We start from the raw sequence: 288,358 nt of genomic DNA on the forward strand, positions 1-288,358 counted from the left end.
AAACTGCCTGTAGTTAATGAATTTGTTGAGAATTTTCATGATATTATAAAGGATATTGACACTGTATGTCTTCAATCAAAAAATCATATTGACTGGGCAACCACTGAAGAAGACAATGATGATGATAATGATGATTTTGATGTTGATAATAATAAATCAAACAATGTTGCGTTTTCTAAAGAAGATTATTTTAATGAAATGTTAGTAAACAGTATGTTAGAAAACTCTGATTCAAAATGTTCAAAAGAATTGCATCAGTCTGTATTAAATATTTTTAAAAAGTATCCAATTGAAATTAATTCAGAGAAACATAATCCCAGTAGTGGATTTAATTCTAGTAATTTGAAAAATGTGAATGAAAATGACTGCATAATAAGTCTTAAAGAAGGTGATGACAACATGGAAAGTAACACAGTTGAAATTAATGAACAAGAACAAGAATCACTACCGAACAGCCAGATAATTGTAAATAAACTAAAAGCTTTAAGAAAAAATATTTCTGCAAGCATACATTCTGCAGATGAAGTTATGGCAGATTATAAATCTCATGCAGATTTTATGAAAAAAATCAAATTTAATAATGAAATATCTGAAGATACAGAGAGAATTACTGATGAAAAAGAAATAACCCTGAATACACAGAAAGATGACATAAACCCAAAATTTTCATTATCAGAAGAGGATGTTATTGAAATGTTTATAAAAGATAAAAATGGAGTTCTAGTAGAATTTTCAAAAGTAACAGATAAACAAATCACTCAAGTTAATAACATGAAAATAGAAAAAGAAATTGTGGAACATGAGAAGGTTATTGCAAAGGAAAAAGAAGAAAGTGAAAATAATGGAAATAATAAGAAAAATGAGTCCATTAATTCATCTAATACAACATATTCAATAGAAGAGTTAAAGTCAAATAGAAATTTAATAAAAAATAATGAAAATAATAGTACTGGTGGCAACTTAATTAGCAATAGTTTTGATGAAAATAATGATGATGATGATGATGATGTAGTTCAAAGATATGTACATTGTTCACTTGAACTAAAAATGGCATCAGAAGCAAATATAAGTTTAGAAATTGAAAAAAGGAAAGAATTTTAATTTTATTCTATTTTAGTAAATTCCTGAAAAATTAAATATTTCTGAAATTAAAAAAAAAAAAATCTTGTTTAAAAAAACACTGTTTAGTTTATTATACTTAAGAATAAATTATTCATTGTAAACGTCATAAAAATTTATGAGAAATTATAAAAAAATAAAAAGTAATTGTCAAAAGACTATAAATGCGTTGTAACTGAAATGCCTAATATCTTAGAAAAAAATTACAAAACAGGAATGAACTGTTTCATTCTTTATCTCTCTGTGATCAAATATTGCAGCACTTTCATAATTGTATTTCCACTTGTTACTATAATATTTTTGTATTTCACCCACAGTCATGACAAGTAATGTTACCTGGCACTAAAGTCATTGTAAATCGTCTCACTGAGTGCATTAGCTCAGCATTGTAGACTGCTTTTTGTCTTTGCTATTCACTGTCAGTCCATTAACTGCTTATTTCAATGCAGAACACACACACACACACACGCACACACACACACACACACACACACACACACACACACACACACACACACACACACACACACACACACACACACACACATACACACACACACACATATATATATATATATATATATATATATATATATATATATATATATAATATTAAAAAAAAATTAATCCACCAAATACAGTTCAAATAAGAGGTAAGAACACTCATAGTACTCTAAAAGATCACTCATCTATATCGCTTTCAGAGTATTACTCCATCAGTATGACAAATTTTATAAACTGAACACAATTATAAATTAAAATATATAGCTAAAATAAAAAAAAAACATTTTAACATACACACTAATGATTTTTTAAAAACATTTACTCTTATTTTCTAATTATATATGTTTGTTATAATTGAGTGCAATTTATAAAATTTATCTGCTGATGCAGTAATACTGTGAAAGCACTACAGGTAGGGGGTGAGTGTTCTTAGCCTTTATTCGAACTGTATCTGTTAGATTTCAATATTTGTTTTTAAAATAATTTATTTGATAAAGTGTTTAAAGAAGATTTGAGTATGTTTAAAGAATTCAGGGGATGGGTCGCCCACATCAAAATAAAAAAACTCTACATCAGCATATGTTTTGAAATACATAGGGTACTGGCTGTTTGCCATTTTATACTTTAACATAAAAATTTTTGTTTACCATTCTTTTCTCAGGAATGGTTAATCATATCAAGCTGAAATTTCATATACTGTTAGGGTACCTAGAGGTTTACTTGTATAAAAAAAATGAACCTGATTGCTGAATCCATTTCAAAATGGTAGCTATGTAAATTTTTTAATTGTTAATATCTGTACAACCACTGATTTATTTAAATGATGTATTTACAAAAAAATGGTTATGTGTATTATGATAAAAAAGAAAGTCATTTAATTATTCAAATCCATTCATAAATGTCAAAGTTAAGCAAACGTTCTTGGAGTCTCAAGATTAAAACCAGTTTTCATTTCCTCCTTAATAAAATATAACAACATGATCTCAACTGGAGTAATTCATTAATGTTATCACTTAAATTATAAAAAATTTAATAATATTGAAGATATTATGATAGATATAATATTATTGATATCATGAAACTATTATAATAATAAATATTAATATTGAAAAATAATTTGCAAGTAAAAAAAATGTAATAAAGAAGTCATTATTGTCCAGCAACTGTACCATATTAAAATTAAAGGTATTAACAGTTATTTTACATGGCCACCATTTTGAAATGGATTGAGAAATCAGATTTGTTATTTTTATAAAAGTAAACCTCTAGGTACCCAAGCAGTATATGAAATTTCAGCTCAATATGATTAACCATTTCTGAGAATTAGATTTTTACATTAAAAATACAAAATTTGGATAGCTGGTAAACTAAATGTTTACAGACATGTTTATAAAAAGTTTTTTTCTTTACTTCGATAGGAGACACCATCCAATGTGTGTGTGTGTGTGTCTTTGGGGGGGGGTCCTTTTATTACGCATTAATAATATTTCAGTTTCTTTATAATAAGAAGTGATTTTTAATAATAATAAATTTTCTGAGTAATAAGTGTACTGTAGTCAATGTTTTTAAAAACGTTTTGAGTTTTCAAAAGATTATACATCACGAATATAATAATTTAAACTTACTTGAAATTTTATAAATTAAATTATGAAACATATTTGTGAGAGACTATAAAATAAAAATTGTATCAAATACACATGAAAAATATAAATTTCTGAAAACTGAAGGTTTTTCAAAATTTTGAAAGAAACTTTGGTATTTATTAGAATAAATTTAGGATTATCAATTGAACATAAATCATGAAAACTACAGTTATCTGAATCAAAAAATATTTTGAGTTTACTAGCAAAACTTTTTATTGGTAATTAGTCTACTCCTCCACTTTAATTACATTTTCATTTCTTTTTAAAGTTTTATGATATAGTTTTAAAATATAATTTTATAACTGAGATAGGTAAGACAATGAAAAAAACTGTTGAAGAAATTTTCAAAAAAATCTTTTTAATAGTAAAAAAACAAAAAAAACATATTAACCTGTTTGTTGCAATTGCAATTTGTAGAGCTACTAAGTACATACTGAAGATCCTGGAATTCCTGGCCTAGGTACCTAGGTATTTTTTCTACCATATTCAAATATGTCATGTTTTTGATGCTAGATCTTCTTAGTGTTTCAAACTTCAGCCTATATTTGATAATAACGAAGTTCTGGTCAATGTCTGTATTGGCTAGTGAGTATATTTTGTAATCCACAATAACATATTAGAATCTCAGCCTAACTGTTATGAAACCCACTAATTGAAAATCAGCTATTTTAAGACTGCACCTACATATAATTATGTAGTCTTTGTCATAATATTTGGGAAAGTCATAGTTGTCTATTAGTTATAAAATTTTACATGTCATAACATATCATCTTCAACTTATTGGGCCATGGTGTTCTTTATTTTTCACAAGTTTTTTACACATTAGGAATAAAAAATTTTTTAAAATCTGCTTGAAGAAAATTATGCCAATATTGAAAAAAAAATCAAAACAAACCTGGAATAACCCAAAAAAATGTGAGAATCACCACAGGTGATTCTTGTGCATCACATGCGTGCCATGATCCTCACGGCACACAAATAAGTTTATTGCCAAAGTACCTTTAGGATCACTGGTGATACTTGAATTTTTTTTGCTTATTCCAGGAATTTTTTTTGTTATTAATAATAGCTACAGGCTTTTGTACAATATGCCTCCAGTTCTATTATATCGTCCTGTTTCAGCCTTTTGTAGGTCATGTTTACTAGAAGGGTACGGTTTCTTTTGTCCTACCATTTTGCAACTATAATCCCATTAGTGTTGTTATTTTTTACTATTTTTCCTTTTTTACTTCGTTGTACGAAGTAAAGGAGTATTGTGATTGTAATACATTTCGGTTTCCAGATTTCAACAGAAATATCCATTTTGACCTTCCCTGAATCCATTTTGACTAGTTTTGACGTGATGTCTGTATGTATGTAAGTATATCGCATAACTCAAAAACGATTAGCTGTAGGATGTTGAAATTTTGAATTTAGGACTGTTGTAACATCTAGCTGTACATGTCTTTTTTTGATTACAATCAAATGAACCGAAACTGTTCAAAATAGCCCAAAATCCAAAACATTTTGGATTTTGGACATTTTGTTAACTGCATTTTGTTATAGCCCTCATTGAGAGCTTTACAACAATATATCATAAGTGGTACTTATTTTTTTCACTGGTTACAGAATTATAGACAAATAACATTTTAATTAATGAAATGTATTTGGATCTTAGGGGAAGGCACATTGATTCGAATCAGACTTCATTCCCTTTTTTTAATTTATATTTAAATATATTGATTTATTAATAATTATTAATCTCTTTGTAAAAAAAAAAAAATTACGATGAATAATAATTTAACAAAAAAAAAGTATGAAAAAATTTCAGTTTTTAATGAAATAAAATTTAATGTACTTTTCGGTTTAAAAAAATGTGTAAATGTAATTTAATAGGTGTACAAGGAAGTCGTGTGTTATTCAAATTGGATTTTTTTATTTTGCTTCAATTACATATTTTGGTAAATGTTTTCAATTCTGACATAGTGTGCCTAACAAATGTGTATGTTTTTGCAACAATGACTTTGCTAATTGTACTGATGTGTAATAGTTATAACTCTCCTTTCATGAAGGAATTGTTCTGCTGATTTTATGGTTCGTGGATAAAATATTACTATGAAACCTATATTATTATGAACTAAAACCCAGAGACTTTCAAATAACAACAAATATTATTAAAGACAACACAAATAATTCACTAGAAATGACTACAATAACACTCACATGAACACAGTGTAAATCATCCATGAAGTAGTTTCAAGAACAGTCACTAGATGACAGAGGCATGTATATAATGTTATTATTAGCATTATGAGATGGTCAAAAGCCTGATTCAAGTGTTTCAAATGTGCTGTGCATTACTATGACACTTTAGCTTACTCTAAAATTATGTGAACCGAGGAACCACTGTGGATCCTTGCGGCCTCTCAGAAAAACATTTTGAAAAATACTGGTGTTTTTCATGGCAGCCAGTTTGTTAAATCACTTTGTATATTAATCTTCAATGACTAATGCTACCTGTTCATACATAAAGTCAGGTGATGGTGGTAGTGTTTATGAGTTTGGTGGACACATTTTTAAAATGTGGTTGAAAAGAATATTAAATTTGAATTGCGTTTGAATAAGTTTAGCTGTTGTGTGTGCATATGCAATTTGATGTAAAAAGTATACAAATTTAAAAACGATGGATTGAATTTCGGGACAAAATATCGGGTGGGGCTGTGTCGGGGGGCACGGCAGTAGGTTTAACGTGAAACGTTACAGACCTTTGATGAAGTTCCTCATTGGTTCAGACCGACCAACTTATCTGTTGAGTTAAATGGGAGAGCCACCATCGTATTTTTTTTAATAAAACAGTCTCAAATTGAAATTTTAGTTACCTCATTTGGTCAACTCTACAAATAAATTGGTCAGTCAGTATGTCAGTGAATCACTTTGTGTATTGGATTGTAATTAAACAGAGACGTTAACTACATAATAAATTTAATTTTAACATAAAACAGACAATGGTACATTATATTTATTTCGACTAACATTCGACGACAATTTTGTTCAACATTGGTATGTGATACGAGAAGTAAGAGAGATAAGGCATAATAAGCTCGCGCCGTCGGCGTCGTGCTAGCTTTGCGACGCTCCCAAAACAGTCTCGCTGTTCCCTAATTTATCTTTCCGGCTTGCCTTTGCGCGGGCTGAGGTTGACATATTGAATTTTTATACCCTTTTACATGTTTACTTTAATTTTTCACACGTAAATATTCTCCAAAATACTTATTATATTATTGAAATCGATTTATCTCGAGAAACTATAAACCCAAACACACGAATCACCGTGCTCAACGTGAGCTACACTGAATGGAAATAAGCGATAGCGCCAGATTTGGCAGACTCCGTTGTGCCCCCTCCCGACAACCATCTAATCAGTGATGCAAACTCAGTCATGTCGCGAGCTGATCATGTAAGTTGTAAATTGACACCGCATCTACGTCTCTGAGACAAATAGTGAGACCTTTTCGTTACGCTACAGATTTTTGTTCTGGTATTCGAATGTTTCGGTGTCATTTTAAAGACGTTTCACGTTAAAAAATATCACGTGCTTGATCAATTATTTCGTGACGATTAACGTGCATCAAAATAATCGATATCTAAGATACATATCGATAACAGGAACCATCAGCTGTTGTAAATCATACATTGCAATATATTCTTATTAAAAGCGGTGGTAGGCGTTAGTTATCGAGAGTAGCAGGTAGTTTTATCGTTTTGTATAGTAGGTTGTTATGGATGTTGAAACTGGAAGTACAAATACGTCGTTAGATGATAAAACTGAAGATTTTTGTGAAAATCCTACAAGGGATACTTTGGCAGAGGGATTGATGTGCATTTTAAAACCAACTATTGATCAGTTGGATGAAAGAGTAAAAGTTACCAGGTAAACAACTTAACCTATATTACAGTTATTTTATTTATTTATTTTCTAATTTTAATTCTTTTATTTATTCTCATTTAAAAATGTCGAAGTACGTATTCAGTTTTCTAATATTTTATACCACCATGTAGTTTTACTTTAGAATTTTCTTTTCGAAAGAGAATTTACAAATAATTGAAGAAGTTTCTTCAAGGTGTAAAAATTTCATTGTTTCAAACTTGTATGCTCTAGTCAGTAGTTGTAATAATAACTACTGAATTACAACTAATTCTGTTTATTGCTAGGTGAGGAGGTTATCAATAATATTTTTGTTGATATGCTGTAGTCTTGCTGTTTCAATAATAAGTTATATTTAAAACTATGAATTTTTAGTAAATAGATTTAATGAAAATAAATCTGTTTTATAAACAAAATTGTGAATTCAAATAGAAAGATAAGGAGCGGAAGATTTTGAAGTAAGAAATTTATGTTATAAGAGACCAAATTAGGAAAAATAAATCTATGATGAGTTCTTGCAAAAGAACCAGTTTGATAGGTTGGTTTGTTATCACCTTTAGAGTTAATTAATGTCATAATAAAAGTAAATATAGAAGGTATCACTGTAAGAAAGACCAAATTAGAATAATAAAATAAATGATTAAAGCATCTCAGATTTGGAATTTAAGATAATAGCATTTAGTAATGAAATTTTTATATAAAAAATGTCAGTTTATGCAAGTTAAAGATATTTTAATTCCTAATAGTTCTACTACAAATATAGCATACACCTGTCCAGTGCTCTTGTGATGTAACAATATCTTAGGAGCTATAATCCATTTGGGAATTACTGATATAAATGTTACATATTGTGTTTGTTTATTAACCCTTTAGTTTCTCTCTCAGAATGCAGTTGTCTCTCAGAGATTAAGTAGTCGTTGTGAAAGTATGATTTTTCTGTGGATACCCTTCAGAAGTTCTTTTACTCCATAGGATATGTTTACCCTAAACTACAAGTGTACAATCATGTCCAGTACATCTGAAAATGCCAGAAAAACAATAAGGACACTGTTATAGGTAAGTTTTTGGCCACCTATAAATAAGCTAACATATCTCTGTGTGGAAGATTGCTGTATGCCTTTAAGAAGCATATAGATGTACCATAAATAATCTGCCCTTTAAGAATTTATTGGGGATACTGATTATTGATGTGACTTAAAAATTTCAAGCTAACTTGTACTGTGCATTAACAGTACTGTGCATCAGAAAGCAATGGAAATCCAAGCTGTTTTCTAAAGAGTTTTTATTTTTTTTAAAAAGAAAAATGATTCTGATTTCTTGAGTAAAATATTGCGGTGGTAAAACAGTCCCCCAGTTGAATCACTTGATGGGATTGCTGAAGAGGTGGGTTCATAAAAATTTATAAAGATTTAGGCATTTCTCATGTTGTAGCATGGAATGTTGACTAGAAGGCTAACCCAAATTACCCAGGAAATGGATAATTTAGGTTAGAACTAGGTAAAGTAGGAATGAACTATAAAGATAACCTCAAGCCTATAACAATATAGTGCAGGTTTTCATCCCAACCTTAATAGAAGATACAGAGAAATAAAATATATATAAAGAAACTGGTCATTAATAAAGTATGTAAAGATTAAGATAAATATGTTAAATATTAACAGATGAGGTTATAAAAGAGAGAAAAGAAATTAATAATTGTATTAAAAGAGACTTTTAATACTGGTATCATCAGTGAAGATAAGAATTGCTTCTTCTCTTCTGTTTTAGGTCATTGTTTGATAAAGTTGTAAAATACTTATAAGTAAGGCAATAACATTGGATGATATACAATCAAAATTAATTACTTGTTTAGGAGAAGTGACTCAATAATTTTCCTCAATATTAGCACAGATTAGCTTGTGAATGGTTTGAGACTAGAGAATTTTCTCAAAATTTTCGAAAAAAAAAGTAATTTTTACCATATAAAAGAAGGTAGGTTTTAAGAGAGAGAGAGAGAGATATCAATCAGGTAGTCAGTCAGGTATTAGTCTTACTACATCATACATTGAAAGTAGTACTTGCAGTAGTTTACAAGAAATTTAAATGTGTGATGGAAGGTGACCAAATGAAGACCAGTTTGATTTTAAAGGCGTTAAGTGTGATCACTCTGGCCTTCAAACTAATTGTAAAAGGCACTCTTAAAAAGAATAAAGTGACATGATATTTATAGATAGTGGAGGGAAATGTCTAATGTAGAATGAAGCAAAACATTTAAAATGTTAAGGAAAATTGCAGTAGAATATAAGGAAAGAAGACTAATATAAAATGTATACAAAAAATCTGGTAACAGCTATTAGAGTAATAGGTGAAGAAAAGCAAGCTCTAATTAAAAAGTTGTGTGAAAGAATGTTGCCTCTCTTCATTCCCTTTCAGTTACTATGTAGAAGAATCAATTTAGACGTTGAAAGGAAGATTTTAAAATGAAGTAATTATCCAAAGAGAAAAAATAAAATTTTCCGATGATATTGTTTTTTTTTTGGCAGAAATAAAAAATGACAAGAGATTCTGATAGATATGGATACTTTCAACTTTCCAAGAGAAAAATTCAGTTTCAAAATAATTGTGAAACAAAGGAAATGAAATGTGACAAATGTGAAATAATAGAGGATTAAAATGGGTGAACTCATCATGCCAGAAGTTAGTGAATTTTGCTATTTAGGATGTAAAATATTTTGAAGGATCAATGAACTAAGGTACAGGTCTAAAACAGTCGGATTCAAGCAAGGATTCGCTGGTAGGGAACCCAGATTAGAGGCAGATGCTTATTAAAAGACCCAGACGCTGGAGAGTGCTGTCAGGAACGGCATAGCCGGGTCTGGCATAACCTCCCAGGGCAGTAGAGGCATCTGGCACCCTCAAGGTCATGTTATACGGGATCGTGGGTTGGGCCTTGAGGGGAAGATACAAGCAAGAAGAAACTTTTTTATGTAAAAGAAGTCTGCTCGTATCTAATTTAGACCTAAAAATTAAAAAACTTTTCTTAAAAATATTTTTTCAGTTATTTATGGTAATGAAATTTGGATATCAGGAAAAGTAGAATTGTAAAGAAAAGAGGAAATGTGTTATAAAAGGATGTGATTGTTAGATAAATTGATAAATTCAAAATGATGACATCTTAAGACAAATAGAAAGAGAAATGTTTGTACAAAATTTTTAAAGGGATAAAACTGTGTTGATGGGTCTATTATTAAGAGTTCCAGGTTTATTTAATTTGCTTATAAAGGGAATTGCAATGGTAAAACTGTAGAGGAAGACAAACATTGTAATTTATGAAAATAGATAGCTGAGACTGTAGGATGTAGTAATTATATTGACATTAAAAAATAATTAGAACAGCAAAGAATCGTGTATCAGATCACTAAAATGATTTAATCAAAAGTGAAATTTACTTTTTATTAAAATTATTAAACATAAAAATTTTATACATTTTCCCCTTATAAATGTTAATTTAAAAGCTAGAAGCAGATGAATATTAATATCCACTTTTGCAATAAATGTGTTTGGTATTAAACCGGTTGAGGTAACATAATTTAGACTGTCACTTGCATAGTGTTTGGCATGCTGATTTCTAGATCAGCTAATCACAGTTTAATTTTTAGCAAGGGTAGCATTTTTTCATCTAACCTCTCATCTTCATTAAAATACCTGTATGGCATGTCTGAATCAGATACTAAAACTGTGCCTTTCACACAAGTATGTACAACATTTTGCTGCTGTATACCAGTTTATCTATATGGCAGTTGAATTTAGTTAGCTGATTTTAAATAAAAATGTACTACTTTTTACTGTTACTTGTATTTTCCTAATGTGTGCATTACAATCTGTTCAACTAATGAACAGTAAGCACCAACCCTGTGCTTGGCCCAATGAAGTGAATGAGGATGATATTTATGACATATAAATGAGGTGCAGTTTTGTATCAGACTCAGGCTGACCATTCTTGAGATGTGTGGTTAACTGAACCCCAACCACAAAGTACACTAGTATCCACTAACTAATCAAATCAAATTGGAGAGCTACATCAAACCAGTCAAATGACTGAAGACAAAAAAAAAAAAAATTTACAAAAATTTTAATATACGTTTATTATAAAATTACTAAACTAATCAAATCCGTTTAAAAGTGACTAACGTTTACTAGGATTTGAACCTCAGAACCTTTGACTTTGAAAATCAGCTATTAAACAACTGATTTTCGACAGTGAGTTAACCACTTTATCAGCTCGGTGGACTAAATAAAAAATTAATTTTATAAGTTTTTTTTTGAACAAGAGATCTGTCTTCATTACATTATATTTTTTAAGTTGGTCAATTTAATTTTTTTGTACAGTTCTTAAATTGAGCTTTTATGAATATAATTTTTTTAATTTTTTGTTTCAATCTTTTTTGAAATTACATGTAATTTAATTATGAGTAAAATTGTATTATTTATTATATAACCAAACATTTTTATTAATGAGTGAAAGAAGAAATAGATCAACTATTTTTCAGAATGCTGGAGTTTCACTATCTTTGATTATGGATGAAAAGATAATTTTTTAAAACTTTATGTATTGTCCAGATAAGATTATTACACATTTTGTTGAATTCTTTTCCCTCACTTTATCTGTCTGTTACTCATCCATCTGACAATTGTCTATTGATTTTATTAAATTGTTGTGAAAATATTAATAATTATTTTAGTAAAATTAAAATAAATTGTAATTTTATAATAAACGTATATTAAAATTTTTGTAAATTTTAGTTTTTTTTGTCTTCAGTCATTTGACTGGTTTGATGCAGCTCTCCAAGATTCCCTATCTAGTGCTAGTCGTTTCATTTCAGTATACCCCCTACATCCTACATCCCTAACAATTTGTTTTACATATTCCAAATGTGGCCTGCCTACACAATTTTTTCCTTCTACCTGTTCTTCCAATATTAAAGCGACTATTCCAGGATGCCTTAGTATGTGGCCTATAAGTCTGTCTCTTCTTTTAACTATATTTTTATTCTACTCTCTTCCCTATCTTCTTGTTCATTATGAAACGTAGTCCTGCCTGCCCATTATTTGAAGCTGAGTTTATTATTCTAAAATCACCTGACCAAAAGTCGCCTTCCTCTTCCCCCGAACCTCACTAATTCCTACTTCATCCACATTTATCCTAACCATTTCTCTTTTTAAATTTTCCAGCCTACCAACCTTTTTTAAACTTCTAACATTCCACGCTCCGACTCGTAGAATGTTATTTTTTAATTTTCTGGTGACCCCGTCCATAGTACTCCCCACTTGGAGATCCGAACGGGGTCTAGTTTACCTCCGGAATATTTTACCAAGGAAGGCGCCTCCATCATTGCTATATGAAAATGCAGAGAGCCACATTTTCTTGGAAAAAAAGCAGCTGTAGTTTTCCATTGATTTCAGCTGCTCAGTACTCAGAGGACTGAGTGATGTTGATATGGCCGTTTAAGTCGTCCTGACTCACGCCCCTAACAACTACTGAAAGAGCTGCTGCCCTCTTTCAGGAATCATTCCTTAGTCTGGCTCTCAACAGATACCTTTCCGATATGGTTGCACCTTCGGTCCAGCTACTCTGTATCACTGAGTACTCAAGCCCCCTCACCAACGGCAAGGTCTCATGATTCATAGAGGAGAAAATTTTAGTATATTATTAAAAACTTGATTAAGGCACAGATCTGTAAAAGAGGAGAAATTTAAAAGCAATGTGTGTGTTTGTAAAATTTGATTGGTAAAAATTCAGTAAGTCAAATATACAATCAAACTCTTGCTCCTAAAAAATATTTAAAAGGTTGCTTTTTTATTTTGAGAAGATAATAATTTTAAGTTGCTGTTAAAAATTTCTTACTCTAGTAATAATTGAATTTTGTTGGTGTAAAAAAAAATCTCTGGTTTAACATTTTCTTACTTTCATTATATGACAGAGATTAGAGATTACTTTTATCAGCCTTTTGAATACAATTTTATGAAGAAAGTAGAATAGGTTTAAATTTATCATAAAATACTTGTGCCGCGAACTTACAATACTCTTTATTTTAATAAAAATTCACACAAAATTACAGTTTAATTACAGTTCATTATCTTTTATGATGATGATACATTATTTATAATAAAGTTCGCATTGTAGTACATTTAGATATTGTTGATGAAGTGTAAGTTCCTCAGGACATGTTAGATTAATACTTTATATAAGCCAATTATAGCCATTGCACAATGTCTGCTGGGCATATAGCTGTGCTTATTTTCTTAATAATATCCCGGCATTCTATATTTAAGGTTAATATTATGAGGTTGTCTACTAACGATCAGTGATTTGTTACTGGACAACTAATGCCAACTAGTGGAGACTTAATAAAACTTAGATGTATTTGTGGCAGATGTAGTACAATGTCTGCTGGGATTATAACAGAGTATAACCCAATTTTTTTCAGGCAGGGGAGGGGAGATGTTATGGAGGCAAATTTTCATTTATCAAGCCTCTCCTCTTCTCCCGGTGTTATTTACTTCTGACGACATCACAATGTCTATTATCGCCGGTATACAGTCTATATTTCTTAGCAGTTACACAATAGATGTTAGAAGAGCTTCATTCTTTACATTTTACTTTATTGGTAAGCCTAACAGTTTCTCACTGATCAGTGATACTACTTTTTTTAATGTATTATAGCATCATGCCTTAACAACAGTTTTTCATTAAATATTTTTTGTTTGTTTAAAAAACTGGATATGTTGTAGAAGTAGCTCGTTAACAGTCATCAGTCTTGTGATGTCTATTAGAGTGAGTGTATTTTACGCTAAACCTTCTGAAATCAATTACTATTGACAATTCTGTTTTCCACTTTATTAAATCAATTTTCTTTAAATCTCACGGTTAGTTAAATTTAGTTCAAAGTGAGCAAGGTTTACTACTCATCAAACACAGTTAATTATAGAGAGAAAAATTCAGTTTTCAGGTTAACAAGATTTGAAATTAAAATAATAGTATGTAATGGAAAGGTGAGTAATGAGGAATTATTGGATTATTGGAGAGTGCAATATACAGATGTTTCAGATTTTTTATTTTGGTAGTGAAGTTTTAAAAGTTGATAAGGTAATGAAGGTATAACAACAGACTGGCATAAGTTTGAGGAGATTTTATGTAGAATAGATATTAGTTAATTCACCGAAAAAATAATCTTAACTATTCTGCTAAATAATAATGAAAAAAATAAACAGTTTCCTGCATGCAATTTTATGTGTATGGACTTACGGTTTGAGATAACATTGACAATTTTTTACATTATTACGGAAACTTATTTAATTAATATTGTGTTGACATGATGGCCAGAATGATCACTGTAAGATTAGTTAGCCTTTATTTGTAATAACCAAAAAAATTATGTGCTGATGAATATATTCATCTTCGAGATACTGTGCAACAAGACACCAATGTTAATGCTAACAACATGGGTAAAAGTGTCATACTTCCTTCATCTCTCACTAGTTCACCGTAGTATATGCATGAGAAATTTCAAGATGCTATGACATATGTGCGTAAACATGGGTGTCTAGGTTTATTTATAACTTTTACGTGCAATCATGAACGGGCAGAAATAAAAAACTAACTATTCACTGTTCAAAAATATACTGATAGACTCGATATTATATCCAGAGTTTTCCATTAGAAATGAAAAAACTTCTAGACCTTATTAACAAAAAATAAATATTTGGTTTTGTCAGCTGCTATGTGCTAAGTATCGAGCGGAAAAAAACATGGTTTACTTCATTGTCACTATTGGCATTAGTAATCACTGATAAAAATGTTGAACCATTATTATTTAATTGTTTGTAAACATATGAATCTCAAACCATGTGGTGGTATAAATAGGTCATAATCATGCATGATAAATGGTAAAGTTCAAAAACGTAACCTTGAATGTACATTTGCAACACTCAAACTGCAGATGACGATTACCCGACTTATCGCAGAGAAGTCCAGAGGATGGAGGTCATATGACAACTTTAAACATGCAAGGTAATTTAATTGATTTTGATAATAAATGGATCGTCCCACATTGTCCGCTATTGTCATGTTGCTTTAATGTCCACATAAATGCTGAATTTTGCAACTCCTTGCAAGGCATTGAATATATCTGCAAATATATTGCCAAAGATTCAGATGAAGCAATGTTTTTGGTTGAAAATCAAAGAGATGAATTAAATTGTGGTAGATATAGATGTACATCTGAGATTGATTGGCGATTTTTTGACTTTCCATTACATCTGCGTTATCACATTATTGTTCACTTAGGGATTCGCATAGAAAACTATCAATGTATTTATTTCACTGAACAAAATTGCAAAGTCTTTGAAAGTCCAGAGACGACCACTCTTATAGCTTTTTTGAGCTTTGTTAAGTCTGATGACTTAGCTAAGACACTGTTATATTCTGAAATTCCTAGATACTATATCTGTAATAATAACAAGTTTGGTAGAAGAAAGCGTGGAACTGACATCAAAAGATTTCCTGGAATCAAAAAAGACGCTGCTCTGGGTAGAGTATATACAATTCATCCAAACCATATTGAATGCTTTCATCTGCGTATGTTATTGCATAATGTTAAAGGACCTACGTCTTTTGATTACTTGAAAACTGTTGATGGTGTGCTACACTAAACATATAAAGCTGCTTGCACTGCACTTGGCTTATTGGAAAATGATAATGTCTAGAAAGTCACGCCTGCTAATGCTTCTCTCTGAAAGCTAATGCTTTCATCTAAATTGAGAGTTTTAGGGACTAGGTTTTATTGCTCCCTTTGGGGAGTGAATTAAATTTTTATTTTGACTATGTAGTGATCTGAGCAATTCTGTGTCACTCCTCAAATAACTTTGATGTTGTAGATGCTTTTTTGGTGGTGTTTGACCATGAAGACATGATCTAGTTGCTATTCTCCTTTAGTGTAGTTGGAATGTTTCCAGGTTTTGAGTTTTTGAGGTTTCTCTTGAAGTATGTGGATTTCGAGATTAGGTTGTGGTTTCTACAGAGATCGATGAGTCTCTGTTTGCTTTCAGTTGTTCTCTTTTGGGCAGGCCATTTTCCGATGAAGTTGCAGTGTGTTTCTCTGCCTAGTTAAGCATTGAAGTCTTCAATTAGTTGTTTAATGTGATTTTTGGTTTTTTATCTATGATCTGGTTGACTAGGTACCAGAACCTTTCCCTTTCTTTACAATCTTTTAGTGATTTTTTTTATTATTAGTGGGTGCTTGGGTGTTTATTATATTGTAGATTTTATTAGATGCTTTTAGGGTGAGTGTTTATATATATATATATATATATGTATATGTATGCTTTCATAGAACAAGGGCCAGTAATATATTAAAGATAGTAGCATTTCATTATCATATAGTTATTTGTTTTGAGGGAGGTCCCTTACATCCTTTGTTGTCGTCCCTTACATTTATAGCTTTGTTTTGGTCAGTTATGGTCATAATATTTCCTGCACAAATTTTCTATTGATGTCCTCTTTCATCTCCTAAAAATATCTTTGTACCATCTGTGCTGTGAACCTTATGCTATTTACTTTCCCTCCTCTATCCTGCTTCCAAGTTATTTTAACAAACATATTATTCAAGGTTGGTGATAGGCAAGACCCTTGCCCTACTACTCTTACTAACTCAAACCATTTAGTTCCTGCATTCCCTATTTTAATAACTTTTTCCAGATTCAAATGCAATTCTTTAATTAATCTTGACTTTTCTAATTTACTGTTTGGTTATTTTTTTAATAGGGTTCCTGTGTGACGTGATTGAATGCTTTCTTTAAAACTTACACTTTCTATAAATCTATAAAACATATTTATTTCTTTACCTCTTAGTGATAACTTTTATTAATCCAATAAGTCCTTATTGCTTCTTGATTCCGTATTGTTCTTATTTACAATTTCCTTCATTTTGTTTTCTACATCTATCAAAGTCAAAGAAGTATCTTTGCTGCATGTGAAAATAAACTATCTTGAACTGTGACACTTACTACGCGATGCTAATTGGACATTGGAATCATGGTTGTTTAAGAAAGTGTTCTCATTGTTCTAGAACACATTACATAACATGATACTTTTTTCATCTCCTGTAATCCATCATCAAATGGATGAGTTTAATAAGTTTTGTTGGCAGCTTATCTATTCCCAAAGCATTCCATTCTTCTTATCTTAAATTGTTTATATAACTTGCATCTTTAAAATCTTTTCTCTTACATCATCCTGATTTGCAGTAGGACATTAGACTTTATGATTATTTAAATAGTTTCTCCATATATTTCTTCAACCTTTAAATTATTTCTCCTTTTTTGTTTAGAGGCACAGATGCTAACATAAAAAGTTACAGATGGTCTTCTGTAAAATACACTTGAATTTTTTTAAGCTACAAAAAAACTTTATAAACTTGATTAAAAAATAGAGCTTGATAAAAAAACTTGATATGCAGAAAAGCGTGCAGAGTTTGAAAATACATAGGCACAAAAAACCTACATTTTAATTTATTAGAATGTACATAGAAAAATCAATGCTACTAACCTTTCTTGAAAAAAAATGCGTGATGTATTTGAATGTAACCCTCATTTAATGTGATAATCGGATTTGATCCATTTATTAATAAAAAAAATCCTTAAATTTTTGTATTGTTTGTAATTAAGTTCATGTATTAATCACAAAATATAGTTCAGAACATTTGATTTTTAGATATGAAGGATCTTCCAAGTTTATGTAGTCCAATCATGATGTTTTTGATAAGTATTTTTAACTGTTTAAATAGGGCTGAAAAAAAAAATGTTTTTATCAGATTATATTTGTTAAGCCGTAGGTTTTCCTTTCATATGAGATTGCATTTTTCAGATTCATATGAGATTTCATATGAGATTGCATTTTTATAGATGTAATCTTGTAAAATCAATTTCATAATATGTACTGATTTGAATTACTGTAACTAAATTTTTATACTTTTTCAGCCAACTACAAGTATTGTTGTCGCCTCTTATTTTGACAAATTTATCAAAATATGATGTTTCAAATTTTTTTTGCACAGTATAGTATTCAGATCAAAATTATAGAAGCATCCTTTATTAATGAAAACATGCAACAAGATTATGATAATTTTTATTCCTTTGAAAGTGTGAAGTTTTTATATCGAGTACATTTATCTACCTTTCATAGCTTCGTCATAACTAAATTACCTGTTGACGTATTTTGAATACATTCCATTTTCAAAACTCACAGTGATGGCACTTGTACTTTGTAAGGCTTTAAAAAGGGTATTTATAAAATGGTTGGCTGGCTATAATTTTTCGGATTCTACTTGTAAAACTAAACAAAAAATATCCTTAGGAAAAATGGCAAAATCTCCTTCGTTCTCCCACTGTCCACCATTTTGTTATTTTTATATAAAAATTTATATCTCAAGTTCGGATAGATAAATCACATTAATATTAGGTAAGCATCTTGGTAATAAAGTTTTAAAATTAGAAAATAATCAGGACTTAAATACCTTTGAAAATTACAAAATGGTAGCCTTTTTTATTTTTTCAATCTGTTATATTTCCATAAATATTAGTTTTATAAAAATTTATGTTATTTGATAAAATATTAAGGCTTTTATTTTGAACAAAATGACATTTTATTTTTTTAAATCGGTTAATAAATAGCCGAGTTATGGGAGAAAATTGATGTTGTAATTTTGTGTCATAATTATTAGGTCTATTATTGTGAGAAAATTTTTACTTAATTTGATACTAATTTACAATACTAGAATTAACAATAAATAAAAATAATTAATATTTATTTGAATTGAATGTAAAGTGGAGAACATCAATTTTCTACCATAACTCTGCTATTTGTTAACTGATTTTAAAAATTAAAATATCATTTTGTTCAAAATAAAAGGCTTAATATATTAGCAACATAAATTTTGATAAAACTAATATTTATGGAGGTATAACAGATTGAGAAATAAAAATGACCGCCATTTTATAATTTGTGAAGGTATTTAAGTCCTGATTTTTTGCTAATTTTTAAAACTTTATTACCAAGACGCTTACCAAATATTAATCTGATTTGTCAATCCGAACTTGAGATATACATTTTTACATAAAAATAACAAAATGGTGGACAGTGTGAGAACGAAGGAGAAATTGCTATTTTTCCTAAGGATATTTTATGTTTAGTTTTACAAGTAGAATCCGAAAAGTATAGTCAGCCACAACCGTTTTAAAAACGTGTGTATATTGTTAGGTCACACCCCTTACCCTACACAAATCACACATTATATGGCTATTTTTTCTTTCTGTTCGTTGTTATCCATTGGTTATACCCCATCTATTTATATTATAATTATGTATTTCTTGTTCTCTGCAAATTATAATTCTTAAATAAAACATCCATTTGATTATTAATTTGTTCATTAACAGTCGCTTTTCCATTACTTTTTAATTTAAACATTTCTAAATCTTATAAAATATTCAGTGTTTTTCCTTTTGTACAATTCTGAATCGGTTTCATCATGTCTTTCATTTTCAGTGGGGTATGCCCTTCTTGTATTAACTGTGTTGCATTGTTAGAATTTTGTTTTCTGTATTTAAAAAATCTCATATGTTTGTTAAATTTTAATTTTAGCTTTCTTTCTCTAAGCTCAATATTTGATGCACGTATTTACATTTTATTTTGTATATACACCATTACTGTTATAAACATATTTTTCTTGTGTTGTTTTTAAACATTTTCTCAAGTGTACTATTTATATTTACATCCATTTTTATGTTATACTTAATGAAAAATAGTTTTATCAGGTAAACTTTCCCTGTAAACACTAATCTAGCCCATTTATAAATATTGTTTATTATTTTTATTAGTTGCTTATTTTATTTGTGATCATTCTTCTAATCATTGCTTTTTCATCATCTGTTTTAGTGTTTGAATCTTTTTTATATGCTAATTTCTTTAATTTCAAATAAAGTAATCTATTTATCATGCATCTGAAAGCTTTTAATTTATGTTCAATTGAATGATTTGAGTCGTAAAATGTAAATGTTTGTGTCTATGATATTATCCATATAAAAGTTTCTTTTCTCTATTCTATGAAATCTTAATTAGTGTTACTTTTTTTTATTGTTAAATTTGGAAAGTTAATAGTTTTTTCCTTCTTTTTTCATAATATATTTGATGTAATTTGTTCATTTTTTCTAAAATCTTTTCTTTTGTATTATTTACTCCTGTATACATTTTAATAATCATTTTATTCTATAAAAATTAAGTTAAAATTTTACAGACAGAAATAAAATGTTTTATAAAAATTTAATTAGCTTGCACGTAATAAATAAAAAACAAAATAAATAATTCCAAAATATACTTTTGTTCTTAGGAATCTCCGTGAAATATTTAAATTTAATTTCCTAACTTTCAGTTTTAACTTGAAAGTGTTAAATGAATTTATGCAAACGATAATTTAATGTCAACAATAAAGAAAACTATCTGTACGGTCAACAAAAATGAAATTGAATCCGTAATTAAAGTAGGCCAAACTTAACCAAAAAATAGATTTACTTCACCAAAAGTACAGAAGGACATAACCTGTAGCATTTTATATTTTGTAGTAGGGGAATTTAATAAATCCTTTTCCCATATTTCAAATAACAGAAATATTGATCCACTCCAAATAACAGTTCTTCACCTTAAATGGTTTTGTTAATGAATCATTTTTATTTATGTTAACCGTAAATAAAAATTGTATTTTGAATATATACAGTAAACATTCAATAATTGGTATTGATGAAATTTGTGCCACAATTTTAAAAGAATTTGTAGATTTATTTGACCTTTTTAAAAAAATAATTAACTAATCTTTCACCAGTGGGCATTTACCAACTTCTTTTAGACTTGTTATTCTCCTCTTTAAAAAAGATTCTGCATTTAATTTACAGAATTATAGGCCAATTTCATTATTGTCTATATTTTCTCAAATATTTGAAGTTAAAAAAATAGACAAATAATATTTCTTGAAAAGCATAATACATTGACCAATTGAAAAAATTGTCTGCTGGTACAACCTTGTCCTGGGTTTTAGAAAATATTTTAACTTCTATAGAAAAAAAATCTCTCTTTTTTTAAGATTTCAGTACTGCACTGGATTTAGTTTTGTATTTATTACTGATGAAATATTTGTTACTGTGGTATTAGAGAAGCTGCTTGAAATTTGGTTCAGTTCGTATCTTAGAAAACGGGCAGTTGAAATTTTATGCTTTGTTAAGATAATCTATATAAAATGTAAAGTCTGCTTAAAGAAGAGAACTATGTTTTTTTTTTGTAACTCAGCACAACACTTCATCATTTATGTAGAGGCCTTATTATGTTTCTATTGTTATTTTTAATATATTACTGGTCCATTTAAAAGGTATCCCATAAATTTATTTAAAACAAAAAAGTTTCCATTTTCAGAATACTGATATAAATTGGTTTTCAAATAATATAAACTAAAAAAATAATAAAAGTCCTTTATACATCTCTGTTTAATATGCTCTCATTTACATCTTATGAATTGTAATTTGTTTTGTACATATTTTAATATTTAATTTATTGTTTGTTACTTTTAGTTATTTTTTGACACTGCCCAGAAAGGTTTTATCACAGTTTCTCCTAGGCCATTCAGAAAAATTCTGGAGCTATTCCTTATTTTACTGGTAGAGAAGCACACCTGCCCGCTAAATTGTGTATATGTTATATTGATAGAAATCAACTATTTATTTATTTTTGCTGTTAACTGAATTCTTCTTACCTTCAAATTTGGTGATATATATGTAATCAAAACTTGTCCCTCTGATTGCATATTCACATGATTTTACTGCTTCTCTTTGCAATATAGGTTAATGCTTTTAATGTTTCCCATGCAAAATTAAAAATCTTTATTATTATTTTATCTTTTTTATTATTTTAATTGCATTGAAATTTATTTACAGAATCAGTCAGTTAGAGTTGAAACAACAGATAGAAGGACTTGCTGAAGAACTGAAAATTATTTCTGATGAACAGACTTGGCCTTTTGCTCTTGAGGAATATACCAACAAACTGACAAACGCTCGGCAAAAGATTACAGTTGTCAGCAATATATTACAAGCTGCTCAGGTATTAATTTTTGTTATTAATAATTATTTAAACTTATAAAATATATTTCAAAAGTATTTTAGGTACATTTGTATGAAACAGCGGATTTTGAGAGGCATGGTGACCCATAAAAAAAAGAAGAAATACCCTGATCAGAATGTGATATTTTTATAAATATTATTGGTATTAACTAATAGCAAGTATTATAATACAACCTTTGATACCAAGAAATTGTTTTGAGAATAATATAATAATAATCTACCAGAAATAAACTTTGTTAATAACTTTGCTTCACTTGAGGAGCTTGGAGGCTGTACAGTTTTATCACTGCTACTGTAAATGTGTTTTTTAAGTTTTAGACTGCATATTTTATTAATGCATGAAATATTCTAAAATTTTTCTTACCTTGCATATTAAAAAAATTGGGCTGAAATCCTATTTCCAGTCCGTGTAGGTGTTCTACTGGACCGATTGGGCTGATATTCTTTTTATTCTGCAGAATTTCATCAATTATACAAATGTCATCAATTGTCACTGAAACCCAAACTTGAGTCTCCTCTGAGAATTCCTCAAAAAATCGTCATGTATTACTTAATTGAGGAAATTTCTGAGATTATTACTCAAAAGAAAATTACTTTGAAGGTTTGTCGATCCTTGGTGTTATATCTGTGGGCCATTCCATGTAGAATAAAAAAAAACCAGCCCAATCCATTCAGTGGAACATCTGGACGGACTGGAAATAGGTTTTGAGCTAGCATTTAAGACCCAGAGTTACGGTCACACAGGATGTTTGGGAGGTCTGAAAATATTAGAAGAACTCTTTCCTGGCGGTGAGGGATCAATGACTGATGATGGGGACAATGAGGGCCACCCAAGTTGAACTTCTGGAGGCAAAATCACACATCTGGTTTAGGGGCTGGGCCTGGACTGGTTGCCAAATTTGATTGTCAAGGTGGTAGTTTGGGCACAGTCGGAGGCCTTCCTGGAGGTGTATAATGCCTTTGAGAGTGCATATTTCCTGAGAAATGGAAGCGCCAGCGGTTGGTACTTGTGCCAAAACTGGGAAGGGATCCGCCACTCCTTTCCTCTTACCCACGTACTTACAGCGCATCATCTGATCTACCTTGCGGCACGCAGGATTGAGTGCAGGGTGCAGGGGGGATTGGTTGAACAGAGCTTGTGCAGGGGTGTGACCCTTTGAAACCTAACATATGATTGGGTATTCTGGGTCCTCTTTCCACAGGGAGTGACCATGGTAGGATATGTGGATGATCTCGCCATGGTGGTAGAGGCTACCATTCGGCGAGACACCACTGAGAAAATAAGTGAAGCCTACTCGGCGATAAATACATGAACGATGGGGGCAGAGTTGTCACTTGCTCCAGACAAGATTGAGGTGGTTGCAATTTCCAGAGCATGGAGGAGACTGGAACTGAATCTAACGCTGGAGAATAGAGGGATCAATTTAGGGCCAGCAATAAAACATTTAGAATTATGGATTGATAGAATGAAATTTGGCATTCGTGCAATAGAAACCATCAACAAATCAAAGAGGATGATGAGATTAATTACTGCCCTCCTACCAAACACTGGCGGACCAACTCAGTATCGCAGTAGGTTACTGGCCAGAGTCACATATTCCACCATGCTTTATGGGGCCGAGCTATGGGCCAATGTGACAAAATACACAAAATGTAAAGGGAAGCTTGAGGCGGTACATAGTAAAATGCTGCTTGAGAATTACAGCAGCGTATTGGACCGTCTCAAAGGAGGCAGCCAAGGTCCTGGTGGGGGTCATGCCAATAGTCACTCAGCAAAGGAGGAGGCTTTGGGAACAGTGACCTTAGCCATATGGGCACAAAAAACGCCTGTCATTACGGATTGAAGAGGAGCTACTTGAGGTCTGGCAGGTGTGCTGGGACCAGGGGGACAAAGGGTCACTGGACCCATCGCCTTATTGGCGACATTAGAAGTTTGTACAGGAAAACACACGGCTCACTGGGGTACATTTTAACACAGTTCCTGGTGGGCCATGGTGGTTACAGGTCACACCTTCTTGGATTTGGCCTAGATTATACATATCTATGCCTTGATTGTGATGAGGAGGAGTCTCCATATCACGTCCATTTATGCTACCCATGGTTTGGAGGTAAGCGTGAGGAAATGCTGGATGCTTTGGGCCTGGAAGACGTGTTCCGTCCTGAGGATATGCAAGGTATCATTTTAAAGGGAGCCACTGAATGGAGGGCAGTAGGAAACTTTGTCAAGAGGGTATTAGTCAAGTTACACGCCTGTGAGAGTCCCGTCAGGGAATAAGATTTTGAAGGGTGCTGGGCCTGACAGGCTTGCGACTGAGCATCTAGAAGCCCCCCAAGCATGTGGGGGTCATCCTGATGCAGTGAGGTTGCAGTTACTCTGTATACTGGCACCTGACGGCATTAGTCTCCCCTTTTTGATGCACTGCTATTTAGAGCGGTTCCAGGAAAGTAGGAAAAAAAAGAAAAAGAGCATTTTACCTGTAGTAGGAAAAGAAAGAGAAAAAGAAGGAGGTTGTGGCTGAGACGTGTTTGTTGTAAGTGGAGTAGGTTTTTAGTCGATTTTTTTAAATGTATAAATTATTGTGTAATAATAACACTGTAGAGCAGCATAGGCCCTCTGTTTTTAACCTGAATAAGTGTTAGCAACTTTTTTAAAGACTATCTAACATTACATTATAATACCACCGCAGAGCAACAAGCGAACCACTAGCTTATTCTGATTTTTTTGTGTCTTAGTATTCATATCTCTTAATAGAATTTAAAGAAGCAAAATTTCATGAAATCTCTCTTTATCTAACATTGGTTAGAGGTTATTTGTCAGCCTTTAGTTATTGGTAGATAGGAAGGCCATTTGGCCATGTAGTCCCCTCCCCATCTAGAACATGTTCCTGGGGAGAGGCTATGTGAAGGCAAGGGTATTCATGGGGTATATTATTTCTCTTGCTACCTCTCACCCAATATCAGCCTTGAGTGCTATAGGGAAATCCTGATCACTCTTTCAAAGGATGTTATTGCTTATCAGCTGGCATTGTTGGCAGGTGGTTCTAACACTTGGTCAATGTCCTGGGAGCTTGTCAGATGATAGAGGCTGCCTCCTGATGGAGGTCAGTTCTCAACTTGATATGGTGTGCTTGATTGTTGGATGTGAGTTCACTTACAGAAGGAGAGCATCTGGCTCAGTTATTGATATGACCTTTGCTACTTCATCGTTGGTAGAATAAGGGACTGGCAGGTATACCGCTAGTGATCACTCGGTGATTACCATGATGTTACTCAAAACGGAATATGGCAGAGGTGATATTATCTGCTTTGTTAGTCTGGAGTGTTAAAAGCAGGGACTTGACTGCCTTTGTTGAGAGCCTGAATTTTTGGATGGTACACAAGGCACGTAACGCTGAGAATAAAGCCAATTTAGCTGACTCGTTGGTGAGTGCATGTGAGAGGCAGCTCTCTAGAAACTATATCAGGAGAGGCCGCCCTCCATTTTACTGGTGGATGGTTGAAATCGTGCATAAACATAGGGAGTGCCTATTGGCTAGGAGGGCGTCTATGAGTTCGCACTACAGCTCAGCTAGGTTAATATACATTGCTATATACAAGCCAAAGAAGAAGGACCTGTCCAGGATGACTAAAGCTAGGAAGAGAGAATGTTAGAAGTGCTTACTTCAAAAGATAGAGGGGGATTCCACCCACCAGATTGATCTAGTGGTGAATGCATCTTTCCAAATCAGCTGATTTGGAAGTCAAGAGTTCCAACAATGAAGTCCTTGTAAAGTCAGTTATTTTTACACGGATTTGAATACTAGATTGTGGATACAAGTGTACTTTGGTGGTTGGGTTTCAATTAACCACACATCTCAGGAATGGTTGAACTGAAACTATACAAGACTACACTTCATTTACACTCATACATATCATTCTCATTCATCCTCTGATGTATTATCTGAAAGGTAATTACTGAAGGCTAAATAGAAAAAAGAAAGAGGACTCTTGGGAGAAACCATACAGTTTGTTAGTCAAGTAGGTGGTGAAAGTGAGGTCCTCATTTATCTGCGATGCTTCAGAGGTTACAAGACTAATCGAGGAGGTGTTTCCCATTGGGAATGTTTCACTGGTTAGTGAGGAGATGGATGTGGGGACAATGCCAATATTTGCAGTTGAGGAACTTAAGGCAGGCATGCAACAAGTTCCCTTGGAGAAGGCACCTGGTCGTGACTGCTTACTAAATGTGGTTGTCAAAGTGGCGATTGTAGCTGAGCCTGAGATATTCTTAGGGGGTATATAATGCATGTTTGAGCGAGGTGTCTTTCTTGCATTTTTACCTACCTTGTCAGTCAAGGTGGATGGGAGAAGAATAGAGTCAAAGAATTCAATAAAATATCTAGGCGTATAGATTGACTCTTGGCTGAGATTTGGAAGGCACACCAGAGTGAGGCTGCTGAAAAGGTCATAAAGTGAGTCATGTACCATAAAGCAGGAATGTTACCAAACTTTGGGGATATGGGGCAACTGCGAAGAAGGTTACTTACAGGAGTTGCATATAGCATGCTGCTGTACGGTGCAGAAACCTGGACAGACATGGTGCGGTACAAAAAGTACAGAGGGAGAATTGTAGCATTATATAGGAAGTGCTGCCTCCAGATTGCAACAGCCTACAGAACTGTTTCTCTGGAGGCTGTGTAGGTCTTGGCAGGGATGATTCCTGTGGACTTAGCGATTGCACGCAGGCTATGAGAATTTGGTACCTTGAATCCGACTGAGGAGAGAGAGGCGAGTTCGGTGAGGAGTTGATGAGGGCATGGCAAGAAAAATGGGACGGATATGAGAAGGGCAGGTGGATCTATAAATCTATAAAGGATGTTGGAAGATGGTTCAGAAGAACCCATGGCTTGCTGGATTTTAATTTAACTTGGTTGCTGTTGGAACATGGGGGATATAGAGAATATCTATTTCGTTTTGGGTTGGATTACTTGGATGGATGCCCCTACTGTGAGGTTGAGGAGTCAGTGTTCCATGTGTTCTTTGTTGTCCTCGTTTTAACACAGAAAGAGAGGAGATGATGGATGCCATTGAAAGAGACATAATGTTCGAAGCAGAGGAACTAATGGGGATTGTGCTGTATGGTGAAGAATCTTAATCTGCCATTTCTGGTTTTGCAAGAGCGGTAATGATGAAATTACTCATTATCAAGAAAATTGTAGGCCAAGAAAGAGTCGTTAGAGGGTGCGGGGGCAGACAGATGTGTAGCTGAGAGCCTAGTGGGTTCCCAGTATGTGTGGGAGTCACTTGGGTGCGATGAGGTCATGGGCAGTCCACTCCCGTGTCCGATGGTGACTTTCACAAGTCACCTCACGGTAAGTATGCTGTAGTTTTCTATTGCTTGTGAGGTGTTTGTTTATGTGATTGGATGTGACTGATTGATGCGTGGAGTGTGTAGCATGAGGTATGTATTTTGGAGTGGTGATTGGATGTGGTGTCTGAATGTGTCTGAGGGCGTATTCCCCCTTTTTGAATAGGTTATGATTTTATATCATCAGTGTGAACTAAAGCAGTAACAACTGAATTAGTATAAAATTTGGAGCAGTTATATTTTACCAAGCTGTTGCATATTTGTTGGGGCCAAATGCAGCCTTGAGCATAACAGTTCATGGTTAGACTAATTTTGGCTCCTCTTAATTTTTAACATAAATCTTGTAAATTCAGTTTGCTTTGCCATTAAAAATGAATAATTTTATATAAATCTTAATTTTAAATACTTTCTTAATAATGATAAAATAAATAAAACATTTTAGTTTTAAGATTAAGACATTCTCAAGTTGGCATATTTTTATGTTTGGAAAAGTAATAGAAATATTACTAATTATGACTTCTGATAGTAAAATTATATGAATTACAAAAATATATAAATATGTAACACTTTTATATTATATGATTAATAATTTTACAAATCCTTTCCTTTAACAATATCATAATGGAGATTATATAATGTTACAGTACTAAAAAATGCTGTTGGCATTTCTAGGAATTAAAACAGTTATGATAATACTGTTCGTAATTATAAAATGATATGCGACTTGAAGGTGCTTTTTGATATTTGAACTTGCAGAAATAACGTTTAAGGTTGAAAAAGTTTAATCAGTTATAATTATAGACCCCTGGTTATCTGTTATATTAGTATTCTGGGATGGATTCTGATGATACTGTCTGTGGTAACTGTAATAACATGTATTTTTGTTGATCCATATTTTAATAAACATATTATCAATATAATTAAACCTAATACTAAATATAAGTACTGTACCAATTATTCAGTTGGTTCACAGATCTCTTCCAATAACTTTCTTTCCTAATTTAATTTTGACCTTATAATCTAATGATGCAAACATTTTTAGTTTTTTCTCTGTTTTACTTAACTCAAAGAATTTTACATCCAAGTTCCAAACAACATCCTTACCAACAAAATTTTTGAACCTTTATTTATTTTTATCATTGTTTTGTTAAGGGAAGGGCCTGAACTCAGTTGAACCAATTTTATCCATTGCATTGAATATGTTAACAAATGTCTTCTGTTCATTATCACTTTTCCTGGCTCAATTCCAGTAATTTTATCTGTAGTTTCCTTGTAAGATAGTTAGAACTTGTCAGTTTGCAGTTATTTTTCTTCAGAATCACTTGTTGCTTTAATGAGTTGCTTGAATATTAGTACAAAACATTTAGCAAGTTGCTGAATTATTTTTTTTATTGTTCATTTCATTACTAAACCAATAATTTATGGTACATTTCAGTACAATTTTTAGCTACTGCTAAGCATTGGATCCTTAGTTTTGTTGATAACTTTTTTCATTGTAATTGGCTGAATTTCAGGGTTAGTGGCATGTTATGTTGTTCATTGTCATTATCATTATAATTTTTGGTTGTGTATAGTACTGAAAATGTGGTAATCGATTTGCTTTACTGAGTTCATTTGTACTCTGAAATTATACTTCATAATCATAACATGCCAGAAATGTTCCCTACAGTTGTATTTTTGTAGCTGCTGTCAGCAGTATTACTACAAAGTAAGTAAAGATATTACTACTGGTGAGAGGCAGCATCCTAATACTGACTTGACCCACCCAGTCGGTTATGTTCATATTTATTTTCATTACTGCTGTTTGTCTCTTATATAACTTTTTAATTAACCTTCTGTCTTTCCATTCTACTTTTTCTTTTTAAGAATCTCCATCATTTTCTCCCATTTGACTATCAAATGCTTCTCTAAAACTATGAAATACAGACTCTTCCCTCTTCTCTAAATATCTCTCTTCATCCTTAGTAACCCAGTGTCATCCCTGGTCTCTTTTCCTTTCTTGAAGCCAAACTGGACAAGTAGTACATGATCTCTATTGATATCTATACCTGTTAATCCATTGGTTTACTTATCAGCATTTATTTCTGTACCTTTCATTAAAGATAGAGCTAAGATAGGGCCTACCTGATAGTGAGCTTCATCCCTAGGGGAAACCCATGTATCATTCCTTGTATTGGTTTTGAATGAAGTGTTGGTTATAATAACTTTTTTCTTGGAAAAATTTTACTAATCTGTTCTTCCCTTCCATTCCTTACCATTAGACCAAATTTTTCTACCACACTTCTTTCTTCATCTTCTCCCACCACAGCATTACAATTCCAGCCTCCCATCAGTACCTTCCAGCAGTCCTTTTCTGATTTTATTACATCTTCAGTACTATCATATATCTCTTCTTTATTTTCTTCTTCATAATTTGATGTTGGCATATAAACTTGTGCCATAACTAAATCTTTTGGTAACATCTCAACCTTAACATTAATAATACATTATATTAATGCATTATTATGATATAAACTACGTTATCATTTATAAAACATACTTTATATCATAATAATAAATCTTCTCCTTGACCTACCTCCCCTTCTTACTTCACCCAGCTCTAATATTTCCATTTTATTTATCTTCATTTCCCTCTTGAGATTCTTTAACTTTCCACTATAATAAAGTTTTGACATTCCAAATTCATATACACAGTTTGTCCTTTACTTTTGTTGTTTCTCCTGTAGATCTGATGAGAAACTATTTTAACTCTGGAATGTTTATAAGAAGCCAAAAGCGTAATGCAACAAATTATCATTTAGAATTTTTAATACAGTGGTTATCCTTTTGTTGGCAGTTTTCCATCCCCAGGGCATTGGGGATGGAAATAATCTTTGTGCTGGAGCGGTAGCATCTTGGCTTTTAATCTGGAAGTTCCAGGTTTGAATCCTGATCAGGCATGGCATTTTTCATACGCTACAAATTCCATTTCCATATCCCACGGACAAGGAATCTAACAAAAAAAAAAATTTAACAGAGTATTAGTAGTTAATATTGTGTTGCAGTACTACAATTAAATGTAACAGTAACATATAAGTTATCTTTTTTGAAGTGTGCTTAGTTAAATGTACAGTATATTGTAAGGATTTAAAATACCTATACAGGAAAAGAAACAACATTCAACACTTAACGTAACAACATTCCACTCTACTGATGTAGGAAGGTAATTCTTTGTTTATAGTGAAGGGAAAAAATCAGTTTATATTGGAAGTACAGAAAATTTTAGTACATGGGTAATAAAGTTATTTTGCAGGTGTAATCACTAACATTTTGTCTGAGTCACAAAACATAGACATTGTCTAAATAATTTGTAGGATATAAGTTTGTTATTACTGTGTGGGATAAGTTTAAACAAATGAGTGGTAACATATTTCTTTCTAATTGCATGGTTTCAGAAGTTTAAAGAAGTGTGTATCTTAGCACATACTAAATCTCCTGGGAGGGCATGCATTAGTAAAGATGTTTATATTCAAGTCTTTAATTAAGAGCATAAAGAATCAATCACTTGCTGTTGTTTTAATCTTTGTATTCCCAAATACATTTATTTAATACTATTCAGAAGAGATTACAATTAGGCGAAAAAAATCAACTTTCCAATATGTTGTACTAAACTAGATGAGTAATATCCTGTTTAACAGTTGTCCCTTTAACCTTGTGAAAAAATATTTTACTCAAGTGTTCTGTGTTTTTAAAGGAACGCCTTCAAAAGGTGCAAGCTCAAATTTCACGTGAGACAGCAAATCGGCGTTCACTATTAGAAAATTATCCAGTATCAACAGCCCTGGAAACTCAAAATCAGCAATCGAACCAGTCATCTGTTCAGTAGTCAAGTCATTCACATAGATGGTAATTTTGTTTAATCTTTGTTTGGTAAGTTACTAATAGTCATACATATTTTTTTTAATTTTTACAGATATGATATGAACTTTTTATTTAGTTTGTTTTTTACATGAGAAAAAAATAATTTTAAGTATTAATCTCTTTTGTATAATATTCAAATTGTTTTGGTGGAATGATCTGTTCAATTACAAATTGTAAAGAACATGAAATAAAATCTTTGTTTGAATGTGAGGAAGTACAATGCATATAAGGACTTTATGAATAATAATCTGTTGGAAAAAGAATTAAATTGTTGAATTAAAAATGTTAATTTTTTTAATAATTAGATTTGTATATGAGCAGTATGATATGCCATTTTCAAACTATATATTAACTCAAAATAATTGATCTTCGGTAAATTTACTGAAAATATTTTTCAAAGATAGAAATAAAATTGTTTCTTAAACGTAACAAATATATTAATTAAAAAAAAACCTAACTGAATTAATAAATAAAAGAGTGGAATAAAAATTTTAATTACAATTAAAAATTGAATTATAAAAATTATCAAAAATTTAACAAATATTTAATAGCTATTTTAAGAGCAGCTGTGAAAAAATTTGTCCTTTTTTATAAAAAATAAAGAAGGATTTAAAATAAAAGTGTAAATGTTGTGGCGTTAACATCAGCTATAAAAATTGGTCTTGTCATATCAAAACAAAAAAACACACTTAGCTCACACCTAATATCAAGAGCAAGCTTATGAAAGTTAATGAACAAATAAATTGCAAAAGAGTTAAATTTACAAATTGTATCCACCATGATGAAGGATGAATTGAAAGAGAGACTAAGTAAAGTAATGAATAAGAGTTTTAACAAGCAGGAGTTGAGAAAGCTTGTTAAAAAAAAATCAGTCGTTTAGGAAAGAATATAATATTAAAACACTTTGTAAGCTTAAGAAATTACAGTTAGTTGATGCTATTATGCAACCTCAGTTGTAACTGTTCAAGGAAGAGGTGGCATAAGATATAAGTTTTGATGATGGTGTGTTTGTATCTACTGGAAAAAGAAAGCATGTTAATAAAATTCTAGATATAGAAACAGCTTTTAGTTGGCAATTAAAGATATACTACATAACGAATAACTGTGTATGGTTTTCAAATAAGTTAATAACAAAGTTGTCTATACATTCCTTTTGTGGGTTATTTGTTCTTATGAAAATCTAATGATACATGAAAAAAGTTAAAAAAAATGATATTTTTAAAGTTTGATCTCCCTTCCCGAGTATTGCCTCCAAAGTATTTCTGTGGGTCACTTGCATTACTGATATGCTTAGGAAGGCAAAAAAAAATTTTTTGGTTAAAAAAATATGCTATATATAAAAGCTTTTTGATTTTTGGGTAAAGGAGAAAATTTGTGGCAAATTTTTTTTAAACAGTAAGAAAAATGTGAGCATGTACTGAGCTTAATGTAAAGTGGGGTTATGTTTGTGAAATTTTGAGAAAATTAACCCCAAAGAATCTTTCCTTCCCACCTCCTAGAGATTTTGACTCCAAACATTACCTACAAATTGCCTCACATACACAAGACTGTGTGCCAGATTTCATCAAAATTGATTTATCCACTGAAAAGTTATTAAGCTTCAAACATGCCAACACACGTACATACTAATGTAGGCACATTACTCCCACTTTTTTTTTTGTTTTTGGGTCCCTGGGACATGAAATGTTGAGAAATGCAAAAAAATGACATATTCCATTATTGATTGATTATTATACTTTCCTTCTTGCATCATTTAAGGAAAGTAAAAGTAGTAGAACAGATGAATTTGCAAAATGGCAAAAAAGTAACCTTGAACTTTTAACTGACATTAAAGGGATAAAGGAGCAACTAGAGAGTACATGGAAAAGAATTTTAAGACTCAGAATGAAATAATATTGAAAACAATATTGCTTGATACTTTTAATTATGATATAATTGGAAAAATGAGACAAAAGGGTCACAATGGATATTGAAACGGATTAAACTTAGAACTGAGAATCAACAGATATATTCCTTTTTTTTTTTTGTCTTCAGTCATTTGACTGGTTTGATGCAGCTCTCCAAGATTCCCTATCTAGTGCTAGTCGTTTCATTTCAGTATACCCTCTTCATCCTACATCCCTAACAATTTGTTTTACATATTCCAAATGTGGCCTGCCTACACAATTTTTTCCTTCTACCTGTCCTTCCAATATTAAAGCGACTATTCCAGGATGCCTTAGTATGTGGCCTATAAGTCTGTCTCTTCTTTTAACTATATTTTTCCAAATGCTTCTTTCTTCATCTATTTGCCGCAATACCTCTTCGTTTGTGACTTTATCCACCCGTCTGAGTTTTAACATTCTCCTATAGCACCGCATTTCAAAAGCTTCTAATCTTTTCTTCTCAGATACTCCGATCGTCCAAATTTTCACTTCCATATAAAGCGACACTCCAAACATATACTTTCAAAAATCTTTTCCTGACATTTAAATTAATTTTTGATGTAAACAAATTATATTTCTTACTTAAGGCTCGTTTCGCTTGTGCTATTCGGCATTTTATATCGCTCTTGCTTCGTCCATGTTTAATAATTCTACTTCCCAAATAACAAAATTTTTCTACCTCCATAATCTTTTCTCCTCCTATTTTCACATTCAGTGGTCCATCTTTGTTATTTCTACTACATTTCGTTACTTTTGTTCTTGTTTATTTTCATGCGATAGTTCTTGTGTAGGACTTCATCTGTGCAGTTCATTGTTTCTTCTAAATCCTTTTTACTCTCGGCTAGAATTACTATATCATCAACAAATCGTAGCATCTTTATCTTTTCACCTTGTACTGTTACTCCAAATCTAAATTGTTCTTTAACATCTTTAACTGCTAGCTCCATGTAAAGATTAAAAAGTAACGGAGATAGGGAACATCCTACTTTATCGAATGCCTTTTCTAGGTCTATAAACGCCAAGTATGTCGGTTTGTTTTTCTTTAATCTTCCTTCTGCTATTAATCTGAGACCTAAAATTGCTTCCCTTGTCCCTATACTTTTCCTGAAACCAAATTGGTCTTCTCCTAACACTTCTTCCACTCTCCTCTCAATTCTTTTATATTCAATATTCCTTTATGTGGAAGTTAACTTCTTCAGGTGAAGGAAGAACTGATTTTGCAGATCACTGAACTACCTTTTACAAATTAAAATTTACCATGTATCAAAATTGTAATAAATCCTTTTTTTCATCATTAATATATTAATCGTTGTAAAATCTCATAATTTACTTCAGCTTCATCTTGACTTTCAGTTTTATCTCTTAGCAGATATGTTGAGTTTTTAATTAATTAACAAGGTTGATGTTATTTAATTAGAATTAATTGTTGGAAAGAACGTTAAAAAGTTGCTGGTTATTTTGGCTTCACCAGCAAAAGGTTAGACCTTATCTGCAAATGAGAGCATTCATTTAACTGTGGTAATAGATCAGACCTGTAAGTTGATACAGTAAAAAGCAAAACATTGAAAATATTATCCTTGCTTCATGGGCATAACAAATTATTGTAGTTAATTGTGATTTTAGTAAATAATTAACGATAAGATGTTTTGACAAAAAACCCCAAGAGATAAATTATTTAAAAATATTTATTAAAAATTAACTATCAATATTAAAGAAAAAAACTATTTTCAATCCATTTTGTTAATTCTTTTTTTTATATTTGATTACGTGATTTTCAAAAAAAATATTTGTTGCTGGGTTCATTTTGTACTAATATAAATAAAACTATCTTCGTATCATGGTCAGATTTAAACGATGTTCGTAATATTTCCTAATTGTATCATTTCTTAGTACGTAAATATTATAATTCGCTATAAATTTGAATTGTCCTATGTTACCTTGAATGTGTGTCATTAGATTTTTATTGTATAACTGTCTTGTAAGCATAGCATCAAACGAACCAAGTCTAAGTTTAATATATTTTTGATTATAATTTTTTGTATTATAAATAAAGTGCTCAAGTGAGAATCAAAAGTTCCACTCCAAACTTATAAACCGTATTATAATACTGTACACAATAATTAAGTGTGTTTAAAACTTTTAAGTATATATTTTAGTTTATAGAATAAGTAAGAGATAAATTTCAATTTTTACAAATGAATGAAGTATGGGCCTCCCATCTTAAATTTTTATCCACAACTATGCAAAGATATTTTTTGCATTTAACTTTTTCAGTCACTGAGTATTTATATCAAAGGCACTCCTGCTATCCATGTGCAATTCCAGATCTAATTACCTTTGTGTTTGTCCTTTTAAAAAAGGAGAGAAAACTATCGGTTTAGTTTTTTTCTTTATTTAAACTAAGGATGTTTAAGATGAGCCATTGTCAGAAATATTTTTAGACAATAAGACCAAGGCATCTTCTGTGCTGTTATTGTTTTGAAAATTGAACTGATTTGGATCTATAAATTAATATTTTTTAACAAATTCTCATACTCTAATTTTAATCAGCTTTTTCAATATTTTAGAAAGATTGCTAATCAAACTAATTGGTCTATAATGTTCAGGTTTATTTTGGCTCACCCTTTTTGAATAGTGGTTTAACTATTATTTTATGAAATGAGTGGGAAAATGACTAGTTTCAAAACATTTATTTATGATGAAAGAGAGTAGTGAAGAAATAAGTTCAGCTATATAATTAATTGTGCCATAGCTTATTCCATCATCTGGACTTGTTTTAGGGTGGAAATTACATTTTCAATGTCATTCTTTGTCGTAGGGCTGAGAAAAAATGCTCATTCTGAAATTTGTTTTAGTATCATTTGAAACTAGGTTATTACAGGATAGTTATGAGATCATTTGTGCATGAAGTTTTCCCACATTGTTAAAGAATTGATTGAGTTTGTAAGGACTAACCTTAGTATCTTGAAGAAAATTTTTTTTTGTTATCTATAAAATCATTCATGCATACCCAAAGCTTATTATTATTTTTATATATTATTGTACATTTTTTTGTACATCTAGTTTCCTACGATAATAGTTCTTTTTGGTTGCCTCTATTAGTTTATTGAGTACATATCTGTAATTTTTATACTTTTTTCCAAGTTATCATTGAATGGTTCTTTTATTAATTTTCTATTCATTTCGTCCCTAACATTAATCAACTCAATGATGCCAGTTGTAATCCAAGATTTTAGGGCTTTTTTTTTGTGATGTGTAATACATTTTTGTTATTTACTTTATATACCTAGTCAATTTATGTGAATGCTATGAACAATTTTTCAAAAAGTTATCACTATAATCAGTAGATATGTCAAACCGGTTTTCTTATACAAGGAAATCACTCGGTTCAGAATAATTGATTTTAGTAATTTTTATATAGTATTATTATTTCTATTTAAATTTTTTATCAAAATCATGAAGGTTAGTGGAATAATGATGTGTAATTTTTGTTTGTAGAACTACTAATAAAATTGTAAAATTTATCTCTTGTATTTTTAAAAAATATATGAACTAGACAAGATTCTGAATTAACCAGTGTGTAATTATCAAGAATTCAAATTTAGTTTTAATCTGATTCGTTTGGTTGCTAAACTTTCTAGGAATTTGCTTTCGTTACCATTCGCTGTACAATAAACAGAAATAATATTTATTTAGTTATCTTCTTTGATTGGTTCAATACACAGTGAATTATATTCCAGAATTTTTATGTCAATGATTTCCACTTTTATTTCTTTCATAACCAAAACACAAACACTATCGCAGTTATTTAAATAAAAATCTTTATAAAAGGAATATATCCATTTTACTACAATTGAAACTTTCATCACAAAGTTTGAGTAAGAATTATCAAAGACAATTTTAATATTATTTAAATGGCGTATTAAATCATCATAACTTTTCATAATACTTTAATGTTCATATGAAATATATCAAACAACTCAGATTGATCAGGAATCAAGATGATTCTGATCATCTTGAGTTATTTCCTTTTTTATTCCATACTCAAAATAATCATCTATTTCTTTAGTATTATTTAGTATTGGTGTTAAGTTATATGTTTCTTCTATACTTGCCATATTTAATATTAAGATCACTACAATATGCCTAAAATACCACAAAAAACAAGATACAGACATTATTTAAGATTATTCTCCAGTTTATATAGATTTGCTGAACTTGCTGCATGAATTTGTTTAGAGTTTTTCATCTTAACAAATATTTTACCATTTCTAACCCATACAGATTTGAAGTTTGTCTTGGCGAATTGTTTTGTATCCTTAAGTAATTTTTTATAGTAAGTTGACAGATTTTCGTTGAAAAATACCAGCCCATCCTGTAAGTGAGTAGTGATGTAAGGTGTTTTAAATCTGTGCCCATGTAATCTGTTATTTCCACTTGGTCCTCTTAGGAATCTTTTTTATAACTCTTCATCCACTCTTCCTTCATTATCTTTGTTGTGAACTGAATTACTATAGGAGGTTTTGTTTGATTGACAGATTTGAGAAGTCTGTGAACTGCATTTATTTATGTTTTATTGAATAGAATATTTAAAATTTTGATGTTTTATTAAGAATGTTTGAAAATATTCACTTGGAGTAACTGAAATGCCATGAATTTCTAAGTTTAGTCCTCAAGACTATTGTTGATTTTCTGCAACTTGAGATTCAAGTTATAGTTCTAAATTTTCTTTTTTAATATCTTTAAAATCTTTTTTATAACTTTCAATTAAGTTAAACTCAATTTTTGTGAGAAGTATATAACAGTGTTTTAGTTCACTAATATTTGTGTTATTGAAATCATATAATAATCTCTGATATAAATATTGGGGTTATTCAGGAAATTTCAGCTGGCAGGATCTGTTAGCAATGTATGCAAAAGATTTTAAAAGATTTTAAATGAAATGTGGAAATGTTTTAAATGAAATGAAATGTGTGAGGAAGTAATACAGAGAACTAGCTGAATGCTTCACCATTAATAAAAGCTTATCAAAATTGATCTTTTTAAGATCTACTGTGATAAAACTTATTAAACCTATGATCATATCAAATTCAAATTACTTTATGAATCAGTTATGCAACTCTGATGAGCAGCACCTTGTGCATACTGGCACTTTATTTTCATGAATTGACATTTATTTCATTAATTGTCAAAACATGTGCATGCATTCAGATCCAGCCCTGCTTTGGATTTCTAAGTTTCAGTATTAATTAAAATCCTTTTAATACTCCTTACTTACTCCTTGTTCATATTCCAAAAAACACCTTGTGCTTTGCACCAACTCTAAATCAACATTCTTACTACTTTTTGGCTGTCTTATCTCAATTTTCCTTGGTGTCACATTCTTCATTCATATTGATTCTTTGTTTAAATAAGCTTAATTTATATCCTGTAACTTAAGTGGTATTATTTCAGACATTTCTATTCAAGCCGTGGTCCATTTTTCTGATGTTATTTTACTTATCAAGGACTTTACTAGTTATTGCATTATGAGATAAAACAGTGATGTTGCTCATTTTTTTGATTACTCATTTTGAACATTACTCGGATCCAATTCAACCTTGTCAGGATTTAAAAGATACCTGTATTACCTATTAGAAAAGGTATGTTACCTATTTAAAAGATAACTATTATATTTTATTTAAAGTTTAATAAAATATAGGTATATATTTTTAATTTTTAAAAAAATATAATAAGATGATGTCCAAGCGATGGGGGAAGATGACTTCTGGAAGAAATCTTATATAGAGAACTCCTAAAAGTTCTAAACTACTTCAGGGCATATCCCTCACATTTTTTAATTCTTCTTATAAAAAGTACTTTGGTTACTTTACAGTTTAACATATTCTAAGTGAAAGTGACTTTATTAGAAACTTATTTTTAATAAAAAAAGCTTAAATAATGAATTATATACAAATGAACACAAATTAGGTATTTTATATGTTAATAATATAAATAGTATTATACATTAACAAAGTAGGCATGATTATTACATTTTTTCCTAGTTGACTTCAATATATATGGAAGTTCATACATGAAGAGGGACCATGGGTTAATACTATTTTACTTGTTCTTTTTTTTGTGTGCAGTCTAGTTACAGAACAGAGTAGTATATTGAATTCCCGCCCTGTTCCCCCCCCCCCCCATAAGTGTGGTTAGAAAGCAAATAATTACTTTCTGCTCAAATGCAAGTAGTTTATGTTATAGTCTTTCCTTTTTCTGAACAGTATTGTGCAGTTCTGTACTCCTTTTTACAGCAAAAATTCTTGGATCTTTATTTAATTATAATAATTTTCATCAGTGTTAAATATATTGGTTTGGTTTACATATCAGAATGTTTTCAATTAATATTTTTTCTGTTAAGATTTTATATTTCACTTGTTATTTTCTTCCTTCTAGACTTTGAAAATCCCTGCAATCTCTTTATCAAAAGGAAAGCATTTCTTCTTAAAAATGAGTGAATTCAACATTTTTGTACTTTTTTCATTCCGTTCTAGTTTCCACCATTCATAATTGATATGACTGTTAAAAGGTTTTGGCTGCATCTTTTCCTAATATAACTGGTGGATCCTATCCGATCTTCTCAAAATTTCTTTTTTCTAATTTTTTAATGTTTTCATAGGGATATTGTTGTCTGGTGATGACCTCCCTTTTGGAAATACCTTTCTCTTTGATGAGACAAACAGCTTCTTGTAACCGATTGTCCCTGGTTCTTTCTTGAACAGTTGGAAATGAAATTTAAAAAACAAAGTCCAGTAATGGTATTCGACTGTTAAAACAATCTGTTGTACTGTCTCAGTTTGTAAGGTTAGATGCCGCATCACCATATCAGATTAGTACTGAAGTGGATAAAGAAAGAGTATACATAATCAAAAGGCAACTCATGCGCTTGAAATTCACAATTAAAATAGCTACTTTATTTACTAAAATCAAATTTAAAAAAAAAATCAACAGAAAATTTTCAAATGTATGGAGATGAATTTTCAAAAATGATTGTCAGTTTCTCAAATGTTTGCTATCTTTAAATGTGTAAAACTTAACACAGTTACTTCTTTACATAAGCTAACTCTAAAATGGGTAGATACCAGTTGCCTGACAGTTACATAATAGGGGTTGTAGCAACTTTCCCGCTTCTATTTTACACCAGTGTTTCACAACCTGTGGGTGTGTCTCCCTAGGGGAGCGTGATAACACTAAATGGGGGGTGTGAGCATACGGAAGGAAAAATATTATTAAAAAAATTTATTACTTTACTGAATTCTGACATAATAATAAATAATAAAATATACACATTTACACTGCTATAATATAATACATTTACCTATAAATAGGATTGTATCAATGTTGCACAATGTATTTAATAATTAACTTATCAATACTAAATTAAAAACAAGTTTAATAATTATTAGTGACTCCCTTGGGCCTGTCTTGCAGAGCAAAGTTTTTCAAAGGAAGGTTTAATATTGTAAATAGACATTCTTGAGTTCTTTTTTTCTGTATTTAGCTGAGATCTTATTTTGTCTTCAAAACAGCCATTGTAGAAAATCTGGTTTCGCAAAGATAGTATATGAGTTGCTCTTGTCTTTAGTGCAGAAAACTCATCATCCACCCCTACCCAAAATTCAAAGCGATTTATTACTAAATTGTCTTTTGATTTCACCACTTGCTGTAAAGTCTATGAAGATTTCTTCTAAGGCAGTTGAGAACCTTTTGGGATTATTTTAAAATGAATCCCCTAACCCGTTCATAACTTGCTACCAAGTTGTCAGTAAGAAAATACTTTTTAAAATTCTTTGCCAGCACGGCTAAATGAATTTCAATGGTTACAAAATTAACTTTCTAGTGTTGTTCTTCAGCCTTGTAAGTTTCAACACACTCATCCACATTTGCAAAAATTTCTAGGTTTTTTTTTTGCTTTAAATTTCTGCTCCACAATTATAATTTTCTACGAAAAGTATTAACTTTATCACTTGTAGCAAATAACATATGTATATTTGCTACTTGGAGTTGAAGATTCAAGGTATTTAATTTCTCAAATATATCGACCAAGTAGCTCAATTCAATCAGAAATAAACCATCTTGAAACTTCTTGGCTTCCGGTCGGTTTCCTGTTCTAGAAAAATGGTGATTTCATCTCTTAATTCATAAACATGTAGCAAAAATTTCTCACGTGATAAACATCGTGCCTCAAAATAAAATAGCAATGCTGAATGTACTGCACCCATGTCTTTACAAAGTGCAGAAAAGATTCTTGATTTTAGGGGTCTCATTTTTATATAATTTACTACAGTTACAACTGTTGTTAGCATAATATTCATACCAGGACTTATTTCTTTGGAAGCCAGAGCTTCTCTGTCGATAATGCAATGTGGAGACTTTTGTTTCACAAGTGCTTGTATACTTTGTAATCTTCCAGACATCGAATGAGCACCACCGATGTTGTTTTTCCACTGCTTTGAGTTCTATTGATTTGCAGAAAAGTAGTTCTTCTACTGCTGACATATCACAAAATCGAACATAGGCAATGAAATCTTTATCTCTATCATGAGCATTTTTATTGCTATCTGTTGCCTTAAAGATGAATTGAAAACAATTTGTCACGCAACTTTCCTGAAAAGCTGATGCAATTCAACGGGCAACAGTATCATTTGATAGAGGTATGGACTGTAATTGTTTGGCATAATTATCTCCAAATATAGTTTCTACAATCTCAGTTACAGCCGGCAAAATAAGCTCTTCACTAATGGTGTGAGGCTTTATACATCTGGCTATTTTTTATAAAACTTTATAAGAGACAAGTAAAGCTTTTTCATTCACAGAGTTTTTTTAAAATGATGTTTGCTTTTCATATGATTTTAATTTTAATTCGAAGAATTCTCCAGGTTTGTTAACGTACTTACTGTGAAGCGTTTCCAAATGTTGTTTAAGTTTTTAGGTTTCATGGTGTCTGCTGCCAAAATTTTTGAGCAAATGAAACACAAGGGCCTTTCTTTTTCATCTACTTCAGTACTAGTAAACCCAAAATTTAAGTATTCTTGAGAATATTTTCTTGATTTTATTTTCAGAACCACACTTGTCTGTGCACTTGTGGATGCTTCACTATCGTCTAATGCTCAGTTACGCCCACTTAAAATTTATCCATGATTCTGTATAAATCTACTGCCATGAATATTTAATACTGTGAATTGTAATTAACACGCAAATTACAACATACACATTCACAATAGATTTGATAGCGAATAAGGATCTTTATAAGGATCGATTCGACTGAGACAGGGTGGAATTGAATGAGGTACAGCATTTATACATGTTTGTGCAGATGTTTCAGAATGTTCAAGACAAGTATTTGTGAACTTCTTGCGAAGCTGTGAGAATGTGCAATATGGTGAGTAGTACGGAAATAGGGGTACGGCGTCAAGAAATGACATCATCCAAGATGGCGGACAGCCGCCATCTTGACGTCACTACTGACGTCATTAATTCAAGATGGCGGTGGTCGGCCATCTTGGATTGTGACGTCATCATTGACACCGTAGCCCGTCAGTGTTGCCAACTGGAATTATTTTGTGTCGACAGCCCGTCAGTGTTGCCAACTTGATTTATTTTTATTGCAGTAATATTTCAAAGGTTGGTATCACTGTTGTGTGGCGGTCGGTTTGAATTAAATAAATAAATAATATGTAAAGTGAAAAAAATTCGGTCGGCTATAGGATTCGAACCCGGTCATGACGGGACGCGGCCGACTGACGCCTTAAACCAATCGGCTGCGGTGACTCCCTGATGTAATGAGTGAAAAATGTTCTACATAAGCTGTGAATTTTAACGTCACATCAGTTTGTACACACAAACGCGCGCACACACACATACATATATACACAAGTGAATAAAAAAAAATTTAGATGTACCTCGAGGATGATCCTGGTCGTCCAGGCGATATCGTCGGGAGGCGTTACCGCGAAGGAGAGAGGTTCTCATCGTGTATCGTGCACCGGGAGGCGGTGGCGGCGGTGTCTGCTGCGCGTGTGTTTGCGTGTGTGCGTCAGCGGAGTGACGCAGATGTGTTTACCGTGCGAGATGTGGCGCTCGACTGAAGAATTGTGAGACCGACGTGGTCTAAAGTTGTCCGGTTGACTAATCGCAGCGTTGGAATTCGAATCGGCGCTTACGCACTAGCCGTTAGTGCGTACGTGTGAACCGGATCGTCGTCTCTAATAAGGGCGGATGCGATAAAAAAATTTTTTGATAATTATCGAGTCACTAATACAAAAGTGACTTGAGTTGTTGTAACCGGTTAAATCCGGTTGTGTCTGGATCTGTAAAATAAAAAAAAGTTATGAAATGAATTTATGTGTTGGAACACTTTCCTCACCATTGACAAGTGTAATTCGACAACAGATGGTGAATCTGACGTCGGATTACACCGCAGACCTTGGAACCTTCATCCAGTAATGCCGATCGACTAAATTTTATTTCTAAAAAAATGGTTTTACATTACTGTATGGGGGTTTAGAGTGTTGTTGCATTTCCACACCACCCCAGAGGTAGCAACCGCGGTGCGTTGAGATTTTTTTAGAGTGATATCTCTCCCCAGTAGGCCTAAAAAACACTCGACTATATATATCTTAAGAAACGTCTTCATGATACTTCTTTACAAGACCGGGATGTTATGAACGACAAATGCAGATGATGAGTAATGATAAACTTATACAAGAAAGCACATCTATGTGAAACAAAAAAATCCCAAGATAACTCTAATTTATGTATGCGAAACCTGCCTTCTTTTGTAAGTTTATCACTACTCATCATCTGCGTTTGTCGTTTATAACATCACGCTCTTGTAAAGAAATAAAGAAATAATGTTTCGCATACATAAACGTAATATTGCAAGAATATGTCTATCGCACCACTTTCTCCTATTTTGAAAATGCTTAAAAAATTTGTTAAACACTCTCCTCACCATTTGTAACACAATTGATAGTGGATAAATCCAATATCATATCATGTCACGGGCCTTGGAACCATTGCATACAGTAAACGTAAATAAATATCGTTTTTTAAAAAACAATAGTTAGTTACGATTTATTGTATAGGGGTTTAAAGTGTTTTTTGTTTTGTCTATGTGTGTAATTTTGTGTTGATTGTGTAATGTGTTGAAGTCCTTAAAAGGACTTATTTAAACATCGTAGAAATTAGAAAATTCGTTGACGGTTTTCTTTATCCTCTTCTTTGCGTTTCGTATTCTTGTATAAAATAAAATAAAGAGAAGCGATGTGACGTCCTTTCATATACCGATTGGTTTTAACGTAATCGAATTCTGAATTTTCATTTGTGTCATACGCCACCAACAGCGGTTGGGTATCATCGTCACAACCATCGGCAGAACAATCTACCTCATCACGACCTCTGAAGAAAAGTCCTCCGTCCGTCGCTTTTTAGCTGTTACTCTTCTTCTTTCGTTTGCAGCATACACGTTTACAGCGAGTACGTTATTTTTTCGATGCGACGTATTGAGATTTTTTAACACGGACGCATTCAACTTCATATTCGACGAATGATTTAATTTGAACGCCTTTACGTTACCGTCGTCACCGTAGAATCCAGAAAACAGTACTTCTTTGCTGTGAATAAGTGCGATAGCTTGTTTACCGCATTCAAATTCGCAATAATATTTTCGTCCATATCCGAAATCATCATCATTGAAAACCACTCTTATGGCCAAGTTATCACCGTTTTTATCAAAATCATGTTCAGATAAATCGACAATATATACGTAACTGTGTTTTAATTTAAAACACATAGTCGTCAGTTGTTGGTCACCGACGCGCACGCTTACATCTTCTTCACTAAACTGAATCATGTTTACAACTCGAACGTTTCTCAACGAATAAACTGCTTCACTCAGTTACACTGTATTTATAAGCTCCTCCCCACCACCACAACTACCACACCCTGCTATCAACGAATCAGAATGTCACAACCTCCCCTCCACAATTCGAAAAAATTCATCTGATAGGTATGGTGATATCCTGACAAGTGCATTTTGTATGATTTGAAGCGACAATTTTTTTATGATACATTTTCAAAGTGTTATTAATAAACTGTTCTGTTATGTTAATTTCGACTATTACCTTTTCGATACCATTAACATCTGGTTGGCATACGAATTCGGGACTCTGGCAACAACCCGAACCTATATCACAACGATGTAGAACGACATAAACCGGTCTGAAAATAAATCTTTGAGAATTTAAATCTTTCGAAAGACTCATTACCGGTACGGATCTTTGTTGCGGTATTTTACACCGAAAAGCTAACGTTTGCATACACGTTTCGTAGAATAACGAATGGTGACACTCTACAGTAGTTATAATGTAACACAAAATCTGTACACACAATAAAATATTCATTTTCCCGATGTTCAACCGTTCACACCAAATGCAGAAGTACGAATAAATTTATTGTCGTTAGCAGACGACTAAGACGCCCCTCGCGAGAAATTTTAAAAACAAAGAACTAAGATCGTTTTTGTTTAAACACTCCTCACCATTTGCAACATAATCTGATAGTAGATAAATCTATTACCACATCATGTCGCGGGCCTTGGAACCATTACATTCAATAAACGTAAAAAAATATCGTTTTTTTTGTTTAAAAAAACAATAATTAGTTACAAATTTATTGATAGGGGTTTAAAGTGTTTTTTTTGTGTATGTATGTGTAATTTTGTGTTGTTTGTTTAATGTGTTGTCCTGAAAAGGACAGTTTGAATAGCTGCCTGGTATTATTCGAATACCACATCGAAGGCTTTTCCGTTGCGTCCTTTGAAGACGAGTTTAAGTTTCATTTCCATTATTGTGTCAAATTCGTCCTCTTTCAGTGTTTCCGCAAACCTTCTTGGCAAGTAAACATTGACCGTCGTTTCCTCACCATCGCGTAAACGACACACGATACTTTTTCCATACCGCGTTGCAATCTTTCTCAACCATACAACCTCGTACGGTTTCCCAATTGTTAGATCACCAACGCTCTTCGTCTCTAGGTTGGTTGCAACCAGACGCTTATTCAATTGGTGAATAAAATTTGTTTCTACCGTCAGTCATTATGGTGTTGTTATTTCTTCAAACGTTAGCTCTAGAATGAGACTAGGACGGTTACGAATGGCTATTTATACCCACAAATCTGCTTATCAACATCCGCATTCGGTATTCCAAGAATCGACGAATAATATTAATTTTAATTTTTTATCAAAGCGATAAATAATTCCACGAATTGTATTTATTTTAATTTCTTATCTATAACCACATCCGGTCGAGCCAATTATTTTTTCTTATCGAAGCGATAAATAATTTTTTATTCTTATCGTCACGATAAATAATTCCACGAATTGTATCTATTTTTAATTTCTTATCTACTACCCACATCCGGTCGAGCCAATTATTTTTTTCCTTATCAACGCGATAAATAATTTTTTTCTTTCCAAACCACAAGCCAATTATTTTTTTGTTCTTATCGACACGATAAATAATTCCACGAATCGTATTTATTTTAATTTCTTATCTATAACTTGCGTTCAGTCGTATCAATTAAAAATTACTTTTATCACGTTCACTGAGACGGTCCACTGAATGCTATTCACAATGGATCTTGTTACCGACGAGCAATTTATATTGTACGACATAGAGTGCGATAATAAAGAAAATATCGATCCAAATATTGGTGAGATTTTTCAGTATTTACAAACTTTAACAAACAATAATAATAATCAATACCGAAGACCTATAAAGAAAAAAAAGAATAAAGCAAAAAAGACTTACACAAAATTATAATTACGCACATTTAAGAATTTAATTGATTTAAAGCCTCTCGAGTAAAGGTACATTCGCGTTGTGAGAGGATGAGAGAAATTTTATAAGTCTCTTAAAAACCTTTACCACCACCACAAAAAAATACATTTGTTCGAGTTGCGTTTCCACACCACCCAAGAGGTAGCAACTGCAGCGCGTTGAGATTTTTTTTATGCGAGTGATATCTCTCCCCAATATGCCTACAAACACTCGTGCAAAATTTTACAAACTTATTTTTATATCCTTGTTGAACTCGTCAACGTCACCGTTGGCGAGTTTTTTCTTTTCATAATAAGTTAATTTCATCGAATGATTTTTTTACAACGTTCAATTCATCGTCGGTAAATCTGTTTGTATACGTCTTTGGTAATAAGGTTTGAAAGCTGTCCGGTTCATCCGATTCGCTGTCGAACAATATTACGCAAATACGGAGTTCACCGAATTGAGTAAATATTTTTCTCATTTCCAACAGTACGTAGCTCACACCGATATCAAGATCGGTCCACCTCTTGAACGGTATCTTCTTTAGAAAACAATATTCATCGTTGAAAACGTTAATAAATGCTACGGTGTCCATCTTAACATTCGCAGTGCTCACACTCGAATGGCAATTGCAATTGTCATTTACCTTCTTACCCCCTATTTCCACGACAATTTTGCAAAACAACCGATAGGGTTCGTTACTATCGATAACTGTACAGGCAAACGGACTTTCCTATAACACTTCGTATTTATTTGCACGTACCATAGCGTGCATTCTTTTCACGTTTTCAATAATCAATTCGCACGAACATAAGTATTCTGGTAGACCACGACCGCAATAGTCGAATTTCTTACAATCGAAAGCATGTATTTCATCATTAACATCGTAGTGGGTGGTAAGCATCATAAAACAATATTTGCAAATATACGATGCAATAAACCTCAATTCGTTTACCGAATCGCTAAACGTTTTCATCGCTACTTTATCAGGTCGTCACTATAGTGAATATAATGTCTACACAAGCCGTCTACAGTATCTATATTTAAACTGTCTTAATATTCTTGTAACCCGTCGTGAAGTTCAGCGTAAGTGGCGTCGTAATTGAAAACCACTCTAACCGTATTGAAACGGTGTATGTCTGCGGTAATACTTGTTGCGTGAGGAAACGCAGCAATTGTAAGTTTCATAAGATGACGCAACGTTCTTACGCAGCAATTCGGAAAAAATCTAATCGTCCACACCGATGCGGCTATGTCAACATCCATCGCTAAACTGCGGATGGAATTACACATCGGAAGGACTTTTAAGGAGAAAAAAATGCAATAGGTTTACTATAAAACACTCTCCTCACCATTTGTAACACAATTGATAGTGGATAAATCCAATATCATATCGTGTCACGGGCCTTCATACAATACACTACATTCAATAAATGTAAATAAATATCGTTTTTTTTAAATTAAAAAAACAATAATTAGTTACAATTTATTGTATGGGGGTTTAAAGTGTTTTTTGTTTTGTCTACGCGTGTAATTTTGTGTTGTTTGTGTAATGTGTTGTTGTCCTGAAAAGGACAGTTTGGGAAAGACGGAGAGGTGACTAGTTGAAATAGATTTTTATATAGCCAGTCACCGCTTGTCTACACATCCCACATGGAAGGTTGTGTTGTATTAAATACCGTACACAATCTATGCAGAATGTGTGACCGCATGGTAGTATCGTTGCTCCTACACGTGCAATCAGACATATTTTACATCGCAGTGTACTAGTCAAATCTTCATCCCGTATAACACCTCGTTCTACTGCACATTTCACATTTCTTAATGCCTCACTAAGCGATTCTAAAAAGGGTACATCTGCACCCTTCACACTGGTGATACTGCGCACCAAGTTTCTAATACTGGTAACCACTCTTGCTTTAGCAAGTTCGAATGATGTCGATGTTCTCTCACCCATGTTCGTCTGATGTGCAGCTGTGTTGTGAAATGAATGTTGTAGTGAGCAGAGCGACAAATATATATACCTTATCAGTGTGACTGTTATGGACTGTACTTCCTGTTATTTCCCGCTTGTTATTTTAAATTTAAAAAAAAAACGGTTACGTTTCCACACCACCCACGAGGTAGCAACCGTGGCGCGTTGAGATTTTTTTTACATGAGTGAAATCTCTCCCCAATAGGCCTACTGTAAAACACTCGAATCTTTTTTTATATTTTTTATTTTTTGTAAATGTTTGCAAGTGATTCAGTGCAAGCATAAATAATAGTCCTGGCATAAAACCAAGATGGAAGGCAATAACTATAATTGAGATCTCTAACCAAAGATGTTGATTCATCAACATCTTGCAGCAGACTGAGCTCTACAGCGGTACTCGACGTAGAACAACATGTTCAAACGAAAGCGGTACGTTTTCCTTGATGCAGTTTTGACAACGAGTTGAGTGGTGATGCACATCCATCCTTTCGTTTCACCAACAACATTTTACACACAATTCGTTGAAGGAATAGTAATAACCGTTTTTTGCCAATTCCTCTTTGTTTTCCGCGTTTGTGTTCGCAAACGATCGCAATCGATCGGCTTCTCTCACCAGATCCAACGGCTTTTTACACATCTTAAACCACTCCATGTAGAAACAACCGGTTTCTAACGCACATTTTCCACCCTCCTTGTGCGTGTGGTACGGACAATTTACGATATAATTTGAATTCGGTTTCGGTGCGCCGTCCGGTATCTGACGAACATCGTTATGAAACCGTCGCAAAAATTCCACTTTCTCCAGCCCTTTGGTGTGTGGCAAACTGCGAACATAACGCCTTCATGATATCGTCGTTGTATACGACTTCGCCGTAATTCCAATCGATTTTGTGAAAATTCCTCTCCAACCATCCGGCCATCCGTTTGTATTTAGATGTCAACTCAGACTTTGGGTACGGTGATCGAAAGTGAAGAATCATATAGTTTCCATCACCGACAACAGCAAGTTCTTTAACTATATAAACTCACCTCGTTTGCCGAGAAAGCCGTGATACTCGATAACTCCTTCCATGACGATAGCTCATCCGTGTATGAGGATGGCGATATGTAACCACCGACGATGTCTATGAAATCACAATGTTGGTGGGGGATATCCCTTCGTTCTCCTCCCCCTTACCCGCCTTCTTTTTGTCCTTCTTCTTCTGCTTCTTATTGGTCTTGGTCTTTGTGATTGTGTGTTCAACTGAAGAAGGTTTATCATAAGATTTTTTACGCGGATTTCTCCTTTTGCGGATCTTCGTTGGTTTCGATTTAACCTCCTTCTCAGTCGGTTTCGTAACTTCAGGATGGTGATCGATGTTATGCAAAGAATCGTTCATGAATAGAAACGATTGAACGTCGTCTGGCGAATAAACACCACTTCCTTCCATGATGCTCAACAACTACTGATTTGTGTACGCAGTCGGATTAAGCCTTTTTATACTTTCAAAGTAGAAGTGGTGGGGGTTACCCCCTCCACCTGTTCTTCTTCTTCCTCGTTTAGAGGACCATCATAGTCAGCATCATCATGTGCATGTAACGTTATGTTAGGTAATGAGATATTGGTAGCGATTACCTTTGGTAACACTGTTGTCTTCGCTGAAGGTAATGATGATTTTACATTCACTATGGTTTTCCTCTTCAATGCGGTTTTGTCGATGTTTACCTTTGGTAACACTATTGCTTTTTCTGAAGGTGACAATGTAGTGTTGATGCTAACTACGCCAGCACAGACGTTTTTTGAAGATGATGGTGATACTGTAGCGTTGTAAAAATAGGACAAAACCTCCACAGACGATGAATTACACCATACTAACGGTATGTTAACCGGCGATTGTGCAGAAAAAGTCACTCTACACCGTATCGGTTTCATCGTTGTACAAGATTCATGCGAAAAGTAGCCCAGTAACAGTGTTACGATTATTCCAACTGCAATACCCGTTTTAAATACACTAAATGTTATCAGCCATTTCGTAAACTCTCGCCACGTTGACAATATTTGCTTTTTACGTTCCTCTCCCCGTCCACCACCTAATTGATCGATCTCAAATACCTCCCGAATTACATAAGTTTTTTCACTATTCCAGTGAGCGGAGTGTATGTGACGATGCTATCATGTATAATGAGACAGTAGGCAGTCGTATTGGCTGGTATATTGTTATTGGTATCGAAATCGATACGTACATCTACTGTTCCTGTTTTAAGCGATTCGTTCTGACGGGAACAGTCGGTAACTATTAACGGTACACAGGTCTTGAAATCCGCCAAACTGTAAGCGGGACATTCGTGCTCCGGTTTGTTATAATAGGCGGACCGAAAGCTGGCGAACATTTCATACATCATATTCACATCTCCCTGTAGATTGTCGTACGGATAGTACTGCGAATTCAAATACAGACGAACGTTTACCAACTCGCACATATCGAAGAGCGTCAATGATTTTGTAGCTTTATCCTTTCTGTCCGTCTGTAAACCGAATATCACGTATCTCGGTTTCTCCGTTTGCGCACATGTTTTTACCGTCCATGAATGTACGTTTGTTTGTGGTAGAGCCGGATATTCGAAGATCTGCCATGTACGAAAAGCAATCGCTAACGGTCTATCTCGTTCTACGACCTTCAACAATTGCAATCGCATCGTATCGGCAACGTGAACATACGGAATTTTTCACGCTATCTTAGTCACTTTCAACTTGGAATCAGGTGCCTCTTTGGAAGACACTAATGCTTTCACATCGCTGGAAGATCTAAGCAAGACCAATTCTTGTTTGACGTTCAATATTATGTGTTTAGTCTTCGGCGAAACCCATCAGCATACGCAGCGGTACGTAGAAACAAAATCTTCCAGTGGTTTCATCTAAATCGAACTTATCCGAAGCTTTGAACTTCCACCCGAAATTTTCCAAAATATTTTCTTCGCTTTTACGCAACGAAAGAATATTCTTTATCGTTGTCGTTATTCCTAACTTTTGTACGAGACACATTTCCGCACCGTTTATCTCGTATCGTATCCCCTCGAAGAGAAACTGTATCGCGTTGTTTGTTAAACACGATTCCGTTGCCTTTTTATCGCCTCCTTTAGTAGTTAACGCATCTTCGACCATCAAATAGCTTTTATGCGGTAACATGTACACATCTTGTTGGTGTATCGGAATCCGGATTTCATCGTTGTTGTTGTAAGTCGACGAAGCGTACGGTAGATGAGTATGATATTCGTACTGTGTGATCGTGTTGTCGAACGAAACACTTTCACCGACGTCCAACATATTCGCTCCTATCGCTGCCATTACGATTCACCCAAACTGTAAAACCAAGTTTTCGAAGAAACAACACGTTACGCGATGTTAACGCTTTGGTGTTTGCACGTAGACTGATCGGTTTGCGTGACGTTTCGCTACTAGTACCACCGCTATTTTATATTAACCCCATTTATTGGCTTTCCTTTTACTTCGTTTTCCTTTGTAAATGCAATCTCACCGTAACGGTTTCACCGCGAAAGTTTATCAGTTTTCCGTCTTGATCGGTAAACTTTATGGCGATCTCGTCTAAGCTCTTTGTATTCACCGGTAGATAGATTATATTCTTCGGCGATTCGATTATTTTGAAACCAGGCGGTACGCTTAGCGTGAATTCGTGCAACACGTGTCCCTCTGATCCGTTCGTATAGGAGCCTCGTATAAGGTTGCATTCGACCCGTACGGTGTTCACGTTGTTAATGGCGACTGGCTTCGATGAGTCGTGCCATATATTCGCCGTCAGATTAGTTTTCTCGAACCCCAACAACGGTGCCAAACTATCCGTTGATGTCATATCGATCGCGGCACTGCATTTAAGTTCGCATTTTAACGTGTTGTTATTCGGACGCATAAGTAAATCTATTTTGCTTTTGTCTTTGAGTTCATCGCTCAAGCGTTTGGCGATATCATCCACTTCGTACAATCCGGTTGCTAGTGTCAGCTTAATCGGTTTTTGAGGTTTCTTTGGTACAACAGTAAGTGTGTTGTTGATTCCCTCTTCGACATTTGGAATCGAGTTGTATGTGGTTAAGTTTATCAACGCCAATTCCCTTCGCCATCAGACAAATCCAATGACGGAAAGAATGTAGCGTGTAAGAACGACGTATTTCCACTTATGCAGAACATGTTTACCTGTAGGCTGACGAATCACGACTGAGAAATTCAAGACATAAATGATCGCAAATAACCGTGTTTATATTCTGTCTGGCGTTATAATTGAAATTTTTAATCGAATCGAGTGGAAAATAACGCATCAATTCGTTAGGTGGACGCAGATTACCGAAACTATCGAAATAGTCCACCATCCGTCCACGTTTTCTATAACATACCCAGTGTGTTCCATGACCGGTACTGCGGTCAAGATTAACAATCGCAGTTTCGTTAGTCTTCGGTTGTGTGGGTAATGCGTCCAACATGAAGACCCCTCTAAAATCTGCTATATTTAGTCTTCTCGCGTTCCACATTAGTTCTATGTTCGATAGCGGTCGCACTGGAGACGACGACGACGACGACGTTTTTTTTACCGCCCTTCCCCGATCCGGTCAAAGGGTAGGGCTTAAGGTATAATCCCTGCCCTGCAGCGCCCGCTTTTTGTTTCATCATTTCGACCAGGCGTTTTATATTATTCCTTTTTGTTCGTCTTCTTCGTCTTCGTACTCTTCCACCGCCGAACTTTGCTTTTAATTTCATCGCGTTTGTAACCGCCAATGCCGTAGCTTTTTCCGCGATACTCGAACCTTAGCTTTAACTCTTTCCCTAGCGCTATCGGCTAATTTACGATCTGCTGCCGCTCTTCTTTCGTTATCGCTGTACGTTGCGTATGCGATATCGTGTTCTTTACAAGCGACGTCCAACTTGTTTACACCGGGATCGCCTCTCTTTAATCGTTTTTTAAATTCGTTCCCGGTCCGCAGTACTGATATCCCGGAATATGTAACTCTATCGGTAGTAAATCGATCCCTTTATTTACAACCGTACCCACAACCTTTTTGACGCATTTTAATGCTTTATCGCCAATATAAGATCCCAACGCTCCTGCAGCTCCTGCTGTTAGAGTTGTTAACAGTCCACCGCCTCGTTTAAGACTGGCTATTCGTTTAGATCTTCTCACCTTACCCTTTCGAACAGGAGAAGAACGTTTTGACCTCCTCACTCTTGCCATGTCTGACTGACAATGAGCTTGTTAACTACATTCCACCATCTTACATTGGATCCGTGTTCGGCAATCGTACCATATTTTTATTCACATCATCTGAGACCGGGGGACGTATCATATTTTTATTAACATCCTCATTCTTCAATGTCTTATCAGTGATCGGTGGACGCACCATATTTTTTGTCACATCCTCGTTCTCCATTGTATCTTTACTACTTAGATCTGTGTTTCCAGAATCGCTTTGGTGATGATTGTCAGCGGTTAGTACACTCTTAAGCGTTTGTTGATTTAAGTTTCTGTTAGCGTTGTCGTTAATGTTTAATAGAAATTTGTAGAACCTAAATAGTGTGTCATCGATATATCCCTTAGTCGCAGTAAGCAATTTTTGTATATGTAATTCCATATCGTCCACGTAGGACTTTGTTGCGACGTCCGTCTTTTCGACAGGATCACCGACTCTACATAATCGCTTATTTTGATAATTGATTGCGTTGTCATCATTAAAAATCTTCGCTAAGAATACACGATTTAGATCGCTATGCATTACGTACTCTTTCACCATCTTTTTCTTCAATTGACCCCTCATTATATCGACATATCCTTTAGTCGCGAGGTCAGTCAACTGAACAGGTGCCTTGGCGTTTGTTATAACACTTTTTTGGATATCCACAACACCGTCTTTACTCTTTAAAATCCCATTTGTCACTTTGTCTACGTATGACTTTGTAGTGAGATCCGTGCTATTAATTGGTGCACCAGCATTTGCGATAACGCACCCTCTCGCGTTAATTGTCTCATTTTTACCGAAAAGGTTTTTCCGTAAATAGTCGACAGTTACGGCGTCTGTTTTTACAATTGGATCGGCGATATCGCACAATCGCCTCTTTGAAAAGGAGAGTGCGTTGTTGTCCATCGGTGAAACCGTCGGTAAGTATTTATTATTCAACTCGCTTTGCTTTACGAACATTTTCTTAACGTGACCTATTGTTGCACCATCATCATCTTCAACAGGCGGTCCGACGTGCACAAACGTCTTTTTTTGATATCGAAATTTCCATCGGCGGTTTTGTCAAACGTTTCGACAATCCGAGTTGGTGGAGGTTGGGCGGTTGCACTCCCAACCCGAGAACGACCGAACTTTTCGATACTCATATTCAGACTGTTTAAAATAAAAAGTTCCCTGTACTACCCTCCTTTATGTATCCGCCTTCTTGTAGTTCTTCTATGATCGAAACTATTTCGTTATTATGTCCGGTATGACCCGCACGTTTCGAAGCCAATAAAAGTCGCAGTCTATCGCACAGTTCATTCGGATCGTCCCAGTAAACGTAATCCGGTCTAACCGTTTTCTTCGCTCTCATCAGCAGACCCGATCCGGTTATTGGACTTTCGTCGTCATGACCGCTTTCCGACGAAAGGTGCGTACGAGGAAACAGTCTTTTGATAATATTCTTGTACTTTAACGATCGACTGGAAATTATGCGACCGGTATTTTGACTTTTATGGGCCTCAGTAGTTTCTAATATTTTCTTATACTTATTTAAATCTTTGTTTGTATAATCTACAGGCTCATTCAAAAAAATCAATTGATATAAACCTTTGGAACCGCTATATGTTTTGTTGTCGATAACTATTTTATTTCCTTTGAACTGGAGTGTTTTTGTTCCGATCATCCATTGATCGTCAATGTTTTTAACTCCGTAGACGTCTATTTTTTTACCCTTATGCGTTACGGTAAGATCCAAGAAATGTTTTGCACGAAACCCCATCGTTTTCGGTGTCGACGGGTCTACAGGTTTCACGAACTGTTTTTCCGACGTCGGTCTTTTAAAGAGTCTTCTCATAACTGTCGGTGTCTCTTCCACCACCTCCTCCTTTTCAACCACTCCATTTGCATACTCTTCTTGTTCTTTTTTAACATCGTACTTTTGTTTAAACGATTGATTAAGTTCTCGGAGCGGTTCGACAATAGGCTTAAATTGCTTTTCAATAACTTGTTCCGATTCTGTTATTCCTTGCGTAATAGCGCGATGTTTTCGTTTAATCGAATCTCGTATTCTATCGATTTCCATTACCAACTTCGCAGACGACAATGAAGACGACGAGGATGTCATATCGACCTCGTTCTTGTTCGACATCGTGGTTACGAATGATCGGAAAACAGTCGATCACATCACCATCCTAGTTCCACCGATCTAAAGAACACTGCATGTTTTTTGGCTCTGCGTAGAAAACGTATAACATCGATTAACGAAACATTCATTCTCACCGGACGACGATTGGTATTGCACAATTCGCGGTAATATTGTGTCACACCCTGATCGATAGACGGTATCATGAGTTTCGTGCTTGTGTCTTTAAAGACAACAGCCCTTTTTACATTTCCAACCCACAGCGGAATATCCACAACCGTTGAGTGATCGCGTTGTGGTACCTTTGTCAAGTACCGTGTGGAAAGTCGTCTGATCGGATGACGGTCACCTTTTGAATGTAAATGCAACAGATAGCTATTCAACAACCAAAATTCGTCCGGTTTCGCTCCTGCATATTCGCACCACTTTCGCAGCAGATCTTCGTTTTGGATTTCAAACAATTCGCGTCGTTCGTTGTTCCTCAATCCGAACGAATCGGCGTATAATCGCAACGTAGGTAGCGCTTCGTTTAGAAACTCGCCAGAAAAGAGCGCCTGCGCCCTGTTGTTCACGATGTCGAACGGTAATCCTCCTCGTCTTATCGGTAATGTTTTCGGTACGTCGTCGGTAAATTGTACTCCGTAAGCCGTGTCCACCAAACATTTTCTACCGTATGATAACGCTAAGCGGTACAACGTTTTTGGCGACCTGATCGGAATAGTTCGTTCCGTGATCACTATACAGCATCTCGCTCCTTCTAGACGACTACCGTATTCCAACATGTGCATGTAAACGTTTGTGTAGTCGATAGATGCATGCCGGTTTCGAAGTTCCAATAAAGGCTTTTTGTACACGAGCGGAAAGGGTCTAAATCTTGAAATAAAGTTCCATCCGTGTCGAATTGTGGTGTTGAACATGTTTTTATCGTATATCACCAGTTAGATTGGCATCTCGTATTTGTCACATTCTTCTAAAAATTTTAACCATATACGCTTATTGAAAATCTTACCTTCGCTAGTAATCATCAACAGAACGACCAACGGATAGTCACGATTCATTCTTTTTACTTGTCGCCAGCATCGTCGGTCTTTATTTTCTTAGTAGTTCACTTTACGACAGACGTAGTTACCGCAAAACTTCTGACGGTCGCTAAAATATTTGGAACACAAGTTGTTTTGCGGTTTTTGTCTAAAACGTATGGCGTTAGCGTACGGTGTTCCGTCCTCGTAGGTGTGTATGCTTGCCATTGTTACCGACTATCAACTGATCTCTTTTACAAAAACATCGAAGCCTACTCTATATCGTCCACCATCGATATCTCTCTCCTTATTCACAACCAAAACTCCATGAGGTTTTCTCCATGCAACACCACACAGACTTTTAAACCGATCGAATTTCATATCGGTATTTACATGATCTTGATATATGTGACGTATGTTGAGATCGTCTTGTTTGAATATAAGAAGGAGATTTGCGTTGTCCCGTACAAGGTGCTTCCCGGCACTGGAATATGTCTGAGTCAAATAAAAGCTATCGATGTTGTTGTGTCGTCCCATCGCAAAGTACTTGCGAATATTATGTTGCTTTTCGCAAGCTACATCGTCGAAAATCATAACGAGTTCGGTTCCGCTTCGTCGGGTGCCATCACATGATCGTTTTCTGAGTATGCAAAAAAGCCGATCTCCGGGACACCAGTCATGACTTGTTCTAGAAACTTATATTTCGGTTGGTACAGCGATTTAGAAAACACGTAAATATTTCTGAATCGTAAACCGTCCGGTGAGAACAGCAAGTTGAATAGGACATTTGTTTTTCCACAATTAGACGGTCCGCAGATAATACATCTGATTGTATTCGGTAGAAGAGGTCCATGACCAGACCTTTTTCCCTCTCCACACCCGGCTCCTGTATAATCGTCGAAGTTTTCTAGCGTAATATTACCGACCTGTTGACGTTCCAACTTCATGTTTATGACTGATCGATTCACTACACCAAATCCGCCTTATGTATCCAGCTGTTGTGTTTTCCATCGAACCCTTGCCACTTTACAAATAGCCTATCGCCTTTTCTTCGTAAGACTTTCTCGACTAAATACACATTATTTGTAACGTTAGTTTTAGTGAGCTCTTCAGCGTAAAATTTACAGCTCACCACCTCACCGTGAACATCGATCAACGTGTAAGTACACGGACGCGTATTATCATGTACCTTATGTACGATAAATATTTCATTCGTCCAATTCGGTAGATATCCTTTGGCGAATGTCTTTTTAAATTTGCTTTTACGCACTCGATCGCCGACATTGTATTTCGGTAAAGTAGGTTTTCGATAGAGTACCGTATTTAACCGCTGTAAAACAGCGGCTTGGTTTCGCTTATTTACATCTTTCGGTTTCATTCCGATAGTGCGGTGACTGGTGTTGTATTTTGCGATCAATTTCGGTAGTAATTCTAACCACCTGTAGGTTCCTTGTTCGGTAAATTTTCTCCACATCATCGTTTTCAGTGTTCGATTAAATCGTTCGACTATCGACGCTTTTTTATCCGAATGTGTGGAATAGTGATTTATTTATTTTGTACGACTGTAATAGTCGTTTAACCGACGGATTGTAGAACTCTTTACCCAAATCGGTTTGAAAATGTCGCATATTCTGTTCATCCAATATGGGTTTGTGGGCTTTAGCGATCTCCGTACCGGTTTTGGTTTTAATCGGTACGGCAAATGCTAGTTTAGAAAAACAATTTATCTTCGTCAGTATGTAACGATAACCTTTCTTCGATTTAGCATACGGTATCATCTCAACAAGGTTCCCCGACGGGGAGTCTTATTCTTTAAGACTTTGGGGGTTGGCGTCCCCACGGGCCTAGCCTCCGCAGCTTTCCTTCCCACTATACAATGAGCTGCGGAACACTTTACATTTTACACATATACTACACCAAGAACACTACATAAATTACAACATACACACATACACAATTACACAACAACAACCTACACTGATATTTCTTACATTTACACTCGGTGGTGTTGCGACATCTTACGAAACGCAACCGTAACCCAAGGTGGGAACAAATCGTGCCGATGGGTGAATGGCTCTACGTAGTGAGTCTCGAACGATGTCCTCTGGGCACCAGGGCGAACCCAGTTGAATTTAGCTCTAGCTCCAGTACGCGTGCGCTCTGCTGGAGTGGTCCATTTTTCGCCGGTACTCGTGGGACCAAAATTTCAGTTCCAATAACAAACACAATGATGGTTGGTGGTCCATCTGAAAAAACCACCAATATAAGTCTTGCGAAGAGACCTCGATCAGCTTCGTCTGACGAGGATAAAAGTCCTACTGAAAAGAATTTCTTAGAATCGAAATATAAAAATATTAGATTCATTGTTCTCAGAAATAGTCAGGAAGGTGGCTCCCTTCAAAAGGTTTCACCTTTCTTAATAAACAAAACCATAACAGGGGCAAGTGGCTCCCCGAAGAATATTAGGAAATTACGTGACGGATCGATTCTGATCGAAACATTCAACGACGAACAGAGTCGATCTATCTTACGTCTCAGTAATATGGGTGGTATAAATATAAGTGCAGAAAGCCACAAAACGTTAAATATGAGCCGGGGTGTAATTTTTTGTCGAGATCTCTTAGATATAGATGTCTCTGAAATAGTTGATGAGCTTCGCCACCAAGATTTTGCTGAAATGAAGTGTATAATGAAATGGCAGAGCGGAACAGAAGAACCGACACCGTCTCTTATACTGACATTCAATTTCCGTGTTCCACCAGAGAAGATTAAAGTGGGTTACCTCTCGGTTCGCGTACGACCATTCATACCCAACCCACGGCGATGTTTCAGATACCAAGGTTTTGGTCACACTACAACATCTTGTACAAAAACCGAGATCTGTGCTCGATGTGCTAAAGAAGGTCACAATGACACTAACTGCGAAGAAAGTGAAAAATGCGCAAACTGCAGTGGTCCACATACAGCTCGCTCCCGAGATTGCCCAACTTTTAAAGAAGAAAAGGCAATTCTCAAAATCTGTACGGAGCAAAAACTATCTTTTCCGGCTGCACGTAGAGAATATAAAAAGATAAACAATTCACGGAACCTGGTTAAACCAGACGTATCTTTTGCCACCGCTACATCTAAACAAATTCCTACAAATGCTAATAATCAGCAGTGCGGATCCTGCAATGAACTTAAAAAACTTGTTCAGATGCTATCTGATCAAGTAGCTTCACTTACAGCCACTATCTCAGAGCTGACAAAAATGAATAAAAAGTCCCCCGTCGCAGCTAGTGAATCAAACAGTATGATACATACGAAAGTTTCTATTCCCAAAGTCGTACCGCCACGAATAGCGACTATCACAGCTGGCAGTAAGCCACCTAATAAGCTCCCCATAAAGGGAACCCACATAACTATCTCCTCTGGGATGTCAACTACATCATCCCATTCAAATAAATCTCCTCCACCATCACCTCATATACTGGAGGATATGGTTGAAGAACCACCTGACCCTAGGGCATCGGAGTTCTTTAAAATAAAAAATACAAAAAAGAAAAACCGAATCACGTACAACTAATTTTTATATAATTTCCGAAATTTATTTTTTTATTTATTTTTTACACTTATGAACATTATTCAGTGGAATGTTAGGGGTATTCGTTCCCGCATTGAAGATATTAGAGTACTAGCGCACACACATGATCCACTAATCATGTGTTTCCAAGAAACTCACCTTCTCTCAACATGACCGAATTACACTTAGAGGATACTTCTGCGAGAGATACGACTGCCTGGTAGACAGTAGGGAGAGTGGTGGAGTAGCGATTTTCATGAAGAATGGGGTGTCAGCTAAAAGAATTCAACTAACCACTGTCATTCCTGCTATTGCAGTAAAGGTCTCTATTCCCTTCAAATTGCATATCTGCAATCTGTATCTCTCACCGAACACTGAGTTCAGTGCTTTAGATGTCTCAAATCTCCTCACACAAATACCATCTCCATCGTTAATAGTAGGAGACTTTAATGCCCATCATATTTCCTGGGGCTCAACCTTCTGCTCCACTCGAGGAAATACGATAAATAAATTGAGACAAGATTTTGACCTTTGCCTACTGAATAATGGATCACACACATTTATGTCCCTATCAACTGGTACTGTATCTAACCTTGATCTTTCCATATGCTCACCGAATGTACTCCCTCATTTTAATTGGTCGGTTTGTGATGACTTTCACGGCAGTGATCATAGACCAATTATTATTAGTTTCGGTGTAGACTGCGAGACTAAAAGAAGGCCACGGAGATGGATTGTTGAAAAGGCAGATTGGAACGGATACCATAAAGCATTCCAATCTCAGTATGACGATGGAGCGAACATCCTCGACCAATATTCTTGTTTTACGTCCATGATGCTTGAGAATGCCATCAGATATATCATGATATATCTATCATAAAAAGAACGTTCCATTATGATTGAGTGTTAACGCAAGAATGAATAAAGTTTCGAATAATATTTTTTATCTCTTAAAAAATTAACTTGTTTTATTTTCCAATTATTTTTTATCTGAATGCAAGTTCCGAAAATAAAATTTATACAAAGAGTTGACTTTATAACCGCGATTAAATTATCGTATGCAATTTATTTTATTTTCCAATTATTTTTTATCTGAATGCAATTTCCGCTGATAAGTTATATAAAATTTAATTTATTTAATAATTATTTCTTGAAATTTAGTTTATTTTTATAATTTTATTTATTGTTATGTGCAATAATTTTTTCTTTATTATGAAATGCATTACGTCTCTCTCTCTCTCTCTTGATGATAATAATTATATTTATTTGTTATAAGAAGTTTTATCAAAACCGCATAGTTGTTATCGCTCACACTGCAGTTAAAATTGTATTTTAATAAAATTAATTGGTAACCGCGTACTTGTTATCGCTGACACTGCAATTAAAAACAGTACATAAACTAAATTGATAAGATTGCAGTTTACTTAATATTTATTTTTTGTATATATATATATATAAAAGTATCATTCTGCATTCAACGTTTCAAATGTCATCATTACGTATTCAACAAGTATTCACAATGACATACAGTTCAACACGAGATTGATGAATTAATGATCGCCTTTCGGGACCTAATGGAGATAAAGGACCGAATACTCAGAAATATGTATGACCACTCCGAGGTCGAACACGCGGCGACTGATTTATCAAATACTATATTGAGGGCTAGAAGACGGGCAATGCTTTTAGCTGCTCGTTTTGATGCACCGCCTCCACCGTCATCACCATCTAACCATCATCAACAAGAGGTTGCAGAATCCGATGGGTCCGCGACCGATTTCAATCCCAACACCGACGACGATGACAACAACAATAACAACAATGATGATCAACCACCGGATAACGAATTACACATTATTCAGGAAATTGTCGATGTTGAAAGTGATAACAATGAACATAGTACCAATCACCGTGTTCAACGCGGTCATCAATGTCGTCGTCGTCGTATTCGGGTATGTCGTCGTCGGGAGGTCACAGACGTGGATAGTAGTTCAACACCACGACCACGACGACCTCATTGTAGTACTCTAAACAGAGTTCTGCAGCAGGTCGTCAACGCTAATCCAAGCCAGTCGGATGAGGTCGATGATGGTAACCCGACAACCGACAGATGTCCGATCTGTTTAACAGAATCGGTTACTGTTGAGTTGTCGGGTTGCGGTCATCGATACTGCGTGGACTATGTGAGGAAATTAGGGAGATGCAGCAGAAATTGTCCCGTCTGTCGACGAGACATGTCGGGATACCATCGGATTAGAGAGGGAGACGACGACAGTAATTGATGTAAGTAATTATAATTTTTTTTAAAGAAAAGCCATTTATATTATTAGATATATACTTTATTTCATATTTTTTTTACATTAAATATTTTTTTGGAAAAAAGTGATTTATATAATTAGATACATACTTTGTCATATTTTTTACAAATAACTTTTTTTTCACTTAAAATAAAAAAAGTCATTTATATTATTAGATATATACTTTATTTCATATTTTTTTACATTAAATTTTTTTTTGAAAAGTGATTTATGTAATTAGATATATACTTTGTTCTATTTTTTTCACTTAAAATATATATTATTAGATATATACTTTATTTCATATTTTTTTTACATTAAATATTTTTTTGGAAAAAAGTGATTTATATAATTAGATACATACTTTGTCATATTTTTTTACAAATAATTTTTTTTCACTTAAAATAAAAGAAGTCATTTATATTATGAGATATGTACTTTATTTCATATTTTTTTACCTTAAAACTTTTTTTGAAAAAAGTGATTTATGTAATTAGATATATACTTTGTCCTATTTTTTATAAATAATTTTTTTCACTTAAATTAAAAGAAAGTCAATATATAGCCGCATGATAAAATAATATTAAAAATAGTCATGATCGTGGCCTATGTGGTCTTCGGTTCTCTGGCTTCTTTGTATGTAGTCATGACCATGGGCTATGGGCCATCGTTTTCGATTCTCGGTCTCTTTCGGGAAGTGTTGTCATTGGCGGGTACTTTTCTTTTTTTATGCTATAATGACCGTAAGGAATAGTGTCGATTTTGTTTTCTAATATGTAACGTTTGTCGTCATACGGTGAAAGCGATTTCTTAGACTTGTTAATAGAAAATATATTGTGCAAAGTGCTTATGATTCCGTACGCGCTTGTATATGTTACGGAATCATTAAAAAGACTTTTTGTACAGATCGTGTTTAAGAGCCTTTGCAATTGATACTCTAGGAATACCCTTTGCAACGTTCTTCTCCTTCTTGTCGAAATCGAGAATGCTATACATCTTAGCACGAAGTCCGACAAATTCACGAATAGCTTTTCCATTCATCTCGTCTTTGAATTTACCAAGTCGTTTCTTATTAGTATTACTAAAACATGTGTGATCGCGAGGGTAATCTGAAGTATCGAACCGATCGATATCGTGAAGAATATCGTTGTAAACGTTATCGTTTTACAAACGTTTTATCGTTTTACGTTATCGTTTTATTAAACGTTCGAAGTCTATTCTGTTTCGTACGTTTTCCAAGGACTTGCCGTACACCGCGTTTTCATCAACTTAAAAAAGTCCTTTTCAAAACTGTTTCGTGCTTGTGCACGCTTTTCAGTATTGAAGTCGATGTACGGTTTCAACCAAGGCGATTGGGAGAATTCCAGAACTCTGTGAACGTTTTTCACTTTCAGTCCTAGTCGAGTATACAACTTTAGGTTTCTGTAATGTAAAACGTATTTTTGTTTGTCGTACAATGTTGTCATTAATTTCTTTACGGGACATCACTTTATGTCCTTCAAATAGGGGGACAACATATCATCGGCTGGTACTAACCGTTCTGGTGCGAGAGGGTAATCCTTGTGACGATCGTGCAATTCTTGTGGATACTCAAGATCCACTTCCAAGATGTAGCCCTTTTCGCCACGATCGTCAACGCTGTTAATATCGAGATTGTCAAATCTCTTCAGTACTCAACCACCTAAAATTAGCGTGTAGTAAGGGCTCAACCATGGCTGTTCCGTAAAGGTTGTTGCAATCGTAATATTGAACTCAGGATGTGGGTTCGGATGGGTCATACTGATCTGGAATGTTTGGATTGTTCGCCTTGGCGTGTCTGGTTGAAATTAATGGCTACACCGCCTCGTGTACCTTTTTCGACAAACAGATGCATATCTATGTCGGTCAACAGTTCCAATTTTTGTTGGGTAAATTTTAACATGGCATTCCACGTAAAATTGGGTGGTGGAGTAAAAGTGACAGGGGTCCAAACCGTAATATTGCATAGACGTACTTCGGAAATTTTCAAAGACGTCTGCCAACAATAATACGTCGCTAAGAAGATAAAGATTGTGGTAATCGCCTAACGTATTGCAGTCAAACGTTTCCCACAGGTTTTGAGCGTGGACGTAATCATCGTCCGTTATGTTCTCTCTTCTTAGCGTACTGTAAAATGCCATCTGCGGTGGAAGTTGGGTTTCGAAAAACTTGTTTATATGGGTCATGTACTCGTACGGGTAAACGCCTTTACTGATTAAACAATCTCTTTTCTCGGGTAGCGGGTAACAGTTTGTGAGACGTTTAAATACGGTGTCTTTGTCCTGACAATCTTTTACTAGATTTTCCACAAGTTCTTCAAGCGACGACGAAATAAATTGTAAAGAGTCCAAGAACCTCAACGGACCGATGGACAGTGACTGTAATCGCTCGGACGTGTTGGCGATACAGTTTATTTTTACATCATCCTTATATTTTCCCAAAGCTTGAACTATATGATGGCTATCGTAACCGCGGAGGTTATGAAAAATTACTGGAATATGCTCGGTGCGCTTACAATTTAAATTGCACTCGTTATGACATGCACCGAGAAACCGCCCTGTGGTATGCGAGTGATGACGTACACGGTCATCGGTCAACTCACAATGACAAAGAAAACACTCGGTAGCCCTTTGAAATGTTTCAGTGTCTTCGGGAGTCATCACCATCGGTTTTTCGGTAATCATAATTTTGTGCAATCTATCGGCGTGACCGAGCAATTCATCCAGCATCTTTTCAACGATATTTTCACCATCGGTTCTTGCTCGGTAGACTACAGGACCTTCACATATCTCCCCTTCCTCGTCGACGATTACATAGGCGTAACCGTACGGAAGATGATGGGCTACCTTATCGGTAAAACTAGTGTTTGGTTTAGGGGTGGCAGTGTCCATCGGATGTACAAATGATTCAAAGTCTGCATACACCGTTTACGGAACGCGTAGTGTGGACGAGTAGTCCCTAAACTTCATCACACATTCCTTTTCTTTAGCGGGATCGGGTACTCTTATCCTTTGTGCACCGTGTCGCTTACACTCGATCAAATGTTGGTTTAGGTTTTGTGTAGCGACAAGTGGGTCTGATGAACTGAAACGGTGCAGACAATACGGACAATATTGACTGCTGCATCGACTCTTTGTTAGACCCGAAAGGAGACGAGATAGCCCGTTCATACCAGGTTTGGTATTTATAAGGCAATAATGGAATTTATTTCTTGTCTCCCCTGCAAGCAGCAATAGGTGTATGCAGTGGGTACGATCGCGGTTTTCGGTAACACGCACCGGGTACACGCGATCGTTATCTTCCTTATAGCCGTAGACATTGATGCTTATTGTGGGGTTCAACACCTCGAAGCGATCAATGTCTTTTACCTTTACTGGATATGATATCTCGTTCATGTTAATTTCATGTTGAAAGCGTGCATACCAACTCTGACGATAGTTACGACCTGGTTGGTCATGCAGGTATGCTAGTACGGACCATAGGAAACATTTTTCATCAGGCGGATTTTTTACATTAATTATTGCCTCTTTTTTTACAAGTTTTTTGGGTTTTTTTATAAATGAACTAGAGGCGCCGTATAATGGACGGTAACGGATAATGTTTAAATCAATATAAATTATTTAACTCATTACCCACTCGCTGCCGTTGTTGATGAATTTGGTTAGTGTCTCTATAATCTTCTCCACAGATTCTATCCACGATTCTTCAACAACGTCGGTGTTATCGTCCAAATTTATCACTGTTCTAGTTTTTCCATGCAAGTACAAATTGGTGAATGTTGTTTCTACTCCGTCTTCGAGATGTGTCTGTTTCATCAACTCAACATTTACAGCAACGTACCTGTAGATACAGAATAATTTTAGTACATATTGTCTACTTTTTTAAAGATAAAAACAGTACATTTACTAAAAATATGAACGTTTTTTTAATTACCATTTTATGTTGCCATCAAAGCGTCTGCCTTCTTCCTTCAAACGATTCAGGATGTTGGTCTGATACCGCAAAAGGGTTGAATGAAGGTATACTTCCTCAAAGTGAGACAGGTCCCATCGAAGACGGATGACGTTGTTATTTATTGCATGGATAACTACCGGTGATACCATTTTTATTTTTTGTAATATCTGAAACAAATTTAAATAACATATATCGTAACATTGTTTTTTTTGTGTTTCAGTGAATAACAGAAGAAGAAGAAGACATTTTTTTCATTATATATATTATTTATTTTAATTGTTTAAAAGTATTTTTTATTTTAGTTATTTTTTTAAATTTAATTAAATAATTTATTTGATTTGATTGAAAGTTATTTGATAATACCATACTGTCCCATTAGTATTTATTTTTTTAAACTTATATCGTATTCTTTTAATTGTGTTTTTTTAAATTTAATTAAAGTAAAACTTACCTTGCTAATTAAGATGAAAATATAATGATCTCTCTGCGATCGATGTATTCACTTTCAACAACAGATTGCGAATGATGAAATCAAATGATCTCTCTGCGATCGATATATTCACTTTCAACAACAGATTGCGAATTATGAAATCAAATGATCTCTCTGCGATCGAAGTATTCACTTTCAATAACAGATTGCGAATGATGAAATCACACAAATTTTTTCACTTGTATACAAACACAACTGGATTTAGCCGGTTACAACAACTCAAGACACTTTTGTATTAGTGATCCGATAATTATAAAAAAAAACATTTTCCTTTTACAGATCCAGACACAACCGGATTTAACCGGTTACAACAACTCAAGTCACTTTTGTATTAGTGACTCGATAATTATCAAAAAATTTCTTTATCGCATCCGCCCTTATTAGAGACGACGATCCGGTTCGCACGTACGCACTAACGGCTAGTGCGCATGCGCCGATTCAAATTCTAACGCTGCGATTGGTCAATCGGACAACTTTAGACCACGTCGGTCCCACAATTCTTCAGTCGAGCGCCGCATCTCGCACGGTAAACACATCTGCGTCACTCCGCTGACGCACGCACGCACGCAAACACACGCGCAGCAGACACCGCCGCCACCGCCTCCCGGTGCACGATCTACGACAAGAACCTCTCTTCTTCGCAATATCGCCACCCGACGCCATCGCCTGGACGACTAGGATCATCCTAGAAGTACCTCTAATTTTTTTTTATTCACTTGTGTGTATATATATGTGTGTGTGTGTGCGCGCGCGCGCGTGTGTGTGTGTACAAACTGATGTGACGGTAAAATTCACAGCTTATGTAGAACATTTTTCACTCATTACATCAGGGAGTCACCGCAGCCGATTGGTTTAAGGCGTCAGTCGGTCGCGTCCCGTCATGACCGGGTTCGAATCCTATAGCCGACCGAATTTTTTCACTTTAAATATTATTTATTTATTTAATTCAAACCGACCGCCACACAACAGTGATACCAACCTTTGAAATATTACTTCAATATATAAACATGTCGACACAAGATAAATCAAGTTGGCAACACTGACGGGCTGTCGACACAAAATAAATCAAGTTGGCAACACTGAAGGGCTACGGTGTCAATAATGACGTCACAATCCAAGATGGCCGACCACTGCCATCTTGAATTAATGACGTCAGTAGTGACGTTTCCAAGATGGTGGACAGCCGCCATATTGGATGACGTCATTTCTTGACGCGTACCCCTATTTCCGTACTACTATGGTGGATGTAAGACAGCAATAGAGAGGCATCGATTCTGGTTTTGTCAATGCAGCGGATCGGTGTTGCCAAATACCAATAAATTTACTTATTCTTGGTAATTTTTAGAGTTTGTAATTCAGGTTGTAATGTAGCTTTAGCGTCAAAATACTCAAAATACATTCTTATTGTATTAGAGGGGGGCGCAGTGAAAATATGGTTGAAAATGGGGTTGCAAATACTGTAAGGTTGAGAAACATTGCCTTACACATTAGTATTTTTGCCTTTTATTGATTAATCCTACACTATTACATATGCTTTCCACTTAGAACAGTCTTTTTTTTCTGCTCTAAATTAGAGCTTGTATTAATAAAAAATATTAGTTCATTAAGGGTTATGACATCCTAGTCTTATCTTTAAAAAATATTCGAATTTTTAACAATTATTGTATTCATAACAAAAACCTTTTTAACCTGGAACCTTCATAATAATGTAATTGTTAAGAATACACATAGCAGAAGTGCCATTTATTTAAATAAATATGGTAGCTGAATTTAATACTTTTACTTAAAGAATAACTCTAATATGATTTGTTTTATATTTTAGTGTATTATTAAAAAGAAATGAAATTAAAAACACCTGATTGGAAGTTGGAAGGGGTAGAGAATGAAGTTTATGAACCATCTGAAGATACATTTCTATTATTGGATGTCTTAGAATCAGAATTAGAATGGCTTAAGAATAAAAATCCAACTGTTATTGTAGAAGTGGGTAGTGGTTCTGGTGTTATCATAACTGCTCTTAGTAATGCTTTAGGAAACTCTACTCACTGTATTGCAACGGATATTAATTTCAGTGCCTGTGTTACAACTTGCAAAACTTCCACATATAATAATGCTCAGGTAATGATTTAACTTGAATATTTTAGATTTATATATAAATCTATATTGGATGGAACTCCATCTGTTTCTTTTGACTGTTTTTCAATGAATAATTAATTAATTTTCATCTTTTTAATTGGATTATTTAAATTAATTAATAGTGAGTTTAGCTAACTGCAAGTGTTATCAGTAGCAAGTTGCTTTTTTGCCATATTTTGAAAAAAAGATTTTGAGTGAGAAAGAATTATTTTTTCTTGTCAGATCATTGTTGATGATATTGAGCAACATATTCATGTTTATATACATTAATTTGCATGTACAAGCTTTCAAAGCTTCTGTGCAATTTCATCAGTAAAAAGTAAATAAATAAATGTAGCTATATCCACCAACTTAAACTATTTTAAAAACTGAGAAAGAGAGAAACCTATTTTATTAAAAATTCTTGAATCTATAAAGTTCTGCATAATTTTAAATAATATACTCGTTCAGTATCGAGGAGTACTTCTCATCATAATACTTGATAGCATAAATTATTGTACAGATTTGCAAAGACAAGGAATTAGATTTACATTACAAGATACAAGTTACATTCAAAAAGTTTCTGGAATTGCCTCGTACAGTTCAAAATAGCTATCCTAATAAGGAAATTTTCGGTTATTATGTTGGCAGCACCTGATGATGTTACAATACTAAAGCTGTTTGTTTCATATTGAGTATACAAAGTGAAAAATGTCAGCAGTTGAACATCACACCAATATTAAATTTAGCTTTTTTCTTAAAAAATTACTGTTTGAGATATTATTCTGCCTTGAACAACTATGTGGAGAATCGGCAATAAAGCAGACAGAGGTTTATGATTGTCATAAGTTTTTTAGTGATGATCATGTTGGTTTGAAAGTAACATTTGTAATGGGTGTTTGTCTATTTCAACAAATGAAGAAGAAAACTGTCAAGAAAAAAGCACCGATAGTTGGGATATCAGTAAACTTTTCATAATTTGAACATTCATCTCATTTTCAATATATTGTACTGAAAATGTTATCCACAGATCAGAAAGAAACCACGTGGTTTTGGCAGAAGACCCCAATGTTGTGACCTTATCTTGCTCAAAATTTTGTGAACAAAATTATAACAGGAGGTGAAAATGGTGTTTTTTGTATGATCCGCAGATAAAATGTTGTTATCAGAGTAGATCAATATCATCTCCCCAGTCATAGAAGCTTTGTTTGGATATGAGAAAAAGAAAAGTTATGTTGAAAGTGTTTTTGATTTGCCACGGGATCGATTATTTCAGATTCATTTCTGACAAGCAAACAATGAACAAGGAAATATACACTGATATTCTTTATTGTTTATCAGATTCAGTAAGAAGGAAGCATTGTAAAAAAAAAAAAAATGGGAAACAAAGAACTGAATTCTTTTCCATGGCCATGCATTGCCACATCAATCCATCTTTTTTCAAAGAGCACTTTGTATGACAGAATATAACTCTGGAGCACCAATTGTTCTTTCCCAATTTGGCAGCAGCTGATTTTTATTTGTTTTGTCCCTTGAAAAATGTTTTGAAAAGATACATGAACTCTGATAAGGTGGTGGCGATGTGATGAAGCAGCTGAGGGTGATGTCTAAAAATGGATTCTAGGAGAAGGAAAGTAGTACAAAAGCTTTTGCGTGTAAACAGTTTTTTTAAATATGCTAATTCTGGGAACTTTTGAATCTGCCTTGTATCAAAAATAAATATATGGATCTATTAATCAAAAAATAAATGTTGATGACAAAATAAATCTTCTGTCATGATATAGATTTCTAGCATCAAATAAGAATGAACAAATTTTCACAAAATATTTGTATTGTTGCTATGGACGTACTTGTACAACAATTCCAGCCTCGGTGTAATACCTTGGTTATGTAAACTGTATGTATTAATTGCTAGATACACAAATATTTATTGAACACTTCCTTTATTTACTTTTAATTTATAAGAACTTTAATTAATCATTACATTTAATTATGATGTGTTATATTTTGAAAAATATACATTTTAATTATATATTTAACATTCTGTCTAGTTAGAACATTTATAGTTATTAGTAATGTATTTTGTTTTACATTTCGAAGGAAAGTGATCGTACAATTAATAATGTCTAACTATATTTAATATCAGCTGGTTCAGTAGGTAATAAGAACATGACAGTTGTTTGTTTACATTAGGTAAGAGGATAAAGAAAATAAATGAATCTTAGCAGTATTAACTATGAGCCTTAGCTGCAAGTGAAATGTGCCTATCGGTGCTGATTATACTGTTTATTGACCAGCTCTTTTTTTCAATAATCTCGTTATAGTGATTGTGTGCATTATTGTGGTTTTGCTCACAATTACTATGGTAATAAGTCACTATGAGAAAAAGTCATTTCTGACTGTCAAGAATAAAAACTGACGGTATTGGTTTTTTGAGACTATAAAGGTGTGATCTTGATTGATTTTATGGAAAGAAGCACAGCAATTAACATTGAAACTTGAAGAAATTTAGAAGAATCATACAAATAAATGACACAGCATGCTGAGTTCAGGCATCGTTTTTCTTCATGACAACTTTCGTTTGCAAACTGCAGTATACAGTCAACACCAAATTGACTGTTTCAAATGGGAAATATTTAACCATCCTTCATACAGCTCTGATTTGGCTCCAATTGATTATTACTTTTTCCTAAAAATTAAGAAATGGTTAGCGATGCATCATTTTAAAAATGATAGGAGTTGAAAAAGTTTTATTGTCTGCCTGTTTTATCACAGGCGGCAGAGTTTATGATGCGTCAAAAACTTGTTTACAGACATGACAAGTGCCTTAATTTGGACGGCATTATGTAGAAAAGTAGCTAAAAAATATAGCTATAAGATGTAAGTAATAAGTTGTTTTTTATTAATTAGTGTTTTTTAATAATGAATCGAAAGTTACTTTCTGAAAAGCCTCTATACTTAATTGTCTCTACCCATTAGAAGAAATTTATTTAACCATTCAACTAATAACATTGAATAACAGTTAATAAAATCAGCAAAAACATTGTCATTGTAAGTGTTTCATATTCCTTAAGAAAAAAAATTGCATATTGGAAGTTAAAATTAACTTTCAATATTTGAACAATTTGTACTGATATAGAAAAGTGTCTTGTTACAACAGTTTCATATTTTATATTTGATTTTTCTTTCCTATATTCTTTTTAACAAAAATATAAAAAAATGGTCATTGAGAATGGGAGAAGTAGAGAATTTTAATATCTGTTTTAGCTTTGCAGTATGAAGGAAAGAGCATTAAAAATTACATTTAAAAATAATGGCATTAGAGGTGTGAAATTTTAATATTGTTATGAGCTTTTGATCGACCAGCAAAATAAGTGTTTTTATTCATGAAAAACCATTAAAATTGTATAAAAGCGTAAGTATATTATTTTTATCTGGTAACGGTTTTTGCATTGTATCTCTTCTATTCTTATCACCTTGTCCAAAAAACACTATACACAGGTGATATGTTTTTTCAACGTGAAAGGGAGCAGGGAAGACCCTTAAAGCACTTGGCTCTTAAAGCAGACTAACAAACTGTAGTTGTAAGTTGTTATTACACACAATCCTAAGCATTTGTCTCTATCCGACCTATCCTTTCCTGTTAATATTATTTTTATATGTAATACAAAAGTTGAGCAACTTAAACCGAACTGAGCCAGCTCAAACTGCAGTTATTTAAGGTCACTTAATGTTGCTACCATTGCTGCTACTATCAGTGTCACTGTTGGTTGTGTTTGTTAACACTCTTACATAGTGTTATGAGTTTTAAATGGTTCATGATTCAGTATAGTATAGTTTTGTTCTTTGCAGTTGCTTTCCTAAAATGGCCTATTCAATTGAGGAAATGGCTGGTTGCTATAGTGTAAGCTGTGTTCTGGACCTTTCAAAAATCGCATCACATATTTGCAGAAAAATTTCTGAATGCCAATATCTCAGCAAAGAGAAGCACACATTGGTTAAAAAATAGCGTACAATAGAATTTGTTTCAAATACAAAACAAAATAGTCCGTAGTAGGAAATGCTCTGATGAATTCTTCAATGAAGATGTTTTGCCAGTCTGAAAATGTCTGTAAGAAAGTAGAGAACATTTATTTTTTATAATAAAAAACCAACTTGAACAACCCACATACAGAATTACAAAGTAAATGAAGTGACACTTACTTTATTTTTCTTTGCTTTATTACAATATCACTTTCACAGGATCCCGCATTATCAGTTGTATATAAATTATATAAAATTACATATCAAAACATTATTATTTTTTTTTTTTGTAGAAAAAAATTAAAATTACTTTCATATATAGAAAACATGAAGTCAATTAAATAAATAAATTACATATATTTAAATATAATGTAAATTAAGAATTAAAAATTAAAATTAACTTTAAAAATAAAATAATTAGAAGATTTATACCATGTAACCCAGCCAGCCAATGTGTTACATTACTGAGTGGATTTGAAATTATTTATATACATTCTGATTATATCTGTTTTTATCTAAAAATGTGCTGCCATATATTGCTGTTTTTATAATAGTGTCATCTTCATACTCTGTGTGAAAATTGATCAAATTGGAAATGATCAACTTTCAGACAGAGTATGAAGATTATAAAAGCAGCAAAAGATGGCATCACATTTTTAGATAAAAACAGATATAATCAGAATGTATATAAATAATTTCAAATCTACTCAGTAAGATTTGAATGGCAGAAAAGCTCCTGGAATAGACGGATACCTGCAGAATTACTGCGCAGTGCAGGTGAGGGAGTGATAGATAGAATGTACAAATTGGTGTGTAATATTTACGAAGAAGAGGAAGTTCCGTCAGACTTCAAAAAGAGTGTTATAGTCACAGAACAATTAGCTTAACTAGTCATGCATCAAAAATCTTGATTAGAATTCTGTACAGAAGAATTAAGAGGAGAGTGGAAGAAGTGTTAGGAGAAGACCAATTTGGTTTCAGGAAAAGTATAGGGACAAGGGAAGTAATTTTAGTGCTCAGATTAATAGTAGAAGGAAGATTAAAGATAAACAAACCAACATACTTGGCATTTATAGATCTAGAAAAGGCATTCGATAATGTAGACTAGAATAAAAATGTTCAGCATTTAAAAAAAATTTAGGGTTCAAGTACAGAGATAGAACAATTGTTAACATTTACAGGAACCAAACTGCAACAGTAATAATCAAAGAACATAAGAAAGAAGCCGTAATAAAAAAAGGAGTCTGACAAGGATGTTCCCTATCTCCTTTATTTTTTAATCTTTACTGAAGTAGCAGTTAATGATGTTAAAGAACAATTTAGATCTGGAGAACAGTACAGGGTGAAAAGATAAAGATTTTACAGTCTGCTGATGATATAGTAATTCTAGCTGAGTGTAAAATAGATTTAGAAGAAACAATGAATGGCATAGATGAAGTCCTACGCAAGAACTATCACATGAAAATAAACGAGAACAAAACAAAAGTAATGAAATTTAGTAGAAATAATCTAGATGAACTACTGAATATAAAAATAGGAAGAGAAAAGATTACAGAGGTAAAAGAATTTTGTCATTTGGGAAGTAGAATTACTAAAGATGGACAAAGTAGGAGCGATGTAAAATGCCAAATAGCACAGGCGAAATGAGCCTTCAGTCAGAAATACAATTTGTTTACATCAAAAATTAATTTAAACATCAGGAATTGAAAGTATATGTTTGGAGCATAGCTTTATATGGAAGTGAAACTTGGACACTTGGAGTACCTGAGAAGAAAAGATTAGAAGCTTTTAAATCGTGGTGCTACTGGAGAATGTTAAAACTCAGATGGGTGGATAAAGTGACAAATGAAGAGGTGTTGCAGCAAACTGATGAAGAAAGAAGCATTTGGAGAAATATAGTTAAAAGAAGAGACAGACTTATAGGCTACATATTAAGGCATCCTGGATTAGTCTCTGTAATATTGGAGGGACAGGTAGAAAGGAAAAATTGTGCAGACAGTTAATGTTTGGAATATGTAAAACAAATTGTTAGAGATGTAGGATGTAGGGGATATACTGAAATGAAACGACTGGCGCTACATAGGGAATGTTGGAGAGCTGCATCAAACCAGTCAAGTGACTGAACAAAAAAAAAATTTAAATATATGTAATTATTTAATTTAATTGACTTCATGTTTTTTCTATTTGATAGTAATTTTAATTTTAATCTCATAATTTTTTCTAAAAAAAAAAAAAAATGTTTTGATATGTCATTTTACATAATTTATCTACAACTGATAATGCTGTATCCCATGAAAGTGCTGTTGGAATAAAGAAGTTGGAATAAATAAGGTGTCATTTCATTTACTTTGTAATTCTGTACTTGGGTTGTTCAAGTTGGTTTCTTTATTATAAAAAATAAGATATATTGGTATAGAAGAATATGAGCGTTATAAGTATTGACTTTAAAAAGAAAAAAACATATATATATAAATTATAAACCAAATTGATCCACCTAAGTACAGAAATATACATTAAATAAGATTATACCTTAAATTTTTCATATCTTTAAAAAATTGTTTTTTTGGAAACCCACATCTTTAGTTGTAATTTATTTTAAACTGTTTATATCAAATTACATATTACACTCAAATACATTTAAATTTATCAAAAACAATATATAATTTTTTTTTTATTTTAAAAATTAAAAAAAATTAAAACGTTTTTAAAATATAAATTAAAAAATACATATATAAAAATATGACGTCAGATTTGGTAGAAACTAAAATATATAAATAACTAGGATTAAATGCACCATTTAACTTGGCTAAATTATAAATATATATATATCCATGGTAGAAGGTATATTCTGTTTGTTCTTAAAATTATAGAGATCTAAGAATTAAAATTTCTTTTATGCAGGTGGATGTTTTGGAAACTGATTTAACTCAAGGTCTTAAAGATGGTGTTGTGGATATTTTAGTTTTTAATCCTCCTTATGTTTTAACTGAGCCTGATGAGATAAGTGGAAGAGGATTACAGCGAGCCTGGGCTGGAGGATGCAAAGGTCGTCAAGTCATGGATAGGTTGGTAGTATATGATGTATTTAAAAACTTTTGTCACTTTTAAACTGTAACGTCACAGTTTGTATGGAGAAAAGAAAAGAAATGGAAATATCTTTACCTAGTAAAGAGTTGAGAATGGTTGGAAACCATTCTCTTATAGATACTAAACTAAAATTACAGTTTTGTGTCATAACTTCAGTTGTAATACAGCCCAGCCGTCTCATTTCCATTGCACCTTAAATAAAATAATAAAAAACATTGACTTCTTTATTTTTTTAATTTTCTGTAACCAGAAACTCACTGTAACAGATTAAGAATACAGGGTAAATATTATACTAAAAAAAAAATTTTGGTCAGTTTTATATAATTACATTTTTTAAGTACATTTCTAGGACCTATGTTAAGAAGAAGGGTACCCAATGTTCAAAGGATAATATTTTTAATTTAAATTATGTTACTCTATTTAAGAAATCGTATAACTTTTTTTGAAAACATAAATTCTAAGACATTTTGTGTGCAGAAATCTTAATACTGTAAAAGTGAATTGCTGAGTATGATGAAAATGGAATGTTCTTGATGATGTAGGAATGTATCCTAAATTACATAGAAAATATCTGGGATTCAAGTATCTGATTATAGATTGTCACTTTTGATTCAAACATAGTGGGTGAATACGGGCTGGGCAAAAGGAATGAAAGAGGGGACCGACTTATAGAGTTTTGCACGAAGTATAATTTAGTAATTGCCAACACCCAGTTTAAAAATCGTAATAGAAAAATATACACTTGGAAAAAGCCAGGCGATACTGCAAGGTATCAGATAGATTATATCATGGTTAAGCAAAGATTTAGAAATCAACTCGTTGACTGCAAAACTTACCCTGGAGCAGACATTGATAGTGACCATAATTTGGTGATAATGAAATGTAGATTGGGGTTTAAAAACCTGAAGAAAAGGTGTCAGATGAATCGGTGGAATTTAGAGAAGCTTGAGGAAGAGGAGGTAAAGAAGATTTTTGAAGAGGAAATCGCAAGAGGTCTGAGTAAAAAAGATAAGGTAGAAAATGTAGGAGAAGAATGGGAGAATGTTAAAAAGGAAATTCTTAAATCAGCAGAAGCGAACTTAGGCGGAATAAAGAGAACTAGTAGAAAACCTTGGGTTTCAGATGATATATTGCAGCTGATGGAAGAACGTAGAAAATATAAGAATGCTAGTGATGAAGAAAGTAAAAGGAATAAGTAAAAGAAAGAGCAACAGTAATAATTGAAGAACATAAGAAAGCAACCGTAATGAGAAAGGGAGTCCGACAAGGATTGTTCCCTATCTCCGTTACATTTTAATCTTTACATGGAACTAGCAGTTAATGATGTTAAAGAACAATTTAGATTCGGAGTAACAGTACAAGGTGAAAAGATAAAGATGCTACGATTTGCTGATGATATAGTAATTTTAGCCGAGAGTAAAAAGGATTTAGAAGAAACAATGAACGGCATAGATGAAGTCCTATGCAAGAACTATCGCATGAAAATAAACAAGAACAAAACAAAAGTAATGAAATGTAGTAGAAATAACAAAGATGGACCGCTGAATGTGAAAATAGGAGGAGAAAAGATTACGGAGGTAGAAGAATTTTGTTATTTCGGAAGTAGAATTACTAAAGATGGACGAAGCAGGAGCGATATAAAATGCCGAATAGCACAAGCTAAACGAGCCTTCAGTAAGAAATATAATTTGTTTACATCAAAAATTAATTTAAATGTCAGGAAACGATTTTTGAAAGTATATGTTTGGAGTGTCGCTTTATATGGAAGTGAAACTTGGACGATCAAAATATCTGAGAGGAAAAGATTAGAAGCTTTTGAAATGCGGTGCTATAGGAGAATGTTAAAAATCAGATGGGTGGATAAAGTGACAAATGAAGAGGTATTGCGGCAAATAGATGAAGAAAGAAGCGTTTGGAAAAATATAGTTAAAAGAAGAGACAGACTTATAGGCCACATACTAAGGCATCCTGGAATAGTCGCTTTAAAATTTGAAGGACAGGTAGAAGGAAAAAATTGTGTAGGCAGGCCACGTTTGGAATATGTAAAACAAATTGTTAGGGATGTAGGATGTAGAGGGTATACTGAAATGAAACGACTAGCACTAGATAGGGAATCTTGGAGAGCTGCATCAAACCAGTCAAATGACTGAAGACAAAAAAAAGATTCAAACAATTTTTACATTATAGCATGGTCTTAAAACTAGTGTAAGCAAATAAATTAACAACTAGTATTGTTGTGTGTGCACTCACTTCCTTACTTACACTGTAAGCAACCAAGTTTAAGTAGGTAAGGAGTAAATACTGCAGATAACAATATTTTTATTTTATTTGTGTATGTTCAAACTTATAAATCAGTTTCAGACACCATGGTATCTGTAAGTAATAGGACAGGAGAACAGTCCTTTTAAAAATGTTGATTTTTTATAAATTGCCATAGAATCATTTTTCATTGATCTTTTTTCACAGTAACAACAAACTACTATGCACAAGTTAATATAAGGTACATTCAAAAAGTTCCAGAATTTTTTTTAATAAATGTTTTGGATATGCCTGTAATCTGGTAAGTCTTATTTCCTAGTAAATTCTCTCCCTTTGGTTGATGCACTGCTCAATGCCATTGACATTTCTTGAAATAATCCTGATAGGCATCAGTGTCATAGTATATAGTCAACCAAATATGAAGATATTTTCTGTAATTATTTTTCTAAAATCGATCCTTTCAAGACCCATATCGCCTTTGTACTTACTAATAATTCAGATATGTATGATTCAACATGATCCACTCAAGTACAGAAAATAAAATGACACTCACCTGATTTTTTCATATGATTTCTACAAAAGTACTTTCGCAGTAACCCGCATCTTCAATTGTAGATATTTTTTTGTAAAATACTTTTTATAAAATTACATATTAAATATAAAAATTAAAATAAAATGAATTGTTAAAAATATTAAAATTAAAATTATATATAAAAATATATGATCAATTAAAAATAAAATAAAATAAAGTAAAAAACATACTACATGTATATGGCCAGCCAGCCAATGGTATATTACTGCCTACAGTGACAGTATATATTTTTACATGTAATTTTAATTTTAGTATTTTTTAAATTTTATCTTAGTTTAATCTTTATGTTTAATATGTAATTTTATACAAAGTATTTTACAAAAAATATCTACAACTGAACATGCGGGTTACCGCGAAAGTGCTTTTGTAGAAATCATATGAAAAAATAAGGTGAGTATCATTTTATTTTATTTTCAGTACTCGGGTGGATCACATTGAATCATACTTATTTTCTGCAATGTCTACAGTTGTCTCAAATTATTTTTCCTTCAAAGAAGGTATATTTAATATTGTTCTAAGATTAAAATTTAATATCTTAATGTCATGAATGCCAGTCGTCATCTGCTGACCAGCAACCATGCTCAATTCACTTGAGTTAATCTTAAGAATTTTTTTTGGCTTCATTGATTACCATAAAATTTCACTATTTCATAAGTCTATAAAGGTTTAGGTATATCTTTAAAATATTTGAAGTTGATTTGCAGCTGATGAATATCAGTCGTTTCTAATATATTACATACGTTATATATTTATGAAAGAACAGCTGTAGCTCAAAGAATAATTACATTAGAATGACCCAACTAATAACAAAGTTATTTATGTAGGGTGCCACTATACTTCACCATTTACTAGGTCATGCTGTGACTTAGCATGGCCTGCTATTTGAAAATTTCTGAATCTTTTTGAACAGAATTTGTGTAGTATAATAATTTGAAAACAGTAATCTGAAACTAAGTAAAATCTTTATTTAATGATGATTTTATTTATGATTAATAAGATATCGGAACAGTAATATATAAATATACTGAACATGTATGTAAATCAAGAAAAAGTTTACTTGTCAAAATGTTTATAAAATCGTTTTTATGTACTGGACATGGGTGATATATGGTATATAAAACTTTATCTTCACATTTGTGTAGTAACCATGATTGTGCCACATTTGTGTTTCCTGTCCCAGATTTTTTATAACTATTTTGTATAAATATAATGATTAGCAACTATATTATTTAAATACAACTATATGCCTATTTGATTATACATTTTTTCTTCAAATGTAAAAAGCATGCGTCTTATAATTTTCCTAAACTGAAAATTTCAAATATTTATGTACAAAAGAAGTATTTGAATTTAAAAATTTGTTTGTTGTAATAAAAAATACGTTTTTTTTTTGTCTTCAGTCATTTGACTGGTTTGATGCAGCAGCTCTCCAAGATTCCCTATCTAGTGCTAGTCGTTTCATTTCAGTATACCCGCTACATCCTACATCCCTAGCAATTTGTTTTACATATTCCATATGTGGCCTGCCTATACAATTTTTTCCTTCTACCTGTCCTTCCAATGTTAAAGCGACTATTCCAGGATGCCTTAGTATGTGGCCTATAAGTCTGTCTCTTTTTTTAACTATATTTTTCCAAACGCTTCTTTCTTCATCTATTTGCCGCAATACCTCTTCATTTGTCACTTTATCCACCCGTCTGATTTTTAACATTCTCCTATAGCACCGCATTTCAAAAGCTTCTAATCTTTTCCTCTCAGATACTCTGATCGTCCAAGTTTCACTTCCATATAAAGCGACACTCCAAACATATACTTTCAAAAATCTTTTCCTGACATTTAAATTAATTTTTGATGTAAACAAATTAAATTTCTTACTGAAGGCTCGTTTCGCTTGTGCTATTCGGCATTTTATATCGCTCCTGCTTCGTCCATCTTTAGTAATTCTACTTCCGAAATAACAAAATTCTTCTACCTCCATAATCTTTTCTCCTCCTATTTTCACATTCAGCGGTCCATTTTTGTTATTTCTACTACATTTCATTACTTTTGTTTTGTTCTTGTTTATTTTCATGCTATAGTTCTTGCGTAGGACTTCATCTATGCCGTTCATTGTTTCTTCTAAATCCTTTTTACTCTCGGCTAGAATTACTATATCATCAGCAAATCATAGCATCTTTATCTTTTCACCTTATACTGTTACTCCGAATGTAAATTGTTCTTTAACATCATTAACTGCTAGTTCCATGTAAAGATTAAAAAGTAACGGAGATAGGGAACATCCTTGTCGGACTCCCTTTCTCATTACGGCTTCTTTCTTATGTTCTTCAATTATTACTGTTGCTGTTCGGTTCCTGTACATGTTAGCAATTGTTCTTCTATCTCTGTATTTGAACCCTAACTTTTTTAAAATGCTGAACATTTTATTACAGTCTACGTTATCGAATGCCTTTTCTAGGTCTATAAACGCCAAGTATGTTGGTTTGTTTTTCTTTAATCTTCCTTCTACTATTAATCTGAGGCCTAAAATTGCTTCCCTTGTCCCTATGTTTAAATTATTGTAATTTTGCATGAAACATTAATGCTGCAATGAGAATTTTTTTCTTAATATAATATATAGTAATGTAATTTTCAGTAAATCTAGATTTTATTTCAATACATCTTAATTTTTTTTTTACTTATTCTTTGGATATGTATAAATAAAGAAATAATTTCTATTTCTTAAAATTAATAATACAGTTCAGATCAGTTAGATCTTGCAATAGATGGGAAAAATGCAAGATCTTAATCGACTCATACTGTTCTACTAAAAATTAGGCAAATATTTTCTGGTTGAGTGATAGAAAAAAGGTACTAGCCTTATAATAAAATGCAAAAACAATATTTTCTTGACCTAAATAAAAGATTTATATTAAAAAATTTACTAATAATAGTACTTATCCAGATAGATTTTTAAGAAGATTGTGAAAAAGAGCTAACCCTCCTTTTCAGAATAAAAATATTGTTTGAAAAAAAAATTGTTTAAACAAAATAGTTTTCTCATTTTTACTATAGAAACCTATATTAAATTATAATGTATAATGGAAATATAGAATCCAGGCTATAACAATGTTTCAGTTGATGCTATATTTATTTAATTATGAGATTTTGATAATTGTGAAGGGGGGGAAGAGGCAGAACATGCATCCAATATGGATTAATAAAATATTCCATTAAATATTAAACTAAATGTAACAACCAAATAATTTTTAAAAGTTAAGAGAAAATCAAGAGTATTGTATTTATTCCCGTTAAAGAAAGAAAATTACAGAAAAAAGGTGTACATAAAATAAAAACCATAAAAAAATATCTGGATTGCAATAAAAATTAATTTTTTCTCATGTACTGTAGGAACAAAAGCAATCTTACTCTAACCACCTAGAGTTAGTGTACAAAAATTAAACATGTTAAAAATTTCCCACAGATTTAATGACAGCTGTGAATTTATTGGTATTTTGTGCTGGAATTCAGCGTTCTTCACATTTCAAAACTCAATTCGTCATTCCAGTAATCCCACAATATGCATACTTTCTAAAAATTGTATCGGTTGTTGACTTGAAACAAATAGATGGCTTAAAATTTTGTGGAATGGATGGATTTATTTCAATTTATTTATAAAGACCAGCTGCTGTAATATGTCAGGAGATGGTAAAGGTGAAAGTGGAATAGGTACACTAGCAAGGAGCGATTCAATCTGTTGTAAATTATCACTATGAATTAGTGATAAGTTAAAAAATCAATAATCTGTACTTTTTCTCTTTGCTGTTTTTGTTTGTGAATAAACAAAGTTATTAAACAGTGACTTATAAGTCAACTGAACTCATATGTTAAATGATTAATAGTAAAAAAATTGTTTTGTGTTGATGTCTGCAACGTTGTCATTGTGAGATCTTTATTCTTTATTTAATAGCAAAACAGTTTGATATATAATTTGAGCAATAACATTAAAGTTATGAATAGGAATAAAAGCTTAATTCCTTTAACATACCTTTTACTGTGGAAGAAAAAAGGTCTTATTTATATTTGCATTAGTAATATTTACTATTTTATTTTTTATATCATAAAAATTTATTTTTATTTATCTAAAATTTGCATTTTGTAGACCTTTGTATTTACAAATGAGTAAATTAATTTGAAAGCAATCTACTTGCATTTTCAATAATATTTCTTGGATCGCATTCTATGCAACTACTGCAGAATATTATATAATCTACTTGCTGACTGATGTTTTTTATTTTAAAGACTGATTAGATTATTGTTATTGCAGAAGAAGTAGATATGTTTTGGTATTACTAAATGAAAGAAGACAACTGATGAATTGATTCGCATTTGGTTTTTCCATACATTTTTTTATCATAAATTGCCTAAGCTACTATTTTTGATGTGTTTTACCTGAAGCGTATAATAAAAATTGAGCACCTTTTTTCCATTATAACAATTAATAAGTGTCGAATAGTTTATTTTACAAGTATGTCTTTAAAAAGAAAAAAAAAATTATAAAGCGAGTCTTAAATCCAATTTTTGTGACTTCTTTCAGAAGAGGTTGCTTCAAAAAGACTTCATTTTTGTACAATACAGTATTATTTGTATCCATTAAAAATATGCCATTATTTTATATTTTTTAAAAAGCAAATACTTTTCACTTTTTTATGAATTTTACTGTAATAATATCTGTTAAAGTAAGTGCATCTGAGTTCATAAATTTTCTTTTATAAATAAAGTTAATATCATTTTTTTCTTTTTGTTCCGACTAATACAGATCACGTTTACATAGTTTTGACTACATTCTCTTTTCCCAAAAGGTTTTCATTCTTTTGCTCTGATATTATCGCCTTTCTTCCATCCATATATTCAGGTTTATACCCTTTTTCTTTCTCTCTTGAAACTTAGATTCTCAAATCATTTTTCTAAATTTATCTTTGTTTTTACACAGATCCTTAGAAACGTTTAATGTTTTTAAATCTTTTTCTATTTCTTTAAACCGTTTGGTCTTTGTGACGTGCTTTTATTGAAATTAAATATTTCTTTTGTCAATCCTTGATTGTTCATTCTGCATAAATGTCCACAAAACTGTAATTTTCTTTTCTGGATTAAGTCTCCTATTTTATCTGCATGTTTGTAAATTATTTTCACTTTTCAATTTGTAAAATTCGATCTTCATATTTTGGTGCATATTTTTTTAAAATTCTTTTTTCTACTTTTGCCATATCTTGTTCTGAAAAAATTGCAGATTCTGCCCTGTACAGTGCTTCTGGTAGGACTACAATTTTATAGTACCTCAATTTGGAGTTACATGACAGGGATTTTTCATTGTAAATGTTCTTTATGAGATGATAGGCAGTTTTCATTCGTACTCTATTCTTCATCCCACACTTTTTTTAGATATATTCAGTGTTAGATATATTCTATTTGTCATTGGAAAACCAGTAAGTTTTTTCTTAAGAAATTTGAAGAACAATTTTGCTTGCTCATTTACTTAGTTTCGAATTATGATTTTAGCCTTATCTATAGTTTTGAATTATGATTTTAGCCTTATCTATGTCTCTTGCAAAAATTACAATATCCTCTGCAAAGGCCAGAATGTTTGTAATTATGAATTTATTTTTAGTGCCCATTTTTACGTTGTCATGTATGTTTAACTTTTCAAGTTCTTTTTTCCATTCTATTATAACTTTTTCAAGGGCACTATTAAAGAGGATCAGAGACAGTTCATCTCCTTGCCTTATAAAAGTTTTAATTTCGAATGGTTCTGAAAGTTCCCCTAAGAATTTCATTTCTGATTTTATGTTTCTTATAGTCTTGGGCTCTATCTTAAATTCTTCAAGGATTTTAAGAAGAGATTCCCGGTGGATGGAGTCATAGGCTTTCTTAAAATCTATAAAAATTGTAACTAATTTTTTGGTGTAGTAAAATTTATTTTAGATTAAAGATTTGCTCTGCACAACTTCTTCCTGGTCTAAATCTACATCAATATTCTTCAATTTTTTTTCTGTTGTTGGTTGTATTTTACTTAACAGTGTCTTAGACAAAACTTTGTATGGGACTGACAACAGTGAAGTTCCTCTGTAATTGTTGATATTTTTTTTTTTTCTTGTGGGGATGTATTAAAGCATTTTTCCAATCTTCTGAAATTATTTCTGTTTCCCAGATTTCTTTAAAGATTCTTTCTAGTTTTTCACTCAGTTCTTCGTTGGAATATTTCAATATTTCTACAAATATATTCTCTCTTTTCTATTTTAGCCTCTGGAACCACCGTAAGGTATTACTTCAGAGGATGAATGAGGATGATATGTATGAATGTAGATGAAGTGTAGTCTTGTACAGTCTCAGGTCGACCATTCCAGGTTAAACATCGTGTGGTTAATTGAAACCCAACCATCAAAGAACACCGGTATCCATGAACTAATATTCTCCACATATTTTATTATTTTCAAGTGATTTTATTATTTCTTTCATTTTCTCAGCATTTGGAAGTTGGGAAATTTGGGAGTTTGGATTATTTTGGGTCGGGGCAGTTCAGCAGGTTTTCAAAATATTTAGCTAATTGTATTAGATTTTCTTGTTTATTCATTATTATGTTCCCTTTTTCATTACTAAAGTTAGTAAAAATTGGGTTAAAGCCTGATAATTTGAATTTAAAAATTTCATAAAAATTTCTCAATTATTTTTAGCGACATTTTCTTGTAAATTTTTTACATTACTGTTTTTCATAATTCCTTTTTTGATTTCTAATGATTTTAGAAGTTTCTTTTTTGATTTTATCCAGATTGCAGTGTTTTTTTTTGTAGAGTTGAATTATAATTTTCCATATTTTTTCTCTGTTTCGAAGAGCATCTTCACTGACATTATTCTACAAAATTTGTTTTTTTCTTTTTAACTTTGGAGAAGGTCTCTTCTGCCAACTCTATAATTTTGTTTTTAAGTTTATTCCAATTTTTATCTTTGATCCCTGCAATTTGTTTTTATATTTTTCAGTATTTTCTTCTTTTTAGTTTGGTTTTTGCATGTTAAATCTTTTAATATTGTTTGCTTTTCAATTAATTTTGATTTTGGAGACAAATTTTTATTTAATTTGGGAATAAATAATGAGGATTTCAAATAATGGTCTGAATGAAATTCTGATTTTCTTAATTTTACGTCTAAAATTTCTGTTAGGTTATCTTTAAGATTGCAACATAATTTACTTGAAATTTTCCAAGCATTTGGTTTGAAAATTTGTTATGTTTTACATTTTTTGGGAATTTTCTTTAGTGTTGTTGACATTAATTTTAAGCCAAAGTTTTATAGATTGCTATTAATCTTTTACCATTTGAATTTGTTTTCTTTTGTGCTTAGTATTTTCCTTTAATCTGTAAATCTTATTCTTTTTTTCCAATCTGTGCATTAGTCACCTAATAAGATTTTTATATGTCTTTTGTTTATTTCTTTTCCGTAAAGTTTCCCAGTATTGTTCTACTTCTCCTTTATTTCTAAAGTTGCCTTTGTTTATTGGCTCATGACAATTGATTATATCATTATTTTTGTATTTTAAACTTAAAATAGGAAGTCTATTATTTAGGAAGAAAATTTATAGTGTTATTCTCTTACTGTTTGTCAGTTAAAAAGGCTGTTCCAAAAATTTCATACCATTTGTATTTTGAACTGTTTCAGCTGGATTTCCTTTAAAATTTTCATAATTAAAATTATTTTCATCTTTCAATTTTGTGTCTTGAATCGCGCAGATAAAGTGTCAAACAAGGAGGTATTTAAGAAAGATAATGAAGAGAGAAGCTTTTGAAACACTTAAAAAGAAAAAGAGACATTGTTAGGCACCAGGGTCTGCTTAAGAGAATGATAGAGGTCAGATGGAAGGGAGAGATTGTAGGGGAAGGCTTTGGTTGGAGTTTGTAAAACAGATAAATTGACAATATGAACTGATACTTTCTGGGAGCTAAAGAGAAAGGCTGATAATCAACAAAAGTGGAGAGCTGCTGCCAACAGCCTAAGGGCTGTTAACCAAAGAAGAAGAAGAAAGCTCAGTTTAATTTTTAATTTTGGGTTTTGTTCTAAGATTCCAGAGTCCTTTGATTGACTTGTCTATTCTTTTTCTGCCCCCACAGAGTCCGAGATGACCAGTTGTATACTCTTTTGGTTTGACAGATTTTTATCACGTGCAGATTGGTTTGTAGAAAAGAACTTTCCATCTTTACTATGATTGTTAGCAGATGCATAAAAATCTTGTGATTTTCAAAATAAGACTATAGTTACAGACTGTAGAATTCTCTTATTTAGTTCACTGAAATCTCTTAGGATCTTTGGGCTATCCAGCAGCACCACAAGGAGGCAACCATCTTCATTTTGGCTCTAATTGAGAATAAATCTCCGCTAAAAGAATTTTTTAGAAAGAGAATCGTTGCCAATGATCATTATCATTATTGTGAAAATAAAATAAATTTATAAATAAGAGAGCAGGCAGTAAACAGTGAGGTCTTAAGCTCCAGTTTTGTTTATTTATTTTCCAAGTATTTTACCCACGTGCTCAATTACAGTTGCCTTTTTTTGTCTGAACTAGATATCTGCAAGTCAATAATGATCACATGGCCTTTTTTTATTATGCATCCATTTGGGCATTCTAAATGAGTTCTTCATCTAGAATAATCTCTAAATATTTATCCCAAAAGCTCCAAAATACTGTTATTATTCTACTAGATTGTTCAGGTTTTTTTTTATATAGGAATATTTTATAATATTCACTCCTAATATTTTCCAAAGTTTCTCTTTTATGCACCATTATTGACTATAATCAAGATATTTATTATCTGTACTGGTATAAGGAATTTTCTTATGAGTAAGGACAGCAACATCAGTCAGTGTAACTCTGTATGTGGTTCCTTCATGTTTAGCTACCGCTACAACTACAATCTATCAATATAAAATCCCTCTTCTGAAGTTTCTACTTGTAAATATCATTTTAATTTCCCTTAATATTCATGGGTCAGTACTATTATAATTTCTCAAAAAAGAAAAAAAAATTGTTTGAGACTGTAATATACATTTTTTCTCAATTGCTTAAAAAAAATGAATAAGTCAATGAAGAAGTCGTAAAGTATAAAAATTATGGCACTGTTGAGTGTGGTATTTTTAAAAATTATTTTTGAATTATGTGACAATGTGCGAATACATACATGTGCCAGTATTTAATGTTCTGATTTGAATTTAGGGAAAGTCAATATTACATGGGAAATAATCATTATTGATTTATATAAATATTTGTGATTGTTATAATCCCACTTTTCTTTTATACAAGTTCACTGATGTAGAACTAGTCTGAAGGATCATTCTATTAAGGACCTTAATATCATTCTTTTAATAGTGAAATTAAGTCTCGAGTTCTTTTTTTACTGAAATTTCTCAGTATTCAATATTACTTCATAATATTGAATGCTGTAATGTAGAGCCGCTGTAATGTATTATACTGATACGTTAACAAAATTATTTTTCTACATTAATGTAAATTCTCATATATTTACTCGTAAATATATTTTATGTTTTTTTCTTTTGCAAGTACAGTAAGTTGTCTTTTTATTCCAAAAATTCATACAAAGAATTCAGTATGATATACAGAGTATGGTACGTTGACAGTACTACCAAACAATGCTTATGGCTGAGTGTTACCTTGTTGCTTTTCATCCAGAAGAGTCTGGAATTGAATCTTAGTCATTTTTTGCATTGTTAGAATTTTGTATCCATTTTCATATTGGTTTTTGCTCTCTCATATTGTTTTTTCAGATATGTTCAAAACCTTATTCTGTATCAAACTAATATTTAAAATTATTCATTTTTATTTTGTAAAGAAAGTTCCTTTGGTGATCCTGTTGTGTCTACAAAATAAATGTAGATGACCCTTTTAACAAAATAATATAAATGACTGGATAATATTTAATACATGCAAAGTAATAAAAGAATTCAATGAACTCTTTTGATCTAGCACTAATTAAAAATAATATTCCTTTAAATTTTTCTTTTAATTTTTTGTTGTATCTCTTTTGTAAATAATATCGGACCTTTTTTTATCTTCTATGATTTAACATCTTGTTAAATGACCTAAAAAACATCAGTAAGCAGATGATTTTTTTTTTAGATGAATTGTAAGGTCTGCTTTTAATGGTTATTGGTGTTTAGTGTTTCACATTTTTATAATTATTATTGGTGTTTTAAATATTTAAATAAATATCAACTAACTGATGTCTTTTTTAACAAATTGTTAGTCATGGAAAATAAAAATCAGGTCGGATATTATTTTCAAAAGAGATACAACAAAAAAGTAACAGAAAAATTTAATTGAAAAAAGTAACAAATGATATTAAATAATGTATGATAGTATAGTGACATTTAATTAATTATTTAATTAAATGTCACTTAATGACTTATTTGTGTGAAATAAGTCATTAAGTTTTTAAATAATTTCACATAAAAGCAGCATGTAAGCAATCATCTAATTTCAAAAATAGATTAAACAAAAACCACAATCAGTACAAATTTAAGGTGTATATATGTACGTATAAAATTAACTTCAGTACATATGAAAAAATACATCAGCCAAGCAGAAGGATTTAAATTTAAGGAACAGTAGAAAAAAAATTATATTCCTGATACTAATTAAATATTGAAATACTATTGAATAACAAATATTAGACTCTAGAAATATCACAAATTAATAAAACATGTTAAACGTCAATAAAAAAATAGAAAAAACATTAGGGAAAATATTTATATAATCAAAAATAAGAATAGTTATAAACTAACAAAAACATTCTTCAACACAAAGTATGTACACATTCAGAAATTACATGAATACAGAGCAAATATAACAGTTCAATATTAATGTCTCAGAAAAAAGCACAGGAAACAGGTAGGCATAGCCAGGACACATAAAAAAATTATGCAAAATATGAATTGGAACAACAGAAATAACTGTTCACACTTGTGACAAGCAACAAAAAAAATTTGTTACAACCTCTGATAAAGAAAACCAGCAGCAATAGGGCCAACAGTGTTCGATTGGAAGGAGGGAACAGGAGCAGTATTAACTAAAATTATTGCTAAGAGTAGTTTGCTAATTAAAATATTGAAGGAAATAACATTAAATATTTTACGATTTTGTTATTTTTAAAATTAGTTTCTTATGAACTGATTTTTTTTTAATACTCATAAGTATGTAATTTTATTTCTTGTTTTCAGGTTATTTCCATTGTTACCTACATTATTATCATCTAATGCTTGTTTTTACTTGGTTGTAATTGAAGAGAATTGTCCTGAAGAGATATCTTCAGTTATGCTTGATTTAGGATTTGAGAGTTCGGTTCTTCAAAGTAGGAAAGTAAGGGGAGAACAGCTTTCAGTGATGAAATTTATAAGAATTTAGTTCATAGGCATCAATTTTACATTTCTATTTTTTATCTTTGGCATGGTATAAAATAAATTATTTATTATCATTAAATTAATATTTATTTAACATTATATTTAGTCAAATAAATGTTTTGTTATACAATATGTAATGTTTTTGCAATAAGATTTTTGTACTCCCTAAGCGATTTACGTAGAATAAAAATATTAAAATTAGAGCATATTTTTTATCTGATTAAATGAATTTGCATTTTTTTTTGTACTGATAATAATTACTGTTCATTCCCATTTTATATTTGGGTTATTGTTAATACTTTTCCAACTAGGAATGTTTTATTAATATAAAATAATAATAATAAAATGTAATATTAAATAACAATGTTAATAAATAAGTAAATAAATATATATGTATATATATTAATAATTAACATCTTACTTTAAACTGCACATTGTAATTATTTCTGATTATTCATTGTAATTTTCTTTTGAGAAAAATTTCAGTGAGTAATTGGATGCAACTAAAATAAGGTTTTGATGTATTACTTGTTATAAGAAATTGAATTTGATAAAAGTACATGCTTAAATTTTTACTTAGACAGCAAGTTTGTTTAGACTTATAGTGTAACAGTGATATTATTACTTTTTAGAAGTTAAACAATAAAATAATTGTACAAGAAATCATACAATTTTTTATAATTTATTACTGATTTGTTTAAAAAAACAAATAAATGTATATAAAAAAGCAGCTATCTTACTGGTTTTTTTTTTGCTTGGGTTATTATTGTCTTTTAAGACCACATAGGATCATTTTAGTCAGTCCGTTATCTAAATCTCTTTAATGGGACTGTTTGGGCCGTGTGGTTCTCCCAGTACTTTTTATACATTCCGATCTTTGTGCCTCTTCTGTTGTTGAAAATATTTGTGTTGTAAGATTTTTCTTGTGAGTGTCAAACGAGGTGTTTTTGTTCTTGATTTTCTTGTTTAATTTTATTTTGTCTGTGGTATAAGGCAAATTTCCTTCAGATCCTCTCTTATTTCTCTGATCCATTTGCATTCTGTCTTGGTGATTTTAAAGTCAAGATTGTACTGCTCTAACTGTTTTAGAAGTCTTGAATCTTGCATCCTCATGATGAGTCTAAAGAATCCTAATCTCGCATGGGTTCTAACTTAGCATTGGCAGTGATGTGTTCTAACTCTTTGTGCATAACTTTGTTGCGCACAATCCACCATTGCCCATCTTTCTGGTACTTTTTTTGATGCAGGTTCTTCCAATTCTTATTTCGATTTTCTGGAGTCTGTATATCTTTGATTGTTTGTTCAGGTGGAACACTGTTTTCGCTGCAAAAGTAGCTTCTGGTTTTATAATTGTGTTGTAGAGTCTTATTTTTGCGTTTATTAATAGGCATTTTTTATTTTAAGTGTATCAGGTTAATTTTTGAGCTTTAGCTAGTTTGTTTCTTCTTATTTGGAAAGAGTTTTTTTTGATTGGGTTATTATAGCTTGTTGTAATAATATATATTGGGTTATTATTGATCATAATTAAAATTTTTATTTGTAACTGTAAATATTTCTAATTTATAAAAACAACTTTATTTAATTGAAATTCAAGATAATAAATATATATTTTACATATACTCTAAATGTATTTCTACTCTGAATAACACATATCATTGAGCATTGTAAAATGAAAGGAAGAATAAAGAATAAATTATTAAAGATTAATTTATTAACAAAGGTTTTTTCTGGAAATCCTTCGTTTTGTCCTTTTGATGGCTGGCATTCACCATCAATGTTTTTAAGTTTTAAAAACAAGCACTTTTTAAAGGTAGAATAAGGTGGTTGAAGAACTACAGGAATGTTTTTTTTTGCGCCAAAAACTCATTACTTGAAAGTGCAGTGTGACAAGGTGCATTGTCATGATAGCATCCAGTTGTCTGTGATGACTGATCTCATGCAGGCAACTCTTTTCTGCAGTCTTTCAAGAATTTCTGGGTAAACATATTGATTTACAGTCTGTCCCGTAGGCAAAAACTACTTATGGACAATGCCATTACTGGCAAAAAAACAAATTAGCATGGTTTTAATTTTTGCTTTTTTAGGATGTGGTGAGTGTGAAGTGTGCCATTCCTTGCTCTGGCGCTTTGTGTCTGGGTTGTATTCAAATATCCAAGATTCATCACCGGTAATAAGATTTTTTTAAAAAAATTAGGATTAGTTTCAATTTTCCCTAGAAGATAGCAGCACACTTCCACCCTGTTGTTTTTCTGTTCAACAGTGAGGTCTTTTGGGACCAATTTTGCACAGACTTTTTTCATGTCCAATTCGTTTGTCAGAATTTGATGAATTGTGTAAGGTTCAAATTCAGTTGTTCTGCAATCATTCTGACAGTTAATCGCCAGTCGTACTGTATCAAGTCTCTGATTCGCTTAACATTAACGTCACTTTTTGATGTTAATGGTCTTCCAGAGCATGGATCATCAACTGATTCCTGGCCATCTGGAAATACTTTAAACCACCTAAGAACTTGGCTCATGACAGAGCATCATCTCCATATGCCCTTTTTAATTTTTTAAAAGTTTCAGTAGCATTCTCACCGAATTTAACACAAAACTTGATTGCACAATGTTGCTCATAATTAGTATCCCTCATTTTTGTAATGCACAACAAAAACTCGTTCCAAAAAAAGTTTGTTTACATCTCATGTAGCAACAATAGACTAAAAATAGTAATACCTAATATAAATCAGCTGTTCATATAACCATATTTTTACCAGTAACTTTACAGTGTTGCCACTTTGGCTGTCAAAAAAAAACTAGTCTCATGACTATTTACAGACCTTGTATTGTGATGCAATACCAGGAAACAAAGGCAAGGCTAAAAATATTGTCACTGAACTAGATGCTTGGTAGGTGTTTATTTTCAAAAGAAATGATTGATATATGATTGTAAACTTTAGAAATATTGAAATAAATATTCAGAAAATAGATTATACATCTGATTGATGCTTTTTAGGTAACACCAGTAGTGATAAAATTCATGTCTTTTTCTGTTTATTGCATACTGCAGGTATTTTGAAAGCAGGACATTTGAGCACAGAAGAAATGTGGAGTTCTACTTATGGCGTTCCCCTTTGTAAGCTTATCATGTCACAAAATAGATTCAAATTTTTATCTAATTGTTTATGATTTGATGATCGATTGACATGAGGTGGCAATGATAAATATATAGCCATTCGAGGTCTTTGGAATATTTTTATAGTAAACTGTGAAGAAACTTCATTATATTGCACTGTAGATGAAAAACTGCTTGGTTTCTGGGGTAGATGCCCATTTAAAGTAAATGTACCTTCAAAGCCAGATAAATATGGCATAAATGTAGCTTGTTTTTGTGATACCAGAATGTACTACATGGTAAATTCAATACTGTACATTGGTAAAGAGGATGGATCCCCATGAACAGCTTCAAGCACTGAATCTTGTCACAAATATAACGGAATCAATATATAACACTGGATGTAATATTATGGTAGATAATTGGTTTACCTCTGTTCCTCTTGCTGATACAATGCTAAAATATAAACTAACACTTGGATTTTATATTGCTCCTGCTTCGTCCATGTTTAGTAATTCTACTTCCCAAATAACAAAATTCTTCTACCTCCATAATCCTTTCTCCTCCTATTTTCACATTCAGCGATCCATCTTTGTTATTTCTACTACATTTCATTACTTTTGTTTTGTTCTTGTTTATTTTCATGCGATAGTTCTTGCGTAGGACTTCATCTGTGCAGTTCATTGTTTCTTCTAAATCCTTTTTACTCTCGGCTAGAATTACTATATGATCAACAAATCGTAACATCTTTATCTTTTCACCTTGTACTGTTACTCCGAATCTAAATTGTTCTTTAACATCTTTAACTGCTAGTTCCATGTAAAGATTAAAAAGTAACGGAGATAGGGAACATCCTACGTTATCGAATGCCTTTTCTAGGTCTATAAACGCCAAGTATGTCGGTTTGTTTTTCTTTAATCTTCCTTCTACTATTAATCTGAGGCCTAAAATTGCTTCCCTTGTCCCTATACTTTTCCTGAAACCAAATTGGTCTTCTCCTAACACTATTTATTTATTTATTTGATTTTGTCACTATCTCTATTTGTACTCATCGTCTGTTTTTTTTTTTGCTTATTTAATTCTGTTAAATTCAAACAGAAAAGAATTAAATGATAAATTAATAAAATTAAAAGATATTGATCAGGGCAACAGAAAATATAGATTTCAGACCGGTCATGGTTTGTAAAGCAAATAAATTTAGGCGATTTATGTTACTTATCTTCTTTTTATTAAATTAAAACTAAAAGAATCACTTTTATGTAACAGAAAAATAATTTCACGGTTCCATTTCAGAATAGGTTTTAACAGATATCTGGAGGATTGGGACTCTTTGGATGCTGCTTTTTAAATGAAAAATATTTCAAATTTCTCTTATGAGAATTTTACATATAAAAAAATTATTTTGAAATATTATGGTGGACGACTATTTCAATAATTTTCTAGTCTCTTCGCTGACGAGGAACAGGGGATTTTTGCCCTAGCATTTCAATACATTGAGTGAGAGTGTAGACACAAAACAAATACTCGTGAGATAATCGCGCAAATTTCGACTAGTTTTAATCTGTTCCTAGTTTGAATATTTTGATTTAAAGAAATTAGAAGCTTTTTGAGCGCGAGATCCGGTGCACCCGCTTCCTCAATTCTAGAGGTGATCCTGGCTGGGTAGGTATTTTCAGTGAACATTTGTAGATAATTCCGGAGGATTCTAAGCCTGCAGAATAGGTTTATTACTACGTTGTCCGATTTAGTTTATTTATAACAGTATAAATGTATTTATTTATTTATAACGGTTTATAAATTTCCTTATTATTAAATATAAACAACATGCCGTGAAATCAAAAGGATTATAAACATTTCTTCAATATAAACGTTAGGCATACATTAATTACTATTCTTATTTTAACGAGCATAGAAGCTTCAAGAATTATGATTTTCGTGAGTTTTTAATCGAGGTGAACAACGGAAAAGATCCTATAAAAATTGCAGATCACAAGACGCTTTAAAATTGCAAGAGAATAAAAAAGTAAATGTTTGTCGTTTTATTTTAAATCTTATCGCAACTATTTTTAAAAATTAATTAGCCGATCCGTTAAATTCAATCCGCCTGGGGAACAGACAGACGATGGTCGTCGTTATTCCTGACAATCTGAGACCTGTGGCCGAGACGGAGAGCGTGAATTTTGCCGGAATCTACTCCAAAACAATAATAATATCTCTAGCGCAGGCGCAACAGAACGTTATAGTAGTCGGTGGCGGGATGCTGTTTGGGGATCGGAAAGATTTGATTTTAGTCTAACCGCGGTCGCGTGGTAGGCTGGGGGCTCATGCCGCCGTGGGCAGCAGGGTAAAAACAGTTCGTTATGCCATCTCGATACAGCAATGCTTCCGTTATGGAGCCTCCTCCGATGGTCAACTGGATGTATTTAAATATTTCGGCCGGACCACCACCGCCTCCACACGATCCGGATTCGATATTGACGCCGGTAAAGTAGTTTAATAATCAATTATTAATTCAATTACCATTCTAAAAACAAAAAGATGTAAAAAAGCACGTGCTACAAATTGAAATTAATTTCTATCATTGAGGATTTCAATATGAAAAAAATTACCGAGTAGCAGATATTCTTCGGTTATATGAATACTTAGTTCCGAATATTCGTTTTATTTGCGATTAATAACGCGGTGTTCATAATATATTAATTTTTTTTGAAGTTAATTTTAGTGATACTCATCATCTTAGAAATTTTAACATCAGTTATTAGTTAATTAATTTGAATAAAATGATTTTACTAGATAAAAAAATAACCGGTCAGATTGTGCCTGTGTAATATTAAATAGGTTAAGTAAACTCGATCTTTATTAATTAGAATGAGATTTTCTGGAATTATCGTTTGACTGCTTGAGCTTCTATCGTCGACGATTAGTGTTTATACAACTTACTTCCTACCGGATTTGTTACCTTTGTACTATTACCTTTGTACCTTTGGTTTATTGAATGTGTTCAATTAGCGGCAATGAATCGCTACAAAATAAATCAGTAATCTGTAAATAATTAAGGTTATTATAATACATTGGTGTATTGTAGGCATTGCTGAATAGGATATGCACCGCATTTAAAGCGACCGTATTTTATCATATGCGTTTGATTATGTGAAAAATTGTGATTTTTCTATTCTCATCTGCTTAAATGCAATATTATACTAAATTTAATACAGTATAAAAATAGGATGAGAAAGAAACTACAATTTTCATTGCATTTTTGAAATTTATTTCTTGATATAACGTTTTCAAAGCAGTTAAACTAACTTAACATATGTTAAACTGTTAACTGTTAAACACAATCTTCATTTCTCAAAAGAACGTATTTGTAAAACACGCTAATACTTATAAGATCTATATAAATGTATAACCGATAACTAGGGAATGTTTTGCAAGTAAATAAATCAAACAACTTCGTAAAATTATACTAATTACTACAATTTTAGAAAGAAGTTATCTGATGTAAAACGAATTATTTTATAAGATAAAGCCGATCCAGAGAATAAAGTGCTGTCAAATTTGAGAAGTCGCTTACTCTGTACTATCGCGGTATTATATAATTAAATTTTTACTGAATAGTTCGTAAATTACTGTGTCATATAGTTCAGTGATACAGTACTACGAGTAGAGTTTTAAGATTCTATCTTAGGCGATAAGTTTGAAGCGATAATAGGCGTTACAGTAGAATTTAAAAAAAAATCAAGAGATATTATTTTATTCCCTAATAGAACTTCTTTTGATAGCTAATTTTACATCATTACTAAGAATCCGAATACCAAAAGAAGTCTAAAGAAACATCTCTTCGGTTACCCGAACGAAAAAATTGAATTTACGCTACTATAAAATCTCTCAAAAAATGCTTTAAAATATTTTCTTTCTATTATATTCCTCTTTCACGACTCTTTATAGGTTTTATTGTTTTCTAAGTAAAGCTTTTATAATTACTGTGCGTTTTTTCATATTTTTTTAGTTCATCAGCAAGAGAACTTGAATGTACGAAAATAATATTTAAAATAAAAATGATTAATTATTATTTTGGATAAAATAATAATGTTGTAAAGAGTGCAAAGGTCGTAAAACTATTTCACCTAAGTGATTCTCTGTATTCTCGATTTCAGGGACTCGATTAGTAATATTTTGTGTATATTATTTACCATTTAACACAGTATTATTATTATTTTTTTTTGTCTTCAATCATTTGACTGGTTTAATGCAGCTCTCCAAGATTCCCTATCTAGTGCTAGTCGTTTCATTTCAGTATACCCTCTACATCCTACATCCCTAACAATTTGTTTTACGTATTCCAAACGTGGCCTGCCTACACAATTTGTTCCTTCTACTTGTCCTTCCAATATTAAAGCGACTATTCCAGGATGCCTTAGTATGTGGCCTATAAGTCTGTCTCTTCTTTTAACTATATTTTTCCAAACGCTTCTTTCTTCATCTATTTGCCGCAGTATTATTATACAAAAACAATATACAGAACTTGTAATCTTATATGTGATTTACTAAATTTAATGTCGTGTTTATGAAAGATCAATTTGTAATTTCGTAATTTACGTAAATACAACTTAGACCGATAAAAAATAATTTATAAAGGGAATAACAACTATCTATACATTTAAAAAAGTTCTTCAGAAAGTTATTATGGGTTTTACTAAATTTAATTTCGTTGTCTGGCTGCCGACTCGCGAGAACTCATCCTTACGCGAGCTAAGTAGCACTCTGTAGATTCTTTACCTGATTTAAGAAGTTCCATCAGGGTAAGCCATACAAATAACGGGTATAAATTTTACTTTCAGTTTGGTATTAATATTTTCATAACGCCTTGGTCGGCGGGGTTGCAGGAAGGAAGAAGAATTTCTAGGGCTACTAGAATTTATGATCGTAGACAACTTAAATATACGTTCTGAAAGACATGAAGACATTTTATATGGTCGGCTCAAATTCTAGTTCAATCTTCGACAAATATATTAGGTCTCAAATTAGCTTTTGATTATTATCATTCTAAAATTGCACACCAAAAAAATGGAATGATGAAACTCCTGAACTTTACTTTGCCGGGGATACAGTAGTTTTTGAACAACTTCAATATTTTCCTGATTTAATTAAAGATTGGATTTTGGGAACACAATTTTTAACTAAAATTCTATTTTATCTGGTAATTTATGAATAGGGATAAATCTGAGAACAACAGTCCACAGTTCTCTTCATTATTTATATTAATGTCTGAATAGTTAGGAGATCCAGAGTATAAGCTGACTCTTTGCAGATGACACCAGCGTTTGGATCTTTCAAGTCGGTGCAAATTAAACAGTGTCAAGATCACAAATTTAAATGTATTAGAAAATGTTAATAGTAAAGTTTATGGGTCTACAGTTAGACAATCAGGTAAAGTGGAGTGAGCATATGACGATTACTTTATAAAACAACCTCTTTTTCTTCTTTTTCCTGTTTAGCCTCCGGTAACTACCGTTTAGATAATACTTCAGAGGATGAATGAGGATGATATGTATGAGTGTGAATGAAGTGTAGTCTTCTACATTTTCAGTTCGACCGTACCTGAGATGTGTGGTTAATTGAAACCCAACCACCAAAGAACACCGGTATCGACGATCTAGTATTCAAGTCCGTGTAAAAATAACTGGCTTTACTAGGACTTGAACGCTGGAACTCTCGACTTCCAAATCAGCTGATTTGGGAAGACGCGTTCACCACTAGACCAACCCGGTGGGTTAAAGTTAGCAGCTGCCGAAATTGCTGGCTTTACTAGGACTTGAACGCTGGAACTCTCGACTTCCAAATCAGCTGATTTGGGAAGACGCGTTCACCACTAGACCAACCCGGTGGGCTAAAGTTAGCATCTGCCGAAATTCACGATGACGCATTGCATTTACGCGAATATAGTTGACAATCACAATAGTTTTATCCAGAGCGTGTTGCAAAATGGTGGATTTTGCGCAAAAATTTACTCGGTGCAAAATGCCATGAAATGATATCAATTTTTTCAAGTTTAAGTTTTCCCTTTTTAATAAAGCAATAAATACTTCTTTTTTACCTCTTATGGAAGGTGCGCTATCGGTGCAGACACTGACTGAACATTACTGATATTTAATTGTAATCGATGTCATACTTCTCTGAAGTTTTCGGAAATGTCATCTCCGCGAGTTCTTCCAGTTAGTGTACCCAGCACAAGAAGTTCTTCGTAACATTGAAAATCTTTAGTTACAGCACGAATAAAATATAAAACTTTCGCCGAGTCAGTTTTATCAGTTCTTTCATCTAAAGCGACTGAAAAATAAACATATTCATTTTGTATAATTGTATGCAGTTGTTCTGTTGTTATATTTTGAGTTAATTCGTGCTGTCGATCTGTTATAGTTCTTCTTGAAAGAGACAATATTTTGTATTTATCAACTTTTTCTGGATCTAATATACCCACTGCTTCAACAATACATTCTTTAATTATTTCTACGTCACTAAATGGTTTGCCTCTTTTTCCAATATATGTGCTATTTTGTAAGTAACATCAACTGTACTGGTATATTTCTTTACAAAAGCACTAAAAGATGCCTGTTGATGATACTGATCATTTTAAAATTTTTTAACTGCAGCTTGTCGAGGTTCACCTTCTAAATTGAAATATTTATGTTCTTTATGAGTCAAATAGTGTTTATTTGGATTCGCTTTTTTCAAAGTAATTAAAACTGTATTGCACACAAATACACTATTTTATCTTTTACAGAAGTAAAGAAAAAATCTTACTCCCACTTTGCATTAAATGTTTTGTTTTCTTCATTTAATTGTCTTCTCTTTCAATTTGACATGATGGAGAAAAAACGAATATCAAATAATATCTTTAAGAATGCGTTTACTGCTCGAAATACAATAAAACCGTGCACTAGTAAAATAATAACTAGATTTTCACAATGGCCGGTAGCAACACGAGATGAGACTGTTACAAGTACGCACAGATAACTACAGATCGTCGACTCCGCAACATATAGGGGAACTCTGAGAGATGCGGGGCAGAAGGGGAAAAGTAGGTACTTAACTTCAGGCAGGTAAAGCTTCGTTCATGCTTAGCTCGCTAGATGGCAGCTGTAGTCTTATTTTGCAACTAATCCAGATTACTTCATATGCAACAAATTTCAAAACACTTCAAATACATTTTTCTAATCTCAGCCCATAAAGGACGGAAAATTAAAGAAAGTCTATTTAAAGGCAATCAAATTTGTACAATATGAAATAAACCTGCTGATTTACAATATATACATAATATAACAGCGAAAACAATTACAAAATATATTATTACTTTTTTATTTTTAAAGATATATAAAAATGTTATAAACATATACAGGTGATTCAAAGAAACGGGAAATTTAAAAAATTAAATAATGATAATGAAAAATTTTTTTTTAGAAAATGAATTTTATTTCATGTAATTGTAAAAATGTTGCCATTTTAGGATACATACATTATAGTTTATTTTTTAAAGATGACATCTTCCAGGTGACCTCCTGTCCTACGTAAACACTCACGAAGTCTCTTCGTTAAATTGTTCACGGTTTGACGTAATATCTCAACTGGAATTTCTGCAATTGCTTCTCAGATCTTTGCTTTCAGTTCTTCCGTTGTAACAGGTGTAGACCTGTTCCACTGTAGAGTGGAACACTTTGCTTTTAAGGTGACCCCACAAAAAGTAATCGCAAGCTGAGATATCAGGTGATCTGGGAGATCATCTAATGTCACCATTTCGTGAAATGACACGTCCAAACAATCGGCGTATAGCTGCCATCGTTATTCGTGCAGTATGTGACGTTGCTCCATCTTGTTGAAACCAGGCTGTGTTAAGAATCGGTGGAAATCTCTTTTGTTGTTCCACAACAAAGGTTTCAAGCACGGCTACGTAACGAGCCGACGTCACTGTAATCGCAAGACCGTTGTCATCCTCAAAAAAATAAGGGCCTATAACACCGTAAGATGACATAGCACACCACACGGTCACTTTCTGGCTGTGCAACGGACGCCGGTGTAGCTGCGTAGGATTTTCTTGTGCCCGGTATCTGAAATTTTGCTTGTTAACAAATCCACTGAAGTGGAAATGCGCTTCGTCTGAGATCCACAGTTCGTGAACAAACTCTTCGTTATCGTTTATCTTCTGAAGCATTACATTACAGAATTGTGCTCGCACAACTGCATCGTTCGGTTTCAGTTCCTGGACGATCTGCAACTTGTACGGATGGTATTGCAAGTCCTTCGCTAACATTCTTCGAACCCTTGAACTATGCGATTGTAATGATGCTGAGAGACGACGGATTGACCGATGTGGACTTCGTGTGACAGTATCTTGTAAAGCTTGAACATTCTGTGGTGTACGGACGGTTCGCTCACCGCCTGGAGGTTTCTTTTTCATCGCCGAACCTTTTTCCTCAAAATTAGATATCCATGTTTTAATTGCACGTCCTGATGGAACACGGTCGTGCCGTCCCAGATTAAAATGACGGCGAAATCCTCTACGCGCTCCCTCCACACTGTCATTCTTTTTGTAAAACGCTTTGATAGCAAATGCACGTTGCGCACCACTCTAAGGATCTATGACAACTAAATGGCAGGTTAGGTTAGAGAGGCTGCGCCACTTATCAAGTGGTACCAATCGCCCACGGCTACCAACACAACTTTCAAAATTTCCCGTTTCTTTGAATCACTCTGTATAATTAAAAACTAGAAAAACAAAAATTATGACATTTAACTTATTTTTATTTAACTTAACGTATTATTACAAAACTTTCCCCCCTCTGTATCACCCATCACCCTTGTCCTGTATGTTGAAGAGTTGACCAAGCCTGCAAGCATGTTACAAGATTGAAAAATGACAAGCAAGAACTGGACACTGTATGAGTTGCTAAGCCCAATGCACGAGATGTTGCTACTTGTAATACGTGAAAACAGTAGTGTTACCGTTTTGCACTAGTTGGCGTTTTAACATTTGAAATATACAATTGGCTATTACCACCAGTTTCACTAAAAATTACATTCATACCGTTCTTTATTCAATTCTATTTATTTTAAAATTGTCGTAATCTATATAATTAAATATTAATTAATACAAGAGCTAGCTTTTATGAAGGCCGCAACAAGAAATTCATGGAGGCCGCACGTTCCCCATCTAGGGTATAGTACATGAAAAATAAATAACATGTGAAAAAATAAACATTCTGTGAATTAGATGAAGCTCCTGGTCAAATTATATTACAAAGCAGAATCAGTTTGGTTAAAAATTATTGAACATTTGCGAGTTTACAGGACTTTAATAGTAGTGGTAACGGTATAAGTAAAGGAAGCACCCGTCAGAATTTCTTTCTTTGGAGTTTCCCCACTCCAAAGAAAGAAATTTTAAGCAGTTTGTATAGTGAACAGAGTGAACACGTTGGATGAATAAATATCATTTTCATTTTGATCTACTGATTTGATAATTGTGTATTTGTTTCAGTTAGTAGTACAATTAAAGAATAAGGCATTCAAAAGATGCGTCTAGCTTCTTTTATTTTGTACGAATAACTTAGATTATTGTAAAATATTTTTACCATTATTTCTATAAATAGTATAATTCTGGTAAGAATTGACTTTCATATTAGTTTTCAAATTTTTCTTGTTTGTAGAGATCTCTTTACAACTCTGACATGGATGATTTACGTCTAGTCGTGAATTACATCATTTTATTATGATACTTGAATGCGATTGCTAATAAATATAATAAATGCTGCTTTTTCTTTTGTAGGTAGAAAATATTGCATTTTGTCGAAATTTTATTATCGATTTTAATTTTGGAATGGCTTGGCATTCTATATTTTGAGTAGAGTAGAATAATCAAAATTTACTTTTAACCCATTCTTTTAACTCATTTAACTAAGGTCGTTTTGTTTTTACTGAAAAAAAACATAGTAGATGTACTACAGTGTAGATGTAACTACAAAATAAATTACAATTCAATTACCTTAGGAATTTTAAAGTATTTTTATTTAGTATTAAGAATTCATTGACATAGTAATACTGTTTCTGTAAAAGATAATTTTTTTAATTGTATTTTAAGTAAACCGGTGGGAAGATTTTTTTAATGATTTTGGTATGTATTAAAAATGGTTATGGAATCACGATAAGCTTCTTCCTCTTTAGCCGAAGTATTTTGTTGAGTTACAGGAAAATAGTTCTGTTGTCTGGCTTGGTAGAGAAGGATATTGTTATTTTTTAAGAATAAGTCATATCATATAAATGATTTATTTATATCAACGGGAAATCTTATTCGTTAAGACTTTGGAGGTTGGCGTTCCCACGGCCCTAGCTTCTGCAGCTTTTCTTCCCACTACACCCAGAGCTGCAGAACACTTTACACTATACCAAGAATATTACAACATATATCCTTACACAACTACACAACAACATTCTACTCTATTTCCTCTTTCACTTACACTCGGTGGCATTGCGACACCTGACGGAACGCGACCGTAGCCCAAGGTGGAAACAATCGTGCCCATGGGTGCATGGCTCTACGTAGTAAGTCTCAAACGATGGCACCTGGGCGAACCCAGCTGTATTTAGCTCTAGCTCCCATTCGCATGCGCTCTGCTGGTGGTCCATTACATCGCCGATAATGGTGGAATCAAAATTACTAGTCCAAAAATAACTCATATGGTGGTTGGTGGTCCATCTGAAAAAAAACACCAATGTTAGTCTTGTGAAGAGGCCTTGTTCAGCGTTTTCAGACGAGGATAATAGTCATGCAGAAGATAGTGCATTAAATTCTGAGCATTAAGTCTTAAACATAAAGGTCTCGTCTTAACTTAACTTTCCTTTCTTTTTCCTGTTTAGCCTCCGGTAACTACCGTTTAGATAATACTTCAGAGGATGAATGAGGATGATATGTATGACTGTGAATGAAGTGTAGTCTTGTACATTCTCAGTTCGACCATACCTGAGATGTGTGGTTAATTGAAACCCAACCACCAAAGAACACCGGTATCCACGATCTAGTATTCAAGTCGGTGTAAAAACAGCTGGCTTTACTAGGACTTGAACGCTGGAACTCTCGACTTCCAAATCAGCTGATTTGGGAAGACGCGTTCACCACTAGACCAAACCTTAACTTAACTTATCTTAACTTCATAAGGTCTCGCCTTTCTTGATAAGCAAAGTTACAACAGGTTCAAGTGGTTCCCCGAAGAATATAAAAAAAATCACGTAACGGATCGATTCTGAGTGAAACATTTAATGACAAGCAGAGTTAATCTATCTTACGTCTCCATAATGTAGGTAGTATAAATATAAGTGCAGAATGCCACAAAACTCTAAATACGAGCCGGGGAGTAATTTTTTGCCGATACATTTTGGATATGGATGTCAATGAAATAGCTGCTGATGATCTTCGTTCTCAAGATGTAGAAGTAATGCGTATAATGAAACGGCAGAGCGGAATGGAAGAACCAACACCTTCTCCTATCATCAGCTCCTGTTATTCCTGCTATCAGCTCCCCTGAACCTGATAACATTTGTCTTAGTGTACTGTCACATTTCCCTAATTCGTGTTACAACACCTATTGAACATTTATAGTGGTTTATTCTCTGCATAAGTCTGCCCATCCGTCCGATCAGAAGCCGCCATGTTGTACCAGCACTTAAACCTGGTAAGGCAAAGGAAACCCTCAAGCTACCGCCTATCTATTTGACCAGCGTTTTATGCAAAGTAATCGTTATAGAGTGAATGGGAAACCGCAGACTTACATGGCATTTGAAGAGACATGGCCTTTTATCTCCAGAACAGTGTGGCTTCCGGCAAGGACGATCTTGCATTGACCATTTAGTGCCATTGGAAACACCTATTCAATACGCTTTCCTAGTCCTTAAGCGATTCGTCACTATCTTCTTTGATATCAGAAAGACGTACTACACGGCCTGGTGACGTGGTATTCTAAACATCTTCAACGAATGGGAAGTCAAGGGCAATATGCTCTCTTTTATTAGGGGTTTCTTAACTGACATAACTTTCCGCGCTCGTGTTGGAGATTCTCTATCGGGTAGCGTGATCTTTGAGAATGGAGTACCTCAAGGAAGTGCATTAAGTGCTACCTTATTTTCACCTTATAGCCATCAATAGTGTTACTATATGTGTGCAGCCATCAGTTTCATGTTTTTTATTTGTTCCTTTATTACGTCCTGTTCAAGAGCCACAGCAGAGAGACTACTACAGAACACTATATCTCTACTTGAAGCTTGGTACAAGGTCAATGGCTTCATCTTTTCACCTGAGAAAACAAAATGTGCAATCTTTGCTCGCCTGCGCGACTCTTTTATTCTGCAAGCCTTTCTCAACGGAGGGCAAATTGCTATCTCTCTTGATGTCAGATTTTTATGTTTATTTTTTTATAGCCGCCTTACGTGGATCAAACACATCATAGAATTAAAAACAGAATGTTCCAAAATTTTAGATATCCTGCCAGTCCTTAGCAACACCAATTGTGGAGCCGATCGCTAAAATACTCTTTTATCGTTAAAGATAACTTTAGCTTAAATTCGTCTGTAACTTTTCAAATAATTTTGAAAATGGTCAAATTACATTTATACGCTTCACGGAGATTCTTTACTGTAGCGCTAGATTTTGCAATTCCTTTGATAAGCCACATGTTTACTCGTACTGGTCTTTACTTCTCTCATATCCTCCAAATTATTCCCATCATTAATCACGTCTGATTGAGATGCGAACATGCATTCATTTGGATATTAATTTAAAGAATAAGTTATTTTATTAAAAAAAAGGATTTTTCTAAAAATAAATAACTGGAAACCATTAAATCGCTCAAAAATAATACAAGCTTCGGGAAAAGATGGAGTGGTCGCGGAGTTGTGGAAGTTGGTAGATGGAGACTTTGTACAAAAGGCAGGAGGAATATTTCAGAAAATTTGAGAGGAGGAAAAATTCCGGAAGAATGGAACGTGGTCTTAATTCACCCGCTGCATAAGAAAAACTTTAAGACGGATGTCAACAACTATAGAGGCATTTAATTGTTACCGGTAACTTATAAAATACTGTCGAAAATACCTTTGAATAGATTAGTACCCTAAATAGATAAAAAATAGGGGAATACCAAGGCTTTCGAAAAGGACGATCATGTGCTGAACAAATACAATGTCTGAAATTGATTTAAAAATATTACGCGTCCTGGTACAAATTGATCTTTGTATCTTTCGTAGGCTTTCAGAAACCATATGATTCTGTAGACAAAGAGAGCTTTTCCAAACTATGAAAGAATATAGGGTTGACCAGAAAACTTTGAATTCACTCTCACAAACACTAAAGTTAAGTTTATGGAAGAAATAAGCGAACCTTTTTTCGTCAAAACGGGGTTGAGGAGAGTGATGGACTGTCACCAATCTTGTTTAAGTTGGTTTTGGAGAAAATAATGAAAATCTTTTGGCAGATGAATGATAAGGGTGCAAAGGTTGGATCTAAAAATCGAAATGTCAAAATAAAATGCCTAGCTTTTGCCGATGACCTGGCTCTTTTGGCTGAATCGAAAGAAGACACAGCAGCACGAAACCGTTAATAGAAATAGCCCAGAAAGCAGGTCTACAGGTATCCTTTATCAAAACGGAAACATAGCAACGTAAAATCATTCACTCAAAAGGCAATAGAGACTAAGAACGGAAAGATAAAAGTCACCGACCACTTTAAATACTTACTATAGATTATAAGCAGGACAGGAATAGATAAAAAAATCAGTTGAAGATAGAATATCAAAACTGGAGAAGCTTAGTTTATTACCAAAGACATCTACAATAAGAAGAATCTTTCCAAGGCCGCAAAATCTAGACGTTATACAACTGCAGTAAGACTAGTATGGAATTGAAATATTACACCTAACCAATTTCGAAAAATTTCTCAGGATCGAAAGAAACATATTAAGGCGCATCCATGGACCCAGAGTAACAGAGGAAAGATACAGACTGAAATCTAAACCCACCGGGTTGGTCTAGTGGTTAACGCGTCTTCCCAAATCAGATGATTTGGAAGTCGAGAGTTACAGCGTTCAAGTCCTAGTAAAGCCAGTTATTTTTACACGGATTTGAATACCAGATCGTGGATACCGGTGTTCTTTGGTGGTTGGGTTTCAATTAACCACACATCTCAGGAATGGTCGAACTGAGAATGTACAAGACTACATTTCATTTACACTCATACATATCATCCTCATTCATCCTCTGAAGAATTATCTAAACGGTAGTTACCGGAGGCTAAACAGGAAAAAGAAAGACTGAAATCTAACCAAGATCTACGAAAATCAAGAAGACCTAGAAACAGCGGTAAGGAAGAGAAAATGACTTTTCTTTATTTAGCCTGTGTAGATTCATCCTGATCATACATACCAAGAAATGAGATATTCTCCCAAAATGAGGTATAAGAAATGAAATATGTTTATTTAGCCTGTCTGGATTCATCCTGATCATATATCCCAACAAATATTTGACAACTACTGAGCATGAAAATTAAGTCGAACTTACCTTCAATAGACGGAAGAGGACCTCCTAAGGATTGGCTTGAAAAAAGAGGACTTATCATAGAAATAACTTCCGAAGAATAATTTACAATGAAAAAAAGGTTCTTGTGACAGGAAAAAGGAAATGGACAGATGAGGAAAAGCGAAGCCATGCCGAAAAAATGAGAAACGCATGGAAAAATAAAAGAGGCTAGAAAGAAGTGATATTTGTGTGGTCCTAACTTGGACTATTCGCATAAAAAAAAAGACTTTTTGAAGTGAAACTTAATAATGAAGTGGCTCATAAAATATTGTGTTCGTCAATCGCGTTTTTTCTGAAATTTAAATCGCAAACGGATATATAATTTCTTTTAAACACTAAGAATCATGCATAAAATTAAGAAAATCCGGGATGTTATATTTTTGAAAGATTTCACGGCAGTTTCCTTATTTCAAATGGGTAGAATTACATAAAACAAGAAAAATAATGACTTAAATGTAATTTATATCATTCTTTTTATTATTGCAAAACCCTTAAGATATGAATAGAAAAATCTTAAGAGCAAATTTGCACGACTACTTTTTTTTAGACAAATAATATTTGGTTAAATTTTTCAAGATATCTTAATTAATCTCGATTTGTTTTAAGTAACTGACTTTAGAGTACTGCTGAAAAAAGAGGACAATAAATAAATTAGTTTTATACTGCTGTTTAATTGCTGAATTTGTTTAGGGTCTCTTTAAATATTTTAATTATCATTTATTTTTTTGTCTTTCCGTACCTTCTACTAGCTTTTAATTCTAATGTAACTATATAATTAAAAATGTTACGTTGTTTTGTACTCGTCTAAATCGAGTTGTGGTTCATTCCTTTTTATATGACTGATAAATCTTTTAGTTCATTTTTTATGGATTGTTCCCTACATTCATTCATTATAAAGTATTTTCAGAATAATTATGAAAATTTGTATTTCAAAAATTTTAAAACAAATTCGAAAGTAATTTTGGGTTTTTTTTTGTCTTCAGTCATTTGATTGGTTTGATGCAGCTCTCCAAGATTCCCTATCTAGTACTAGTCGTTTCATTTCAGTATACCCTCTACACCCTACATCCCTAACAATTTGTTTTACGTATTTCAAACGTGGCCTGCCTACACAATTTTTTCCTTCTACCTGTCTTTCCAATATTAAAGCGACTATTCCAGGATTCCTTAGTATGTGGCCTATAAGTCTGTCTCTTCTTTTAACTATATTTTTTCAAATGATTCTTTCTTCATCTATTTGCCGCAATACCTCTTCATTTGTCACTTTATCCACCCATCTGACTTTTAACATTCTCCTATAACACCCCATTTCAAAAGCTTCTAATCTTTTCTTCTCAGATACTCCGATCGTCCAAGTTTCACTTCCATATAAAGCGACACTCCAAACATATACTTTCAAAAATCTTTTCCTGACATTTAAATTAATTTTTGATGTAAAGAAATTATATTTCTTACTGAAGGCTCGTTTAGCTTGTGCTATTCGGCATTTTATATCGCTCCTGCTTCGTCCATCTTTAGTAATTCTACTTCCCAAATAACAAAATTCTTCTACCTTCGTAATCTTTTCTCCTCCTATTTTCACATTCATCTTTGTTATTTCTACTACATTTCATTACTTTTGTTTTCTTCTTGTTTATTTTCATGCGATAGTTCTTGCGTAGGACTTCATCTATGCCGTTCATTGTTTCTTCTAAATCCTTTTTACTCTCGGCTAGAATTACTATATCATCGGCAAATCGTAGCGTCTTTATCTTTTCACCTTGTACTGTTACTCCGAATCTAAATTGTTCTTTAACATCATTAACTGCTAGTTCCATGTAAAGATTAAAAAGTAACGGAGGTAGGGAACATCCTTGTCGGACTCCCTTTCTTATTACGGCTTCTTTCTTATGTTCTTCAATTGTTACTGTTGCTGTTTGGTTCCTGTACATGTTAGCAATTGTTCTTCTATCTCTGTATTTGAACCCTAATTTTTTAAAATGCTGAACATTTTATTCCAGTCTACGTTATCGAATGCCTTATCTAGGTCTATAAACGCCAAGTATGTCGGTTTGTTTTTGTTTAATCTTCCTTCTACTATTAATCTGAGGCCTAAAATTGCTTCCCTTGTCCCTATACTTTTCCTGAAACCAAATTGGTCTTCTCCTAACACTTCCTCCACTCTCCTCTCAATTCTTCTGTATAGAATTCTAGTTAAGATTTTTGATGCATGACTAGTTGCTGATTGTTCTGTATTCTTCACATTTATCTGCCCCTGCTTTCTTTGGTATTCCTGCTTTCTTTGGTATCTTTGGTATTTTTGGGTTATTGAATTTAAATCTACCAATAAAAATGGTAAATTCAATATAACGGATCTAATCCCGCCGATTAATAAAAAAAAACTCAGTTTTTATTGTTGCACTAAAAAGAACAAGGAATTAGAAGTAGTCGTAGAGGTTTTTTGAGATTGCCGGTTTATAATCTGATGTTGAAATTTTCAAACTTTTTTTTACAGTTTTCAATTACAGATTTTCAATTTTTTTACATCAAACGTACTTACAAACAATACGTTCTGAATATAATTTTGCAGTTAATCGCATAAAAAACACACAGTAGTTTTTAAAATTTATTAAAAAATAATATGCAGATGGATTTTAGACTTTAGATGAGCAGATACGCATTTCTGGTAATAAAAATATATATATGAAAATGCCAGTGTTTCAAAAATTAATTTTGCGCTCTACGTCTAACACTTATCTTAAAAAAAAAACTAATTAAATGAAATTACGAAAAAAGTAAAAGCAACAACAGCATTAGAAATTATACATTTTAATCTTTAAATATCCGATCTGAAAAATATTTTAATGGCATTTCTTTATAAAGGTAATGTTAGTTAAAATTTAGCGTTTGACAAAAATTTACCTTAATATTGGCCATATTGGAAAAAACAACTAATAATCACCTTCGTCGACTTTAAAAGGGCCAATGATTGTATACACCGACCGTCCATGCTGAATATTCTGAGAAACCTGGGCCTTCACCCTAAACTCGTAAACATGATAAAATTAACTTTAACCGATACCCAGTCCAAAGTGAAATTCAGAGGTGAACTCTCTCAACCCTTCTACATAAAAACTGGATTGAGGCAAGGAGTTGGCCTCTCACCACTCCTTTTTAACTGCGCCCTCGAATTTGTCATGAGAAAATGGTATGAAATAAATCCCAAAAATATAAAAATGGGTACTAAGAAAAACTCCATCACACTAAATCGCCTAGGATTTGCAGATGACCTCGCTCTTTTAGCAAATAATATTCAAGAAGCCAAAACACAAATCATGAGCCTTCAAAACCTAGCACAAAAGATAGGGCTTCATATCTCTTTCAAAAAAACTGAACTAATGGCCATAGATCCTCTGGTAATAGAGCACATTACGGTAAACAATCAGAAAATTAAAATAGTAAAGCAATTTAAATATCTAGGGGAAATAATAACTTATAATTTAAATGAAAAAGCGACATGGCAAAACAGGACAAATAAAATTATTAAATCCCAAAAATTCACTTGGTCAACATATAACAAAAAATGCCTTTCTGCTAAAACAAAACTTAAACATTATAAAACTGTAGTTCAGCCAGAATTCACCTACGGAAGCGAAACCCTTTTCAAAATCACTCAGAAAAACCGAATTGATTTCGGAACTCAGGACACCGGAAACAAGACTGTCAAGAAATATCATTGAAAAGCTCTGGTTTCAAAAGCTAGAAGTAGGATGGATCAAAGAAATTAGAGAAGATATGAAAGAATTGGGAATTTCCCTGACTGACCTACAGAATAAAACTGGAAAAATTACAAAGCTAAAAGATAAAAGCATTAGATTTAAACAAAAGACAGACAAACGACAAAATACAACGAAGAGGGTGTTTACAGATGAAGAAAAGAAAGCAAGATCTGAACGGATGAAGAAATACTGGGCAGCTCGGAAGAGTAAAATAACACGCTTTTCTCAGAAAAGATCCAACTAAAATTGACTTAAGTGGTCCCATGTTGGCCGTAAAAGCATAATAATTGGCCATATTTAAACACCCAAAATTTTGAAAAATAAAATAATACATTTTTCATTTACTGATTCACTTAGATAGAGTACGCTATGTAATACGTTTTTCAGTAACTGCGTAAAACTCAGAAATTATTTACATAGAACGCTCTTTTACCCTGTTGTAAATGGTAGACTTTGAAAGATTAAATTTATTTGGAAAAATAATCTATATGTTTATTACTATTTGTAGAAAATATTGATTTTAACGTAAAGTTTGGTTGAACCTACCAGAAGTAATAACATTTTTTAGAACCTCGCGAGTGAGCCGACAGACTAAGCTTTTGTTTTTCCCGTTTAGCCTCCAGGAATCACCGTCAGGTATTACTTCAGAGGATGATATGTATGAGTGTAAGTGAAGTGTGTAGTCTTGTACAGTCTCAGGTAGACCATCTCTGAAATGTGTGGTTAATTGAAACTCAACCACCAAAGAACACCGGTACCCACGATCTAGTATTTAAATCCGTATAAAAGTAACTAGATTTTACTAAGATTTGAACGTTGGAACTCTCGACTTCGAAATCAGCTGATTTGCGAAGACGCGTTCACACTAGATCAACCCGGTAGATTCGACACCCTAAGCTTGTTTTGTGTGAACTCCAAGTAATGCGGCTGATGTTTTTTAATAATCTTATAAAAATTATAAATTTTAGTCTATAATCATAAATTATTATTTTTTTACTTGATGAATTTTTTCACCAAAAAAGTTCCACGTATTTTTTCTGCTTTTTTGTAATAGTAGTTTCAACATTTTTACGTTTTTAAATAAAAATTACCAGCGGCTTTAGCCCTATCATGGCCTACCTAATGAGTCTCATGTTGTTTTAAATGGTAACCTTTTTTTTTAACCATGTTTGAAAGTAGTGGTAGTGTTACAGATCTTTATTATGTCTGTCTCTCTCGCTCCTCTCTCTCTGTATGTGTGTCTCTCTCTCTCTCTCTCTCTCAATCTCTCTCTCTGTCTGTGTCTCTCTCTGTCTGTGTATGTGTGTGTGTGTGTGTGTGTGTGTGTGTGTGTGTGTGTGTGTGTGTGTGTGTGTGTGTGTGTGTGTGTGTGTGTGTGTGTGTGTGTGTGTGTGTGTGTGTGTGTGTGTGTGTGTGTGAGTGTGAATACGCATTTACAGATTTGACCACATTAATTATTAGCCAGTTTCTTTTAAGATAAGAGTATACATTTTCTCATAATCACCTCTTTTTAAGCTTAGTTTCCATTAAATACCTGTTTGCATAAATCTGGCAGATTTATGGCCTCTCAGGATTAGTATTTCTTCGGTTCCTATACTGAATGATTTTTAGTGTTACCTAAAGAAAACTTTTTATCGAATTGATTTTTATTTACATCCCAAAAAATAAATTTAGTAGAATTAGAGAGGGGATTTCCCCTCTCATTTACTCTACGTTATTTTTTTAATCAAAAATAACTTTAATTATTGTCAAAAAATCGCATGTATACTTCATATGATCCATATTTTTTATTAATTCCAGTTTTTCACTTTTGTTAGTAATGTCCCGCCGTAAAAAAATATACAATGGGCATGATTTTTTATGTAGTTTCTTCATTGTACATAAACATATTTTCTAAAATCTCTCCGATATGAAAAATATGTACTACAAAAAGTATTCATCAAGAGATAGCTAGTGCCTCCGCTTAAAACTTAAAAAAGAATATTTGTATTGAATATTTACTTATTTTACAGGCTTAAATTCAATTATAGTTATCTGTTCGTTGCTTTTCTATGATGAAAAGTTTTTTTTTGGAAATAAACACACTTCTTTATTTTGGTAACGTGTAGTAATAAGCAGATCGATAAGCATGAAGTCAAACTCACCCTGTATTTAGCTTCAAAACGATAATACATTAAATAAAAAGTTAATAAATAAAAATAAATTAACTTTCAAATTAATAAAAAGTATGATTTCGGGTGGTATCAAATAATTGTACTGTGCAACGCTATTTAGAAAAGACGATTACTCTCCTCCCCACAAAAAAAAATGTAATCTCTTCTTAAACAATAAGTTCCTCCAGGCGCGATTAATTTCGTTATTATTTTACTTTATACGGTTATATTTACTTTAAATAAACCGTAATTCATCATTATATTAACTTATGTCGTTTTCACAGAAAAACCGTTGAATACTGCTTTTAAATCGCTTGAAAACCAGATGTTTCCATTATTCTTGTGTTGTTAACTTCATTAATAATCTGCCGATGTTTAATCCTTGTATTACTTTGAATACATGTAATCGCTTACTAAAATGAGAATTTATATAACGTACGGATTAAGCGGGCCATTATTATTGTTACATTTTTATAAATCTCTGTGATTATTATGTAAACAATAAAAAAACCTCACGGTTTAATATTCACATAAGCTCGAGCTTGAAAGTCAACAGGTGCGCATTCCGTTTAGCAACTTGAAGAAGCCTACCTACGTATTCATACTAGACCCTGATCTATTTTAGCACATAATCCCCTCCACTCGGCCATCTAGCCTAGTGACTCCTGGCTTGTCTATTCTTTGCTGTCACATAAAGATTCCATAATATGAACATTTAATTTCAGGTTCGATAAACAAATTACGTTTATTTTTTTTCTACTGAATATGTGTTTATTTCGAAAAAAAACTATAAGCATTGTGTAAATGATTCATATAATAAATGTAAATCTTTGGCAAAGGTTGATTTTTAACCGATCTGATAAAACAGGTATTAGAATTATACCTATTCTTAAAAAAATATAATTTTCGATTGACTATTGCTACCTGTAGTAAACAGATTAATTTATAGAATTCATTTATTATGAATAATTTTTTTTTTTGAGGCTAAACCTCTTACAAATGAAGTTTGATCTTATAAATCGTCTCTGACAAAGTACATTTATTTTACATTTAACTATTTTTCAATAATACAATTGAATAAATAAGGTTGAAAATATTTTTATAAAAATATTAAGCAAATTATTTTATTTGAAATTAAATGAATACTGCAATAATTTCTTAAATTACAATCAAATAAAATTTACAAGAATAAATCATTAAGAAAATTGATGCAGCCATAATGGCCTTTATTATCAGAACTAAACTGCATAATACATTCGCACATTTTCACACCTACTACTGATCCAAAGTAAAAATCTGAATTGATTAATTTTTATCATTATATCAAACTTATTGTATATGTATTAACAATAAAATATATTCATACATATATATATTTTTTGTACTATTATTGTTAATACAAGATTCGTGGTCATGCTAATGTCTTTTGTGGATGAGATCGAATTCTGCTTTTCATTATTTATTTACTTGTAAATAAATCCTGACGATTACATTAAATTCTGTTTTGTATGTAACCGCTGTTTATATATATATATAAATTCATTATATTAATTTCTATTAAATTAAAATCAAAACCAGTTAATTATCTATAGGTTTATAGGTTATAATTTTTAGAGATAGATAATTCCGTCTACCTTTTACCATTTAATATTGGTTTACGGTTTCAAAGCCATTGAGCTGCAGCTATTTCAAAACCAAAGAGCCACAGAAAGATTTTTTTTAAATTATTCCCGAAATAATTTTTATCTGAATATCATCTGTGTTAAAAAAGTAATATTTTCAGTTTATTAAAGTATTGTAATTCGAATCGAATAACTTACATAATTTTAATTTTTTTTTAGGTTAATAACAATCAAAATTATGTCCACATCGTCTTCGTATCCGCAAGTAATAAGTTGCTATACTATGTTATTCATTTCACAGACGGAAATTAATCTTAAAAATAGGTCTTCTTGGTGAATGAGTGTTTTAATTTCTGGTAATACTTAAGAAGTTGAAATATATAATCTAACAAGAACGGTAAAACGGACCCGAGTAACGGGTTCCTGCCAATTAAGAAGAAAGTAGTAGAAAATATAATAACGGGAGGAATCCATAAAGGAGCTAAAAGAAACCCTTTTAGTAAAGGTAACAGGTCCGTTTAAGAAACAGTTTTATGTAATACCGGCCATTGATACACCTAAACAAATGTTGTGTGAAAAGAGTTACCCCGGACCAGGGTAGGAACGCATGGGAATGAAAGGGCTTGGTCGATCGTTCTCACTCTCAACTGTGGTGTGGTCCTGCAGGTAAATACGGTAGGAGTATAAGTACTCCGGGGAAGACCAGTTGAAATAAGTTCTGCGAAATCAGTCTAAGTGAGACGTTATGATGTAAGTCTGCGAGATGAGAATCAATGAGATGTAAGTTCAGCGAAATCAGTCTAAGCAAGACGTTATGATGTAAGTCTGCGAGATGTCAGTCAGCGAGAGTATTCTGCGAGGAGGAATTTGTATTTCAGGTTCGACGCAATTACGTACAAGTAATTCCAGTACATGAAAACAAGAAACGGTTTGGTGAGTTACTGTAAGACTAGAAGTGAAAGAGTAGTATATTAAATTTCATTCATAAACTGTTAGAGTAAGTTTATTTGGGACACCAAATGTATTTGCAGTAAAAGAACTTTATACTTGTCTTAACTATTGTACTATTATTGTTAATACAAGATTCGTGGTATGTTAATGTCTTTTGTGGACGAGATTGAATTCTGCTTTTCATTATTTATCTACTTGTAAATAAATCCTGACGATTACTTTAAATTCTGTTTTGTATGTAATCAATGTTTAATATTATTATTGTTATTGACATTTATTAGTATTATATTGTTGTTGTTGTTGTTGTGGTTGAGATTCCTACGATCATTATTTGTTTATTTATTATTGTCATTATTCTAATTATTATTGTGAGTTGTTTATTATTATCGCTTATTATTATTATTATTACTATGGTCATTATTGTTGATTTGTCTTGTTTTACTTATGTTCTTTAACTAATAAATTGTAATTATACGATTAGAAACCTTTTCAATTGTCAATCTCTCAATATCCTGATCGAGTCGCAAACACGCGACAATATTTAAATTTGAAGTATAATTTCTCAATTTCTGCAAATATCCAAAATTACATTTGTGTGTGCGCGAGCGCAAGCGTATATATTTTTAATGTTTTTTTACTAATTTTTTTGCTAGCATCAACAACATAACACTAGCACTTTCATTACTAAATTCCCTTATAGATTGTAGAGCTTTTAAAATTAATAGCTTCTGAACTATAGTTTTGTGTAGGTACTGCTTATGTAATGTAGAGAATTTCATTTTTGAGGACACGGTTACTTCTACCGATCTGTAATCAAAAGCCGAGATTATAAGGTTTTATCAAAAGAATCCATTTGTTCCTCGTTCTAATTTTGTCTTTGTAGTTTTTCCAATTCATCCATCAGTTTTCCTCTGAAACGAGGGTAAAGAAAAAAGCTATCAGGCTTAGGATAACTTCATTGTCGTGTCAACCATTTAGAAGAGAGAAAGAAGTCATATCTATGACTTTGTATAGCGAGAAAAAGTCACTCACTAGTTGATTGTTGTAAAAATTTTGGATGCAGAAAAATTAAAAAAACCTGTTTCAAATAATATTTACGTAAAGTCGATCGGGTAGCAGAATAATTTGTAAGTGGAATCATGAAACGGAAATTAATTCACTCATATAAATAGCTGCCAGTCAAATAATTAAATGCAAAGTCTAAAAAAAACAAAATGAAAAGACTAAAAAATTACTGATGACTTGGCACTAATTTTAACTTAGTTTTTGTTTACCGAAAACGTTTTTGAGAAACAGACACAATTCGCAAACAGACCGATTAGAATAATTTTTAGGATTTAAAACGCTTTCATGTGAAATATTTTTGTAAAAATTTACAAAGTTTCAGAAGGGAACAGCCATTTTCTAATTTGTTGGCCAAAATGTTAAAAATTTTAATAGAACTTATTTAGTTTTGAGGTTTATAAACAAATCTGAAAAATTACGTTGTAATATTTCAGCCGTTAGAAAGTTATCGTCACCGGAAGGAAAGTTACCGTTCTAAAAAAAATGCAAGTGTGATGAATCTTTCACACAGATACCAATCAAGTACAAATAATCTGTGTGGGTTCTTTCGTGAATGAATTAATTTACAAAAAAAAAGAAAAAAAGCTTTTTTGTTAACTTTAAATATTAAATTATGATATTAATGATATGATTTTTACAAACGCGCTTAATACTGATAGCTAAATTTTTACGCGTTGTTATACCAAAAATATTGAAAGTTTTGTAGCTGTGAGCGAGACCTTAGTTTAAACTTTCCTACAAGTGTTTAATCGATGATTCATGAATACAAATGAAAATATTTAAAAAAAATAGATATTACCATGTTTTACATTAAAGTAAATGTTATACTATTCGTACAACTTGTGGGGACGTAAAATATGGATCATCTCTTAGCCGGGATAGCCCCTGTAATTTCATATTCGTTTTTAACACAATAACTGTATTATGTGACAGTCTGCAGTGAACTCAAAATTACTATTTAAAAGATGTTAGTAAGAACAATTAAATACGAGCCAAATATCTATAATTCTTTTCCATTAGTTGTAATAGCGTACTTCTCTGTATAAGATAATTAATTTCAATGTGCTGTAGCGGAGTGGATTTGGCCTGGGATAAACAAGCCTCGTGCTATTGTTGATGTGCGCGAGATAGTGTGTATGTGTGCGTGTTCGCGCGCGCGCGCGCGCGTGTGTGTGTGTGTGTGTGAAGAGCGGATGGTGAAGCAACAGGTCCCTGGGATCTGCCGTCCCAGTCTACGTGTAGTATGTACACACTCCTGCACTGTTGTTCTATATTGGGAACTTTCCCGATACCCCTAGCATTATTGTATGAAAGCTTATCAACTTTGAAGCTGACATCACGCCAAATCTCAAAATTAAGTTGGCTTTTCGCTTTATTTTTTAAATGTAAATGCTCTTCCTTGCTTATACTGCGACAAAGATTTTAAATAAAAACAAATTTATGCGAATTTATTTATATATTTTAAATAATAGCAACTTGATTTAAGTTATAAATTAGCTTTTAATTTAATACCGGTACGAATTAAATACTGATTTCTGTTTTAACGTTTTATTTCTTTTATTACGATTTCTGATATTTTTTTACATTTGTTTTGACGAGGTAGATGGGATAGAAGCATTATTTTAAGAATTTTTTTATCAAAATTTAAGAAAAAAAAATAAAGCTAGGAACGAGTGGTATTAATATAAAACATATTTGTGGTTTTGTGATGAAGATTAAAATGTGTACAATATATAATTTTAATATTTTACATAAAATTACTTAATTTATTTTTTAATACGGATGTTATTTATCTTTCAGCTTATTGACCACAATTTTTTTTTTTAGGAATAATCTAACCGTAACTGCTGCAAATACAATTTAAAATCTATAAAAAACGAACATTAACTGTGAAGTATAAAATTGATGGCTATGAGTATGATAAGTGACTAAATAATAAACTCGTGTCGTTACTTCCGGTTCGTACACATTACAGCCACCATGTCGTTTACTAATCGAGTACAAATTTTCCATTAATTTCAAATGTAAAAACTCAAATTTATGGTAATAAAAAACCTATTTGATCTTATTTTACTATCAGTCACTTTTCTGTCGATCAAAAGATTTTTTTATTTCTTTCACAAACTGAAGAAAAGTATAGTTTTGGACTATTTTTCAAAACTAAGTTCTAAAAACATGTTTTATGAACTTCCTAATAACTTTTGTGTCTTTTGTTTGTTATGTTGTTTATCATTGCACATTGTTAGTTGAAACACTTACTTTGTAAAATTGTATAAAAAGTAATTCATTATCGTCGGCCAGTTTTACCGTTTTTGAACTAAACGGGTTTTCGGTCATTAACCATTTTTTTTACTTCTTTGAAAGGAAATGTGTGTAAGTTAAGCATTTTCTATAAAGCCATTCTTGATAACGTTGTGATCAAAATGAACATTATGTTAAGCTGAATCCCTCAAAATGAGCTTCAGCTCTTTACGAGTGACTTGTGAAAGTCCCTTTAAATACTGCTTCCGATTCCTCGAAAGCTAGATATAAGCCGCTTAAAAGAACACCTGTAAACGGCTTGTGTCTCAATTGTGATGTTATTTTCTTCCGTATATTTTTTACTGAAATTCCACTGCTAGCTTTCAGTTTTTCTGTGCGTAGTCTATTATTTTGTTTTAGCTTTCTTAGCTTCCAAATTGATTTTAAAACACTTTGAGTGCGGCCTATACAGGAAGTAAAACGATTTTAATAGCCAATATTTTTTCTCATATAATTTCATTCAGTGTCACAAAAAAAAATGAATTAGTAATAACTGTCACTCATTTCAGTAAAAAAATACGTTTTTAGCGATTGTTTTTTGTGTGGTGACGCATTGGCTTCACGCGGCCAGTAACAGTTAAAGCATTATGATTGGTCACGTGATACCAATGTGTCACCACAGTACGTTGTCGAATATATTTACTGTTTTAGTTTATATTCACCGATTGAGTTAGTAGTGTTTGAGTTACAAGTAGTTCTGTGTTCAAGTCTGTGTTATTCTGCATTTACAACTTTTATATTCGGTTCTGTATTCAATCTTTATTATTCTGTATTTCGGTTTACGTGCTTTATTTATTGAAAAATCGACAGAAGTTATGAATCGATGGAAAAAGAATTACAAAAACTGTGGCAGGATTTGTTGTCTGATGAAGAAAAATATGACGAAATTTTCGGCAACGTTTACCTATCGGACGAAGATCAGCCTTCAACTTCTGAGTCTGAAGAAGAGGAAGATGAACCACCATCTAAAAACAGAATATTCATTCAAAAAATAGGTAGGCCTACTCCTAGTATTACTGACAACATTGATAATAATAATCATCCTCTTTCGCCGATTCAAAGTACATCATTTGCGAAGATGGTAAAGGTCAAAGCTCTGTTGCTACTAAAGTAACTATGGCCCTCATGACCGATCTACTGGATAAGGGGCGTACGCTCTGCACTGATAACTGGTACACCTCAATAGCACTAGCCCATGAGCTACTAAAACAAAACACTCACCTGGTTGGTACTTTGAAATGAAACAGAAAGAATAATCCCCAAGTATAATTAAAAAAAACTTCAAAAAAGGGAAACTTTTACTATTGAAAGCAGTACAGGTGTAGTTGTGTTAAAATGGCATGACAAAAAAGATATCCTAATGTTGACAACAAAACACACTGATGATATGATAGAAGTTCAGAGACGAAACAATCCTGTTCAGAAACCAAACTGTGTCATAGAATACAACAAAGGAAAGGCATTCATCGATAGTTTGGACCAAATCAAGAGTTATTGCTCGTCTCTGAGACGTGGAGTGGAGTGGTACAGAAAACTTGCTTCTTGGAACCGATGTAGTAAATGCGCTATACTTATACAATCAGCTTACAAATGGAAACATGCAAATCATCGCATTCAAAGAAGAATTAGTCAAAGAATTGACAGGAATCAACGTTAGTGCCGTTCCTTTTCCTCCGACATCAGTAGACCAACCTCACCGCCTTGTCGATGTTGGCAGACAAGGAAGAAGGCGATGTCATAAATGTTATGAAAAAAAGTCAAAGGCCGAAGGCAGGAAGATTGCCATACGAAAAACTACTCAAACCAAATATAAATGTGTGGTGTGGAAAAACACTTTTGCTTGGATTATTTTTTTGGTGTACATAAATATTTTGTCTGAAAAGTTATTATTTTTTTCCAAGTTGAAATTTTATTATCTATATTTTATTTTCGAGCCCATTTTCTAGCAGATTCTTTGCAATTGCTTTTGTATAGTTTTTGTCAATAAAAATAACATCATATTGTAATACTGATATTCTGCGTTATTTCATTACATCTATCATAAAGTAATAGTCATGTGACACCAGTGTAGACTCACTGTCACCATGCCAATAACAGTTTCATGACATACTGGCCATGCTCTTTCACTTGCTGTGTTTTAAGAGGAACTGTGAATCCAGAGCGAAGTTACACGGCCATATAACTAAACCTAACATGTGGTGACACATTTGACTCTCGCGGCCATTAGATCTGTAACTCTGTGAATCCATGTTGGACTCACGTGGCACTTAAAGTGTTACATTTTAAGATTACCTTATCATGTCGTCTCTCTCAATGAGAAAATTTTTATTCCTTTAACTTAAAAAAAAATCTACTTTTTTAAACGAGTTTTTTCCGGCTATTCTTCATTCTTCACTAGAATGATATCACTGAAAAATCTGTGAGATTGACTTTTCATTGGTGTTATGAAAAATGTCGATTCACCAGTATCGGATCTGGCTCTGTTTGGTTTCTTTTTTTGAAGAAAATATGATTTTACCTTTCGTTGCTTCCTTTTTATGTAATAAATAGTCTTCTTAGAGATTCCTTATATTTTGACTGCTGCGATACAACGCAGCAGAAATGCAATATAGTTGTATTTCTTCTGAAATACTATTTAACGTATTTAAAATAGTTTATTTTTTTATTTTCATCTTTCTTTTTCCCGGATTACTTTTTCTAGTTACGGTATTTAATTCACTCAATATCTCCCAGTTAATCATCTGATGCGATATTTGCAAAGTATTAGTATATATTAACATACAACAAAAAATATAAAAATATAACTAAAACATAATTTGAGCCTTGTATTATCATTCCCGGGGAAATGTCACGGTATTTATTCAAGACATATCTTAACTAATCAAAAGAAAATGGGATGTTTAATTCATTTCGCGAGTCTCCAATACCAATTCACCGGGCTGTACTAACTGCAACTTATACCTCATAAACTCAGAACAGTAAGATAATGTGAGTGAACCTAACCTAAACGAGTTTTCAAACGTGTTTGCCAAATCAAATAGCGCAGTGACGAGGATGCCGTTGTTTTCCAATCCAATCGGGTGCGGTGACTGTTCTGATCCACATATGGCTCGATACAATAGATTTTTCTCCATTCAACAGACGTAGTGTTGTCAGAGAAATAAATTCGACATAATTTCGCCAAAATTTTCGTTTAGCACACCAAAACACTACTAAACCATGGCCTACAGAGCTTTCTTATTGCAGAAGGCGAAGAGCATTTTTGTTCCAGGCCTTCAAATGAAATTACTTCCAAGCCCTGCGACGATCCCTTAGTGCACTCCTACATTCTTATACCCACCAAGGAACGGCAGACCGCCTTGGCTTTCCAGATGTTAAAGGGATAAATTCATTTGCACTATCGAGTATCAGGTGTGTAAACTTGGCAAGTTGGTGGATCGTGCTACCACTCTTCTTGTATTGACCAAAGCAATCCTTGCATTCGATCCAATCCGCTCTCCAAACTACTCATCTTCGTGGGTGACTCTGAGGCAAATTTACTATTACCAACACTACCAGTCTGTGATCACTTTCAAAGAAGTTTTTCAAAAAGCTTCAGGTAAGACGTAGCATGGTGAACACAAGGATATTTCAATACTCGTGATGCACCTGATAAAGATGACAAACTATAAGATCCATCGTTCAATAAGCAGAGATCTGTGTTCTGCCTTAGTCTATCAACTATAGTGCTTTGGGAAGAACATGATGATGAGTCCTGTGAAGTTGCTCTTCTGATATTACTGCTAATTCAATACCGGGTACGTCATGACAAAAAACCCACTCCCTTGCTGAAATTTAGTTTACTGTGGGGCTTGACTCCGTAGGAAAGGCATCTGTCTCGTGTTGAGTCCCCCTCCATACCTAGCCCTTAGGAGCTTTACTGAAGTTCATTTTTAACAAGCCTCAAAACATCTCTTAGTTTGGCCTCAGTCATGATGTCACCATTACGAATGTGATGAATGACATTTCCATTGGTGTTCAACACCTTTTCTTTCATTACCTGTTTAGCCTCGGGTAACTACCGTTTAGATAATACTTCAGAGGATGAATGAGGATGATATGTATGAGTGTGAATGAAGTGTAGTCTTGTACATTCTCAGTTCGACCATACCTGAGATGTGTGGTTAATTGAAACCCAACCCACCAAAGAACACCGGTATCCACGATCTAGTATTCAAGCCCGTGTAAAGATAGCTGGCTTTACTAGGACTTGAACGCTGTAACTCTTGACTTCCAAATCAGCTGATTTGGGAAGACGCGTTAACCACTAGACCAACCCGGTGGGTTTGGTGTTCAACACCTAAAATGGACCTACAACACATACATAAAGTCTCAAACGAGACCAAACTGATTGAGCTGATCGTCAATCCTACCCAAAGGGAGATTGAGTCTGACACACAAATACCAACTTTGAAACTTCTACAACATCAAAACACAAAACACTAGAGTAAGAAAATCTAAAAATATTAAACCAAACAGCTAACCATAAACATAACACCATTAACTATAAAACAAAGAAACAAAAGCATAAAATAAAAAATAAAAAACAATAAAAGGAATACAAAACCCACCAATCATAAACAAACAAAACATAAATAACCCAGAAACTAAACTAACACAAACTCCATAACCATAACACAAACACAAAACCAAAGTACAACATATCATAAGAATAACAAAAACTTTCAGAGAAATCCTAACCAAAAAGTAACAAAAAATAAAAACTAAACTAAACCAAACATAAAAACAACAACACAAACACTATAAAGAAGCCAATGGGAAACAAACCAAAGCAAATAAAACTAAAACAGAAACATGTAAGCAATAAACTACTAACCAACAAATAATAAACTCAGAACATACATACATAACAAAAACATTATCACTAAAGAAAACAAGTACAACAAAATATGAAAAATAACAACACAAACACTAGTGGAAAAGTTAAATAGGGTGAAAACAAAAATATATAAGCAACCAAAAAACAATAAACAAATCCAACATTATCACCAAATATTAAAACAAAAAACATATCAAAGAAGGCCCACATCCTAGCACACGGGACTGTCTGTCACTAGAAATCAATACGACTGATTAAAAAATCCCACGCATGTTTGAATGCAGGACAGTCCTCATACTTGCAGTTGTGATTGTCAGGCTTTCCCACCTGAACACAATTAATGCAATAAGGAAATCCCCATCCTTCTTCACTTGGCAATCCTTTTTTTTAAGGGGTGGAGGAACCCCATTTACGGGTGCCTAAGCAGTGTTGGGCTTGCTAACAGGTTCTGCAAGCTGTTAATGCGTATGTGTTCCTGCGCACTACCGACTGAACCTCCACCTCTGGCTATCCACCCTTGGTACAGCTGAGAAGCATTACACAAAGGAACAGGAAAGATCAATTGTACAAGTCAATAAGCGATGGGCTATAAAATACATCATACATAGAAACAACCGTACTATACAAGCATTGAAATATATTTGTAGAGCACAATCAAAAATACGTATTATGTTACACAATACTGGTACTTATCATTACATCATATATAAAAAGAGTGCAAGATATGCTATGCAATGTCACACCAGGAACACAACACATGTGCATCAGATATAACTCATACTACGGGTCAGCCATACTCCTGTCATCCTATCACCTAGGCTGCCATTTGACACATGAAAGGAGTGCCCGTGGCTTCATCATTCCAAGGCAACCCCCACATGTACGGGGGAACCCCTAGGTGCTCAGTCAAGAATCTGTTGGCCCACATGTCCTCCTCTGGCACCTAGCTCTAATGTGGGTTTCCTCCCAGGATTTCAAGTCCTGTATGATGGTCTTGGCATAGTCAGCAATGGTCTGCCACTTCCTCTTTGAGTGCAGTAAAATATCATGCACATCTTTTGGTGTGAACATATTCATCCTTTTCAGTACATCTAAAAGGTAATTTTTCTCTCTATTATATCTGTTACACCTGAAGAAGATATGGTGAGCGGTTTCCTCCTCATGGCAGACTGAGTATTCATCAGTATGGTCTAGGCCGAACTGAAACAGGTAGGGTGGTCTGAACTAACATAGCTTGCCAGAAACTGCGTTAGGCAGTAATCCAGGAAGCCATGCTCCAGGAAATCCAGGGAATCTGCTGTTTCAGCGCTTGATATCACCAAGCATATGATGTGTCCACAGACCCTTTTCTCACCGATCCCATCTCAGTTGCCAGACATTGTCCATCTCGACTGTTATATTAATAATTTTCTGCTGGAAGGGGAGTCCTTATCTCCCACATCCTTCTCCGTTGTTCCACCACCAAATCAATAGGAAGAAGTCCTGCTAGGACTTCAGCAGCCGCATTCGAGACAGCCCGGTATGCTGATATAACCCTAAGACAGTATCATCTGTGATGTGCCGCCAGCATACCCTGTATTTAGCAAATACCATGGCTCCTGCTCACACCTCTGCACCATACAGTAGTGTGGAGGGAGCCATGTTTATGAGAAGTTTCCTTCGGTGTTGCTTTGTTCCATTATAGTTGGACAGTTGGGCAGTAGGGCAGCCACTAGCCCCATGACCCTATCCGCCTTCTTCCTCACCTCAAGCAGTGAGTCCCATATCGCAGCCTGGCATCAATTAAGACAATTAAGTATTTTATAGCCGGCCTAGATGCGATGCGCTGTCCCTCCATAGTAATTGTCATCTTGGATCACTTTTTATTTGCCGATTCATGAAGGAAAGATCTTTTCATCATCTTCTACAGTGAGAACTAAGTTGGCAGATTGTTTCCGTTCGGTGTCTCTCACTTTAAGATACACTTACCAATTTCATAGCTACAAGATACAAATGGAAACTCACGTAACACTTCCATTGGACATGACAACATTCATCTCAGTATGCTCTCACACCTTTCCAATTCGGAGCTATAACATCTATTGCGTATTATAACTCTTTATTCTCCGCACAAGTCTTCCCACCCAACTGGTCAGAAGCGATTGTCGTACCAGTACTTAAACCTGGTAAAGAGTAAGTATGATCCTCAAGTTACCGCCCTATCTCCTTGACAAGCGTTTTATGCAAAGTGTGGAGGGAATGGTGAACCGCAGGTTTACTTAGAGAGACATGGCCTTTTATCTCCAGAACAGTGTGGTTTCCACCAAGGACTGTCTTCCATTGACCATTTAGTGTCATTGGAAGCAGCTATTCAAAACGCTTTCCTACTCTGCCACGGCCTCGTCATTATCTTCTTTGATATCAGGTAGGCGTACGACACAGCCTGGCGACGTGGTATTCTAAATACTCTTAATGAATGGGAAGTCAAGGGCAATATGTTTGTTTTTGTTAGGGGTTTCTTAAATGAACGAACTTACCGTGTTCGTGTTGGAGATTAGTTATCGGGTAGCGTCACTTTGGAGAATGGAGTGCCTCAAGGAAGTGCATTAAGTGTCACCTTGCTTGCTATAGCCATCAACTGTATTATTAAACGTCTGCTGCCACCTGTTTCGTGTTCTTTATTTGTTGATGAGTTTGCTATGTATGTCCTGTACAACGTGACAACTGAGAGACTATTACAGAATACTATATCTCACCTTGAAGCTTGGTCTAGGCTTCACTTTTTCGCCTGAGAAAACAAAATGCGTAATCTTTTCTCCCCTGCCACAAGACATTCTCAATGGAGAGCCAATTACTATCTTTCCTAACCTCCTAACGTTAAATTTTTAGGTTTGTTTTTTGATACCCGTCTTACGTGGGTCAAACACATCAAACAATTAAAAACGAAATGTTTCAAACTTTTAGATATGCTACCAGCCCTTAGCAACCTCAATTGGGGAGCCGATCGGTCATGTATGTTGCGTTTTTATTATCCCTTAGTTCGTTCCAGTTTAGATTATCGTTTTGTCGCTTACTCTTCAGCGCGTTATACCGCGCTTAAAATCTTGATGCTATACATCAAGCATTATTCGTTTTATTACAGGTGCCTTTAGATCAAGCCCTGTCATTAGCATACTTGTTGAGTGCGGTGAACCTTTACTTTGGGATAGACGGGACCAACTTCTAGCGTTTTACTTTGCCCGTCTTAAAGGAGAACCGAATCACCCGGCTTTTAACACAATCCTTGCGAATCCTAATTTACAAACGTATGAGAACCATCCACATTATACTGTACCTGTATGTGTTTGTACCCGACGTTTACTGCACCTTCTAAATTTGTTAATATCCTCCGTGGAGAATCAACGCAATAAATTTTATTTTTGAACTTACCATATACAATAAAAAATCAACAACACTTATCGCCTTTCAGCAAATGTTTTACCACTTTCTCTCCAAGAAAAATCCAGACGCAGTAGTATATTCAGATGAATGAAAACAGAATGATGTGCATTTGTTATTAATGACTGAACCTATATGTTTGGTCTACCTAATATTACAACTGTACGCTATCAGTACGGCTTTGAATATCATTAACTCAAAATATCGTCATATTTTTATTTGTACTGACTCGTGTAGTGTACTCAGAGCTTTAAAAGATTTGTTCTAGGCATCCTATCGTCACCAAAATCTGTAATATGCAGTCGCTGAATTGAACCACTGCAACACATAAATGAATTTGTGTAGGATTTCTAGCCACGTGGGAATTCCGGGTAACAACGCACAGATTCCGCTGCTAAAGACGCATTTAGTCAATCGTCCTTCACCACTCGTGATACTACACCCGTCTTTAATAACTTTGTAAAACACACTATTCGTGCAAAGTGGTACTGACAAGGTGACTGGACTATTACTGTAGATAATAAACTCCGACATATCAAAGATACTGTATTGCCAAGGGACCTTTCGTATTAAATAGAATTTAATATAGTTTTTGCTGTGTTGTTTTTGTTTCGTTTTGAATTATTAGATTTTATATTAATTTGTTAATATTGCTGTTATCCGAGAAGGTGCCCTTTACAATCCTTTCGGATTTTGTTAAATTTTATTTTTGTGAATTAAAATTTTATATTCGTTTTGTTTTTAAGTTTTCTTTAAATATTATCTTAATATTATTACTCCGACTGTGATAATGGTTATAAGTAATTTGTTTGTGATATTTTACTTGTGTTATTAGTTAAAAGTTTCCGTTTTTTTTTTTATAATTTGATTTTAATCTAATTTTAGTTTATTTGTTTTCACACGACTGCCCAAAAAGGAGTGTAATGTATTTAGTGTATATGTATGTATGTTTGTTCCACTTTAAACGTTCAACGGCTGAACTGATTTAGATGTTTGACCCAGCGTTGGAATCCTTTCGTTAACGGGAGTGTCATAGGCTATACAAATATGTATATATGTTTATTTACTTATAACTAAAAGGCCACAAGAAATCATACATACGATTCTAAATCGATAGTATTTTCAGTATCGATTTATTTTTATCGAAAATAGTTGTGTTTTAAGATTTGTTACGATATTGAATGAAAGAATGAATATTGAATTCGGTAGTAAATTTTATTAATTTATTCTCGTGGCAGCATCTTATTTATATGTTTTAATAAATTTAATAAGTTTGAAAAAAAATTATACTATATACAAATACTGTATACAAAGTTTTCACTCGCACGCTCTTTAATTATCGTATTATTAGTATTATCTTATATTACAGAGCAATGTTTGTCAGCGATGTTTTTTTTTGCCAGTCGTGCTTTTTAATATTTATCTCTTGTTTTAATATAAGATGATGTTAGTTATAAGTTTTTGTTTAGTTTTTTAGTTCTTAGTGTAGTTTTAGTTATTTTTATGTTTTTTTCTTATATTTTATTGCGGGCGATGATAACGCGAAAGCGTTTTTCGCCCACTTAAAAAAAAAAATGTATTTTTTATTTTTATTGAGATAATAATAATGCACTGTTGAAAAGAGCATTTTGAGTATCAACTTAGACTTTATTTTAACCAAGGGTGATAGAAACATGATGGGAACTTTTACAGAACAAGAAGCCCTGAATTTCTTCTGCTGTATTTATAGATTCCTTAATTTTTGAAGAACAGACACATTTTGAAAAAGGAAGTTTAGATATCGCAGTACTCCATTTTTATTAAACCAAAAGGTGAGGGTTGTAAATGTACATGAAGCAAGTAAACCTGAAACTCTTGAACACCATTTGTGTTCAAAAAAACCTGTTGGAATATCACACTATTTCAAATTTTGTCAATTGAGGATGCTGGGGGATTAGAGTCCACTATTGAAGAGAAGGACCTTGATCTTTTGGACACATGTTTTTTTTCAGAAGAAAAAATGCATTTTAAAAAAAATCTTACAATATTTTGAATTTTATTATTTGAAAGGATGGCCTATTGTTTAATTATAGGGTTATTTAGACTCACAATTAACAAAGTTATGATTGCCAGGATATAGTTGTTATTTGATAGAAGAACTATATAAAGAAGGAAGCTACAGTCATTTAAGAGACAAAAAGGGTCAAAACCTACAAGTTTTTAGAGTTTTTAATTTTTTTTTAGAATAAAACAGCTTCGATATCACAACATCTTGTTAATTGAGATAGACTAGAGGTCATGAGATCTTTGGGGATGAAAGTAGTCCTAAATATCATCCTCTTCTTCTTCTACATATTCTTTAATTTCTTTTCTGAAGGTAGAAAGATAAAGAGATCTTAAATAAACAAGAGTTTTCTTATAGAAAAGCTTGTCATTTGAATTTATTTTCCTGAACGAAACTTGACTGGCTACAGATAACATTAAAACTGATTTATTATTTGCTGTCTTAAAACAATTCTATGTTTCCTGTTTAGTTAGTACGATTATGTGTATCTATTTTTGAAAATTTACCTTTTTACTCTAAAAAGATAAATATAATATTAATTTAATGAGGTGCAAATTATTAGGTTAAATTTTTATTTTGTTTCAGCAGTCAAAGGTCATGCCAACAATATGGAGTCCTTATCCTGCAAGTCAATCTTTCAGAACTCCCACCAATACATCTTATTCAAAATGGAATACCAACGGTGTAAGACTACAAAATAATGCTATTGGTATGACAGTCTAAACAATTGATTTCCCAATAAATTGTTTGAAGTTGCATTGGTATTAATGTATGGTGTGTATGTGATCATTAACTCCCTTTGATACAAAGTTAAAAGTCTGATTGTTAGATATAATTATTGTTAAGAGATTATAATATTTTGTTTAGAAGGAAGTAATAATAATTAAGGCCATTTGAATTGGAAGAATGAAGTTGAAATCTGTTTTCTGTTAAGTCTGCGAAACATAAAAACACTATTTTAAAAGAAAAAATAGTGTTACTGTATGTAACACTGGTAAATCAAGTAAATTGAGATGTAATACAAAAATAAGTTATATCAAACAACTGTGACCATTTTATGAATTCATAATATCAAAAAAGTAATTAAACATGCAGTGAAATGTTGTTTGCAGACAGGCCAGTCAACTGGAAGATAATCAAATAGTATCCTGGATTGGATGACCTAATGAGCAATATTTGTAGGATCACTAGTAGTACATAATTTTGTATTACTGTTTAAAATATTATATTATTATTTAAAAAATGGAAATCCCATAATTATGCTAAAATATTTAAGCCAAAATTCTTGTGAAGATGATTAGTTCATGTATAACGATTGCGATTGAAAAAATTCATGTATATTCTTAAATATCTAAACCAATAGTAACAAATAATACATTACTTACTTATGATCTCAGTCGATCCATAAAACCTCCAACATAATAGAAGATATATGTGCCATAAATACACTGTTCACCTAAACCACTGGTGAAAGAAGATGAAATTGATTTCCCAACTGAATCAGCTATGTGAATTATATGAATCAAATTAAAAAAAAAAACTAACCTCAAACAGATGTAATAATAATAATGATGTTTATTTATTCTGCAATATATATTAACGAAGAAGAAAAATTACATTACAATAAAAAATTAAAATCACATTACAAAATATTCAGCTATATTAAGACTATAATAGACTGTTTTATCTAAATATTTTACACAAACAGGAAACAAAATAAAAGAAAAGTGTATTAAAAAATTTAATCTAATTTTCAAACCATATTTAAGATATGTGCTGTAGAACGCAAGATACTCCAGTAGGCTACGCCTGCATTGATATTACTAACAAAATAATATATTCAGGCAGATAATTTGTACAATAAGAATTAAAAATAAATTGAATTACAAGTGTTTGCAATCACAAATGTTAGTGTGCCTTAAAATTTACAAACTACATCTCATATTATGAACACCAATTATTATTTGCATCTGTATTTTTAAGAATTACTTTAGAATTCTTTGAAAGGTAGACATTCAGGTGTAGTTTTTTCTTTTTACTTCCTTGTATAAAGTAAAGGAAGTATTGTGATCGCAAAAAATTTTGGTTTTCAGATTTGGCAGAAATATCCATTTTGACAATCCCTGAATTCATTTTGACTAGTTTTGGCGTGACGTCTGTAAGTACATATGTGTGGATGTATGTATCTCGCATAACTCAAAAACGATTAGCCAAAGGATGTTGAAATTTTGGATTTAGGAATGTTGTAATATCTAGTTGTGCACCTCCCCTTTTGATTGCAATCGATAGAACCAAAAGTGTCCTAAAAAGTCCAAAATCCAAAAAAATTGAACTTCGGATTTTTTCTTAACTACAGTAATAAGCCCTCATTGAAAGCTTTTCAATGATATATCGTATGTGGTACTTATTTTCATTGGTTCCAGAGTTATAACCAAATAAAATTTTAATTAATGAAATATTTGGATCTATAAGGCACATTGGTTCAAATCAGACTTCATTTTCTTTCTTTTTTTTAATTTATTTTTTTTAACTTTTTTTAATTTAAATATATTGATTTATTAATAATTAATAATCTGTGATTAATTATTCAATAATAACAATTTAAAAAAATATATGAAAAAAAAAATTAGAAGTTGTTAATGAAATAAAATTTAATGTACTTTTAAAAATATGTGTATGTAATTTAATAGGCATTATTACATATGTATATATGTAATAGATTTGGTGAAACATCTGATTATTTAATATTAATTGAAAATTATAATTTAGAATCGTATAATTTTTGGATTTTCTAGTTTAATTTCGGTTTAATTTTATTTAATTATTCTGGAATCTTTGTTTAATTCTATCATACATTAAAGTTAACTGCAGAGTGATTGAAAAATAGACCCTCACAAGAACAACATATACACTGAGGCATATGTGCATAATCTTTAATAAATTGCAAAAAATTATTTTCTTTTAGTTCATTACTCCTCTGATATTGTCAGACAATATTCTTCCTAAGTTGGAGTTGATCATCATTTCTTTATTTGTTTTTTGTTGTCAATCATTTAATATTAATCATCCTCTCTTAATCTTTTTATTCTTTCCTTGGTCTTAAAGTTTTCTTCCTCTTTATATTTATCATTTCTAAATCTTTTTCTTTTTTTGGTTTTATATTTTCTTTCTCTTTATACCGAACATTTTCTTCTTCTTTATATCTTTCCTGTATGATGTTTCTTTTTCATTTTTTATTATTTACTAAATAATCCAATAATAGAAACTGAATATTTTACACTGTAAGGTCGAAATTAACAATTGTAACCAGTGTACAGTTCACTAAGCGGAATAGTTTAATTATTAACTTTTATTTATATGACACACCAGAAATCTGAAAGTTGTTAATCAGCAACTCACAAAGATATGAATAATACAAGATGATAGAAAAATATAATACAAGATAAAATATTACTAGATATGATCTAGTAATGCAAGTAATAAAAGGACTTTTACTATTTCCTAATATTTCATGTAAGATTGTTGAATTAATGATTGTATAAATATTTGATGTTAATAATAGGCGTACAAGGAAGTCATGTGGCGTCCACATCAGATTTTTTTCCATAAGGTGCTAAATAAGAGAATAATTTTTTAAAGACTTCTACAAAAGGCCTTGGTATTTTATGTTTATTAATATTTCTCAGTTTCATAATTATATTATATATATATATATATATACATACATACATACATATATAAACATATAATCTCCATACATGATGTTACTTTTAAGATAAAATAATATATTGTTATTCTTTAAACAAACAGAATGTGCAACGACAAAATATTAAGCAAACAAAAAGAGGATAAGATGTTTCACCTATTTTCTTTAACTATTTTTTAACTATTTTCTTTTGTACAATTATTAATGGCCTAAGTGAGGATAGATAGTTCCCTTCCAGTAGGTTAAGCTCTATGGCAAACCTTGATTTTACTAGAAAAAATGTAATGTCGATTACATTAAATTATTTATATTAAATAACAATAAAATATAATATTGTGATTAGTTCTGATTTTAGTTTTTGTGCTTGTAATTTCCAATTTAGATTCTGACCTTAAATCAAATTTAAATATTCAACATACATTCATGATATAAATTGCATGTTACATGTATCACAGTACACTTACCATATATGTAACATAGAAATTCATCTTGTGTACTGGCTTCCCTAATTCTACAACATAGTGATTTGGTCTTATTTTTAGTAAAAGAAAATTTTCATCAAACCAATATTTCAACAAACCTCTGTCTCTTTGCATCCAAAGAAGAAGCTGGCTTTGATCCTCCAAACAGTAAATAAGGGCAGTGTCATCCACAAAACCAAGTGCTATCATCCAATCATTCAACAAATTTTGGAATATAATTTTTTACAAAACAGTCTACAGTGAGATATTTCTAGATCTGTCAACCATTTTTAAGAGAAATGGTTAACTTTTTTCATTATGATATATTTAATAGAAACATGTTTAGCTTTTTATATTTTGTTTAAATTGTTACAAATAAGTACATTTCGAATGTAAAATATGTTTATGTTGTTTAATTTATTGGTTATAAGTCTTAATGATAAAATTTATGTAAAACATTTTTTTAGTGAAAAAGTATTTGTGATTTTTCTTTAGTTTCTTTAGTTTTATTATCATTCTTATTTTATTTTCATGGAAATTTTAGTTTTAAAGTCATACTACAGTTTTCATTAAATTGTTTATCCATGTTGAATAAATTTAATTTAGTGATACCAACAAAGCTTTATAATGTTGTCAGTACCTTTGTATAAAGATTAATTGTACTCTTTCTCTTTCTCACAGTAAATATTAACAGAATCATCACATTATTTTTTATATATTTGTCACTTATAATCAATATTTACATATTTGTACTCAGGAAGCCTCTATCAATGGACACCTCCCAATTAAGAACCACCACAACTGTACACAGTTTTCATTAAGTTATGGTTTCTTAATGAGTCACTCCCTACAGCGAATCAAGTGAATAATATACAAAGATATTAAATTCAAATGAATTTGGTGTATATTTTTATTGACCGATTAAAATATACTGATAAAAATTCAATCCAAAAATATATTTTTGAAAAATGTATGATGAAGAAAATTTTAAAAAATTGTAAATTTTTACCGTATTTTTTCCCTGATCTCCCCCCTATCGCCTGATATGGGAACATTTCAAAAAAAAGTTAGCCACCTGATCTTTTATCTCATTTCTTTCTACGAAAGAATCTGTAAACTGAAGTATTCAGAAATTTAAACACTGAATTAAACTAGAAATTAATTAAATTACTGCAGAGATGGTGCAAAGAATGATGAGTGAACTATGCAATAGACTTAAAAATGCACAAAAAAAGTCATCTTAAGGATGTATTTTCATGAAATTGGGTGTTATCAACCTAATTTAAATGCTTTTTTGTATAACTTTTTTAGTCAAAAATGAAATTAATGCGTGAAAATATTATTCATTATGTTTTTAAAATTAACTGATTCACTAACACAATACTACAACTAATTATAATATAAATAATAAAAATTCAGTGATGTTGAAAAGAATTTTAAACTATTTTTTTAATTTTTTTCATTACAAACATGGCAATTAAAAATTAGTCTTAGTCTCATTCTAATTTTTATACTTAATCAAGATTTTTAAATAAATGTCCAACAGCAAAAACAATTTTCAGGATGAGGGCCCACTATCCACCCTACTTGATCACACCCCATTTATACAGTTATGGTTCTAACATTTCTGTTTCTCTTTATCTAAAATTAACTTTATATTTTTGTTTACTTTACAAGTACCTCTTTACATTACAGTTCTTCCTGGTATTTAAAGCTTTTTTTTTGAGATTTTTTTCCTTTGGTTTTAATTTCTTCTTGTTACTTTTTTCTTGCGACCAGTTTTATTCAAAAACCTTATACTTATGAAGACTAAGTCTTTCACAGTTGTCTTCTTATTAGTTTACTTTAACTGGTAAAGTAGTCTTTAACTACCGTTAAAATTTGTTAGAATGTTACCTAGAAATTTTAACAAAAGGCATTGATAAGGCATGGTTACAAACACCATGTTAACATTAACATAACAATCATTACATATCCATAAATACATTACAAAATCTATAAAGTTATATGTTGTTTATAGTTTGTACAATAAGTTGCTTTTACAAAAGTATCCATAACTAAGTTAAAAAAGTCAATATTATGAGAGGAATTAATCAAATTAACAATCTTACACATTCTTGATATTGGGGAATTATTGCTCATGCTAGTTTTACAGCTAGGTATGATAAAAAAGGACATATTTCTGAACATTTTACTTTGAGTATAGAAGCCAGTATCGCTCAATAGTGGAGGAGTATCAACTTTCCCATTTAGTATTTTATACAAAAATAGTATAGCATAATATTCTTCTATTCTTCAAACTGAGATTATCATTAGGGCTAAGCTATAATCATGTTCATTACAGGTCACTAGCTGATCCGTGCAGTATGTTTTGAGTATATCTTGAGTATATGTATGTATGAGTATCTTGAGTATATGTATGTATGAGTATCTTGAGTATATGTATGTATGAGTATTAGAATTGTAGTAAGAATTCCATAATACTGAGTCATATTCTAAAACAGGGCTAATTAAGGTGATGTATAAGTATTTGATGGTATTAGGATTGTTAAAATTCCTAGAACTCATGACAAAGCAAAGGTGCGACTATATTGCACTGCGATAGACTCTTTAGCTAACAAAGCCAACAACTCGTTGTTGGCTCCAACAAAATTGGTGCCGTTGTCACTATACAAGTTGGCGACGTGACCTCTTCTTGCAGTGAAACGTCTTAAGGCTGCGAGGAAGGCTTGTGATGTAAGATTACTGACTAGCTCTATGCGAATAGCATGAGTTGCAAGACACACAAAAATTGCAACATAACATTTGGTTGTTATTTTACTTCTCGGATTCCCATACTTGATTTGAAATGGTCCTGCATAGTCCATTCTCCTGAGTTAAGAAAAGGACGACTAATCTCTACTCGGTGTTTGGGCAGCTGACCCATTAATTGATTAGCCGAGGCTGCCTTAAATTGGAAACATGTTACACAGTTATGAATAACACTTCTAATTACCTTTTGAGCTCGTGGTATCCAATATTTGAGTCTTAGTGAAGCTAACAATAATTGAGGTGCAGCATGCAATAACCTCAAATGTTCAGCCTTGATGATCAAAATCGTAAGATGATGTTTTGGTGGCAAAATAATCTGATGTTTAATATCATATGCAATATCAGCATTATTCAACCTTCCACCAACTCGAATTATGTTACGATCGTCGAGAAAAGGATGAAGATTAAGAAGCTCACTTTTTTTAGGAACGGTAGAAGTTGATCGAAAATCATTAATTTCTTGACAATATACTTCTTGCTGAACCATCCAGATGCATGTTTGTAATGAATCTTAAATGTCTGCAGTATTAAGATTTCCTGTTTTCTTCTTTTTATTACGACAATTATAAATAAATATCTTGCATAGGGCAACTACTCGTGTTAATCAAGAAATACTTGAAAACTTACAAACTAAATCGTCATTTGGTGGAAAAACACATGTCAAACTAGTTTCCGTTTGTCGTACTTCTGGAATATCTTGAACATCATAACTGTCTGAATTAGGCCAAGAACTGGAGGGTAAATACAACCAGATTGGTCCACACCACCAGATGCCTTTATCTAAACTCTCTGGATTGGAACCTCTGGAAATGAGATCAGCAGGATTTTCTGTCGAAGCGACATGTTTCCAGTCATTGATGTCTGTAGATCTTGAATCTGCGAAACTCGATTCGCAACGAACGTTTTCCACTTCGATGCAGGAGCTGAGATCCATACCAAGCAGATTTTGGAGTCCGTCCAAAGATGAACTTCTTTGGACGGACTTTCAATCGACAAATTCAAGATTGGTAATGTTTTTCGTAACAATTTTGACAACAGTAAAGCGCCACACAACTCTAACCGTGGTATGCTGATAGTTTTCACTCGTGCGAAACGAGATTTCGAGCAAAGTTGTTGAACTGAAATTTCTCCCTCAGAATTGACAGAACGCAAATACAGACAAGCACCAAATGCATGCTGTGATGCATCGCAGAAACCATGAACTTCAATATCTGTAGGATTATTGATAATAACTCTTCTATTTATTTTAATATCATCAGTTAAAGAAAGTTGTGACACCAAAACATGCCATTTCTGGAGCAATGATGATGGTAAGTTATCATCCCAACCAATACCACTAAGCCACAAACGTTGCAAAAATATTTTTTAAGAGATTACAGTAGGACTGATTAAACCAATTGGATCATAAATGGAAGCTACTGTAGACGCTACTTCTCTTTTTGTTACTATGTCTTTAAATGGTGGAATTTTGGAAGAAATAGAAAACACATCAAGTTGAGGAAACCACTTAAACCCTACAGTTTGAATGCTATCTTTTTTCTCAAGCTGAATTGATGTTTTTGTATTTACAAGTTCTTGAGGTAATGAATTTAAAAGTGATTTATGATTAGAACTCCATGTTCTCAGTTGAAATCCACCAGACCTTAACAACTCTATTAACTCTGATTGGATTGCCAGAGCTGTGTTGAAAAGACGGACCATTCCACCAGAGTTGTGACGAGGTTAATACATCCGGCGTGCAACCACGTGACAGGATGTATGTGAGGTTATCCCTTGAAGCATTCCCTAGTTAACTCTTGAATTTCGCAAACTCGATTTGCGAAATCTTCCATCTATTAGGAAGCGATGACAACCAGTAAAGTACTACTTGAGAGTCCGACCAAAAATGGATTGAATGAAATCTTATAACTAAAATACACTTAACCTTATTGAATAAACGAAATAATAGAAGAGCCGCATTCAGCTCTAACCTTGGAATAGAGATTTGCTTGACTGGCGCAACTCTAGATGTTGAACACAATAAGTGGATTTCAACGTGTTCATTACTATCAACAGATCTGATGAAAAGACAAGCACCATATGCGCTGCTACTTGCATCACAGAAATCATGTAATTGATAACTTTTACTAAAACTAATTTTAACTAATACAGAAATCTTAAACGCTTGACTATTTGAGTTGAGAGTACAGAAAATTCCATTTTTCAGCCAGCGGAGCGGGAAGAACTTCATCCGATTGAAGGTTGGCGCACCATAACTCTTGTATGAACACTTTAAATGGAACGATTTTAGGAGCAAGTAGACCCAAGGGTTCGATCAATGAAGAAATAATTGACAAAATAGAACGTTTGGTGTAAGAAGATTTTGGATTTCAATATAATCTAAGTGTTTTGATATTTTCATCCTTGTCTAATCTGATGAAGGAAGTAGAATTGCTAAACATATCAGGCACGTTTGAATGACATTTATGCAGTGAAAGTCCGTATTTGTTAAGCAATAACGAAGTATCATTTTATAATTGTTTTAACTGATCGATGATGTCACAACCAGTGAGCAAACCATCGACATAAAAATCATGCTTGATTGATCGGCAAGCTTGAGGAAAGGAGGCTTTATTTTGATTTGAAATTTCAATCAAACATTCTATTGCTAGAAAACTTGAAGGTGCTACGCCATAAGTAACTGTCTGTAAGTTGAATGGAATGATTGATGAGTTGTCATTATCATACCAGAGGATTCTTTGCAATGGAAAGTCTTGAGGATTGATGCGAATTTGTCTATACATTTTAGGAAAAACGAATTATAATTGAAAATAAAACTTGTACTAGAGGACCTGTAGCAAGAATTGAATTGAGTTATTGGCCATTCGAACTTTTCGCACTACCATCAAATACTACTCTTGTTTTAGTAGTGGAAGATTCACGAAATACGGCGTGATGGGGCAAATAAAAGGTTTCAGATGGAACCTTAGACTGAGATGAATCTACAGGTTGCATGTGATCTAATTCTTGATATTCCTTTATGAAATGGAAGTAATCTTCCTTAAGTTTAGCGTTTTACTGAAATTTGAGAATTGAAGATTTGAAAGCATTCGCAAACGAATCTCCTAAGGCACTGTTTTCCTTACGAGGAAGAGATTCAACAAATCTGCCTTGTTGATCACGAAATGTATTTTCAACGAAATGTTTTCGCAGAAGGATTCCTCCTTAGTCGGTAAGGGAGATTCGATCTCTTCAGATCTCCAAAATAACTCTAATTGAGAGGTAAGTTGTGCGTTACTTACAAAAAATGATATTGAATCTGAATTATTTTTCCGTTTACTAGGCTTAGTGACTATGAAACCAAGACGAGTTTCTTGAAGTATGGTATGATTGGAATTATAAGTTAATTGAACAGGCTTAAGTAGAGTAACATAATATTGAGCGCCTAAGAGAATATCGATTTGCCCAGGAATATGAAAATGAGGATCGGCGAGGAAAAGGTGAGAAGGAATTTCCCAGTCAGTTACGTCTACAAAATTATTAGATAACAGACCTGTAATATATGGCAGTACATGACATTTCAAATTAAAATTAAAGTTTTTATGCCTAAAACTAATATTTAAATCAACACAGCTTAGATTTAGCAACAACATTATTAATACCTGTGATCCGCATTAAAACAAATTGGGTTTGAAGCCCAAGTTTGGCAGCAAACCTTTCAGTACAAAATGAAATCATCGAAGAGGAATCAAGTAAGATCCTAGTTTGGATGAAATTAATTTATTTATCTTTTACATTAACTACAGCTGTTGCAAGTAAAACAGACTTGTTAGGTTCTGATCTTGAAATACAATATGAACTACTAGCCGAAGGAGCTTGATTCGGGTTGAAAGATTTAATTACTGGCTCTTGCATCGTTTTATCTAAATGATTAGCGTATGATACTTCCGTGATGATTTTTTACGTTTATGATTGCTTGGGCAATCTTTCACAACATGTTGTTTACTTAAAAAATTAAGACATAATTTTTCTTGAAACACAAATTTTTTTCTTTCATTAACATTATAACTTAAAAATTAATTACATTAATTTTTGATTCAGTTTAATGTTGCTAGTTTTACATAATGCGCACATAAAATCATTAGAATTATTTACATAAAATACATTTTTACTAGAACTAGGTTTTGAATAATCATATTTTTTGCTGCTAAATCCTGCATTAGATGGCTGTACCCTTTCATTACATTAAATCGTGTTAGTGGATTATTCAAGTAGTTTACACTTAAATTCTAAAAAAAATGAGTTGTTCTAACTTTGGAAATTCATTATTTTCCTATGTTTTTCCCAGTCTCTTAAAGTATTTAAATTTAAATTTTGAGTAATAAACTGTATCATAATAAATTTTAAATAATCAATATTTAGATTCTTCAGTGCATTAATGTATGAATTAATTGGTCAATGAAAGATAAATTTTCAGAATTTTCCTTTTTTAATGGTTTTAAGTTAATAATTTCCAAGGCATGTTTAGCTGCAATTAACCTTTTGTTATCATAACGATCTTTAAGTAATTTTCTTTCAGTTTCATAATTTTCAGACGCTACTGATAAATTTTTTATTACATCTAAAGCATTATCCCATAAGAAATTTGTAAGGTAGTAAAATTTTTCAACCTCAGAAAATTCTTTGTGGTTGTGAACTAAAGTATTAAAAAGGTCAAAGAATTTATGCCAAGCTCTCACATCACTGTGAAAGGGCTCAATTTGTATAGGTTTTAACGTAATTGGATTATGTTTATTAATCATTTTATTTTATATATGGTTTTGATTTTTTATACTTTTTTTTTTACAGCTGATATTACAGAAAATTTGAATGAACTATGTTTGCAAGACAGCAAGAACTACAAATTACCTCCACCAACCTATTTATGTCACCTTTGTTTCAACAAAGGGCATTATATTAAGGATTGTCCAATGGTGAGATAAAAATAATTTATTTGGAATTCATTTTTCTCTCTCTGAATGTGTGTGTCTGCCTGTGTGTGTGGATGAGTCAGATCATTTACTGCTTACTTTAAATTGATGTTATTTAAAATTAATATCCTACTGAAGGTTTGAGTTACATTGCAAACAGTAATTGCACGGTTTATCCCAATACAAAAGTAGTAAATTCTTTATTCTTTCTAATTAGGCTGCTATTGCAATAATAAATTAAGGTTTTGGGTTGTAGAAATTAATAGTTAAATTTTGGTGTGATGATAATCACACATAAACATTGTAGTTATTGATTTTATTCTGTAACATCAAACCTGACCTAAATGTTATGAAATAAATACACATAATAATTTTTAATAACTTGAAATTATAAGTAAATTACTATTTCATGACTGCTACCAAATTCTGACTAATCTGTTTACCATTTATAATTTTTTGCTTCTCTTTTCCTACTTAATATTTATTGTGTAGTGATTTATTGTTATTTATTTGTAAAAATATCTATATGTCTGGGGAATGGTAATAGTGCTACGTTTGTGAATGACTATCAAGGTATTTTATTAAAGGACAATATCCTGCTAAAAACGAAGCATTTATATATTATAATATATAAATGTGACTGAAAAAACTGTTGTTGTTTGATTATAATATAATTCTGCACACATTTGAGAATAGCTTTGACAACTACTTACTAATAACTGTTTTACGCACAAGAAATTCAAATCATTGTTTCCTCATTGGTGCTTTATCTGGTGGATCTTAATGGTTTTAAGACCATAAATTTTGGATGAAATCAGATTTAAGTACAGAATTAATTTTTGATCACATAGATTTGGTTCATGCCTCAAAGATTGCTAAAACTTCATCAACGGTATCCGTAAATCAGAAAAACCATTAAAATGAAGTCACTGTTCCCACACGGGAACAATGCATTTTGTCTGTTTTTTACATTAAGTACTCGTATGACATAATTATTAGAAATAAATCAAGAATTATATATTAATATTTTTTTATAATAAGGAAGAAAATTATTTAATGTTCTCAGAATCCAAAGTATAAGAATATAATGAAAAGGTTATCTTGTGACTGCTATGTTAGCTGGAATTGAAGAAGGAAGGAATCTGTAGATAAAGTATTATGAACTCATCAGAGAAAAATACAGTTTAAATGTTTACATATTTGCAACTGTAGTGCATACTAATAAAATGTTGGAAGTCTACTACAGAGCTTCATTCCAGGACAATATAAACCTTTCTCAAGCAATACCTTATTCTGAATAAGATACTGAAAATATGTTTTATGATGAATCATCATTTTACATTTTTTCTTTTTTTTATAATTTAAAATCTGTTCTTACACCATTTTCATTTCTACAAAGCAGAATATTACATTTTATTATTAAAAAAGTAATTTGCTTTTTAAACTCCAAGGAAAAACAAAATCCACAGTAGTTGAGTCATGGTGAAATGAGTATTACTAGTTTTTACAAGTTTCTTTTCAAAACAGTATGGTGGTGTTTTGAAAAAATAATGAATAAGAATGTTTCAAGTTAGTGAATAATTTTACACCCATAAAAATGTATGAATGTTTAAGACATACCCTCTCATTTTTAGTTATTGGTAGGATCTGAATTGTTGGACTAGATCACATTTAAAAAAAAAGCACAAGTATTGTTCCAACTGAATACCCATTCTCCCCCCCCCCCCCTGGGAGATGGTTATAACCAGCAAAAAACCAAATTTCTCACAAACCATAAAAAACTTCCAGAAGGTTAATTTGCATGAAATTTAATAAATTTAGTTTAAAGTTTTTGGTAGTCAATTTCAGACTGGTTTTAAAAGTAAAACTTTTTCTGCTAATATTATTACTTACCTTTTAGAGCAAAAATATATATTTTTTTGATGTAAAAGGGTTGTAATAAGTAAAATATTTTGGGTTATAACCTTTTATTCTATCACTATATCATCTATAACTGTAAACTATCTCAATGTTCTTGAATACTATTTTCTAGAAAATAGTATTTAAGAGTAATACTAATAAAATGTTAAAGTAATGTTCCAATGTATTCTTTTTTAATAATATTAACTTTAATGATAAGAATATGAAAAATCATGCATAACACAAAAACACTGCAGTTATTATATCTTTAATATTAGTATTACATAAAAATTAATAATAAATTAAATGTTAAATATTACAATAAACCTGAGTAATGTAGATATATACACATCAAAAGACCTTTAATACAGAAGTACCGGATTATTAATAATAAGAATGCCAAAATAATATTCCCTTTTCACATACTTTCTATTTGGACAATGTATTTATTTTTAATATTACAATAATCAAAAACCACAAATATAATAAGAACTTGGATAGAGTTCTACAAAAAGAAATAAAATCAAAATAAATTACTGTAGTATTAATAAAAATCAAAATAATATTCTCTTTTCACAATATTTTTTCTTGTTTGCACAATATACTTACTTATTTTCAAAATTACAATAAAAAAGAATGCAAACATATTAAGAACTTGGTTGCAAGTATCATACTAAAAATCCTCTCACATTAATAAAAAAAATATCAATTTTTTTTGTTCACCAAAGCTAATCTGCATGACATTTTTAATTTTTGTAAAACTGTCTATGTTGTGGTTGTGTTGTATTGACTGATTTAAAAATCATCAATCAATATTTTCCTTAGGCAGTAGGATCTCCTCTGAGTATAAGGGAGGTAAATTTTGTACGACTGTTGGAATAGCTATTTCATTTTTACTTTTTTCATATTTTAGATACATTGACAGATTTGTTGAATACCAATGTTGAAGTGCATTGAGTGGTTATAATAGTAGGGCTGCCACTTGAAATTTTCTTCCATACAAAGTCAGGAATTCGGAAATCAGGCTCTTTATAGATTCTTCCTTTTGATACATAAAATAAACTTGAAACTGATTACTAATTTGTGAAGTAGGAATTCCTTCTATCCCTGAAAACGCTCATTAAAAATTTTATATTTTTTGTTTAAATTTGTTTCAATAAAAGTAAAATCCCCATCCACAAGGCAAAATGTTGTGCCTTGTGATAAGAAATTTGTGTTCCACTGCAGTGAAGTACCTTACTTTACTAAGTACTGGTACAATGCAATATGTCTCCAATTATTATTTTGACCAATGCATCAGTCAGACTACACTACCAGTCTTCTTTCTTTGCTACATTCTAATAATTTAAATTCAGTGGTAGTAAACAAGATGAGATTTCAGCTGACCCGAAATAACATTTAGCAATATTTTCAGATCAGACAAACATCTAGGTACTATTATTTCCTATATTATGTACTGCTAGATTATATGTACTGATTATTATATTATGTGTAACAGTAGAGCGATGTAGTAGCTGTTGCAAATCAGTACATAAGACAATATAATTTTCATTAATTTACCTCTTTATTTATGTTTGTGCTATGTTTGAGATGATGAATCCTACTTTCAATTTCAATTTTCTTTCTCTGATCATTATCATCGGTAAGCAGCTAGTTGAGTAAATAATCTGTCACAGTAATCACCAGTGTCTGATCGTGGCAAACTGAACTTAGCTTAAACTCAACATTAAAATTGTCTCTGAATGTTTGTAAATGACATTTGTAATTTACATTTAAAAACTGGATTTTCATTGTTCTGATAAAATTGTTTTCTAATACTCAGATTTCAATAGAGATATAAAATTTTAGTTTTGTGTCTAGAATAGTGGCTTTCTTGCTTTTAAATTTTTCGTTTATGAGATTAGATCACCCTTTTTTTACATCTATACTAATTTTATTGGGACGACTTGCGTGCCTCTCAAATCAGTAAAGAGTTTACCAAACTTAACCTTCTCTTGTAAGTTTTGCAATCACCTTGGTGTAATTTTATAAATATAACATAATGTTTGTTAATGTACATGTAATTTTTGTGATTGACAAATAGCATATGTATTTAAAAAAACAGTGTCTCTGGGAAGTAGGTTCATCAGTAAAACATGATTTCACATCATACAGCTGAAGGAAGTTATCTGCTGGATGTTGTGTTTGGCTGCTTTAATTAAGATTGTAAAATTTAAGAAAAATCTCCTTAATATAGTTTATGTTTAATTTTTTGTACTGGTGTTTACACTTACATTTGGCAACCTGAAAGGAAAGAAAAAGTATACATTATGTTTTTTGCCAGGTTAGTTTCATTAATAGTCTCTGTAAAGTAAATAATGTTTTAATCTTGTTTTTTAATACAGAGCATTCAGAAAGTTGTTGTGCACTGGAATTGTGAAAGTGTAATAATGAAACTTTCTTAATTACTCATCTACATTGTATTTCTATTTCATTATTTTATAGAAACTGATGTAATAGTAACTGGAATAGTTTATAAAAGGTGTTGAAAATGACCTCCTTCGACATCAATACAACACTGCACATGTTTCAGTTTATTTTCAAACACTTTAACCAGCTGATGTACTGCAATGTCTCATACATACGCCGTTATTGCGGTTTTTAGTTTGTCAATTGTGCATGGTCTGTTGCGATATACTGCTTTTTTTGCTGCCCCCAGTAAAAAGTAATCTGGGTGATCATGCTCAGATCTGCTGATAGTGCAGGCAACAACTATATCACCAAAATATCTTTGGTGATTTGTTTGCCAGACATTTCATAAAAAAAGTCATTGACCTGTTAGCTGTGTGCGCTGTGGCGCCATCTTATTGGAACCAACCATGATTGATTTTCACTTTTGTGAACTGACTGATGAAGTATGTTAAAACAGCAAAATAATAATCAATTGTATTTTCAAATAAGATTGTACCTGCAATGCGCTTTCTACTCACACTGACCCAGACTCCAATTTTAGCTTTGTGTAAAGATTCTTTTTGTAATCAGGGGGTTAGTTGTCAATCAGAGTCGTGTGTTTTGTGAATTAAATATACCCTTCCAGGTGGACCTATGCTTCATCTTTAAAATAGGTAATGTCGAAGATATCTACGGAATTTGGGCACTGACAACAATTTAGTCTTTTGGCATTATTTGTAGGTTTCATTTATTTTCTTACAGCTTTATGCGTGATCAGCCATAGCATCCGAAATATCAAGCAGCCTCTGCTCATTTAAGTGGTCTTCCATTTCAATCAGTGTCTTCAGTAGAGCCTGTAGCTCAAAATGTTTTGGTAAGAGTTCAAACTTCACTGTGGTGAGGAGTATTTAGATTCTTTTAAGAAAACTTGAGCTTCATTAAATCAGTATACTTGTCACCTTCACAAAAGATGTGTTTAATGAGAAAAATGCTTCCTCTAGCAAAAGAACTATTAGTTTCTCGTAACTATTGATTCCGATAAACGAAACAACACGAAATGAAACAAAGCACGTTCAACCACAACTCAACAACTGACTTCCTTATTTATTACTGAGCAACACCCAACAAACCCACAGGGCAACCAACCTAATGCTGAAATAACAGAATGCACATAATAATGATAAAGCATATTGCACAGAGACTTTCTGAATGCATTATATTTAGCCCCATTGGCAAGTCATGTATTAACTGCATTCTCAAATTACAAAGCTTATTGAAATGTAAAGAAGGCTCGTATGAAATTTTATGTACAAATTAGATAGTATAAACCACAATCCATACTAATTATTTTTAGAAAAGAGAAACGGCACTACTACATTAGCAATTTTGTCTCACTCCAGGTGTTCCTGTATTGGAATGCTATATTGTAGTGATTATAACAGAAAGTGGACAGAGAAATTTTAGTTAAAAGCTCACGATGTTGCAGAGTATTAAGGCTATAAAAATTCAGTCAAACAATAAAAAGTAATGTAACTGAAGAATGAAAGCATATTTGCACTCATTGAAAGATGTCAGTTCATTGACTCCTATCTAATTGAGAGTCAATGAACTGACAAATCTAAGCTGACTTAATCTAAAATACCATGTAATTGGCAACCACACACAATTTTAATTTCTAACTGGGATTATATATATTAATCTCTCATTCTAAAAAAAACCTGAAGCTGTTAAATTTATACGCTGGGTCTATGAAAATGTGTTATCATCTTTGTGTACTACACTTGTTGCGAAAGATTGGGCAATATTCAGTGGTGAAAAAAGAAATAGATGAATTGCATAGCAGTTGATAGTTGCTAACCAAGCTTTGATTGGATTTGGATGGCAGATGGTCGTATCCAATCGGAATGGGGAACAATTTAGAAAAGGTACAGAAGAAATGAGACAACACTGCGTCTGCCACACAAGATATGGAACAAATTAGATAAGACTCTATTATCACACTGGTTGACTGATATGTCACAAGACATGGCAGTCAAACTGCAACAAAATAACTGCTGTACTCACTGATAATGCTCAAACTACGTAATAATGAATCACTGTAGTGAAGTGCCATTCATTTGTTTTCAGTGTTGTTTACGTGTCAAAGTAGGGAGAGTTACAAGAGTATCCAAATGCTCGAGAATTGTACAGAAACATTATGTACCAAACATTGTGAACATTTTGAATTGCCTTAAAGAATGTGTAAAAGACATGGTTGTTAATTATATGGACAGAAATAAAATTATAAAAGTCATAGATGATAGGATGGTGAAAAACTACTTAATTATGTTCAGAAAATAATAATTTATAACCACAACAGTGTGTAATGAGTGCCAAATAAATTTTTGTTATTTTATATCAGTAATACATATATTTTAAATAAAATACTGCATTGTATTAAATTATTGTACTGTATTGCATTAAATAAAATATTGCATAACATTGAAAATTATTATTTTTCAGACCAAAATATTGCAACTCCTTTTATTTACATGTGACAATCTCAAGGTTATTAATAGCACAGCTGTATTTCACTTTTAAAATATCTTCTTTCAAAATCTTACAGATTAGTATTGAATACTCAAAATCATTATTAAATCTGAAACGTTAAACAACAAGATTTTATCTTAATGTAACAGGGTCTGACAGAATTTAGATCAACATCTAAGTACACAAGGTAAATAAGAATACTTACAATATATTTACCATGGAGATAAAGTACCACGCACATTTTTTCATTATTACCGGAAAGCATTTTTAAATTCACTGTTTCTCAATTTTTTAATATATCCAAACAGTTATTTTGTCAGTGGGTGAATTGGGAGTCACAGGTATACTATGTGTATGTCCATAATTTTCTTTTGAAAAAATTGTAGTTAATAGTTAACAAATATTGGGAGACATTTCTGTATGTCAGCTGTTATGACATGAGTTTTGTCAATTTTTGCAGCTTGTGTGTCTTTACTTTTCATTTCATATCAAAGTTTTGCATCATAAATGTGTAAATTGTAACTTGCTTGTATATCAAAAGAATTCTATTCTCACTTCATTTTTGTTGAGTAGGAGTCAAATACTTCACAAGTTTCCATAACTAGTTGCTTAAATGATAAGTTGAATTGTTTTGAAAATTGACAATGTAGAGCCATTCTTTAGCCACCTATTTTGATCTATTTTATTTTCAGTATATATTATTGTAGATAAAACAGTATAATCTTTAAATTTAGATCTGAACCTAAAAAGTGTCTTATGGATTTCTCCAAGAGTAATGTTTTATGTACAGTCGCTGCCTAGTGACAGTAAGCTTGGAGTGGCCAACGTTAAAACATGTTCCTCACTCTTAGTAATCCCTTTACTAAATAATTGTTCTATTTTTAACAAATGAATGCAACAATTTTGAAATGAAATACAGTCGGCTAATTTTGTACTGTACATTATAAAATGTAATAACAAATGACAAAATATTATCTATTACTAATTAATCTGTAAATATTGTGATGGATGGTTATTACTGTAACTTTAATTACCTACTGGAAAATGAATTATCCGTTTAATTTCTCAGCTAGAACGCCCTCCACGCTGTCATCACTCTCTTCAGTGAAATTGTCACTATTATCACTGTCATTAAATAAAGAGACAATGGAAGATTCTGTCAGAGAATCTATTAACGATTTTTACTCCAATGTGCACCTTGGATTTTTTAAAATCTTTTCTCAGTAAGGTTCCCAGTGTTCGTCGCTCATCGAATTCATTTTATCTTCATACAGTTTCTGCACTTCTGACATCTTAAACGTTATGTTCGCTCGCAACGTATCATTTTACCTCCGACCATACCATCTCGGTAGAATTTAAATCAGAAGGTGAGTGGAAGTTATAGAACTTGATACCCACTTTTTTCCAACGATTTGTCAAATTGATATCATTTTCTGTTACTTTTGTTCAACTTAATTAGTTCATAGCCTACAATTGCGTTAAAGTATTTGAGACGAAAGTAGAATATGATGTTTCTGTAGTCGACAGTCATGTCTTCTTTCTTGCTTGAACATTGGAAGTTTTCAGAATGGGTATTATGATACAGACCATTGTCAATAACTACTATAGACTCCGAAGAAAGATTAGGAACTAACTTTTCTTCAGCCCTTTTCAAATAATTTTTAATATTCATGCTATCATGGTAATCGCCACTTTTTGATTTGGCTGCCCAAGTTAACATTGCGTTTGGAATAAAGCCCATTTCTCCTCCGGCGTGAAATTAGGCGTTGACCTTTATTTATTGGTAAACGAAATCCTACACCGCTGTCGTCAGCCTATGATTTTGCCGTTGAATGAGATGATAAAACACAGAATTCATCTAAGTATACGATCACCCGATTACATTTTCTAAAATCACTGATTGTTTGCAAATGAGAAGTCCTTTTCTGCCTAATATCATATTTTTCAACTGAAATTTTCCTTTCATTTTATGTTTAGGGCCACTTAAGATCTAATTCTTTCAAAATTCTTCCTGTTTAACTGCCGTTATAATGGATTTTAATTATCAATTCTTTACAGAGTTTGTTAACTGTTAGCAGCTCCCCTATCTTTGGATTAAATTCATTCACAGTTCGCGTAACCGCACCTTTAATCATGTAATCTGGTTAACTGATTTAGAACGTTTCTTTTTTGGGGTGATAAACGAACATTTTGGCTCCTTCGGATCGAAGTAGTTCTACTTTTTCTTTTCTTAGCCTTTGAATCCGAGTCTTTGAAATGCTGTATGCAACTACAGTTCTCTCTTTACACTTCTATGTAACAATTAAATGCTTATCATTTTTTAATTTTTCTACAGCTAAAGATTCTTTCTTCATGAAATCATACACGTTGTTTACAATTTCGTACGCCTGTCTTCGAAGTTTTTTAACTTTCACAGACTTATATTCAGTCATAACTATTCACACGTGAACGACCGACTTTAAATATTGTGAACCGTAAACCACGATAAAAACGTTTTACAAAATATAGTATCGAAAATTATTTGACTAACTAAATGCCCGATACCTACCAAAAGAACCGTACCATGAAAGGCAGATTCGCAGAACTGAACTTTATATACATGGAAAAGAAAGAGAGAAACAGAAATAAAATAAAAATAATTGTTTTGTATTTGGAACATGATGTCACTTTCTTAATTCTGTAAACTCACAAAAATATATTGCTTCGTAAACAACTGCATCATGTTAATGCTACTAAGAGATGATTAATCATGGTTTGCCAGTGTTTCAGAGAACAATAGTATTGCAGAGCAGTGACGTGTGGGCTGATGATCATGCAAGCTCGCCGTTACTTGGCAACTGCTGTTTATAAAGAGAACATATTCATTAAAAATTTTCATCATCATAAATAGCGCTTTGATATTGGAAGGACAGGTAGAAGGAAAAAATTGTGTAGGCAGGCTACGTTTGGAATATGTAAAACAAATTGTTAGGGATGTAGGATGTAGAGGGTATACTGAAATGAAACGACTAGCACTAGATAGGGAATCTTGGAGAGCTGCATCAAACCAGTCAAATGACTGAAGACAAAAAAAATAAGAACGTTGTAGGTTGACCATTCAGCCTGTTCCATTGCCATAGACTCGATCTTGGTTTTTCAGTTGTTTCCTTCATCTCTTCCAAGGCCATCCTATCCTTCTCTTACAAACTGGTCTGTAGTCCCAGATAATCTTTGCAATCCTGGTCCCATCCATCCTATCTAAATGACTCATCCACATTTGCCTATAATTTGCACTCATATTTTCAATAATGTCAACTCCCAACTGTTGACTTCTCGTATTACTTCTGATATCTTTCAGTGAAACTCCCAGTACTCTGCGTATAAATCTCATTTCTCTAGCTTCAATTCTACGATTTTGATGTGATGTAAGAGTCTATGTCTCAGATCCATACAAAAATGTTGGTACAGACATGGTTTTATAGAATTTAATTATTGTTTCCTTACTTTCTTTACTGACCAACTTCCTTTGTATGGTACCCAGCAGCCTCTGAAATTTATGCAGCTTATTATCTACACATCTGATTTAAAGGACAAATGACAGCCCTGATAATTAAATGTTATTATCTGTTCCAATATTTCGTTATTAATGACTATTTTTGTTCGCAAGGGTTCCTCACCTATGAAGCCCTTTATTTTGTTATTAGATATTTCCAAGTCATATTGATTTAGTATGGAATGCTGAAAAAAATTTCTTTCATTACTATAAGAATAAAGTTGTATTTATTTTCATAAATACAGTACTTTAAAATACCACACTGATCATGTTACGTTGATATAATGAATAGGAGTAATTTATACATATATCTTGATAAATAATGTAATATATTTAAAATTCAATAAGCTTATAACATTGGCAAATCATGGTCACGGTCATGTCATCGTCCTCAAAATACAGGCTTATTACACCAAATTGTGATACACATACCATACCATACCATAGGTTAGGGGAATGTAGCAGTCTTTCATAAATAATTAGGGGATATTTCACTCTAGTGGCAGAAATTTTTCTTATTCACAGTTTCAGTGAGTTGAAAATATGTCTCTTGACTACTGAAGAAAGCTGCTTTGAGAATGATCTGTCCAAGTATTTGCTCCTGCAGATTTTGGAGGTTGGCATAGTCTGCTGGGCTTAATTCTTGAGACATCATTATAAGATTTTAAATTCAGAGAATCTTCCAGATGAAAGGCAGATTGAACATAATATTGTCCAAAAATCTTATTGAATAACATATATTTTATTATATTACATATATTATTATTATATGTAATATATTTTACAATTATATTAAATTGTATCATTTTACTCTATTAATTTATTGGAAAATTTTGTGAATTTGGCCTAACTGGTTAGTAAACTCCTTGATTCTCAGTTAACTATTGCAATTATATTTTTCAACAAGTTTTGCTGAAAAGAATACATTATTTGTCACAAATAGTAAAATTTTTAATTACTTTTTTTACTTTCATACTTTGCCGTTGCTAATGGAAGGGAAGTTATATTATTATCATAACTTCATAAATTAGGCTATTATTAGAGTTTTAAATTTCATTTCATTTCAGGGAAGACCAAAAGGTGAAGGACTTACCCCATACCAAGGAAAAAAAAGATGTTTTGGTGAATATAAGTGTCCAAAATGTAAAAGAAAGTGGATGTCTGGAAACAGTTGGGCTAATATGGGTCAAGAATGTAAAAAATGCCATATAAATGTTTATCCACATAAACAGGTATTAAAAAAAAAATTATATATTAAAAATATTCTTAACTAAATAAAGAATTTTTATTTTTAAAAAAAGTTGGACCAACATGACCAGTTATAGATCTGATATTGCAGGTTTACTTTTAGATTAGTATGAAAAATTTTCATTTGTTCTTCCTTTATTTTTTATCATCATCCTATATCTCCAATATTATTGAGAATGTAACAAGCTCATATACACTTAGAAATCCAAAATGTGAATAGACAATGATCAGTGATTTTACAGGTTACATCCAGTCAAGGCCATTTGGATGATGTTTGATGAGAATTTGAAATTTTTCAGCTATTAACACGCACATAAAAAAATCATTATTTATATGTTTTTAAATTCTGCATTATTTACTTGAGTCAAGTATTTTTATATTTGTTCATTTTATTCAATAAATTTTAATATTTCATAACAGTAATTAATGAATTTCATTAATTTAATAATTAATGTATTTCATAACAGTAATTAATATTTCATAACAGTAATTTTATGTGTATTACAATTGAGTTAGTTCTGGTTAATAAAATGAATAATATCAATACTCATTTATTGTTATTAAGGTGATTGATGCAGAATTAGCCTCTTTAGAGATAACTACTTCTGTACTAATAAATAGTTACGTCCGAAAATGTCCAGATTTTGTTTACTTTAGATTTAGTATTAACAACTATTTCTTATTTAAAGGAAAAAGAGACTTGTTACAGTTTTATGCATTCACTTTATTATTTATTTATCTATTATTATTGTTTTAAATATATGTTTTTTCCTTTAAGAACACCTGCAAATATTATTCTTTTACTTTTCAGTGTAGTCAACAGTAAAAAATGAATTTATTGTAGAACAGGTGATATTTTGTACAAAGTACCATGATTCTAAAACTGAATTGGAACAAGTCACATAAAAATAACTCAAATTCAAATTTTTAAACAATATGTTTTTGTTTAATAATAATGCAAACTTAACAAACATAAAAACCAAAAGGAGTTTTAATAACTATTTATAACTTAAAAAAAAAAAAAATTAAGAATTGTAAATTCTATTTTCATTATTCTTTGATATAATTCTACATTATTCTTTGATATAAATCCTGATATTCATGTATGATGACTCATCATAAAGATTGTAAATCTTTGGACTGATTTTTTTTACAGACTAGAATAAGTTTTTGTATAATATTTCTAGTGATACACTAATTATAACTTTGCAAGAACATTAAATAATTTTTCTAATTAATCATCTATAAATAGGGTGATTTTCAGAGTACTGGATTTGACCATATTCATTGTCACTTTTGCTACCTTACATTGTTTCTATTCTAATCTATCCATACTTAAAAATGATATTTCATTTATAAATCAATTTTTCTGATCATTAATAAAGTGAAAACTTCTTCCATGATTATAATTTCATTACAGATTTATCTACGCTAGAGATCTTGCTAACAGATAGCACTGACAAGCAGCAGAGTGGTTACATAATTTAAAGCTATTTGAGCTGTAATGTGAATACTATCTACTTATTATTGGTGATGTGGGATTTAAAAAAAAATATATATATATATATATATATATATATATATATATATATTTATATATAGATATACTTTGGAAAAGAGGAACAAAAGAAACCATGTTTCATTTGATCCCCCTTTTCTCATTTGATTCATTCCACATAGAATGGTGTCTTCTTATGAAAATCAAATGTCATTGTAATGCATATTGAAAATTTCCTTTTAAAGTAAAGTTGAGGTACTTCAACAAATATTACCAGTTGTAAATAAAGAAAAACCTACAAAATTCCATCATCTTCACATCTATAATATTTTTTTATTGATTTTTCTCTTTTCTAACTAAAACATTGACACTGAGAAAACTTATCAGGCAATGGGTATTGATCATATTACGTTAGAAGATCTTAATGTGACTATTAATACTATAAAGAATAGGGAGATTTGTGGTTCTGACAAGATTAATGGAAAGTTGTCAAGTATCGCAGATTGCTTTTGAAACATATTTTCTTACATCTCCTAAATTTATGTTGGATGCAAAGTACCAATCCCACAGGAGTGGTTGCTGGCTCTATTACAACCCATATTTAAGAAAGAGAATAGGAGTGAATGTCTGAATATTCAAGGAATTTCTCTGCTTAATGTTGGTTACAATATTACACATAGATTAACAGTAATATCAGAGGTGAAATTATATGAGGAACAAACTGGTTTCACAGATTCTGGTCATGTATGAACAATGTTCTTCCAATGCTGCAAATTATTAAGAAAAAAAGAAAATTTTTATTAGAAACAATAAAATAATACATTTAGAAGTGTTTGAAGCATTAAAAACTAAAAAAGACAATGCTACAAACGAAACTATAATAAAGTTATTCAAGGCCGTTGCTGTACCTTCTCTGTTATATGGCTGTGAGACTTAGGTTTTAAGGAGAAATGAAGTAAGCTCTATACAGGCCACTGAAATGAATTGTTTAAGGGGCGTTAAAGGTGTAACATGAAAGATACCCAATGAGGATGTTAGAAGAGACTTCAATATTCCTTCCATTATTGATATTGTTATGGAATATAGTGAGTAATGGAAGTTACATGTAGGAAGGATGGAGGATTCAAGAATTCCCAAACAGACTCTTAACTACATCTTGTTTGGAAGGAGAGGGAAAGGATGACCAAGGAAGCGCTGGAATGCTAGAACAGATCTAAGACCTATATCATGTTATGGAAATAATGATGGTTATTTTATTTAAAAATATTTTTGTGCATTTTAATAAATTATACAATCAGTCTCTGTAATGTGACCAGGGTGAAAATGACACTTGTAGAGCTCAATTTTTATTTTATTTTAACGAGCTTGGTCTGCTGGTACACAATTTTATGTCCAGCTTAGTGAAGAAGAGCAATTGAGAAATTATTTCAAGCATTCTTACAATCCCTTGTAAACCTGGCATGGAAAGTTGATATTCTTTAAAATGACTATTGTTTTTTAAAAGTGACTTGTGTCTCATGTATAGTCACCAATAACTAATTGATTATAGCAACAAACAGATGATAATCTGTCAGTTTATTTTCTTTGACATTTATGGTAGATCTAGATTTATCATAAGATCTTTAATGGCTCATTTAACAACTTTCCTCCCTCAAAAAATTTTTACTGAGCTTCTTTATTTCCTTTACTTTTGTTAGATTTCTTTCCTTCATGATTTCTGATGTAAGTTTTTTTTTCTAAAATTTCAGGATGTTCAACCAGAGTAACAATTTTATCTTTTAAATGATTCTGTTTAAATGCTCAGTATTATTTTTTCTATAACAACTACTGTATAATTATCAGAACCACCATCATTAATTTTATTATTGTTTATCTTCATTTGAGTCAGCATAACTGCTGCATGTCAAAATATAAATATTAAGCAGGTGTCAAAAGACAGATGATTAAGATATCTATCTTAAGATAGAAGGTTGAAGATTATACATAAGAAATTATATAAAATAATATATACCTTCTATAGTCTTCTAAGGTCTTCAACCTTCTATCTTAAGATAGAAGGTTGAAGATTATACATAAGAAATTATATAAAATAATATTTGACTTTATACTTTAAACTGCTTATTCTTTCAACAAAAAGACCTAAGGACTTAGAAATGTGGCATTAATAGTATTATTAACTCCCATTACAAACAAGATATCATAATGGTTATGATACAGCTAGAAAAGATCTGAGTCTTTAATTTTGAACCTTTAATGATGAAACATATAAAAAATTAATATTTATTAGTATAAATATTTTAGGCAAGATACTTTTCAATTTTAATTTTTTTTTAAATTTGATTCAAAATCATTATTTTGTTCTTTAAAAATCAGGACAGGGATATAATTTTTAAACAACTTACTCTCTTTTTCTACTTTAGATAAAAATTTAAAAATGTTTTCATACTTTTTAATTAATTACATGTTTGATTTATATTCTTCCTTTATTGAAAGAATATATCTATTTATAGTCTGTGAAATTAAATCGTTAATGCTGTATCAGGTTCACTTAATATACTACAGTAAAGAATACATTGATATTACTATTTTTTGAGAGTTGATGTTTATTATTTTCAAACAGAGTTTACTAAACACAATCTTTTTATGGGAAAACCAGTACAATGACCTGTAAGAAACTAATACTTGAAATTTTGAGAACAAAAAATTTGCCTTCATTTGTCAGACTCAGATTTTAGTATAGCTCAAACCTTTCAATACTGTTTGTCTAACAGATGCAATTGTATCTATCAAAGTTTGAATGTTACACGTCCCTCATTGATCTGCATTCCAACTAATTAAAATACTGTTTATAATTTATACTTCTGCACTATAGGACATGCTTACTTTCTGTACTCTATAATCATATTTCTTTTATATTTTTAAAAGAACTAAATTCATTTTTTTCTGTAAAGATAAATCTGGAATCCTAATCTAAAACTGAAAAACATTAGTCAAAATAGCAGTTGTATTCTGAATAAAAATACTGCATATCCTTAATCAAATTTTTATTTTTTTAAAGATTTACTGCATTGTTTAGAAATACTTCTTTTTGTTTCCTTGTTCTAAGTAAAGGAAGTATTGTAATCCCGAAAAATTTTGGTTTTCAGATTTCAATGGAAATATCCATTTTGACCATTTCTGAATCCATTTTGACTAGTTTCGGCATGACATCTGTACGTACGTACCCATGTATCTCGCATAACTAAAAAATGATTAGCCGTGGAATGTTGAAATTTTGAATTTAGGCCTGTTGTAACATCTAGTTGTGCACCTCCCCCTTTGATTGCAATCAACTGGACCAAAAGTGCCCAAAATCCAAAAGATATGGATTTTGGACTTTTTGTTAACTGCAGTAATAAGCCCTCATTGAGAGCTTTTCAACAATAAATCATAAGTGGTACTTATTTTCATTGGTTCCAAATAAAATTTTAATTAATGAAATATTTGGATCTTACAAGGGGAATACACATCGGTTTGAATTCGACTTCATACACATATTTTTTCTTTTTTAATTTAAATATATTGATTTATTAATATTAACCTGTGATTGTAAAAAAATTTTTACAATAAATAATAATTCAGTAATAACAATAAAAAAAGAATAATTTTCATTTTAATTCAAAATTTTTGTAGAGGTTATTAGTTATTAATAAATCAGTATATTTAAATTAAAGAAAAAAAGTTAAAAATATGTATATATATATATATATATATATATATATATATATATATATATGAAGTTGGAATTGAACTGATGTGTGCATGGTTATGGATCTGACACATTCTCACTTACACCACATAACTACTTGAGCGATAAGAAACAACATTAATATATAAACTAATACAAAATGTTGATATGGACACCACAAAAAATGTGATGAAATGTGGTGTCCACCACAATGCAATTGTGAAACTGTCCACTTTATTAAAGAATTGGAAGATCATATCTCACTTTCAAATGAAATAAGTTTGAATGACGTGCAGCAAAAAATGTGTAAATGTAATTTAATAGGCATACAAGGAAGTCATGTGGGGTCCACATCAGATATTTGATTAAAAATTATCCGTTTATGAATAAGTTTTTATTTAATCATTAAGTTTATCTGATAATCAATTCATTCAACATGCTACCAGCAAAGAAGTGTAGACACCTTATTATTGGTTTTTCCTGTATTTAACTGATGTTATAATGTGTTTATTGGAACGTTTTTAATTGCTGGAGAAACCTAAAACCCACATTTTTTAAGAATGGATTTCAGACTTAATGCTTTGTGTTAGTAACACTGTATTCCAAAATAACCTAAATAAATCCTAAAATAATGGAAAAAAAACCAAATTTTTATATATAACTTCGATACCAGTAACCAATTTTTATTTTATTTGTACCAAATTACTTTTCATTCAAAGGGCCTGCCAATGACATGTCACAAGCTTTATCGTCTCATTTAAAAATATAAGTTTTCAACCCTTGAAAATTTAGAAAAAATTTAAGGGTGAAATTTTGTGTTGGTAATTTTAAAAATAATCTTCACAGTTTTAAGCCACAGATTATGATTATTTAAATGGTTTACGAAGTTATATCATGTAATTTTATAGTTATTTTTGTTGGACTGAAATTTAAAAAAGTACTACCCCAAATGGTTTTTCACACCTACTAAGCGAAGGGGTAGGTGCATTTTAAATTTTCTTTTCACCAACATTCATTATTTTTTTCGGGTTGTCAATGTTAAAGTTACTATTACTATTTGAGATTTTCATGTTGAGTTAAGTGTAGCGGAGAGGTGGGTCCAACCCTTTGTAAATAATTTTAAAAAAGTTCCCCTGAGAATGTTATACATAGCTGCAAACAAAAATATAATGGAACTGATAGCTGTTGAATAATAAATGTAGTAACTTCTCAAATGATCACCTGGTATATATTATACAGACCAGCACATGATAGATTATGATTATCCGTAATACTCCACTATTTTATGATTATCAAAAGGATATATGGTATCTAGGAACTGATACATCATTTTGAATAAACTATTACTTAAATTTTAACAAACTTGTATGAGTCATCTCAATTTTACAAGTGAGAGAAAATCATCTACTTGGTATAAAGGCACAACTATAAATCATGCATATTTTTAAGTGAAAACAATTTAAGACCAGCCATCAGTGTATTACAAAGACCAGGTAAAGAAGATAAGATAAATGATTTTTAAAAATGAATATGACTCGCTTACTGCTAATCAAGCATTGCAATCAATCCAGCAGAAAATAAAACAGTTATAGATAATGAATGCATATTTACTAATAAAGAGAATAATCTGGGGGAAAAAAACAATGTAAAGCATGTTTATAATGGTAAAGGAATGTTATGTCAATTACAACAATGAAACTTTCCCAACTGTCAAAATAAAGAAGTTATTCTACCATTAGAATTTTATTTGTACTCATATTTTTAGCAGACAGGTTTGAAAATTCATCAAGTAGAGATAAAATTAGTTTTTTTGAATAATGATTTAGAAAACAAAATTTTCTGAATCATTCACAAATTTTTATTAAAGAAGTTAAAGAAAATAATATTTATTTAGTTTGAACTTTGAACCAAAACAAGAATCATCAGGAAAATGGAATGAAAGAAATCATTAAAATAAGTAAATCATTAGAAGAGTAAATTATACAAACTCAGAGAATATGTGTTTATTAAAAAATTGCTAGTGATAAAATATTTGTCAATGAATTCTATGTAAAGATTTTCTGAATCTTTCAATTAAAAGAAAACCAAAGATAAAGGAGCCTTGAATGAAGAACACAACATTAAAGGATTTTGATATGAAAGCAAAAAAAAAGTCTAGCATCATCCAGTGTGAAAGTTAGTGATATGACATTAATGAAATCAATAATAATAATAATAACAATTTATTCATTCATTTGTCAACATGATGATAAAGTAGAATTTCTCATAGTACATTAATGCGTAATAAAAAAGTAAAATACAATGTATGTAAGTTAAAGAATACCTAGAGACATTAAAAACATACCTTTCTTTCTTTTTCCTGTTTAGCCTCTGGTAACTACCGTTCAGATAATACTTCAGAGGATGAATGAGGATGATATGTATGAGTGTAAATGAAGTGTAGTCTTGTACATTCTCAGTTCGACCATTTCTGAGATGTGTGGTTAATTGAAACCCAACCACCAAAGAACACCGGTATCCACAATCTAGTATTCAAATCCGTGTAAAAATAACTGGCTTTACTAGGACTTGAACGCTGGAACTCTCGACTTCCAAATCAGCTGATTTGGGAAGATGCGTTCACCACTAGACCAACCCAGTGGGTCATTAAAAACATACCTAAAATAAACAAATCTAACAATATCATAATTCAATATTTTTATCACACTCCAGGAATTCATTTAATCAGTGAAACAGGTTCTTAACTAACCACTGATGCAGCTTATTTTTAAATTCTTAATAGGCAGCATTGCTGCTATCAAAGGAAGTCCATTGAACAATTTACACACCTCTTGAAGTCCAACTATCCTTTGCAATTTTCATTCTAACCAATGGTGGATAAAGAGCTTGTTTATGCCTTGTTTATGAAAGTTGGATCTTTTATTGTAGTTATTTAAATTTTTTCATGTTAAGTAATAAATAATATATGTACAGATTAATTAGAGTCATGATTTTTAATTTAATAAATAAAGGTTTGCAGTGCCCCCTGTTACCTTTATTCAACATTACTCTTACAGCCCTCTTTTGACAAAATACAAATCTTGAATATGAGCTAATTGCCCCCACAATCCTTTTAATAACCTTTCTTTAATAAAATCAACATTTAATTTTTTTTTTGCTAAAAAATTGTTTATTTCCTTATGAAAAACACAGTTGTCAATGGCCCCAAAACTTCAAGAAAAAAGAATACAGTAAGCAGGCTCACCAAATGAATAACTTTTGTTTTTGTCTTGCTTGTGGAATAGTGTTAATTAAATTAACTGAAAAGTCGAAGGTAAGATTTTATGCAAAGCCTTGACAAAAATATTGTCAAGGCTTTGCATAAACAAAGGCTTTATATTATGAGAAAGTACATCATTTGCTCCCCCAAAATAATTAATAGTCATTAGTTGTTAGGCTCCCAGCCAGCTAAATAGCTTCCTAAGCAACAGTACTTGGGGTCCCAATCCCTAAGTTAGTATTATGTGGAATGTAAGAGTCCACATAATATATCCATCCAATTTCTTTTCAAAAATTGTAGCAATTCCCCTACTGAGGCTATCCCCCACTATTACAAACTTATTCAGTGAGACTTTGCAAGATATGATACTATCAGAACCCTCACAACCAACTATTACATTGCAATTTTTCTTTAAAGCTACGTCATTACTATTTAATTTACTTGAATTATTTTAATGTTTTTAATCCATTATTTTCTGACTTAAAATAAGTTATACTACTATTATCACTCTTATCACTGCTACAACACTTAAGTTCATCTTTCTGTTTATCTTAAGAACTTGCAACTACAATGAACAGATGTCCTATTTAACCTCTGCTCCATGGCCAAAATAACTTTTTCTTTATCTAAAATCTTCTAAGATCATCTGAACCTTGCCACTGGAATCTTATTATTTTATTCAAGTATGTAATCCCTTGCTGTAAAGTCCATAAGCGCATCATTATTACAGTCATCGTTAACAGTGAATCGTTCATTGTGCATCCTATTAAGGTGCTGCAAATCAACCTGATACATGCCCCCACACAACATATAAATTAGAGCCCTTAATAGGGAAATTCAATGGTTTCAAATTGTTACTTCTAAATATAATTATATAATTATTGTTTATAATTTAATAAACAATAAAAATATTTGCACCATTATCATCACCACCAGCATTATTATCATTGTATGTTAATGATGTTAAAATTGTATAAAACACCAGCTGTCTTAACAGATATATTGCAGATTGAGCACACATTATTAATAAAGAGATAATTAAGATAAAAGACAAGTAAATATTCAAATGTAATATCTCAAGTGAAATTATATGACAATTATCAGTGTACCAATATATAAACAGTCATATACTTCATATAGACAACATTATACATCTTTGGAAATTACTGGCTAAATTTTATACCTTTAGTATCCGAACTAATGTGTTACAATAATCTAAATGCAAAAAGATTGACATCCAACCCTTTCAGCATCAACAAACTAAAGCAACTAGGTATTAATTTTATTTCATAAGGTATTGAAAAGAATGAAATCATCATAAAGTATTAAGAAAAGTTACTGTTATTACCAGTAACTACTAAGGAATAGTTAACCGATTTTCTGGCTAAAGGAATAAATTCAACGAAACATAATGTTTTGAGGTAGTCTAGGTTTGATAAAATTTTTATTTTTTTTTTATTTCTGATCATCCAGGATTTAAAATTTTAGCTGAAGTAGAGAAGAATGGAGGCAGACATGAAGCTAAAGGATCTGCATCATACAGATGCCCGTGTGGTAATGATGATGATAATGATAATTTTGAAAGTATTCTTATTGTATATTAAATTACAAAATTCATATTTAAAAAAATATATATGTTGCATTATGATGTTTGAGAACTTACCTTGGTTAATTATGAAGATTGTTGTATACACTGTTTACCATTTTTAAATAATTCAGTGTTTTTCCTATTTTTGACTGTGTAATGGAGTATGATGATGATGATCAGAGCTCACTAAAGTTGACATCCAGTTCCAGAACTGAAATGATATAGTTGCCAATAAACCATGTTGAAAAAAATATGATAAAATAATTTTGTTTGGCACTAATGATTGATTTTGTCAAAATCAGTTATATTTGGACATTTTTGAAATTGTTATTGCATAAATATAAGAAATCTTTAGATTTAAGAAAGAAGTGTGAGAACTGAGTAGATCACATCATAAATTTACAAAATAATTAAAAAGAGGATGGTTATAATCTACTATATTGATTTATAAAAATAATAAGTATATGAAAAAATAATGGAGCAGTATGTATAAATAAAAAATTAAAATTAGTACAATTATAAAAAAAAAGCCTTGAAGGCATTAACTGAAAAATTTATTTATCCATATTTTTGTAATGTATGTCTTATGAAAAAAATATGTGTATATTTGAGTTTGTAATAAAAAAAAGATGTTAAAAATTCTAGTATATTTAACTAATATTTTTATTAAAATTTTAAAATGCTAGCAAACATTTGCAAAATGTTACTTAAATGTAAAACTAGATTTAACCTAGAGACTGAATTTTGGTTTTAAAACTGGAAGTTTCAGAGATTTAGACTGTTTTATATTAATTATACACTTTTAGTCATGATTTCTAAATTATGTTTCATATTTTATCAGTACTTTTTTCATCCATTAAAACAATTAAAATACTCTTTTTGTAAGTATTCTATTTAGTTATTAATTATAATTTCTATTCTTCATTATCATTTTATTTTTTTATTTTAATTTTAAATCTACTGGTGATGATTGTTGACAACTGAAATACCCAATTGTTTTAGTAAACTGTTTTTGAGCATTTTTAGTTTTCATATTTATTTCAATAACCGTTTGGCAAAACCCTTTTTGTATTTAAACATACATTATCTAAAACTTATCAATGAATTATCTTTAAGGGAAAATTTACAATTTTAATAAATTTTATTTAGAAAGCCCTTTTTAGTGGACCAAAGGAAATAATTTATTATGTTATAGAACATAAAAAAAACGTTCTGCTGAGTGGTGTGGGATTAAACAATAACCAATTTGGTTTTAAAACTAGTTCCATTTCCTAAACTGAATTCCCTAATCTGGCAGTACTAAATCTAGCCGTGTTAGAAATTAAATTACAATGAATTCAAATATATAAACTAGAAGTTGCATTCCTTCAAGCGAGTTGACAAATGTCAACTCGCTTGAAGAAATGTCTCGTTGAAGAAATGTCATTAATGAATTTAGATGGAAGATCTGATTCTCTTTTCAAAAAAAATTATTTTTAAAATGCAATCTGCATTAAAATATTCAATCATAGATTTATTATCAAATTGTTTTATCAATAAATCTAATTTTTTTTTATCTTCAGTCATTTGACTGGTTTGATGCAGCTCTCCAAGATTCCCTATCTAGTGCTAGTCGTTTCATTTCAGTATACCCTCTACATCCTACATCCCTAACAATTTGTTTTACATATTCCAAACGTGGCCTGCCTACACAATTTTTTTCCTTCTACCTGTCCTTCCAATATTAAAGCGACTATTCCAGGATGCCTTAATATGTGGCCTATAAGTCTGTCTCATCTTTTAACTATATTTTTCCAAATGCTTCTTTCTTCATCTATTTGCCGCAATACCTCTTCATTTGTCACTTTATCCACCCATCTGATTTTTAACATTTTCCTATAGCACCGCATTTCAAAAGCTTCTAATCTTTTCTTCTCAGATACTCCGATTGTCCAAGTTTCACTTCCATATAAAGCGACATTATTTAAACATTATTCAAATTTATTGCCTGTAATTAATTTATTAGTAATTTATTAATTTATAACTATTATATATAATAGTTAATTTATTGCCTCTCTAATTCTCATGAATTAGAAGATTTTAAATAATGAAATTTTAATGAATAAGAGATAAAAAAAAATAAATATAACTATTCAAGTTTCGTACTATTCTATTCATTTCAAACTAATCTGAAGTGGATATTGATAACAAAGTAGTGGTTAGGTTGTTAAAACAAAATTACAATGATTTAATATTATTAATACACTATTAGCAATAGTTTATACAATGATTACTATGTAGAATTAATATAAATTGTAGACTTACTGTTGTAAATGGGTTACACTAAACATAGTACTGTAAAATAATAGAAAATTAAATAACATATTCAAATGTGTTCTAGCGACCATTAGAAAAGCCTGATGGACTTGATGTATCAGATCAATCAAAGGTGCATCCTCAGCATCTATGTGAAAAGTGTAAAAATCTGGGATATTACTGTAGAAGAGACATATGACTACCGCAAGTCGCAATCAGTTAAGGGTTCCAACTTATGGATAACAAACAAAACGTAAGAAAGATATAATACATTTAGATAATTATGCTAAGAAATGAATGATTAAGATTATGCTAAGAAATGAGTATCAAGATTTCTGGGATACCATTTATTATTGTATGATATACAGTGAAACAGTTATAAAATAGCAAAGTATATTGTTTAACATATATATATATACTGCAATAATAGATGTATGACTTCTAATATAGTGATTCCTTAATAAATATTCATTTATATAAGTGGTTTTTTTTTTGCCAACAGAAAGTGATAATTCAACGTAGTATATGTAAGAAACCTTAATATTTAAGTTTCCATTACTCACAGATCTATAGTATTATGTAAGTACAGTATAATAATTTCACAACAGATTATGTTTTGAAAAATCTGAGTAACAACTATAATTTTTTTTCTAAATAATGTATATGTTATTTTTCTATGGATATTAATTTTACAACTGGTTTTTAGATTCTCTACATTTTAAAAGAACACACAGTTAATAAGTGATAAAATTTCCAAGTGTAAAACATTTTGTGTTTATTAATTGCCTTAAAAATCTTTCAGGTGCTTTGTTTGTAAGGTGTGTAGGTAAATCTGAAAAATAGCTGTTTTTAGAATGGAAGGCCAAATTTTTTATGGTAATATTGTGAAATCTGTGATTAGATTGGTTAAAATTTTAAAGCATTATTAATTTAAATACTGTTATTGATACAACAGTTTTATTGTTGATAATAAGACATTCTCAGGTAAGATTACTGGGTAGTAATCAATAATCTTTGAAAATAAATATAAGCAATTTTATAGATATACATATAAAATAATTTAACATTTGCCTACTGTATAAACTAATCAATTCTGTTAATTATACTGCTCGTAAGATCTCATGGAATACTGAAGTCCATTACAGTCATCCCTAGTCTTAATTAGCAAAATCATCTTGGGTCATCAGTGAACTTAATATATTCAGAATTCCTATAGTAATTATAATTAATTATAAATTAAAAGTATAAAAAACTACAGGCAAAATTTGAGCCTTGTTAATTTGGAGATGCTGTTGTAATACTTTGATTTTATATTGTCTACTTAAGGCCTATTGCTAAGATAGCCCTGCAAAATATCTATTGCAGTGATTCCCAAACTGTGTGCCATGGTGCTTCAAAAGCTGCAGCCTCTTCACAGGGGTGCCATGAAATATTGTAAAAGCTTCATAATTAATTTAACGAAAACATTTATAATTATTAATTTAATGTTAATAAAGTAAAAAAATAATGAAGATACACGAGTTTTATTTATTTTTATCTTTTACTTATGAGTAGTCTATTCTATTATGTAGGATAGGACACCATGGAAAGATTTTAATTGAAAAAGGACACTGTGACTCAGAAAAGTTTGGGAACCACTGATCTATTGCGTTAATGGTGATTACTTTCATCAAATTCCTCTAAACAATTTTATAGAATAGTGACAGTTTTATGGCTTTAGAAAAGTCTGTATAAGTTAATTTGTCTTAACTGCTATTATTATCCTACTTACAGGACACTTCTTTGATGATTGAGATAAATTATTGATTTTATTTTAGTTTTAAAACCTCAAACATGCTACATCTGTATATTAATGAGGAAGATGAGATGGGTGAAAAAACAACAGACTCTGGTCAGGAACTGATTCAAATCCAGAAGCCAGTCTGAAAGTTTGCATGCTAACCACTACACCAACTAGCTGGTCTCATAGTGGAAAATATTTAGAAATGTATAATGGATACCATCAGAACTGGTAGATGAGATTTTTCAGTTTCCTATCAGCAATCTTCTTGTCATTCTGTGAAATATATTTGACAAGAACAGTAATTACTATTTACTTTTACAAATAAATCTTTAAGTTAAGGATTCTGAATTGTTAAAAGTTAATGAAATGCTGTGATATATTAATAGATCGATAAGATTTATTGGTTTTTACACATTTTATACAGTTAAAATCCCAATTTTCAGCTCCTAAATTATAGTATAGCTGGTGAAAATCATATTTCACTTATATCGCAATGGAAGCATTGTAAATATAAGATAAATATTTTATCTTGTAAATCAGATTTGATTTACAAGATAAAATTCTCTTTTTAAAGTTCTCTTATTAACAAAGGTTGTACTGAAAATGGAATAGAAATATTTAACACAGGATAATGTGAAACTTTGATAACAGAGAGCATTCATCATGAGATAACTCAAAACAGAAACTAATCAGTATCAAATCAAGCATTAGTATTCTGAACAGAATTATATGTAATAAAATCATAAGAGTAAATAAAATTTCCCATTTCCTTGATAGACAATATTTCACTTAGTATAAAATCATTTATTGTAAAATACTGACTTTTCTTACAATTATGGTTACTCATTTGCTCTGAAAAGTTTCAATGAATAAAAAGTGATTAACATATAAAAAGATGGAGAAAATATAGCTTTTAATAAATTTTATTAATTCTTATGATTTTGTTACAATTCAGTTAAGAATACCTGATTTAGTATAGATTAGTTTCTGTCTTGAGATATCTCATAATGAAATTACTCCGGTATCAGAATTTAGACATATTTTATAAAAAGGAGGAGATAAATATGGTACATTAAACAAATACACTCACCTTACTTTTTTTAGAATTATTTTCTGTATATTTAAAAATGAATGTTTGTTTGTATCGTGTGTGTTCCTATACCATACATCCAATATTGCGATGAAACTTTGGTGAGTTGTTGAGCACACGCCCGCGAAAGTTTCTGATTTAGTTTGGATTCGCTAGCTGGTGCTGGGGTCGAGATATTTCAAAAAAATTGTATCTGTGGTCCGATTTGGTTAATGTTCAGAATATATATTAGTTACGTGAAAATAATTTTTTTTTCAAAAACTATACCTGCGATGTTGAGATATTTACGAAACAAGTTTAAATTTTGTGAAGTTCTGAAATGTTCAGTTTTAATGTTTTATCAGACTCAATTGTGTTCATTTAATCTATGTATATATATATGTATATATATACATATATATATACATATATACATAGATTAATTGATCTATATATATTGTTGCATTTGATATTATATATATATATATATATATATATATATATATATACTCAAATCAACGAAGCATTGCTGGGTCTGCTAGTTAGAAATAATTACTTTACACCTCAGAATGTATTTATTATTATTCATATGTTTTACGTAATTTTGCTTGGTAAAATATCATTAGATTAGAGAAGGAATTGAACCTAACCATTGAACTCAATAAAGAGAAAAGATTGCTCGAAAATAATAGTAATAATGGAATATTTTTTTTTAGAATAATAGTATGCATAAATTAAAGATAACATTAAATAAATAAACATCAGCTATTATTCAAATAAGATGACTTGTTTGCAATATAATGATAAACAGTGATGAGGGAGAGGGATTCTCACAATTTCACTGATTAGTTTCAGTTTTTAAAAGACATTTTTATTTTTGTTGTTTATAATAATAAATTTAAACTATAAAAACTTCATTCTACACAAAATTTGTGTAAACATTGTATATAACTTTTTTTTGTCTAAAGAGTAAATGATAGCTGTAGTAAATAAAAGAATAAAAATAAGCAAAAAATAAAATTGCTTCTTAGAAACTATTTAAGACTGCTTAAAGTTAAATAGTTTTTTTATTATTTAATAAGCTATTTATTTATATTAGAAATGGAACATATATGTAGGGATCTTTGGGACAGGATAGTGCTAAATCTAAATATAACTTCTGTTTCTAAGCATTTAGAATAGAACTTGGTTGGTTAAGTAGTCTGTTATTACAAAAAAGCAAAATTTATCAAATTGCCTATGATAGCATATCCAGTGAAAGCCTTGGCAATTTAATTTGTTGGCAACATTGTTATTATCACTGGCAAGAACAAATCTTATTATTTAACTACCAAAAATACTATACAACTTCAGTATTTTTCTTTGCTTTGAACTCACACCAAAATAAAACATTATTGTTCTACCTTTTGTGTGTTGTATGTGCTTGTTCAAGTTCACACACACATGCTCATGTTACAAGCACTTACACATGCACACACACTCACACACACACACACACACACACACATATATATATATATATATATATATATATATATATATATATATATACACACACACACACACACACATTATAAACTTGACACACTGCAGTAATGTATTAAAACAATTTCATTTTAAAAATCTTAGTAAAAGTAAATATGATTTTACTTAAAAAATAAAATAATATTCACGTAAATACCAAGAATTTCCACAAATATTCCTACATATTTCTCTCATCACTACATATACTATTCAGATGTATAACAGATGCGATATTTTCTGCATCATAACTTTCAAAGTATATGAAATTAAAGGATTACTAGAAAAATCTATTTTCATTCCATAAATTCATTTTATCCATCAATAAAAATTACTGAAAGTTTTGATAAATTATTTCAGTATTTATATTTGTGTTAAAATGAAAGAAAGGGCATATAAAACTTCAGAAAATGAGCCAGCTCAACAAACTAGAAAAAAAATTTCAATACAAAATGCTTTGTTAGTCTTATTCTCTATTATAAAAAAAAAAAAAAAATGATAACTTCTCATCTAGATAAAACATTGAAATCAAATCAGGTGTAACTTTTTGTTTGTGACATTTAAATAGTATATCAAAAAAATAATAATAAAACAATATTTTTCAATTTTTATAAATAGTGGTAGAAATTAAAAAATCAAATTTTTAGAAAAAACAACTATAAAAATGAAGGAAAGTTTTTTTAATTTTTAAGAAAATGATCTCTAATTTATCATAACAGATCAAATAATATCTGAGATATTCAATAACATCAGAAAAGTCTGTAATGACATCTGACATCTATTTGATAAAAAACTATTGTATTAATTACTTGATCAAAAATAATAGAAATGGTATAATTATCCTAAGTATTCAAAATTAATTTTTTTCCACTCCTTTTTGCAAAATGTTTATTTATGTAATAACTAATTATTATGAAATTTAAATATTTTAGTTGACAAACTATTTTGAAAATCTGAAAAATATTCTTTATTTTTGATAAATAAATAAATTCTATAAGATGATAAATCATGTACATCATATTTGTATTTTTTTGTCTATATAAATTAATTTTCTAGAAAAATAGAATAGGCGAAAAACAAAACATTCTTATTTTTATACATATCAGACATTTTGTCTTCAGTTTGATAAGTTCATTTCCAGAAATTTAATGTAATTTTATGTAAATACTTTATGATTGTTAACATAGTAATACATGAAATGTTTGTAAATTATGTCAAATTTTTAAATTATTTTTTATTGTTAAAGTATTTCATTAAGTTTATATCAGATTTTTTCTTAAAAAATTTCAGATAATAGTCCTGAAAGAAACTTTTCTGTACCTAATACTTCTATTTATTTATATATTTTATTATTAAAAGAAAAGAAATAAAGTTATATTAAAAATTATGATGCTTTCTTTAATAATGTATTTATTTTCATTTTTCTTCTTTAAATACTTGGTGTCTGATTTACATAGAATATTTGATATGTCATGTAAAATGATTATCAATTTTTGTTTTTATTAGTAATTTTAATATATATATGTTTTTCTTTTATGCTCATTTTCCTTTTTTTTATTCTGTGGTTTTACAGAAGAGATTTGACAAAATTTGTATAGTTACATAATTTTCCTGATATATTTTCTAAAGGGGTCATAGTTCAAAATTTATATCATGTAAAAATGTCATGCTTGTCTGAGATTCAGATCTGGAACACTCCAGATAAAAAATGGAGACACAACATATTTTACAGAAGTAGATATGTTTGTTTAGTTTATTTTTAATTTTTATTCGATTCACTACAGGCCGTATAATTCAAATATTAGTTGAACTGATGCACTACCGGTTGGTTTTTACTTTTTTCTTTTGATATTTTACATGTAATTTTACTTAATTTATAAGATTGTGATATAACGTTAAGATCAATAGTTCACAGGTTTTAAAGTTTTGTGTAATATATCTACACAGAATGGGACAAAAAAGTGTACCTAGCTATTAGTTTTTGAATTCTTCTTATCAAGATGAACAAAAGATGAAAATAGTGATTTCGTCTTTGTTTTACTTCAGTCTGCCAATTTGTATTTTTTTAAAGAAATATTTCTCAAGATTAGGTTAAGGAATCTTTATAATACTTGGTTTAAATATTTACACCAATTTTTCCTGATAAATAAAGAATTACATTTTGCGTAGTCTAAATCAGTTGAGCTGCTATGGTGAAACAAACCTGCATACATACAAGTTAAGTTTGATACTCAACAAGTTATGTTTTTTAAAAAACGAACTTTATTTATACAATTAATGTTATTACAATTAGTACACATGTAATCGTAAATAATTAACTGTTAACATCATTATGTGTACATACTCATGATGAATTTAATAGGATGATGCGATATCGAATGAGTCTACTAATGCAGGACTTTACCCCATGAGAACTGCTATAGGATTCTAATAGGATGATGTTCATCGAACGAGTCCAGAACTGAGACTGAATAATTATTATTATAGTTAGAATAAAGAAACAAAGGTTGCAGCTCCATTATATTCTTTCTCGCGGTGGCTTTTCCTGGAAACTAGGGATAGGCAACATACATGACATGTGGAATGTAATGCATCATCTATTCTCAGTAATGTAACTCCCCCCTCAGAAAAATTCAGGGGGCGCTCAGCGGCCACAGGTATTTTTCTTTTTCTAATATCTTAACATACAATATAACAATAATAATTACAATCAATATAAAAAATTAAAATTGATATATTACCTGTGATAATATTATTTTCCTGAACATTGACAAACTATTCATATTTATTTTTTCTAATTCCAACGTATTTAGATTAATCAATAAGTCTGAATGCTGCATCTTTTTACACTTAATTCATCTATATCAATAAAATATTTATTATACATTATTATTGCAATCATCATTCAATACAATTATTCTCAAACTTTTTGACTAATAAATATTTTATTTTAACATATAATTGCTGGATTTTAAATTTTATATATAGTTGTGCATGTATTCTATTTCACTGTACATATGCTGTTTTGGGAGGTGCAATTGGGTGCTCTTATATCTCTGCAAACAATTGTCTGATTTCAAAATTCAAACAGGGTATTTGTTAGTATGTTAAAGGCTAACCTTTGATCTAAGAATCATGGTTATTCGGAAATGTTATTATATCGCTATTAATCTTCCGATTTTCAAAATTCAAACAGGATATTTGCTACTATAATACAAAATCACAATGGAACCAAACCAGAACAAAACAAGCAATGTTTTTCGGCAATTAGTTTTTTAAAATTTTTAATACTTATCTCTTGCTCAAATGTTTTACTGGGCAGTCATGTAATAAACTCATTAACAAATTTCAAAATGGCTGTAACATCAATTTTTAATACTTTATATGTTGGTAGTTGTTAAAAATATAACTAAAGTGAAATTATTAAATTAACTGAAATTAATAAGTTTAAGTAATTAAATTTTAATTAATATCTTAAAAATAATATTAAATCTAATAATAAATTGAATTATATAAAATTAAAATTATATTAATTTAACAATAACTATAACACAATTGTAATAAAGTTATATTATAGTTGTATTGAGGTATGGTATTGTGGTAGTACTAATAATAGTAATCAGTTATTTTTGTTCTACTAATTTGCTTAAATTTTCATTACTATAGTATTTCTTTTTCTGTTTTTGAAGATCAATTATTAGTGATCAATTATTGGATCAATTGTTATGGAATCAACAATTTTCACAACCATTGTTGGGAACTAAGAAATCCTAACACCATTATGCAGTCAAGGTTTAAGTGATAATTTTCTATTAATGTGTGAGCTTGTTATCATCAGTAAGGCATTTATTTGTTTCCTGCCAGCACAATTGAATGGAGAGAATGATTGCCATTTTTAAGAAAATTTCTATCTGAATTATTTAGATCCTCTGGTAAACAGGTATGTGGTTCATGTATGATTATATTCAACCACGTTTCATGCACTGATTGTATCACTGTCATAGTTGTCGTGCATGACAGTACCTGAACGATAACTTTCCTGAAAAGTGGATTGATTGTGCAGAGCAAATTACTATTTGGCTTGCAAGACAACTTGATCTAAATCCCCTAGATTTTTTCTTTGGGGACATCTATAAAGTGTGGTTTACAGTACACCAGTACTCAGTATTGAAAATCTTCTGTAGAAAACTGATTTCGAAGTATCAGAACTACATCAGGGATTTTGAAAGTGAGAAAAATGTTAAGTTGTTGTCTACTACAATGTTGGCTACCACCAACGGGAGACCATCTCTAACATTTCCTGTAGAGAAATTGAAAGTAAAACTGCACAATTATTTATAGCTATTTAATATTTTATGTTATTTAAATACTGTTCATATTTAAATAAATCTCCTGTTTATTTTAATAGAGTGTAGTAGAATTTATAAAATGCTATTGTTTTCCTATAATAAATAATATTCACCCAATCATTGTTAAGTCTGAATTGTAGTAATGAAGGGTCATGAATTAAGGTAGTTGTAGGTAATTTGTTTAATTTAATTTTTAAATAAATAAGAATGTTATCATTTGCAATGTGAATAATATTTCACAAGTTAAGTTTACTTATAATAATTCTATATTATTATAGTCATTATATAATATTGAAAGTATGAAAAACCTTTAGCTTATTCAAATTAATTAATAATTTTGGTGATAAAATTTGGCTGAAAATTATTTCATAAATTTTCTGTATAAACTTTGCTGACCAACCTTTAAAAAATAAGCTGTCACTTTGTTTTAAATTTAGAGTCAACATTTAATTTATGCTAAAATAAAAGTCACTAAGATATAAAAGATTTAAAAAATTTATATGGCCAAAATTTGAAATATCACAATATTTTATTTACTAGAGAAAATTGATGAGTACCATTAATATTACAATTATTTATTGTAATATTACTCAATCCAGTATTGAGAAATAAGTCTTATTTTAAAATACTTAGTTCCTTCTGTGAGAAAGAATGATCAGGGTATAGAGTATGACATCTTACCAAGTACTGGTTCTCCTATATATGTGTATAAGTATTAGTGTAATACTGTTGTATTTGCTGTATAATTGTGTTACCTAAAATGAATGTGTAAATTAGTTTTTGAGAGTTTATTACTATTATTTTTTTATGATGTAATGATTTTTCCAAATGATAATATTTAAAATTTTTGTTGTTAGATTTGTGGAGTGTGATGTTTACTAGTGAATACATGTTGCTGTATATAATTTGTACCTGTAAATGTGACTTTATTTTACTGTGTTGTGTGCTTATGTGTTTTCTATCAAATATTAGTATCTCATTTGGCTGATCTTTTAATATTTCTAAGATTCATTCCTCTGTACTGTTAAATTATATTTAAATTCTATTAAATACACCACCTAATACATATATATATATATCATACGTACGATATATATATATATATCACACTTACTGTAGGTTATTTTATGTACGAGTATGTCATTCACTTATTTTATAAAGGTTTTGTATTAAACTTTTTTTTTTTTACTTTTATATTTCTATTGTTATTATTAATTATACTTATTATTATTTGATTATTTTTAGCATCTTTTACTTGAAATTTTGATGTTAGATAATTAACCTTAGGTTGTTTATTTTATTTTTTATGTCTAGTGGTACTTTTACTACAGAAAGTAGGTTCTGAATGCTACCACTTTTTGTATGTTTGAATGGTTGTAATTGTGGCATTTGTTTATGTTAATTTTCAGTATATTGTGTAGCTGATATTTTCATTACTGCTTTTAATAATTAATTTTGTAAAAACCTAAAACCTAACTGCTGAACCAAATTTCATTACACAATACCGGGGTTGGGCATTAATACAGGAAACCAAAAAAAGGTTACCAAATTTATACTGAAATTTACTCATCATGTATACAGAAAAACAATGCCATAAATGCACACAGATTATAGAAACTAATAAATTGTAAGAAACATAATTTATGTTTTAAGAAAAAACATAAAAAGGTGATCTTGCTGAGCGCTTGAAATCTATAAATTATATCATTTATTATTCATTTAATACCCATACACACGCATGCACCCAAAGTATTTTTGGGAGCTTATTTCAATAATGAGGTCACATTTATAAGTAGGAGTTCCTTCAATAAAACAGTCACAACTACGATAGACAAGTTTGAGTTGATCTCTTTCTGTCAGTTGTACATAGCTGATTGTATATGAAGTGGTCAGTTTTTTTAGCATTAATAATTTTTTTTCATGTATCCATTTAACAAAATTATTAAATTCCAACTGTAATAATCTTTTAGAACTAGGCGTGGGGTTCGTGCTTCTGTGAACTCGGTTAGCTAGTTCAGAGAGCAATGATGTAGAACATTCAAGGTATCCAGATAAGGCATACAGCGAAGGCAAAAGCTGAGTTTAAAAATCACTGATGTAAATGTCTATCGAGGCATTTACATCGGTGGCATCCTAACAAAGGCCTGGCTTATTACTCTGAGATGTAAAAAGTTAGAGGGTAGAGGGCGAAAGACGACTTCCGTTAAAGCCCATCATAGCTACGAATGGGGGGGGTGGCAACTGGAAGAGTCACAAGGCGGGTGTCTTCCCCTATGAGGTTGGGATGTAATAATCTTTCAGCTACTATGTTTTTGTGAGAAGTTATAATTGGAATTTCATCAGTAAATTTAAAGATTTTATTGTGTTTTTTAGTTTTGTGTACATCATTCATGTATTTGTTAAAAAGAAATAAAATGGACTGAAGTACTCCATGATTTGTGCCTTATTTATTGCTATATTTGCCTTTCTAGAATTTAACTAATTTTTAAAGCATCTGTAGGATGGGTCAGCAACATTATAACTTCTTAAAATCTGTAAAAGGATTTCATGATGTAAGGTATCAAAGACTTTAGAAAAGACAAGAAACAGTGCTAAAATGTGAATATTTTAGTTTAATTTCTCAAAAACGTAATCAGAAAAATTACACAAGGCAAAATTACACAAAAGTGTCCATCTCCTTCTAAAATCATATTCTAAAGGATGCATTATGCTATTTTATAATGAAAGATTTAACGTACACTTTCATTATCTTGTTTAACCGATAATGTAGATATGGGGCGATAATTTTTGGTCATGTAGTTTTTCTCTTTTGAAAACTGGACAAACTAAGGATTCTTTAAATAATCTGGAATGCTACTGGAGGATAACCTATTATTAATTATGATATTGATTTATTTATTTATTGATCAATACGGTTTCAGATGAAGACACAGTACAAAATTACATAAAACATTATATAACTAAACACTGAACCCTGTGGAGATGTTTAAGCATCTGTATAATGGCCTGGAAAAACGTAACACCCAATAACATAATAAATTTTATATTTTATTTGCTTAAGATAGGTAAATACTTAATTAGTAGTACTTACTTATCATATGATAAATTTACAACACAAATTTTTCTGTCAGCTCCCTGGGCTTTTACAGTTAAGACCATTTATTTTTTTTTTAATTTTGGGGGCTGATACATAAGTAAAAAGTACTTTGTTCTATTTCTTGGGATTTGTTCCATATCTTAAGATTAAATTTATGAATTAAATTAATAGAAGAACAAAAATGTTTACAAAATTTGTTAGTTATTTATTATTGCAAAGGACGATTTATGTAAAAATGCATTACAATATATCATCTAAAGATTTCTTGTTCGGGGTCCGAAATAATATTTTTAACCTCAACCCAGATATGTTTTATATTACTATTGCATAATTATTTTTTTGTAGTACTCATTTTTTGGCCTTTCTTTCAGCTAAATTGACAAGATTTTTACAACTGACATATCCTAAAAATTTTGTGACATTTTATAGCATTAAATTTATATTTAGCAAATGTATGGTGACCAATTCTTCATAGAATTTTATCACAATTCTATGAAGAGGTTCAGTATTCCATTACTATGAACTAAATTACTACCCTTTACTATCTGCTCGCAAAATAATGTCTATTTTGATCAGGTAGTGATTTGATATCAACAGAAATGTGGTTAGTCCAAGACTTAAGTATTTTATATAGCCTAACAACTTTCCTAGTGTGACCTGATACATATCAAAGAAAATCATTAGAACATGATATTGTTTCAAGATAATTAATCTGAGGATCTGTATCACACAGATTTATGTTTATATTATTGATTATTATTAGCAATTTGGTGGTAAAATTATTTAATACTCTTCTAGTTGTTTATTAAAACTTACAAGGCTAAGCAATGGGGGCAGTAAATGTAAACTAATAGGATATCATAATCAAATCCAGAAATGTGTAAATTATCAATGAGATGCCCTAAACTGGCTTCTGGTATGATGTAATCAACAGATTCTATTACCACATGTCACATACATAGGAAATACAAACAGACTTCACGTATTCTAATTTCAAAGAAAGCAATGGCATCACATTCTGAAGTGAAAATATCAGAAGTAAAGACTTTAATAATATTTATAGAAAACAACAATCAAAATACAATAACAAAATAACTACCTAACAAACAATAGTTAACAAGACACAAAAGAGTGAAAAAATATACATAGAGTATCTATACACTAATAATATCATTGAAAACATTACTAAAAGTTACAAGAAAGAACTATTTAAACCAGCATAGAAATCTAATATCACACAATAAAATATTTAAAAAAAAACAAAAGTAGTAATAATAAAATAAACAATCTGTGTGGAATTTATAAAATTAAATGTAATGATATTTATATAGGGAAAAAAAAATTGAAATTTTAAAACTAGATTTCTTCAACATTATAGAATTAAGAAAATAATAAATTAGATTTATCTAATAAACAATAAACATTCTATTTCTGATATTAACACAAATTTAGAGATTTAGAAATTAATAAAGATGACATAAAATTAAATACAATTATATTAGAAAAATATTACATATATAAATACAAACAAAATTTTAATTTGATAAATGATCAGATACTGTTTGAGGAAGATGATCTTATAAAAACTGCAACAGATAGCAGCACTTGTGTAAATTAATATGCAATTTTCATTATTTTAGTATTTTTATTTTTAAATTTATTATGCAATAATGGAATTATTTCAATCTAGACTGAGGATGCTGGATCCCGCAAAAGTGCCTTCATGGGAAAATTAAGGTAAGATATGTCTTATCTCAATATTCTGCATTAGATTACTTAATAGAATTTGAATATATATCATATCTATATACAGATATGATATATATTAGATGTTCAACTTAAAACGAGGCCCCATCACTCAGTAGTATATACTGAATACATATTTTTGTTAAAATGCACATATTGAGTTAGTTAGGTAATGGCAGATGTTGATATGACTGGAGATTGAGTGGAGGGTACTGTGTACTGCCTGCACATTTGAGTATTGCCAGTCTGTGTCCAGCATTGACATGTTTGACAACATTGCGTAATTGTGTGTTGTTAAAATGCGGTTCATTTTTGAAGAATGTGTATTCATGATAGAAACACTTTTTGTCTTTAAATTACAGGTTAAACCATTACTATGAACTAAATTACTACCCTTTACTATCTGCTCGCAAAATAATGTCTATTTTGATCAGCATTTGATACCAACAGAAATGTGGCTAGTCCAAGACTGAAGTATTTTATATAGCCTAACAACTTTCCTAGTGTGACCTGATACATATCAAAGAAAATCATTAGAACATGATATTGTTTCAAGATAATTAATCTGAGGATCTGTATCACACAGATTTATGTTTATATTAATGGTTATATTAATGGTTATATTTATATTAATGGATATATGTTCATAGTAATGGTTATTTTTTGCCATTATTTTACTCTTACGGTTAAATTGACAGAATTTCTACAATTGACATTTCCTAAAAGTTAGACTTTGTCAGTCAATCTTCACAGTAAACTGTCATTCATCCAAGCTTTCTTACATGACCAATTTTTTTATTAGTTTTTTATTGTTCTTATCTGAAAGGAGGGAAACTTCATATAATTTAGAGATGACTTTATAAAATTTACTTTTACTTTTAATTTATATAATTTAGAACTTTATATAATTTAAAGATGAAATCTTATGTTGTGTATCTGTGAAAGTTCAGGGAGTTGAAAAGAAAACACCAGTGAAAAGTGTTATAAAAAGTTTTGTGAAACAGGTTTAGTGTTAGACCAGAAATGTGCCTGACACAAGTCAGTTTTAATGGCACAGGTGGTACAGGACATTAAAACGACAGTTACAAGATCTCCTCATAAATTTTTGCAGAGACTAACTGGGGAAAAGAATATTGTTTCACTAGCTTCAGCATACACTGGACTAAGGAGAATGCTGAAATGTTATCCATTCTGAATGCACATTTTTCATGAGCTAACTAATGTTGAATATGCTAAAAGGGTTCACTACTGTCACTGGTTCAAGAACTTCATTAGAGGCAACATTGCCATTTTAGATCTAGTGTTTTCACAGATGAAGCATGGTTTCACCTTGGTGGGTATGTTAATAGTCAGAACTATCAGTCCCTGGTTTACTGAAAACCCACAGATTTCCTTTGAATTTCTCTTACACTGATAAAATATAGGTTATGATGTACGGTTTCAAGAAGATGAATAATAGGACCCATGTTTTTTGAAAAAAACTGTGGATGCTACCATCTACCAAGAAATAATCCTACAGTTCATAACCTTACTGCAAGAGGAGCGTGACTGCTGGCAACAGGACACTTTCCATACAGCTCGCTCTACTATGGAGATGCTACAAGATTTTTTCAATGGAAGAATCATTCTGAAGATTGTGGCCACCAAAATCCTGTGATCCAACTACTGTAGACTTCTTTCTACAGGGTTACTAAGAGAAATTGTTTGTAGGAGCAATCCACATACCCTGCAAGAATTAAAGTTAAACATTACCAATGCCATCCAGGAAATAAACAGGGTTAAGCAAACAAGAGTAGCCAGGAATATGGTCAAACGTGTTGACAAGTGCTTAGAAAGGGATTGACATCATTTTCAACATCTGTAAATTATCATGTAAGTTTTTGCCAATAAACTATTATTTATAAACTAAACTACATGATGGAGCCTCTTTTAAGTTGTACACTCTGTATACAATGTATCACAGTGTTCTTCAGGACTTTCATAACCTAATCTACTCTAAATAAATATTGTAATTTACCTGTTTTTTTTAATGTTTTTTCCTGTTTGTTAATGCACTACCTCATTTTAAAAAAAGGATTTTTTTTGCAATAATAAATCTTCCAGCTCAGGGGTACATTTTGGACAACATTAGAACTATTTTTTCTCAAAATTTAAGTGTTTTGAGAAAAAAATAAAAAAACTATTGAGTCTCAAATGTCAGGTTCATTTTTTTGTGCTTTTTTGTCCATTGAACGTGACATAATTTAGAATCGTTATCTACATCATCTCAAGTTAAGTGATTACCTAAAACCTTTTCCTCCAACATTTTTTCTGAAGTGATTTTCAGCCAATCTAAGCTGCATGCAATTTTTGACAATCATTCGGGCCATTTTTTCCAATTTTCTACTGTTTTACCTCCTTTCTGGAACGTAATTCATGTTACTTTTTTTTTAGAAATGTTAGTTTTCATTGGTTACATTATCATGCCAAGTTACGGAGTAGTACAAATTTTCTGAAATCAATGTCTAATCCTCCTGGTCTATTTTGCAGTTATGCATGAACTAATTAGCTGCTATTTTCTGTTTTCTATGTTTGTATAACCATCAGAGCGTTAGTAATGTTTAAATTTTCCTGAAATAGCACCTTATTTTTATTTATTATATATTGTGTATTACACATGGGGTTTGCTAATTTAGCATTCATATATAATGGAGGTCTTTGAAATATCTTTGTTCTGAGTAAGTACATACTAACAAGCAACTAAATAATAAATAGCCAACTGCAGCCACTGATGAGAGATGAAGTTTTGTATTGTGTGAAAAATTGCAAATCTGACTGAGATTTAAATGTAAGATTTTCTGCACAGAAGGGAGAAATGCTATTATTGGCCACAGAAGCTGCAGGTATTTGATCATAAATGAAATGAAAATTAACATTTTATTAGGCCAAGAAAAGAATGTATAGTATTTGACTATACCAGAGCAGAAAAATGTATTTAGTCATTTATAATCAATACTTTCCATAAAAAGAATAATAATAATTAATCAATCATTCTCCCATTTTTTCACCATTTAAGGAGTAATAATTTTATTTTGTGTTCTAATTAACCACCATTTACATTTGTATATTTGTTGGTATAGATTTAATAAGAAAAAAGGCAATTATTCTAAATGAAAGGTTTTACTTTGTTTTTATTGTAATTTTGAGAGGTCTAATTCCAATCACTGTGTTCATATTATTAATTAATTAAAACTTAGTTTGTTCTGATTTCAGTTCTACTCGGTGAAGAAAATGGCAATATGGTGCATGATAAAAGAAAATATAAGCAATTTCAATTTCATGCACAACTGATTGAGGTTATGTAAATGAAGCTGCTGAAGATATTGGTGCTCAATCTTAAAAAAGGATCTGTGTGAATTATACCCTCAGATTTATAAAATTTCATTATTTAAATATTTTGGATAAATATGAACATTTTGTATAGTTATATAGTTACGTCTTACAAATTGTACAGTATTTTCAAAGTAATTTATTTGCATCATTACAGATTTTTTCTTTTGGCGTTCTTGTTGATGGTCATTTCATTTAATTACAAATAAGTATATAAGGAATAAACAATAGATTATGGAGAAAATTAAACTGTTAAACAAGAAAGCACTCACAGACTGTTTACAAATAAAATGTGATTATTTAACGGAAAAAATTGTTTATTTGTGTTTCCATTCACATAAATAAACTTCTGGTAAAACTGAACAAAAGCTATGAGATAAAATTTTGATTATATTTTTTTTATTACTACTGATTTAAGTAGTATTCATTTAAAATCTGCACTAAATTCAGTGTAAGCTGCTATTATTTAATTAAAACCACACGCAAACTTAAAATTATATACTTACTCACCATACTCATACTCAAGTAATTACTTAAGAACTTAAGCTCATTACAACACAGTAATGCTTTGACAACATGAAAAACATGTTTAAACATTTGAATGATGCATGAAAAGATTAAACATTGGGAAAAACCCATGTGTTGGTTTTTATATTTATTTGTTTCAAAAAATTAATTCTTTGAAAATAAATAAGAAATGTACAATTTAAGTAAAAATATTAAATTAACAATAATAAAAAATCAAACATAAGATAATAAATAAGATCAAAATTAAGTTGTTGTAAACATACAATGTTTTTCATATAGTTAAATAAATTATGAAGTTCATTTACAATATTTTTGGATGTTAATAATTAATTTTTAACCAAATAAAGGTTAATTTAATCCACCGGTTTGGTCTAGTGGTAAACTTGTCGTCGTAAATCAGCTGATTTCAGACTTGAAGTTCTCAGGTTCAAATCGTAATAATAAAGGTAGTTGCTTTTATTCAGATTTAAATACTAGATCGTGGATACCGGTATTCTTTGGTGGTTGGGTTTCAATTAACCACATATCTCAGGAATGGTCGATCTGAGACTGTTCAAGACTACACGTTTGTTGGTACATTCACACAGATATTGATGAGTTGGCTAATGACTTTAATTGTTGATGTGACAATAAATAAAAGTATTAAAAAAAAAGTTAATTCATAATTTATTTAAATAAATAAATAACTGATTAAATTTCAAAAGTTGTTTAACTTTTTTTTAAAAACTGTTACAGATTGTACTGTAGTACAAAAAATCATCTACAGCACCATTGATGAATTAGCACACAATAGATTTGCAAAAATTTTCTGAATTTACACTTAATGAATTTATAGTCAGTTTTTAAGATTGTTTTTTAATATTAACTATAATGATTGTGGGTGTCCTGATATGAATTATCAGTTACTTAAAAAAAAACATGACAGCCATTTTCAAGAATAACAAACCTAGTGCCATTGGTTCTATAATCAAATCAATAAATCCACTTTAAACAGTAATACATTCTTCAAGAATAATGAACTTTTAGACATACCTCCATAATCACTTCCTTTAAATTTGAATGCCAAATTCTAAAAGTGTTATAAATAATTAAACAAATAAAAATTAAGTAATATAAAAGAAATCAATGAATTTGAAAAAGGCTTTTATGGTGTATGCACAGTAGTAGGGTAATTAACACTTTACACATTGGCAGTAGAGCAGTCCACTGCTCTACTGGCAATGTGCACAATATTCTCTTCCTACCTAATTTCCAGTATCATCAATCTACTACATTTAAAATAATACTGTACATGTAGAACATTCTTTTTTTCACTTCTGGAACCTCATACAGCTAAATTAAAATATTTTAGCACGCAATTTTATGCTCTAGTTACTTGATGGCAGTAACATTTTAACTGACAATAATACTACACAAATTATTAAACATCTTTCTTAATGATTAGTTTAAAATAAATAGTGTTACCACCAAGATATGATTTTAAAAGACTTGAATAATTTTCTACAAAAACAAATATATTATGGTAAATCCTAACTGTACACATATAAACAAAAAATTCCATAATAAAATTACCATTAACTTCCTGAGGCAACAATTGTCTTTCTTCATGAAATCATCATTGACTCATTTAATGGCATAAATGTTTTTATAATACAAATATATGCTCTGATATTAAAGAAAATCTTTATGGAAAGTTCAGAGCAATCATCACATCAAGATTTAAGAAAAATAAGTTTAAAGTTGTCTATTATTCATTTTCTTTGTATATACACCTGTATTTAAATATATATGTATTATGTATTTTATTTTTTTATACATTCATAAAGAGCACTCTTTAACTAAAATATTTATTATGTTTTAATACTTTCTGTTTGTTCATTAATAGTTAATAAGTTTCTCACTCATTGTTGCAGTTTGTTTGTCTACTTTTGCCCTAAACCTTTCTCATATTATTATATCAGTTGTTATAATATTATTTTTATAATAATAGTTTACTATAAAATTTTTGTTATAATATTTTCTGGATGTAATAATAATTATTTTAGAAAATAATATGTTTATTTTTTCAATAATCGGGCGTATTTTTTTAAATTATAGACCTATTTAAAATTATCCTACTTGTTAATGGACAAATCGGATCTTGAGTAATATTCAGTGACTGCAGTTGTCGTCCAGATAAAAGTATAGTAATATATTTTTTTAAGTAAATTCAATGAAAACTGAGTTTGTTATTTATAACAAATTCAAAGATTCTCCATCTACAACTTTTTATTTTTCTCACTCTAATGACTTACAAGGGGTATTTTATAGACCTATCAAGGAATTATCTTTGTGTATGGATGCTGCACCAAAGCCCAACCTTCAGCTGAGATTCTTATCAAACAGAGCAGACCTCCTAATCTTTCTAATATATGGATTCATTTTTATGTGATTTTAGTTTTTACAGGTATTTGAAAGTGGAAAAATATTTTTTTGTATACCATTATTTTCCTATAAACGACAGAGGAAAAGAAGTAAAATCTTGAAAACCTCTTCCATTTACGTATACACAGCTTTTACCTTTTTTATTATAAAAGAAATACATGCCAAAATTGGATATGTACCACCTAACATATTAATTTTTCATTTAAGATAGGTCTTTCTGACAGGTCTTAAGACAGGACAGTCAACTGAAGTAGAGCAGACATGTGTTTTTATTTGCTGATCCGTTACCAGTTTTAACTACCTGCATTCAATACCATGCCTTGGGTAGAAGGTGCCCTTGTGCAAGAGGTTTTTCATGCTCCCACTAGAAAACGTTTTTCATGAATTAGTTACTCAATGATTGCTTTTAAAGTTGCGTTTTTGTTTAAGTATACATAAAAATAAATTTTATTATCCAGTAAAAAATTCCTGGAAATAAAAAACCTCAAATTAAAAAAAAAATATTCATTTGTATGAAAATAAACATAAATCAAAAGGCGTTGTTAAAGTAACTTTTGTAACTATACTTAACAAAATAATTAAATTGAATTAAAAATAAAATTAAAACTAATATTAAATTTACATGTTTATTCATCTTGCTTGCTACAAACATTTTTAATAATTAACTTTATGTCAGGATAACATATATTATATATGAATACCACAGGTTTTTGCAATGAAATACACAAACGTTCAAATTATGAATGAATTTTTTATATTGTAGTATGAATAAAAAAAAAATCCTGAAATAAAAATCCTGAAAAAAAAAATGAATAAAAAATCAATCCTTGCTTCAAGACGCTCTTTTGCGGTGCACAATTACATGGTGCAGCTGTACCTGCATTTTGTTTTTAGCATTCCAAAGCAAAAGCTCTTTTTCTACTAGACCCTTGAAAGCAGTAGAAGCCATCTTGTCAATTAATAATAATAATAATAATCCACAATAACCAGCAATACTAAGTGATATTATCCACTTTAACTTTAAAGTTGAATGTTTTCCGAAAACCTATTTGACTGAACACATCCAAGGATGCTTAGACTTATTTAAACATGATTCCATTGAGTTTCTTCGATTTTTATTAGTAAATTAAAGTAGATTTACTATTACAACTGGACACCAAGAGCAATTCAAACAATGGATGGAAGCAAATGAAAATTCACCATGGTAAAAACATCCATGGTGCATTTTTACTGTAAGAAAATTGAATGCGGTTCCATCTGCATGAAACGTTATGGCTACAGGTTTTTTAGGCTTCTTATGGTTTGATTCTCCTAAACTACCTGGAAAAAGGCAGGATCGTCACCAGGGAGTATTACACTTGGCTAGTGGGCTAAACCTAAATAGCATATTTAGGTTCAACGTCCACATTTGGCCAAAGAGAAAGTGCTCTTTCACCATGATAATATACCTACACACATGACTTGGGTTGTTGCTGCAAAACTCTATGACCTATGCTTTGAAGTATTCTTATATGCACCATATTTGCTGGATTTGGTCCCCAGTAATTGCTCCCAAACCTTAAAAAATTGCTTTCTGGACAAAAATTCTCTTCAAATGATGAGGTCAAAGCTGAGATAACTGATTATTTTAAAGAGTTGGACAAATCATATTGTATTGAGGGAATTAAAAAGCTGGAAATTTGCTGGTCTAAATATATTGAACTGCAATGCACATTGAAAAGAAAAACATTTCTGGTAAAACTTGTGTTTTCTTTTTCAGGCCGAGAACTTTCCGAACAACCTTTGTAATACATAATGTGTTTGTCTTAACACATACATGATCAATTAAGCAAGTTTGTTTGCCTTTATAAGAAATGAACAAATTTCCTCATCTCCTATTCATCTCAAGATCTCTTCATTTTGAATTTTGTCTACCTAACTAACATTCAACATCCTTCAGTAACATCACATTTTAAACATCTCTATTGTTTACATCTCTGTTTTACCTATTGTTCACTCTTCACCAACATTAAGCGCACAACAAATTTTAAAAATTTCTTTCTAATTCTTAGATATATATTTATTTAATTTTAGCTTATAGTTATATATACTTTCCTTTATGCATACTCTCTTACTCATCCCGGTCTGCTTTTGATGATTGCATACTTCGTCCATTATTTCTAATTTTATAAATCCATAAATAATAAAATCTCCTACTTTTGGTATAAATGTGTTCAAACCCCTTAGTGTTTAATTCCTACTTTCTGTCAATTTTCATTAACTTTGTTTTATTTTTTAAAACAAATTCATTCTTAGCAATAAACGGCTACCATTCAGAATTTTGTCTAAATAATATTGTATTTCTGTCAAAAGAACAATGTCATCAACAAATCTTAACATCTCTTTTTTCTCACCGGATAGTTTTCCACTCTTAAATTTGCCTTTCAATCTATTTTGCTTTTTCAAAAGCACAAAATCCAATGGAACCGGTACAGACAATATTTTCTCACTTCTTTCAGAATCAGAGCTCACTTTTCTTCATTCTTTATTCTTATAACTGCAGGCTGATTCTATTATAAATTTAAATAACACCTCAAATTTCTCTTCCCAAATTTTAGTGATTGTTTTTTTAATTTAAATAATGTTATCCTGTATTACATTATCAAATGATTCTGTAGATTTGTAAATTCTATGTAGGTAGAATTTCTCTGAAAGCTGTTTTCTAAAATTAATATTCTTTTTTCTTTCTACTATACTTACTACCCTAGTACATTAGGAACATGAGATGTTAAATGTGGTAGTTTTTTCGTTTTTTCATCGGTGTAAATATAAATTTGTCTCGATAGTTTATTTTAATTTATTCTAGAATAGACACCATAAAATGATATTAAATTTACTTTGAAATGTTAGATATAAGATAATTTGACCAGAATATATACGGAGAATGAATGTCTGACGCTTAAAGATCTAACTATATGTAATTATTCATATAAGGTTTAAAAAAAGCATAAAGGAAAGCTGATAAAAATGACAAAATTTTGAAAATTAAATGATCTAATACAGTAAATCAGTAGAATTGACAAATTTGGAAAGAGAAAATGTTACAGAAGAATCCATTGGACAAAATAAATAAATAAATAATAAGTAGTAAAAGAATGGGAAAAAGAAGAAAGAAAAAACAGAGAGAAAGTAACCATCCCCGAGCGTTGCCGGGGATGGTTGTATCAGAAGATGGGAGAGTGACCATTTGGCCATGTAGTCCTCTCTCTCTGTTCGAGACGTGTTCCGGCGCAAGGGCTATGTGAGAGCCAGGTTTGGTGGGGTATGTTATTTCTCTTGCTACCTCTCGCCCAATATCAGCCTTGAGTGTTGTAGGGACATCCTAACCACTCTTTCGAGATATGTTGTAGCTCATAGGCCGGCGTTGTTGGCAAGTGATTGTAACGCCTGGTCGACATCCTGGGGGTCTGCCAGGATAGATAATAGTGACAGACTCCTGATGGAAATCAGTGCTCAACTTTGATATGGTGTGCTTGAACGTTGGATGTGAATTCACTTACAGAAGGGCAGTATCTGGCTCAGAGTTCTCTTGGAGAAGGCACCTGGTGCTGACCGCATACCAAATACGGTTGTCAAAGCGGCTATTGTAGCTGAGCCTGAGATATTTTTAGGGGTATATAATACATGTTCGAGCAAGGGCGTTTTTCCTGCGAGGTGGAGGCAGCAGCACCTCGTCGTGATACCGAAGCCGAGGAGGAATTTGGCGCTCCCATCGTTGTTCCGTCTGTTATCAGTGATTGATACGTTGTCGAAGATATTTGAGAGAATAATACAACAACGGCTCGCCTGCACCGTGGAGGAGGCTGGTGGACTTACGGCAATCAATACGACTTCAAAACAAGCAAATCTGCTTTAGACGCTATGACAAAGCTACGGAGCTTAGCTGAGAGCACCATTGCGAGTCGCCAATATTGCAAAGGGAGGATGTTCGTCCTGGTCGCACTTGATGTTCGTAATGCGTTTAATAGTGTAACCCATGTTTTGATCAGGCGTGCGCTGCAGGGATTTCGCGTACCGCAGTATTTAGTGCAAATTATTTGTTCGTATTTTGCAAATAGAAGATTCATATGTGAGGGGGACGGCGGTGTGATTAAGTGGATGGTCGAAAACCCTGAGGGGTTTTCCTCAGGGGTCGGTCGTCGGACCGACCCTCTGGAATATTACTTGTGACGGGGTTTTTAGCGTCCCACTGCTTCCTAAAGTAACGATAATTGAATTTTCAGACGACATAGCAGTTGTCATAGAGGCCGATACCCGGAGGAAGGTCGCCAGGAAAATCAGGGACTCCTGCACTGCTGTTGGAGCTTGGATGGCTCGGGCGGGACTCAGCTTGGCGCCGCAGAAATTCGAGTTCGTGGTTATATTCTCTGCTAAGCTTATATCTACCTTGTCAGTCGAGGTGGATGGGAGAAGAATAGAGTCAAAGAATTCAATAAAATATCTAAGCGTATGGATTGACTCCCGGCTGAGATTTGGAAGGCACGCCATTGAGGCTGCTGAAAAGGCGGAGAGTCATGCGCCGTATAACAGGAAGTCTACCAAACTGTGGGGTCCGGAGCAACTACGGAGGAGGTTACTTACAGGAGTTGCATAGCACGCTGCTATCCGGTACAGAAACCTGGGCGGATATGATGCGGTACAGAAAGTACAGAGGAAGGATTGAGGCTGTACGTAGAAGGTGCTGCCTCTGGATTGCAACAACCTACAGAACTGTTTCTCTGGAGACTGCGGAGGTCTTGACAGGGATGCTTCCCGTAGACTTAGCGATTGCACGCAGGAGAAGGCTACGAGAACTTGGTACCTTGAATCCGACTGAGAAGAGAGAAACAAGTTCGGTGATCTCGGAGAAGTTGATGAAGGCATGGCAAGAAAGATGGACGGATGTGAGAAGGGTAGGTAGACCCTTATGGCGTATGGCGTATGGTATGGCGTAATAAAGGATATTGGAAGATGGTCCAGAAGAACCCATAGCTCGCTGGATTTTCATTTAACTCAATTGCTGGCGGCCATGGGGGATTTAGAGAATATCTATTCCGTTTTGGGCTGGATTACTCGGATGGATGCCCCAATTGTGAGGTTGAGAAGTCGACGTTCCATGTGTTCTTATTTTGTCCTCGTTTTAACACAGAAAGAGAGGGGATGATGGATGCCATTGGAAAAGACGTAATGTTTGAACGAGAGGAACTAATGAGAATTATGGTGTATGGTGAAGAATATTGGTCTGCCGTTTCCGAATTTGCAAATGCGGTAATGACGAAATTATGCATTATCGTGCAAAATCGTAGGCCAAGAAGGGGTCGTCGGAGGGTGCGGAGGCGGACAGGCGCGCGGCTGAGAGCCTAGGGGGTTTCCCGTACGTGTGGGGGTCCTGGGTGGGATGAGGCCGTGGGAACTCCGCTCCCACGACCGATAGTGACCCGTGAGGTAAGTATGCTGTAGTGTTATGATGTAGTATTATGTATGCTGTAGTGATTGCCTGTAAGGTGCTTGTTTATGTGATTGGATGTGACTGGTTGATGTGATGTGATGTTATGTGTGGAGTGTGTAGCGTGAGGTATGTATTTTGGAGTGATGATTGGATGTCGTGAAATGTGTGGTGTGATTTTACTCTAATGTGAGGTACCTTGTGGGTGTGTTAGGTCGGTGTCTGTTGATTGTGGTGTGTGAGGGCGTATTCTCCCTTCCTGAAGTAATGCACACCAGATGTACCAGGAACGGTGGGTAGCCAGGGGTGGAGGTTTAGTCGGTAGTGCGCAGCAACACATAAGCATTTAATAACATCTAGCGGAACCTGTTAGCGAGCCCGACACTTCCTAGGCGCCCGTAAATGGTCTCCACCTCCACCTCGTTAAAAAAAAAAGGTGTTATGTTTTTGCAAATCATAGAATCAGGAAGTATTGTAGCATTAACTTTAGTTCCACACGTCTTGGATAAAAAGCTGAGATGCGACTTAACACCGTGATAAACTTTTAATAATTCTGCTGCTGTTACTTGTTTTTCAAACTAAGAACATTTTTTTTAAAAGGTTTTCCAAATTGGAGGTACGAGCAAGTGAAGTTACATTTTTTATGACTAGTTGCTTCCATATTCGTTTTTACAACTTTTGCGCCATCCCATTTGACACTAAAGGTTATATTGCATATCAAGCATCTTGCCATTTCATCGTCTTCTTGAACTGTTTGCAACTATTTTTTATAATCTGCTTGTTGTAACGACTTTTGATTAGATTTGCAAAGTCGTCTCCTCTTTTTTGTTTTAGTCGTCATATTTCCTATTAAATTATGAAAAAATTTAAATAAACATTTTACTGAAAAAAAACGTATAAAAACGTAATTTTCCCATGTATATATATTGTATCAATATTGCAGTGAATGTAATTCTGGTCGTATAAAGAAAGTACAAAAATAAAAAAAAAGTACACTAACGAGATGATTGAGCAGCTATTTTTGTAAATGTTATAAAGTATTTTTCAGTGTTATTTTTGAGCTGGTGGTCGAGTGTGTACCTTCCCCAGTTTCACAATCTTGCTGTCTGAAAACTTGCTGTCTACAACGGTTTTGCGCCCTTACTGTTAAGATGATTCATACCCTTTTCACGGGGATTCAGAGGATTTGGCGCACGATTTGTTCGAGCACCCGCCTCATCGCGGCGAAAAGAGTAGCAACGACTCCTGGTCGCAAATCCCCGTTACGAACAAAGGGGCCTTTACCCTTAGTCCTGCTCGCGCTCTTTTAGAGCGGGGGGCTCTGTAACTGTGTGTTGATCTTTGATCTCATACATTTAATCGAGTAGCGGCGAAGAGGTGCAAAGAGACACGAGAAGGAGAAGGTGCCTATGGCTCGCTGCGGGTAGTCGTCACGCTTGTGGGCTTGTGCCTCCCAATACCTCTAAATAGAAGGAATGCAGCGAGCATTTTGTTCGTATATAACAGTATACGAACCTAACAAGATATACTGATCCAACAAGGTCAGGGCATCTCCGACCATGACAGATGTTATTGAGGTAGGTAAGAAGCCTAGCCAGAGGAGGGGGTCGGAGCTTTATCCTTCAACCTCCTCGAACACTGGTCCTGACAACGATAGTTCAGAAGTAGATATAGGGGTGACCACCCGGGAGGGTATGGACACATTTATTGAAGAGTTTTTGCAAGCCGGGGACAGGCCTGGCAGCTCTTCTCTTTTGGCCCGTGATGTTTTGGCAGAGCTGGGTGGCTTGTCTTCCTATTTAGTAAACCCCAAGTGTATTAGTACTGCTAACAAGAAGAGATTATTGCCTCGACTCGTATTCTTCCGAGCGGCTTTCACAGCTCTCGTCGAGGGTTTCGAAAATCTTGACTCCCGGCCTAAAGAAATAATTGTAACTCAGAAACCGTCCCCAGCCCTGATGCAACCGCGTAGGTATGCTGAGGTGGTCAGAGGCAGACATGGAACCAACCAGTCCTCTAAGAAACCTGAGGTTGCGTTTGTTAATAGGGCGGAGGGCTCGACTGTGTCCAGCAGTCAGCTGAAGAAAGACCTCCAGGTTGCCCTTCGGAGTGACCGGAAAGGTCTTAAAATCAGGAACATTAAAGTGACCGGCAAGGGATTAGTTGTGGTAGTTGATGATACTTAGAACAGTCAGACAATTAGAGATTCCACGGCGGTTAAGCGATTGAATGTGAAAATAGACCCGAAGAGAACGCGTAGGCCCTGTATTATAGTCTATGATATTGACCGTAACCTGACCGACGAGAAATCGTATAAAAAGTTATTTACCATTAAATTCACCACATAAGCTCGAAGCTATTTGTGGGGATATGGAAATCTTGTAGCGTATGAAAAATGCCATGATTGATTGAGATTCAGATATGGGACGTCCCGAATGAAAGTCTGATTAGAGATATTTTTTATATTATACAAATTTCTATTTCAATGGATAATTTCATGTATATAATAATATTTTTATGCACGAACCAAGATAAATAGGGTATAAAACTATTTTTTTTTAAATTCTGGGAAATGGCAGAACATTCTTTAATCCATGTAATTAATATAAAACAGAAAAAATATAGAATATTTTATAGCTTATTTAATCTTTTGAATTCCGAGTAATGTACGAACTTGGAAAATCTGTCTTTTAACAAACGATTTCAATACTGTAGAGTTCAAACATTTCATTCAAGATGATGTGGGTGTTTTGGACAATTTATTTTCAGATCAGGTATGGTTTTATCTTTCTGAATACATTAAAAACCAAAACAATAGAGTATGGAATTTTGAGACTCCTCAAATTTATCATAAAATGCAGTTAAAATAGTATTCTCAAAAAGTTTGTGTTCAGTGTGCGATGAGAAGTTCGGATTAATTTTTTTCACAGCATCATTACCTGCAGAACGTTATTCAGAATTAAAAATAACGTATTAATTTTTCAAATTTTGTAGCCTTGCTTGAAATTTAAGAGCAAAACTTCTGGTTGCAATAACATATTGTTACTTGCCTCACTACACTAGTTGTTATGAGAATATTTCAATAACCATATAATTTTCAACAGACTATGATATCGCCACCCACCAATCTTTCGCTACAGAATTTTATTTTTGTAGCCATCTGAAAAAATAACTGTTTTCAAGAACCAGAACACTTTGAATGAACTGAATGAAAGTGTCAAAGACAGCATCTTTTAACATCAGTGCAGAAAGTTTAAGGAAAGTTACACTGAACATCTGAACGAATTTTTTATTTCACAATTACTTTTATTAGTATTTCAGATAACAGTACATTATTTAAAGTTTTGCTGCACTATAATGGTTACTTAAGAAGGTTCAATCTAACCAGTTTTTCAGATAACGAAAATCGCAACATTTAAAGAAGACAACACTGAACAGTTCTATCATATAAAATCTAGAAGAATTTAAATAAGAATCTAAAAGTACGTAAACAAGGAGAGACTAAAATTTAATAAAAGGACAAGATAAAGAAAACTGGTTAAGTGTAAAAAAAAAGTTCAAGAGAGTAAAAACATGTAAAACCAATAGGAAATTTAACAACAAATGTTTTCTAATAAAACCAAGCAGAAACAAATTTAATTAACAAAAAAGAAAAACACCAAAAAGAGGACAACACTTACTACAATAATTGTATAAAAACAGATATCTATTAATTAAAAAAAGGTTAAGGTAATTTAAGTAGAATAGATAAAAATTAAAATGGAAGAGAGGGTTGTGAATAAATGGGATGGGGAGAAAGAAACCCACCCTAATAATCTTCTAGTGTTATTTTCATTGAAATTTTATCTAAAAAATAATTTAAGAAGATATAAGAACAAGTATATAAGAGTATATAAGTACAAGTATATAAGAACAAGTAGCGGTGACCAGACTTAGAATCAGTCACAAGCGATTAACAAATTCATATTTGTTAACCGGCGAAGTGAGACCAATGTGCGGTGTTTGTAATAAAATACTGATAATCAAGCATCTAATAGAAGAGTGTACCATATATGAGGACCTCAGAAAGAGGTTCTGTCTTAGAAATAATATTACTGCTGATCTGGATAATGGAAATGAAGAAAATATAGTTGCATTTTTACACGCCAGTGGACTTCTTAAAAGTCTATAAAATGAAAGTTTAAAGCTGTGATAAAAGAATCTCTAAGCGGTAGTTTTATATATATATAAGGGAGTCTCGAAGCGTGGCACGTATAGTGACGGGAGGTAGCCCTCTTGCCTAGGCCATTTTGGCTCACCTGCACTCAAGAGCAGTGAGTCGAGGTGTGTCCGATGATGGCATGGGGGACCCTCAAGGGTGGACTGAGGGCGTGAGGCTATGGGTATGCGCGGTGCATGCCTGTAGCCTGCTTATAAGAAGGATTCAACTGCCACGGCACCCTGGCGCGACTGATATACACTCAACGACGATTCTGGTCGCCCCGAGGGTGCTTAAACAAACTATAAACGAGACTCGAAGAAGAAAGAAAGAAAGATATGGTATTGATAAGTTGAATTTTTTAATTTTATGGTCTTTTGAGAACCTTATCTCAAATTTTAATATCGGGGCCCTTTACACCCCGTAAGTGTTGTGTGTTGTACTTTTCTTTTGTGTCTTAATGTTTTTGTGTAGTTTGTGCTTTTAAATAAAATGTAAGGGCCCTTTACACCCTTACATATGACGATCCAGATGGTGATACAAATTACTTTTAAAGAATGTGACGAGGGCTAATGACCTTAGCAGTCGATGCCCGTAAAAATTCAGTTAAAAAAAAAAAAGAAGATATAAAAGATATTTTATTTTTAACTGCTGGGTAAAAAAAATTATAATTTAAATAAATTTTTTTTTGGTTAATTTCCAAAATTTACTTTTTCATCGTTTTTAATATTATTATTAACCAATTAAAATTATATTATTTACCAGTCAAAGTGACTGGACTTTACAAAAATGTTATATATATTAATGTTGTTTTAAGGTAAATTAACAAAATGACTGTGGACAATATATATGATGCATCATTAAGTTGAATTAAAAATAATTTATGACTCATTTGTAACACATGTAGTATATTAAGTTCCTTACTGGTTGTAGGTAACTCGACATGAGACACAGACTATTCCTCAAAAGGTGATACAGCCTTTCTTGAGAATAAAATTAATATTTTACATGCTTCTGTGGCGTAGAGGTTGCAATTCAGTTTCCATCGAAATGGTCTTGGGTTATAACCCTGGTCAGGAATGGCATTTTTTATAAATTAAAAAATTCATTAATTCTTCTGTACTTAAGAATATTTTTTATATTCGTAAGTACAATCTATAAATGTAGGTAATTGTACAAGGATAGATCTATAGCAGGGCCGGTTCTGCCATGAGTGCAAGGTGTGCAACTCACACGGGCACCCAAAATCTATTTACTGTTTTTATTCTACTGATTATGTAAAAATTTTGTCCTGCATTACTTAAAACTTAAATTATATTTCTTGAGTTTTATCATTTTTATCAGTTTATCATACCTATTTTGTTTTTGAAGACTTCAGTTATTGTTAAATTAAAGCACAATTACATTTCATTGCCAATCACAAAATGCTATAAGTATTTTTAATATTTTTCAAATTTGCATGGCACTGTGCACATGCCCTCTACTGTATTCACAAGTGTTTTTTAAACCCACTCACCGAAAATCGAGATTAGAATATTGTCAAGTAAATATGCGCAGCTCTATGATTGAATGTGATTGCGATAGTATTTTGTTTAGGTTTCTTCGATAAATTATTATTAAAAAAAATCAGGTACCGTGGCGGCCGGCATATAGGCACTGTGCAACTGCAGCACCTCCTATTTCCTCTTGATATTATTGATAACATTAAATATAATAAGTCCTTTTTTCTTTATACTTTTACAATATATAACCCCTTAAGCTTAATGTCAGTAGCCATCCCCCAGTTTATGAAAAATATACAAAATCTTTGTATTGAACTGTGCGCTTCACAGTTCCAGCGGTGTAGTGTTTGGCTGTTGTGTGCATGCGTACATAGAAAGCTGCTTGTGAGGCTGCAAGGGAGAGAGAGCACTGTCATTCCTGCAGTGCCGACTCTGGTGAGCTGGTGGAAGGTAGTTTTTTTTACGCCACATGTGTATGGAACGTTCCTTGTTTGTTCCCTTTTCTGGTTTAGTCGGTGGAAGGAATATGAAAGTGGTTTAGTTATTTTTTCCACAGTGATCAGAAGATTGTGGAAAGCAAGAGCTCTTTGACTCTCAAATCTGTCTAAAAAAATGCTGGAAGGGTGAAAGAGAAGGTAATTAGTAAAAACTAATTATGTATTTGTTTCTGTATACCTAGAAATTTAAATTAAGCATCATTGGACTAGTGTTCTTAAGTGAACATTTTATTAAGTTATTATCTAATAATACTAAAAAATATTATCTGTATTGGAATTTTATTATTTATCCAGTTAAACTGAATACCATACGTTTACCATATTCTTGAATGATATAAAGTGTAAAAGTAGATTATTATCCTGCTTTCAGCTATTCTATTTGATTCATCCTTTTTTTTGGATCTTTTTACAGAAAAATTTAACCATGGCCTTGAAAGAGCTCAGAGAAAAATTTTCTGGAGCAGCTCCCCCCCACCCGTTAAAGCCCATCAGGGCAGGGCTATGACTGAGGTGGGTGGGTGGTGACCAGAAGCGTCACAAGGCAGGTGTCTTCCCCTATGGGGTTAGGATGGAGCAGCACCCCCACTAATTTTAGTTATGAGCCACCACTGATCAGGTATGAAACAAAGATTGCCAGGTTAAGTGTAAGTTTTCATTCTTATTGTTTAATTTTCTTACTTTAGATTTCTTCATCGCAGTAAAACCATTCGCACCATGGAGGCCAGCTATTATAAATAGCTTACTGTAACTGAATGACACTGAAAGAGTGTTTTGTGAAGTTTGGTATTGTGCTTCAATTTTACTGTTTAATCAACATAATTACTGTTATTAAAAACAATGTTAAACAGCTCTTAAAATGATTTTTTTTTATCTGTAGAAGTACTGTGTTGATACAGTTTTTCATTTATAATTTTATTTAAAAAATATCATAGTATGTTTAAGAATCTCATTTTATAATGGTATGATAGTAATTACGTTATTGTTGTAGATTCTCCATGATGAAAAGGAAATAAAATAATTATTTTAAAGAAAATTACTACACTATGAGTAACATTAGTAAAAATAAAACCGTACTGTGTTTCATAATTCTGGTTATTTGTTAAAAATTATTTGTGAAATTTTTAAGTGCAATATTTATTGCAACTAAGTGACTGGTTATTTGAAACTATTGCTGTGGGTGTGATAAATGACGTAATAGAGGAATAATGTGAAACATTTAGAAAGAAAAATGATTGTGTTAATTTTTTTATTTCTTTTTCGTTTAAGCTATAAGTAAATCATAACGAGAGCAAAATTATTATTACATAACATATACTTTATTTCTTGATTAGTTTTCACAAGTAAATATAATACTATAACAGTAATACAATCAAAGACCACGAAGCAAGTTTTTCAAAAAATAATATAAAACAAGATCACGTGATCACATACTAACCGCTTGGGATTGGTCATGCCCCTCTGCAAACGAAAATCTGGTATTCATCAGATTAAAAATAGTACTACCTACACAATACTTTTCGTTTCTCGTAGCGGCAACACTGGGTTGTCATGACAGCATCTAAGCGAGGCTTGTTATGTAAATGTAAATGACAGTTCGAGATTATCAGTGTAATTAGTAGATTTATATCTGATTTTTATTCCATTTATGGGCTGTTTTGAAGATATAGTTCCTGTTCGTTTATCAGATAATAGTTGTTTGAACAAAAAGTTCAATGTAGAGTATGAATACAATTTTTTGTTTGAGGAGAGAAAGAATCCTAGTAGATAGTATTAGATCGGGCGTTAACGTGATTGTTTCAATGCGGCTAATCTCTTAGTATAAACATTACACACCTTTTATTAAATTATGCCATACCTTTTTAATAGAAGAAGGAAGAATCTAATTATTAAAACCTTTAGTTTAACATTTATTGTGATAATTATTGTTCGTTGGTTAAGTCTAGAATCTAGTAGGTTAAGCGTTTATGATTACTTTGAAGAACCTGCTTTGATTTCCAAATCAAAATTATTTGTACCTGATGCACCACAGATTAAGGGTACACCATCAGCTGTAGGTAAGTTTATTTATTATTCATTTTCTATTTTAATATTTTTTTTTGTCAATTTGTAAATTATAGTCAAAAGTCTCGGAACACGCTATTGTGATTATAGAATCTCATTTTCTTACTGGTATTGCACGTTAAGTAAATGCTTAATGTATTATTAATTAGCAGTATAATTTCGTATTCTCATTGGTAAATTTTGCTGGATTTTATTAAAAACTGTACAAATCAGAGATAAGATATTTTGTGATGAAAAACACACTATGTAGATAGAGGTTAATAGTTTATAATAAACTAAAGCAAATATTTGATAGTACAACAAACAAAATTGTAAAAAATCTCTCTACCATTGAAGATTGTTTTTAGATACTTCAGTATATTGCTGTGTGAAATTATTTATGGAGTAATAACTTAAAAATAATTAATTGTTGCAGAATATTGTCAGTTTTAATTATAGTTTAAACAATTTTCAATAAATATATATACAACATGTGTTTGTGTTTAAAATGTTAAAATTTAATTACACAATGTAGATACTCAGTTTTAATAAATAAATGGCTTTATAGAGTTTTTAAACTTCCATCTATACTTTACTCTTTTAATATACATTAAATATTGTAAAGGAAATATATTGTTTTATCATTTGATTAAATCTCCAGTACAATAAAGAAAAGTGCAAGAAAATGATGTTTAAACTTTCACCGAATATATGTTTTTCTTTTTTTCAATTTTTATGCAGTTTTTAATTCAATTTAACTGTTGGTTTTATATTTCTGCATTGAATTTTTTCTACAATCCATGATAAGAAATTTTTCATGGTTCAAAATAGTTTCTTGGTAAGATTTAGTGCTAATTTTATAATTTTTTTTATAATCAGTTGATCACTATTGCCATACCTAAGCACACCATATTCAGGAGCTTTTATTTTTATGCAGTCTTCCTGATTTAATTTTGCAGTATCAGTGTTACTTCCAACTAGTTCTCTCAGACAGTTTACAATTACATTTTCAGCTTTCTTCTTTTAGTTGTATGAGACTACGCAGTTAATTTCATATAAAATCAGTAGAGAAATATTCAATTTTGGATTTGATTTCTGAATTTAAAAAAAATTTGTAAGACCACAACTACTAGAATAAGTAAAACATGAGATTTCAATCCCATATCTTGATTGATTAATCTTATTATATGTGCTATATTAAAAAAAAGTCTTCCCTATTTGAACTAGAATGTTGAATTTGAGTTTATTTTAAGCTAAGGATTATAAGACATACATATTGTGTTATTAAGTAAAAATTTTTTGGTAGCTAGATATAAATATTGATTTTACATTTCTTAAAAAGACCTTTTTTAAAAATATAAAGTCAATATTTAAATTTGGGCTTGGCTACAAAAATATTTTTACGTTTATATATATAATTTATATACAGTCATACCTGTTTAATGAAAAGGATGTGTTTCACAAAGTTATATCTTTAAACGAAACTTTATTATCAGAGGTAAAAATATTATGGTTGGGATAGGAATAAGTTCCTTGATGAGTAATATATATATATATATATATATATATATATTTAATTTTTAAAGAAAGCCATTTATATTCAATAACTTTTAATACAGTAAAAACATAAATGTTTAAAATATTTATTTTAATCTATAACAAAAATTATTTTTTTTTGTATTTGTATTAGAAAAAGATTTTCATCAGAATTATATAATAATGATCTACATGTTTAGGAAGAAATGTTTATTGTAAAATGATCATTTATTGCAACTGTGTAGTTACAACTTTTGAAAATATGAATCTAAAGTTTATTGTCTACTAGCTCCTTTCTCTTTCATTAAATGATTGATTGTATATACTTATTACATTTAATATTGATTATTTTACAGTAACACTTCTTTCTAAATTTTGGGTCATTTTCCCCCCAAAAAAATAAAAATATTTATCTATATCATTCAAACATCTTTTCAAATGTTTTGTTGTAAATCGTTTTCAGTAGAAACTTCCATCTACCGGATCAATTTTCTAATTTTTTTACTTTGCTATTCACAAGATTTTCTAAATCTTCAACTCTTGAGTGAATTAATTGTTAATTTGTGATTATAAATATACATGAAGTTTAATTTAAGTTCATTAAGTTAATATTTTCAACTAATAAATAAAGTGTTTGTATACAAAGTTCTTTGGTCTATAGACTATGGAGTTGTCCTCATTTATTCTATAGAAATATTTCCATAAAATAAGATTTTAATAAAAAATAACCAAAAAAGATTATAAATTATGGATTTATATTGAGGTTTTGTTAGCAGAGGTAACGTTAAATGAGGTATGACTGAATATGTAAACTTAAGTAAACATAAGTTTATAAAATACTTGCTCAATATTAACTTATTTTTAAAAATTATTCATTACAACCCTATAAAATACTTTTAATGAAATTCCTTCTGAATTAAAAAAAAAAAAATCAGTAATATTTGTATTGTCTGGTAACTAAGTGTGTTCATATAGCGTTAATTGGGTTAACTTTTGTTAATATTAATGAGTAAGGCTCCCAGAGAATGTAAGAATTTGTGGAAGTACTTATAATGATGAAAGACCACTGGGTCTGCAAGAAACTTATTTATACTAAACCACTGGAGTGTACTTGTGAGAACACATTCAACTCAGCAATAAACCATTATGTATTCTTGTTGCATATCCATATATATCTTTTATTTAAAATTCCTTTTCTGTTAGCTCGCATTATTAATAAAAAATTCAGAAGAATGCATAAAATATTTTTCTTCTAAAACCCTGTTTCTATTTCTAGAAATTCATGAAATGTCTTTAATGAGTACCTTTAAATTGAATAGCTTAAAATTAACAGTTTGTTAAAAAATCATTTTCTTTTTCTCATGTTCTGTTTCTTCAATGTAGATAAAATTTATATTGACAGTTTTAGTAAAGTTTAAAAGATACCATAAATTTGTTATTTGGATAAGGCTGTATTTTGAAGCTAATCACTTTCTGATCTCCCAGACCAATATATACATTTTTACCATGGAAGTTAGAGAAAAAAAGCCATTCAGCTTCTACAGCAAAATCCAGAAAATTTATTTTGTTTTTATTCTAAGCTGCAGAGTATCAGAAAAGCAAATTAAATTTTATATTGAGTATTGGTTTTTTTTTTTTTAATGAATGTAAGTAATCAAGTAGAGCTAGAAAAGAGGAATAGTTATCAGATTATGTTTCCTGTAATTAGATATAACAACTAAATTATGCATTTTCTTCATTGATACAAAATCAAATGAATGGATGGTAGCTGTGTATTTGTTCACTGGAAACCTATCTCATCTTGCCCAATAAATAAATAATTTTTGGGAAGATCACATGAAGATTACAAATTCACAATTTAATAAAAAAAATTTAATTCTATTAAGTGTGCTGGTTTTTGGTCTGGATTAAAAGAGGGAGTAATTAATATTGTAAAATTGTCAATTTAGGATTTTATGAAGCCATCTGAATTTTTCTGAAATGTTTCACATCTGACTCTATTTCTTTTATGGAATGTAGTTAATATGTAACAGTAGCTAACTGTTGTAGAAAATATAATTTATGATACATTAGATAGGTATTACTGTTAAAATTTTCAGTGTGAAACAACCTTTGTGAAGTACTGCTTGCTCAGTTTTGCTTATAGGCAGTCAGAGTAACTCATGGATATCTCATGACTTTGATAATGCTTCAGTATGTTACTCAGATAATTTCCATATGTAATTATGATGAATTATATGATGATTTATCATATAATTATACTATATGATGAATGTTAAGCAGCATTTTAATGAAATTTCACTCAGTACATAGAGTTGATAGTATGGATGATGATATGATTAAATCTGATGACAAATTTAGAATTTTTTAAACCTGTTTGACTATTGCTACATTTTTTCAAATTAAATTAAATTAAATTTTGCTCAACTTAATCATTATGTTAATAATCAAGATAAGAAACTATTCTTGTTTTTTTCCCCCAGTGAATTATTTACACCCACCTAATTATCATAATTTTATTTCTGTTTTGGTTGAGCCTTCTTACAAACCTTTTTATTATTTTTTTTTTGTTTTTGGTTGTGTGTAATCATAGCCTTTCTGATTATTTATCTTTAAAAGAAAGAATTAAAGAAACTTCAAACTTTGCTTTTATTAAGCTTTTATTTTATATCTGTGGGTAGCAGTGGAAAATTACAGCTGTAAATTCCAAGGAAATGTTTTCTTCATTACTATTATTTTAGTGAAATTTTATGGCACTTCTTAAAGAAAGACTCCCTGAATCTGAATTCTTGATTATGAATTTACAGCCGTTTTAACTTGAGCTGTTTCAAAAAAGTGCAGTTTTAACTTGAGTAAAAATTCAATTATAAAAAATCAGAACGTAGGAGTGTAAAAACCATGGCATTCTTTGGATTGTTAGACTATTAACAGGAATGGTATTTTAAATTTATTTAAAAAGAAGAAATAGTAAATTAAGTTTAAATGTAGTAACCTGGAATTTTGATCATAAAATATTACTGTTATTAAACAGAATCAGGCAATCGATAAGAAAAGTGGGGTATGTATACTACTTGCAACTAAACAGTTAAAATATATTCATAGTTGATAAAAAAATAGAAAAATTATGAGAAGAAATAAATGGCTAATCAGGAAAATAAAAACTTAAAAAATTCAATGAATATGCCACATCTCAATGCCAGTTTATGAACGTACCAAATCTGTCCAAGGTTTCAACCCAGAACCAACCGGATGAAAAACTGAAACAGTACCGTTCCATGGAGAGCAATGTAATATTTAATTGTAATAGTTGTTCTATTAAATACATTTTATTACACGAGTACGTTACTAATGTAATTACTTTAATTGTATTCTTATTGCTAATAGTATTGTAATGTGATTTAGGAAAGTAGTTCAATTAATTTTAAAGTCAGTTGTTAATAATTTTTTTAGTATTGCTATTTTTCTTGATAAAAGGATGTTTAATTAAAATAATATAAGTTTTACCTACTGCAGAAATTCAGGCCACCAGTTCAGTGGAAGATCGGGGTAATGAATCGGACAAGTCCACCCTCTGTACAGAGAGAGTGGACTTGTCTGATTTTTTAGTGTATTTAATAAAAAATTTCCTTTCTGAGGTTAAGAATAATTTTACTATCGTCAAGTCCATTGAGTGTTCCATTTACTTGGGAAAGCTTCAGTAAACAATTAAAAAATATTTTCATGACACCGTGTCTGGAAATTTGCTATTTATATTATTCTGTTTTCAAAATTCTGTGTTGAATCATTTCTCTAACTTCCATGTCTTTGAATACAAAAATTTTTAATAAATCAACTTGTAAGTCATTACAAGCCTGGTTTTTTTACCCAGTAAGGAGAAGTGTGGCACCTTTAATTAATGACAGATATCTTGAGTGTTTTTTACAAACTGATTTAAATAATGGTGAACTGTAGACTGGTTTAGCATCTTGAAAGGAATAGTTACTGCATCAGAAAAGAGAAAATTCTGACAACATATCTTTTGACTGATCACTAGGACCACCCTTGAAGCAGTCAATACAGAATGCTCTTGCTCTAAGCAAATATCTTGTCTTCTTCAGCATGAAAAAAGAAGGAATGTACAAATCTTGGCAAAGGCGTTAATGACTTAAAGGAGCAAGGGATAGATTGATCATATACTATTTATAGCAGGAACCCAGATAATAGAAATTTCACGTTTTGAGTTTGAACAGTAGTTTCCAGATCACTTGCATCAGAAAACAGTGCCTTTCAATGTACTATTGATTATTTTGTTTTAAGTTTTCATTATTTTTGTGGGAATTAACAAAGTTATAAGTTATAAACCCATCGTTTTCTCTACATTTTAATGATTTTGCAATTTGTGTTATCACACTTCATGGTAGTTGTTAAGAATTTGCTGTAAAATTCAGTTTTATCTTCTTAAGGTTGGAAAAAACTATTGGATACAAATTTCCTCCAAATTCCAAAAACAGGAATTTGCTTTTGCTTTTCTTAAAATTTATTGATGAAATATAGAACTGTTATATTAACAAGAAATCTCACTAACACAACATGCAAAGTTTTGATTCCCATTTTGATGAACACATGAAATTGCTTAGTTTAAAATTTAATTTTTAAAATGTTAGATAATAGTTCAGATAGGAGTCCAAATTGAACATTTTCCTTGAGTCCTGTCAAGCTTTGGTGAGTTCTTAGCAGAATTATGATTTAGTTGTTCACCATCTTCTCATGATAAAAAGCTATTAATTGTTGGGATACTGTTCAATATAGTTCTTCATTACTACCCATTCTATTTGTGACTTGTGCTTCAGCAGAAATTGGAGACTGTTCATTCCATTTTTATACAACTACAGTAGCAACTGTATCTGGGGCAATAATGATTCTATACTTGTGTCATTATCTTGCATCATTTGGTGATGGCTAATATGTCATTTGTTCTCAATCATGTGTCAGCATAATTTAATATATTGTTGTTATCATCTGTCTGAAAGTGTAACAGTTGATTGTTCGCTTTGTGTTGGTGTTCATTAAATGGCACTATAATGGAAGTTCTTAGTAGCAAACAGGATAAATTTATTTTCACAGATGATGTCGTTAAAACAGGCAAGCTATTTTAATTTTTCAAACTTATTGATAGAATTTAGGAATATTTTTCAGTTTTGCTTTTCTTAAATTTTTGTTGGAATCTTTCCACATCTCCATGGATAATAATTAGTTTAGTTCACTATAGATTTTTTTTGCAATTGTGGATTTAAAAAAAATTCTTTCAGCACACAAAAACAACTATAAAAATTAAAAAAAAACGACTGCCAAAAAAAAAAAAATTGTCAAATTGAACTAATGAAAAATCTGATGTGAACACCACATCACTTCCGTATACGCCTGTTAAATTACATATACACATTTTTTGATGCACTTCATTCAAACTTATTTCATTTGAAAGTGAGATACGATCCTCTAATTCTTTAATAAAGTGGACGGTTACACAACTGCTGAAATATTAGTTTTTATTAATATTAAATATTTATACTATTATTAATTTAACAATCTTACATGAAAGATTAGGCTAGAGTAAAAGTCCCTTTATTACTCGTATTACTCAGATCAGTATTATTGTATCTTTGTGAGTTGCTGATTAACAAAGGTTTCAGATTTCTGGTGTGTCGTATAAATAAAAGTTAATAATAATAATTAAACTATTCTGTTTAGTGAACTCCTGTATACTGGTCACAAATGTTAATTTTGACCTTATGGGTAAAATATTTAGTTTTTATTATTGGTTTATTTGGTGAATAATCAAAAATGAAAAAGAAACAACCATACGGGAAAAAGACATGAAATGTATCTCAAAAAATTGGAAGAAAATGTTAAAACCAAAGCAAGAAGTCTTTGTATCGATAAGAAAGTTTTGTTCCTCAATGAAAATATTTAAATGTAGTCGGGGGGGGGGGGGGGGGGGGCTTTTTAATGTAGAATAATTAGAGGTCCTTAATGTAGGAAAATTAATTATTTAGAGGCCCCCAACTGCATTTAAATATTTTCGTTGGACTTAATTTTCTTACTGATGTAAGACCTGGTGAGAACTGAGAACTTAATCATTAGACAACCTTAAGTGCTTGTTGTTTCCACAATATGAAAAATATATTTAAACAAATTAAAACTGTTTGAAAGTTGATTGATCCCCATTATTTTGTTTAATTAAATACTGCATAATGATGTTTACTCCTTTATTTCCATATCTTGTTTCTTTTTTTTATATTTCCATATCTTGTTTCTTTTTTTTATATTTCCATATCTTATTTTCGTTTTTTTAGGTCAATTTATTATTGTGTTTTTAGTTAAATTTATTTATTTTTTTTAATTTTTTGGCAGTCGTGTTTTTTAATTTTTATAATAACTTTTGTTATTTAATAATTTTATTGATCATCGAGCAAAATTCACAATTTGAAAACCTATGTATAACGTATTTAATGTACTGAGCCAAATGAGGACACTGTAATCATTTCAATTTGTTTATTTAATTGGCATATACCAATCTAAACTTAGATTTTTCAAGCGATTGAGTTCCTTGAGACACTTTTTATCGTGCAGGTTATACAGCAATTTTCTAGGATACAAACAACTAATGGCTAAACTCTCCAATTTTCTCATGTGACTCAGTGCTATCTAAGCCTAGCCCTTGGCAAAGATGTAAGTGATTAGATATACGACAGCTTTACCTAGGATAGTCCCTTGTAATTTATGCAGTCACAGTCCAGCACAGTATTACTGGCAGCATACGCCGTTCCACTTTGCTCTGTCCCTTTAAAGCATCAAATTCAACAATAATGGGCTCAGTCTGATACCGACAGCATTACTTCTAATTATACTGTTATCAAACACTACAAAGACTGTTTGTGAGAGCTCACCAGGCTCAATCTGGTTTCAGCTTAGTGCAGGCCACTTGATTTTTCTGAGCGTATCAGTCAATTTTTGATCTTGTTTGGTTCCATTGTGATTTTGTAATATACTAGCAAAAACCCTGTTTGAATTTTGAAAATTGGAAGATTGGTTGCGAAGATATAACAACATTTCTGAATAACCGTGATCTGTTAGATCGAGAGTATACCTGATGCCGGCAAAAGTTAGCCTTCAGCCTGCCAAAAAATATCCTGTTTGAATTTTGAAAATCAGACGATTGTTTGCAGAGATGTTATAAGAGCATCGCATTGCACCTCCCAAAACAGCTCCCCAGGGGCACCTCAATTGTTACCAGTAGGTGGTGATGATTGGTCTAGTCTCGCATGATGTGCTCACCGCTTTAGCTTCACACACAGTTTCCACAGGAAGCCCATTATTATTAAATAGACATTTTTTAATTTATTTAATATTTTATATTTTTAATGTAAATCTAATTTTTTTATTCTCTGTAATATTATTCATCCCAGCTAACACAGTGATAGAGTTCATTAATTTAATTCACAGTTCATTAATTTAATTCTTAAAGTTTGTGCTTGAACCAGAAAAATTTCAGTGCCACATGTATATTTTTATAGCCTATGACAAACCTGATAAAGTAAGGATTCCAGCCCAGGTTGATACATCTAAATCGGTTTGGCTGTTGAGCTGCTATGATGGAACATACATACATACCTACATACATTACACTCCTTCTTGGGCAGTCTTGTAAAACCTGGCAGCATTATTTCTTATTTTCTCTCTTACTCTGTATGTTATTCTTAAAAATGTTTTTGTGTACAATCATGGGTTTTCCCTTTCAGTTTGGCAGTTCTGAAAAATTAAATAACTTTTTTATTGACCTTTACTGTAGGTTTTTACTTGTTTGTGTTGGGATGATAACCTTATTGGTTTTCTAAAAAAAAAAAGGATCATTTTGTAACAGATGCAGTTTCATCTTACTAAGGAATCAAAACTATTTCTACATTTATATCTATTGTTCTTTTATCTATTTATAATTTTTGTTTGTAATAGCTTAATAACTGCTCCTCCTTGTCTTTTTTTTATATTGCCAATTTCTTTCTTTTACAAATCATTTATGTATTTGCTACAATATTTTTACTTGTGTACAGATTACAGAATTTAGAATTTATTATATAACATACATATGAAACTAAATTACTGATTACATTATGATGCCAAGAATGTAGAACAACTTACCTTAGAATAAGAGACAGACAACTTAGGTGTCCATTTTTGGCAGGCCAGTTGGACTGAATTGTCCAATGGCCATTACTTGGATGATATTTTCTTGATGTAAAAAATATGCAGGTTGCTAGGGACATTTCCCCCAAATGGCATATAATACAGTTTCTTCTTGGATGTGGTGCCTTTAGAAATAGGTTGGCCAGATTTGGTTCGACTAATTCAGGCTTGTACCTGGAATGTATGGTCATTGATGATGTGCACCGTGCCTGTATGTCTGTCCCCAGGTATGAAGCTGAACATACAAAAGTTAGAGAGCTTGTGAGGATCAGTTCTGGTTTTGATATGCTAGGTAATAGGAAAGCTGAAAGGGGATGGTATATAGTTTCTGGCTTCCTGAGATTCTTAGCCCTGCGGTGGATGGCCGAGGAGTTTGATGCTGTTATGGATGCATAGATAGGATAGAAACTCAGGGTGGTTAGAAGCCTGTCTGGTTGGTTACTTTGCTAAGGTAGGCGTTTTTGCATGAAGCCCTGCTTAGCTGAGATATTCTCTGTAAGATGAGAATGGATGTCATGAGAACTCTGTGATGGAGCTGTGATTTGGAAGAGTGTAGACATTGACCTTGCTCTCAAAAGCAGCCTGATCAGAGAGAGAGAGAGAGAGAGATATGTTTTCATTAGAAATTTATTAATTTGTTTGTTGGTTTTAGTACAAAATTGTCATTGGAATCAACACTTGTTTTGTTGGAATGAGAATAATATTTTTAGTGTTTAAAAAAACTCGGTCAATTAGTGATTTGAGTTCATAATATAATTGAAGTTAGATATGGGAATAGTTTTTGTGAGAAAAGTTTGATGTTAGAGGAAGTCACAGGAATCACGGTTTCACGAATCAGTTAATTGATAGTTGAGGCTTGTAAATTATAGTAGGTGGTCGAAGTTGGAAGAAGCCATACATAGGCGATAGTAAGTTGTGTAACTACACTAATGGAAATGTCTCCTGAGGCATCCTGACAGAGGCCAAACTGAAGACTGTGATGTGTTATCAGGTTTAGTGGGTCTAAGAGATTAACTCTGGTAAAGCCCATCGGGGTTAGGAACGGAGGGTTTGGTGTGGCGACCAGGATCATCACAAAGTACCGTATTTATTCGAGTACCCCTCCCCCCTCCCCCGAATAAGCCTCACACCACGAATTTCCGGACCGAAAATAAAAAAAAAAAATCGAGTATAAACCGGTATTTTAAAGTGCAATAGATATGATAAAAGATTACGGAAATACGAGAATATTCAGAATGTAAATCATTTAATTCGTTCATTTAAATTACAATATTAATAATTAATTATCGTAAGCACTAGTTTTGTTCAGAATCAGTAGGCCAGTAAAACGAAAAGAAAGCATCATGTTGAAAAGGATCATTTCAATACGCTTTTTAATACGGGATTTTATTTTTAAAATTTGTCACTGTCGTTGTCTGTAGAAGAGTTACCGGTAGTCTCCACGTCGCTCTGCCAAAGGTGATTGTCTTCACTACCATCAAGTTCATTAGATATTTCGCATTTTTTTAAAATTTCCTTACTAATTCCGTGGAAATACCTTCCCAAGCATCTTTTATCCAAACACAAATCCGGTTAAAATCTGGGCGTTTGATTCTTCCTGTAGGCGTGAGAAAGAAATTTTCATCAGCCATCCATTTACTGTACAGTTGTTTTAATGTAGATTTTAACGGTTTATTAATGCAGACATCTAGTGGTTGCAATAGAGATGTCAATCCGCCTGGAATTATTACTTGGTCTGTCATACCCTTTTTTAAAATGTCTTTCACTTTATCAGTCATGTGCCCCCGATAACTATCCATTACTAGCATATCGGTATTTTTTTTATTAAGTAAATCTCGTGATCGCTTTTGCTATACACACCTGATCCAATCTAAAATTAAGGTTTCGTCCATCCAACCTGATTCTTGTGCTCTGATAATAACTCCATTTACCTGTACGGTAGGAAGAGTTTTTCTTTTAAAAACAATGTACAGAGGTAACTTTGATCCATCAGTAGTTAAAGCATAACACTACACCTTTGTTTTTCATTACCACCAGTGTGAATCGTAACACTTTTTTCACCTTTTTTGTTTACGGTTTTGTCAAATGGCATTTCAAAGTATACGGGGGTTTGATCAGCGTTTCCTATTTGAGAAGGCCTTTATCTTTTTATTTCTGTATTTGTGAAAATGTATTATTTTTTGTTCATAAGCGTCTGGAAGTCATTGAGAAACGGTCGTCTTTCGTCTTATTGACAAATCATTTGCTGCAAAAAATCGTGTTATCCATCCACGGTTTGCTTTAGAATCAACTTTATTCAATGATTTAGCGATTTCACGATATGATTGACACATTTCTGTCGTGACAGCATAACCGCATTTCCTTTTTTCCATAACAATCATACATTTTTTTCTATGTCTGTGTATTTTGGTTTTAAGCCACGAAAAGCCCTTTCATTACCAGTGCCTTTCATCAGAAGTTGTTTCTTCTTACGCCAGTCTCGAATGCAGCTTTCATCTACGTCAAATTTTCTTCCTGCCTCCCGATTTCTAATTTTTTCAGCCTCTTCTATAACGCGCAGTTTTTCATTTACTGTAAAAGATCCTAGACGCTGACCTTTTGTACTCATTTTAATGCCGTAATTAAAATAAATCACCGAATTAAACTTTATAAGATAAAATGATAAGATGCAGATAAAATGCACATAACCGTCCACATATACAAACGGTACAATGACTATGGCGAATAGACAAGACGACGATGGGTAACTGATACTGTAACTGCAGTGTCATTAGAACCGGATGCAGCCTATACAGAATGAATCAGTTTTATAAAAATACCGTAACTTCGTTTCTATCGATAATATGAACAGGATGTTAATAATTAAGGATGTATTCTGTATAAGGGGCATCGGGTATTGATAAACGAAAGCCTAATGTAACTATATTTATGCGATTGTATTAGGTACTTCTAAGAAAACGTTTACTTTACATAAATTATCCTGGCCAAAGGCTATGTTTCAAATAAGCTCCGCCCCTTATTTTTTATCTCCAATTCCAAGAAAAAAAGTGCGGGTGTGCTCGAAAAAATACGGTAAGAGTCTTCTTCAACAAATTGAGGTTAGTATGTCTCTTGAATAGCACCATTCATATTCTCTGACCAAACCCGGTAATTTCAAACTTTTATCTTCTACCATGAAAGTCATGAGAATAGTTTTTTAGTTTAGAAAATCATTATTTGCCTCTGCAAGAAACAAATGGAGAAAGGTGCAAAACTCTGTACAAAAGTTAACGGTAGTTGTTGGCAGTTTACTAACAGGTGGATCTGCTCTTTGATAATGCATGTTTTCAGTTGTTCAAAACATGATGAACAGTTGAAACGTTTTGATGTGAGATATTGAGCAGTCTGGAAATGATTTTAATTTTAAATGTTTAAAATCTATTTTATATTATTCTATTATTTGAAAAAATTAAAATCATTTTAAACAGCCAGGAAAATTCTTCAACAAGGAAATCAAGTTACCTCCTAATTTAAAAAATGCTTATAGTCAATAGGATTATGTTGAAAATAAATTGAGACATATTTTCATTGTAAAAATAAGGATTTTTAAATAACTATCAGTTTATGACAAAGCGATTCTTGCTTACTTGGAAGCTACTATTAAAATATAGGGAATTATAACATTCATGATTTAACTGTAAAATAATTAAATATTATTAATATTCAGCCATTATATTAATTGAGCATGCTAGTGCATATGGTATGTTTATAATTATTAAAAATATTTTAATTAGTTGACATTTTTTAATGATTAAAAAAAAAATTAATTATTTTGCTGATAGAAAATTTCATCTATTTGTATTGAAATAAATTAAAAATTATTATAAATGTTTGTAGAATAGTAATAATTACTTGTGTAGTTTACATAACATATTTTATTTTTCTCAACCTTTTGGCAGAGATTTCTCAGTTTAGGCATGCAAAGTCCTACGAGAAATTTTGTTGAGGAATAGCTCACGTCAAATGGAGGACTCATCATGATCAAAAAATTACTAATATAATTTTGATACATTGAAATCAGTAGTTCTTCAGAATAGATAAATAATCCAAGATTATTTATTTATATAAATAATGTAAATAGTCTGTCAATATTCAACTACTGGATACCTTTATCCAGTTATTTATAATTTTGAGCTATAATGTGATTGGCCTTCATTACTGGCTCCTAGTATTGCAGGAAATAATTTAGTACTTTTATAGATGAGTGAAGTAAAGATATCTATTTTGCAGTTCAGGTAAAATATAAGTTACAAGTACAGTTAATGTTTATAATGCTACAGGCACTTAAAAATATATCAGTATAGGTGAATTGAAAGTGAGTTTATTCATTCTTTAAAACTTAATTGTATTATAAAATATCTAAAAAATAAAAATAATTAAAACGTTTAAAATATCATGAAATACTTACCTTATGCATTTGTAAGCTCAATTAAGAGTTTCTGAATACTAATAAAAAGTAATTTACATATATAGCAGTAGCACGTTTGTTACAATCTCATATTTTTAATGGTAGTTATTAATTCATGTATTTCAAGATAAATAATATACATAATTTTGTTAACAAATAATATCTACATATGTTATTTACCTAATTTAAATGTAATCTGTATGTGTGCAAATATGTTTTTCACTTTTAAACACAATTAAACATTTGTTACCGGTTAATGCCACTCACTCACACTTTTAGATACATACCATATAAAATAACAAAATAAAGTAAAACGTATACCTAGTAACATACAATAAATAACTTGCATTAATAGCATTGGTCAATAATGGTTTTCTTAAATGGTCAGTATTTGTTGAAATTTATGTATTTTTGGGTGCTGATTCCAAATATGAAGTAGAATTTCCATTTGTGCCTCAGATGTTTTGTAATTGCCCTTCCTATTTTCCAGGAAGTACATGTACATGAACATTACAGGTACATTATCACTACAGGTAGTATATTATTACTATTATTTTATTTATTGCAGCACTTAAGTTGTTAAATAAACTATTATTTGTTTGAGTTGATAAATATCAATAAAAAATAAGTATCACTATTATTTACACAGTAATTAAAATGATTACAAATGACACACATATGATTCATGTCATGTTTTTTTCTAAAATATTGGCCACATTAATGGTGAGTTAAAATTAAAGTCTCAGAGGAGAAATATAACTTCACTGATAAATAAAAATCATATAGACTATATTTTGGATGTAAAGTAGGTGATCAGGACAGGTCCTAGTCTTCTCATATTTGCTGTAATTCATGTGTAACGCTGCTGACTAGTTGGTTGAATGGATCTAGTATTCGCATGATATTCGCAATTTATTTGTTTGGTGAGAACCGAAGGATCATTTTACGGACTGCTATATTTATATAATGAAATTATCAGGGATAACAGCTAAGACTAGACATTCTGTTAAATATCCTGATATTCCCTCAGTTACAAGATCAGTGTCTCACAGTCCGCAGTTTTCTAATTCCAGACCACCAAAAACATGAAATTACACTAAGATGAAGTTGTTGATGTTGAAGGTTGTACGAATTTATCATATTACGGACAAAGGAGAGACCCAGACTTATTAGAAAATACAAATACTGAACCATACTTAACTAATCAGTAAGGATTGAATTATCTTGTTCATCATCTAAATTTATCTAAAAATCAAGCAGAAATTCTCGCATCATGACAGAAAGGTTGGAATCTTTTTCAACATGATATTGAAATAAATACTTTCCATGACAGGCATGTAAATTTGAACATTTTCTTCCAGTGTGAGGACTTAGTTTACTGTAATGATGTAGAATCTTTACTAGCAACTTTGGAACATCCTGATGAATGAATGGCATCTTTTATAGACCCCTCAAAGCATAGTTTGAAAGCAGTCCTTCTTCATGTTGGAAATAATATCTCTCAATATTTTTAGCTCGTACAGCTTTCATGAAGGAGTCATTTAAAAGTAGTGTTGGATGTGTTTCAGTATGAGAAACATTTGTGGTGTACATTTGATGTGATTATATATATTTGTTGAGTCCTGATAGTGATAGTTCTATTATTTGGTTTACAGCTTCTGTATACTAATTTTTTTTGCTTGTTGTGCGAGTGGAACAGGAGAGATAGGAAGATCATTATACTAAAAAAGAAGGCCAAAAAGAGAAAAATTGACTGTAGGAGAGAAGAAGTGTAGAGAAGAAGAGAGAGTAGTGTGCCCAGCATTAGTAAACCTGAAAAAGTACACATTAAGCTTGGTTTAATGAAAAGTTTCATTAAAGCAAAGGATTGTGATGGGACTGACATTCACTTTATAAAAATAAGTCTCCTAATATAAGTGATGCTAAGATAAGGAAGGGTATGTTTGTTGGACTGCAAATAAGAAAACTAATGAATGATATTGAATTTGAAGACAGTTTGAATGACTGTGAGGTTGCTACATGGAAATCTAACAACTTCCTTGGAAATCATAAGGCAGATAACGGCAAAGAACATTACTGAGCTTCTTAAACCTATAAAGCACTTGGATGTAATGTGTCACTAAAGATCCGCTTCTTAAATTCTCATCTGGATTTTCCCTACCAATCTTGTAGTTGAAAATGATGAACACGGAGAACGCTTTCACCAGGAAATATCCAACACGGAAGCACGCTACTACGTGAAATGAAACCAAGAATGCTGCTGACTCTTGTTGGAATCTCAAGACAAACCTCGGCAAACTACCTCAGAAAATCCAAAAGAACGAGATTGAGTGTTGAAGAAACAAGCAGTTGCATGGTTCATATTGTTATACTACCATTACAGTGCTTTTTTCTTACAACAAAAATAGGTAATTGCAAAAAAAGTATGCCTGATAGAAAGAAACACCTTAAATATTTGAAGTCAGCATCAAATATACTCTAAAAATTGGCTATTGAATTTTGTTGAATTTGGTCCGGATCGGTTTGTCCTAACGCGTGTTAATGGGTTTTTTAACGTTTTTGAAATTTAAAAATCTTTTTTTCGGGCGAACCCGAAGGTTTACGCAATAATGTTTTAGACAAATGTTTCTGGGCTTAAAAAAAGAAAATTTTCGGTTTTTGTTTGATCGTGATCGGACGAGCGGTTGTCGAGATACACGTTTCCGACCGTATTCGTGCTGGGGCCCAATTGGGGGGGGGGGGCACGGGTATAATTTTGGTAGCGGTCGGAAGCCGACACGAATCGGGATGGCAGATTTTTTTCCCGTGTCGATAGGCCTAACGGTTGCCGAGTTATTGGCGATGAAAAATCGGCAAAAACGCTCCCTTAGCCTTGAAATCTTCCCTTACCGCGTCGAAGCAATTTTTCCAAAATCGCTGTCGTAACAGTTAAAAAGTCGAAAAAAAACCAAAAAATACTAGATTTTCTGCTGAATTTTTTGACGGCAAGCACGTTTCTGTTGCGCGATGGGGGACCGGGCAGTTAAGTTTTGAAAATCGGCCTCAAGGGTAGATTTATAAAAAAATCTTAAACGAACGAACCGAGCGTCGGAGTAAGAAAAGGAAGCAACCCAGTAGGTAAAATCGGCTCGGAAATCCAGTTTTTCAACTATAAATGGAGTATCTCCAACCGTTATCGGTATAGGACAGTGCCGTTAATTGAACCGAAACCGAAAGTAGGATCGAGTCGAAAATTTGGTAGACTGTTAATTTGACGACCCCAAGCAGGGCGGTGAAATTTGAAAGCGATCGGTCGGCCGGTTTTTCGCGAATTCAAGTACGAAATCCGGTTTGACGCTGTCTGAGTTGAAATGCAAACTTACAGCATATCCGTATACCCGACATGCATTATGACGGAGAAAAAGCGTTCACGACTAAAAACGAGATTCGCACGTGAGGATAGGGTGAGGAAAGATTAAATAAAAAAGAATTCCCATTAGCAATTTACCAAAGTTAAACGTCTCCCTGCCGAAAAAATAAAAAATAAAAGGAATATAGAGAAAAATCAAAAAAAAAGTTAATTCTCCGCAGTAAAAGAGTACGGCAGCCCGCCTAAACTGTCCATTACCAACAAGAAAAAAATTAAAGAAACGTGCATGCCCAACGGCGACAGAGTCCGAGAAAATACTTTTAAAGCGGACAATTTTTCAATTCTCTGCAGTAAAAGACTACGACAGCCCGCCTAAACTGTGCATGACGAACAAAAAAAAATGTAAAAATTATATGGGTGCTTCGCAGCCATATAAAAGCAAATTCTATACATAACTTTTCCCTACATTAATTTTAATGCCATATTCCTACATGACTTCTTCTTAAATATCATCCTCAGTAGCATTTTAGTCTCATCTACCAGTAACAACATGTCAACCACAAATCTTATCCAAGCAATCTTCTGACCTCCAATACATATTCCTTTCCCACCCTGCTGTAATTTCTTAATTATATCTTCTGTATAAAGATTGAAAAAAGTGGGAGACAAACAGCATTGTTGTTTTACTCTCTACCAAACTCTATCCACTCTCAAAGCCTGTCATTTACTTTAATAGCTCCATATTGTTATAAGTATAATTTCTTGATGAGCCTTCTGTCCAGTTTACTCGTTTCTCTTTTAGAATTTACATGAGCTTGATCCATTCAACCTTATCAAAGGCTTTCTCCACATTAATAAAGCAATAAGTAATTCTGTTTCCCTGTACTTTTTGTTGATCACCCTGACCAATCTTATAGCATCCCTAGTTCTTTTCCCTGTTCTTAGACCAAACTGTTTTTTCCGCTGTTCTCTTTCATTGTTTTTAAGATTCTTCAGTTCAGTACTCGTAGCACTATTTCCGCAGTATGTGAAATAAGACTTGATCTGTGCTCTTAACATTTTTTTATGTTCATTTTCTTTGGTAAAGGAATGATATCTTCACAATGTCCTCCAGCCACACTCCACTATTGTATATTTTATTACACATATGATTGTTATGTCATCTAAACTTTCCTCTTTCAGACATTTAAAGAATTTCACAGGTAGCTCATCAATCCCCAGAGATTTTCTTTTTTTCATTTCCTTTATTGCTTGTCTTACTTCTAACTTTATTATCGGTGGCTCCTTAACAAACTCTTCTACATCATTCTCTAATTGTATTGTCAATTCCTTTGGTTTACATCTGTCATGTATAGGTCCTTTATGTATTATTTCCATCTATTCTTCACTTCTTCCGGAGAATGGTTCCGGTTCTTTATTTATATAATTCCTTAGCACTCTTTCCTTCAATTTCTCTCATTTTACCTCCGCTAACCATTTGTTCCCTGTACTAATTTTTACTTAGTACAGTAATATGACATTAGGTCATATTGCCCTTTTCTTTCTAGATCTTCAATATCCTCACATTCTTCCCTCAACCAACTTTCTTTTGCTTTCTGTACTTCTTTCTGTAATTCATTATTTAATATCCTATACCTTGATCTACTACTTATCCCATTTTTGTTTTTCTATTTTATCTTTCTGTCTTTCCTCCGTTTCCTTCATCATTTCAGTTGTTACCCAGAGTTTTTGCCCTTTTATCCTCATAATAACCTTTTTCTTTCTCAGGTGTTTCTTTGATAGCCTTATTTATTCTTTCACATAAGTCTTCTGCCGTCTCATTTTCTTTTTTTGCCTCAGTAATAGCCTTGTTTAATAATTCTCCTATTCTGTCTACTCCCTCCTGCGATTTATCTACATTCCATTTTTTAATCTTTTTTACTATCTTAACTTTCTTGAGGGTTACATTCATTAACACAGGCTTATATTCATCAGTAACATATTTGGTAGCTTCCTATATCTGCACCATATAATCCACTAGCACTCTACACTGAATTTCTTCTATATCTACTTTCTATTAATATGTGGTCAATCTGATACTGGTTCTATTACCCCAGAACACAAATCCGGTTGGTTATTTTGCGAAACCAATTTTATGATATTAGAAATAGTATGAATCCTGATATTACAGTTTATATGGATGGCTCTAAAAATTAATGAATTCTTTTGGTTGTGCTTTTGTGGTAAACAGCAGAACATACATGTTTGGCTTCCACAGTATCTTCAGTATTTTTGTCTAAAAGCTGCTTGCTATTAGTAAGGCCTTAATTATAATTAGCCCAACAATTCCTCATGTACTTATTTGCTCAGATTCAATGAGTGCCTTAAAGGCGATTAGTGATGTGTACTCCAGACACCCTGTTGTTTGTTAGATTCAGTGTGTTGTTTCGCAAATGACTAGATGTAATACAACAGTGAGCTTCTGCTGGATCCTCAGTGATGTAGGGATTTCAGGCAGTGAGCATGCAGATAGTGCAGCAAAGAAGGCTTGTTTTCAGCCTACTTCTGTTGCTTCTAATGATGTTGTCTATTTGCTGAGTGGTAGTTCACAATGAATGCCAAAATGAATGGGATGCTATTATTAACTATAAATTTCATCCAGTTAAGCACACTGTGTCATTGTGGACCCTCCTCAAGCAGAAGTAATCGCCAGTGGGAGGTTATTCTTTGCCATTTATGAATAGGACACACTGTGCTCACTCATGGACACCTGATGACTCAAACAGATGCACTCTTTTTTGTTCACTGTAAATGCCAACTAACAGTGCACCATATCCTTGTGGATTGTATCTGTTATGCGGCTTTACTGTCGCAAGTTTAACCTAGGGCTAACATGCGAACTGTTCTAGGGGATAATGAAATTCTTATGTTTTACAGTTTCTTAGGGCCGTCCATTTATATTCAAGTATTTGAATTACTGTAGTGAGTTATACTGCCATAAAGCAGATGGTTATTTTATTACTTTAATTGGGATATATATATATATCTTTGTTTTATCTGATATATCTTTGTTTTTAGAGCAAATATCGTGTCCAGGTGATGATAATGTGGAAGCGTTTTTTGCCCAGAAAAACCATCTATCACCTAGCATAACCCACATCCACCTTTTGCTCTTATGATTTTTAAACTATGTATTTGTTACAAAAATCTCCCCTAGACTATCCATCATCATTTTCCCCTACTACAACATTCCAATCTACACACACACTCCAATAACCACTCTCCAACAATCCTGTTCTTTTTCGGTTAACTTTTTAATATTCTCATACATCTTTCTATTTACTCATCCTCATACACAGACATTGGTATGCATACTTGAACTATGACTAGATCTTTGCTAACATTGCCACTCTTAATGCTATAATTCTATCATCTACGTGAACTGCTTTCTATATTCATCTTACTGTTCCATTTCTCACTGTAATTCCCACTCCATTTTTCTTCTCTTAATGCCAGAATAATATATGGTAACTTCTCCACCCTTCATTTCATCTTCCCTTCCCATCTAACCTTGCTCAGATCCTTTATATCAGTTTTATTTAACTTTATTTCCCCTTTCACGTTCCCCAATTTTCCTGCTGGTGAACAAGTCTTCACATTTCTCCTGTTGGTTTTCCCCCTAGATCTGATTGGGAAGTCATTTTACCTCAACAATGTTTAACAGAAGAAGACATCATGGTGTCCTTCAAGGAATATTATTAAGATTTCTAATACAGTGATTTTCCATTCCCTTCTGTATTCTAATGCTGTTGATCTCATGAAGTAGTTCATCCAAATTTAGAGCCACTTCGCCCCCAAGGACAGTAGAGTGCCTTAAACCACTACCACTCATCTGCCTCAGGATGGGTGGCTTCCTTATACTGGGAGACACTCGGTTCTTGTAATTGTTAGCCGCTTACTGCATAAGCGTTGCCTCCTAACCACTACAAGGAAGTGATTATCTAGATTTCCTTTTCATCGAAACTAGGACCTGTGTAGCTTTACCTAGCCTCCTCAGAATTTTTAGAGAGGAATGCCTGATATGATATTGATGAATAACATACAGGTGGATAAGATGTGCAGATACATTGAACAAAATGATTTACTTTGGGAAAGTGATATAATGGGTAATAATAATACAAGTATCAAAGATTAGGACAGCATTGTTGAATACATTGCTACATACATTTAAATGATTGAAGCTTTTTTTTTATAATATTGTTATTCAAAATCGAAATTCTAAAATGTTTTAAAACTTTTTATAGAAAGTAAGCTAATTGGATCATATTTTGTATGTTGTGGTTTTTGTAATCTTTATGTTTTTCATGATCCCCTCTAACCAAAAAACACGATATTAGCATTGAAAAATCCTGATAGGATGTGTGTATATATATGTATATATATATATATATACACGAGGTCTGTTCAAAAAATACATAGACTAATGTCATAATACAAAATGTACTTTATTTAGAAGTTACTTGTCTGGGTCCCCTTCAAATTACTCTCCTCCTTGACGCACACACTTATCCCAACAGTGTTTCCAATTTTGGAAACAGTTCTGGAATGCTCCTTTTGTGATGTTCTTCAGTTCCTTCATCTCATTTGCCTCAATATCTGAATTCATATCAAATCTTCTTCCTTTCAAAGGTCTTTTGAGTTTGGGGAACAAGAAGTCGTCACAAGGAGTGTGGTCAGGTAAGTAGGGTGGTTGGGGAAGAACAGTGATTGAGTGTTTGGCCAAAAACTCACGAGTTCTGAGGGCTGAATGGGCTGGAGCGTTGTCGTGAAAACACCATTCTTCCACATTTCTGGCATTTCCGCCGGATAGCGTCTCGCAGACGTTTGAGAACTTCATTGAACTTCTCTGATGGTCAGACGTCGATTTGCCTGAACCAGGGTGTTGATTTTGTCTATGTGTGAGTCGTCATTGACGTGGAAGGACATCCAGGACGCTCATTGTCTTCAATCGACTGACGACCATCTTTAAAATGTCCATGCCACCTAAAACATGTCGTACACTTCATAGCAAGGTCACCATAAGCGGTCTTGAGAATATCAAAAGTTTCACGCACACATTTTTCGAGTTTAACACAAAATTTCACAGCAACTCTTTGCTCGTTCAAGTCGCTGATTCTAAAATCTACCGACCGAAAAAACACACTTCACAAACAACCTCGTAGCTAAGCAACCAATAATGATATTTGCAATCATAAACTGCGTTGTAATCAGCTGATCTGTACAAACATGGCGACACCAAGTGGATTTGACTGGAACCAACTGAACTCACGCAATTCAAACAGTGTATGTATTTTTTGAACAGACTTCGTGTGTGTGTGTGTATATATATATATATATATATATATATATTATTTGTATTTTGGCCTGTTTTTGCTTGACTTCTCTCTGAGATGCTAAGGTTCATAGGGTGATTGAATGAAAATTGGGTTGATAATTTCTGTAAAAGTATGCGATATTGATATCATTAAATTTTGGTTACAATTATTCTAGGGAGTAAGGATATACAGACTTTATGGATCCTGTTTGCTCAATATTTTATTGAAAAGGTAGGTAAGTTTTTTCACATAATGTAAGTACCTTGGGTAGCTAAAATACTTGATGGTTTTTGGTCTTAATCAAACTTTTGTAAAGGGGTGAGGGCAGAAAACCTTGTTTTCTTTGGATTCTGTTGCATTCTTGAACTAATTAGATACTTCATTACATTAATATTATGTCTCTTTGGTTGGTACGCATTGAACAATTTTATTCAGGAGTGTGGATAATAAGGCAATTTTTTGGCCTTTTTTATTGGTTAACAGTTTGTTTGGTAGTTTTAGACTGGATTAACAGATTTTTATCAAATTTTGTACAAGGACTTTGATGTCATAGAAGCTATTTAATTTTTGTTACAATTGATCTAGGTGGTAAAAAGATGGGAGTCACCATGGGTTCTTGGTGATGTATGAACATGTAAAATTTGTGTATTGATTTAAAAATTAATTGATTTTGACAGTTGTAATGTATAATAATGATGATATTGTTCATAATCTTATATGGTATTATTTTTGTAAATATATATTTTTTTTGTACTTTTATTTTATTTATTGAGTAAAACAGCTTATTCTGTTATTGAGTATTTAAGTTGTGTTGTATTTAGAGTGGAATGTATTTATAAGATAAATAACCTCTTATCAACCTGTCATTTTCTTTATTTTGTTTTAATATTATGTATGTGGTCTAGATTAGATAGCATTAAAATATATTATTTTAACTAATTTGTATTCTTGATGATAATTTAAAATTATTTTAGAGACAGTATAATGATAATTTAATTAATTGTGTTTACAAAACACTCTTATAATTAATAGGTATAAACATTTTTATCTAAATGGTAAATCTTTTAGCGTTTAATTTTTGGAGTGTTTTGGTATTGAAATTAATAACCATAAATTTATTACTTTGAAATATTAAATACAAGTCTGTATCATTATGAGGTTTAATTTTGTCACCACCAGTTACTGTATTTCGCATGCCGGTTTATAGGAGTGGTGTCAAAGAGTCAAGCAGAGGCAGCTTGTAGGGGGGGGGGACCTCGCCTTTAGATTTTACATACACTATAGTTTATTAATTTTGTTACCAAAAAAGCAGTAAATTTCTGGGCAATTCTATTTCCATTTTTAACTGTACTTTTTGTAAGCAGTTCTTCCACTTATCTTGATCTCAGTGTAGGCTTTTAGTGTGTAATTGAAAAAAAAAACTAAAGATCATTTACAACTAAGTTATTTTGTTAAGTGTTAAATCTTGATATTTGGATTTAATTCTATTAACTCAATCTAATCCCATTATCTTGATGTTATGTGTATCTTACTCTTACTTATTTTAACATTTCTTGGCAACTTTATATAAAGTTAATGGGCTTCAAACATGGCCACACCAAGTGGATTTGACTGGAACCAACTGAACTCACCCAATTCAAACAGTGTATGTATTTTTTGAACAGACTTCGTGTGTGTGTATATATATATATATATATATATATATACATATATTATTTGTATTTTGGCCTGTTTTTGCTTGACTTCTCTCTGAGATGCTAAGGTTCATAGGGTGATTGAATGAAAATTGGGTTGATAATTTCTGTAAAAGTATGGGATATTGATATCATTAAATTTTGGTTACAATTATTCTAGGGAATAAGGATATACAGACTTATGTATCCTGTTTGCTCAATATTTTATTGAAAAGGTAGGTAAGTTTTTTCACATAATCTAAGTACCTTGGGTAGCTAAAATACTTTGATGGTTTTTGGTCTTAATCAAACTTTTGTAAAGGGGTGAGGGCAGAAAACCTTGTTTTCTTTGGATTCTGTTGCATTCTTGAACTAATTAGATACTTCATTACATTAATATTATGTCTCTTTGGTTAGTATGCATTGAACAATTTTATTCAGGAGTGTAGATAATAAGCCAATTTTTTTGCCTTTTTTATTGGTTTCTATTAACTCAATTTAATCCCATTATCTTGATGTTATGTGTATCTTACTCTTACTTATTTTAACATTTCTTGGCAGCTTTATATAAAGTTAATGGGCTTCATTGAGTGAATTTTGAACCCTTCTGCTTTTAATTTCAATTAATTGCTGGTTCACCATCGGTTTACTTTTCAGATTTTCAAAATGGTTAACTGGATAAATATAAATTATATTTTTATGATAAAATAAAATTTTTTTAATCCAGTGTATATATGTAATATTTTCTAAAATTTCAAGATACCATGCTCTTGCCACATTCCCATGATATAAGTTTACTCTTAATATTGTATTTATTTAATAAGATGCCCCAACAGTTATGAAGATCTCGCTTAGCTATGGTCTTTACTTTTAAGCGGAGGGTTAAGGGTTAACCAGAAAATTCTTTTTTTTTTCTGTTAAAACACTTGCTTGAAAAATTGGTTTTATCTATCATGATGTCTGAGAAAAATTGATTACTTTGTATTCTCTTCACTAATTGACTGTAAAACTCAAGTCTTGATTGCCATCAACCGTAGCATTTAGTACATCAGGCTTATAAATCTGATATTTATTTCTAGAGCAATGTGGCTTTTGTATCGATTGACATATGGGATGTCAAAGTTTCTTTGCTTATGGGGGGCTCTTGAGCTTCAAAATATAAGTCTCCTTCAGTTTCTTCTGCCAGAATTCTGTTAATTACACTGTCATTTTTTATCAAATGAACTATAAGCACTAGACATCAATTATTTTTTTTTAAACTTTGCGATTACTTGTTATCCTTCTTTTTGCATAAAAGCTGCTCAAGTGTAGTTTCTATTACCGAGAAAATATTTCTAATCTAATTGAAAATAACAAATTCTAGCAACAAAATATTTTTCAAACAACATTAAAAAATAAATAATAGACTAAGGCAAATGAATTAAATTTTTTGATGAAATTACATGAACACCTGATTAACAATAAGTGACAATTCTTAAATCGCAATATTATTATGTAAGCCGGCCCACCTAGCCTGAACCTGGACCCTTGGGGCAAATCCTGGAGCCAATTCAGGGGCTCCATGGCTGCAGAGCTTGCTTTGCTCGCCATTCCCACTTTTCCAGGGAGACCAGCACCCTGGACACCTTCAGTTGCCATTCCCGTCTACCCAGATGGCTTCACCCCTGGACCCCGGCAATGTATGTTATCCTCATGGTGTGGTAATTATAGTATTCAGTTATTACAAAAGCTAGAATAACAGCAACTACGGTAACAAAGTATACACACCTTTGACAACAAAAAATTCATAACTTATTTCATCGCGATGGTGGCAGAAATATAATGAAGTAAAAGGATTAATCTATTTTTTTTGTAATAAATATCTTTAATTCACAACTTCACCTCATCGGGGGTGAAGAATATTGAACATTTTTAATATCTTAACCTTCAAGGACCCTGGCGATGGCTTAAAACCTTCCTTGGGATAACACGAATGTATCCTGCAAATTTTAAAGTAATAGATTGGTCGGTTCTCGTGTAATGTAATAACAAACTTTATATTTATATACATTTCTGAATAACTATGATCTGTTAGATCGACACTGTTCCTGATGCGTGCAAAAGTTGGCCTTCAACCTACTAACAAATACCTGTTTGAATTTTGAAAATCAGACTATTGTTTGCAGAGATATAAGAGCACCCCATTGCACCTCCCAAAACAGTGCCCCAGGGGCATCCTGAGTGTTACCAGTTGATGGTGATAATTGGTCAAGCCTCCCACGAGGTGCTTGCATACCTCACCACTCTAGCCTTTCATGCAATCCCCACAGGAAGCCAGTTATTGTTAAAAAAATTTTTTTTTAATTTATTTAATATTATTTTATATAATGTAAATTTAATTTTACTATTTTTGTAATATTATTCGTTCGATTGATTCTAATCATTCAGTTCAAATCCAGCTCACACAGTGCTAGTGACTCACAGTAAATTAATTCATTAAAATTTGTGCTTCAACCAGTAAATCTCCACCGCTACATTTATATATATATATATATATATATATATATATATATATATATATATCTTTTTTTAATTTTTCAAGATGTAATATTTCTAAAAACCTTCTCATTTATGCAAAGAAATATGGGTAAAAATGTGGTTGCAATTGATCGAGAAGTTTTTTTGTTTATCCCAAACAAACAAAAACCCTCTTCCCCTTTATATAGTGTATAGATTAGACTATAGAACCCATAGAACCCTTTACAGTTACGATTTCAATTTAGAAATTAGAATTTTAACAGGGCTAGACTAAATTGCCTGTAAGTGATTAATAATAAAAATAAGCGGTTGATATATTTTTTAAACACAATTTATCCCTTTTTTTATATTATCTATTTAACCATGTTAATAACTGCAGGTCTTTGGTGGTTTAAAACAAGCCAATTTTTATTGTTTAATCTATATTATTAAATGATTTTAGACCTATTGTAAAACAGTGTTAGAGTTTTATAAAAACAGCATTTCTAATGAAATCAATTACACATTCATAGAACATATTTTTGTTTTCTGCAATTGTAAATCTGCACTGAACTGTATTTAAATTATGATTTAGAGCGATGGTAATATAAGAATTTTCTTCCCATACCTACCAAATAATAAATTTTATTGACTTAATTGGCTGTGCAGTTTCTAAATAGTTTTCTAGATTCACCTTGTACAGCATAAATATAGAAAAAAATATGTAAGTCTAAAAAAGTCCTAATCGATTGATATTAAAAAATAAAAAATGTTTTAAAAAATTATACTTACTACCAAAACGTGGTATATTAGAAAAGTTGAAGGGACAAAAAATTCAGTTATCGTGTTTTTAATACTTCCAAAAAGAAGAGGATATTCCCTCTTCATTTAAAGTGTGTTCATATTCCCTCTTCCCTCAAATTTAAATTGTGTTGTAACATAGTTCCAAAATGCCAGTGACTGTTCCTTGAAACGAGCATCTCTGTGTGTATTGTAATTGTATATAAAATACGTATCGATTTAGATTTTAGTATTTATTTTAACTTGTTATAAACTGACTTTTCAGTTTTTATATTTTAAATAAGGGTTTTGGGAATTGGAAATGCAGTTTTAAAATATTTTTTCTTGATATTCATTATGTTGCACACTTCATAGTCATTAACTAGATAGTCATTAACTTGCACACTTCACTATAAAATCTTTTAAACAAGCATTACATCTATGTATCCTTCATAATAAAATTGAAGACGTGTTCAGATTGTGTGACATACATGTGCTGCGCTTGTATATAAACAATATACTTCCATTAAAATTACAAAATTATTCAAATACTCTTACTATACAGAAAAGTTAATTGCTGATCTGCGTTTGTATCGCCAAATTATGAAATAAAAGATTTCTCAAATTAATTTTGTTAACTCATTTTTGATTATGAAAAAGTTTTATAATATTTTTATGTAGAGGCTATACTTCAAAGATTACTATAAACTTTCATTTAATTTTTTATCCCTTTTTGTGAGATTTAAAATTATAATATTTTACCGTAAGTTTTTATTGTTTTGTTTCAAATAAAAGTTAGATTTGTTAAAGTTGTATTTGTTTCCGATTAACTTTACTCGCATAAGGTTTTTTAGAATTAATCTATCTACGTACTTCATTACAAGTGTTTGTTTGTTTATTATCAAAGTAAAAACGTCTTAGGCGTATAAATTATTTTTCTTTCAGCATTTTGTAAATTTTAACTGCTGTTCCATTATGCAGGTTAATATGTACTTTTAGAATAAAGCGTTTAATATTTGATTTTATTGTAAGAGCACAAATTTTTTTTTATAGGTGGTCAACAGCCTATTGGAAAGTATAGCAGTGCTGTAGATGCTGTGTACGAATCGCTTATTCGTGAAAGTGAATCAAAAATAATTTACGGTCTTGGAAATAACGGTGAAGCAGTAAAACTGACCGGTGATGAAGCACGAGAAGGAGGAGAAGTTTATAAAAAGACAGCATTTAATCTGGTTGTCAGCAACAAAGTTGCTTTGAACAGAACTATCAAAGATGCCAGACATCCTAAGTATGCGCTTTGTTTTTCTTTATTATTATTTAAAAGATTGTAATTTTTGCTTGTGTGGTTTAATGCAAAGTATGTTTTTTTAATGTTAATGGAACTATCAGTGAAATTAATTTATAGGTCAGAATATTGAAATATTGAATAAAAATTAATATAGTATATAAAAAGATCCTCACGATGAAGTATAACATTTAAATCGATAATAAAATTAGTGTAAATAATATTTAGGAATATGTAATGTAAGAATTGTGTTTGATGAGGATGATGTCTTATTTTCAATTCAGACGTGAATTCATGAAATGTTACTATTATTTTAAATAATTACTATTATCAGTTTCTTAATCTTCTAATGACTAACTTTATTTTCTTATGTAATTTTTTTAAAAGATAATGATTTACTATTTGTTACTGTAAAATAAATTTATCCAGTTTAGTGTACTATATATCACCCGTAACTGTTCATTATGCAACAACTTTTTATCGTTCTTGATAAAGGTGTTATCATTGTTTGTGTAGCTTTAAATATCGATATTAATGTTTAATTTAGAAAAATGTTATCTTTTAAAATGAGCCTACATGATTTTGCGATCGGGATAATTGTCAATTCAGTTACCTTCTTAGCTCAAATTTTCCAATATATTAATGTAATGTAATAATTAAATTGATTATACAATATTTTCATTTATTTATAATAACTATATGATTACTTACGTTTCTCGTTGTGGTCAATTTTTATTTTATGATTTTTAGTCAATTAATAATGGGAGGCTTGTACAAAAACCGAAAATAGTTTTTAGATATTTATCTGAAATGTATTTGCAAGCAAAAATGTACCGAATATCACATTTAGTGTAGTAGTCGGAAATAGGGAAAATTTGCAAACATTGTTCAAAATTTATTTTCTTTCTTTTCACCCCTTTCAAGATCGAATTTCAGAAAATCTAGAAATTGGTTTTTAGATATTCACGTGAAAATTACACGCACCAGAAATCAAGATGATATGTAAATTTTTTATCGAGAAGTTAAAAGAAAAAACAGTTAATTTTAATTAAAATTTAATTAACCTTTTAAAATCGGAATTTCAAAAAAATTCTTTTATAGTATACTCTACACCATTAGCAGAAAGTATATATAAACTTTCATCAATTTATCTTCACTAGTTTTTGCGGGCCTTTCATTATGAATAAGTTTACGACGTGTTACCCACCGGGTTGTTCTAGTGGTGAACGCGTCTTCCCAAATCAGCTGATTTGGAAGTCGAGAGTTCCAGCGTTCAAGTCCTAGTAAAGCCAATTATTTTTACGTGTTCTTTGATGGTTGGGTTTCAATTAACCACACATCTCAGAAATAGTCGAACTGAGAATGTACAAGACTACACTTCATTTACACTCATATATATATATATCATCCTCATTCAACCTCTGAAGTATTATCTGAACGGTAGTTACCGGAGGCTAAACAAGAAAAAGAAAGAAGTTTACGTCGTGTTACTTTATATATATATATATATATATACACATACTAGCATCCTCGTCACAGCTTCGCCCGCGCCATATGATTACTTGCGTTTTCCATCAGGGTCAGGGGAATATTTAGCCAGTCATGGCTCGCTTCGCTCATCCTACCCGTCTAGCCAAATGGCTCTGCCCCTTGGACTTTGGTGTGTTCATTAAACTCATGCTTGTGAGAATAATAATGAAAATAAAAATTGAAGCCTGTTTAATTTATAAAAAAATATCAGTTTATTGTAATTTCCTCAGAGCAATAGTTTGGTCAGTACATGACCCAAAACTTTGAGTGAGTCGGCCTTGATCTTACGCCTTAGTTATAATTGGTTACCCTTCGTACGGGTAAAAATGTATTTTGCCGGTTCTTATCGTTACCCTACAAACACCACTAGGAAGTAACTGTTCTTTGTTTTTCTATTTTTTTTAATTACTTTTATTTTATGTTTTTTAGTCAAATAACCACTGGTAGATGCATCCAGTCTCATCGCAGATACAGTAACAGTGGCTGTGTTGGTTGAGCCGCCGCGCCGTTCACCGTCACATCCCTTAAAAAAAATCGAAATTAAAAAAAAACACTAGAAAATGGTTTTTAGATATTTTTCTGAAGAGTATTTGCAAGTCCCCCAGTACAGTGAATATCTTGTTTGGTATAGTTGGAAATGCGTAAAATTTACAAGCATTGTTCAAATTTTTTTACCTTTCTTCACTCCCTTCAAGTTCAAACTTCAAAAAATGTAGAAATTGATTTTTAGATATTTACTTAAAAATTTTACACACCAAAAATCAAGTTGATATCTTCATTTTTTACGGAAAAATTAAAAAAAATAGTAAATTTCGTTGTTACTCTATTTTAATCCTTTAAACTGAGAATTTCAAAAACCCCTACTTAGTATGCACTTAACACCGTAAAGAGAAATTGTATACAAATTTTCATCAATTTAACTTCAGTATTTTTTGCTGGGTGTTTGTGAATTGATTAGTCAGGACGACAAGTTTCTTTATAAGTACAGATAGATAAATAAGTTATTTAATGTTTGAATATTGAAGCAGTTCTCTCCTCACAGGTATCTGTGCACAGATCAAATAAGGAGTAAGATAATTCTTGAAAGGGAGTAGTAAACCTTTTACTAGTTATTAGGGTACTTGTCTATTTATATGATCTTATTTGTATCTAAAGTTATATGTAACCAAAATTTAATGCTTAACACAAATTGTACTGGTTGTTTTTTAGTATTGTGTGGTGGGAAGTAGTGGAAAATTGCAACAGCATTTTACGGGAAAGTGTCTTTTATTTCTCTTCTCCTTTAGTATAATATGGCTTTATCCTTGTAGATAAAAGTATTCCTGGTGCTAAATTGATTCCGAACTAAATTTTCTAATAAGACAATTTGGGAAGTCATCAGGGGATCTGACATGAATATACTAAAGAAGAAGTTATCTAATGAAGCGAAGAGGAAAAATGAAGTGGTGTTCTATACTAATGAATCAGGTTCTATACTAAGCTTAGAATTTATTCAGAGCAATGAACTGGCAGTTAACACTCAAAATTAAAAAAAAAATTGCTTAGGGCAGAAATTGTTTCAATTGTTTAAATAAAATTTTAATTTTTATTAATATTTTAATACAAATCAATCACAAATGGAAGGTTTGATAAAACCATTTTCTATTAAACAAGGGCAGACCCTCCAAAAAAATGTTAAGATAAAATGTGTAGTATATAGCTGATTACTTTTTATATTCAAATATTTTGAGGTTTTTTGTTTATATATGCGTTCAGTCAGTAATTTTTTAGAGCTGGCTTTTAACGAATATAAACTTAAAAAAAATAATCGTTGAAATTATTGTATTGTACTTGTTAATGCAAGAAAATTAGACTGTTTTTAGAAATAAAGAAAAAATAATAATAATTTTGGTCAAAGAAACAGCCATTAATTAAAATAATTTCAATTATATATAGTTATGTACATATCATCAGATTGAAGGCTGGTTTGATCCTCTATTCTTTTATCATCTGTGTTGTAAGATCTATTTATCATTGATGAGATATCGTAGGCTATGTTTTCTTGTAGTCAACTAGTTGTATTATCTCTTAATAGCAATACTGTCAGATGACCAGTTAATGGAATCATGATTGTTATATAAACATTTATTGAGTTTACACCCAAAATTTTATTTAATACACCCAAAAAATCTATTTTTGGGCATATTAATAGTCTAGATGAAAATAATTTAATGGTAAAAAAATTGACACATTTAATATAACAGAAGACTAAATCCAGCAGTTCAGGAAACTATTTCTTATACTTTATTTATAATCTGTACAACTAGTATTATATATTTGGCCACTTTTTTTATTTATTACGGTTTAATTATCACTTTTTTGTTGCAGTTGTTTCTTACAAAAATATGATCAGTACTTACCAATAGCAAGTGTTGTTATTGTATTTTGCAATGAAGCATGGAGTGCATTACTTCGAACAATTCATAGTGTACTTAACAGGACACCTGCAAAACTACTGAAAGAAATAATTTTAATAGATGATTTTAGTGATCACGGTATGTTTTACTCTTTGTCATTGTATTTATTTATAGTTTTATTGTGATTTTTGATCTCAGTTAATTTATTGATTTTAATGGAATGGTATTAATTTTTAATTACTTATAGATTACAGTACTGTTGATGAAGTGTTGATCAATACAGAAGCAAAAATATTTATATCAGAACAATAATTTTTTTATCCTTGATGACAGGGTAGAAGACCCTGAACTGTTATAAGATTATAGTAAGCATTATTTAAGCTCATGAGTTACTGGAGTGCACCGTTCACGGAACAGCACTTTGCCATATTGACCAGTGGGAACCACCATTGTACTCTTACCTCTGCCGTAGTTTAAACATTAGTTATTGCATTACAGGTTGAATTCTTACTAAAATGATTCACTCAAAATTTTTAAACCATCATTTCTTATAATAAGAGTGCAGCATTTCTCTGAGTAATATGCGTAAGTCCCATCTCTGCACCTCAGATAGTTCTGTAGTCATACAACATTGTTATCTGATAAATTGATGTTTTCATTGAGATATCAAAATATGATATAAATTTGGCAGTATTCATTTAGTATTATAAATTGATTGCAGAATTTTTAGCTGTGCGTAAACAAAGTAAATAAAACTGTTCCTGTGCAAATGTTTTAAAAAATATTTTATTAAATCATATATAAATTAAAATTTTTCGGTATATTTTTGAAATGTTAAAGATTTTCAGGAACTATCAAGTCCATATTTACCTACTTACTGTTACTTATGTGACAGAGATACGGGTAACATCTGAAAAGTAATGGATATCAAGCAGGAGAGATGAAACTTTAGATGCCAGTAATGGACAAAGCAGAAGAGATGTGATCAAGAACAGTGACTTAAAGAATGCTTTAAGTATAAACACTAAAACAGAAAAGATTGAGAAAAGTAATTTAAAATGGCTTAAATAGAAGGAGAAGGAGACATTAAATTCTCCTAAAGTAAGGAAGAGCCGAGCGGAAGGAAGATGATGAGTTGACTGTGTATGAGATGAAAAGACTACATTAAGGGTGAGTGTATAGAATAGAGATACTTCACAAGAGATGGTGGAAGAGAAGCGATATTACAGCGATAAGACAATGTAGTCAGGCCGAGTTTACATTTACACCCTGAAATTTAGAGCAGGAACCAGAAATGAATGCTGAAAATAAGCCTTTTGAATAATTGCATGTAATTCTTGCAATTGTATATTAGTATTGTAAAGGACAATATTGCTGCTACATAATGTCTAGCTGCAGTAGTCTTCTTTCCTTTATTTCACTGCAATTATTTTTTTATTTGAACCTCAGCACTCCCCATGTGTACCCACTCAGACCTTAGAATGTCATTCAGCGTAATATAGAAAGCAAGGAAATGTTTTTGCTGTAAATAAACAGTAATAAGCCTTCCCTATTATACTTGTTAATGTGCAGAATTTATCCAAAAAATTGAATTTAATAAATTAATCGATTAAAGAAGATGTGACATACAGAAAGGAAATAATGAAAATGTAAAACTAATATTACATGTAAAGGAACATTGTCAAAAATATAAAACATGAAAACATTGTGAAACACACACAAAAATTTTTTTTTTTTTAAACAAAATTAATATAATCACATAATATTAAGTAATCACAAGCTGTCAATAAATTTATCTTCTTGAGCTGGAGAAAGACTGTTTCCACTTAGATTTTATTAAATGTGTTAACACATTGGTCAATGAAAACATACTCACTTTGACTTTAAAAACTATGGTTTCTTCTTCATTTCAACTGGCACTTACAAGCAGATACCATACTGTAAACAATCATTGTTATCCAGTATTTTGGAAGAATTATCATGTATAATTTCATTGACACATCAAAAATTAAGAGACTTATGAAAAGAAAAAATAAATAAAATACATTTAAAATATAAAATAAATTAGTGTATTGTTTTTTTATTTTTTTATTTATTAGAGTAGATTATCCTTTGGTTAGAAAGTAGTAGTAACCTTCAATGGACTATTTTTAGCATTCTATTAACATTTAAAGTTAAAATTTTAAACATTTATTTTTTACTCTTAATTACAGCCAAAATAGAAAAATGCATTCATTCATTCATTTAGTTAGTTGTTCATTTATATGAAATTTTTGTAAATAAATAGGTTTTTTAATTATTTTAGTTTGTTATTGAACAGAACTTATACGCAGTATCTTTCATTATTGTAAGTACTAGAATGGCAACTCCCTAGTTTTGGTGAAGAATCAGGCTTATTATACCTATGGTAGATAGGGATAAATTTCAGAATGTCATTTTTTTAAATCGTGATTTTTTTTGTGGTTCTACAGGGATATGTCATAAAGGAAACTAGAATGTATACTTACATGTTACATAGTTACAATGTAACTAGAATGTATACTCTTTAAAAATATTTGTGTTTTAAAAAGACTAAAGAGCTTGGAGGACTTGGAAATGGGAAATGGGATTCTATGTATTATACACCAAGCCAAATTAAATTAGTTAAGCCCTTTATTTTCAATAGAATCATTGAGGTATACTCGCTTAAAAAATTGATGTTAGAAAAGATATATTATCATGTGTTAAGATAGTTTCTATAAAAATATATATATTTTTTTTGAGATTTATGTGCTCGGTTTGGCTTCTTATGCAATAGGTATATGGTATAGGCTTACTTGTTACACTAAGAAGGTAGGTATATGGTATAGGTATACATGTTACACCAAGAAAGGTCTTAAAGTTCTTACATATAGGGTGCTTAATTTTAATCCCCCTAGGCAATATTATCATAAACTATGCAAATAAAAAAAAGACCTAAACAAAAGTCAGACTGGAGGGGGACACCTCATGGTGATCTTGGATTTGACCTTGATCTTGATCATTATTTCAAGGTTAACACAATTTTTTCAAATAAGTTTACATTGGAATATGTGGTCACACATATGACCTTGGAACTTTTTTGAAGGTAATACAACTAACCATCAGAGATAGTGTTTTATGGATTACAGGTTTTTGAAGATCATACAGTGTAATATTCATATTCCAGGCCAATTATCTCACAAATTATGGAAAGAGCATAAAAATGTATTTACAGAAGTTATGTGAATTGGAGAGTGACATCCGATGGTGACCCCCATCCGATTGAGGTCCCCTTTGGAAGTTGTGCCAAGGTCATCAAGGTTTATCGAAGTTATTCAAGTATGTTTTGAATAATTCCTGTGACACTTCCCTTGGAAATGATAATATCAGGCTCAGATATTATTATCAGTAATCTCACCCACCAGATACTTCATTATCACATTTTTTATATATCTGTAATAGAATATTTTCTGATCAGGTTTTTCCAGATTCTTGGTCAGAAGCATTGGTGATTCCCTTACTGAAACCTGGTAAAGATAAATCGTGCCCCTCAAGTTATCGTCTTATCTCCTTGACCAGTGCCCTTTGCAAGGTGATAGAACAAATAGTAAACCATCATCTAGTATGGTCTCTTGAGAGAAATGCCCTAATTACTGCTGACCAATGCAGTTTCTGCCAAGGTAGATCATCTGTCGATCATGTAGTTTCTCTTGAATCTATTATTCACAACACATTACTTTGCCAGTGCCTTGCTTTATTTTTTGATATTCCAAAGGTGTATGACATGGCTTGGAGGAGAGGGAAGCTAAATAAACTGCATGAATGGGGTATACAATGGAATTTCCTTGCATTTATCAGGGGTTTCCTCAGTAGGCTGTCATTTCAAGTTTGAGTTGAAACAATGGTATTCAAAAATTTTACACTAGAAAATGGAATACCACAGAGAAAGTGTTATAAGTGTTTCCTTGTTTTCCATAGCCATAAATAGTATAACAAACTGTGTGCAAAAACCTGATGTATTCTTTATTTGTCAATAATTTTTCAATTTATATTGCATCTAAAACTGAAGCTACTGATGAGAGGTTGCTCCAAAACACTTTAAACCATCTAGAATCATGGCGTAAAACAACTTTATTCATGTTTTATCCAGAGAAGATGAAATGCATTTGTTTTTTCATGTTTACTCTCAACTGTTTTTACTTGCTGAACCAATTGAACCATGCATGTGAATTAGATTTATTGGATTGTGGTTTGATCAACGACTAACATGGGCAGCACATTTAAGGAGTTGAAATTAAAATCTCTAAAAATACTAGACATGTTGAGAGTTCAATCCATTACTTGTTAGGGAGCTGGTCATGTATGTATGTTGCACTTCTGCTGTGCACTGGTTCATTTCCGCTTGGTTACATGGCTTATTCATCAGCATGGGCCACCACTCTAAAGATACTTAAAGCATTCCATCATTCATTTATCCATCTGGCTAAAGATGTTTCGTTTAAGCCCTGTGGTAAGTATACTAGTGGACAGTGGTGAGCCATTTCTTTGGAATAGACAAAACCAAATTATGCACTCCTTTGTAGCTTGCATTAAGGCACATCCTGATCCCCATAGGGGAAGACACCCTCCACCACCCCCTCTGTTCCTAGCCCTTAAGGGCTTTACTGGAGATTATATCGAAACCTCTGCTTTTGACATATTTTAGTCTGTCTTAGTCAGGATGCCACTGATGCAAATACCATGAGTGACATTTCAATCTGTGTACTACTATTTAATGAACTCAAAACAAAACACATCTTACCGAATCTTAAGTAAGGCTGTAAGGACTAAATTAAACAAAGAAAATGAACTACCTACCCGTAGAAGGTAAAAGTGAGTTCAACACATAACAATAAGACCACAGTAACATTAAAACAAAACAAAGGACAAAAAGAACAACAAAAACATAATTAATAAAACAGGGCATCAACAAAAACAGAATACAAGAGAAATCCAAGCAGGGCTCTAGATCCCCTCACCAATCCTTCAATCCTTTTCTTTGCTAAGTACATTATAAAACTCTTCACTATCATCTATTTTGTCTGGCTTCTCCAGTTTACATGGAGATCCAATGCCTGCTTGATAAGATCAAGCTGACAGATTGTCCCCGTACGCATTAGGTGTCCATACTGAAAACACATCCCAGAATCTACCAGGCCAAATTTCTGCAGTCAGAAAGAAATTTCATCACATATTTATTAGGGTGTATCCAAGAGGCGTCCAGCAAACCAACAAAATTTGGAAAGAGATCATGTGTATAATGCCCACCCACTGCCTTATCCCATCTGGCCTGCCATAAGGCATTGCCATGTTGATCAATTTCTCAAACTTTATCTGAAGTCTACTCACCAGACTTCTTAGTAACATACCACTGCAGTCTCTCAGACACAATCAAGGTTTCACGCTTTTAATCACCAAGACAGCTTCCTGTGAAATAGTACGGTAACCACCCGTTACTGTTAATATTAGGCATTGAACCCTTAATAATATGTCCCAATAACTCTTATATTTTAGCCTTTCTGCCCAAACAGGTACCACTATAGCATAATAGCATAACATGTCTTTATACAGAATGCTCAAGGTCTTAAATTAAGACCCCAATCAGGATTGATCACGTGTTGAATACCGAAGAAGGCCTTCTCCGTGTCGTATTGAAGGTGCTTCTTAAATTGCAGTTTCTCATCAAGAAACACCCTGAGGTACTTTTGAGGCCGAACATACATTACACATTGGCCTGCCATCAAACACAGACTCGCCAACTCACTGTCAAACGGCCTTTTAGGAGCATCATTGTGTCTTTTTCTGGACTAAATATAATCTTGTGTTGATGACCCCCCACAGCTCAAGCAACCTGCAAGCTTGAGTGGCTCAGAGTTCAACCTCCCTCTGTGAGCTTCCTTCGACCAGCAGGAGCCCATTGTCAGCATAAGACTCGATGCAACACCCGCCGGACGACCTCGACCGCAGGAGAAAATCAAACTCCACCATTTTCAGTAAAGGACCCAACATGCTGCCCTGGGGACATCCCATAGACAGTGTCTTGCCAACCTCATGGCTGCCCTCATGAAGCAGCACATCCCGATGACTGAAGTAACTTTGTATAACTTGCAATTCACCTACATTCTCTTTAGATTCTTACTTTTTCTTTTCATTTACATTGTTAATACATTCTCTTTTTAGGAGTTGCTAATTAGCAGAAGGCCACCATAAATTATTAAATGCTCCAAAAATGCCAAGGAAAATCCCCAGAACATATTTCATCTCACTGGTTATTATCACATGAAGTATGGTGTCCTCAGTACCATTTCCGGATGAAACCTGTACTGATTCTCCATCAACAGTCTTATCTCTCATTTATACGCAGATACAGAACCTTTTCAAAGATCTTACCAATAACTGGAAGCAATGTAAAGAGCCTGTACAAAGAAATAACAGCAGGGTACTTGTCACCACCTTTAAACAACAATTTTACATAATCCCCTTTCCAACACACAGGGAAGTATCCACCAAACAACAATTTATTAGAAATTCATGAGACAACTCTCACACTCATCCCAACCGAGTGAACAAGAGGCTGTGTTATTACATCAAAGCCTGGGGTCTTTCCCTACCTAAACTACAGATAACTTGACGCACCTCAGCTTTGGTAATCTCTAAGAACACTGCACTCCTGTGGAACTGAGCGATCTCTTGCTGCACCTGCAGATGGTCTGTGGTCTCCAGCTTCACTATCATCAGGTAGTAAATTGTTTAGTAATTTGTGTAAAATTTCAGAAGTATCTGAAATTACACCAAACCTGATCAAGAGAGCAGACAGAAGAATGTCCTTTTGTAGTTTGTGTCCCAAGACCCTATATACTACACCCCATGGAACCCTGTTTTCATGCTCATGAACAAAGGAATGCCAGGAGTCCCTTTCCATAGTCTGAACTTTATAAAAGTAGAGACCTCAGATTTTTGTCCAGCCAGCAACAAGGACTGGCCATCATTCCAGATCACCCTCACATTGAGAAGCTCTCTGCAAACTACAAACAGCCCTCCTCGTGCCAAATAGTTCCCTATTCCACCATGATTCTCTCTTGACCAGAACTTTGGGGAATTGAACAAACAGCGGCATCATGAAAAGCTGCCGACAAACCAACTCCTAGATCTTCAAAATCCAAACTCCGATCCAAAACACAGTCTGGTCAAAAGAAAATCAACATATTTCCTCCAGTTCGCATGCCTGTGCAGGAGACAACCCTGCCGAACCGAAACGTACATCGATAGCGCTCACTCAAGCCACCAGCAATCTTATAGACAATCAATTGATGGTCATTCAAGCAATCATCAACTACCTTCCGATTACAAACATTGGCCAGGATAAACCTACCAATGGTGACATTGATATTCATTCAACCAAACAATCAACACCCATCTACCATATCTATGTAGATGGGCAACTCACCAGGTACGTTATATACCTGTAGATCATGCTGGACTAAAAATTCCTCTATTAATTCACTGCCATCATCTTTGAAATCACTATGCCACAGCAATGACTTAGCATTCATATCTGCACATATAAGGATTGGACTCTTGTGCGCAACTCACAGTTGCGCACAACTGTGAGCTTCTGCTGGATCCTCAGCCGTGTTGGAATTTCAGGTAATGAGCAGCACACTGATTGTGCGGCAAAAGAGGCTTCTTTACAGCCTTCTTTCACTAATGTTCTTTCTTATGATCTTGTCTGTTTTTTGAAGAGTGTTCTTCACGATGAGTGGTAGAGTGAATGGAATGCTACCATCAATAATAAACATTGTCCAGTTAAGAGGTTATTATATTTGCCATTTGCGAAAAGAGCACACTAGGCTCACTCGTGGTTATCTGATTACTCAGACTGATGCTTCTGTTTGTGTTTGCTGTGACTATCAACTGACGGTACACCATATACTTGTGAGCTGTGTCTTTTATGTATTGTGTCGGAAATTTAAATTTGGAGCTAACATCAGAAATATTTTAGGGAATGATATGTTATTGAATGTCTTACGATTTCTTAAGGCCGTATATCTGGATTCAAAAATGTGATTGTCTATACAATCTATTTATGCAATTTGGCATATGCCAAAATTACCTTTTTCGATAGCACCAATGGATAGAGCGAAAAATGTCATTTGAACATTGAATTTAGTCATTTAACATTTTACGATAATGTTTTATTTTATCCAGCTTCTTTCTTGAAATTTTTAGTTTAGGAATTAATCACATATGGTATCTGATTAACACAGTTTGCTGAATTTTGAAGACAGTACCAGATAGCAACCTCTTCTCACAACTTAGAAACCAATGATGGTAAATATCTGTGAAAAGAATCCAGCACACATATAATACCAAGGTTAACTGTATTACCTTCTAAAAGGTTCCAAGATCATATATGTCACCACATATTGCAATTTAACATTTTCCGCTCTGTTCATTGGTAGGGTCAAAAATAGATCATTCCATTTGAAAAAAATTTATCGTTGAAATAACAAAGTCAAGGTCAAATTCAAGGTTACCATGATTGTTCCCCCTCTAGTTCGAGTAACTTTTGTTTAGATTTTTTTTTTTATTATGCATAGTTTATGAGAAAATCAGCTAGGGGAATTAAAATGAAACACCCGATATAGAGCTGAAGGATTTTATAACTGAGAAAGAAGACTGAATAAAATTATGAAATTGATGGAAAACAAGAAAACTGTGAATGTATTATCATGATAGATGTTGTAAAAAAAGTTCACAATCAACCTTGTTATACACTGATTTGTATTATTAATGTTTTTCAGTAACACTGATGTGCATCTGTTACTTTAGTGTTTTCTCAGATAAATCGTTAATCTATCCTGGTTTTACCATAAAGGATTCTTTAATTTTTTTTTATAGTAAATTTATTGTGAATTGTTTTCAGTGAAGTTGTTTATGATTGTACTTTTTTTTGTTATAAATGGATAGAATAAAAATTATTTTTTTTAATCTAAATAATTAATTTATTTCAGAGAGAATTAGGAAAATAATGTATCTTATTTTTTAATGTATACAATTTAAAACAGATGAAATTATAGACCAATTAATATTGAATAACAGTTCTTAATATAATGTAATTATATTGAGAAACATATTATTTATATTTATGTTTCTAATTTTTCTTTTTTTTAAATTGAAATAAAAATGAATGGAAAATAATTGGAATTTAAAAATTAATGTTAAATATAATTATTGATAAATCATTATCATTTAAAAATTTTGCAAAGTCCTATAGAAAAAAATATTTTCTCTTAAAATTGTGTTTTAGTAAAGTACATGACTTTTTTTAAAATAAGTTTTTATTTTAAAGATATTTTACTATTGCAAAATTGCTAAGAAAACTTGTATAGATAAAAAATGTTTGACAAAACAAATTTACAAAAAAAGTCACTTTCTATTTATTTATATATTAACATGCTTCAAATTTTTTCAAAGCTACATGCTCTATTTTGATGGTAACAAGTGTTATTCATGGTGCTCATCTTGAAATGGTGAGGTAACCCCTTCAGCAGGTTACACAAATAGGCTTTGACTGCAACATTCTTAAACAATATGAAATTTATAAACCCATAAAGATTGATAATTTTGTTTTAAACAAACATATTGTAAACTAACATTTATATTTAGTCTACATATTTATTTTGAATTCAAATGAAGTTTACCTAACAGTAAATTTTATATTTTATGGTTATTTTTTTAAATATTTTATCTTAACAGATAACACTGAAAAAAAATTGGCTCAACGAAACAAAATATGTGATTCTAATAGAATTTTTCAAGTGAAAATGAAATATTATTTAAATAGATTTTCTCCATCACCCATAATTTTTTTTTGTGATACATAGGTAAACTTTGAAAGAAAATGTAAGAATTTACATGCATGCAGTGGATTATTCAACTTACCTAAAATTTAGTAGTTGTTTCCCGCTTGAATTTAGCATTTGGAACTTTCTGCTTTAGCACTCAACAATAATCTGCAAACATCCTTTCACTTCACTGTTACTGATACTTGTTTTCCGTGACTGAAATTTGCTAGTGGAAGTATTTCTTATGCTTGTTACTGATGGCGCCAAGATTGTCTGGAAAGAGATCCAGATCTGAATCCAAGAAATGAGTTTCAAGAACAATTCAGCCACATTTTCAGTAGTTGGGGAATTTGTGATTTTCTAAAACGTTTTCCCCAACACTTAGATGAACTTCACGCTGACTTTTAATCTTAGTTAATCTTACAACAGTTCTTCTAATTGTCCATCTCTAGTAAAGTTCTTATTTTGGAAGATATAATACTTCCTTCTTTGATTTTAGCATTACAAGGAAATTTTTCTTTCACATGATGAAATTCAGCATCTTGTTTATCCATCATTTCAACAAAGTTTGAAAAGCTCTAATTTTATACAAACTGGAGGTAGAAGAATCATTTCCGAGTTAACTATTGGGAGATATACAACATTTTTCTGTCCAAGCTTTAGTGCTTCACGATTTAGCCATTCATTCCTTACATGATTTATTTTGTTCTTACTGTTCCATTCACACAAAAAACAACAAAATTTATTCTAGCCATACTGCAAAATCATTACTTTAAAATAGTTACAACTTTAAAAGTTAGTATTTTAGCATATAGTTCAACTGTACTTGTACTGAATTTTTTCTAACAGGATTTTTATATTGTAATACATTCCTTTTATTATTTGCATAATCTAATAGCACAGAAAGAAGTTTATTGCTATTGTGCAAAAAGATAGCCTTTAGATTAAATTTTAAAGAATTGATGAAGAGTCTCCATTCTGAAGTGTTATGTTAATGAAGAAGTCCAACAATGACAGGACAAATTTTTTTATAAACATTAAACCATTTTCTTCACAATATAAATCTTGAAACTCTTCTGATTATTATGAAGAAAACATGCTTTGGTGTTTTTCATGGAGAAGATTCCAGCTTTAAGCTTCTTTCCGAAAGCTTCAGCTTGTTTCTTCAAGTTCAAATGCCAAACATGGTTGTTTAATTCATCTTCAGGTGTTAGATGAGATTCTCTTGAAGATGATTCTGCTTCAAAAATAGGATCATCTTTCTTCTCATGTCATCACTTCTCATGTCAAAGTGGCTACATCATATTACATTATATTAATATTCTAAAGTTGAGGATTCATATTTATATGTTTGAGGATACAGCTATGAAAGTCCTCATCATAAAGCACTGGCCTTATAGAGGGTGGTAAATTCAGGTACTTCGCTGTATGTTTGGATTTACTATTTATTTATTTTTATCTTTGTAATAGAGAAATAACAATCTGACAAATGGTCCTGTAGTTTACACTTCATTATCAGTATGGCATAACTCATTTGTTGATTAACTGTAGTCCAGTCTGTCAGAAATTTCACACAGATTGAATAGCAGTTGTGAGGAACCCAGTTCTTATCTTGATAAGATCCCCAACTTTACAGTCAAATTATTAGCTTGGAACATTTTTTTAATTAGTGGAGTCAAACTTTGTTGTTCTTTAAATGTCAAATCCCCAACACTAACAGAAGTTATACAGATCATTTACGACACTTCCTTAGTAAATCTATTCATTAACACAAAACACTTTGCACAGTAACTGTAAATCATAAAGCAGAATGAAACCAGAGCACTTGTATATATAGTGAATGTTTAAACAATAGTGGTGTATTAATTGTATAACTCAGAAGACTGTTCTGTATAAATACATACAGTAAATGAACTATCATGCAGTGTATAGCTGTGTAGCTATTGCCTTCATAATGTAATGTTTTACCCCAACCTTTGTTAGAATGCATTTAAAATATTTTTTTTATTTATGTAAGTTATTCTTAAAAAAAAAACTATGTAGAATTATGCAAAAGCAATACTTAAAAAATGTTATCACCTAAAAAGTGTGGGTGATGAAAATACCTTGATTACATTTTTGAATTCAGCATAAAAAATTACATTAGAAACATAATAATAAAACTTTTGTGTACCCAAAACTATGGTTATTAATGTAATTATTTATCAATAAAAATGCACATTTAATTCATTATTTTTACATGTGCAAATAGTTCTTGAGCATATTGTTGATTATTTTATTCCATTTAGTATTCTTATTCCCTATCCACTTGAAGGGGGATTGGTTGGTTTCCTAACCATTTCAAGATGGGTGCCATTAACAACACCACCTGTGAAGGAGCTGCATAATTGTAAGATCATTTGGAAGCATAAATACTTGTATGAGGGTAAGTCAAAAAATGAGGGAAATTTTGATTTCCCTCCCAATCACATGTATGGCAGCAATGATTGTTCTGCTATAACTCATAACCTCTATCAGCTGTTCATTGAAAGTATTGTTTCATTGTTAGCTATTTCTGATTGTGTTTAAAATGAGTGCTCCTTTTGTGCACCAAGGAAGAAATGTGAGCAGCGATTAGTTTCCTCAGATCAGAAGGGGTGAAACTAGCAGAGATTATTCGTCGAATACAGCAGCAATAAGAGAGAGTTGTTTGATTGGAAGCAGATATATGAATGGATTAATTGCTTTAAAAATGTAGACTAATGACAATACTGAAGCGATTAAACAAATGATTCCCGGTAGTCGATGAATTACAGTTGATGATATTGCAAGTTAGTTGAATATAAGCTCAATATTTTCAGTCATCCATGATTTTTTAAACTTTCAAAAAGTCTGTGCTCGCTGGGTTCCGTGTCAAATGACCAGCATCCACAAGAGAATCATTTGAAAATTTCTCAAAAGCTTTTGAAACTTTCCCAAAAGCTTTTGAAACTTTACAAAGATGAAGAAGACTCATTTCTTAAGTGAATAATAACCATTGATGAGACATGGGTCCATCACTTTGATCCCGAGAGTAAGTGACTAAGTTATGTGTGGAAACATCCTTCATCTCCCACAGCAAAACTGTTCAAACTCAGATGTCTGCAGGAAAGGCGATGATGATATTCTGGGATATGGAAGGTTCACTTGGTTTACATCACACCTAAATTTCAGTCAGTAAACAGTGGCAACTACTATGAGCATTTACTGAAGCAAAAAATCTAATCCAAAAGACGTGTTAAACTTTCTAAAGGTGTGATTTTCCTTCAGGATAACCCTTGGACCTCATATGGCCAGAAAACCAGTCCTTTGTCTTCAAGATCTCGGTTTTGAGCTGCTGGACCATCCTCCATACAGTCCAGACCTGGCTCCAAGCGATTTTCATTCTTTTGGCCTGTTAAAAGAAGAGTTGCGAGGGAATCATTATCAACCTGATGAAGAAGCCACAGAAGTGGTGAAAAAGTTTCTGCACACGAGACCAAAAACTTTTTTCCAGGAAGGAATTTAAAATCTCATTAAAAGATAGACTAAGTGCATAGAAGTAGGAGGGGATTATGTTTAAAAATAATGCATGTATCATTCATGTAACTATAAATAAATATATTGATATTTTGAATTTCACTTTACTTTTTGACTTGCCCTCATATATATATATTTATAATCTATTTGATATTAATTGGCGGTGAAGGTCATATACTCTTTCTATATTGACATTTTCTTCAACTGTTTTTAATGGAGATCATTTTAATTCATACTTTCAATTACAATAGGAAATTATTTTTTTATGTAGTGTAATAATATAAAGAGTAAAATTTATTGATGAAACTAAAATGCTTTTAAAGAGAATTTAATTGTGTTATTTTTGCTAATACAAGCTTTATATCTACAGTGTTAAATTATTAAAACTGTGATTTACATTTGTATTTTGAATCTTCAAAGTGCATTCTAAATATAAAAAAAAGATCTGTTTTTTGCATTTAATCACTATCTGACTACAACACACTGTGACATCTTGTTACAATTACCCTCCTCCATTATTTTAATTCTTTTTTTTTCTTTTGTTGATTGGAGATGAATTTTGTCGTGCTTTTATATATATATATATATATCATAGTAGTACAATGCTTCCTAAGTTATTAGAGACAAATTGAATAAAGCTTACAAATGAAAATGCATTTACTTTAATCAAAATGGAAGCATAAGGTTTATAACACTGTAATATTTTTATTATTATTTACATGCTGTTTACAAGTTATAGAATTTATTCCAGCAGAGTTTGTATCTAGATATACAGTCATAGAATAAAAGAAAATATACTTCTCTTCCAACAACAAAATTACAAGTTACGAACTTAATCCTGTAGGATTTGGCAACTAAAAATACAAACGTACAATAAAGGAAAATATTCTTCTTTTACATCATAGTAAAAAGTTTTTTTAATAAAAAGAGAATTAAATAATTTTACTCTCCAATGAACCATTATTCTTAAATTCTGTAAATTAAAATGTAAGTACATCCTTAATGATTTCAACCTTATTGCTTTCATTATATATATATATATATATATATATATATATTGAACATTAGATAATTTGTTAGAAAACTCAGAGACTCGTACTTTGACCACATGCTCAGCAGGATTCTTAATTATTTAATGTATATTTTAACCTTTATAATAAGAATTCACTGTTGGCCAGATTGTTTACTCTTAATTTCCTAAGTATCTTTTCTTTTTTAACAATTTATGCTTGAAAATATAATCTTCTACTGTGTTTTTAATGTGCTTAAAAAACAGGCTTAAGTTTGAACAAAGAATAACAATTTACACACTTGAAACCAGTTATCCATAACCAAACAAAATCTATCTCAGAAAAATATTCCTCACTTTAGAATACCAGTTATATTTACTTACTATCTAACTTCTGGCTCTAAGTTTATTTTACAAATTTCAGATAACCTATTATTAGGGATGCATAATGGTTTGAATCGCTAGTTTAAAACGACTTTAATGAACAATGACTACAAGACTAGCTCTTGTCTATAATGTTGTCAGGTGTACATTTAGACAAGGAATTGAAAAAGCATGGATTGACTACCTCAGTGTCCAGTGTCACCAAGATACTGCGGGGGTCTACATTTCAACAATTTCATTTCTACATTTTATTTTTACTGTTGTACAGTACTCATTGATTTAATCATAAAGTAAAGGCCCTTTGTTTAGTATACCAAAGTCCAAATTTCAGTTAAGTTATAATCCAATACACAACTTTGACCGTTATATTACTTTTATTAATTATTGTCTTGGCGACAGAACAGTACTACAAAAGTGGATGTCCAAATATCAATATAATTAAATTTTTTCAAATTCAAGAAAAAAAAAATTGTAAATAAATTCTAATTCTTCTACATTTTTAAACATACTATTTTAATTTTATTAGTGTTACCTATAAACAATATTTTGTGCAGTACTCTTGAGTCTCTTGATATCTAAGAGTAATACCAGATTGTCAGCAATACTTATCACAGCTCCTTCTTGCTTTTTAATTTTTATTAAAGGTATAGACAAGATTCTAGTGGATAAAGGTTTTTGGCAACTTTTATCTATTAGAAATTTGTCTGTATCTTTAATAAAAATTGTAAAAAACAGTGGTAAAAGTGAATCCCCGCTGTAACACTGCCTTTGAAATTCAAACATATTAGTAACTGATTGTTAAGTAGAGCAGAAACCTTAGCATTACTATATGAATTTCCATATTTATAATAACTTATATCATAATTTAAAGCTTGGTCCAAAGAAGGTGTTAATTAATATAGTCAAATGTGCATTTTAAATTAACTAACAACCTGTAAATTTTACCTTCTATTTTTGGTGAGGTGAACGTCAAAAGAGAGAATATACCTTAAAGACTTCCACTATTTTTTCGGAATCCATTGTGATCTTAAACCAGTGGATTATTGTATTCCAACTATTGATGATGACTTGTTGTGAAATAATTGAGTAAGACATTTGGTTTACATATTTAAAGTGTATTCCTCTGTCATTTTCAGGTAATTGGAGTGGATCACTGTTTTTGTATAGAAAAACAAATTATAATAATAACAGTTTATTTAGAATCAGATAAATACAAAAGCAGGTTATACTTGTATATGCTACCACCATAGACTAAATATAGTGACAATATTGCCTTAATTTAAATCAATTAAGGCAATATAATTGCCTTTTGATTTAAATTTTTAATTCTTTAAAAATTTTTTGCCCTTTTTCGACAGTACTTCCTTAATCTGCTTACAGTACAGTAATATCTCTTTCGTTATTCATAATGTAGGATAACAAAAAAAATATTAATATAACAGTATAAACACAAAGTATTTTTAACTTCATTTGCAACAACAGCATACATTTTTTTTAATATTACAAGACTGTATGGAACAGCTGATGCAAGAGTATCAGTAAATGTCAACTGAAAAAAAAATCCCAATTTTGCCCTACATTAATAATAATTAATGTATGTGTTACTTAATTATTTTGAATAAATATTAAGAAATGTGTATAAGGACATAACGGTTTTGTAAACAATACGTAAATACTATTCAATATTAAATAGGTTGGACATAGTGGATTTTGTTGCAGTATAAATTGACCGAACATAGTGGGTTTTGCTACATTTTTCTTACAGCACGTCCAGCATGTAAAAATCACTGATTTTACATGCTATTTTAAGAAAATTGTAATGGGTTTAAGAAAAAAATAACTGAACAGCATTGTTGGCCATACAAAATACAGGGTCTAGCATATAAATCTGATGATTTTGTAGTAATTTTTATGTTGGCGTCAATGAGAAGGCGGGAGTGTTGTACATTGACAGGTCTATTCAGGTTATTTCAGTAGCCAGTATGTCGTGGTAGGGTAAACAACGAGCGTTTGTGATTGAAGCCTATTTTAAAAATAATGACTCTGTAATTGTAACACAGCGTTTATTTCGCAGACATTTCAATTTAAATCGACACGCGTCTGTTCCTAGTTTTTTTTTTGTCTTCAGTCATTTGACTGGTTTGATGCAGCTCTCCAAGATTCCCTATCTAGTGCTAGTCGTTTCATTTCAGTATACCCCCTACATCCTACATCCCTAACAATTTGTTTTACATATTCCAAATGTGGCCTGCCTACACAATTTTTTCCTTCTACCTGTTCTTCCAATATTAAAGCGACTATTCCAGGATGCCTTAGTATGTGGCCTATAAGTCTGTCTCTTCTTTTAACTATATTTTTCCAAACGCTTCTTTCGTCATCTATTTGCCGCAATACCTCTTCATTTGTCACTTTATCCACCCATCTGATTTTTAACATTCTCCTATAGCACCGCATTTCAAAAGCTTCTAATCTTTTCTTCTCAGATACTCCGATCGTCCAAGTTTCACTTCCATGTAAAGCGACACTCCAAACATACACTTTCAAAAATCTTTTCCTGACATTTAAATTAATTTTTGATGTAAACAAATTATATTTCTTACTGAAGGCTCGTTTCGCTTGTGCTATTCGGCATTTTATATCGCTCCTGCTTCATCCATCTTTAGTAGTTGTACTTCCCAAATAACAAAATTCTTCTACCTCCATAATCTTTTCTCCTCCTATTTTCACATTCAGCGGTCCATCTTTGTTATTTCTACTGCATTTCATTACTTTTGTTTTGTTCTTGTTTATTTTCATGCTGTAGTACTTGCGTAGGACTTCATCTATGCCGTTCATTGTTTCTTGTAAATCATTTTTACTCTCGGGCTAGAATTACTATATCATCAGCAAATCGTAGCATCTTTATCTTTTCACCTTGTACTGTTACTCCGAATCTAAATTGTTCTTTAACATCATAAACTGCTAGTTCAATGTAAAGATTATAAAGTAACGGAGATAGGGAACATCCTTGTCGGACTCCCTTTCTTATTACGGCTTCTTTCTTATGTTCTTCAATTGTTACTGTTGCTGTTTGGTTCCTGTACATGTTAGCAATTGTTCTTCTATCTCTGTATTTGAACCCTAATTTTTTTAAAATGCTGAACATTTTATTCCAGTCTACGTTATCGAATGCCTTTTCTAGGTCTATAAACGCCAAGTATATTGGTTTGTTTTTCTTTAATCTTCCTTCTACTATTAATCTGAGGCCTAAAATTGCTTCCCTTGTCCCTATACTTTTCCTGAAACCAAATTGGTCTTCTAACACTTCTTCCACTCTCCTCTCAATTCTTCTGTATAAAATTCTAGTTAAAATTTTTGATGCACGACTAGTTAAACTAATTGTTCTGTATTCTTCACATTTATCTGCCTCTGCTTTCTTTGGTATCATGACTATAACACTTTTTTTGAAGTCTGACGGAAATTCCCCTTTTTCATAAATATTACACACCAGTTTGTATAATCTATCAATCGCTTCCTCACCTGCACTGCACAGTAATTCTACAGGTATTCCGTCTATTCCAGGAGCCTTTCTGCCATTTAAATCTTTTAATGCTCTCAGTATTAATCTTTTAATTCAGATCTCAGTATTGTTTCTCCTATTTCATCCTCCTCAACTTCCTCTTCTTCCTCTATAACACCATTTTCTAATTCATTTCCTCCGTATAATATCTCTTCAATATATTCCACCCATCTATCGACTTTACCTTTCTTCTTTTTTAACATTCTCCCATTTTTCTTCTACATTTTCTACCTTATCTTTTTTATTCAGACCTCTTGCGATGTCCTCCTCAAAAATCTTCTTTACCTACTCTTCCTTAAGTTTCTCTAAATTCCACCGATTCATCTGACACCTTTTCTTCAGGATTTTAAACCCCAATCTACATTTCATTATCACCAAATTATGGTCGCTATCAATGTCTGCTCCAGGGTAAGTTTTGCAGTCAACGAGTTGATTTCTAAATCTTTGCTTAACCATGATATAATCTATCTGATACCTTGCAGTATCGCCTGGCTTTTTCCAAGTGTATATTCTTCTATTATGATTTTTAAATGGGTGTTGGCAATTACTAAATTATACTTCGTGCAAAACTCTATAAGTCGGTCCCCTCTTTCATTCCTTTTGCCCAGCCCGTATTCACCCACTATATTTACCTCCTTGCCTTTTGCAATGCTTGCATTCCAATCTCCAACTATTATTAAATTTTCATCTCCTTTTACGTGTTTAATTGCTTCATCAATCTCTTCGTATACACACTCTATCTCATCATCATCATGGGCGCTTGTAGGCATATAGACGTTAAAAATCGTTGTCTGTTTAGGTTTTGATTTTATCCTTATTACAATGATTCTATCACTATGCGTTTTGAAATACTCTACTCTCTTCCCTATCTTCTTGTTCATCATGAAACCTACTCCTGCCTGCCCATTATTTGAAGCTGAGTTAATTATTCTAAAATCACCTGACCAAAAGTCGCCTTCCTCTTCCCACCGAACCGCACTAATTCCTACTACATCCACATTTATGCTATCCATTTCCCTTTTTAAATTTTCTAGCCTACCAACCTTTTTTAAACTTCTAACATTCCACGCTCCGACTCGTAGAATGTTATTTTTTAATTTTCTGGTGACCCCTTCCTTAGTAGTCCCCACCCGGAGATCCGAACGGGGGACTAGTTTACCTCCGGAATATTTTACCAAGGAAGGCACCTCCATCATTGCTATATGAAAATGCAGAGAGCTACATTTTCTTGGAAAAAAAGCAGCTACTGCTCAGCTTCCATTGCTTTCAGCTGCGCAGTACTCAGAGGACTAAGTGATGTTGATATGGCCGTTTAAGTCGTCCTGACTTACGACCTTAACAACTACTGAAAGAGCTGCTGTTCTCTTTTAGGAATCATTCCTTAGTCTGGCTCTCAACAGATAACTCTCCGATATGGTTGCACCTTCGGTCCAGCTGCTCTGTATCCCTGAGCACTCAAGCCCCCCTCACCAACAGCAAGGTCTAATGATTCATAGAGGAGGCTGTTCCTAGTAGGAATACAATATTGTTGCGGGTGAAGAATTTTATGAACACATCGTTTGTTTTAAAAATGAAACCAACAGGACGAAAACGGACTGTGGGAACGCCTGAAAGCATTAACGCTGTAAGGTTAGCTGTTACGCGGTCTCCACGACGTTCAGCAGCAAGACATGCGCTGCGCTAGCCATTTCTGATGTAAGTGTACGATGAATTCTTCATGCCGACCTGAAATTCCATCCCTATAAGATGATGTTAGTGCAGCATCTTAATGCAAATGATTGGGCGTCTCGCAAAGCAGCTTGCGAGGTCATCCTCGAAAATGTCCACCAGGATGCCATTATTCTTTTAAGTGACGAGGCGCATTTTCATCCGTCAGGATTTGTGAATAAACAAAATTATCGTTATTGGGCTTCGCATAATCCACGGAAAATTCTTGAAAAACCACTTCACAGAATATGTTACAGTGTGGTGTGCGGTTTCAATGTTCGGCATAATTGGTCCATATTTTTTTGAGGAGTTAAATCGCAGAGTAACAGTAACATGTTTTAATGGTTTAATTATTATCCCTCAAAAATCGTCAGGTTTATATGCCGCCGGACCCAGTACTATCAGAATAGATGTGTAACTAATTTTCTTCAAAAGATGCTATTGAGTTTTGGAACTGGATGACTCTTATACAGAGTGCTTCTAAAATGGTGAGCTGGCTATACTTTTTCTTTTTCTACTTGTAAAACCAAACAAAAAATATCCTTAGGAAAAATGGCAATTTCTCCTTCGTTCTCCCACTGTCCGCCATATTGTTATTTTTATATAAAAAAATGTATATCTTAAGTTCGGATAAACAAATTGCATTAACATTTGGTAAGCGTCTTTGAAATAAAGTTTTAAAATTAGAAAAAAATCAGGACTTGAATAACTTTACAAATTACAAAATGGCGGCCATGTTTATTTTTCAATCTGTTATATCTCCATAAATATTAGTTTTATAAAAATTTATATTATTTACTAAAATATTAAGGCAGACTAAACAAATAATGATCTGTTATTATTAAATCACTTACTCTGACAGAAAAAATATAATTATTTTTAGTAATTTAAAAACAAAATTATATATATATATATATATATATATATATATATATTTACATGATCAGAACAGAACTCAATTGCTAGTCATTTAATTAAATTGATATATAACTCCCTATCATAACTCTGGATCATACAATTAATTATATCCATGAACATAATTTTATTTTTTAATTCGGTGATATCTCCAGTCAAAACTATTAGATCTGTTTTAGGTAGTATTGTATTCAATTCTTCAATAAAAATTAATTTGAATAATCATAGAGCTAAACAATAAAACAAGATTTACCAAAACAAAAATTAATTATCAGACCGTTTGCAGATAACATATCAAGTTCAATAGCATGACATGTTATCTCTTTGTTCATGAAAACCACGTATTACTTGCTTTGAATATTCATTACAATTAGAAAAAGAGTATTATAATTATCTAAATCATTTTTACTTCCTTGCACGAAGTAAAGGAAGTATTGTGATTGTAAAAAATTTCAGTTTCCAGATTTCAATGAAAATATCAATTTTGAACATCCCTGAATCCATTTTGACTAGTTTCAGCGTGATGTATGTATGTATCTCGCATTACTCAAAAACGATTAGCCGTAGGATGTTGAAATTTTTGATTTAGGACTGTTGTAACATCTAGTTGTGCACCTCCCTTTTTGGATTGCAATTGACTGAACCAAAAGTGTCTAAAAAAGCCCAAAATTAAAGAAAAATTGAATTTTGGACTTTTTCTTAACTGCAGTAATAAGCCTTCATTGAGAGGTTTTCAATGACATAAGTGGTACTTATTTTCATTAGTTCCAGAGTTATAGCCGAACAAAATTTTAATTAATAAAATATTTTGGTTTCAGGGGAAGGCACATCGGACTTCATTTTTTATTTTTGTAATTTAAATATATTGATTTATTAACTTCTCATTGTAAACAATTTTTTACGATGAATAATAATTCAATAATAAAAAAATCAGAAGTTTTTAATGAAATATAATTTTATGTACTTTTCATTTTAAAGAAATGTGTAAATGTAATTTAATAGGTGTACAAGGAAGTCATGTGTTGTCCACATCAGATTTTTTAAAATTACTTATTTTAAATGAAAGTTTTAATTGTTTAGATAATAATTTAGATATTAAGTTTAAAATCTTAAAATTATTTTTTTTTTTGTGTTTTTTACTAATTATTTTCACTGATTAATTCTTTTTCTTCTATCCATTAAATAGTATGTGTAATTTAATCAGTTTTTCATTTTATACATTTGTTTTCAGATTTTAGAAGACGATTAAAAAACAGATAAATATATAGGTATATTTATAATAAATGGCCATTTTTTAAATCATTTTGCACTGTAGTTAGAATATTTGTAATAATTTGAAAAATGTAGTTTATTTATTTTTGTAGCTAGTTGTTGCACGATCATTTTACTCACTGAAAATTTCTCATTTCTTCTCTTTTTGATATCTTGTTTATTTAGTGTATAGTGAAGCGGGGTTATATCATAGTTCATTTTCATTTGTTTTAGGTTCATGAAAGTTTTATGTTTTTAAATCATTTTATTTTTGTAATCTCGATAAAAAAGAGGACATTTACAATTTGACAATTCTTTTTCTAATAGATTGTTTTAATACATGCGTCTTATAGTTAACCAAATGAATTGATTCTATTATTCTTTTCTTTCTTTGAATATCTCTGATTGTTGAATTTTTTATTTTCCCACATAACTTAAGCAAAAGATTTTTTTTAACAAATAATTATCTACATAGATGATTTGAAGATATTTTTCTTTTTTTTAGTATTTATCACCATTATTTAGTAGGATTGTTGTAGCGTAAAGCTATTGCTGCTCTGTTAAAGTATTTTTTGCAAAATTCAAGAAAATCGGTTGGAAAACTAAAGGTAAAATATTTTATATATTACAGCGAGTCTTTGCTCACACACTTGGTATTGCTTTTATACATCATTATTTTTATCAAAGATGAGGCCCTTGTGTTTTCTGCAAATCATTTTTTTTAAAGGCATAACCTTTTTAGTTATATCAAAAATTTTAATAAAAACAGAAATAGAAAAGTAAAACAAAAAAAGGATCAGACTTCTTTTAAATATTTTTAATACCAGTCGCTAAGTGATTCTTAAATCTGGTATACAAAAAATCAATGAAATTTCTATTTCTTTATTTTTCTGAATGAAACTCTTAGCATTTTTGTAACATTTCCTTGAAAAGCTTGTGGTTACCCCATCATTTCTACTTCTGCAGTAATAAATTGTCAGCACTTTCTAACTATACGGATATCATAATTATTTTATTTGTTGAACAATGGGAATGATTGCTGCTCCTTTTGTGTAAATTTCAGATATAATATTTTTAAGTATTACGGTAGCTTTAATGATGGAATTGTACACTAATTCTCATTATTTTATATTAATATATGTGTTTAAGAATTGATGATGAATGGTAAAATTCTTCAGATGGTAAAATGTTGTAACGGCTATCTTAAATGTGATTTTCTGTTGTTTCCTGATAAACTGATTATCCAGTATTTCACCTAAATATTATAATGCTTTATTTTTTCACATTTTCCTAATTAGCAGTACATATTTAGAAATTATTGATGATCATTATTGTGAAATTTAATTTGAATACCAAACATTTCATTTTAATAGATTTTATAGCATTTAGAAAGCTTATATAAAGCCGTATTGTAAAGGAACTAAAGGATCTTTTAGTAATTTATTTACTTATGTCTTTATCGATACCTGATACATATATTAATGAGTATCATTACCAAATTTAGTTATAAAATTATCTTGAAAATTACCAATACATAAACCACAAATAGTATTGATCAAAAAATCGAATAAGAAACTGTTGTGATGCTTTCTTCGCTAAAGAGTTTTCACTTTGTACACATCCCTTTGTATTTGCAAGATAAGAAGAAAATGATTCACATGCTTATTCCTCTTAAATCAATTCATACAGTTCCTAAAAATTAAATTTTGAATAACGGTATTGAACTCTTTACTAAAATGTAGAATTTACATAAAATTTTTCTTATTGTTAACGGTTGAGTAAACGTTTATTAAAAATATGAAAAGTATTACCTCACTATTTATTCCCTTTTAAATCAAATTGACCATTTGAGAGTAAGTACCTTTCCAAGAAAAAATAGAAAAAAAAAGAACTGAGAAGACTAAAGAAATCTGTATATATTCTGAAAAATGTTCACATTTTTCTGAACAAACAAAGAAAAATGTGATTTTTAGGCAATCTAGGAATTTCCCACTCAAGAATGTTAAATTAGTTAAGCATCATAAAATTTTAAGTACATGTTTCAAAATATATTTAATTAACCAGAAAAATATTATATCTAGCCAAGGGCTTTCTTAGCTTATAACTGTTTACTACTTTTATTTCGATTTCAGTTATTTAATTAAATAACCAATGATCCGCTTAGAAAAAGGATAGAGGTTTTATGTGATGTAATTCTTACAGATCAGTAGGACAGGTTGTTGATGAAGTAATTATCAACAGTGGTAAAAATATTTATTTAATTCACTAATAAGTTTGTTATTGGTTTCAATAACCGGTCTGCTTGACACACAAACTTTCTTTTTTCCTGCCAGTTTCTACAACAATTCTTTCTTTCTTATTAATTTCTCACAGATTTTTTGAACAAATCTTTATTTTATTTTTCTTTAGCAAGTTTTATAAGATATTTTTATGAGTCTTTGATCTTACCGTAGGTTTTTTACAGACTATCAAAAGCCCTTCTTCATATTTTGCTTTTATTTTTAAGCCGCTTAACTCTATACTTCTGTAGAACTGCATGTAATAAAATGTTATTTCAGGTATATCTCTTAAAATATATGACCGTTCATGTTGTTTTGGATGTTAAAATAATTTACTGTAATCATCTTTAGTAACACTTTATCTGCAGTAAACACAACTAATACTGTCATACAACTTTCTGAAGTACCAATTTCAATTATATTTACTTTTCACTTATATACAGATTTGTAATCCAAACGTAAAACAAAATACAAATATGTTGCATTATTTTTAGGTGTGCATGTTGATTTATGATTTAAATTATAAAACTGCGTAGCATTAACAATGTTAACATCTATTTAGATTACAGCTGTTAACAAGTTTTTAATATTAATGTCACATAAAATGTAAATATGTTTATGACTACTGATTTTTTTTAAATAAAGTTTAAATTCTTCTATAAAATTCCAGAGTGGAACTAATTTAACCACAATTATAATGACTTCATACAGTATGTTATTACTTCAACTAATACTTAAAATATCTGCACTCATTATCATTATCACAGAACAATCTTTAATAATTATATATACAAATGTTCCTGAAGCACTATAATCATCTTTATATTTATGTTACTATTTAAATTTGCCCATATAATACATTACAATATTTATGGCCATTTACCTAAATTTCTGTTAAAATAATAAGATGAGATTGAGGAAATTTTTGTTCTAGTGTTACATTAAACAAGTAAAAAGTTATATTTTATTATGTAATGACTAAAGCTAATTCGCTATCATTCAGTCATAATTTATCTTCATTATTTTCCATTCTCATTTCTAAGTAATTTATCGTCATTATTAGATGATTACTTGTTATTGTGTACATCTATTAGTTATTTAAAATTGAACTGTAATTAAGGCTTCATTAAACAGATTTTGCTTATGTACGATTTTAAGATTTTGTTTTGTCTTGATTGCCTTCCAATCTTCCATGCTAACTAAAAACACTTATCTTTTTTCTGCCAGCAATTCAGGATGTTAAATAACATAAGAATTTTATTCATATTAATTATTAGAGTTTTATTTTTATTCAGATTATTCAAAAGCCATGTAACATTATTATCATTTTGAATATTTTTCATTCTATTGTATTAATGTGTATCTATTTCTTTTTTTTTATTTCATTAGAAAGTAATGAAATGTTCTAGAAAATTTCAGTGTAAATTTAGTTTCAGCTATAATTGTTATTTTTGTTTAAAAATTGTATTATTGCTTATTTATCTGTTCTACAGATATTCTCTTTATTGTATTAATAATGAATTATTTAACTTAAGCCTCAATTTTTTCATATTTATTATATAAAATTCAATTCTTTTGTTCTTCTTTTTATAAAATAATAACAGAAGAATGATTTGTTAAATGCACACCTCTAAATAGAATGTAGTCTTCCTCCTCTAATCTTTCTATTTATTTATTAGATATTTTGAATGTAGAATTTCTATTTATGAAACTCACTTTCGCTGTAATTTTAATTTAAGAAAATGATCCTTTATATAGCTGCTATATCTTTCTCTTTATATATATATATATATATATATAAAGAGATTATATATATATATATATATATATATATATATAATCTGTTTGCTTTTTAAAGCTGTTGAAGTAGCTTTTTGAAATATTTTTAATGACTTTTTTGCATGTAGTATTTTTTATATTTTTAGCATTTAGTGTAAAAAATAAATTATCAAAGTATTTAAATTGATCATTACCAAAAATAGAACTCTTCAAAGTAGTATTCTGGTTCAGAAACATCCCGTTGAACTTTAAGAGTTTTCATATCAATTTTGTTTTGCGTGTATAAAGTGAACCCCTTCGTACAACACCCTTCACCCAAGCATGTAGCATGTTGTGAAGAAAATTAAAACATGTCCAAATTGAAATGAAATTGGACTTTTCAGCATTCATAGTTTTTTTAAATTTAATTCCATATAATTATTTCACATCTAGTGATTACATTAATGTAAATATTATAATTACAGAAAAGTATTTATTTTCATTATTTAAAAATGACGTAATAGGTTTTATTGTAACTACAGAATTGAATGGTAGCACAAGAGTAGTTATCAGAAATAAAATATCAATTTCTGCATTATGAGAAATGTTTATTATTTTGAGAGTTAGGATCAGTTTTTACAGAACAGTGATCATTATAGAATATCAGTATTTTCTTAATTTTAATTTATTGGATTAACTAATTACAGTAATTACACTGTTCAAGACACGGATAAAATTAAAAAGAATGCTGTTTGTTATCATTATTGCTAATTTGTAAATTTCCAGTGAAGAATATACTTATTTTAAATCATTATTTACTATTAGTTTGGAAGGAGTTTCCCCTTGTATTATGCAAACTGTCATGACCACTTCTTTAACTTAAGTGATATATAGTAACCAGTTCAGCAAACTTGATAAAAAAAGTAACCAGACAACTAGTTAGTACAAAGCTACTGTTTTGTTGTATAGCTACAAAGATAGCACACAATCAAAATCTGATTTGTATTGTGGTTTCCTTTCCTCACTTAGTTTTCAAATTGAAATGTATTTCCTATAAGGTATTGCAAGTGTTGCAAAAATTTGAAAACATTTCTGGATGCAGTTAACCACTAACTGAGAGATTTACCTGGAAGAACTAATATTTTTTATTTTTCATTTAGTTTGAAGTAAATGTACATTTTTTCAATATTGCCAAAAACATATACAAAAACAAAAATGTGCGTCATTTGTTATAAATTAGATAAAAAATCTGTTTCTTAAGAATTACTTTACATTTTTGAAATTAGTTTAGAGATTAAATTAGAATTTAATTGTATTAAACTGAATAAATAATTGAATTACTGTTATAATCAATTTTTATTTGGAAATTTCAATAAATTTGGGCAAAATAATTTACATTTTTTTATTTTTTGAAGATGAACTTCATGGGAAATTTGAATATTATATTAGAACCAGGTTGCCATCAATTGTAAGACTTTATCGTTTACCACGGCGTCAAGGATTAATTCGAGCTAGACTAGCTGGGGCTGAAGCTGCTTCTGGTGATGTTTTAGTTTTTTTAGATGCTCATTGTGAAGCAGGCATTAACTGGTAATTATTTATTTATCTCTTAAAAAGCAATGAAAAAAATGTAAGTGAATAGTCTGATAAACGTAACACTGGAGCATATTTTTTTTGTTTTTTTTCTTCCCTACTAATTAATAAAACAACTAGTACTACTATTACTAATACTAGTTGTTTTATTTACTAAAACTTATTATACTAGTACTTATACTTAATACTAGTATACTTACACTAGTCTTATTATACTAGTTGTAACTAGTACTTCTACTAATACTAGTAGCAGTAGGTGAATGTAACACTTAAAAAAACATTTTGCTACTCCAATTATTTTTGTTTAGTTTAAATCTCATTGTGATAATGTAATGAAATTTGTATAGTTAAATTATGGAGGATTTGTTTGTTTTTACATACTTTTAAATAGTTACAAATTCCTTTCCTTAATTTCTTTGTTGTGAATAACATTTGTACATAGTTGTTCTGTCATCTTCAGCAGAGGCCAATAGAGATCATAAATTTTCGAATGACATTGTATTTTTTTATCACAATTTGCTTCTTCAAGAACTGTACGGTTATGGATCATTAAAATAACAAATATAATTTGATTCGTTTAACTTTAGTAACACATGCTGTTATAAAAACACAAAATAAATTAGTTTTACAGTTTTCAAAAATTGTAAATAACATATTCATATTTATATAGTTAATTAAAATTGAGTCCAATATTAAAAAATTGTATTCTACAAATACAATTTTATTTTTCACTTGAAAACAGCAATTTTATTGATATTTATTTCAACTGGATTTTTATCAACTAATTTAATCAAAGAAAAGATTATTGTTCATTATCTCAGTTTTTGAGTACTCTACTTTAACCAAAACCTTAATGGCTGGTGAGTACATTTGGTACAACTTCTGATTATAGAGTTTCAGAGACTGCATGTTATGAAGTTTAAACTGTGAACTACCACAAATCAACTCAATAATAATATTCCTAAACTGAATTACTTTTAAGTGTGAATAAAAGTCATGCACAATGCATATCATATATTCTGTTTAATGGAAACATTAAGAGGCGTATAAAAGATATTTTTTTTTTTAAATAATTTTTGCAGGCTAGAAAAAGCTCTCTTTCTTTTTTTATTAGGATTTACATTAATCGGTCTTGGAGGAATTCCTCCTGAGAGTTTTCAAGAGAACAATTGCAGCTCTTTGCTTGCATTCCAGATAAAATAAAAGTGCCAATAATAGGTCTGAAGATATAATCTTATCAGAAGCTTCCTCAGGAGATAGTTTCTAAAATTCATTATTTTTAAATCTATTGCCTCAAATTTATATTTTGTCTATTTTACCACAAATACAATGTAATTTCTTATCTCCTATATGGAAAGGAAGAAATACTTCTGTAGAAAATATATCACATTTGTACAATAAAGCCTGCAGTTTGATTGATTTGTAATACTTTTATAGTAAATTTTCTGTAATTTAGAATGTGTAGTAGAATATATTTGCTTAACTCTTATTTATTCTCCAGGTTAGAGCCTCTTTTAAAACGAATTCACGAGGACAAAAGGAATGTAGCAATACCAATAATAGATGTAATTGATGACAAAACATTAGAATACCAGTATAATGAAGGATCATATGCATTTCAAGTTGGTGGTTTTAATTGGAATGGCCATTATACTTGGATTGATGTGCCAGTAAAAGAACAGAAAAGAATAGATTTTTCTCAAATAGCAGCAACAAGGTAATTTTGAGATATTTTTCATTAATTTAAATAGATACGAGAATTATATTTGTAATTTATTGTTGATTATAGTTAGATTATATAATAATGGCATTGGATTTTTAGTTATTTTGATTTACAAGGGCTGTTAAAAAAATAATGATAATAATGATAATAGTGACACTGAGGGAAAATGTGTTGCGAAGAGTAGTAATACTGCATACCATCGTGTAGCCCATTCTTAGTCATCTACAATGATCAGTTTGAGGTCGGTGCAGTGAGTGGATGTATATGACGATTCACGTAACGTGTGTTAGATATTCGCCTACCACATATAAAATCCAGTATTTATCCAATGTAAATCCAATGTATTTATCCAGCATCGATAAAAAGTTAGAACAACGTTATAACGTGAAATTTTTAATGAAACTTTGAAAGAACTGAAAAAATGTGTATGAATTATTAACTACGGTGTAAGGTAAGGTGTTATGAACCAGATGATCTTCTACAAGTGGTATAAAGCATTCAAGGAGGGTAGAGAGAGAATATCGCCGAGGGGTGCCCTTCAACATCTCGCACCGAGGTTGTAAAGAATACAGCTACTGTTAATGTCCGTGAAGAACGACGAATTATCATTAGGGAGCTCGCTGCATGTTTAGACATTCAGTTGTCAGCGCATTTTCAATCTTGTATGATCATTTGGCCATGTGACACATGTCTTGCAGATGGGTGCCACGCCTGTTCACACCAAAGCAAATGCAATATCGTGTCTCTGTGTCAATACATATTATCGCAGTTTGGTGGAGAAGCAAACTAAGAAATGAATCGAATCATAGCCATAGATGAATCTTGGATGTATCACTGCAGTCCAGAACTGAAACAACAAAATTCTCAATGGAATAAGGCGCAGTCACCACCTCTGTAAAAAGCAAAAGTAAGTCGCAAAGCTGGTAAAGTTATGATGATAATCTTCATTGATTCCAAGTGATTTTTGTACCAACATACTGTCCCTCAGTGACAGTAAGATGATCATGACAGATTATTAAAAATCGGTTTTGATCACTATGTTACATCATTTTAGTAAAAAACGGCCACACAAGAAATTAACAAAATTTTACTGCATCATGACAATACGTGGCCCCACATTGCTCACACTTTAGTTGATTTCTTAAACACTCACAGCATTGCAACTGTATCCCACCCGCCGTAGAGTCCAGATTTGACCCCTTGTGACTTCTGGCTATTCCCTGAAGTCAAGTTTCTGCTCAGGGAATAGAAATTCAAGACCAATCACGTGGTCATCAAAGCTGCAAAGAGCTTGAGAAAGATGGTGTGGCGTTCATGTTTAAAAAGTGGCAGGAATGGTGGGAAAAGTGGTATTAGAACTGAGGGTGGTTAATTTTAAAAAGAGCATGTAGATTTGGAAGACTGGATAAATATCTTTTTCTGTAGAGTGTTTTTATGATTACTTTTTGAATAGCCTTCATATAAAAGCCATTATTGGCTGGAGTGTTTAAAATTGATCTCATTGTTAGCTCAAGATTGGAACCTTCGATTTGTAGTTAGAAACATTATTTACAGACGCACCTAAACATGTAAACATGTTAGTCTTATAAGTATGTAAAATCATACACAAAAAGAATTAGAATTAAGGTTTAATTAGATTAATTTAAAAATTAATGATATGTAATTTAATTCAATTTTTGGCAGGATTTAGGTTGAAGTTATTCATTTTAAAGTTTCTTTAAGAAGAAGTACAAAACATTGAAATTTAATCGAATTAAAGAAAATTTAGCACAATATACAATCAACAAAACCATTATTTGCTAATCTCTATATATATCTATATATATGATTTGCTGATCTCTATTTATGACGTAGTATAATAAATATAAATATCATTTATGTATGTCTATTAAAAAAAATTACAAACGCACTAATATTTCTTCTTTATATTCTTCTCAGTTTTAGAGTTTAATATAGACAGTTTTTTTAATTTAGACTTTTGATTTAAATATAAATTATAATTTTTCTTTTTAGAACTCCTACAATGGCTGGTGGACTTTTTGCTATTGATCGTCAGTATTTCTGGGAGATTGGTTCTTACGACAAAGAAATGGATCTTTGGGGAGGGGAAAACTTGGAGATGTCATTCAGGGTATGTATGTATGTAGAATATACAAAATGAAATCAGTACTAATTACAAAGAAGTACTAATTACTTTAGTAAATATTTAAATGACTGTTTATAATCTCAAGACCATTCTATTGAAATTATTTTATGAAACTAAAAATAGAACTATTGGATGAAAATTTAATCGTATTTTCTTTTAAATGTTACTATTCTTTAATTTTTTCCTTCTTTTGGTAAGAAGAAAAAAGAGATGATAAAATTAAATTATTAGATGATCTAATTTAATTTTAAATTGATATTTAAAGTTAAATTGTTGAATTTTTTATTTAGTGTTATGTAGGTTTGAATTTAATATGCAATCAAATTTGTATTAACCGTCAGCTCAAAATCTATCACCTGACTAAGGGAATCTCATGAGTGTTACCAAACTTCACATTAGCTGGCCATACATTCATTACTATGTTGTTTTGTGTAAAAATTTGGACTACTGTTAATTTTAGAGTTTTTTCTAAATAAGTTTTTAAAAAGTACAGTAAAAAAACTTTTAATGACCCATTAAACCATTAAATGGGTCTTTTTTAATGACTCATTTAGGGAGAAGTGACCTCCTCACATACTGGAAACATTGGATTATAGACATTTAGATCTGGTAGTAATATAAACTCAACTCAGAATTAGTGGATTTAACATGAGAACAAGATGATGTGTAAAACAATCAAAAACAAAATTTTTCAAAATTCCAGATATGCTGTAAGTCCTTAACAACATCAAATGGGGAGCTGATCAATCATGTATGTTGCATTTTTATTATTGTTTATTTCAGTCCCATTTGGATTATGGTTGCATCATCTACTCATCAATGTGCCGTGCCTTGCATAAGGTGCTGTATGCTGTACATCATGCTTTCCTTTGTCTTGCTACAGGTGCCTTTAGATCAAGTACTGTCACAAGCATACTTTTTGATTACGGTGAGCCATCACTTTGGGATAGATGGAACCACCCACCTGCTAGCATCTTACTCTGCCTGTCTTAAAGGACAATCAAATCACCTGGTTGTTATAGCAGTCCTTGCAAACCCTTATTTACAACGGTATGAATACCCTCCACATTATACAGCACCAATGGGTGTTTTTACTCAATTTTTTAAAATTTTGACATACCTTCTATTTTCCCAACCTAGTCCTATTCATATCCTCCATGGAGATTCGAACCCATAAATTTTAATTTTGACCTTACCATATATAATAAAAAATTAACTCCTATTATCTTTCAGCAAATTATTTATGAATTTCTGTTGTTTTATGTAACTCACAAATGAAGCATTTTAGGACATTTGTTTAGATGGATTTTTTCCCATTATTTTCACAAGTAGAATATGTTATGAAAGTCCCTGTATGTTATGTACATCATTTTCCTATCTTGTATGTTTATGCCTTAAAATCAGCTTGAATTTGAGCATTGAGGATGGTAGAATTTCAATTTTTGCACAAGTATTTCATTGTGAAATTAAGGGACATCAGTATTAATATTTATACCCTCTCTTTAACATAATTATAGAGAGCCTATTTGTGATTTTGAAGTCTGATATCTTCTTTCTTTATTTTTTTAATAAAAGATCAAATGTGCAGAATTTTTCAGAATGATAATTATTGATGCTTTACTTCTCAGATGGGGAAGGTAATAAAAATTCAGAAAATGTTTGGTTTGAAGCTGCAGAGGTGTGGAATAATCATTTAAAATTACAACATTGATATTCAACTGATAACAAAGACAGCCTAGTAAACAATATTCCTAAAAAATTGTAAATAAGAAAGTATTGTTTCTTCTTTTAAGAACCACTAATTGTACTTGACTAATAATTAAAATTCCAAGAATTTTATTCTTGTTAAAACCATAGAGTAAAGTTAATTTGATAAAAGTTATTATTGTGTTAAAAAATAAATTAAGGGCAGAGTTAAACGATAAAATATGAAGTAAATGATAAAAGATACAGTAGTATACACAGATGTGTCAAAACAGAATGACCATTGGATATGCGTTTGTTGATAATGGTAGAACCTCTATGTTCGATCTGCCCACTATCACAAGTGCCTTTACTGCTGAACTGTACACCATCAAGTAGGCTTTGAAATCATTAACCCAAAATACCACCAAATCCTTATTGCAGCAATTTGTGTTGTCACTGCAAGCTTTAGAAGATTTATATCCTACTGTCAACAAAATCTATAATGCAGTTGCTTAGTTGAACCATCAGTTCAATACACTATGTGTATGATGTGACTACTACTTGATTGTGTACCATATCCTTGTGAATTGCATAAGTTATGCAGTCTTACAGTGTAAATTTAGTTTATTGAGAAACATTCACAGTATCCTAGGAAATGATAAAAAGGTTTTAGCCAGATATTGTTATTCCTAAGAAGTATCAATATACTTTATAAAATTTAATATTATTTGCCATGTGACTTCAACCAACCATCAATTTTTATTTAACTTCCTGTATTCATGTTGTATATTTTATTCTAGTGCTAACCAGACTTATTTTGTTTTTTGTCTTATTTCATCTTTTTATCATCCAAGAAGGGGGTCTTTACACTCCTTCAGAATTTGTTAAATTCTATTTATGTTTATTTAAATTTCATATTTTTTATGTTTGTTGTTACTTTTAAATAAAGTATATCTCATTTTTAAGATTCCTGCTGCGATATTAATTTTAAGTAAGTTTTTTTGATATGTTAGCTATGATACTAGTTGTAAATTTTTTTTGTTTTAATATCATTTGTGATATTTTTCATTCTGGGTGATAACGTGAAAACATTTTTCGCCCCAGAAAAAAATGTGTTAGCATTTTTATTAATAGTTCCATAAGAAAGCAAAAGTAATCAAAAAACATCTCATCATAATTTAAAGTAGACCAGTGCTTTCATAGGTATGAATGTCCTTTTGGTACAGCTTGGCTAGGGTGTATCATCGATCTGTTCTTCATATTCATTGCTCTTGACCACCTTTTCTTTGTCATGCTTGTTTTCCATTTTGTGTATAACAATTTCATCATCATTGAATGTATAAAACATTACTTCTCCTGTTCCATTTCTAATCATTTCTTAATCAACTTCATTTTTTCTTATATTCTTTCATTCTTTGACTTGTTTAATTTTAGCTACTACCCGTTATCATTTGAAGATGCTTCTGGGAAATTTTTTTTAGTCAACAAACACTTTTTTTTAGTCAAACAGGAAATGATGCAGAACAAGCCATGAACTAGGGTGCGGGTCCTATATCTCTAAAATTATGTGTGACACTGTACAGAAATAAGAAATAATGACTCTACCAGATATGAATTGATAATAGTACATTGGGGTCACCTGAATAACCCAAAAATGAAAAAAGTAACATTAATCTATGATTAAGTTAGGTTCTTTGTTTCATTTGGATTTATTAGGTAAATTTATTAGATAATTAGAGTCCTACTATAATTCAGAAAAACTGTTTTTTAATACCTAGAAATGATTAAATCATGAATTCCAAATGTACATTAGAAGAAAGATTGTAAAAAAAAATATAACAGGTACAGAGAAATTAATTTGTGGATTGATGCTTAAAAGTTTTTTCCATGTATATTATCCAAGAGTATAACTCTTTTACAGAAGAAATTAATGGTGTACAGTGTGTCTTTAAAATAAGAAGAGGAATCATTCACCAGTTATTTGTACTAAGCAAAACAATGGAAAAATGTTGTGAATATTATATAGATTACACTTTTGTATCAACTTTCAACAAAGCTAAGATAGTTTAACTAAAGCATGATTTTAAATAATTAGAAAATTTCAATAAATCAATAGGCTCATAAAGATATACAGATGATATTCTCAAACTATAAGGGAAACTGTATTCTCATACTTATAAGAGTGACCAGAATCCACAGTTATATTGAAGATATTAGATCCTTTTTCAACTTTGCTCTTAAATCTAGTCCTCCACAAATCAGTAAAACGATTAACCAGAAGAAACCACCTATGTATCCAAGAACATGCATGTTTTGCAAGAAGCGTCCACCTTTCCATCTGTGCAAAGAAATTGGTGTAATTTAGGCTTTAGAAGCATTTTAGAAGATTTCAGAGAGGAAATCCAAATATTTGAGGATTAGTCCATCTGGAGCAAGAAGATGATAAGAAAGCATAGAAATCAGGGAGCGTACATTTGAGGATAGAAGTTTTTTACTTTGAATTGAACTTACTGAGAATTATAGAATTTCTTATGAAGTAAAGAAGAGACTACTGTTGACTAATTGGATATTTTGCAAAATGAAACTGAAAATCCAAAATGATTTCCCATATTGCCTAAGTTAAATTACATAAAACTTTAATTAAACCCGATGTAATATATGCTTGTGAAATCTGAACCTTGAATGTAGGAAGCAGATGTTTGCTGTAAAGTTTTTGAAGGAAAATATATAAAATTAGATTTAAGCTTTATAAGGAGGATTTTGGAGAATAAGGTCTAATGAAGAAATTAAAGATATATTCCAGATTGAAGATATTATAAAATTTTTATCAAATCTAGGAAAATTGGCTGGATGCAGCATCTAGACTACTGCATTCATAGATTACTCTAACAGATTTTCTGTGAAGTAATTGTGTGAAAAGAAGAGGGAAACCCGGAACAACCAAGAAACACTAATTGTGGAGTTTACTAGAAGACTTTGAAATCGCATGTATAAAGTATTGGTTAGCAATGACACAAAGAAGAAAATATTGGAGGCAAATGTGAATGAAGCCAAGGTCAATGTGAAGCTGAAGCACCAATGTGCTTCAGCCTTTATCAGGTCAATGACCTGATAAAACCAATTATGACTGAACTTTGGTCTCAACAACATACCCATGAACCCATAATTGATATCCAGTAAACCATTTTTTAACATATCGTATCAGTATTCATTCTCTTTCTTGTATATGTTCAAACAATGGAACAATCTTTATTGAAATTCCAATCATTTTAATTTTTTTTGTATCAGAACCTCCATCACATGAACCATTTGAAATGTTAGTTTTTCATACTTTCTTGAACAATGAATTTTTAGTTGAAATGTATGATTTCAATGATTTTTTTATGCATTATCAGTTAATAATTATGAATGCTCTGTGTAAAGTATATCATCATCAACTATATCCTAGCCTCTTTTAAATTACATGTAGCTTATAACACCAGAGATTGTTCAATATCTTAGTTTTACTTCAGTAAACTTAAAATGTAATGTTGGTACACAAATCAGTTGATATCAGAATTTTCTAAATAAAGTAATCACAAGTAAGATTATGTATTTGGTGAAGTATGTAGGTTTAAAATGAATTATTTATTCTTCATGTGAACCTAATTCAGATCTATAAACTTTCCTCTATGTTATTTGACAAACAGAAAAACAGTTTGCATGGATAGAAAACTTTGTGTATGTATAGTAATAAAAATTGTAATTTATTTTATTACATGGAATTTATTTTATTTACAAATTTACATCATGGTTAATTTATCCTATGAAGGTGTTTATTATTTAAAAACATAATACAGTATTTTAATTTTTCGGCAAACTATTATTAATAGTATAACAACATTAAAAGTTTTCCCTTAAAATGATTTATTACTTGTAAAATTAAATTTTTAACATTATTAATTAGATAAAACTATGCTTGTATTTTATTATTGGCAAATAAATTTGCCAATAAAATTTAGTTATCAATTTATTTATCACACAAGATGATTGCAAATATATCCAAAATTGCTGTCATTTTTCTGTGTTTTAATGTAAAACAAGAAATACTTTTCTGTATTAGTAACATAAAAGGAAACAGTTTTAGAAAACTCTTTATAGTTACTAACAATGTTTCTCAAAAACGTTAATATACCTGAATCTGAATTAAAAATCAAATAAACAACAAAAAATAAGCATTAATAATAGTGTGTTGTATGTTTTACGTTAACAACAACATTAGCTGTTGTGTAATAAACATACATTAACTCATAATTTTATACATGAAATACTGGTACTGCTTGTGTGGTAAAGTTATATAGCGAATGCTTTGATGAAGAATTAAGCTGTAGAGTGGCAGTCGTTTTCCTCCATAGAATGGTACATATGATAATAAAAATATATATAACAAAATTAATTTGCATATTAACAATTGCTGATTAACCTAAAATATAATTTAATTACTAGTTAAAAGTATTTGTTTTAATTTCATTTAAAGATAAATATATTTGTAATGAAGGTATTTATTCTGAAATGTTTTTTAGATTTGGCAGTGCGGTGGATCCTTGGAAACAATCCCTTGTTCTCGTGTGGGTCACATATTTAGGACATTCCATCCCTACTCATTTCCAAATGATAAAGATTCTCATGGTATCAATACAGTGAGGTTAGCTGAGGTTTGGATGGATGAATACAAGAGACTGTTCTATCTCAATCGACCAGACCTTAGAGTGAGTGATTGATTGGTGGATACATTTGTACACCATTTGTCAAATGTGGTGTTTGGTTTTTAAGGTGAACTATTAATTAATAATAAGGTGTTTGTAATTATTATTTAAATTATTTGGATTGCATAAAAATTATAGATTTTCTAAATTTTATTCTACAAATTTCAATTTAATTTTTTTTTAAACTTATTTGTATTAGTTCTGGAGCTACTGCACTCTATAACTAATTGACATTTGGCTGGAAGAAAAAATTTGGCTGTTAAATTTTTTCATTTAGCAAGTTGCAGACAGAAAAGGTCAGTAGAAAAATGCTCTTGTGCGGTTACTTTTATTAATAATAAGATGGTAAACTTACTATTTGTGATTTTTTTTAAATTTATAACTTGATTTTTTCTTACAAACTATTGACTCACATAACCCAATCATTTTTTTTTGTCTTCAGTCATTTGACTGGTTTGATGTAGCTCTCCAAGATTCCCTATCTAGTGCTAATCGTTTCATTTCAGTATACCCTCTACATCCTACATCCCTAACAATTTGTTTTACATGTTCCAAACGTGGCCTGCCTACACAATTTTTTCCTTCTACCTGTCCTTCCAATATTAAAGTGACTATTCCAGGATGCCTTAGTATGTGGCCTATAAGCCTATAACTCTTCTTTTAACTATATTTTTCCAAATGCTTCTTTCTTCATCTATTTGCCGCAATACCTCTTCATTTGTCACTTTATCCACCCATCTGATTTTTAACATTCTCCTATAGCACCGCATTTCAAAAGCTTCTAATCTTTTCTTCTCAATCATACATAACCCAATACATAAACCCAATCATAAAAATCCAATCAGCAGACATTTTTTCTGGCTTGGGGTCAGGCAGACATCCTGATCCTGTAAAGTTTTGTTTGTTTTTAGACCTACTTATCAAGCTAATAATTATTTAGAAAAACAATTGACCTAAAACGTATCAGCAGACATTTTGGTTAGTTTTAGATCAAAGCCATTTGTCCAGTTTGGGCTGTTTATTAAACAGACAGCCATTTGCCAATCGGTGTTTAATATTTTACCTGATTGTTTGCTTGATTGATGTTTTGAGCAAGATCTCTTGTTTGTTTCATTTAATATTTTTGTTTATGAATTATTTAATTAGTTTTATTAAATGTGTTTTTTTTTTAATTTGTAATTTGTGGTAGCAATGCCACCACAGTATTTCAATTCTGCCAATCTCCATACTGTATGTCATAGCAATGATGCGGGGCTTCCATTGTGAAGGACACTACTTCACTGAAAGTTATAGTGAACTTAAATGAACTGTGATGCAACATTGGCATTGTTTCAAGTGTGAAAAATGTTTAAGCGCTGTTGTTAATCTATACTTATTATTTATTGCTCATATTTTTCCCAAGTGAAAGCTAGTAAATTTTGTTTATATGTATTGATTCCAAGACTTTAATTATTGGTAATCCTGATCACTACAAGGGAAGCCTTGTGACAATCCTGTCACAGGGACGGAGTGGGTGGTGTGGTGACCCTACCAACCACTCCATTTTTAGCCCTGATGGGCTTTATCAGAGGTTGTCTTTTAGACCCTCTAAACCTGATGACACATCGCAGTAGTCATCAGTTTCGACTGTCAGGATTCAATCGATGCGAATGCCTTGGCAGACATTTCTTTCAGTATATTTGCACCACATTTACTATTGTCTTTATATGTCCTCTTCCAACCACAACTACCTACCATAACTTACAACCCTGAACTATTAAATTAACGAATTTGCAGAAGCATGATCCCCGCTCTGATCTCTAACATTGAAGGTTTCACACAAAATCTCTTACCATATCTAACTTAAATTAGACTATGCACTCAGATCATTACTTGATGAGTATTTAAACACCAAAAATACTATCCTTGTATCAACAAAACAAGTGTTGATCACAAAAGCGACTTTGTCCTACAATTCAATTTACTCATGACCTCTTGATGTGCTTAAAAATTAAGAGACATATTCACGCTACTTATTGCTGACTTCTGATATGATGTATGCAAGTATTTTCATGAACAAACTGAATAAGCCCATGCTAAAACAAAATATTCAAAAATGATTATTATTCTTGGTCTGGTTTTACAACTTATTGGTTTAACCTGTCATACTCTTTTAATAGTCTTGTAAGCCACAAAAAAAAAACCACCATTTTTTTTTTGGTGTTTATGTTAAATTAATTATAAGTTAAGAAAATTATAAGTTTGCTGACAGGATACAACAAGAAAAACAAACAATAATTATTTATTATACAAGAGCCAGCAGCTGATTTCTGTAGGTATCTGTATTTTTAATGAAACTCGATTTAAATGAATGATTAATGATAATTTAATACATTACTGCCAGGTTGCCTAGCAAAAATTAGCCTTTAATTAAATATAATGTAATTAATTTATTTATTTTAAAAATTGCAACTATATATTTTTTTAAAGTGAATTAAACATCATTTGAAAGAAAATTATTTGAAGATTGTAAAAAAAATGGTTGCCAGCTCTCAGTCAGCCACAACTTCCAAGTTGCCAGGTGTAAACAGTTATGTTATTGTTAATTATTTACGCTCATCATGTTTTTCAAAAAGATTATATACTAAATTGAAGTTTAATTCTTTCTGTACATGATAACACATGGTTGCCTGTAAAAAAATGGCCATAAGTAGTGGTTGCCATTATTTGAACTAATTACTTTCAGTTTTCATGAGTGTGAACGAGAAAGAAGGAATGCATGCGCTGCTTCATTTTGAATAAAGACGTTGACAATCAATTTTAGACTTCTCATCTTTTTTGCTGTTTTCATTACTTATTGTGTAATAAATATTACTATTCTTTTTACAGGCAACCATGTGCTATCGTACACAGAAAAAATTAAACTTCAATTAAGTACATAATTTTTTTTTAAAACACGAACGTAAACAATTAACAATAACATGCCTGTTTACACCTGGCAACTTGAAGGTTGCGGCTGACTGAGAGCTGTTAACCATTTCTTTTTTACTACATTCTTCACTTCATTTTCTTTCAAATGATGTTTAAGTCACTTAAAAAAATATAGTTGTAATTCGTTAAAATAAATTAATTACAATATATTTAATTTAAGGTAATTGCGGCTAATTTTTGCTAGGCAGTCTGGCAGTAATATATTAATCATTAATCATTTATTTAAATCAAGTTTCATTAAAGAAACAGATACCTGTAAAAATCAGCTGCTGGTTCTTAGACTATTATTTAAATTATTTTTATTTGAGATAAAATCTTTAAACCGTAAATGGCCTTCAAAATACTGTCCATTAGATGATGTGCACTTGTCCCAGTGGCTTTTCCACTGGAAATAAGAACTCTCAGGGACAAGGAACTCTCAGGTTTACATCAGATGACAAACCATTATCATGAATTTGAATGCTGTGTGGGCAGGCATGTTGTCATAATGAAACAGCCAGTTCCTCAATCACCACAATTCAGCAGGTCGTTTTTTCTCACTGCCTCACACAATTGCTTCAGCACTTGCAAATAGTAATGTGATTCACTGTGATGTCCTGAGGAAAGAATTCAATGTGAATGATTCATTTGATGTTGAAAAAACATCAAATGAACAACATCAAGGACATCATATTTGATTTCATTGCCGTACTTTCATTGGTCTGGGCAATGAAACTATCTTCCACTGGCTGGACTGGTGTTTTTTATTTCAGGGTCATAGCCATAATATCAAGATTCATCCCCTGTTATGACTTGACAAAATATCTGGGTCAGTTTGTACCTGTTCTTTCAAATTCCTGGCACACTCTCAAACGATTCTCCCTTTGATCATTGGAAAGCAGTCGCAGGACAAACTTTGCCATGACACGCATATTCAAATCTTCAGTTAGGATTTGTTAGCATGAATTCCAGGAAATTTAGTTATTTCTTCCAATTCATTGACTGTTCTGCCACAATAAAACATGATATAATTTTTTCTGTTCTGGACATTGACGGACGACCCGAACAATCATCTTCAAGTAACATTTGGCCACTTCTGAACCAGGTAAACCACTTGTAAGTTCTTCTCTGGCTTAGGACTTCATTCCCATAAGCTTCCAGAAGCATTAAAACTGTTTCTGCCGCTGTTTTCTTTAACTGGAAATAGAATTTGATGTTGGCATCATTGCTCCATAAAATTTTGCCATTGCAAAATCGCCAAGAACATTTCGAGGGACTTCATGATAAAAAAAAAATGATCATCATGACTTTACCTCACCTGCATGCAGCTTTTGCTTTTTTTGGAAGTGGTGAAGAAGTTGACTTTCATTGGGAGCTTTGTTATTTCACCTCATAATGGACCATCCAAGACTCATCAAAGAAGAAAGGAACATGCTGGTGTTCCTTTCTTTCTTGTACTGAGCCAACAATTTGCAGATGAATGTGCAGTACTTTATTTGGTCAGGCATTAAGAGCTGTGAAACCCAATGATACACATTTCATTTCATATGCATCCGAGAATATTTTGTGTGTACTGCATTTTAGATGTCTACCAGTTCCCCCAGCTGCTGCTCACAATACAAGGATCTTCACAAATAATGACATTTGCTGTGTTTTGTGATTTGTTAATCAGTGTACTTGGTCAACTTGCTCAAATCCAGCCAAAAATTTTAAAAATATCTTACATGTGATACATACTCATCATTGAATATTTCTTTAAACATTTTGTTCGTTTTGGAAGCTGATTTTTTTTTTTTTGAAACAGATACAGAACTGAATTATGTAATGTTGATAAATATTTTTTCCATGGTAGGTGATTACCCACCTACTGAACGTTCACTGACATTCATTGACTTCAGCAGTCAACTTGACAAGTTGATTGTCATTGTTATCTAGTTCCCATTGACATGGGAAGTAGACAACACATCTAGGTACTTGTATGCATGCAGAACTTCCAATTTGGGCCCTCTAAATTTTCCTGTGAAAATCAGCCTCATTACCTTCTGGTCCATTCTTATACATCGGTGAGATCAGGAGATGTGTAGAGAAATGTGTCATCAGATAGGCTGTAAAGTAATTAGGCACAGATTTTTAACCCAAATTATGGACTATTAAAAATATCTAAGGACAGATTTTTGAATGTGACTACAATTTAGTAATGATGCGATGTAGGTTGAAATTTTTAAGGTTTTTTTTAGGTTGAATTTGACTAAAAGAGAATTGTAATATGAAATTAAACTTTGAACATATAGTAACTACAAAAGCAGATTTATTAGAAAACTAAAGGGTGAATTTGAAAAAGCCATTTGCAAAAGGCAGGAGAAGAAACTTCAGATAGACTGCTGCACTGGAAACAGTAGCAATTCATAGGATTAAGTAATTATGGAGGGTTAAAGTTATTTTATTAAGTGACAACAAAGCTAAAAGAGATTGATAATTTCAACAGAAACTCTACTGAAATCTGAATTTTTTGACAAAGCTCTGAAAAATTTAAACAAAACTGTAGAAATTAATGAAATACTTTTTGAATTATTTTGCTACCTGGAGAAGTAGGACTCCAGTTGAATTATTTCCATTAGTATGCATAATTTATGAGGTTGAAATACTTGTGATTTCCTAAAGCGCTAATTTTTTCGTACCATTGAAAACAATAATATATAGGAAAATTACCACACTAAAAATTTAGCTTTTCACACCTTCATATCTTAACTAGAATAATAAAATTTAGTAGGGATACTAAATGAAGATCAAATCATTTTCAGAAAATCAATTTTACTCCAAAAATTTTAAGAAGGCAAATTTAAAAAAACTTAAATTCATGGTATTAGTAGAATTTAAATAGGCATTTATTAATGTAAAATGAAATAAAATTTTTAGGAAAATATGATTGAAATAAGAAAAAGGAAAGTTAATTATAATTTGTTCAAGCTGAAGTAAGAACAGAAAATATGGAAACTCAAGCTGCAGTATCAAAAGGAGTGAGACAAGGATGTAGTATATCTGCTTTCCTCGTTTCTTATCAGTTTGCATGTGAATGAAGCAATAAAGTAACTAAAAGAAACTTTTGAAAGCGGGTACAAAAGATACAATTTTAAGGTTTGTTGGTGTGCAAGTTTTTAAAAGAATTACTCAAAGGTATTGATTCATTGCTAGAGAAATTCATTTTGGTAAAAAAAAGTAAGTTTTGAGTAAAAAAAAAACATTTAAAAGATATCAAAAGCAGACTTGCTTAACCCAAGAAAACTTTTATTTAGAAAATAATATTCTTGTATCGAATGAGGATTTAAGAATTAGAAAGAATTTTTCAAAAAATTATATGTAATATAGTATTCTAATGGCAGTCAATATGTCAGCTAGAAAAACAAAAGAATAAATTAGAAAAAACAAAACACATCTTTTTTCACCTTTTATGGTTAGTTTCTTATTTACAAGTAAATAGTGGATCCTTTGAAGTGTGATGTTGCAGGAGATGAATTAAGAGCAGAAAAAATAAAAAAAATTTTTAAGATGAAACGAAAAGATATTTTGTCATAGAATCTTAAAAGAGTACAAAGTGAGTTAAGATATTTAGGATTAGTGAATTTGATCATAGAAGAAAGTAGTATACAATTAAGGTAAAAGAAGATAAAGATTAGAATATACAGATACATCTTGTGAAAAAATGGGAAGAACTTCACAACACTTTCTGCAAATGAAAATTAAGAAAAAGATCATATAAATGTCGATCTGGAAACGCTTTATTTTCATTACAGCTTGCAAAATCTTTTGCACTGCTTTTTGATCCAAGGGTAAATTGAAGCTTTACTGAAATGTTGGAATGTAAATTAATGAGTAAATGAGATAGTTTCATAAGGTTTTACTTGAAAAATTTAATAAAACTGGTCCTAAAATTTTAAGTTTAATTTTTTTTGTAAAACATCAAGAATTGATGTGAAAAAAAAAACACAATTTTTTATTTGTAGAAAATTTAATTCTTAGAAAATCTATGTAACTATTATTGTAACCCAAACAGGAAGAAGAATTTAAGAAATTTGATTTTTATTGAAAACAAAACAGACCTTTTTCATTATGGTTTTTTCTTAATTTTCTCTTGTAGAATATGTCATGAAATTCTTTTTTTTCATTATGAGAGATATATGACAAATAATTAACGCTGTAGGATTAAAAAGGAGTATTGACTAGAACAGATTAGCACAAAATAATTTCTTTTCTATTTGTTATCTATATGTTTAGAAACAGGGTTGTTAGAATTTATTCAGCGCTTTGAAACTTTTTACCAGTTTATTTGCTCTCTTCATTAGTGATAGATATTGAAGAACATCTTATGTGTATAAATCAGTCCAGGAGTTGCAGCCCTGGCTGAGATGAGTCTGTTTTATTTTTAATGTTAACCCATAAGGGTCGTCAGGAAAGTTAAAAGAAAAATTATTTTTTCTTTTAACTTTCCTGATGATTCATTTTAATTTTTTAGAATTCTCAAACATATATTACAGAAAAAACAAACTTTTATTAATGATGTTTATTTATGATGACTTTTTGTTTTTTTCTTGCATTAGTGAAAGAAATATTTTCTGCTTTACAAACATAAGAATAATTCTCTGGCTTGTTATATTTTGTAGAGTATTAATATTTTCTCCATGAAATAAACTTTTAATGAGCAATTTTTTCATGTCTGTTGTAATAATTAAGCACGTAAAATAGGTAAGCCACCTATCGTGACTGCACGTAAGTGAATAAATGATTTTTTAAAACTAAACTTGAATGAAATTGAAACTTGAAAGGCATAAGGTATGATGAACTGAATGTTCCACAAATTTTAATGATAAAATAACTGTTGAACGTAATAAATAATGAAAATTGAACTTGCCTGTAGCACACGAATATTAGCAAGAGACGAACTCGTGAATGAAGGTAAACGAATACATACAGTAATCCTGGGCGTAGTTCGCAGTGGTGTATCAAGAATACGGGGGTGAGACGTAGTTAAAAGGTTGAGCAGGACATGGCGTCTCAAATATGTAGCAACGAGTTTGGAGAGATTCTGCTTCGATGAAAATGTAATCAGCAGCTCGAGAAGATTCGGCGTCGATAGAATTGGCAGTATGTAGTGATTGAAGCACATTCAACATAGATGTAATATACAGAATTTGAAGATTAACATGACAAAGAAACGAGGCAAAACAAAACATAGAGATCAGTGAAACAACGAACCACTGACGGGTAGAACTAGAGATAATTTTGACAGACTAATACCACAGCGTATGAGAGTATGAATGCGATGAAAATATTTATACAAGAGAGGTAATTGCAAGCTGACCCATCCAAGGCTGGAGGATCAGCGTTGCAGAACCGCACAACATGAAAGTCAGGACTAGAATGCCAAAAATGGTGGCATGGTGAGAAGTAGGGGAAAGCAAACCTTGGCACTCTCCTGTCTAGGAGAGTGTGTGTGTAAAAAACAAGAGATGTGTGCATGTATTAGTATGGGAACAAAAAGAAAAAGGGTGTGTGAAAAAGGCGACCATAAATAATTCTTGAAATGAAAACACAGTCGCTATAGATGACAGAAGCAGACAGTCTGGCCGGTGCTAGGTCTCAAATAAATAATCAAACAGATACAAATATGACAAACCCAAACACGAAACATAGTAATAAATTTACCAAGCCTGAAGCAAACAACATGACTCAACCCTAACTTTGAATTCATTGGAAATAATGCAAACTTTACGCAATGGCGTAAACATCTGTTATTTATGAGTTCTCATAAATTACTGCAAAAATATGTATGTAACCACTGCACTGAAAATGTTCAAGGGAGTTTGTACTGTTGCTTTTTTTATTTATTCATCAAGGTAATAATGGTTAGATGAAGGACCTCCTCTATATATCCTGTGAAAAATCATTTTTGTTTTGTGCTGGGGTTATATTATTTTCTTTTTTTGTAACATCTATTTTTATTATGGATTGAAAAAGTAAGTCTTTTATTTTTTAAGACTTGACAGAACACTGTGTTCAAACTCCATGGACAAATTCTTCTACTGGGTTTTGAAGAAGTCTATTTGTAGATAATGAATAATTCAGTGGTGGCAATTGAAAACACCATACATTAGCTCTTATGATATTTTCTTTATTAAAAATATTCTCTATTCATGTATTCAGGCTTTTTAAATATTATCCATGGAAATTATAGTCTTTTTTTATACTAATGATTGTTTTATATTCTTTTGCATGACCCTGTTGATACAAATAATAAAAAAATATATATTTAAAAATATAAAAATAAATAATTATTTTTATGCAATAAAAACAAAAATGTTTAAATAATAGTAATTTAATGTTTGTTGTGTGGTTCGGCACTGAGAATTTTGGTCTGAAATAACTGTAAGGAAAGATTAGTTATTTTAATAAAATTAATAGCATGTTTAAATGATTTAATTTTAGTTTTATAGCTAGTTTAATTTTTTTTAATTCAATACATTTTTCAACGTTTAATATATAATTCAAATACAGTAAATATCGTTTATAGTGGCCTCCAAGGGACTGGTCATTATAACCAGTTGTCACTGTAACTGATGTTTAGGTAGCTTTTATGCTTTCATGCTTTTTTTAAGCTATCTACAAAGGTATTGTAATACAGTAATAATAACAATTAGTAAAAATAATAATATTTATTTCCGCAAAAAAAAAAAAAAAAACTAAACAATATTTAATGCAAACACAGTAGAGTAAAACAAAATAAAAATTAGAGAAAAATTATAAAAATTACTTTCTGCAAAAATCTGTTATTTGCTTTGTTTCAAACATTTTGTGTTGTAATACAGTTTTTGAAGGTTCTTTCCTAAATCAAAACAAACACTCTTTGTTTTTCATTAGAAACTTCTGTAAAAGTAAGAAACTGGCAAATGGTTTTCATTGCTGCCAAAACTTCTGGAAGATTTGGCAGGTTGATGACTTCATTGTTGTCGCTTTCGTTACCTTTGTTGACAGTACCTATGTCCCTGTCTATTTCTACTAGTACTGAAGCCACTACATCATCATCTGTTACACTTTCATGCATTTCTAAATCTTTGCTAACCTCTTGATAATCTTCAAACAATACATTTGATGATTGGTTTTGTAGAGTTACTGCCCCACTCTGCTAAAGATCCTTCTTCACATGCAACGTGAGTAACTTCCTCAGCCTGCGGTCAGAATAGTTATTTGTGTTTGCTTTTTTGATGTAAATCCTGAATCAGTTATAAAATTAGGTGTTTTTTGTGGTAGACTTTTATCGACCTGATCGCGCCACGATCTAAGGGCTATAAGACCGCTGTTGTTTTCAGTGATAAGAACAGTAATGATACACACGGAAGATTTTCAACGTGTGGATGAGCCAGACACTTGTCAATGAGCAGCAGCAGTATTTTATCATTTTCAGTACTTAATTCATGGTCCCATTTTTGTAACCGAGATGTAAAGATATCACTTGTCATCCAAGCTTTCATACATAAGAGGAAGCGATTTCAAACTTTTAAAATATCAGGGTTTAGCACTTCTCTACAACCAGAAATTTTTTTTGTCAGTTCCAGTCATATTTGTTGCAATTCGTACTGTTAGTCTTTCTTTTGATAATTTTCCACTCGAACACATTTTGCCATCAAACCAAAGGGTTCTTTCTGGTGTCAGTTTAAAAAAAGACCAGATTCATTGGCAGTACAGATTTTTTCGTCTGAATAGCCCTCTTTTAATTCTGACCAAATGGTTTCTAGCCATTTTTCTGACACATTGGTCGGAGCTACTGCGGCTTCATCACTTATTCTCCCGATACAATATCGTGATGCTGACGGGGAACTGTTGTATTCACACTGAAGTTATTTCATGTGGTCTGCCAAATTTTTCAGAAAAATCACATTCACCTTAGCTTGCAATATAGCAAGCTAATAGGGATACTACTAGTTCTGTGGTATTTAAATTATTTTAAATGATGTTTGGTCTATAGCATTATGTTGACAAGGCTGTAATATTTTCGATTTCACAGAATTTGTTTCAAACTTTTTCCTAATTTTTTCACTGCTCTTCCATATCATCGATATTGCTGAATGACCTACGCCTAATTCTTGGGCAGTGTCCTTATTAGTTTCACCATTCTTTTACCTCTTGTTAATGTGTGCCTTTTCCTTTGTCATGAATCTTTTTCGCGAAATCATAATTAAATCATTATTGAATGAATTATACAGAATACATAAAATAAAATACTGTACCTGCACGATATGATATGCTCACAGCAAAAGATTAATAACAATTGAATGTGACTGCTTCAGTTTACAATAATCTGGTTCATGAAGAAGTTAAAAAAAAAAGAACTGCAGAACATATGCAAGAAAAAAGGAACCGTCAAAATATTTCTGTAGCTACAATGTAGATATACTACGTTACTGATGAGTCACTTCTGTCCGTTATTATAAATTATAAAATGTTGCATTGCAGTAGGAAAAATAAGTCATATTAATCGATATATCACTACAAACAATGTCGTTATAAACAATGTACTAACTGTATTTATGCATAAACAGCACACCAAACCAACCAAGAGACAAGTTTTTGGTCACTATAAACGATACTTAGTGTATTTAAATTATGTTAAAAAAGTTTTTAATACTTATTAATTTTTTGACTTTAACATTACTGAATTGAATAATTTATTACTTCATTTCCAAAATATAAAAAAAATTGGAAAAAGTATAGGGACAAGGGAAGCAATTTTAGGCCTCAGATTAATAGTAGAAGGAAGATTAAAGAAAAACAAACCAACATACTTGGCGTTTATAGACCTAGAAAAGGCATTCGATAACGTAGACTGGAATAAAATGTTCAGCATTTTAAAAAAATTAGGGTTCAAATACAGAGATAGAAGAACAATTGCTAACATGTACAGGAACCAAACAGCAACAGTAGCAATTGAAGAACATAAGAAAGAAGCCATAATAAGAAAGGGAGTCCGACAAGGATGTTCTCTATATCCGTTACTTTTTAATCTTTACATGGAACTAGCAGTTAATGATGTTAAAGAACAATTTAGATTCGGTGTAACAATACAAGGTGAAAAGATAAAGATGCTACGATTTGCTGATGATATAGTAATTCTAGCCGAGAATAAAAAGGATTTAGAAGAAACAATGAACGGCATAGATGAAGTCCTACGCAAGAACTATCGCATGAAAATAAACAAGAACAAAACAAAAGTAATGAAATGTAGTAGAAATAACAAAGATGGACCACTGAATGTGAAAATAGGAGGAGAAAAGATTATGGAGGTAGAAGAATTTTGTTATTTGGGAAGTAGAATTACTAAAGATGGACGAAGCAGGAGCGATATAAAATGCCGAATAGCACAAGCTAAACGAGCCTTCAGTAAGAAATATAAGTTGTTTACATCAAAAATTAATTTAAATGTCAGGAAAAGATTTTTGAAAGTGTATGTTTGGAGTGTCGCTTTATATGGAAGTGAAACTTGGACAATTGGAGTATCTGAGAAGAAAAGGTTAGAAGCTTTCGAAATGTGGTGCTATAGGAGAATGTTAAAAATCAGATGGGTGGATAAAGTGACAAATGAGGAGGTATTGCGGCAAATAGATGAAGAAAGAAGCATTTGGAAAAATATAGTTAAAAGAAGAGACAGACTTATAGGCCACATACTAAGGCATCCTGGAATAGTCGCTTTAATTTTGGAAGGACAGGTAGAAGGGAAAAATTGTGTAGGCAGGCCACGTTTGGAATATGTAAAACAAATTGTTAGGGATGTAGGATGTAGAGGGTATACTGAAATGAAACGACTAGCACTAGATAGGGAATCTTGGAGAGCTGCATCAAACCAGTCAAATGACTGAAGACAAAAAAAAAAAAAAAAAAAAAAATTGGAACTTGCTGTGTGTGCGTGTGCATGCATGCGTGTCTGTACAGAAATGTATACTGAATTGTTCTCAATTTCATGTTTTTCTTTGTTTTGACTGATTGAAGATATTATGTAAACCTATTAAATATTTAATGATGAACCAAACTAGATTTATTTGATGTAAGTATTATGGTGTCACTTTTGCAGCTGTCTCCAGTGGACTGACTGGTACTGTTTCTCACTCGAGTGTAATGTTATTGCTGGCAGTTTTCTAGAGTAAGGAAGATATGTTTTTAGAATGCAGTAAAAAATTGTTAAGAGTTAAATTACATCTTTTTGTTTTGTTTATCTTTGTTGTGTTGTATATATTTCATAATATTTAAGTGTATGGTCTTTTTTTGTGTTTGTGTACAATATAAGGTCGTTGTGTATGTTGATGGATTTTGATTTATTTTTACATGAGATTGTTAGCAAATGATGATTCTTTGTTGCTGTAGGCTTTTAAGTGTACATTGAATCTTTGTTTGACCAATAAAGAAAATTATGCAGTAAGAATGAATAGTTTAGTTTATATTTTCCAAGGATATTGTTTTTGTTTAATGATTGTGTTATGTGTAACGATTACTTTTTGTTTGTTGTTCTGAAGGAAACATTTTATATAATTTTTTTTTATAAATAGAATAAATTTAAATTTCAAAGATTGTGAACTTGGTAAAATAATTATAAAAACAGGAGAAAAATAAAAATGAGATACGCATTATTGTGTTCTGTAATTTCTTGTAGAATGATAATGTTTGATACTGTTTATTCCCATTTTCAGTCACTAGAAACTAAAGGTAGAAAAAATAAACTGTCATCAGATTGGCATTTTTAGTTTATGATAATGAAAAATTATAATTAAAGTGTAATTTAAAATATGTGCCTTAGAAATTTCATTACTTACTATATGAAGACTAAGATGATATGAAGAATCAGACATGAATTTTCTGATAATTTTGCTAAATACCAATCTGCTTTTTTAAACTTACGAGGTGTGTTCAAAAAGTAAAGATAATTTTTGTTTTTTGGAAATAATTTTATTTATTCTTTAACATTGATGTTATCCCATGCAAAATAGTCCCCATTAGATGTTATACACTTATGCCAGCGCTTTTTCCAATCCCCGAAACACTTCTGAAACTTGATCATTTGAATAGTGTTTAGCACTTTCAGCTATTCGCTTTTAATCTCATCTATGCTTGTTAAAAAATGGCTCTTTAAATTCTTTTTGGGAATAGAAAAAAGTCACATGGGGCCATGTCTGGTGAATATGGCAGCTGGGGTATTATTACAGTGTCGTTTTTGGCTAAAAATTGACGAACAAGCAATGAAGTGTGAGCAGGCGCATTATTGTGGTGCAAAAGCCATGAATTGTTTCGCCACAAATCCGGGCATTTTTTTGGATTGCTTCACACAAACGGCATTGAATTTATAGGTAATACTCCTTAATGATCACTTGACCTTGAGGCAAGAACTCCTGATGCACTATGCCGTTAAAATCAAAGAACATGGTGAGCAATAACCTTCACATTCGACCATACTTGTTGAGTTTTTTTCAGTCTTGGTGATCCAGAATGCCTCCAGTGGGACAGTTGAGCCTTAGTTTTGACATCATATCCGTAAACCCATGTTTCTCCTGTTATGACATGTTTCAGTAAATCTGCATCGTTGTTTGACTTCATTTAATGACTCTGAGCAACTTCCATTCGTAACAGTTTTTGTTTAAAATTCAACAATTTTGGAACAAATTTTGCTGTCACATGTTTCATACCCAAAACATCCAAAAAAATTTCATGGCATGAACCAGTTGATATCCAACATCATTAGCGACTACTCTGATTGTGATTTGGCAATCATTTATAATCATTTCTTTCTCTTTTTCCACGTTTTCTTTGGTTGTTGATGTGCTGGGGTGTCCGGGACGCTCGTCATCTTCAACGTCTTCACGACCTTCTGGGAAACGCTTATACCACTCATAAACCCTTGCTTTACTCATAGGAGACTCACCAAAAGCAATATTTAACATTTTAAAAATATTCTTACACTTATTCCACTCTTACAGCAAAATTTAATACTAACTCTGATCCATTATTTATACAAATAAAAAATCACCGATCGTACCAAAACATGTGTTATCCTTTTGACAGCTGACAACAGACTAAACATCGAATATGGCTAAAAATGTATAGATACTTTTCAGACGTGCTTACCAATACAACAACAAAAAAATTCAGAGATTCAAACTAATACAACCTGTGAAATTTCAAAATTCGCATTACTTTTTGAACATATACCTCGTATTGTATTATTATTTAATTGATCTACTCTCTACTGTGAAAGTTTTGTTTTTTACTGTTTCTGCACACCCATTAAAAGACATGTGTGTAAGTAGCAAATCCAATTTAAAACTTGAAAAGTAAAGATAGAAAACATTGGCTTGATTCACGATTTCTTCTCTCTGTTGAATGTGGAATACAAGTTTTGATTTTATTTGTTAATAAAATCAAAGTTAATGTGAACTAGTTGTACAATTTCTAATTTCTGAACCTCCTGATTTGCTTTTGGTTATTAACTGCTAATCTGCTGAAATTTATGTAAATTTTAACCCTTTGACTCGTACTTCTATCCATTATTATTTTTTTTATGAGTTGAACTGTTACTGTGACTTCCACACAATGATGCTTATCAAGTTGATTGGTCAACTGAATATTACAGACTTTTAATTGTAGCAAAGGAACTTCATTTATGCAAATGCTTAAGAGCTTAAGAATTAATGGATATATACTTGTATAGCAAAATGGATATCTGCCGAGTACATATGCATAAGACTTGCAGTTTTTTCATAGAAGTGTAATTTAAAAATAACTGTAGGGGGTATACAAATAATTACAGTATAATTGTACTTTTGTATATATATATATATATATATATATATATATATATATATATATATTCATACATTTTTTATCAAAATTATTAAATTTGATTTGCTTCTTTTGGCACTTCTGTTTGCTTGTAAGATTGAAATTTTATTTATTTATTTATTATTTTCACACACAGTTATATATTTTATTTAGAAGAATAATAACAACAAGGAAATTCAATTAAACAATTTCTGCAATAAAATATTAAATGTGTAACTTGTATGAAAATTTAGGTACCCTTACAGACAAATCCATGTCAAGGGTTACTAGTACAATAACATTTTGTATAGTGGAATAGAAAT

The 288,358-nt window shown here is 31.6% G+C and overlaps 3 protein-coding genes across 6 annotated transcripts in view; all 3 read left to right on the forward strand.

The window, feature by feature from the left end:
- Positions 1-6,684: 6,684 nt before the first annotated feature.
- LOC142318557 (uncharacterized) lies at positions 6,685-93,211 on the forward strand. Its single transcript, XM_075355111.1, has 7 exons — positions 6,685-7,176; positions 22,183-22,348; positions 24,347-24,542; positions 62,834-63,486; positions 69,896-70,180; positions 77,102-77,265; positions 91,395-93,211. Exons 1-7 carry the CDS (start codon positions 7,025-7,027, stop codon positions 91,576-91,578), a joined length of 1,800 nt encoding a protein of 599 aa, XP_075211226.1. The 5' UTR covers positions 6,685-7,024; the 3' UTR covers positions 91,579-93,211.
- Positions 93,212-96,949: 3,738 nt separating this feature from the next.
- Positions 96,950-186,936, forward strand: LOC142319126 (zinc finger CCHC domain-containing protein 24-like). Of its 4 annotated transcripts, XM_075356179.1 has the most exons (8): positions 96,950-97,153; positions 132,056-132,179; positions 143,276-143,400; positions 154,855-155,019; positions 167,488-167,655; positions 174,138-174,432; positions 180,912-180,958; positions 184,220-186,936. In XM_075356179.1, exons 1-5 carry the CDS (start codon positions 97,031-97,033, stop codon positions 167,599-167,601), a joined length of 651 nt encoding a protein of 216 aa, XP_075212294.1. In that variant the 5' UTR covers positions 96,950-97,030; the 3' UTR covers positions 167,602-167,655; positions 174,138-174,432; positions 180,912-180,958; positions 184,220-186,936. The 4 variants fall into 4 exon arrangements, with proteins under 4 accessions (XP_075212294.1, XP_075212225.1, XP_075212458.1 ...); XM_075356110.1 differs by lacking the exon at positions 174,138-174,432; XM_075356343.1 differs by lacking the exon at positions 174,138-174,432 and having other exon boundaries at positions 132,059-132,179.
- Positions 186,937-200,493: 13,557 nt separating this feature from the next.
- Pgant1 (Polypeptide N-Acetylgalactosaminyltransferase 1) overlaps positions 200,494-288,358 on the forward strand; it is a 116,966-nt gene continuing 29,101 nt past the window's right edge. The window contains exons 1-7 of the mRNA XM_075356478.1: positions 200,494-201,003; positions 229,898-230,132; positions 234,027-234,193; positions 261,757-261,931; positions 263,436-263,651; positions 265,671-265,788; positions 272,052-272,237. Of these exons, the coding sequence (XP_075212593.1) occupies positions 200,796-201,003; positions 229,898-230,132; positions 234,027-234,193; positions 261,757-261,931; positions 263,436-263,651; positions 265,671-265,788; positions 272,052-272,237 (1,305 nt within the window). The 5' untranslated portion in view covers positions 200,494-200,795. The remainder of the gene's footprint in view (positions 201,004-229,897; positions 230,133-234,026; positions 234,194-261,756; positions 261,932-263,435; positions 263,652-265,670; positions 265,789-272,051; positions 272,238-288,358) is intronic.

This window comes from Lycorma delicatula, chromosome 1 (genome assembly GCF_047948215.1).
Source record: "Lycorma delicatula isolate Av1 chromosome 1, ASM4794821v1, whole genome shotgun sequence".
NCBI classification, from domain to species: Eukaryota; Metazoa; Arthropoda; class Insecta; order Hemiptera; family Fulgoridae; genus Lycorma; species Lycorma delicatula.

Coding starts and splice junctions, on each gene's coding strand:
- LOC142318557 (XM_075355111.1), top strand. CDS start 7,025: ATGGATGTTGAAACTGGAAGTACAAATACGTCGTTAGATGATAAAACT. Junction 70,181..77,101: donor CCACATATAATAATGCTCAG/GTAATGATTTAA, acceptor TCTTTTATGCAG/GTGGATGTTTTGGAAACTGA. Junction 77,266..91,394: donor GGTCGTCAAGTCATGGATAG/GTTGGTAGTATA, acceptor TCTTGTTTTCAG/GTTATTTCCATTGTTACCTA.
- LOC142319126 (XM_075356179.1), top strand. CDS start 97,031: ATGCCATCTCGATACAGCAATGCTTCCGTTATGGAGCCTCCTCCGATG. Junction 97,154..132,055: donor CGGATTCGATATTGACGCCG/GTAAAGTAGTTT, acceptor ATTTTGTTTCAG/CAGTCAAAGGTCATGCCAAC. Junction 143,401..154,854: donor ATATTAAGGATTGTCCAATG/GTGAGATAAAAA, acceptor ATTTCATTTCAG/GGAAGACCAAAAGGTGAAGG.